Source organism: Cydia pomonella, chromosome 7, assembly GCF_033807575.1.
Source record: "Cydia pomonella isolate Wapato2018A chromosome 7, ilCydPomo1, whole genome shotgun sequence".
NCBI classification, from domain to species: Eukaryota; Metazoa; Arthropoda; class Insecta; order Lepidoptera; family Tortricidae; genus Cydia; species Cydia pomonella.
Genome location: NC_084709.1, coordinates 14,913,707 through 15,191,023, shown reverse-complemented (window position 1 = coordinate 15,191,023; position 277,317 = coordinate 14,913,707). Strand labels below are relative to the sequence as shown.

Here is a 277,317-nt window from a genome sequence, read left to right as displayed (position 1 = left end):
TCGTGATTTTTCTCACTTGATGGTCTCATCGGAAGATCAGCGCTGGAAGCCACCAGCAACATGCTGAGATGAGGCCATTTCGTGGCACTTTATACTTCCTTTGTTTTTGTTATATCATGTAATTTAATGTGTCTTGTTTGTGTCTACGAATAAAAAATATTCTATTCTATTCTATTCTATTCTATTCTATATATCGTTTTAGTTCAAATGATAAAATGATGTATAATCATGAACGTTTACTTTGTTTATTAAGAGTAAAGACAACTTTTCACTAACACTCTTTGATGCGATCAATAAAACCAAAGAATCTGAAAGATCTATTCTATAACAACTGATTAACGATGGATTTCACAAATTATCAATATATTTTTTTTAATTAACAAAGAAAAAACTGTACTCAGAATATACAAAAAAAAATCACACTTTTGCACCAAAAATTTCGTTGTTCCAAATTATCACCATTTCTTATCACTTTTTGAAATGTATACTTTCTAGCCGTTTTTGAATTGATAATTTTACTTTCATAATTATGAATTATTTTTAAGATGTTACCTTCCAAAACATAATTGTGTTTTACTCAAAGAGTACAACGAAATTGATAACGATTATGATGATTCTCAACCTATTTATACACTATTTGGCTATTGATGGTAAATTGACGGTTTCCTCCGTTCGCTCATTTTTTGAGTGCTCGTATGATTGATAATTCGTCTGTAACACGCCTTTGAAGGGAAGATGCATCTTTATGTTACTGTTTTTTAGCTCTGCAGATATCAGTTTAAGGGTATTGTGCGGGAAGTATAAAATATTGGTCGGAAATCCGTTACTTGGGCTAGTAGTGGAAGTGTTTGGGCGTGGCAGCATCGCGTCTCGGCTCGTACTGTAATTGGCGTCAATTATCTACTAATTGTACAGAAGCATGTAACTAATATGGAGGCTAATACAAAAATACATTTAGATATCAAAATGATGTTTGCGTGCATTTCGCTTTTACTTGTTTGCACATGTATTGGCGAGAGCAAGACGCACGGGAAAATGATAACTATGACATAATTTTGACATCACAATGTAAGTTCGAATTGGCCTCATGATTAGAAGTCTTCGTAAAATAGTGATGATGAGGCCTGCATTGCAAGTAAACATTTGTGTGTTCTGTATATATTTTGTATTTATTATAAGTACCTAAGTTATTATAAAATTATAAGTTTATAAATAATTTGACAAATACCTATACTTGTAACTCAGCGATTTATACAAAACAAACATAAATAATTTTAAGAAAAATAAACCGACTTCAATGAGGGAGACCGGCGAATGAAAGATTATTATTGATTTTGGATTTCATACAATGAAATTAAAAAAAAAAACTTGAAAATTGAATTTGCTTAACAAACACAGCGAAGAGGACAAACTGCCAAACGTGAACTATGAGTCGTTGAAGATTTCTATTCTGGTCATCATCAGCAGCTCCACTTCATCTTGATTTGTAAAAGAAAATACAAAAATCATTATATGAATAATAAATAATAAAAATGCTCTATTTCAGACCTGTTTACGTGATCCATATTTTAGTTAGTAACCCGCAAAACATAATAGCTACGTTAGTATAAAAATAAAACTAAATTATATCTATTGATCTATAACTATAACTAACAACATGATTGGACATTACATTGCCCTGCCAATGACAATCTCAATCCAGTATTTAGTTATGGGACAGTCGAGACGCCCTCCCAACGCCCTAAGGAGGCTGTTGCTGCTACACCGCACTCTCCTCAGCGGAGAGCCTCTCTTCCGCCTAATGGCAAAGAAATCATCTGCTCGTGCTTCGGCAAACATACCAGATACACTGCAGTGCTTAAGAAGCTTCAACAACATCCTTAAGGCGTAGGTATATGTATGCCTTTAACATTTAAGGAGTTTCCTCAATTCCTCATAGATTCTACCGTCAGATCTCGAGCTTGGCAAAAATGTATCTTGAAAACCTAATTTGCCTAACAAACATAAAGAAGACGATAAGTCGCCAAGCGAAAACTATGCGTCGTTGAAGATTTCCATACTGATCAGCATCAGCAGTTCCACTTCATCAAATGTCACTATTTAAAATGTAAATGCTTGATTTGTTGTTGAAAATACGAAAATCACTATATGTATGTCTTTCACATTTGATGAGTTCCCTCGATTCCTCATAGATACTACCATCAGATCTCGAGCTTGACAAAAAAATGTCTTGAAAACCTAATTTGCCTAAAAAATATAAGGAAGACGATAAATTGCAAAGCGGGAACTATGCGTTGTTGAAGAGTTCCATTCTGATCAGGATAAGCAGTTCCACTTCATCAAATGTCACTTTTTAAAAATGTAAATGCTTGATTTGTTGATGAAAATATAAAAATCTATTTATGTATGCCTTTCACATTTGAAACGTTCCTTAGGGATCCCATAATCAGAACTGTTTTGACAAAAACGGGACCAATCTGTATATATATATATATATATATATATATATATATATATATATATAGATAGAATAAAAATAAAAAATTAAAATCAGTCCAGAAATGACGGAGTTGTGAAGTAAGAAACATAAAAAAAAACATACAACCGAATTGAGAACCTCCTCCTTTTGAAATCTTGAAGTCGGTTAATAAAAACTTTTTACAATAAAAAGAAAACCGACTTTGATCACTGAACCCTCGACCCTGGTTTCCCAACCCCTCAACTACCAATGCCCGACCCTTCAATATAAGACCCCTAAATCTCAACCCTTGAACACTTAATTCCCAACGCCGACCCTTCATCGCCCAACACCCCACCCCCGACCCCACAACTACCAATCCTCGACCCCTCAACTCCCAACCCATCAACTTACCGTCCCCTCCACCCCCTCCCCACAAACCCTGACCAGTTAAGGCCCAACTCCGTAGCCCCCGACCTCAGACCCCGCAAACACCACCCTCTGAAATAGTACTTCTTACTATGAAACTAAACTATGTGACAAAGACCAAAAGTTGGGGAACAAGTAGGATAATAATATTAATATACAGATTTATTTATACAGAAATTAATTTGTTTATTGGAAAACATAATACTCCTAATGAGGGCGCCACTGGACGGTCGAAGCAGTCTTATTATGTGTATAAAATCGGATGTGTATTTATATAATGTTTACCTCACAAACAACGTAGCCCTTAAAATGATTAACATGAAACATGCTCGTAAGTCTGCGTTTCCATTTCCACCAGAGATGAGCGATGACGCGTAGCGAGGGATGTGTTTTTTAAGAACCAATAGAATTACTACACGCTGAGCGAGGAAAACAAATGAAATGATACTATTGGTTTTTTACAACACATCCTTCACTATGCATGCATCCTCGCACATATCTGGTGGAAATGCAGCCTAATATGCAAATACGTATGTCATAAACAGAGAGCGAAACTTTGGTGCTGGTGACGTCATGATGACGTTAAGTCGCATATAGTTTATTTGTTTTTTTTTAAGCAACATTGTAACACCTCAATGATTCTTAATAATGATAAAATATATATACATATATATACATATAATCCATATCTCGCGCTACACGTAGGTAGTTTATAAGTTTTTATTTCGTAGATTTATTTATTATTATTTGTTATTATTATTTAAAAAATACTAACATTAGCTTATAAGTAGGTATCTTGATTATTGATGTTACTAACCATGCTATGGAACGTACACGTGTTCTGAAAATAAATTGAATTGAATTGATAATTGTTTATTTATAAAAATGCTTGGTAATTTACACAAAAAAATATAAACATTAAAAAACGATTCGAGTAACATTTTTTTATTGGGTAATAAATTGGGTTAAAAAAAATATTATTACTCGTGTAAATAAAACAACACAACAAAATGTTCCTCTAAATGACGAAGTTTTTTCTTAATATTTAGATATATACTTACATTACACACGTACATTCAGGGCAAAATAATTCTTGAACCTCTCGCCATTTAACAAAATTGGCGTCGCCCTTGTCATAAAATTATGAATTAGTAAAATATAACCGAAATATTATTGTTTGAAGTTACAATGCAGTCTATTTAGCCGTATATGCGTTATTCCCATCAAAAGAAATTGATTTAAATGAAGAATGGTTAACCGTTAACAACATTTTCTCCAGGTGTGGTTATAGGAATCATTCAGTCATAATCCCATTTTCGGTTATATATTACTAATAAAAAAATAAGTTAACAGAAATTGGGTGTCATATCCAACAATCTTGTTTTTAACATGACAAAGAATAGTACATTACGATACAAGTGCGAAAAATAAGAAGTTCGGAACGAGTGGCGATAAATTAAAACACGACCGAAGGGAGTGTTTTAAATCGACACGAGTTGCGAATTACCTATTCGCACATGTATCGTACAACGTTTTACAGTACATATGGCCCTTTAAAAGTTCGACACAGTAACGTAATATGCTAATTTTCTCACTAGTGCTATAAAGTAGCACCATATGTACTGTAAAGTTAGTTATGTTTTTATACGTGACCAGTACGTATAAAAACTCTCAACTCAAGTTTTAATATGAGTAAACTAAAGAGGCTAATAAGTTGTTATTTGATTAAGTATCATAATCTAGATAACAACACTCTGTATTTAGCTTGACATCATACGTCTGTCATCGGCACCAAAGTTGCGCTCTCTGTACCTCTAGTGTAACTTCCATTCGATAGCTTAACGTAACTTTCGCGTTTAGGTTAAGTCTCATTTTGTATGGGATTTTGAACAGCGCGCCAAGCGGGACGTTTTGGAAACTCAAAGAGCGAGTGTAAATTATAAGTACGTTTACTCAAATTGTCGCTCACGTTTACGTTTCGTATCGTATTTATAAGGGATCGCAAACCGTTTTATTTTTTAAACCGTTTTTGTACAATTACTCGGGAACGAAAAGGTTTTCGTTTCCGCTTGCGGTTACCGGTTAAAGAACTATTCTAATGAGGTACCAGTTTATGGCAAATTAGTTTTCTTTTGTGTTTGTGGAAAGAAATTAACCGGTTAAATTGAATATATCTACAAGATACAACGGCAAATATTGCTATCTTTTTAATATCGAGTAGCCTCACGACCCGCGGCAGTACGGACGCGTGACACAGAACGCTGCTGCGGTTTTATTCGTAAACATACAAAATGTCACTCAATAATATAGAAAGTGATGTGCAAAAAGTGTTACAGAATGTGTCTAACCTGATGGAAAAAGTGAAATGTCTAGAAAACGTTATTAGTGAACAAAATACTAAAATATCAAATCAGTCTCAGCTAATACGCGAATTAACATGCAAGATAGATGGAAACCAATCTACCCCAAAAGCTCAGCCGAAAAAACCAACCGTTACACCGACAATACCACAGCCGCGTCCAGCGCGCCAGGCGCGCCTCAACGCAACTACAGCGATAAACCGTGCTACACAAAGTAGAAAATCGAATGCGCTCGCGACGCCTCCGACAACGGCTACAGATGCAATCGATGCGAACACAGCCGTAAATGCAAAATGTGAGCCACCTACATCTTCCGAAGAAAAAAACATATCTTCACAAACAGAGTCAGGATTATTTAACCCTGAACTGACACCAAAATCCTTAAATACAATGACAATCATCTCGGACGTCACCGAAAATGAAGATGATGACAATTCATGGGAAGAACAGAGGTCTCGGAAAAAAAATCGAAAAAGCATCCGAAGATCAGCAATAAAAGGCTCCGGAGCTGCAGATCCAGATTTACAAACAATGGACAGAGTGAAGCGCATCCATGCATGCTTTTTTAAAACCGGCACTACCGTAGAAACCCTACTACGCTACATGAAGAAGAAAAATGACTGTGAGGAATACAAAGTGGAGCAAATAACCCTTAAACACAAGTACTACGCCTCTTTCTCCATAACATTACCTTATGAGAAATATGATTACTTCATGGACCCTAGCAGTTGGCCGCCGGGAATCTCAGTCAGCGAGTGGTTTCGCCGCAGCGCCCGGCGTGCGACGAGCCCGCCCGTCACTGCTGCATCTAGACAGCAGAATCCAACACAACGAAACTAGTGCCAACAATGGCCAACAATATTCTCCACAACTAACGCTATGTCGGGATAACCCGTCCAATGACAACACAAAGTATAAGCCGTCTACCAGCCAATTTGGTGGGCTCAAAACGACGAAACAAATAATCGACACAAAACAAATTACTGTAATTCATCAAAACGTTAATCGATTAAAAAACAAAACCTATAAATTAGAGTGTGAGCTCGAACTCCTTACAGGAAGTGATATTCTCTGTATATCAGAACACTGGTTATCATCAGCTGAGATAGTATCCATCAATATAACAAACTTTAAACTTAGCGCCAAATTCTGCAGATCTAAACATCGAGGCGGTGGAGTATGCATCTTCACCAGGACTTCGTTTTTAACAATTGAGCGCCAGGAAGTCTCTGCCCTGTGTCAAGAAATGGATTTCGAGGCGTGTGCAATTGAACTTGTTGGACTAAATATAATAGTTATATGTGTGTATAAACCACCACCCCAACCAGGTGAGAAAAATAACTTCTCAACGTTCCTTAATAAATTTAATCAGTTAATTGAACTTCAATCATTAAAACAATATAAAGTGCTCATTGTAGGTGATTTCAATATCGACTTATTAACTAACACTTCCGAGAAAAAATCATTAGTCGATTCTGTAACGTCAGCTGGACTGAAACCACTTGTGTCTTTTCCCACAAGAATTTGTAAAACCAGAGCGTCATGCATAGATCACGCTTATTCGAACATGTCAAATTATGAAATTGTTAGCGCAAAATTTTACGAAATGCACTTATCTGACCACAAATGTATAATTATAACCTTTCAAATTGACAAAATTTACCAATGTAATAATATTATATGGAAACGACTTTTTTCTAGCTACAATGTAGACCAATTTAATTTAAGCCTAACTAATTATGACTGGAATTCTGTATTAAATAAACCTGTTTGTACAAACCTAACTGTTAACTCTGTACTTGACATCATCACCTACTATTTCAACCTACATTTTCCCATAAGGAAGTATCCCCAAAAGAGTGTAAGAAAATCTTGGGTGAATGACTCCGTAAAGGTCTTACGCTCACATTTGCGAAGCATTAAAACACAAATATGTAATAACCCTGACGATTGTCATTTACCTCAAGACCTGTTAAAAATCGAAACCGCATATTTTGACGAGCTATGTGCAGCTCGGAGGGATTGTATTAATAAATCAATAGCCAACAGTAATAACATCAGTCGTACGTCATGGCGTGTCATCGCAGCCGAGACCGGTAAGAATGTAAACAAAGGCGATGCGCTCCAAATACTGATAAGCAAATCGGCTGGTCGGAGTGAGGTACAGCGATGCGCCGCCGTAGCTACTGACCTAAACCGGTTTTATGTTGATGCAAATAGTAACTCTAATGCTCAAACTGATATCCTCTTAGCGTTTCAATATCTTAACAAGCACGTTAAGCGGCATGCACGCGAATTTCACTTCAAGGGCTTTTCCCGCCAACAAGTAGCAAAAGTTGTCCAAAATATTAAACGTAAAAGCTCAACAGATATCAACGACATGTCGACACGGTTATTTGATATACTTCCATCATTCATTATAGATATTTTCACTAAACTATTCAATTATTGCGTAGCAGATGGCATTTATCCCTCCAACTTTAAAAGGGTCAAAGTCCAGCCAGTGTACAAAGGTAAAGGAGATAAAGATGAGTTAAAAAATTATAGACCAATTTCATTGATTCCCATATTTTCAAAAGTTTTTGAGCGACTACTAAGCGATGAGCTGATGTCTTTTTTCAATAATAACGAATTGTTAAATAAACAACAATACGCTTATCAACCTGGCCGGTCAACAATAGACGCGGCGCGTGATGTAATAGCCAGAGTAATGGGTCACCTAGACGGACGACGCCAGGTGGCAGCGATTTTTTGCGATCTGTCACGCGCCTTTGAACTCGTAAGTCATCCGCTCATATTAGCAAAGCTTTACCACTATGGAATTACTGGTAACTTCCACCGAGTAATCGAATCATTCCTTGAGGCGCGCACACAACTCACGTCGGTACAGGGAGCAAAATCTGACCTACTAGAACTAGGCCCCTGCGCTGTCCCTCAAGGATCTATAATGGGAAACAACCTGTTCATTTTGCTCATGAATGACTTTACCTCAGCCTCAGACTTGGCGGAAGTTGTTCTATTTGCTGATGATGGGTGCGTCATTGTCGCGGCCGAGACGTACACTCTATTAAAAGCGAAATTACAAGAAGTAATGGATCAAATATCATCCTGGTTTTCTGCTAATGGCTTGGTACTAAATGTGGAGAAAACACACATTATTCACTTTAGTTTGCGTTGCTCAAGTGATTTCGCATTAAATATTATGTGCAATGGACAACCTGTACCTCAAGTCGACCATGTAAAGTATCTGGGGCTAACCATTGATGCTGGATTGAAATGGGCATCCCATATTGACACCGTATGTCAACGACTGTCCTCTGCTTGCTTTGCTCTTAGCAGACTGCGCCCGTGCCTCAGTTCTACTAACGTAAAAAAGGCCTATTACGGTTATTTTAACTCTATTTTAATATATGGAATTGACCTTTGGGGCTCGGCTGCTGAACGCGAGCGAGTATTCAGGCTCCAAAAAAGAGCAGTGCGCATTATCGCAGGTGTGAGTTGGGATCATCCTGCAAAAGACCTGTTCAGAAACCACAAAATCTTAACTGTACCCAGTCTCTATATCTTAGAACTGGCTAAGTACGTCAGAAAACACATTCATCTATTCCGTACCAACGCTGATGCGCACGGTTCCATTACCCGACGGCGACATGAGCTGAGCTTGCCGCACACACGACTCGTTAAAGCAAAAAAATGTCCTAACTACATTGGTACTAAGGTTTATAATGCAATCCCTCCAGCAATTAAGCAGGCTTCAAGCTATAATTCTTTTGTACGTCAAATAAAAGCAAAACTTGAAATTGACGCTTTGTACTCGATCGATGAGTTTTTTGGTAGTACTATGAATTAATAATAAATGCACATGTAATCAGGTAATAAAAAATAATAATATTGTAATCTGAATGATTGTGAACAAAATGTACCTACACTACTTATTAACTTAATAATATAAATATGTGCCTATTTAACTACGTATGTTGTTTGTTATAAATTTGACGTGTAAAATGAATATTTTATGAATAAAAAATTGAAATTGAAATTGAAAAAATATCTTTATACATACAAACGAGTTTAACCGAGAGTCTCCGAAAGTCGAGAGTAACAAATATTAGGTATATCGTTCCGGCGAACCATAAAAACTCGTTTCCTCTTATTTTTGGAAAAAAGCAGACACAGGCAGATGTTACAAAAAAGAGGACACTTATTGGTTTTTAAATTATAAGTGACTTGCGAAATACTATATCCTGAGAAAATTCCCACTAAGATTTATGAACATATTTAGGTGGCATTGTCCTTGGATTGAGGTATAAAATTTTAGGTAAAATAGGTACTAAACTAATAATAGTACGAGTACACTGACGATAATCTCTTCTTAACGATTCAATTCAATTCAATAAGCCTTTATTTAACAATCTTATTAACTAGTTTACAAAATATAATAAACATCTTATTTCCTAGTTTCACTTATCCTTAGTTTAAAAACAATTATTATGTATCAATGCTCAGTTTCAGACATCGGAGTCGAGATTGTCTTGCTTTCCAGCATAGGCCTCCCCCAAGTTTCTCCAAAGTTCCCGATCATGAGCTTTCCTTCGCCAAGTGGCACCAGCAAGAGCTTTGAAGTCGTCTTCCCATCTTCGTAGAGGTCTATGATTTTTCCTGCCACCTTCTTAACGATAAGGAGAGAGAACTAAGTTTTTTAGTTCATGTTCAATCAATAAACCGGTCACAAATGATAAAACTTAGATATGTCATGTTTAAATATACCTACTTATAAATTTCTGAAAAGATTGGACATAAATAATAAAATATTTTTATTTAACGTTAATTTTATTATGGTCTATTTAAAAAACTAATAAACGTGTTTTGCACATTATACCGAAGCGAAATGATGATAAAAATGTAGGCATGTAAATTTGTTAAATATGGTATTGAGTGAGCTCAAACTTTTAGTACCTTATTGTTGATTTCATCTGTGCTAGATATATGACTTATACGGTCCAGACAATATCGAGCATAAGTAAACTTATACATTCAAGAAATTCATTAAATTAAATTTATAAGTGACATTTATTTATTCTAATTTTATAAGTGCCGTTCAAGTATTTAACTAATCAATCTGCATAATAGAATGACTGTTTCATTTTCTATTTTATAATGATATCATTGATTTTTATTATCTACTACTCGTTGTGGAGCCATTATCAGCAGTAAGCAGTAGTATTATAAACATGTTAAAATGTTTACAAGCCCTCGCATTAAAAATTGTAGAAATAAAACACAAATTAATATTAACCTAACTGATAAAGTATTAAGGATGATATTCAAATGAACATCGAATCAAAACATCACCAAAGACGATGAAGATAAAACCTCTTTAAGCACGTTGATTATGAAGAAAAAAATGTCACAATTGGGTGAGATACGATTATTCCAAAGTAACCAGACTCGGATGACATTCAGTTTGACACTTGTCATGTAAAAAGTTAATCGAGTAAACTACCGACGTTATGTTTTACATTAATATGCGAGTGTATTGCGCAACGTGACACTTGACAATTCTGAAAGTTAGCTCACTACTTTTATAGTTAAATTCTTTTCGCATGTTGGCAGACCTGGGTGGTAATCATCAAATTACGAAGTACAGTCCATGTGGGATCTTCCGGCGTATAAAGACCGCTACTTTATTTGTTCAAGCTATAGGTACGAGGCCAATTAGTAAAAGAGAAGCTTTAGAGTGTCGAACAAGCAATAAACTTTACATTAACGTGGATGCCATGCCAGTATGTACAGCAAAACCCTTAATAATGGTCATATAGCTGAGTACCTACTAATATTACCCGATGCCTACCTGAAGTCCGATATTTTTTCAACAGTTTCAGCACGCATCAAAAACTGAACTGGGGGCCTACCCAAGATGACAATCGTTTGTGCTGACGTAGCTATGTATCTCTATCTAACTAAGAAGAGAAAGATAACGGAAAGAGTTTCGTTATCGTAGCAAATTATTGTCATCTCGGCTAAGATGTAATCCCATCATCTTAGATCGCTCCTTGCATATCTACTTACCACTTTACGTGGCCAGTGCAAAGCAAGCATGAAGAGCGTAACATATCATAATGAGCTTCGAGAAGCGGCGGCACATAGGCAAGTAAAGTATTCTACAGGATACATCTTGCTGAGTTGTTTTTGAGTGCACATAATTTTTGTACACATAGATAAACTATATTTATATTACAAAACAAAATACCAACTGTATTGTTTATATTGGATACCTATACTTACCAAGACCTGAAAAAATATTGTAATGTAGCGAACGATCAATTAAAAAAGGCGTATATTTTATTTCAACTTTTTAATAATTAACATAATAATAATATATTATTCATTATTCTACATGACATTAAAGCTCTCCAAGGGGCCTCTACGTGTTGGATCTATATCCCCACGCAAGCCTATCAAAAGACCGGGATTTATAGGCCCGTGAAATACAAGGAGATACAAAAATTATGTAAATCTACAAACAATGTCTTATTAGGTACCTACCTAGGGATAAACATTGACCGAATAAGTCAAGCCTATCCACCGTTCTTCGGTCCGTAGCCTACTTCTCTCCGCTGAATGCTGGAAAGTAAATCTTCGTCCTCCTGCTCGACTTGTACTTAAGCGTTTTGGGTAGATCAAGACAGGTAGGTAAACAATTACTTTGATGAAAAGTTCCATGCTGGAGGCATTTTGCAACACGGTAATCCACGGTGTTTCACATAGGTACACATCACATACATTATGTATAATTTTCATTTTCATCACACTTGCTCGAAAAAGATCTTATTTCATGCAGGCGCACTGAAGGACAAAGGCCTATATTGTTCCCGCGGGAGTTGTGGATTGTGAAAAAAAAAATAGCAACCGAATAGATCCACCGATTACCTTTATTAGGTATACCTCTATTTCTATTGTATTTTCATCGATGGTAAAGGTAAACAATATATACCTAAGCAAAGTTTTAGATCGATAAGGCTATATAAAATGTAGGTAATACGGAATGGAGAAATCTAATTATATTGTTACTTTGTTACATGTAAAGTGAATTTAGGTGTGTTAATAACAACATTATTTTATTGAGAACTACGAAAATTCCCATATCAGTAATTTAACGGTCACAGTTTTGAATGGTTCACGGTTAGTTTCACTAGACTTAAATTGACCGGGATATAAACCATGATTACCTTTTATATTGTTTTAATAATATCGGGAACTCCATAAAAATAATATAAAACCGGTCAATTAAAGTCTAATTCAACTGTCTCCTAGCCTAGACGGAATTGACCCTGCTTACAAAGCAAGAGGTCCCAGGTTGAATTCCCGATATGGGCAATTATTTGTGTGTTCATCACGAATATTTGTTCCCGAGTTATGGATGTTATCTATGCACCTAAGCATGAATTTATCTATACAAGTCTGTGTATCGTCGCCTAATACCCCAAGCACAAGTTTTTCTGAATTTGGGACTAGATCGACCTGTGTGAGATTTTTATGGACTCACGAGCTCTCACCACGTACCAGCCTCATTCCTATCGAACACGTCTGTCAAATGGGACTATAAGAACAGTAAAGTTCTTAAGCATGATCCTGCACCACCCATCCACGAGGACTTACAACGGGTTTGCTGAAGGAATGTGTCAGCAGCACTCCTCTCTGACAGCAGCAAATGTGATATGCCGTGGCCTCGTACGTCTGAACTTTTTCTTACTGCACGTTAAATGGGGTTGACCGGTCGAAGTATTTTACAGATGGCGCCAGCATAGGTTTTGTCAGTCCTAACGAATAGTGTCAGATTCTTGATTTTATTGTACTTTAAAACACTTTAAGACAAATTTCAGAACAAAACTAGAGACAATTTAATAGTAAATATTTCATAAATGTTAGAAAATTTAAAAAATGGAAATGCCACCTGAGGGCGAAACTCCAAACACAACATTTCACTCGACAACTCTCGAGTGACTAATTTAACTATTGAGTTTAGGTTTCGAAACGTTTACGAATGTCATATTTGAATTTACACTCGCCCGCAGTCAGCGCGTTTGAAAACGGATACATAATATTCTTGTTCAGGGGTCGGCAACAGGCGGCCAGCGAACCTTCCTGGTTATTTTGTATATAAAATTTATATCAGGTCTACGTCTCAAGTCGGCGCGTTCGGAACGCAAATGATCATGACATAACATGACATGACAGGGACAACATGATTCGTGGCCTCGCGCTTAGAAACATCGATTTTGTTCGTAGTACTACATATAGTAAACACCCCTATAATGGAACATGCACCAGTAATGGAATGGTATAGACAAATCCTGTAAAACAAGTATTTACCATCAGTTTTTAATCGCTGGCAACATTTTACCATAAACAAGAGCCAAAGAGCTGCTTATGTTTAATTTTTCATTGATACTTGTTATTTTGAAAATTAATGGCGCCACAAAAAACCACAGTTTTTATTGGTTAATAATATTGAAACCAATTGCAGTAGCTTTCATTAAATACATAGAAAACATAAAGGACGAATTGGACTTTAAAAGCGTAAAGCAGTAGAAATTTTACAGGTGTCGGTGAAATTACAAAAACACTCCAAATTTTCTCTTAAATGTTCCATGATTGGTGCCGTTAACATATTATAATTGTACCTTCTGTACCTAATCTATGGTCTATTCAGATTTACTATATAAGTATCGCGAACCACGAAGAAAGGGTGCATATTTTAGGGAGAGTACTACCGCTGTCGGGAACTTTTTTTGTATACTTTAAAATAGGTATTTGTTGACAATTGTTGTCGTTGTCAGTCGTCGTTGAAATTGTCGAGTGCTCTTTGCATAATAATAAATTATCAGATATAGTGATATTAGTGATAAAGTTGCAAATTATAAACAAAGTGCATTGGCTGCTTAAAGGTTGCCGACCACTGCATTTATTCAACCGAAATATAACGCGAACCAATTAAGTGGTGCTCTTAATACGCTCGAAGATACCACATGGGCTGTACTTCGTAATTTGGCCACCTATACCACCCAGTTCTACCAACATACGAAAAAGGTAAATTACTGTCAAAATGAGCTATCTTTCGTAACGGACGAGTTTGAGGTTGCATGTCACACTCGCATGTTAACTAAAAAGTACAGGTTTTTAGTTTCCGAGTAGTTTTCTCACCTAACGTCATCGAATAGTTAACGAATTTTTTGCTTTCATGATACACTAGACCTTCTGGTCATAAATGTAAAAAAACTTTTCACATTCGTGACATATGTATCAAAATTGACAAGTGAGAAAATAGGAGAGTCCGTCTAAGTTAACATTGCACTGTCTTGAACAGAACAACGTGTGGACGTGCCATTATAAACGTCATATTTTCAAAGAAATCTGACATTAATGATGACATTGCCACACTCTGCCATTACAATTGCCATGCAGAGTTGGCTTGGTCCGACTCTAACACGCGTAGCACGCGCCTGTACATATTTGTTTACGGTCTGTTACTTAGTTAAGACATTGCTCTTTCCATATTCTGGCAGTAATGTTGGATTGGTAGTCTCGGGCCCAATTCGACTCGATATAATGACAGAAGGACACATTGCTACTACGTGCATGTGCATGGTATAGGCACGAGAGTTGAAGTCACTTTGACAACAACAAAATCATGTAATGACAGTAAGGTTTTGAAATTAGTATTCTTTTTTCGTACCGATAGCAAGTTAAACTGCAAACTGCAAGTTGGACCAAAAAGTTTCTTCAAGTTTGTTTTGACTTCATATAGTGCGTTTAAGTCACATTTACTCATTCATTCAATACAGTTTTTGCGATTAGTACTCTGTGTAGCTGTGTGTGTATTCATTCTACACTACTCTCCTGATGATACCTATAGCCGATAATATCAAATGATTTCTGATTAAGTACTGACAAAAAAAAAATGATTACTTGACATTGTATTTAAAACTTTATTTCGTATGGTTTTGATCGACCTAGCAGCTATGAAGCGAAATAGTATGATTCTGTACCCCTATAGTGTAAATAAATTCGATTTCGAAACGTGACGTACGCGTTTGCGTTTAGTCTCATTTTGTATGTGATTTAGAAAGAGCGCGCCAAGCGGGACGTTTTGGAAACTCAAAATCCTATACAAAATGAGACTTAACGCAAACGCGTTCGTCACGTTATGATGTCGATAAAATTTACACTAGGGGTACAGTACTATATAATTTAATTGTTAGTTTCGCAATCAATAATGGACAATAGTTACGTTCTAGCCACCGACAGGGCACAATGAGTCAATTGTTAAAAGAAAAAGAACAGTTGATTATCTTGTAAACAAAGAAAGTTTTACTAAACTTATACTTAAGGTCATTTTCTGAACCGGCCTAAGGTGCCTTGTCGGTCGTCAGAAACTTGTCCGTTATTTATTTATAGGGCACATGATAGCCACATATAATTATCTACGTTTAAATGAAGTCCATATGTTATATTAGGGAATCTAAAAGGCTCCAGGATTTAAAAAGTCACAAGTATAAATTTAAAATTATGGGTCCAAAAATATGAATATATTACGTTACAGAAAACGGCAGCCAAATAACACTAGACCAATAGTGTTGTGTTCCTGCCGGTGATTAAGGTTGCCAGAGTTTATACTTTAAGCAAAACCGGATGCTAATTGTTCTATTATCCTCTTTTACATAATATGATCGGTTAAGCCATTAAAAGAGTTTTTACAAAAACTATATTCTTATTAAAATGACGTAGGTACCAGGAAGATACGTTCTTTTGCTTGTAATACCTTCAATATGCGTGGTCCGATACGCATTTGGCTGGTTTTTATTAATAGTCGGTGTAAGTTAAGAAGACCTAAGTTTTAAATGCAATTAGTATAAGAGATAGCTCTTATAATAATTGAAAATTTAAAAAAAAACAACATGCATTTGGGCTAAGGTTGGTACACAACAAACTGTGTCGAAATATTTTTTACAGTACATATGGTGCTACTTTACCGCGCTAGTGCGAAAATTAGCATATTACGTTACTATGGCAAAAATTTCATTTGGTGGTACACGCTTTTAGCGCTGCTGTACTTTTTTTCCACAGGAAACGAACAGCAAAAATACTCATCGTGTTAATTCTAACAGCCCCAAACACAATTTACCTAGGATGCTTTGCTTTATCACAGATTTCCTATGTCCAGCTCCTGTCTCCATCAACAGGCTCGAAGTTTCTTGGAACTTACAATACCTAAAATTTCATCAAGCGATAAGATTAGTAGGAGATTGAATTAAAACACTATTTTAGCGCTAAATGTAACAAATTTTATTTCTCTTAAAGCTATCATTACCGTGTATAGACATGAGTCAGTCTTATAAGTGCATTGGTCGGTCCTTAGGGGCGTCCTGGTTTGGCTCCGTCGTTTAGATATGGTGATGGCCGAAATGAACATGATGATGAGGCGATGAGTGATGGACGATGGCGTTGAAGCTGTAAAAATAATATTATAAGTAGTCATCATCAAGTTTATCACTTACTGTAGTTTTCAGGGCCAAATTTTTTTTTATTATTTATTTATTTATTTATACAAGGAATTCCAACACTTTAAAAAATACATAATACATTAATTGTTCTGTTGAAATAGGCATTGAATAATTAGGCAATAAATAATAATTATTACAAAAGGCAAATTGTTCGAATCGGACGATATTATGAGACTGAACATGTAATATAGTGAATGATTTCGACCGGCATATCGAAAATAGAACAGGCAATATTATTCATTGAAAAAAAAAAATACAAGCATTATAATGGAACCTATTCCAAAAAAATAGGAACTAATCTTTAATGCCTGAAGTAAAAGCATACGGTTAAATTCAGATTCTGATTGTACCAGCGTTACTGCTGCAGGAAACTTCTAATTTATATATTAATGTCTGTATATAATATAGATTACTTTTCCACATTTCTTGCAGCTGCGCCTGCAGCAGTAATGTTGGTGCGTCTGAATTCGAATGTACCCTGAACCCTTTGAGGTGAGGGGACCCACTTACAAAATCGCGTCGCCACATAAGCGTTACCTACTATTTAATTGAAATACTCAAGTGAAAGAGATTACTCGTAGTACAAAGCTAGTCTCCTGGGCTTCTGCATGTGCCTTCTTGGCATGGACGACAAAATATTTAATATATATATATAAATAAAATGACTGTTAATATATTAGCAGCATTTGCAGAGACAAACACCACTCAATACCAGTAGAAGTCGGAGCTGCTTTTCTACCTTTCAAACTGGTACCTACCCCGTGTGGTCATCAGCCTTGTATTCAACCTTCCTGAGGCGACCGTCGGGCTCTACCAGCTCGTAGCCTCCCTTCACCAGGTCACCGTGGCGGTGCTCGTGCTGCGACTTGACGTCGCCCGTGTGGTGGTCGTGCACTGCATATTCGAACTTGTACTCGGGGAACGCCTTAATAGAGATGAAGGTTTTTCATAATATGTTTGATGGAAATGTATACTGTTCGAAGTTTAAAAAAAAAAAACTTCCCACATGCGTGTTTGTGGGACAACGCAAAAACTTGGGGTACTGAAGTTTATCCGATAAGTAGTATAATTATAGCGATATTCAGGGAACGTGAGTAGGTACTATTCCTTGTCTTAAACGCGATATTGTATATTCCGTCAAATATAACGTGCCAAACAATTAATGCCAATTTAGTTAAGTATTAACACTATAATTTCTTAATAAAAGTGTGGGAACCTTGAGATACATGGTAGCAATACTTTACTAGCAAAGTGGTTACAAATTAATGTCTGAATTTATTATTTATTTTGATACAACCATCGCTATTTGTTCGCTGTTTGAGAAAAGCAATTAATTATTTGGAGGTAGTCGTACCTGTATCAGACTTTCCCATTACAGGCGTGTTATGATACTCGTTGACTTACTGTTTCAGCGTTAAATAAATAATTGCTACTCTATTACGATTAGTCGTACCACTGACTAGATCGGTTAGCAAACGTGTTGAAATTGGCGGGAAGTCGATAGATTAATAATACCGCAATAATAATCTAAGCTATGTTTAGTTAGTTTGTTGAAAGGGATCATTGTGAAGTAAGACACTTTTTGAATATTTAAGGAGCCGATAAATCTTTAGCAGATATTGGATTAGAACTAATTGATTGTTAGTAAAATGATTTATTGAAAGGCTTTAATTTGATTAACTACAGTGAACACGAGATATCGTGACTGATAAAATATTTGTAAAATGTTGCTTTACAACATAATCCGTGAACTGGTTTATTTTAAAAGTAGTAAGTGGCCATACATTTATACATGAAATTCTATAGTAGTAAAATAATGCTGAAAATTATTACACATTTATACACATATTACTATTAATGGTCTGTCGCATGTGATATTTTTGGAGTTCAGGGTCTTTATGCTATGGACTACGGCGTCTGCCAGGCGGATCGTACACCTATTTACCAACGTCGAGGTTCCTATGTAGATATGTCAATACATTTCGTATAGTGCGATTATGTTAACGGCACCAATCATGGACATTTAAGAGAAAATTTGGAGTATTTTTGATATATCATCGACACCTGTAACATTTTTACCGCTATATGAGTTAAAAGTTGAATGTGCTATTCGTCCTTTATGTTTTCGATGTATTTTATAAATATAATGTAATTGGTTTCAATATTGTTAACAAATAATAACATAGTTTTAACTATGTTCTTTTGCTCCAGTGATGGGCAGTATTCATTTTAAAACTAACAAAATTCAATGATAAATCAAACTTAAGCAGCTCTATGGGTCGTGTTTCTGGTAAAATGTTACGAGTTTAAAAGCTGATAATAAATACTTAACTTATACTCGTAGGATTTGTCTATCGCAGCCCATTACTGGTGTCACGTCCATCATAGGGGTATTTACTATAGTAGGCCAAGGAATATTTTTTTGGAAGAGTTAATGCCTAGCAAGCTGGAAATCGGCTTAGTGCGTGTAATCCGAGTTTGCGCAATCCGCGGAGGTGTGCATACATTTTTGCTCTTTATCAGTTTTTTTGCTTGTAGATCGAAAACAGTACATCTGACGGCAAATTTGTTATTATCATGATAAAAATTGATATCCCAAAGGTACTTCAATATGAATTCGTAGTCAAAGTTGTAAAAAATGGCCGCCATTTCGAATTTCTTTCTTTTTGGTATGATCATGATTGTATAAAATCCGAAAACGCCTTTTCACCAGTGTCTGATCCACAATCCTTGCTGGTAGTCTCCTTGTAATTGATGGTGGGTTCTTTCTATATCGAGTGGTTCGGCAATCAAAGAAAAAAATAATTCCTAAGACACCCAAAATTTATGCTCTATTTCTGGGATTGCGCAAACTCGGAGTACACGTAATTAGGACCAAATGAGGGTATTAGAACGATTTCAAAACGCTTTTCATGGATCTAATTTGATTGGTCTATAGGCATCTCGCTCGCATTTATTGGTGCACAAGAGATCAACTAAGAATCGTGTTGATGTTTAAATATAATTTCATTTTAAACCTTAACAAATTGTAAAATCTGAATATCTATCTTATTGAAAAAGAGCTTCAGTTCCGTGTTACTTACATAATGGTCATGATGCGGGACGTGGTGGATGGGCACATGGGGGACATGGGGCACATGGTGGTGCAGCAGCGGCACGTGATGCTGGATGGGAATATGGTGGTGTATGGGGATGTGGACGGGGTGGTGGGGCCCGTCGTGTTTCTGCAGCTCCTGGTGGGAGATCGCCGGGTGGTGGTGGTGGTGATGGTGGAACGGGAAAATAGCTTGGCAAGCCGACACCAGAACGCAAGCGGTTAGTACCTAAAACAAAAGTTTATGAGTCATAGAAAAAAAAATGCAATATAGTTTATTTAGTTTAACTTAAAATACACAAAACATTAAAGGCTGGAATTAAGATTAGAAATTAAGTACAACAATACTTGTGTCGGGAGACCCCGCTCTTCCATTGGGAAATAGGGTAAAAACCAACAAACTGTACGTAGCTAATGAATATACTATTTACAATTACAACTTACAATGAATATACAATTTTTCATACCATTGATAACTCATTATCTACTTGCCCTTTTATTTTAAAACTGTTCTAATTGTAGCCTTAACTCTAATTACAGTAGCGGCAAAATATCGAAACTACCTACGGCTGTATGTATGTGTATGTGTGTGTCTGTATGTGTGTGTGTTGTATGTTTTTTCTATGATTTACGTTCGAATCACGGCGGCAGTGCTTCGGAGGTAATGAGGTAGAATTGTATAACCACGATCGCAGACCACAATCGATACCAGCGTTTTACCGCGCCGTCGCACATCGTTAACAATGGGTGAATCAACTGTCACAGACGTTAAATAAGAAAAATATACCAAACTTTTGATTATAAATCTCATTCAACTTCAACTTCAACATTTATTCAGCAAATAGGCCACAAGGGCACTTTTACACCTCAACATGGAATTCACATACAAGCAAAAACAAGCATATCAACAATTATTATAAAATACAATTCATTGAAAATATTAATGCAAACTAAAGTATTCTTGTTTAGAGAAAAAGTAAGTAAAATATTATTATTACTTCGAGATGTATACAGTCTCTAAATGTCGAATTACAAAAAAAAACTAAAATAATAACAATAAAAAAACACAAAGAGATACAAAAAAAATCTAAAATTATTTAGAGGGTTATGGAAAGGAGGAATTATGCAAATTGTACAACTTTTACAAAATTTTAATTGCTTATCGTAAAAAGAGAAAAAACGTAAGTACTTAAAAAGTACAGTGCACTAGAGCAGAAACATATTATTTTCGGCACACTTTTTAGAGCAACAACTAACTACTTTCAGAGCATGCGAAATAAATAAATAATGTAAATAAATTTATGTTATGAAATTAACTAATAAGACAAACCAAAAATTAATAGCCTCAGATGGCCTAGGATGTTTTTCCAAGACCTGGCGCGACACCATATTTGTCAAGGACCACTTGATGTGCGAAGTCGCGTGACTTTTGACAAGACATGTTAGAGATACAGTTGATATAGTATTTAAAATCAGACGACATTAAGATAAATTAAAGAAATGGGGTATGATAAAAAGTAAATATTTTATCACCACACCAGCTCGTAAAGGCTCTCTTTAGTGCCTCCGTTGTCGTGCGCGGGTTGCACGGAGTAGGTGAACGCCTATTGAAAATTGTATGAGCAATGCTGCTAACTGGCGCGGACGTATGCGACGGATATTACCCGCGCGTGTGCACAAGACAGCGGAGGCACTTTTGTTCATAAACTGATAACAATGTAGCATTTTATCCACAAATTCCCAAATTTTGAGTTGTTTCCTCATGTTGGCTGGTAGAATTGACGTTGAAGTAAGGATTTTTAATGATAAATATTTAATAGCGTTAATTTAGATTCGACGTGTAATATTTTACAGTTAGTAGTTTCCAAGCCTTGGTGTGTTGAAACATTTCGTGTTTCACTCGGTAGCAAAGTTTTTTTAACTCTCTTACCTTAAAACCCTCGCAACGGTCAAGATTCAACTTTTCGAAACACTCGCTACGCTAGTGATTCAATTTTAGAATCTTTCGTGTGCTCGGGTATGAATATTTGCAATACTTAAACAATATCTTTGCCCGCTTGTAAATAAATAACTATAAAAAACTTAATCGTATCGCCTATGACTTGATATAAAGTCAGTACATTTCGTGCCCCACACGCCACGACTGCATATCAAGTCGTGGTTTTTGTCAGGTTGTATACGTGCAATTTTTGCCGTGGCGTTGATGACACTTTATTATTCATTGACGTGGCGGCGAAAAGATTAAACACTTCCTAATAACCTCAACACCATATCTGGGAGCACAATTTAGTGTACTTCTATAACCCTTATATTTATTTTTATTTGTTTTCCTATTTCCTAGTCACTTAACACTTGAACTTTCTCAAAGCAACTTACGCGAGACAACATCTTGGCGTACGCGGATACTGTATGCTATGTCTAATGAATATGAGACAATAGTGCACGCAGTATGCGTTGGTTCATTAGCTTATATAGGAGACTTTAATTGTGGGAATTATTAGAGCAAAAAATCTATTGATCAATTTCACAGGGTTTGCTAACGGCCCTATCGTAATATTGGTTTTCTGTAGTGCATAGGTGTGCATACCTACATATTGCACATTTGTCGAGGACGCAATTAAGTCAGCTTTGTGGGCTGTATCGCCATTAGATACATCGGAACGTACAAGGTGTTAACAAAAAACTTAATATAATCTTATAACCAAGGATTTAAAGCAAATTCTTATAGTTTTGTGGATTCTTAGGTACATGTTACGATGTATTTAATCGCGAATATATCTTACTTGTAATATGTTATTAGGTGTCGGAAGTTCCTTCTATTGGAATGCGATTACCTATATCGATTGAGTAGATATTTAAACAGCGTAAATCCGCTTTGGCAACCCACACAGGTATTTAAGGCCGATGGTCTTGTACTAAACCTAGTAACGAAGCAATTGCTATATATAGTGTAGGTTTTAACCGCATACAGTGTGGTAATCCAATATGATTACATATTTATCGTTACACGTTCGAACGGGGACGAGAAGTTAGAAAAAGTAAAAAAAAAAAACATACAAATATTTTACTCGCAATATATGTAGGTATCGTGTTTTTATGAACTCCGTTAAGTTACTTTCTCAATGACCCCGGTATTTTAATAACTCCAGTTCGGAGATTCAAGTCATCGCCTCCCGGCTGATACTTTGTGAGATGATAGTTTAGATCCTATCATTAATTAAAAAAATAGTCAGCCGATGACAACAAAATTTTGGTGGCTGCGATTTCTCAACCCACCAACGGAGCGGCAGCTGACGTGCACGAGGGTTCATCATACATAGCCGTTAACCACTATACGAGTTTTCGCCCGGGAGGCGATTGGTCATGAAAATCTATCTGTTCATGGCTCACGGTCTATTATGCGTCCCCAGCAACTTCGGTTCTCCATACAAAAGTAGTTACGCTCTCATTTTAAAATGAATAGCTAGATTGCTCTGAGACTTTGTACTTACTATAGGATAAGGTATATCTAGTCCTGTAATTATTCTTAGTTTAATAGCTTCAGATACTATAGTTAAAAATACAGCGAATTTAAGTTTATCATACAAAACTTGTTTTTGCTTTATATAGTTTGTTTTATTAACTGCACTGAAAAAAAAAATAGCCGAACTGGTTTTGTAACTTTACTAAATAACTAAACTACGGTTATAAGAAAATAAACTTTGCATAAATTTACAAAACTATTTTGTAGTGTATAATAAATACCTGAACACTGATAGCCAAACACGGTTTTGTAACATATAACACATAGTTCGCAAGTCCCAATTTTTGTGTAAACAGTAACCAAAATGTTTGTTACAGTTATGCAAACATTTCTTTCAGTGTGGAGCTATATAAACTAATTACAGGACTAGATATACTCATGTCATTGTAAGTGCAAAGTTTCTTTACACCCAACACGTAGTTTTCTAATGAGAACGAAACCCCATTTGTATGGGTAGGTGAAATTTGGTCGAGCTTATCGGGGACTCTTAACGCTCCAGCAATAGTAAAAGTGACGTTCGGATGTCAAATGCAGCTGTATTACTGTTACGGCGTCATAGTTACCGCCGCTGAATCAGTCAATGTCTTCATAAAATGGGTGATGTTTGCTGCTGAATTACTGCCGCGGTTATGTCGTTCATTCCCTCACTCATTTTATCAAGGTATTAACATATAAGGACGGCGGCAACAACGACGCCGCAACTGTAATGCAGCTGCAGTTCATATCTGAACGTCACCCTTAATTCTTTATAGTTCGTGTCATGCACGATGACGCGCAGATTTATCAAATCTAACCTTTAATAACATGTCAATATGAGTCAAGGCACGCGTCGTCGTGAATGACACGATCAACAAGTCGGTTGAGTATACAAGATACGGTGGGATTTATTTTCTTGCTTTAGATTAAGTACCTAAATTATTACGTAAAGTGTAGCAAAAAAACACGATAATGATTATTAAACAAGTAAATATATTATTTAATAATTAACGGTTAAATTATTTGGTATATGTTTATTATATTTTGGAGTTTGGTAACTAATTGAATTAAATACAAGAAATCAGTGATACGTTGTCGTGTGGACGTTTGGGCCGGTTCGCTCCACCACAGCGTTGAATCTGAAAATTAATAAAATAATATATCCACGTATATGTCATTTCAAAATCTAAGATGCCTTTTTTATCATTATATCTAACGTTAGTTTCCATTAGAACCCCAAATACCTTTTAATAGACGTGATTTTACCTGACCTTTTCATACTGGAGTTTTCATTTGCTGCCCGGAGGTTGTAAATTACGACCAAAAGCAAAATGGAACTAATCCGTTAATAAAATTGTGTTAAATCTTTTACATATATTTTTTATGATTTTTTATTACGAATAACCCTACAGGGTAAAATTACTGGACGGTTTTTTAGTAGGTACTACTCTACATTTATAACCTAGCTGGCTGGATTCGTAACACACTTTAATTTACGTATTTAGTGTGATAAGAACCATGCAAATGCTCAAACGTTGCCTAACTGGTCTCATTTAGATTGTTTTAATACGTGTGAGAATGTGTTCGATGTGAAAAATCGTGACAATGTGACGAGAGTACGTTAACTGGTCGTTAGTACCTTGTTTGTAAATTGAGACATTCTGCTAATAGCTGTTTAGCGAGCTCTACAATACGTAATAAACGTTTCTCATAGTAATATAATATTATTGTTTAACCCTTAACGTATTTTATTAGCACATTTCAATAGACTTAACCCGTAGGTATTTTTGAAAAGACTTTTGTACGTAGTAACTGAACGAGTAATAACGCAAACGTTAACATTATTATTAATTTATTACAATATAGAAATGTGTTTACGCCTCGTTGAAATAAGTAAATAGCAAATTAAATTTATGTAGAAATTGTAAATTAGTCGTAAACACAGGCTGTTGAAAATGCCGTTATATAAGAGTCCGTAGTTAGCGGAAATATACTTAAGGACCCTGTTTATTTTTATTGCCCCGATTTATTTGTTTAACAGATGTTATCGTAAATCAAATGAGATGAGTTCATTCCAAAACATTAAATAAGTATGTAGGTACTAATAGCATGGTAACAGGATCAATAATTACGAGCAATAAACAGGAACAATATTTACGAGCTTTATATTGCAGAAATTGTAAATAACAAGTCATGTCAATTGACTTAATGTTTCAATAATGACATTGTCAACGTATTTACAAGGTGAAAAGTAATCGGAGTATTGCTTTATTTGGGTATTATTGTATTATGTAAGTAAACAAATAAAGTGAATCGAATCGGTCAGGCGTTCTTCGGCGGCCCAAACTGATGCCAGTATCAAGGCCATTCGGCATCAATGACTCGATTCATGTCAATAACTGGGTTACGCTCGCTGTTCTTTTATTTGTGCGGCCAATGGATTGTAAGTGGCCTGTGTAAGTGTGCATTTGTAAAGGTCGTGGGTTCAAAACTTTGTCTCGATATCGATTGTCTAGTAACTGATTTATTACCCCTAAATAACTGCAGTTGTTCAGTAATTGCATTAGAAAATATGTAACTATGAGTATTTATGTTTCTCAAGAACACATATCGCGGCCGAATAATTAAAGTTGTTTTTAGCTTTTGTAGGTACCTTTTAAACTTTTGATCGTTTCCAAAATCTCCTCCAAAACGATTATCTTTACGTCAGTCATTTTAAATACAGGGACTACCGCTGTAGACGGTTAAATTAAAACTTGTAAAACACAAAACGGCATTCCTCTAAAAAACAGCCTGTGTAAATACTTCGGCTGGATTTCTTGACAAAGGCCTTATTACCACTAAACTAATATAATTATGGACCTGTCATATTTAAGAGCTCATAAACATTTGTATTTTACAAGCTTCGAACAAAATATTATAATACCAACTAGGAAAACGAAAGTGGTTCAAGAACTTTTCTCGATGAATATCATTGGGTAATCCGGAGAATTACATAAAGCTTGCTTTAGTAGGCTCAAGGGCCGGATTCAGGTCCATTAAATAGCTTAGGTTTTCCGTGACATGATTTATGTGTAATGCGCAATGAAGCCTAGATCTAGATAAGACTGCTAATTACAATTACCTAAGGGTGTTAGGAGCGCCAATCGTAGTCGTTATGATAACTGATAAGGTTAGGCAGGCCATAAAAGAAACTAAGCTGTAACGTCAGGTGAACACTAATATGCACTTAAATAAAATCACGATTTCGACCTACTTTAAACGTATACATTGTTGTAGTGTTTAATTTTGAGTAGGCAGGTGGTAGGCCGTTTAAATTGTAGAACAGCAACATAGGACTTAAGCCCTTTAAATTAGTAGGTACTGATCGTGTTTGTCTTCTGCAATTTAAATGCAACTACAATGAAATTAACGCTGCCCCATCAACGGAGCTGCAGTCCCCTCATATCACCTTTAGTCTCTCCAGTTTATGACATCCCAGTATAAATACAAAGATACTTAATGTAAATTTGGTAATTCAGAAAAAAAGTGGTTAAAATTACCCATTGACGTCGTCGGCGGTGTAATGCACGATGCGCACGTTGCCGTCCGGCTCCACCAGCGAGTACATGCCCTTCACGACGTCGCCGTCACGCGACTCGAACTGCGACTTGTGGTCGCCCGTGTGCGGGTCCGACACGGAGTACGTGAAGTGGTACTTCGGTGGAGCCTAAAATACAAAAAAAATCATTAACCTTAACATCACACAAAACGCTAATGGCACCTTCAAATCCGCCTTTGTCAATATTTCAAGTATAACAAATACATTAGGTACGTTCCGCTAAAATACAAAGGCAATCCGGCAAATTGACTGAGAAGAATACGAGTGTGGACTTAGCTATTGTTGTTAGTTGGTGCTGTATGTACACAGCGAAATATGTGGCTGTGATTAGTTGGTTTTGTTTTGTCATACACCATTGTAAGGCGCTAGTGAGTTGCTCAACGCACTTGGTGTACCAAACAAACCTTACTACCTAGATTATAATTGTAATACTTCGTTTTCAGGTCAATGCCCAACTGAGAAGGTGAACAAAAAAGAGCGGTCCGGCCGACGCCACCCGCGAGCCTGGCTACGCACTGTTATCTCTTGCGACACTATAAAACATATAAAATTCCTTTTATTTAGCATTGGAGTGTTCTGTTTCACGGTCGCCTCTAGTTATCGTTACGTGACTATCGTACCTTTCGTTAACCGCAAGCCATTATAAGTAATTTCTGAAACGCAGCTAGATTAGCCATATCCTACACGATATCTGCTAGTCGGCTGCTAACGAATGATTTATTTGAAATCCAAGGTCGTCAGTTTGATTTTTAATATTTAATATCCGGACACGTAACAATACAACGTACGCCCATTTTCGGCAGGTACCTAGTAATTTTCCGCCATGCAAGTACTGCTTGTGAGAACAGTCGCAAATTGTCTGACTGTTTGGACAAATAAGACATTTGCGTTGGTAATTACTTTAAAGATAACGCATTCAATTCATACACTTTGATAAATGGCTACGTGTTGAACTGCTATGCCCGTAATTTTGATAAAATTTAATTGCCAAATTATTAGGTTTATTCTCAGAACTCAGAACTGATGCATTAATGACTAAGTTAGATTTCAACTTAGATTTTTTAAAGTTCGATGATATATTTTGCTATAGTTTTATAAAGAAGTAGAATGTCAGACAATACTTATTGGTATTGGTTATATATGTAATACTTACATAGTTATTGTATCCGGAGGCGTATGTAGCCAGAGGCTGGTATGCTGCATGAAGTTGAACACCAGCGGAGTACTCGTTCTGACCGTGATTGTAATCTCCAGGGTTGTATCCTGCGCCCTGGTACACATAGTGTGCTTCATTTTCATAGCTCGGCTCATAGATGGGAGCACCGACATCTCCGATATGACCAGCATGTGAGACATGTCCGGCATGTCCAATATGTCCGTGTTGCTCGAGTTCGTCGTGGCGAACTACAGTTTGTGACGAGGTCGCATCCAATCCGATGTAACCGGCATGGCAGACGGCCATTGCCACACTAAGCAACACAACCTGAAATTAAACAGTAATTAGTTAACTACCTTTTTTGTCAAGAAAACCTACAAATCAAGGCATGTAGTGAGACTTCGGGGGAAACCTTGGTTAAATAGGTATGGTATTGAACCAAGCTTTAGACCATCGTGCGGGGGAATATTTCGCTTAGCGGCTCAGTCTGGCAATCCAACGGGGAAATACAGCAAGCGTTCTGGCGACGATGCCCCAGGCAACTCTATTAGGTTTAAGAGACGAAAATTTCTAATGTGAATATTTTGTATGTTATTAACCATTTGTATACAATTTTATCTAAAGGTATTTAATTAAATATTTTGGGTAAGTCTGCTATCTAAGTAAGGCGTTGTGGGGGACTAAAGCTTCTCAAAATAAACGTATAGAATCCCTCTTCGCCTTTTTTCACTAGGGGCCCGCAGGGGCTGAGGGTGACACATTTATGCTGCCTTGAACCAGGGCTGCTGCCGTTGCTGGCAGCGCGCTGTAATCGAGTGTTCGTAACTCAGTTGTATTTCTTAATTAGCTTTCATACACTATCACTCGTCTTATGGCTGAATAGGCCATAGACCTGTAATTGGCTTGGCTTCACAATCATTCAATTCCACTAAACACAAAACTAGACACTTAACACTTAAGTTTAGGTAGCACTTCACTATGAGGGACTCTAAATAATATATCACTTGTAACCTACTTTGAGACACATTGTGCTGAAGCGCTGATGTCTTGATTTGAGGTGTCAGTACAATAATGATACGGTGGGTGAGTATGTTGGTTTTTATATTGGTATCTATTTGCAATAATATACTTAACAACTTGTGACTACAGCCCAAGTTATGGTAGAGTGCATCTGTTTGCAGGGGTACCCAACCGAGGAGCTGTTTTACTTATTTGATTAATTTATATGAAGGTGGAATGGAGAAAATGGACAAAGAGAGCCGATCCCAGATGATGGTGAATGGTGCAGACAGATGATGATGATGACTTATTTTTATGTAGGTAATCCGAATCTCATAACTATATATATCTAACACACAGACACTCAGGTCATGAACTTATTTAGTATGATTTAAGGTTACCTATGCGACTTTCCTGTGGACATTATATAAAATAGACGGACTTTAAGAAGATAATGGACGACCGCTTTTCCATAGAAATGTACGAGTAGTTTCCATTTCCTCAAACAACTGTGCCTCTTTGTTTGACTTTTTCTTGATTTTTTTAATTATTATACTAGTTAGGAGCGATAAACAAATTTCACGCAACATTTTAAAAGCTCCTATATATCTCTTATAAATTTCATCACATTTGCAATAAAAAATTACTGTTACCAAAATTATAACTGGCTGCAAAAAATATTGCTTATTTTAATTAGGTACATTTATGTTTGGAACCTCTGCCTCATAAACACCTAGTCCTCGTATTTTCTATTCTGTAGGTTGCCCTTGTTGTTTCATCACTCTCTTTCGTCATGAGGCGCTTCCTTCAAGAAGAAACTGTCGATTATAATTAAAATATTTTAATTAACGACTTAATTTTTACGTGTACCTACCTAGTGTTTACATATAAATATATAAGATCTAGTTTTTCACTATATCAGCTCGTAAAGGATCTTTTTAGGGTTCCATCCATACCCAAAGGGTAAAACGGGACTCTATTACTAAGACTCCGCTGTCCGTCCGTCTGTCTGTCCGTCTGTCACCAGGCTGTATCTCATTAACCGTGACAGACAGTTGAAATATTGACAGATGATGTATTTCTGTTGCCGCTATTACAACAAATTTAAAAAAACAGAATAAAATAAATATTTAAGGGGCTCCCATACATCAAACGTGTTTTTTTCCGTTTTTATATATAATGCTACGGAATCCTTCGTGCGCGAGTCCGACTCGCACTTGGCCGGTTTTTATTCTTCATGACGAGAATGTACATTTTGTGCACAAAAGTGGTAAAGTCATTTGATGTAAATTTTGAGTTGTTTCCTCATGTTGGCTCGTGGAATAGCGATCATTTGGATTTGATTCGAATGTTTTTCAGTTAGTATTTTCCTCGTCTTGGTGTGGTGAGTAAATTTGTGTTTACCCAGAAGCAAAGTTTGTATAATCCTCGTGCCTTGAAACCCTCGCAACGCTCAAGATTCCACTTTTCGAACTACCCGCTACGCTCGAAGTCAATTCAATTCAATTTTAGAATCTTTCTCTTACTCGGATATCAATATTATATGAGGAGTACAACTTTGCCTCCTTGTAAAACAAATAACTATGTAACTAACTGTTCTGTCTGGTATTTTGCTACGTTCGCGTGTACACACACAAGCGTGGAACGAGTGTATATAACGTTGTCAATATACCATTTATGATTCCATAGTGTATATTTCCTGACGAATACAAGCTGCATGTCTTTTAAACGAGAGCGTATTTTATATATCTACTAAGCTGGCATGGGTTCAATCATCCGATTGGAATTTTATGTAATAGAAATACAAATGAAATACCAATCTGGAACAATGTGACACAAATGCATTGAAATGGTAGGCAATAAGGGCAGCGGCACGAATATCGCTGCACGATTCTCAAATCTCGTCCACGGCGTCCACGTAGACCTTATGTTTCTATCTCCGCCCGTCAAGCTTAATAAAATTAAAGTTAAGAAATATTAATCTAAACTATCTCGACCAATATATACTCGGACCTATAAATGCCGACGGTTACCAATTGTGATTCCTATCATTTAAATATGGCCGTCTGGCTGTCTGACCCACACTAGTAATGTAAGTAGGTTGGTAGTATTTACTTGCACTGTGAAACATGTAGGTAATTAACTAGTAACAAACTACATTGAGAGGGCAAATACGTAACTTGAACTAAGTTTAACTTAGGGTCAGTTGCACTTAACCGTTTGTCACCGTAAAAGCGTTCGTTAATTTCGGTATATTTTATTACACGGGAATTTTCATAGCTCTCTGGTGAGTGATGTTGATCATCCTGTTAAGTGTGGTTGGTGCAACTGGTCCTTAATGACGTAAATATTACACCATTAGTAAATAGTACACATGGTACACGCAGTGTCACAGAAATGGAGAAGAGACACGAAATCGTACCTAACCAATAAGAATAAAGACAAGAGTGGAGTATAAATAAAACAAACCTAATTAACTTAACCTTTAACAAAATTATCCCTTCTAAAATAGTACTTCGATCATTTTATGGCTATTATCAGCAGTTCCACTATTGACCTACTGAGCTAAAAATATAAACCGAGTGTTGTCGGTTGCCACAAGACATCAGTCATCAATTAGCTCATTCATAAATTCATTCATTGCGACGCTACGGAGAACTCATAGAATACGAATATAAACAAGCGTATACAGACTACCAAATCATAAGTATTAAGCAGAAACACTTACTTACCACAATTCTTAGAAATAAAGGAAGAGTGGAAATCTTAACCCTCTAAGGCGCATATATAAGGGTTAAGTTTTAATAGTCGCTGTCAACGGGTAACTCTCGGTAGCTTTTAGCTGGTAGTAAATTTGTTTTAAGTTTTTTTTTATTAAATTCAAAACGTCCCAACAATTTAGTTTCATGGTAGGTTCAATGCACGAATTCATCCCCCCAAGCGCTGTGGTTACACGTATACTTATATTGCTTCCACGGTAGCTCCTCTCATCCAATTTCACTTTCGCGCTCATGTTGTGCGGTAGGAAAGTGAAAATAGCTCGGTCAGGCGGTCAGCGTGCACGCTGCGCTGTTCGCTCTCAATAGTCTCGATGCTATCTGCCCAAGGTCGCCGCTGCACGCCTAATGCGATTGATGCGATAACAAAACTTTGTTGTTTAGAGTAGTAAGGTGGATAAATTTCGCTAAAAGAGAGCTTATGATTTCTATGTTTATCTCTGGATAAATCATGACCGTAGGCAGATATTTTTGCGTAAAAAATTAGTTAGTAAATAGTGTTTTCCAATCATAAGTATCAATTAAAGATAACGACATTAATTTACTAAGTTAAGTTTTTACAACATTTAAATATACTCTTGTAGTAAACAGATAGACTTAGCATTAGTCCCAATCATAGGTATTTTTATACATTTTCCTTCGTAATTAAATGATTTAATTTTACCTGTTTCAAATGGCTACTTGCATTACCTCACAATGCGCCTGGGTTACCCTTGTTCATAATTTTCAAAACGATAAGCGTAAGTAGTTTTTCGAGATATTTAGCGATGTGACTCATAGATAGACAGAGTACGGGTTACTTTTTAGGCTTCCGTACCCAAAGGGTAAAACGGGACCCTATTACTAAGACTCCGCTGTCCGTTCGTCTCGTCTGTCACCAGGCTGTATCTCAAGAACCGTCTTAGTTAGACAGTTGATATTTTCACACAATTATGATGTATTTCTGTTGCTGCTATTACATCAAATATTAAAAAGTACGGAACCCTCGGTGGGCGAGTCCGCCTCGCACCTGTCCGGGCGTTTTACGTTTTTAGTACGGAACCCTAAAAAGGTGACATTTATCACGTTCGCAAAAAGTCGACGGCATTTGTCTTCTTTACAAAATAATGTAATCTATTCGATTGAAACTAATTATTTCTTTATACAAGAACTTACAGGATTACATAAAGTAATCTAATTTGAAAAAAAATAAACAATGGTTTTGAAGATCCCTAAAGATTTCATTTGGTAATGTGCTAAAAATCTTAAGAGCAATTCCTAGCTGAACTTTTAAAATCTCGAATTTTTGAAGCTATGTTTATGTTGCGCTGCGGGGGGCGGGAGTGGTGCGTGCGATAAGAACAACTGCAGCTCGGACTAAAATTCCGACTCAAATAACTCAAAAATCGAGGTTTCGCTCTCGACTGTTTCCTCCTCCAAAACTCAACCAATCTTTATAAAGTTTTGGAAACTGCATGAGGAAGAAATAATCTATGCCGCTATGTTTTGATTTTTTGGATATTTGTTGTCATATTTGTAAACTGCGCCTTTTTTTACAGCCAATCCATTTGATCCCTTTTTGCGATTTTCGAGGCGCTGTAAGTTTCTTCAATATAAAATAATCCAAAAAAGCAAAACATAGCGGCACAGATATTGATGACATTGATCTTATTTGAAAAAAATCATTGCTCTAGGTTAAAAATCCAGGGAGGAAACAGTCGAGAGCGTTTGTATGGAAAAATCGCAACTTGAAATTCCTCTTAACAGTTGTTTTCTGTTTTAAAACAGTGTCAGAATAATGGGTTTCAAAATGTTAATTTTTTACTAAGGTTAACAAATCCTTGCGTTTAGGGATTTAAAAGCGAAATCTCAAAATTATCGATTTGGGCACTTGTTATCGGCTGTCCCTACTCGCCAGACTTAGCTCAGAGTATTTTTTTTAAACTAGCGGTGGATATCCATGGAACTAATTTTGATGACGATAATGCGGTAATGCTTGCTGTGGAGGCGTTTTTCGAGCTTACAAAAAATGTTTTTAGACGGAATAAAATAATGAGAACAACGGCACATACCTAGAATGTCTAGCAAAAAGAGAAAATTTTGTAGAGTCGTAAAAAAACTTTTGTTTTTTACCCTATTTCTAAGAACTTTTTGATTCAACCTGGATATGAATTCGATCTGGATTAGATATGGATCGGATCCGTTAGTATCAAAAGTGACGTTTATGGTTGAAGAAATGTCACTTTTGATACTGACAGATCCGATCAATATCTAATCAAGATCGAATTAATATCCTATAATTAAAATTAGAATACGTTTGTTTTAGATCAAAAGTAAAGATGTTATTATGTACAATATGTACCATAGGATACTATTTAAATATCGTTTCAGTAGAATAGGAGTTACATTACACATACTTAAAAATACTAACTTTAAAATTGATTATGTGTATGTGCCTTTGAAAAATAAATGAAAAAAAAAAACACAGAAAATTAGTGTCAGAATAATAGGTTTCACGAATGTTATATGGAGGAACTAGAAATATTGGAAAAAATAAAAATGTGTTCTTTTCTACTGTTTGATTCGAAATTACAAAATAACCGTAAATGCCAAGTACATCATATGTTAGGCCGATTTGTAGAAAATTTCAAGGAGTACTGTTATGTATTAACCATGTACCCCTCCCCTTGATCGACATCAACCTCTCCACATTCTCCTAATATGCTACTATTGGGAGAGTTTTGCTCCTAAGTGTAGAATGTCTAGCAAAAAGAGTAACTTTTTTAGAATAGTTTAAAAAAATCTTTCGTTTTTGACTCTATATTTAAGAACTTTTTGATTTACCCTGGATATGAATTCGATCTGGATTAGATGTGGATCGGATCCGCCAGTATCAATAGTGATGTTTTTGGTGGAAGAAATGTCACTTTTAATACAGTACAGACAGATCCGATCAATATTGAATCCAGATCGAATTAATATCTTATAATTAAAATTAAAATACATCTGTTTTAGATGAAAAGTAAAGATGTTATTATGTACCATAGGATACTAGACCATACCATAGGAGACTATTTAAACATCGACTATTTAATAATCAGTAGAAGAGCAGTTTAGTTCTTAATGTTCAACAATATTAGCAAATAGTACTTTAAAAAGTTTAAGTACCTAACCCAATCCTTCTTTAAATAACCGAAGAAGTTACGGTCATCTAAATTCCTGGATAGGACGTATAAATAAGATCTAGTCTGCCATTGGGTTTTGAACATCGGATTCTAACAGCTGAAAACAGTTTGTACGACGAATTGCGATACAACCCTGCAAGAGCTAAGACTAGAAGACGAGAACCCACAGTCGTTAGAAATCGATTTTGTTAAAAAAAACCAAGGTATAATATTATGCCTTCCTAGAAGATGACAATGTGGCTAGGATATGCTTTAGCTTCCATTGTTTTCCTACAGCATAAAAAATGTGTGTGTAGTAATAGTTTTGACTAAACTCTTGAACGGGTCTACATGACACAGGTATTCGGTGTTTCTACAGCTTAGGTAGGACTGTAATGACTACACTCCGCGGTGCCATTTCGCAACCTAACCTTTGTCGGCTTGTACCTTTCAAGACAATCGTGGCAATTTGTATCATTACCACTTCTACTCATATTGTGATTTGTGTGTAAGCTTGCGAATTGATAGTTGTTAGTCGTGATTGCATTTAAATTGGCTTTATTGTATGGGACTTAGAGGAAAAGGAAATGTGTATGAGTTATAATATGTCAAGTTAAATGTCCTTGCCTTAAAGGTCAGCTTCTGTTTATAAAAAGCGATTGATACATTTGGTGTGACTGAAATACTCCTACGTAAGTTCATTCATAAACCCACTAAAAGATAAAGACAATTAACTGCGTTCGTAATAATAAAGGTATTTCTAGGCCGTTGAGCATACGTATAGTAGCAACCGTTTATTTTGCAAGATCACATATAATGTGTGTAATTATCTCGCCGAAACTTCACAGCCAGTGGAGCACGCATCGCGTCCTACGTGTAATTAGACAAATTATTCTAATACCTCAGTTCCCCGTTTAAGGTTAATGTTTAATTATTCCCACCCGGCGTATAGTCGTAATATATAATAATCTTGAATGCCGAAATAATGACCGGTATTTTTTTCTTACACTGAACAAAACTGCGAAAGATTATAATTACCTTGTGTTTTATTTTTAATTAGTCATCTATTTACCATGAATTTTGACAAATAAAATTAAATTCATTTGTACTGTTTTAGACAAATCGGTTGTTATCATTTCCTCGGTTTAATAAACAATAGTAGAGTTTATTATACACCAAAATTAGAGTATGATAAGTAGATAATAATTGCGTTGGCAGCAAAGTGTTACTTTAGACACCTTTTACTTGGAGTCCTGAAAAAATCGTATTTAGACGTGTTTTAGTTAAGAGTTAGGTACTTAGGGGTTGACTAAGACAACAGAATACTGTTCAGCAGCTGAGTATTTATTTACAGTTGAGTATAAAATCACATTTCTCATCATCATCATCATTATGCACACATAAATATCACAATCATCAGTCATCCATCACGAGAATAAAGCTAAGCCGTTTAGTAGTGGAGTCCATGATGGCCATGCGCGAGGGGGGCAATGGCGATGTGCGCGAGGGGGGCGGCGTGGACCAGGGGGGCGGCATGCACCACGGGGGCGGGGTGGTGGCCGGGGGTCTTGTGGACGACGGCGTTGAAACTGGAACCAAACACAAACCCGTCAGTTGTGGTATAACCGGTATATAACAACCCAAAGTTAAAAGTATGCGCTAAGGGGGTGAAGGGTTAGGTTAGATAGACAATAGACTCGATACAGTGGATAATATTAATCTCTGCTGTTTGACTATCAGCTGGTGTTTTTAGGTTCATGCGCGTAGATTAGAAGACTATAAAAGTTTTCCGGGACATGACATGATGAGTTAGATATGTAAGAAGATTTCATTTTGCAAGTAGAAAAAGTCTTTTCTTGTTTTTTTTTTGCCGTCCCCGGTAAACTAAAATTTGAGACCATTTAATATTTTAGTACTTGTATTTGCAGGCCTACTATAATTGGAAATTAAGATTCAGTGTCATTTTAGGAACAGAAAAATATTTTTTCTTTCAGTATCTGTATGATCTTTGTATCGAATTCATAAGTTTTATAAAATCTTACCCATGGTGGTCATCAGCGGTGTACTCGACCTTGCGCACGGAGCCGTCGGGCTCGACCAGGGAGTAGCTGCCGTGCACGGCGCCACCGTCGCGGGACTCGTGCTGGCTCTTGTGGTCGCCGGTGTGCGGGTCCGCCACGGAGTACGCGTAGTCGTATTTGGGGTGGGACTATAATTACATGAAAGCTATTAGAATACATTTACGTTACAGAATGTTAACAAAAGCCATTATTCAGATGGTTTTGCGTGTTGCCCCATTGAGCGAAATGGAATTTTATCTAAGCATACACCACAAAAACATTACTGGTTTTGAAATAACTATGAATTTCCGATCAGATCTTAAAAGCTTCATTGCCAAAACTCACAATTACTGAGTTATCCCGATCTTATGCTCACTTCATTAAATCTAATTTTGGGTTGTTTCTATATGTGTCTAAATATTTGAAATTATGTTACTTGCAAATAAAATTGATTCGTTATATATAGAGCTTATTGCATATACTTATAGACCTTACTTTTCATATTGCGTCATTTAAAATATGCTTATTTCTCTAAAAACTTACGTGCTCAAGATGGATAGGGGCAGCGTGGACAATGGGGGCAGCGTGGACGACGGGAGCGTGGTGGATGAGGGGAGCGGCGTGGACTAAGGGGGCATGGTGTGCGATGGGGGCATAGTGAGCAGGAGCATAGTGCACGGGCGCATCGTGGCGGATGATGCTCTGCGAGGAGATAGCCCCGTGGTGCAGCGGCAGCAGACCGGCGTTGGCAGCGGCCAACACGGCGCTAAGGGCGACCACCTGTAACCAAAAGAAGGTTAACCGCTGTGGAATTGTCAAATGTAGAGGCACGTTAGGTTGATCCAGATTATCGCCTTCAAATGAAAACCTCTTCATTATTGAGAGATCCAGCGAGCAGGTAGATTGAGCTCAAATTTTTGAATTGCGCTCACAAAGATCAACAAATTGAGTTAAAGAATTGGGTCGAGAAACGTCCCATTGGATTAATGGAGCAAAACCTATTCGTAATGTAGTTCTCTACTTTTTCTTGGCTACATTTTCCTGGATACTCGGATAGGGAAAATATTTCAATATGATTTCCCAGCTATACTTTATTCTAAATAACTTTTCTGTTGAATATTTTTAACCTAAAAGTTTATTTTCAACATTCTAAGGACTTGTTATTCAAAATAACTTTACACAAAATGCTTGCCGACTTACTTTGGTGAACATTTTGCACTTAATCAGAGCAGGTGACTGATACTATTATCGACTCGGACTATGTCTTTTATATGAAAAGCAAAACGGAGCCGTTGTCCTAGGGAGTGGGGAGGGCGGTCACTTCAGTTCCGTAACTTTGACACCGCGAGGTCGCGCATACCTTCGATAATTCACCGCCCTCCCGCCGCTGCGCCCTCCGGCGACACTAGCCGATATTATAGATGTTGCGTGAGTAATGTCAATGATTGATCCAGATTTGATACACAACATCAGGCCCTTTGTGATGGTAACAGATTTTGACTTTATCGTTGAGTGCATGCGAGGCCGCGATTTCTTAAAGATATTGTCAGTTTTGTGATAGTGTGACAATTTTATCAGCAATTTTGCGAAAGGTGTATAGAAACGAAATACTAAGTGCCTCTAAACATTTAAACGTCTTGGCAAACGTCTAAAAATCCTAATCACCACGCATAAAACCTTTAAGTAACATTCGTAAAATCTATTAAATTGTTTACCGTATTCGTTTTTGCGCATCAGTGCTGGTGCTCTAGCGGTAAGAGCGTGCGACTTGCTATCCGGAGGTCGCGGGTTCAAACCCCGGCTCGTACCAATGAGTTTTTCCGAACTTATGTACGAAATATCATTTGTTATTTACCAGTCGCTTTTCGGTGAAGGAAAACATCTTGAGGAAAGCGGACTAATCCCAACAAGGCCTAGTTTACCCTCTGGGTTGGACGGTCAGATGGCAGTCGCTTTCGTAAAAACTAGTGCCTACGCCAAATCTTGGAATTAGTTGTCAAGCGGACCCCAGGCTCCTATGAGCCGTGGCAAAATGCCGGGACAACGCGAGGAAGAAGGAAGGATTAGTTTTTGCGCAATACAACTAATACAATTTCAAGTTCGATTCATTTTGTAATGTCACTTACTACTAGTGCTTAATATCCTACCTAATTAGGGCGCGAAAATGACGCAAGAGTACCATAAAGAGTAAACATAGGTAAGTTTCGGTCAATTTCATGATTCAAATACATAATTACATAAGGTCCGGTTATACAGCACAGCAACACATCAACTAGTATTCATACTATTAAAAAATCTGCTTAAATCCCCTCCCCTCTTCTTTTCGAGCGTGGAGAAGTTTTGGTAAGCATAAAAATTGTGGGTATTATTAAATACTCATAGCTACCAACATACTCTCAACATTCGTAAATTTCTGATTCTCAACGGTTATTAGACATGCCACAAACGCTCTAACCTCTATTTCATTTCCAGCCGAACTACGCATTTTAAAGCCAAGCGTATTAAATTTTATTGAGCATTGTGAGTGGGTATTGCAATGTTGTTTAACTAAAAATATACATGCTTAGTACAATAATTGGGTGACAATGAAATCCAATTATGGTTCATTAAGTGTCTCATGAAGGTGAAGCGCTACTGAATGTACACAGCGACCCTCTGCTCAGAAAATTCGAGGCATTAAACAAAAACCAATATGTATAATGTCCTTTAAATTAAATGAGAAGCACCTTAATTAAGGTTACTTTTATACATATTAACCCCGCACCTAATCTACTTGCTAAAGTAAAACATCTATATATTCATCTTCTTATTCAACCTAGCGTTTTCCCGGCCTAGCGCCAGGGTCCGCTTTCCTACTTAATCTTCTCCACTTTGCCCGGTCTTCGGCATTCTCAGTTGTATCACGACGTCATATCCATATCATATCAAAACATCCATATATTCATATACATGTAGGTACATAATACCTTGTTAGGTTGTACCTTGTTGTTAGTATTAAGATTATTGCAATGGTGCAATAATCTTAATACTAATAATGACTAATTGCAAATAATAAATAATAACAATATAACATATATTTTATCAAAAGTGACAAAGAATTATCAAGAATAGATAATCGTATTACCTATTTTATAATTCTTTAATACATCATAAAAGCTCAATAACTAAATGCAGATGCATTACTGTTGCGACATTACTGCGGTGGCGTAGATGCTGCTGCTGTTTAGTTCGTGCCATCCACGATGACGCGAGAATTTGTCTAATCTAACCTTTAAGTCGCGTCTTCGTGAATGACACGATCTATATCTGACAATTTATTTGATAAGATGAGTTACGGAATGCGAGTCCCAACCGCAACAGTAATGTGGCGGCGAACGATACTCATTATATCAAAGAAATTGACACATACAGCGGCGGCGTTGATGCCGCAGCAGTAATGACGCAACAGTAATGCAGTTGCAGTTTGCAACTGAATGTCACCTTAGCATGTAGGGCGTCAGTAAAGTAGCTGCCACACTACGCTAGTATTTCTTGATTAGGTACATTCGATATTCTATGAGTAAATTATCTTATTAAATCCAATTCTATGTAAGGTACCTACACCAAAGAAAACCCGGTTTTTAAGCTTGCCTAGTTTCAAAATTTCATGCTTTTATCAATGTGAATCAAATTTTGCATCCGTGTTTGCTAGAACGATAGACAAAACTAACTCACTACTAATATCAGCAACTCCTAGTCTTGATTACGCTGCTGCTACAAAACATAGAAAAGCACCTTCAAGTGTGCCTGAATCTGTTTCTCGTGATGAGAGGCCACCCCACGCTGAAGAGGAATTCCTACAAGCGTCGAAGGAGAGGAGGCCGCGCAAGGCACCTAGCAAGAGCCAATGTGGCACTGCGGAACTAGATATTGCTTCTAGCCTGAGAGTTGCATCGCCGAATACGGCGGTATATGTATATGTATCGCGCTTCCATGTTTCCGCCACGGCTGACGATGTGATGAAATATGTTCGCAAGAAGATCCGTTACGAGCTGAAAACTGCGATCGCGCCATTACGTGCACCACTGCCGCTGCTGGAAACCATTTGCGAGCGCGGACTTCTGGCGAAGGGTGCGGTGTTTAGGTGGTTTCGTAGGAATTTGCCAAATCCTAAACCGGAACATGTGACGCAACAGAAAACTGTGTCGCCGATATAATTTGTAGCTTTTAAGGTTTTTTATTATTCGAATAAATAAATAAAAAATATATTTTAGTATTAGAACAAATTAAATTATTGACAGAAAATATTTATATTGTTTTTATTTCAAGTAGAAACACACCTTATAAATTATAAACTGAAATAAATGTCATATACTAAGAAAAAGTGACCATGGCCTCCAGTGCCCCAGGCTGGAATCGAACCAGCGTTCTCTGCTATAGGCACCTGCCGCGATAGCAGAGGACGCTATTTTTATTATTGTATATTATATGTTATTCTGTAAGCTTTGTAGGTATCTATTGTGCCTTAGTTGCCTAATCAATAATCATCATCGTCATCTCAGCCAAAAGACGTCCACTGCTGGACAAAGGCCTCCCCCAAAGATCTCCACAACCACCGATCATTCGCTGCCAACAGTTTCCCGCAACTTTAGCCAGATCGTCGGCGGATTATATTTAGTTAAATTAAATTAAACATAAGGAAAATAAAAATAACGATTGGCCTTCTTTGGTGCAGGTACCTTAATAGTTCCATTTACCTACATAAAGTTTATTCAGAATCAATAAGATGAAAATTACAAGTGATGTTAGCAAGCATAAATATGCATTTTAAAGCAATGCAGACCTTATAAAAGCTAGGTAATTACCTATCATTTACATCGAAATTAAATTTTCAACAATACCAGCAATCAATTACAATGCGTATCTAAATAGCCTGCATAATTAATACAAACTTTGACTTTGTATGATCCATATTTATGAAACAGTTAATAATAGCATTACAATATGTTATTGCGACAATGTTGTATCGAATGAACTGGGTCTATATTAACCGCACGCGGTCAGCGGTTCGGTAGGTATTCCGTTTCCTAACCGATGCTCGAAACATGATCACAAATAGGGAGGTGATATCATAAATTTGGTGTTGTAAGATCGCTACATTTATTTTAATCGCCCATAAAAATCATTGTTTATTATTCGGACTGAAAATTGTCGCTACTGGTAATACATAAAAAGTACTAGTATCGCCTTAAACTTTTTAAGTATAGGTAATAATTTCATGCAAGTAGCCGTAATAAATTGATTAAGTCATAAATTAATCACTTATTTACGACATTCTTGCATATTATCAGCATTCGAAAGGCCAGTATTAATGTTGCACGATCGTCGTGCATAACTTATTTAATTGTTTAAAATCAGATTTTGTAATTATTGAACCTATTCTACCGCCCACTCTATCGCAAAGGTCCGGCATAAAGGGTCTTTCAACGGATTTCAATCAGTTCAATTAAGACTACCTCACGGTTCATAGTTGTTTCTATCTTAAAGCTGTACGTTCGAGAAGGATAGCTAGACTAATCTCATGCCATTGTTTTTCTGTGGGTAGTTGAGCAATACGGGTTATGTGGTCGTGAGTGTATCCATACCACTGCGGTCACGGAAGCGGGATAATATTAAGATAACTATTTTCATACACGGAAAGGTTTAATTTGTTATTTTCAAGGCGGCCGGTAACTTATTGAAAGGCTTTATTTGAGTTCAGAGGTTAGTCACCCGCACATAATCGACCGTGACATCGAGATCCATTCATTTTCTCGTCGGTCTTTGTTGACTGCTGCTCGTATTTTAGATAATCTCATTACGTACCAGGATTTGAATTCGATTTGTGTTCATGATTGATTTACTACCTGTGTACGTTAATATCAGGAGGTAGGTACTGGTATCAAATTCTAATAATCATAATTCATATCCGTGTTTTTTAATCAGTCTTTATGATTAGGAGTCATATTTTTTATGAAACAGTGCCGAATGGCACGATTAGGACGAATGATTAAGATGAGTTTGTGGATAGAAAAAAAATCTAGACTGGTTTTTTATTCCTATGAGATACCATGGAATCGGAATCTATGGTTAAAGTTGGTCGGGTTTTCCTGACCATACTTTGTACTTCAATTATGTTATTGCCGTATTATTAGTATAATAGGTTTATCCGGACTTCGTTATTAGACATATTTATTAAAAAGAAGACCTAATTAGTACCAAGAGTGTAAAGTTTTATACATAAATGAGTAGTGCCTACTGCCTACCGAACAGCGTAAACTTTACGCCGTAAAGTTTCAGATAAGCAAGTTCACAGTCACCTTATCATAAATCAATTCGTGGGAAACATAATTGCTATCTATAACTAGTATTATTATTATCCTTTATTTATTTTTCGTCTTAGGCTAGGTCATTTATAATATGAATATAAAAGTAAAATATAAAAACACTTCAAAAACAATACAAAAGATACAAACACATTATAAAAAACCTAACCTAGGGTGCCGCCAGCAGCGGGGCAGGGCCCAAGCTGCCGGTGGTCAGGGCCGCAGAGAGAGGAACCGTCGGACTATCCGCGCCGTGTCCAAGATCACCGCCTTCTGCATCTGACCCTTGATCCAACCACCTAGCGAGAGTCTCTCAAGGTGTTGGTCGAGACTCTTCGCTATGAGACCGTTATTATTATTATTATTTAGAGTACTAGCTTTGAATAGCTATATATAGTACCTATATGTGCAATTTTAGAAAATTAGAAATTCGTTCCATCTGAATAAGAATAAGTTTTTTGACACCAATAAAAGCCTTAAAATAATAAAGGTTGTTTAAATTTCTCTAAGAACAAATTAAATTACTCTCAAAGAAAATATTTTCATTTGTGTTTTTCTACAAGTAGACACAATACTATTTAAGCTGTAAACTAAATAACTATCGTATACAAAGGAACAAATGGCCAGCCCTGGGCACTGGACGCCTTGGTAATTTGTTCCTTTGTATATGACTTTGATCTAGTTTGTTGTTTAAATTTAATTATTTTTTTCTATTATGTCCGTGCTTGATTTTAATATACGAGTACATACATGGGCTTATTTATATATAAATGTAATTTTTATGCTATATGACATTGGTCCCGTTTTTTGACCTATCTCTTAATACTGATTTTCAAATTTTGGCCTCCGAACCGGGGATGCGTAAAAAATTTGAAAACTGCATATCTAAATTCATAAAGGAAATCCTCCATAATCATCTAATTAAACGGTCTATCCCCGTAAGTAGGTAGGTATTAATGCGAATTAATTTGTTAAAGTACTTAATTATGTATAAAATCACATATAACCAACGTTTAACTATCTGTTGCCTATTAAATAATAACAACAGTTATTGTAAATTGCTTACTTAGATTTAATTTATGTCAAACAACGCAAAAATTGCTGTTAATAATAATTAAATTTATGTTGATAATAAACGTTAACTCGTGATTGGCATTTTAACTACTCTTTGTGATATTGATTGTATTGTTGAATGCATTTAGCGAGTATGTAGTATATTAAGGAACAACGTTTTGTTTCAAAAACGATAAATCTATTTAAGTTTTAAAATAGCTGGTTAAACTTAATGAAGTTGTTGTAAAAGGCTGTGCATATTAAGAAATGATCTAGTCTAAGTAGTTACGTGCAGACGCGATAGAGTATCTTTTAAACAAGGCGTCGAGATAGGGTATCTATCAAGCATGGGCGTAAAATCTGGACCAGGATTACTTAATGACCTAGAAATCTAAACTTTCGACATAAGATAAACTTTTAAGACGTTTTGTAGAGATAGTGACTAAGCAGTTAGGCATGCGCCTTACGAATCGTAGGTTATTGGTGTCGGTTTAAATCCTCTCTCTTATAATCAGCTGCATACATTTCTAAACAGGCGATGTGTTCAAAATTATCTGCGTTTAACTTATTTTCCAGAAATTAAGAGCAAATTTAGATCACTTCCTCCATTTAGCTACGATTGCTGCTGATTGTAGTACCTACCAAAGAACTTAACGTTTTTGACAATCAACGATTTAAACTTTCACGATTTTATTAGTGTTTTAAGAAAATGGGACTTAATCGCGTAATATTAAGTTTTGAAATTACCTCCGATGTTTCGAGGATGGCATTGTCCCGTTCTCTCGAAGAAATACTGCCTAAAGTTGACATCAATATCTTTTAGCTGTTCAAGTTTTTCGTACTAACCCGCACTTGGTCTTGTTATCGACTTGAAAGTTTTGCACACTAGGGATGTCACTCGGTCGACACACAACACTCACGATGCTTGGTTTCTCAACCGGCGATATTCAATTTCGCTTATTAATAACTGAATTCCATGTCCAACTTCACGGGAACAATGCCGTCCTCGAAACGGCCGAGGAAATTTTAAAACATTAATATACGCGTTGAAAGTTTTCTGTGAAGGGAGCGATGTGTAGTTTCAGGAGCGTGCTGGTCTACCCATAGATAAAAGTTCAACTTAGAAGCAAGTGTTCTTAACGATATTTATAGCTTTAAATATCCATAGTTTTCATACAAGTAGGTAGTAACACAGATAGATAAAGGAAAAGATAATTTGTATAGTTTTCAGTTTCGAATTACTGCGGATCATTTGAATGAGTTTAGTTTAGTTGTCCTTAGTAAGGTGCCTAGAGGAAATATTTCGTTCGACATTGAGATTAAACAGTTTATAGAGCATTACGGTAGTCGATTATGAAAGTAAGGCAACAAAACTAGGCATTTTAATTAGATACAACTGTTGTAGAATTTCATTGAGTACTTGAAATAAGTATGATGTGATGAAATTGTTAGTCCGTCAAGTAAATCCCGATTTCATTCGAATAATTTACTTAACTGATATTTGTTTGTTCTTGAATAATATCGAGTCATGATTGATCGACTCGATGCAACTATGTATCGATTTGATAACTAGAGCAGGAAAGTACCTTAGACTCGATTAAAACGCCTATGACAGCCTGTTGCATTTGTAAGAGATGAATTTTAATAAACTTTCGCAACACTCCGTAAAGGACTAGCTCGTATCTAGGTGTTTCTTAAAATGTAACTATTTACATTGTTATGTAGGTTGGCCGTTAAGTATAGCTAATACTTCAATTTATTTTGTACTTCTTCCTATTTCTTACAAAAAAGCGTTTCAAACAATATAAATGGGTTAGTTATACATTATAATACTGACAAACGAATTCACAAAAGCTACCTAGCTTTGAACAGCTCTGAATGCCCGCAAAAAATAATGACCGTTCAAAGTTTTCGTGATAGACCTTTTGAATCAACCTGTAAATATTGGACATCACCAAATCAGACACTAATATGGAACATTTTTTTTAATCAGTATCTTTATCTTATCTATCTTGACTTCATTGTACATTCAAATAATATTAATAAATAAACAAGGTATAAGTCTTGTTTGTAAAGCTTATTTGTTAATACGAGATCTAGTAATGGTGGTGCTGAGAAGAGTACACGTGGTGACTAGGTCCAGAGTTCTCCACGACTGCGTTGAATCTGCAAGAAAACAGAAATCAAGTTTTTTTACCCTGATAGCACCAACAAAGATGCGGTTCATCTGATAGTAGGCAGACACAGACACAAAGTGATCTCATACTTATGGTCGGGAACACATATTGCAGAGTTTAGTTATCAGTACCTTAAAACTCTAGACCTTAAAACTCTATTGTTCTCGTTATCAGAACTCGTTCATGAACGAGTTTGTTATTAAACCACCTGTTCTGGCAGCCGACGACGCAGGGGTCGCGTGAGGTCATTACTCATACGGTAGACACCGGAACGTGCGCGGTACCGGTTTGACCACCATATGATAACATGTAAACATGTGCTAAAGTTACGACCGTATTACGTACAAAGCTTCCTGGGAAAGCAATGTCAAATATAACCAGCAACTCGTTAAATGGTCCTATTTACGCAATTTGGGGAAAGTTGCAATGTCATCAACTCGTGCTGGACATTGCGTAGAATTATAATGACTACGCAGAGGTTAAGTACGAGACTCAAATGAATGCAGTTCTAACAATGCGTCTTATTGTTGAGATGTCCTTGCTGGTCAAATAGTTAATGATAGTAATCGCAAAATTTTCAATAGATAACCATTGCTGAGGTTGGGAAAAGATTACTAATCATGAGGTCAAATTGTACTACACTATTGTTTTGGTATTTTTTCTTAGTCAAACTGACCTCAGGCTTCAAAGGTACCTAACGACGTAACCGGGAAAACGCAAAGTGAGAAAAAGACGAAGAGATACAGATTCTTACCCATTGTGGTCGTCAGCGGTGTAGGTGACCTTGCGTACGGAACCATCGGGCTGCAGCAGGGAGTATCCACCCTTTACAACGTCGCCGTCACGGATTTCGTGCTGAGACTTGTGATCCCCGGTGTGGGGATCCTCAACGGAGTAAGAGTACTGGTATTTGGGGTGGGCCTATAAAGAATGCGTCTCTGTATTTGAAAAGTACGGGATCATAAACTTCAAGTAAATGTATTTTATTTCTGTTATTTGGAATACTTACGTATGTGTCATGTCCGTCATGGTGGGAAGCATAACTGTGAGGAGCAATGGGGGCGATATGACCAGCATGGGCCAAAGGAGCCGAATGGGTCAAGGAGGCAATGTGGGCGATGGTTGCACTATGTCCAATGGGTCCCGCATGGGTGAGAGGGGCAGCATGAACAATGGGAGCGGCGTGGATCAGGGGAGAGGTGTGGAGCAGGGGAGAGGCGCCGTAGTGGGCATCATGGGCGAGTGGAGCAGCGTAGTGGCCACCATGGGAGTATTCCTCATGAGCGTAGTGTGCTTCAGGAGCATAGTGGGGATGCTGGACTACGTTATGCTGAGAAGATACTGAATATCCATGATCGTGGCCGAGGCCATGGCTTAGTCCCAGAAGACCAGCCTGAGCGGCTGCCACCACAGCACTGAGAGCTAAAATCTGCAATAGATAAACAGGTTAAACTGCAAATACATTACGCGAAACCTTTGAGTTCTCAGGCTAGTATTTACTTTAAAATCGTTAACTTTAGCACTTTCAAAGACAAAATCTGGTTTAAGTAAACTTAGTAATTCAGTACAACCTTATTGCTTTATTCTTATCTCAAATTAGGTATCATTAAATTCTATTTACTGAGCTATTTCAGGCAAAGCATGAGCTAAGCCTGTATTAACCGCAACGATTAACTTGTGACCGCTTAACCCTGCTTAAGTAGCTTTCGTAAATATTGGCGACTCACTTTGGTGAACATGTTTTTTGGATAGAGATGCGTGACTGACATACATTTGATAAGCAACAGTGGTTTTTATAAGAAGTGGTGTTAACGGTGGTGCGGTGGGGCGTGGGCTCTCAGCGCGTCCCCAGAGCGCAAGGTCGTCGCTTTGTCTTGCGCTCTCACATTACATACTATCAACCGAATGATCATTACTTAACGCAAATACGCCCAACTAAGATAGTAGGCACGCCGATAGGAAAACGTTGTAACTGTCGTGAGCTTTAGATGTAGTTACTCTGTTCTTATTGTAAACCTTGCCTTGTTATTGTAGGTCAATGAGGTCTCAGAAGCATGCGCGATCATTCGATGTTTGCTCCTAATATTCTTAGGTGTTTTCGGGACGCCGCGTGGTGTGAAAAGCCTATTGCTACATACATTTACCATTATTTATGTATTTACTTTTATCGCTCACTAATTTAATTTGTAATAGATTGTTGTTTTTTCTCATATAAGTGAATAATTGTTATTCTTTTGAGAAATAAATCTTTAAACGGATTTACAAATTAACACATTGTTGTGTGATCATTTAAATTATAAGTAAATAAAGATATATTATGTATGTGACAATAATATAATTAAGTAAGTACTAATGACATAGATTTTCATTCATGGTGGTTACTTAATGGTAATTCAAGGTACATAAGTGGTGTCAAGTACCAGAATTAGTTTGTGTGCGAGCGTGTTCAGTCTGTTACATATGTTACCACACCGCGCCTCGGCAGTCCTTCTAACTTTTAGAAAAATTGTGCGTTTTGTCTAAAATATAATTTAACTAAATATGAATTAATGTGCCTGTTCTTCCATTCAAGTGTCACGCTATTTATTCCATTAAACGCCGGCACATAATGAAATGCCTGAAGAACAGCCAGCTAAGTCATTAAGCGCAACGTTTAACCAGTTGGCTGAATTAGTTAAATTGGACATTGACGAATTCATGATGTTTGATTAGATTAGGTTGTTGTATTTATTTATTGATTTTATTTTATTATGTATTTTTTATTGTATTTTATTTTATTGTATATATTTATGATTGTATTTTATTTTATTTCTTTTAGTATACATTTGAATCACTTGTCCGAGTGAATCGTCCATTTTCAAAGGGCTGACTTTCAAGTTTCAATACGCCAAGTTGTTCAACTTTCATTGGTTTTAGTTCAATTAACTATCGGCCTAGGCATAAAATTAGATACTGGTTTTTAATGAACGGACTGGGCTGGCTACACTAAACTAATGGCTGCGACATATTTATATAAATATAGTGCCGAACTATCATAATTTGAATTGAACACTTGCCAGATTATACACATTTATTAACTTACTAATGTATCTGGGTTTGTTTTAATGCGTAGAACCCCTATAAAGCCTAGTACGGTTAGTTATTTTGATCGATATTTTGTACTTATGTATTATTATCATGTAATAGGTAGGGTCAGCATCAATAGTAGCGGATGATACAACGCGCCAAAAGTATCTGATATTCCGGATAACTTATATATATTGATATATCTCTAAAATTTACGTTCAAAAGTATATCTTTTAACGTCTTAATTGTTGTACATACGAGTATAGAACCACCACATTTTGTTAAGCTGTTACAGAATGGTAGATACTTTGGAAACCTTGTTTGATCCGCTACTTTTGATGCTTGTTTTTTGAACACATACAGAAAGACAGGTGTTGTATGGTAACATTAAGCGTTGGGGAATTTAGACAAGCTCCCCAAAGTCTGGCTTATTCTGAAAAACGGACCACCCACTTAGACTTATTATAACGTTTTGTGTAGTATTAGGCATACACTTTTTTTAAGTCACGATAAACTTAGTTAAGTTTCTCAACAATCGTCGTTATCGACTGTCACAGTAGCTAAAACAATATTAAATATCAATTTCTAAGCACCCCGTAAGTTATAAAATAATGTTATTACTGCCCGATTCAAAGAATGATTAAGACACGTTTAAGATCTTTAAAAGATCGACAACTAAATGACATGTCAAAATTGACATTTATTTCGATTCCGCTGTGATCCCAATAAGATCTATCTACGATATTTCTAACATCAAAGTGACATTGGTTGCCCGAATCGAGCTGCTTCTGCCAATTATACGACTACAAACGATACCTAAATTATCTAAATGAGAACTTATCTAAACCAAAAATTATCGTTATCGTATCTCATTCTTCGAATCGGGCCGTTAGTTTGTTTGCATTCCTTTACTTACTTTGCATCTGTACATCTGTAGCCATGTCTGCTCTAGTTGGCCAACACTTTTGAAATTAGATATGATATGGTTATGTGTTAACACTTGTGATATATTGTAAAATTTACGACATGATGAAATTACGCGATACATAAAAATGCGTGGGGTCACAGCTCTGCCTAATTATAACTGTATTTCATTACGTCGCTTAATTTCCATTACAGGCCACGCAAAATTAAATTGTTCACTTACCTTTCCTTATATTTATATTAAATACTTAGGTTATTTAGTCATCACAATAGTTAACATTCTGAATGTGGCCTTATGCTTTTTGGTTGTTGTGTTTATGATCATTTTAGTTTTTATAGTGTCAAGACTTGGCAGGATGCCGTCGCCCGGTGTTATTTTCGATGTGATCTTTGTAATTATATTTAACGAATACTATAATAATAAATATTCTTTATTGTACACCTCATAATGAAACGGAGAATGTAGAGAGAGAGCACAAATTCATATGTAGGTATCTATGTAATAAAATAAATGTTACTGGAAGCAGTGGTTTGTGTGCTAAACCCATTTTTCTGAGCATTAAACCAACGGAGGACTATTACCAACCAGGGGCATTACGGACCAGGGGGCCGATTTTGAATTTTGATCGCACGGTTTCGTGTTCTCCCTTTGATACTATCTCTACTACTAAGCATCTAAATTTTACTAATAGTATTGAAAACGAGTGGTCAATACCAATAGATTTCCAATTTCTTTCGCTCGTATTTCAGAAATGGCATATCGCTGGTTTCCGCAGATTTTCGTGTGACGAAATCGAGCGCTTGAAATTAAAAAATCGGTCCCCAGGCCCCTGTTTCATTGCTGTGTCAAATATCACCAGACAATGACAATTTTCCTACATTGCTTATCGACCCGGAAATGTACATAAAATTGTCGTCGTGGTGAAATCGTCGATTCCCCTTGCTACATCGGCATCGACACCGGCATTTAAGCTTAAAAAAACTGTTATTGCACTTAAAACTTTAGCGTTTCGAACACATATTAAAACACGATTTTATAGTGTCTATTGCGAATTTATTTAGGTATATTTATTTCCGACGTAGCTTATACCTAACTGATATCCCAGCAAAATATCAATAAATGGAGATCTGTAACTTCGCGGTAACTAAAGGTAACTAAATAAATTTGCGATAGAATAGATGTTTCAATCTGACATGTTATTATTATTATGTATTTGGTATACTCGTATTTGTTATTACTCACTTCATATGTACGAGTGAGATGCACAAGCGAATTAGATCAAAATGAGATGATATTTACATCAATTTGTATGTTCGGCCTTAAGTATCTATTGAAATTTAAATTATGCAATTAATTAACTTGATTTTCGCAAATATTTATGATGACGTTAAGACACTCTGTCAGAGTTAGCACAGTTAGATGATTGTAATAAGGGTAATACAGCCTTTTTTACAAGATAAATATGAAATATTAATTGATGCTTTTAAGTGAAACATGAAAATGCTGTATACGCATATTTATTTTAGGATTTATCCAATATACCTGTATGTATGTTGTCAATTCGAAATCTTTATTTTAATACGTTATTCAATTTGAGGGGACTGAGTCTACGGCACCGGCGGGACGAATCAAATGTTTGACAGGTAGGAACAGTTTGTACGGGAAAAGAATATTGTTGTTTTTATCATTTCCCTCGCAATTTTTCCATATTTTTCATAACCTTCCCGGGACTTTCACAAATATTTCATTGTCAAAATTAGCAATCGGTTCAGTCTTTCAGAAGTTATGTGATCACTTACATATTGGCGGTGCATTTTCATTTATAGTTACGGTTATTTCTTTAACCTCCTTATCTTACAAAACCGACATATAATTTTCGCATTGTTAAGTTTTATAACCTGCCGGGGTTTTATGCAAGTAAATATATATTCTTTAGCATTTGTCGTCAGAGTGGACTGCCCACTGATGAGGCGTTGGAACTAACTACATGTACCCAACGCATCATCGAAATAATAGTAGATTGTTAACCAAGGGTGGAAAGTGATCCATATCAGCCGAGAATAGTTCGAGGGTGAGATGGTTACTTTTACCCGAGTTAAACACTCTACTTTTCATTTCGACTATGACGAAACTCAAACACAAAAAATTTAGGTTTATTATAGATATATTTCTTTAGAACAAATTATTAACAGATACATACTTACAGCGATAGGTAAACGACATAACAACAATGAAATTAAATTAGTTAAAGTTTACCATAGAAATAGGATAAGCGTTTGACATGTCTCTGAAGTTTACAGAGAAATTTGAACAATTCGAAAAAGACAAATTAATAGGACATTATGACCGTCGTTTAAGAATCTCTCGACCTCTTTTGCAGTGAAAATCTTTAATTTCTTGCTTTTAAAGTTTTCCGATCGTCTTTTTAAAAATGCTAACAAGTTCGTAAAATTCTTCAAATCAACTTGATGCTTGTTATGAATAGTTGATTTAAGCATTGTATACTTACGTGCTCCAAAGTGTAGATAGTTTTAGTCTTCGATATTTCTGCGAAATATGCCAGAAACTCGGTTTCCGAAAGCGACTTTACTTTCTTAGCGCTTCTCCAGTTTATAAAGTGGTCGAATGCCTTCATGTATCTCTCCTTAGAACATTCCGGTAACAAACTATCGATCGCCGTTTTCGCCTCTACTTTTATCTATTCGGGAGTTGAATTAATTTTTTCGTCGCTGGAATCACACGATGAATCCATTTTTATTCAGAACTGAACAATTTTTTTGTTTTATCCGTTATTCCCGCCTTTTCTATGATTTTGTTTTCAATCAAAAAGTTTCAGTGTAATGGGCTCTATTCTATAGACAACAAACAAAACACATGCAACAAATCGCGAACGGTTTTTGATACAATCCCGATAAATTGGGTACGAATTCAGTCTATAAAACCCAACCCACCCAGAGACAGAAGGAGATAGCAATAGGTGTCTGTACCACCATGAATGAGTGGAATAGTAGAATGATTTGAATAGCTTTTTTTCAAGAGACAGAATGAGATAGCAATAGGTGTCTGTAACGCCTTAAATGAATAGAGGTACAGACACTGGGTCTATTTTATATAGCATAAGCTTGCTCATAACTTAAAAAAAAAATTACTTTCCACCCGGCTATCTGCTCATGAAAATCACACTTTCCGAACAGGAGAGATGAAAACAATATTAATTAGTTTTAGTTATTTATTTTAAACACTAACATAGATAAAGATAGCTAAATAGTATTATTGTATGTATGTATGTATTTGTGCTCGAATTAAATGATTTCAATTTTAAATTTATTGCATCATACACAAATCAAATTCAAAACAGATTTACAATCCAAATGTTACCTTCTGGGGATTTATTATTCAAGGATAACTATAAAAGTTTTACAAATTTATCAAAAAATAAAATTGCTACAACTATTATCAATCAATCAATCAATCAATTTATTTACTCGTAGTATTGTATTGTAACATACTCATTACTACAAATTGCTACCATACGAGTAACAAGCCCTTTACTTTTTACTAGTTGATTATTTATAAGACCGTGATCCGCATTGACAAGATAACACTAAACTTAAGTTATCGCGTAATTTCGTATCTTATAAGAGTCTAATAAAAAGAGTAAACTGGCAGCTGTAAAAATCATAAACATTATAGATCGTGTCATTCACGAAGATGCCTGTGCCTTAACTCGTATTGTCATATTATTGGAGGTTAGATTTGACGATACTATATGATATTTAGAATTTTAATTTTCTTATCTTCATCATCATCATCATCTCAGCCATAAGACGTCCACTGCTGAACATGAACATGGCTTCATGATTTTGCTAAGTCATATTTTTACATTAATGTGCCTGAATATAAAAAAAAAACAAACTGATGTCAGATTTCTCTTCCCAATTTTCAATATTATTAAACTAAATTATAATATACTGTCACTGAGCACATACACTGTTCACTTCTATTTAGTACATTACTCGTGATCATGTTCAAATTTTGACCGAACTCTAGTACTTTTTTGTCTAAAATGTTCAACGCCAATCAACATCACCCGTGAAGTCTTGTACTGCACTTTCCTTATTTGTTCTATCATGTGTTCATGTGTTATGACTTGCTAAAATGATGTCTTTGTTATATGTAACAAAGACATCATTTTAGTAAGTCACTGTAATTTCTAGAAACTGGTAGAGCGACAAACTTTATCTAATTTGGATGGCTTCAATAATTTATATACTTTAAATGTCTTTTCCTTAACGGATACTTGTTTATTAAAGCCCCTTTATATCTTACAATGGTAATTGGTGATAATGTTTTTTTTTACGAATTGGATTTTACTGTAAACGAAATCCAATCCATGTCCCGTTTTCAAGTTCGGAAATTTGTGATTATCATTTATTTTGTTAATTAAACGTTATTACGATGTTATAGGTCTATCGACGTCATTTAGATCGTATACCTATGGCTAATTACAACTAGACCATATATTACACGAAAAGTAATTAACACATAGTAATCATAGTAAAGAATAATTTCTTTAGTTCGCCGCAAATTCACAAATGGGAAAACAATCCATTTAAACTAACGATTCTAATACCCAGACTCATTAAAAAAATATTTTTCACGTCAGCAGCTCGAACAAGGGTAATTTGCTGCTTAAAAACAGTGAGCAAAATCGCATTTTGCTCACCGAGTGAGACAAAATAACATTCAAGTGACCTTTAGATTCGAATGTCATTTCAACGTGCGGGGCCTAATACAAGTTTGAAATATTTGGATTCTATTGTCTTTGTCCCTTTCACGTCATTAGCAAAAAGAAAGGGACAAAAAAGTGCATACGTAATTCAACGGTATATTGACGGTTTATAATAGACCCCCGAAATAAGTTAGACTGCATCGTTCCAAAACACCCTACGAGTCTTCATTCGTAATAATTAATTAATGTAATAAAAGTTTAAAATTTAATAAAAACACCATATTTTGCGTATTTTATCATACAATCAAATCAATGAACTTATACAAATTTACACAATTGTTACGCAGTAAATAATTCTACTTAACTACTTTTAACGATCTCTACTATAGTTGACAAATAGTAGTATCCGCAATTCGGACCGTATCTTACAAAGTTTTTTTTTTACAAAATAAAGATGTCGGTTGAACTGTCAATTGATGTTCGTTAATTCATTATTTTCGTATTATTTCATTGAAATTTCTTTCGTTTAGTTTTATTGCGATAATTAGAGTTAATTGTTAGAATACCTTCATAAAAAATTAGTGAAATAGTGATCCGTGCGTCTGGATTACATTTTTTCAGGTTGTATTTTTTGATGGCTGACTGACGTGAAAAATTTTGTGTACTACACGAGATCAAAGTTATTTACATCTCGTGCGCTTATACTATCTATTAATCTATCGTTAATCTAATATTCTATCTTCAACACAATCACATTCTGCACTTGAATGTTTTGCCATTACCCTTGTAAACCAGTAGGTACCTATTTTTGGAAAAGATTATGAGTTTACTGAGAATTGAAATTGTATTTGAGTCGTCGAGATGCTGTCCTGCACGGGCGGCGGCTCATACACTATTATGTTTTGTCAATTTTTTTTGTGCGTGGATATTAGGCCAGCCCTTATAATACGTACCTTTTATATTTGGTTATATTATTTTCGCAGCATTGTTAACATTATTATGAACTCGAGGGAATTATAGTCAAATTCGTTATACAAAATATTTAATAAATTATTATTTACAAGTTCATCATTTTGTTTAAGACATCACAACAACACTAAAACAGGAGAGATCTTCTTAGTAATGGTGGCCGTGGTAGGGCTCGGGGTGGATGGACGGGGCGGAGTTGTGTACGACCGCGTTGAACCTGAAAATGTATAACAATAGTGTAAGGTCAATAACTTACGATGAAGTTGAAGAGGTCACTGAAAAGTTTACTTGGGTTTAGGACTAGCATTTAACGCACAAAAAGCCTCCTTTAAGCCTCCTTAACATCAATGGTCTTTATGAAACTGATTAGGAAAAAATGCAAAATATTATCAATAGTGTAATGGTTGTTCCTAACCTACATGGCGTCCTAAAGGGTTAACTCGTACTGGACCAAACAAATACTTTGGATCACTAAACTTACTAGTGTAGGCTATTGTTTTGGGTAATAAAATCAATTTGTTAGATAGCTAATTTGCAATTTGGTTCTAATATAAAGTCATCGGTCAAGCTTGTATGAAGTGTACTTTGCATACTGTGTTAGAAATATCTATATAGTCTACTCAAAATTTGAAAAATAGAGATACTACTCCTAAAATACGTGTGATACCTCATTGGATTTTAGATGATGTATAGAAAAATATTTATTTCAGATTTACGATAAAGACTGAGAAAAAATTGTAACTTTATAATTGCCTTATTTGTATAAATAAGTACTTGTATATAAAAAGTATAAATAATGGAGATTCAGTTCTACAAGTCCAGAATATTTGACTGAATTTTTTTTACAGTACATATGGGGCTACTTTATAGCACTAGTGCGAGAAGTAGCATATTATGTTACTGTGTCGAACATTTAAAGGGCCATATGTACTGTAAAACGTTGTACGATACATGTGCGAATAGGTAATTCGCAACTCGTGTCGATTTAAAACACTCCCTTCGGTCGTGTTTTAATTTATCGCCACTCGTTTCGAATTTCCTATTTTTCGCACTTGTATCGTAATGTACTATTCTTCTTTAATTATATTTTATTCCATTTTTTTAAATACCGCCCTTTTTTGTCTACAACATTTGAATTTTTTTGCGTGCTGATAAAGGCTTCGAACATATTTTTCTAGACATCATTATGAATCTAATGAGGTATCACACGTATTTTTAGGAGTAGTATCTCTATTTTTTACCGTTTTCAGTTTGTCGAGTAGACTATATGCTTTGTGGACAATATTTATTAATTAACCTATAGATTGACCTTTAGATTCGAATGTCATTTCAACGTGCGGGGCCTAATACAAGTTTGAAATATTTGGATTCTATTGTCTTTGTCCCTTTCACGTCATTAGCAAAAAGAAAGGGACAAAAAAGTGCATACGTAATTCAACGGTATATTGACGGTTTATAATAGACCCCCGAAATAAGTTAGACTGCATCGTTCCAAAACACCCTACGAGTCTTCATTCGTAATAATTAATTAATGTAATAAAAGTTTAAAATTTAATAAAAACACCATATTTTGCGTATTTTATCATACAATCAAATCAATGAACTTATACAAATTTACACAATTGTTACGCAGTAAATAATTCTACTTAACTACTTTTAACGATCTCTACTATAGTTGACAAATAGTAGTATCCGCAATTCGGACCGTATCTTACAAAGTTTTTTTTTTACAAAATAAAGATGTCGGTTGAACTGTCAATTGATGTTCGTTAATTCATTATTTTCGTATTATTTCATTGAAATTTCTTTCGTTTAGTTTTATTGCGATAATTAGAGTTAATTGTTAGAATACCTTCATAAAAAATTAGTGAAATAGTGATCCGTGCGTCTGGATTACATTTTTTCAGGTTGTATTTTTTGATGGCTGACTGACGTGAAAAATTTTGTGTACTACACGAGATCAAAGTTATTTACATCTCGTGCGCTTATACTATCTATTAATCTATCGTTAATCTAATATTCTATCTTCAACACAATCACATTCTGCACTTGAATGTTTTGCCATTACCCTTGTAAACCAGTAGGTACCTATTTTTGGAAAAGATTATGAGTTTACTGAGAATTGAAATTGTATTTGAGTCGTCGAGATGCTGTCCTGCACGGGCGGCGGCTCATACACTATTATGTTTTGTCAATTTTTTTTGTGCGTGGATATTAGGCCAGCCCTTATAATACGTACCTTTTATATTTGGTTATATTATTTTCGCAGCATTGTTAACATTATTATGAACTCGAGGGAATTATAGTCAAATTCGTTATACAAAATATTTAATAAATTATTATTTACAAGTTCATCATTTTGTTTAAGACATCACAACAACACTAAAACAGGAGAGATCTTCTTAGTAATGGTGGCCGTGGTAGGGCTCGGGGTGGATGGACGGGGCGGAGTTGTGTACGACCGCGTTGAACCTGAAAATGTATAACAATAGTGTAAGGTCAATAACTTACGATGAAGTTGAAGAGGTCACTGAAAAGTTTACTTGGGTTTAGGACTAGCATTTAACGCACAAAAAGCCTCCTTTAAGCCTCCTTAACATCAATGGTCTTTATGAAACTGATTAGGAAAAAATGCAAAATATTATCAATAGTGTAATGGTTGTTCCTAACCTACATGGCGTCCTAAAGGGTTAACTCGTACTGGACCAAACAAATACTTTGGATCACTAAACTTACTAGTGTAGGCTATTGTTTTGGGTAATAAAATCAATTTGTTAGATAGCTAATTTGCAATTTGGTTCTAATATAAAGTCATCGGTCAAGCTTGTATGAAGTGTACTTTGCATACTGTGTTAGAAATATCTATATAGTCTACTCAAAATTTGAAAAATAGAGATACTACTCCTAAAATACGTGTGATACCTCATTGGATTTTAGATGATGTATAGAAAAATATTTATTTCAGATTTACGATAAAGACTGAGAAAAAATTGTAACTTTATAATTGCCTTATTTGTATAAATAAGTACTTGTATATAAAAAGTATAAATAATGGAGATTCAGTTCTACAAGTCCAGAATATTTGACTGAATTTTTTTTACAGTACATATGGGGCTACTTTATAGCACTAGTGCGAGAAGTAGCATATTATGTTACTGTGTCGAACATTTAAAGGGCCATATGTACTGTAAAACGTTGTACGATACATGTGCGAATAGGTAATTCGCAACTCGTGTCGATTTAAAACACTCCCTTCGGTCGTGTTTTAATTTATCGCCACTCGTTTCGAATTTCCTATTTTTCGCACTTGTATCGTAATGTACTATTCTTCTTTAATTATATTTTATTCCATTTTTTTAAATACCGCCCTTTTTTGTCTACAACATTTGAATTTTTTTGCGTGCTGATAAAGGCTTCGAACATATTTTTCTAGACATCATTATGAATCTAATGAGGTATCACACGTATTTTTAGGAGTAGTATCTCTATTTTTTACCGTTTTCAGTTTGTCGAGTAGACTATATGCTTTGTGGACAATATTTATTAATTAACCTATAGGTGGAAAAAAGATAAATCTGTTCTAAAATCAATTGTTTTGTGACGGTGTATGGAGAGCCGTAACACCCAAGAACCTTAAAAGGTTAATTAATTAATTGGTTAATTTGGTAAGTAGGCATTTTTTATTCGAAAAAGGTTAGAACTGTTTACGAAAAGTAAAACGGAAGGGGAGTAGTATGCTGGGTGTTAAACTACTTATTTAATTCCATCAAGAATATTATGTAAGACAAAAATGTGTGATAATTATTTCTTACCCATTGTGGTCATCGGCGGTGTACTCGACCTTGCGCACGGAGCCATCGGGCTGCACCAGCTCGTAGAAGCCGTGCACGGCGTCGCCGTCGCGGGACTCGTGCTGCGACTTGTGGTCGCCGGTGTGCGGGTCCGACACGGAGTACGCGTAGTCGTATTTGGGGTGAGCCTGGAATAGCCAAGTTATTAGCCGAATCATACACGCTGTGTTGATGGTTGGTTGATGGTCGTCAAGTGAGCATATTTACTGATACATACAAATTTTTAAGAAACAGACCATACAAAAAAAAAAAAAAAAAATTAGGTATAAACTTTTGCAGACGGACTAAAAATTTCCGTGTCAGCAGTAGGTATATAACCGAGTTCACAGAAGCGGATTGTTTCAAAAGTGAATTTTACACGTTATTACTTTCAGTCTTAAGAACAAGTAGGTATTCATATATAGTGCCTGCAAATTTTCTGTTAGCTTACATATTCATCATGTCCCTCATGTCCCTCGTATCCATGACCGTAGGCGACGGGGGCGGCGTAGTGAGCAAGGGGCGCGGCGTGGGCCAGAGGCGCGGCGTAGTGGGCGGGTGCGGCGAGGTGGCCGTAGGTGTAGTCGCCATGGGGTGCGTAGCCATGGGCCGCGTAGTCGCCGTGGTGCACGATGCTCTGGGAAGACACCGCGTGTCCGTATTCTGGGATCAAACCCGCATAAGCGGCTGCGACCATGGCGCCGAAAGCTATGATCTGGCAAATCAAATTAGGTTACAGGTCATTTCGTTATGATTATGAGACACTGTCAGGTCTATCTTTGTTAAGCATGAGACATTGAAATGAGAATAATGTAAGTATTGGAATGTCAGGGTAAGTTAGCATATGCCTTTTAAAGTTTGGTGTATTTGAGAATAGAAGACGCATTTTGCTGCACTATTGTAAATTTTTGGTTTAACAATTGACCCTGATTGTAAATTTAGCTAATAATCAAAAGCTTCAAAATCGAGTAGCTAAACTACATTTTTTAATTGCCTTGCAAATACTTTGCCAAAATTGAATTATAAAAACTGCATGAATTAAAATATGCGTCATTAATTTAACTCACTTTGCTGAACATTTTGCTCTTGTTAACTTCAACGTTGGTCGCTGATTGATGTCAATACCAGTGGCCGCTGGTTTTTATATTATTAACACTGAACAGAACTAGTGGGGCTGCAGGCCGCGGACCGCGACAATAGACAAAGGTCGAATCAAAACTATTATGGAATTACAATATGTGTCATGGTATCGATATCAATTGCTTTTGGACATGCTAAGCTGCTGAAGCGTAATGTAACATTGAGAAAGCTCCCAAAAAAGTGTAATTTGATGATTCTTTTGTTTGGCAAAATTCGAGCCCAATGAGGGGCAACCGAATGAATTAGTGTAACAATAATTTGAGTTTTTTTCAATCGAGTTGTATTTTTAACCGACTTCAAGATTTCCAAAGGAGGAGGTTATCAATTCGGTGTGTTTTTTTTTTTTAGTTTGTTACTTCATAACTCCGTCATTTCTGAACCACATGGAATCCACGAGGAATCGAGGGAACTCTTCAAATGTGAAAAGCATATATATAGTAATTTTTATATTTTCATCAACAAATCATGCATTTACATTTGATGAAGTGGAACTGCTCATGATGATCAGAATGGAACTCTTCAACGACGCATAGTTCACGTTTGGCGATTTATCCTCTTCGCTGTGTTTGTGAAGCAAATTAGATTTTTAAGACAATTTTTTGTCAAGTTTGAGTTCTGACAATGGAGTCCATGAGACATCGAGGGAGCTCCTCAAATGTTAAAGGCATATATAGTCATCTTAGTATTTTCATCATCAAATCAAGCATTTACATTTGTAGAAGTGACATTTGATGAAGCGGAACTGCTGATGATGAACAGAATGGAACTCTTCAACACCGCATAGTTCACGTTTGGGAATTGGTTCTCTTCGCACGTTTGTGAAGCAGTTAGGTTTTCAAGGTACATTTTTGTCAAGCTTGAGTTTTGATGATGGATTCCGTGAGGAATTGAGGGTACTTCTCAATTCTTTTAAGCAAACTTATAGCCATTTTTAATATTATTTCATGCATGGTGTGAAATAATTTATTTTAAATATAGTCGAATACCCTATTGCGGGTATTTTACCAGTCTTTTAAATTTCATTGTATGAAATCCAAAATCAACAATAATCTTTCTTTCACCGGTCTCCCTCAATTATTAAGGTACATATCTATTACTGGATAAACCATGCAATTTTATACATAGGTACAAATGTCTTGACTTTCCGAATAAGTATTAGTAAATATCAGTTACCCCCTGCCAGATATTCCCTGTTTCAAATGTTTTTTTACTACTTGCCGATTAATATTTTAAAACATTTGCATGATGATCATGATCTATAGGCTTTACGGAGCATTAATTTTAATTCTTATATTTTATGTGCTTAGATGGATTATCTTATTTAATCACATTATATCGGTTTAATTGGAGATCAGCAGAAAAGTTAATTTCCTTACGCAGGATGCGGTCAGCTACGTCGCATACCGATCTGGATTAATAATTGCCTATTGCATAGTATATTTGCCATAAAAAAGCACAACTATCACGGCCTTGTGGTTTACAGAAGAAACAATTAAAACCTGACAGAAGGTCAAATTAATACATTACAGTTTATGACCTGCTATGTTAGGGGGGTCGCAACGTTTCATTATACTTGCTTATTATGTAACATGTTTACTATTGTAATGTTGTCAACCCCTAACAGTTTCTGACTAGGGGCCTAGAAGCCTTGATTTATTGTTTTTAATATAGGTGATTCAGGAGACGTGGCCACTGAGCAAGACCCACCCTACACACTCAGTTAATATTAAGGCACCGCTCACCATCGCATTTAAGTGAAACAACCAAACCTTAAAATTCCTGATTCTTAGGGTTCCGTAAATGTAGCCGCCGTGCAGGTAAGAATCACGACAACTCGGTTTTGTAGTGAAGTTATAATTTTCCAAAAGGTACTGGATTACAAAGGGGTTCTTGTCAAAACGGTTATGTGCAGAAAGTGGTGGTTGATAGTATGGAAGATGATGAAAGAGTGATTTAGCAAAATTGAACAGTAAAAAAGGTGTTTTAAGTTTAGGTGCTTCTAATTGGCCGCGATACAAACCTTCATTCTCTATAGATCCAACATGGATCTAGTGAGACTTGTTTATCTTCTTAGTTCTAAATTTTTATGTTGACAGTTAAAATTGGATCTATAGGGAAAATACTTAATATCATGAGATCCATTAGATTGTAGTATATGTGGATAGCTCCTATTGGTGCTTTTGAAAAAGCCTAGCCGAGCCCGACGGCTACTGCATTAGGAATACAGAGTGATTTCTGGATCGTGATCCAGAAGCACTTTTTCTAACTCTGTAAATGATCCACATTATCATATGGTAGTATTCGATTAAAATATAATTAGTGATTTTTTTCTTATTTTTAAGTAAAATTAATCTTATACTAAGTAATCATGGTCACTCTATGACTTTTGACATACGCTGTATGGAAAGCGACAAGACGTCACATTGAGTAGGGTGACCAAATTATATACAAAAATGTTTTTTTTTCTACTGGTCATCTGAAAAATAATCATCATTATTGGTGATAATAAATAATTAGCAACATCATTAGGCTCGTCTTTGAATTCTGTACGATGTATAGTTCTCTTGCTCCACGACCCCGAAATCACCCTGTATATTGAATTTATACAAATAAAAAGTTACGTTCGCAACAGTAGCCAAAATGGCAAAAACGAAACCTTTATAATTTCGTGATATTCGTCCATCTGCGTGTATAATAAAAGTGTGGCACATCATTCGATAGGTCTTTAGGTTAGTAAATACGTATTTAGATTTTGTGAAAATTCTTGGAAGAAAAAATTATTGAGTCTCACACCCCTCTAACTTCTGACCTGAACGTGCAATAATTTGAAGAAAAAAAATGTGGAAAAAAAAACTTGATAATTAGGTACTTTCCAAAAATGTTTTTTGAATATAATTGGTGGAGCCATTAATGAGTGTTTTCCAAAAGTTATATTTTCTTATTAAAACGACGTAAGTGCCGCGAAGATACGTCCATTTGCCTTGCCTTTTTATTTATTTATTTAACCTTTATTGCACAATACAAAAAAGTACAAATGGCGGACTTAATGCCTTAAGGCATTTTCTACCAGTCAACCATTGGGCCAAACAGAAACAGAGATAAAAGTCACTATCTAAACATTATAATTATCAATAAACATGCATAAATACATAGTATATTAATACAAACATATATACATACCTACACATATATATTTGAAATATTGTACCCATTTAAAACCGTCATATTGTCTAACAATGTTGGTGTACGTCCGAAAAGAGCCTTTTAAGGAAAATTTGCTCTGAGCTTATCGTATCGGAGAGGGAGATCGTTCCAGAAACGAATTGTATCTTAAGAAGGTACAGAACCCTCCATTATGCGTGGCACGACACGCACTTGGCCGCTTTTTAATTTTCGGTATGTAATAGTTTATCCTCTACAATCATGGTCACCATACAACACCTAATTAATAAAGATAAAAAAGTAGCATTTACATATAATAATTTTTTTTTTGTATTTTTTCTCTGTTAAAAAAAACCATTTACGATTAAGTACTCCAAATTTCTAAAAGGGAATGGAATGTTAATAAAAATGATGAAGTTATGGCGAAAGGAAGTTTTGAGATGCAGATTAAAGTTACACTACACAGGTTAGGATGGAAATGTAAGTTAAAGTGAGTTTTCATATAAATGAGAACGGCATGATTCCATGCGTGTCGCAAAATTTTTTTTTGTTTTCAACACGAAATAAAAATGTTAATAACACTTATAATAATGGTATGAAACCGTAGCTTGTAATTAACTGTCTGCTTAGTGTTGATCCTGCTCTCGTCTCCTGAGTGTCCCATGATTAATGTTCTTACATTGCTCCAATTCCACGTGGATCAACGCGCAATCATCGAAATGATCAGGTATACAAATTTATTTCTTGACAAGTCTTCTATAATTCCTATTGGGAGATTTCATAAATGAATGTCCTGTATTGTCATGGACTAGAGCACTATTTGTACCTACATCAAACGATACGCATAAGATGAATATTTAAAATTAATGATTATTTACTATGACGAATGAATCGACGAGCGGTCTAGACTGGGTACGGATCCCGGCGAGGGCATGAGCACGGATATTTGTTCGTGAGTCGTGGGTGTTTTCTATGTATTTGAGTATTTACATATTACATTAATCTCTGTCTGAATAACACAACACAAGCCTTTTTGAGCTTACCGAGGGGCTTAGCTAATTTGTACAAAAATGTCGAATTTATATTCATTTTTTTATAAAAAAATTAATAAATACAAATTTATTAATTTAAATTGATCTTATATGAGGAAGGAAAAGTTGAGAAGGCAGCAAATTAAGATCAGAAGTTGGTCTTCTTTAAATTTTGGTTTTCCAGTCTGAAGGGATGTGGGCAGTTCGTAGTGATGTGACAAAGTCCCATCGCTTGCCATTACCTTAATAGTTGTCGCCTCGAATTATAATTTGTAGCATTTACATATGAGGAAAACAGACCGGGTGTTAACGATTTCAATTTGACCGTCATATACGTTAAAATAAATAAACTTTTTACTTGTTCATATTCTTACAGTTTAAAAACTTCTCGTGAGCGTATTGTATTGTATTTGCGTGTTTTGTATTGTCGTGAGAACTGCATTGTATTTTTCGATTATGAAATTTGTTTAACGCTTGCCAAAAGGGGCTTCCGGAAATTGAATTATATAAATACTTACAATGTTTCCATTTTCGTCGGTGTACGTGACAAAGTCAAGGTTTTCAAACTTATTTCTGGGAAAATTAATGCTTTAACTATCCGTTATACCGAGCTCCGTCATTATAAAGTGTCATTATAAACGTCATATTTTAAAGAAAATTTTCATTATTGATGACATTGTAAATGCCAAACAGAGAGTAGGCTTGGTCCGACTCTAATCGCTTTTATGAGTGACTGGACAAAGTCCAAAACAGATTATTTCAATCGACACATTTGTATAAAATGTCTTAGTATATGCCCCATTTCTGTATAGAACCTATATTGAATGGTAGACCCAAGGGCCAAGGACATAGACATAAGAAATAATATCAAACGGGCCGATTCTAACTTTAAGATACGTCAAAAATGCAGTGTCAACGTTTATGTTTGCAGAAACGTCGCTTTTGACAATGACATAACGAATCTTAAAGTTCGAATTGGGCCGGGCCGAAAGATGCATACAACGATGTGTTTATAAGATTGGATTTCAGGCAGATTTACCTAACAATTATTGATATTGTTTTCACCAATATGGCTTTAGGATCTGGAAGTAATTAACAATCGAGGTTTTAAGAGATTGTGTAACTGGATGAAATGGAGTTCATATTTTACATCAGCATTACGTAATGAGCCTTCAGTTTTACTTTACTCACAAATTTTGGATATAATACATGAATGTATTTTATGATGACAATTACGAAACTGGTCAGTGGTATTGAGACACTTTCGATGGATTATTGTACTGTACTAACAAATAATTCAAATCATAGGTAAAGGGTGACTCACGTTAGACCAGCCCGGGACTGGGCCGAGACATCCGACACTTCGTTTTATATACTTACAAAGCATCGCGAGATTACCGGTCACCCGTCATTGAAAACGAAGTGTCGGACGCCCCGGCCCGGCCCCGGGCCTGTCTAACGCGAGTAATTTTTTATCCTGATACCTAAATAATTTTGAATACGAGGTTTTTGTTATTTTTTTATTAAGGCACTAGCTGCTGTCCGCAACTTCGTCTGCGTGGAATGTTGATGATGATCGATAAAAATTATCCAATATCCTTTTTTGGGCCACATACAATCTCCATACAAAATTTCAACTTAATCGGTTCAGCGTTTTAAAACGCGAAGAGGTAACAGATAGACAGAGTCAATTTTGCATGTATAATATTAACAGGTAGGGATCAAAGAGAGTTGAGTGTATAGAGGCATTGTCATACAAAATTTTGAAGTCACAGTAAATTTACTGCCATCTTTCGACACAGGATTAATTTTTTTAGAACGCCATATGACTTTGACCCATGTTCTTTCACTGATATGTGTTAAAATTGTTAAATACCAATCGGTGTCGCCATCTACACGGGTACAGGCCAAAGGTATGGCGCCACCTTTTCACATTTTCTTGATTTTCCGAGACACGGTTTTTTCTTAGACTTTGTTTATCTTATGGGTACACTTCATAGATCTTTGGAAGGAATAGTTAGCATATGTTTGTCCACGCATTTTTTTTTATCTCGCGTGTTTGGTCACGCTGCGAGGAAAAATGCCCACGTAATTTACATGATATAAACTGACCGACTAGCAAATTCGTATGCGTATAACGTACAAATTCATAAGTGCGACAGAGATGCAACACGTCGAACGTGGTTCGCAGTAGGCCCTCAAGTCTGAAACATGCGGATATATATGTAATGGTGACATATTAGAATAACCGTTACCTATTTTAAAGGCTCTATTTTTCTTAAATGTATTATTGCATAATAAATGCGCGAATCATACTATATTTTTTTAAATTGCCGGTAGTTAACTTTATTTCTAAATTTGAATAGTTTCAATATGAATAATTTGAATAGGTTTTACTGATAAATACAACCGAGAAATACATCAAATAAATATTATGTTAACTACTTGCCAACCGTTCATGCATGCAGCTTGCTAACAGACATGTATATATCCTACAAAATCTGAGAGAATAAAATTACTAGTACGCTTGTATAAAACCAAAATTTGGAAAACATTGACAGAGTCATATGTATTAGGGAAGGCTGTAAGCGTTACCGACTTAGGTGAAGATTTCGAGTACGAGTATACACTATATAATGAAGTCTACTTAGCTAACTGTCATAAGTAGTTTTCCTTTATACAAGCTGTTTATTTAGTCACCTGCAATAATTTACGGGGTAAATATATAGGCCATACTGAGCAATTTTTACTACGGGACCAATACTGAATTGCCTAAAAAATTTGACCTTTGGCTGTCTGACCTTGATATTTTATATGGAAGAATAAAAATTTTTTCACGATTTTGGGGTTGGCCCCATAGTAACACGTGGAGTAGAGGAGGGCGGGGCTAGAAGTATTTTTTTTAAATAAAATACTAAATTGAGGTATGAAAACAGTGTGATTAGATTGTGTGGCTTGCGCTATTTTATGGAATGATTATTTGCGTTTCTGAAAAGTGATATTGTTTTGTTAATCGTTAAAAAGTTTTCTTACTAGAAGTTTTTTTTGAGATTGGTTGGAAGGGAACGATTGACTCCGCTATGGGGCCGGTTGTTCCGTCGATTCGAATTCTAACAGGTATCCTTCAAAAAATAAAAGCCCAGTTCTCCCACGCTAAAATAAGTGTGTTTTGCAATGCATCTAAATACGTGTTTTTTTTTTTTATACTATTAACAGTATTAACAGGTAATAAAATAAAGGTAAAATATCATCATCATTTTTTTCCATAACTACTATTTTACCACAATGAAAACAACTAAAACGGCTCCTGCAATGGGGTGTGCAATGTTTGATATAATTATAAACAAAACTATACACTTGCTATAATGCCATTTCACATATTATTACTTGTTAAAGTGTAATTATTATTATACGGTGATTTTAATATATTATGATTTAATCTAAATCGTCCAAACGCGCAAATGGCATTGGATAGGGCATATCCTCAGGAAGCCTGACACCCACCTATCCAAGGTGGCCCTGACTTGGAAGATGCCCGGAAAACGGAAACATGGTCGCCCTAAATCTACTTGGCGCCGTTCCGTGGAGCAAGAGTTGGGTGTATTGGGGATGGGGTGGGAGGAGGTTACCCAAGCTGCCCAGGACCGGAGTCAGTGGAAGAAAACGGTTCGAGCCCTACACCCCAGCAGGGGGTAACAGGATGAAAAGAAGAAGAAGAAGAATCTAAATCGTAATTGACATAATTGCTATTTTTAAATTACTTTTCACTTAGTATGTAGACATTACAGAAGGTCGTGTTTGGACTCGTGTAACTTGTGAAATGTTTTAACTAGGGCTATAATTTTGATGTCAACTTTTAGCTGATATCCTGTACTATCATTTAAAAATAAAAAAGTACAGGTCAATGACCTCGTTTTCGAAAAAAAGATAAAAAGTAAAAAAAAGTACATTTTTGAAGACAATTTTTATCTTTTTCAAGTGTACTTTGTCACTATTGTGTAACCTTTAGCGGAGGAATCGCTGACTCCCGAGTCACAGGCTCTGACCTAGTTCGGGAGACAAAAGCTGGACCCTGGTGAAACCATTACAAACCTTATTATAAGCTTTTCTGTATCTAGTATAACATAATATCGACACTACACTCTGTTAGGTTTTTTAAGTGAATAAAGATTTATTATTATTATTAATACTCGAGTAATTGTGGAAAATTTTCTGTAACATTTATGCTTGAAATTAATGCCCTAGTTCATAAGCTATTGAATGATTTCAATTTTTTTAATGTGCGATAGGTAAATGAACAGATAATGGTACATTAACCAAGTGCAATCGTGTTTGACAACATGACACTTTGAAGGGGTGCAGTTTTAAAATGGTAGAGAAAAAACATAGGTATGGGGGGTAATTTGTCGATAAAATCCATCGTACTATACGTGGACAAACACATTGTATATATACATTTATAAATTGCACCAATGCTACAATAATAGACTTTCATTTCTAATGTAATCTTCAGTTTATCATATGCAACTACGTAAACAATTACAAAAATGGTCTATATGTTTTTTATTATTATTTTTGATTTGATTAACCGATTGGCTGACTAATATATGGACGAGTACTTAAGTAGTTTTCAGACAAATTCTACTCCACGGGACACAATTTGTAAGTTCCACATCCTGGCCTGTATCCTATTCTTAAGTCTCAAAGCACGCATTATCGCCAAAGTCAAGGCGCGTACGCATTTCTCCGCCCCACCGCGCGCGCCGCAGCGTTATCGTGATCTACATAATATATAAACCTTACCACTGTGCCATTGACATCAATCAATTGCAGATAGCAAAACAGCCAAAATGTTCAGCAAAGTAAGCGTACAGGCATGATATTTAAAAAAAACAAAAATAAAACGAATACAAATATATAGAACAATAAATTTTATCACTATGTGTTTGTTACACAACAGTTAAAAAAAACACAATTAAGTATTATATTTACCAAACTACCACACAATATCTACTTACTTTCTTTTTGATTATTTCTTTTTCAATTCCATATTTTCTTATAAAATACCTGCACGTGTAATTTTTTTTTCTTTTTAGATCGTAGCTTTCAGCGCTTTCTTGGCCGCGGCCAGCGCTGGCCACCTCGGTTACGGCCACGCTGTGTCTTCGCAGAACATCGTTCGCCACGACGAGGGCCACTATGCCCCAGCCCACTATGCCACCCCGGCTCACTACGCCCCGGTCCACTATGCTGCTCCCGTAGTCCACGCCGCCCCTATTGCTCACTACGCTGCCCCTATCGCTGCCTACGCCCCTGTCGCTCATTACGATGGCCATGATGAATACGTAAGCAAATTATTATAATAAAGCATTCCAATTTCTTCGAGATTTTGTACCTTACTTAGGCAATTCAGCAAGCTCCGTGGCCTAAACACGATAGGTACTTAACTAAAAAGCTCTCCATTATATTGCCCTGGCAATAAATACTATTTGGGCTAAGTACTATAAGAATGAAGAAAATAGACATGCCATAGAATACACGTATGGTACATATAATTGAAAGGCAATAACATTAATTGAAACATATTCCAGGCTCATCCCAAATATGACTACGCGTACTCGGTGTCGGACCCGCACACCGGCGACCACAAGTCGCAGCACGAGTCCCGTGACGGCGACGCCGTGCACGGCTTCTACGAGCTGGTCCAGCCCGATGGCTCCGTGCGCAAGGTCGAGTACACCGCTGATGACCACAACGGGTATATAGTTTTTTTTAAATAATTTATCTACGCTCCATAAACGTTCTATCCAATATTATTCGTCAGCCAGTAATTAATGTTTTTTTTTTCAGTTTCAATGCTGTGGTGCATAACTCAGCCCCCACCATCCACGCCGCCCCAGCCCATGACTACCATCATTATTGAGAGGAATAAGCGTCGAGTTATTTATTTCAAAACTTTTTTTATATTTTGTAAATATGTGAGTGTGAGAAGTCTGTAAGCAAATGAATCATGATTTTATAAAATAAATGAGAGTATGATTTTATAGTATTTCGTCCATTCGTGGGTTTGTAGCTAGGCTAGATGAATAGCCAGCTAAAAAATATTGGAAAACTTAAAGTTTCAATTTGTAAAATATGATACCATTAGATTCCAAAATCTGCATCATTTTAAGGAGGCGCCTTGAAAATAAAGTCAATTGGTTCTTAATTCATATTTTACGAATTTGAACATTACTTACTTTAATAATTATTTGAATTGGTTACTTTCTAGGCATTTCCAACTTTATAAACATACAATTATTACATAAAATTAAAATTATTACCTAACAACTCTATTATTTTTACAATTTGTGATAACATGGGGATTTGAAAACCCAATCGCTCTCGCGTTTCACCAGAACAATCATTCAACGCGTTGCAGCTTGTGGCGAGCTGCTGGAGAGTAGTGTTGTGAGTCTACCTGAGCGCTCCTGGACGAGCCATTTTGTGGCACATGATGTGCAATCATAAGTGGCGAGTTGGCTATATGTTTTAAGTCCAGTGACACTTCTCTACCCCCAACCCTCTGTACCGGTGTTGCCCTTGGGCCATCTTTGATATCACTTTTTATGGGGGTCCATCTTATGGAGATAGAGGGTGAGTCACCGTCTGCCAGAGATAAAATTGGATAGGTACCGTAACCTATCGCTTTTACCCAGTGGCCTAGTATATTTTACATTGCATTAACTCTCAATAATCTTTACAGCCTGGTGAGTGCTGCCTCTGTCTGCGTCCTACACACGCAGCGGCTACGTGTTGGCTATAGCTTTGGCTGGCTATAGAATGAGAGTATGTGCGGTATCCACATATTAGATTTTAATAGTAATATTAATTCATCAACTTATGCACAAAAAAAATTATGTAAATTAACTAATTGATTATATTCAACCTTGAGTGAAGAAAGAAGTGTTGAGTAAAAAAAAAAAACTTTGCAAATCAAGAAAAAAGTAAATATTCCGAAACTAAGCGCGAGGCCATGTTTCAAACATATAAGGGAAATGTAAATATCCATATGAAAATATTTATCCCAGCAGAAGGGTGTGCAACATTTGAATCAAAGGGGTGAAAAAACCCTACCAGTACGAACTAACATGTGATACCTTCGCGGGAGTAGCTTTTCGGTTAAAGATAACAGTATATCGATATTAACACTACCATTTCATTGCTAACCGCTGATCTAAATTGATAAATGGTGGAGCTGTTTTGGCATTTGTGTTAATTTAGCAAAGTGTCAAGCCATAATTCTGGTCAGCCAGCGCCAGATTTCTATGCTTAGTATAACAGCTGTACTGTACCGATTCTGTTTGATGAGTCTCTCATACCCGTGTGCACTAAAGCTAATAATTTGGGATGAATTTTTGATTCTACCCTTTGCATGAGCGGCCAGCTAGTTCGTGTGAGTCGGAAGGTTTCAGGCAATCTAAGGACTATACAAATTTAAATAAATCTCCCACTGAGCACCAAAAAGATGCTGGTACAGGCGTTGATTTTGCCAATTATTAATTATGGTGATGAGTGCACAATGAATGTTACAATAACAGCATACGGTTTATCTTTGGCTTGCGTAAATACGATCGTATTACCTTTTACCGCCCCCAGCTCAACTGGCTCTCCATCCCCTGTAGATCGCTTCGAATACTTTGTACCCTATTTTCAATATTGTTTCAGCTTTCTGCTCCTGGATATCTAAAAATTAAGTTCCTGTTTGACACCCCTCGTCCCGGTTGTGAGCTGCGTACATCTTGTGTTCACAAACTCTCAATTCCTGCTCATCGCACTGGGTTTATGTCTAACCCCTTTGCTGTCCAGGCGAGTCGTCTTTGGAATTCGTTCCCTCTCAGTATAAGACAAGCCCGAGGAAGTTAGCTTTCAAGCAATAAGTATCTGCTGAAACAAGAGTTCGAGTAGCGTCCATCATTATACATTAGGTACATATTATTGAATATGTATGAACTATGTAGTAGTATATTAATACATATATTTGTGTGTTTTATCTGTATTGATTCAAGTTTTTCAGTTGTTTTCGATAGTTCCACAAAATATCATCTTTCTTTCTCCTTGCACCATTTTTAGGGTTCCGTACCCAACGGGTCAAACGGGACCCTATTACTGAGACTTCGCTGTCCGTCCGTCCGTCCGTCCGTCCGTCTGTCACCAGGCTGTATCTCATGAACCGTGATAGCTAGACAGTTGAAATTTCACAGTAGATGTATTTCTGTTGCCGCTATAACAAAAAATACTAAAAACAGAATAAAATAAATATTTAAGGGGGGCTCCCATACAACAAACATAATTTTTTGGCCGTTTTTATAAATAATGGTACGGAACCCTTCGTGCGCGAGTCCGAATCGCACTTGCTCGGTTTTTTACATGCATGAAGTCAAATCTGTAAGACTGATTTTATTTTAATTTAAGATCGATCAAGTATTTATTTTGTCCTTATGAAATCGACCTATCTCTTTGTCATTTTAGATTAGTTCGCGTAGCTGCCGTATGGCGCTAGTTGTTTTTTTTTTATAACAATTATGGCTTGGATGCGAGTAGTTGTAATCTCAGGCGTAATGAGTTTGGCCCGATATAACAATTCAACCATAATTATAGTTATTGTAATGTATTTTAACATATTGCTATCTTTGTCTTTTGTATGTAGTATATTAATTATTTGTTACCTGTCATCATGTCATGATTGAATCACCGGATGGTCTCATCGGAAGATCAGCGCTGTCAGTCGCCAGCAACATGCTGAGATGAGACCATTTCGTGGCACTTTCTCTTTTTTATGTTTCTATTTTGTATAATTTTCTATTTTGTGTTCTTACGAATAATCGCATACACATTTATCACCAAATCGTTTCAGCCGTTTAGTGCTTTACGAGTTTGACATACGAATATACATATGAACCTCATGACAGTCATGACCCTTTACTTCTTCGTTGGCTTCACCATAGTTGGCCTTTGCTCAACAAATACCTAGGTTTTGTACTTAATATAATATGCTGGGATGGGATAACCATATAATGAGAAGCGATTAATATTTTTTTCATGTAATCATACAATAATATAATTAAATAATACTTTATTTACAAGTTTTTCACACACATACCAACATATAAATAGCGTCCAAACAAATAACATAAGGCAGTCATTCCTCAATGTAATTTAATAGTGGTGATAATCGTGGGCGGGAGCGGCGTGGATAGAGGGGGCTGAGTTGTGAACCACAGCGTTGAAACTGGAAAATAGCAGCATTTTAAAAATATGGTATACGTCAGTGTTTGTCAGGTTAATTTTCATACATAGTTGAACAAGCGCTGGGATAACCAAGGTCAACGCGGTCAAATTCTGTAGGCGAGGGCGATTTTTTTAAAACGCGAAGTATCTAATAATTTAGCAGTCTAAAGCAACTGGGTGCGTAACCAACATGGCAATCGTTTACGCTCCGTTGCGTACTAAATGCAACTACAAATATGGAAGAGTGATAGAGAGACATAAAGCGTTTCGTTATCGTAACACAAGCAATTGACTTGGCTAGGCACCCTGGTGTTCTGTAGATAACAATTGATAAAAATATACGCTCGTAAACGGAATTTCCCGTATGACAACCTCAGTTGGTCGCATTGACCTTAAGTTAGTTAGACACGTAGGTATGTAAATAGGTATATTAAGTGTTCTTTATTTTTCTTTTACTTCTCTCAGTGACCTAAGACCGTATAATATTTAATAAATATTGTCTTACCCATTGTGGTCATCGGCGGTGTACTCGACCTTGCGCACGGAGCCATCGGGCTGCACCAGCTCGTAGAAGCCGTGCACGGCGTCGCCGTCACGGGACTCGTGCTGCGACTTGTGGTCGCCGGTGTGCGGGTCAGCTACGGAGTACGCGTAGTCGTATTTGGGATGAGCCTGGAATATATCGCAATTATTAAATTCGTCGCCGTTAAAAAGCGTCTTCTATGTGAATAAATAGCATCCAAACGACTTCAAAACTTACGTATTCGTCATGATGATCGTAGTGAGCAACAGGGGCGTAGTGCGCGATAGGGGCGGCGTGGACTACGGGAGCGGCGTAGTGAGCCGAGGCGTAGTGAGCCGGGGCGGCATAGTGAGCTGGGGCATAATGACCCTCGTCGTGACGGACGATGCTTTGGGAAGACACAGCGTGGCCATGGCCGAGGAGGCCGGCGTTGGCCGCAGCCAGGAGTGCGCCGAAAGCTACGATCTAAAAATATTTAATTTTTATTGCTTATCTGTGTAATTTGTACATTCTGAAGTTTCGATTTCTTTATTAGATATTTTTCTTTATTAAAAAGTGTAATGGTAGAATGTAAATATTAATATAAATCAAATAATAATTGCCGTAAAATCCGTTTCAGTCGTTATGTTAACACTACCAATACCAATGAATTAATTATTATGCTATTATTACTTATTTTATTTTAACTGGTACCAAAAATAACAAAAGGTGATTCTCCATATTAATATAGTTCAAAAATGAACATGGAAATTCTTTGACGAATAAATAATTGTGTTATTTATGTATATTGATTGTTTCAAATTAATAATACTTCAGAATTAATGCCAACACACTTACTTTGCTGAACATTTTGGGTGTATTGTTTAACAATCAGTTATTGATTGGTGTCGACAGTCCAGTTGTATAGGTTTTATAGATCATGCGCGTGCGTGCGGTGGGGCGGCGAAATGCGTGTGCACCTTGACTCTGTAGCTCTGACATGACGCCAAGGTCACAGTTCCGATAATAATGTGAAGCGGTTATTCATTGTGTCCGGTGTGGCTTTCAGCGTCTGCCGGGTTATTGTACGAGTATCTACCTAATAATTGAGCAAAGTTATGCCTTTTATTGTTTTGTAATAATTAGCGGGTATTGTATAAGGGTGAACAAGATTAATAATTTAATCTAAGAGAGCCTAACATTATGACATGTTTTATAAATTCAAACTGTATGAGGTGTGCAATAAAGCGTACCTATTGTATTGTATGTCATCAGTTACTCATCGTGGCGAGTCCAGGTAGCCCAAAATCAGTTTTTATGGCCACCTTCGGTCTACATCAACATCATCAAATCAGCTTCATCAGTATCGTAGCATTGTATTGTTACCAATCTCATATACTTAAGACCCTATACAAACATACACAATATAAATATTTATACATGAGATGAGGGTAACTGTAGATGGTTAAGTGAGCCCCTTGTTTAGGGTCCATTTTTGGCCACAACCGGAATATAGTAAGATATATTTTTCTACATATATGTTTATTAGGTATAGGTATTACATATATTTTTCTCACGGCTCAAAGCGTTTCGGCTTGGTGGACTTTTATGTGCAGCTATACGGTCTCAGTATAGCTAGCAGGAGTAAAAGGTGTTAACTAAGATATTTATTGTGGTCAAGATTGTTTTAGTTAATTTTATTTTATTAAGTAAAAACACAGACCTTAAATAATAATAATAATAAGCCCCCATGGCAGCTTGTGGCGAGCTGAATGGGAAGTGACGTGTCTTGGGTCCCATACCCCCGAGAGTCGGCCAGGTCCCTCTCCGGCTTGCCTTGATTGGCCGGCTGGAGTGAACACTGAGCAGGGGCCGCAGGACTCTCACCTCTGGCTTGCCTTTACCGGCCGTCCAGGGTGGGGTGTCAGAGCTATAAGCTCGCAGGGTGGGAGTGAAATTTGCATAAGACGCAAGTTGGCACAGTGGCTGCTTACAGCCACTGGGTAGAAAGCGGCGTACACCTCTCCACACCCTGAGCCGCTCACGCAATGTTGTCCCCTTGTCGCTCCGTGCGGGCGGCCGTTTTCGGGGACCCATATTGTGAGTTGGCAAGTCACCACCTGCCCATATTGTCGTGTTTTTAAAAACATATGATCAGGGCAGGTGCCATAGTATTCTCCATAGTCTCGGTTACCAGTCCACTTGCAACTCAACCCAATAGCCCGGTTTATTTTGGTAACCTTGTTTTTACAATAGTCCTACACTAACCGGGGCTTGTCCTTGGGTGCACTGCTATAGTGTGAACAGGGATAATCGTCGGTTGGTGTCACGTTACATTTAGAGTAAATTGTCTTATTACAAGGGGCCTCTACGTGTTGGCTTCGGCCCCACGCACGCCTTTCAAATGTCCGGGATCCCATGGTCCCGAGAATTTGTAAAAGACAGACAATAATAATAATAATAAGCCCCCAGGGCAGCTTGTGGCGAGCTAAATGGGAAGTGACGTCCCTTGGGTCCCATACCCCCGAGAGTCGGCCAGGTCCCTCTCCGGCTTGCCTTGATTGGCCGGCTGGAGTGAACACTGAGCAGGGGCCGCAGAACTCTCACCTCTGGCTTGCCTTTACCGGCCGTCCAGAGTGGGGTGTCAGAGCTATAAGCTCGCAGGGTGGAAGTGAAATTTGCATAAGACGCGAGTTGGCACAGTGGCTGCTTACAGCCACTGGGTAGAAAGCGGCGTACACCTCTCCACACCCTGAGCCGCTCACGCAATGTTGTCCCCTTGTCGCTCCGTGCGAGCGGCCGTTTTCGGGGACCCATATTGTGAGTTGGCAAGTCACCACCTGCCCATTTTGTCGTGTTTTTAAAAACATATGATCAGGGCAGGTGCCATAGTATTCTCCATAGTCTCGGTTACCAGTCCACTTGCAACTCAACCCAATAGCCCGGTTTATTTTGGTACCCTTTTTTTTTACAATAGTCCTACACTAACCGGGGCTTGTCCTTGGGTGCACTGCTATAGTGTGAACGGGGATAATCGTCGGTTGGTGTCACGTTACATTTAGAGTAAATTGTCTTATTACAAGGGGCGTCTACGTGTTGGCTTCGGCCCCACGCACGCCTTTCAAATGTCCGGGATCCCATGGTCCCGAGAATTTGTAAAAGACAGACAATAATAATAATAATATCGTGTTAAAATTCCAAACTTATCCCGCTTTCACTTTTACTTAATTAAACTACTTACTTACATTAAAAACCTATATCTGAATAGAGAGATTTGGTAAAATAAAAACTTTGTGGTAAAAAAAACATCATCTACTCATTGATGATTATTTTATTTAAAAAAATTAACTCATGATTAAACTAACGAAACATGAATATTCTTTTTTTTTTGCAAATATATATATAAACTGAAACGTCATGACGTGTGACATTACTTATTCTTTAAACAGTTATTATTTTAGTGTTACCTTCCGTCCTAGAAATATTTAGATCACTGTGTTTCGCGGTAAGAAATGGCGAAAACACAAGTCTAAAAATTTACATAATTAGACCTTGTCTTGTATGTTCCAAAGACATTACTGCAAATAATCTTGCACAAATTTCAACATATACATTTCTAAAAAAATGCCGTAGTTTTAAAACGAATTAATTTTCTGATTAAGATTAAGGCATATTGATTGATCAGATATTTAACCCAATTAAAGTTGCCGACATTGAATTTTAAAGACATTAGAATCTACAATCGATACGTGACATGACCAGCCCGCGTAGCCAACATGCCAATCGTTAACGCTCCGTAGCGTAGCGTAGTCATCTCTCTCTATCACTTTTCCATATTAGTGCGATAGTGTCAGAATTGCGTTTCGTTCGCTACGGAGCGTTAACGATTGGCTTCTTGTCTACGCATCGAGTGGTGCTTTTAATCAAATTTCGCTATCACAGTTTTATCGTAATCAATCTGTTTTAAGTAAGTACCTACATAATAGGTATGTAAAGAGGTTTGACAAGACATTGATCGATCTGTTAAATGCAAGTGTGTGATTATTGATTATATATGTGCACCGTTGTTAACCTACATGTAAATTCACTAGTAGAGAAAACAAGTATAACAATTCATTACTTAGTTGTTAAAGGTTCTGTGTGAATGATTTGTTGAATATTTTAAAATTTAATTTAATTATATGGTGTACGTAATCAGGCTATCAGCATGCAGATTTGAAGTTATTAAACCAAGTTTAGCAGTATCAGGCATATTTTGTAATAATGAAGACATATGATATTTGTTACAGTTTTAATTCCAGTAACTTTTTTCTGTAATTTTATTATACAACTTCAAATGAAAAATAGTATAAGTTATAGTATGGAATATGGTAACATAAAGTTTTGACTCCGAGACTAGACGGTAATTTCAATTTTGAAAAAAAAAAGATTTATGAAACAGCTGTACTTAACAGGGCTTATTCAATACAATGTACGTAAGTGGAGAAGCTAACGGTTGTGGCGTATTCGCTCGATTAATGGCAGATTGTATGCACTTAATGACGTCGTTGTAAGAAACAAGTGCATCTGAAACGATCGGTAATACTTCAACACTCTGTGTTGCTCTCGGCTTTTCCTTTTCTTCACCCCCATGTTCTTCAGCAATGTGAGATTCTCCATGGCTTTCTGGTTCTGCGTGCTCTTCTTGGGATTTGTGCTCTTCAGTTTCGCCGTGTTCTTCGTGACCCTCTGGCCCTGCGTGCTCTTCATGCTCCTTATGGCTCACATGTTTCGCGGGTTCTTCGTGACTTTCATGTTCCTCATGTCCCCCGTGCTCTTCATGACTTTTAGTTTCTCCATGACCTCCATGATCGTCATGCTTTTCAGGTTCTGAATGCCCTTCATGACTTTCATGTTCTTTGTGACCATGTTCTTCATGTTTTGGTTCTGCATGGGCCTCATGTTCTTCGTGGCTTTCACCTTCATGACCATGTTGTTCTTCATGAACTTCAGGTTCGAGTTCGTGTGCTTCATCTTTTTTCTCTTGAGCTTCTTTTAGCGGTTCGCTTTTTATTTCAGGGCATGGTGAGATGGATTTAGCTTCGTTTCCGGGTAAAAAGTTCTTAACAACTGCGTTAAATCTGCAACAAAATGCATAAATGTTTAGGATGTAGGTCGTTCTTGTCATTATTTCAATCTAAGTGCAAGTTAAAATTAGTTATTTACCCTGTAAGATCATCAGCAGTGTACTGCACCTCTCGGATATTTCCATCAGGCTGAATTAGTGAGTATTGTCCCCGCACTACGGAGCCGTCACTTGTTTCTTTTTGAGCTTTTTGATCACCAGTGTCCTCATCATAAACCACATAGGAATACTCGTAGCTCGTAGCATCCTAAGTAGGAAAATGTAATTGTTTATAAAATCACGTGCATCATCAGAAAGCCTTGCAAAACCGACGTTAAGTTAAATTTCTTACATTATTACTCGGCGCTACAACAACTGGGACTCTTATCGGAGACTTATACGTGACAAAATTGGCACTACTGGTTGCTACTGGTGTTAATGCAGCCACTTGTTGAGTAGGAACGACACACGGTGATACACAAGGCGGTAACAAACTTGACATGAGAGGCGCAGCAGATAGAGGCGTGAGTTGTGCACTTCTTAAAGCCGCAGGGCCGTAGAAACCCAAACTTGGACCACTTTGCATGTAAACATTTGAGTACGACGTGCCGCCCGCAACTGACTTTATCCAAGCAAAAGATAACACTATAGCTGCCAGGAAACTCTAAAACAACAAAAACCATTATTAAAAAAATAAATAACATTTGTTTTTAAATTAAGACCGGTACCCACTTACTTTTAAAATCATCTTTCCAGCTGATCGATGGAACACTACTGACATTTTTCTGAAAGTAACTCGTCTTATAAAAGGCGCTTTGTTTGTGTTAAAATATGCTGTTCGGTAATACCGAAACAAACCATCAATGTCATTACTGGATGAATAGAGGTGAACAATTAAAATGGTAATGAAGATTTTAACACTAGTACTTGTCTCATCTCCTGTATTCAGCGCACGAGGCTCACAATTAGTGGGTAATATAGCGTGGCATTTGCTTTTGTCTCAGATAGTCCGGCTAGTGATGAAATGTGACCGGGAACTAGTGCAAGTTATTTCTTTATCCCCAAACCGTGCTGATCTTTCAGCGGTCGTGGGCTTTATAATGAGGATATATCCCTCCAGCAATTCAATGTTTCTAACTTTTTTTTGTATACCGTTTTAGTCTACTCGTACCTCACATGACATCTTTTTTGTATGTTTCATTAGCAGTTTCGACTCCCTTTTTTTAGGCTTCCATACCTCAAAAAGAAAAAAAAAATAACCCTTATAGGATCACTCGTGCGTCTGTCTGTCCGTCTGTCATAGCCTGTTTGCTACGAAACTACTGGACCAATTAAGTTGAAATTTGGTACACATATGTAAGACAGTGACCCAAAGATGGATGTAACGTCAACGATTGAATTTTGACTACTATTAGGAGGTAAGTAAGAAAATTAAAACACAAAGTTTTTCAAATTATATTGCATTATATATTTAATGAAAGGGCTCATTGTGAGAATCATAAATATATATTTTTATAATTTTAGTATAGTTTAAAAGTTATTCAACAAAATGGACAAACAAAATACAGTAAAAAAACACAAAATAGTTCTTTATCTAAAGATACCAGGAAAACCTATTAGAAATATACAGTCAAGTGTGAGTCCGATTTAAAGACAAAAATGCAGTCAGGTTGTTTTAGGGACACAGCCGCAATGGTTTACGTGAAACGTGTTATTACGTGAGACAGCTATTACGGAGGCCGAAGGCAAGAATTGTATTCTTGTATTAATTAAGTAAGATGTAAGTAAGATGTAAAGTAGGGTTCAAAAGTGCATGGACAAGTTATGAATGAAATCATTCATAAATTGTCCATGCAAATTTGAACCTGATGGTACATCTGGTTTCCGATCTAAAGCTGGCCATACACGCCAGGGAACGTTATTTTTTTAAATTATAAAGCGCAAGAAATACGAACTAAATAAGTAAGAAAGGAAAGGGCCGTAAAGTGTTATATAAGGAATGGGATGCTAAAAATAAATCAGCTAAGCCATGTCAATTTATTGAATGAATTCAAAATCTATCCTGTAGATTACCGAAATTACTTATCTAAACGTACTACTCGTACAAGTTTTTAACAATTATGACACCTTACATTAAAAAGCAGGACACTATTATGAGAACCACTATATCTCCTCATGAGAAATTAACAGAAACATTGCGATTCCTTGCTAGTGGAAGATCATTACGAATCTTCTTCTTCAACCTAGCGTTATCTCGGCCTAGCGCCAGGGTCCGCTTTCCTTCTTAATCTTCTCCACTTTTTGCCCGGTCTTGCGCATCCTCAGGTGTGAGATTGTTCTCTTCCATGTCCGCTTTCCCGACGTTCAGCCAGTGCTTGTTAGGCCTACCACGGCCACGTGATCTAGGGCCTTGGACAGTGAGGTAGTCTATTGGTCATTACGAATGTCTTAAATTTTCTGCGATAATACTTATCACCTCAAGCTCTTGGCAAAATTATACTAGAAACCTGTAATGCCATTTATCTAGCTTTACATAAGTAATATCTGCGTATGTAAAAATAAAGCCACACATGTATAAATCAGGCAATAGAATCAACTAATCACTTATTCATCCTCATCCAAGAGTAATAGATACTATGTTGTTATTTTAATCCAAATATAAATAGGTATGTAACACCTCTGGAGTTGCAGGCGTCCATAGGCTACGATGACTGCATACTATCAGGCGGTCCGTATGCTTGTTTACCACTGTCGTGGTATAAAAAAGGTATAGGTAATGTAATCAACTAATCACTTATTTAGCAAAAAATAACTGGTAGTATAGTATACAGGATGTTTATTTAGTCACCTGCAATAATTTACGAGGTGAATATATACTTAGGTCATAATGAGCAACTTTTATTATGGGACCAACCCCGAAATCGCGAAAAAAAATTAGAGTTTTCGTTTTCGAGGTTGGTCCCACAGTAAAAATTGCTCAGTATGACCTATATATTCAGCCCGTAAATTATTGCAGGTGACTTAATAAACACTTTATTTAGTTATTTTATTCCAAATTTAAATATTCTTATCATTTAAAGTAATCAACAAATTCAAATGTTTAGGTAATGAGTCAATTACGATAAATTAAAAGTTGAAAAAAAAAGGATGACATTGAGATCTCCAATTTAATCTCCGCGATCACTGGACAACTGAGACCTGCACAGGGGAACGCCACACACGCTCAGTTTTACCTGTATAGTTCAAGAGCCCACAGGTAAAAAATATATATTTTCATATCTCCGCAGTCGTAGAAAACTGCACAGTCGAATGCCACATACGCTCCTTTTTACCTGTGCAATCGAACTGTACAGGTAAATCTGCGCTGGCATACCCTAGTGTATATGGCCAGCTTAACTGTTTACCAAGATGTTTCACTCACGATACACATACAAAAAACAAGATTGTTAAAAATTGTATGACTGTGCAGAACCCTTGAAACGCGAGTCCAACTCACACTTGGCTGGTTTATCCTTTATTACTATTATTACCTTAATTATGTTAACAAATAATACACATGACATACATATAACTTGCATTTCAGTACTTTTAGTGGTTTTACATGATTATTTTTATTTGATATTCATCGTTAAGTCGATGACGTTTCTAACGTCATTAACTGGAATCCCATGCAGGGATAAGTTCGCCTTTGATGTATTTAATTTACTCTGTAACAGAGTTCCTTTTTATCTCCAATATTATAAAGCATATACAAAATGCACATACATAAACCTTGCACTACAAATATATTTTCAGGAAGTATTAAATACATAAGCTAAACTAATTTTGTGACAAAATTACTTTTAAGCACAGCTCTATTTGCTAGTCATTACGCTAATACACGTAAGTATGTGTAAATGGACTAGGTCTGATTGAATAACGTCAGTAATAACGTCATACCTAATTCTCAGATCCAGTGTCTATATATGTAATTTAAAAAAATTTAACAAACGACCTTGCGCGCTTTAAAAATTCTGTGCGTATTTTTATTGCGCCTGTACATTATAAGTGAGCAAAAGATTCACTTTATGTCGTAGTGAAAGAACAAAGTATAATGTGTACATCTTTATCTTTACGGATGATTTAAACAACATTATTTAACTAGACATTAAACATCATTTTTCGCTAGATCAAACATTGTTTTTATATTGTCTGACGACCCGTCTGGCCTAGTGGGTAGTGACCCTGCCTATGCAGCCGATGGTCCCGGGTTCAAATCCTGGTAAGGGCAATTATTCGTGTGATAAGCATGGATATTTGTTCCCGAGTCATGGGTGTTTTCTATGTATTCCAGTTTTAATAAATATTTATATATTATATATATCATTGTCTAAGTACCCTCAGCAACAACACAAGCCTTATTGAGCTTACTGTGGGACGTAGTCAATTTGTGTAAAAATGTCCTATAAATATGTATTTATTTAATATAATATAGTAAGAAAATTCATATTGCTTCTTAGTTTAAATCATTTTTATGGATAATATTAAGCACATAAATATCTCTTAAATAAATACAGATGAAAACAATATTTTATTGATTCTGTTTCAAACGACAAACACATTAATTTTTATTATTACATTTATCAAGATATCTATCAAGTCATGTATTTGGTACAAGACCAGATATTATTAGAAATAATAGGTACCCACCAAGAACCATTCAAATGAACAATATAGTAAAACTTTAGAGTCAATTAATGCAAACAAGTTGATAGCTGATAGTAAAGAATAATTAAGTTTGTATTTTCTGTGATATCAAACCTTCTTACTAATATCATCAAGGTACCTATTTGGACTAAATTGTTAACTTCTAGCTTTCCGAAGTATTGGTGCGTTCGTTTTTAATCAGGCGCTTACTTTAACTAGGCACATCGTGATTCGTAACGGAATGGCAACGGAAGTATTTTACTATTGTGAGCTGACACTGACCTACAAGTAGGTTGCTAATTTCAGGGTGACGTTAAATGAAAATATTTAGTTTTTGCGGTTCAGTACTTCAATAAGAAAAAAAAATGGAAGTCTTATCAGGGGTTACAACTTCTTGAATATCTTAGCTTAACTAAATTATAAGCATTTTTTATTTGGATTGAACGATTTAGTATGGAGGGAAGTGAGAGACTATGCCTTATGCTTCGACAGGTTGATGAATAAATGAAAAACCTTCAGTCTTTTTTTATATTATACCTTCTAGTTATAATTATAATACTTATATTAATGTATATAGGGCATCTTTTTTGTGTGTTCTCTATCTATTCTGTCGCACCAGGCAAAATAACCGTAGATGACAATTAGAATTTGGAATTTATTGAATGAGTTTGCCAATGTCATTTATGGTTGTTACGTGGTGGGACAGTATGGTACTCAGAGAATACACACTCGAAACTCTTTAACCGGAGCATTGGACTTGCCCGTGCCTAGATGCTTGTATGCGATTAAAATACCATAACAGTTGTTTTTAATAGTAGGCACGATCGAGTTCACTAACATCTTTACAAGCTAACTGGAGTCGTAAGCGGGATAAATCTTCTGCCGTGCTTGTAACAGTAGCAACAAATGCAATTGTTTATCTTGTTCTCTTCAAATAAGTTCTTTATTTATGTTGTTGTCGATATTTTTCATGTAAGTACTGCACTTTCGATAAGCAGGGCAGTCCTGCGCAGTTAGTGAATTATAGGAACTGTTTTGTACCAGTTTTAGTGAAGTTCTCGTTTTTTTCTCGTGACAAAACAAGGTTTCAATTTATTTACGTCATACATGGACATCCTACGGTTAGAATACTCCCGTCAAATACCGATATTCTTTGCTTTATCTATGACAAATTTAGTGTCAAATTGACTGTAATCAGAGAGTGATCACTTTTGAAAAATCGAATCTCACTCAAGTGTGACTTTTTTCCATAATCAAAGTGCTGTTATAACGGTATACGAGGTTTTTTTTATCTGTATTGACTAGATGTACTAGAGTGACCATGAGTGTAAATAATTAAATTTTTCCTTACCAAAAAGTTTAAAAAGTTCTAATTTTGCAAGTATCACTCTAATAACAACTTAAATTTTCTACTTATATACCTACTTTAATAAGAATAAAATATTTAAATTTGTATTTATTTCGTATATGCTCGGAAACATGAACTAGAAGCACAATGCGCCATGAAGCGTCTAACTACTCTTGTAGCTGTGTCCAGAGGCCTACCATTATAGCGTACCTAATGATAGTAATGATAGGTATACTAAACTTGAGATATCTAAACTCGGTGCGCTCTAAATCCAATGGTTCGGTCATATTCTTTATTTATATATTATTTCATCACCTTTCGCCCAGAGGGCTAGCAGTGGTCACTGGTGGTTGATCATACCGTGAGTCTGCGTGCGCACTGCTAGGTCCCGGCAGAATACCGGCGCTGCGGCAGAAATGCTGCAGCACATGCTGCAGATCCTAGTACCTAGTTAGTAATTAGTTTCTTTAGTCAAGTAGACCTAAGTGTTAGTTTTATTTTTATTATAAGTTTATTTTTTTGTGTCACGAGAATGTTTTTAAAAAAAAGTTTTTATCTACCTATCAGTGGGAAAGCATTGGCAGACAAAAAAATTAGTTTAAACATTTTGAACCCTGTACACGAATAAAAAGAGAAGACTTATTTATTAACAATAAGGACATTCAACTTAAATCCTCATGAGTAGGTATCTAACATTTTTGTAACTGACCCAAATTTCCCGTAGTAATTATATAGTGCATTTTTATCTTAAACAAATAAACTACTTAAGTATATTCAGGAACTATTAGATATTTCTTACATCATTTGACTGCTGATATTTACGCTTTCTGAACAATATGCAACTCTTCCTTGGTGACTTTTACTACTTTTACTAATTAACGCATCGGTAATTATTAGTTCCTCATGCATGATTTGGTTTTGGTCAATTAGGTTGAATATTTCTTATTTTGCCCGATACAAGAAATGTATCAGTAATGAGTTGCCAGTGCCTAAAAAGCGGTGGTGGCCGAGTAGATCAGACGCCCGACTTTCAATCCGGAGGTCGCAGGTTCATAACCTGGATCATACCAATAAAAAAAAAAGTTTAATTTACTTTCACAATAATCATCTTAAAGTTAGTGATTGGGACCTCCTTTTAAGCTTTAATATAGCCTGTGCTAGGAGGTACCGCTCATCCAAAGGTATAAATAGATCAAGATAAAAACGTGAGACGTTAAAACTAGGGATTGCAAACCGGATTGATTTTCAATCCGGCCGGATCCGGCCGGATTTTGGCCATGACCCGGCCGGATCCGGCCGGACCGGATCCGGTTTGGTATAGGGATATCAAAGTTAATTAAATGACATATTTTTCTAGTTTTTTGCGTAATACGTATTCCTAAATCTATAATTTGAAGTTAATAAATAACTTCTTGACATTGTCAATATCACTTAAAAACCAAAATATGGAATCGGTCATTTATTATATATAACCTCAAGTGCTCAAATTTTATTCATATATAACAAGTGCTCAAATTTTCGTTTACAATTATAAATTTGATTAGTTTCCAAAGCCCGGTAATGGGATGTGGGGTGGGAATTGGAACTCCTTGAAATGACAAGTTTTCGTAACTGTTCCTTGATTTAATTCTTTGTAACGTTGACATCCATTCTAGTAAGAAAATAAGATATTTTACTATTAACCAAAATGATATTAAATTTTCCCTCATTTTTTGCCCAAGAAAGTAGTAGACTATGTGATTTAAAAAAAATAACTTTTTTTAATTTACAGACAATTACTCGTATAGTGGTCAAATGATAGGGAATGGAACACGACACGACGACGATCTCATGCGAAAAATAATAGAGTGTAGGATTGAATCTATCGCGGAAAGGAGTCCCTAAGAAAAGTTACATGGATCAAATAAAGAATTGGCTAGGCGTACCATGAAGGATATTGCATAAGATTGGATGAAATTGTAAATACAAAAGATTCTCTCTCAAATTTGAATAGAAAATAAAGAATATTTTATCATATATATATAAAATCGAAGTAAACTAAAGATTATCAATGTTATCATTTCATTTCACACATGTAACACATATTGATTAGCCCAACTCTAGTCGGTTGAGTACCGCCGACTTAATCTTGCTCATTTATTTACTTTTAATCTCCTATGACACTCCTACATTATGACACTCTTTTCTTCTCTTTAGCATAAATTACAAATGCCTTCCATGGCATCTACATCGTTTAATTTTTCCTTCTATTACAGTATTTATGTAATCGTTATATCGAGCCACCAACATGAAAGGCAACTTCTGTTCCCAGTCATCGTCATAATACATATATTTTTATTTAACTAAATTTAAACTTTTTCATTCGTTTTATGCTCTGTTCAACTTCATACCTCTCATCCGTCGCCTTTTCCTCGTCTAAACCGCACAGTGCGTGCTGTATTTAGGCGTTTTTTATGTGACCGGATCCGGTCCGGATCCGGTGATTTTTACCGGATCCGGTAGCTCCTGAAAAGTGCCGGATCCGGCCGGATTACCGTAAAACGTTAAACGGAAAACGTAAAATCTCTCGTGTGTGTGGTGTATTTGTATGTTTGTTTGTTTGTGTGTGTGCGTGTGTGTGCGTGCGTGCGTGCGTGCGTGCGTGCGTGCGTGCGTGCGTGCGTGCGTGCGTGCGTGCGTGCGCGTGTGTGTGTGTGTGTGTGTGCGTGTGTGTGTGTGTGTGTGTGTGTGTGTGTGTGTGCGCGCGCGTACAGTGTGTGTGTGTGTAAGTGTTTGCTGTGTATATCAAGTTTTTTGTTAAAAAAAACTTATATAAGTGTGCAGAAAGTGCTACGTAATACCGTTTTGCAAATTTCGTTTTATTTTGAAGTACAGTAGCAACTTTATACATTCGTCTTCTATGTGTGCAAGTGTCATCATAAGGTAATGTTATGTGTTTTTAGAACTATGTGAAGAATAAACAACTTTCTTATTGAATGAAGATTTGTCACCAATGAGTTTTTTGGAACTTATGTACGGTATATAATTTTATATTTACCACTAGCTTTTCGGTGAAGAAAAACATTGTGAGGCTACATTCAAATAAGAAATTCAAAGGGTCTAGCAGGCTAAGCGAACTAGAGGTGCCCCCAACGACGGATTTGGTCATTCTTTCAGGTGGTGTACTGGCAAGTCCTAAGAACACTCTATGCTTAATATCAGTTCTCGATCTTCTTTTGTTTTCGAGTTATTCAGGATAATGTAAAATAATCAGCGTATCATTGAAAGTGGCATATTTTGTAAACTGTTCAAGTTAGATTAACGAAACAAAATTATATTTGACAATAATAAAATAGGCTACAAAATACACATTTTTAACCCACGTCTTGTACTTATACTTCATTGTGTAAAAAAACATTTTATTTTTCTTCACATTTATTTTCTTACTTTTCGCGGAGGTACACCTCCAGAAAAAATATGCATGGATAGCCACTAGTACCCGCTACATACACATATAAAAATATTTGCGTAAATCTTGCAGTGCAGTCAATATCTTGATGACAGGTTCGTGATCAAAGCCAGATGTTACCGCTTGCTGCTTCCACGCTTGCAGGCGCTTGCATTGGAGGTTACTGATAACCGATTTGGGGCATATAAATCCTTTCCCAGAATAAGAGTAAGTATCTTTTGCTAAATTAATAAACATATTAATCCCATTTTAGTAGTTTGGCGCTCTCACTGCGTTTGAGCGCCAAACTACCTCGACGGATATGGGTGCCTTCCATCCCTTGGTTACTTAACAATCTACTATATAATGCGGTCCGTCCCGTTCGGTGGGATCGTTGAAGTTGGTAATATCATAATTGTAGAAGTTTAAGATCTTTTTTTAGCTATAGCTTGAAACTATGGCTACATAGTATACATTTAACCGAGAAAGGCTTATCGTGACCTATTTATCTTCCTGTTCGTTTTTTTTATCATTATAAGTGAAGAAAAATGCATAAAAACAGTTTTTCAAATAGTTTATTTTCGCCGCAGTCTTATAACAATAAAAGTCGTCGACTAAAGACTATCTAATTAAGTATTAAAGGTATAATATCACATATCACTTGAGAGCACTGGCTAGGGGCACCGACGTTTAGTGGTACTCGTGGTGCGCGGGCGCTGTGTTGTGTACTACCGCGTTGAAGCTGGAAAAGACAAAAACCAATATATACACCCTTTCAAAATTGGTGATAGGTACACGTCAATAAAAAATATCTTTATTAAAAAAAAGAGAAGGTGAATATGAAATTAAAACTACAATTAAAATACCTAAAGCTAAATATTGTAAATACCTATCAAAATGTTGTGCCCTTAGTAGGGTGCCCATCACGCAGACAGCGTTATATGTTATAAAATTATTATGTTTTATAAGACAAATGGGGACTTGAATTGATGTGGTGTCTCTACGTGTTAGCTTTAGTATCAACATTCCTAAAATAACACCTAAAAACGTCACTTTTTCTAAGACGGACTGTTCAAACAAGAAATCACTTAAAATCAGAGCTATTACTTAATACGAATACAATTTATTTTAATGTCTCAATCCTACTACAGTGTCAGCTATTTTTAGGGTTCCGTAGCCAAATGGCAAAAAACGGAACCCTTATGGATTCGTCATGCTTGTCCGTCCGTATGTCACAGCTACTTTTTTCCGAAACTATAAGAACTATACTGTTGAGACTTGGTAAGTAGATGTATTCTGTGAACCGCATTAAGAATTTCACACAAAAATAGAAAAAAAAACAATAAATTTTGGGGGTTCCCCATACTTAGAACTGAAACTTTAAATTTTTTTTCATCAAACCCATACGTGTGAGGCATGTATGGATAGGTCTTCAAAAATGATATTGAGGTTTGTAATATCATTTTTTTCTAAACTGAATAGTTTGCGCGAGAGACAATTTCAAAGTGGTAAAATGTGTCCCCCCCTGTAACTTCTAAAATAACAGAATGATAAAACTAATAAAAATACATGATGTACATTACCATGCAAACTTCCACCGAAAATTGGTTTGAACGAGATCTAGTAAGTACAATAGTTGTTTTTAATACGTCATAAATGGTACGGAACCCTTCATGGGCGAGTCCGACTCGCACTTGGCCGCTTTTTTTCATTCTGGGATGAGTGCTGACATATGCACAAAGTTGACTATTTATGTCATGTTCATGATGCATGTTATAAAAAAAAACAGCCAAGAGCATGTTAGACTTTGCTTAAAGTAGGATTCCTTAGTTATCCCTTCGTCACAATGGGCTGCCTTTAACGGAAGCTATTAGTGAATATAATAATATCAAGCAAAAGCGAGTACCTTCGCAGCACTTGTTCGCCTTTTTTCTAAGAAGGGAAGACTTTTCGCAAAAAACTCAGAAACGCATTGACCTATCATATTCGACAGTTTTGATTGAGTCTTTAGAAATCTTTTCTTTCGCGATTTTTTTTTTCATATTTTCGGAACCATGATTCAAAAGTTAGAGGGTAGGAGGACACATTTCTTTCTTTCGGAGCGATTGTTTCCATTTTTCCATATTTCCATAAAATAAAAAATGTTCTTGAAGACCCCTATTCCTTTTAAAAAATCTATCAAACCACACTATAGGATTAATAAGAGAAAAAAAATATTCGAACTTTACATGCCGGGAAAGTAACCTAAAAAAATTTTTTACTTCTTTGACGGCGTGATTGATTTTTATACCCATGTCAAATTTCAGCTTTCTAGCACTGACTATAAAGGAGCAAAGCCGTGGACGGACAGGCGGACAGAGAGACAGACAGACATGGCGAACCTATAGTTTACAACGGAACCCTAACCCATTTGTTTTCAATTAAATAATTTTTGCATCGTCTTACCCATTGTGGTCATCAGCGGTGTAGGTGACCTTGCGGAAGGAACCATCGGGCTGCAGCAGAGAGTACTCCCCCTTTACGACGTCACCGTCGCGAGCCTCGTGCTGGGTCTTGTGGTCACCAGTGTGGGGGTCTGATACCGAGTAGGAATAGTCATATTTGGGATGGGCCTGTTAAAGAAAAAAATATACCTTATTAAATGTGAAAACAACACAATAGCTTGACAGCAGACTAAACGACAAATCCTAAGTTTAGTAGAGCAGTTGGAATGTCGATGCCGTTTCAATAGGTCAATGGTTAATGCTAACGCACTTAACATTTAGTCTCGTGATATTCTGTTCATTAAATCACCGAGCAGTGAACTTTGCAATGACCTATATATTGAAGTGGGTCCTCTACATAGGTATACCCATATATTCCACATTATGATACGTCAAGGCTCTCAAGAGCAATGAAATCAAACTCGATTGGTAAACTTAAGCAAAAACAGAATAGCATCTGGATTTTGTTGTTAATGTTGACGGGTAGTCATTTATCAAGTTGTTGAATTACTTTTATTTCACAATGCGCTCATATGTGATTACCGACCAGCAGGTGCATTAGTGTCTGACATTGTCTGTAAGCGAAGTGTCTATTTGTTGTATAATCAGCACCACAATTACATTGACTTTAACACGACTGGAAACTGTAACGTTTGCCATTGTTTAAGATCAGATAAGCTCAATACGTTCACGGACTGCGCAAGCAAACGAGTCAAATGAAAATTTCGCTTAATCCAGATTAGTGACAAAGTAAAACTGTCAAATCGTGAGAGCTTTTACGCAACGTCGAGTATATTTAGGTCAGCATCGGCCAGCAACGATCCCACATCTGCCATTAAAACAAGCGTGAGAGCACGCGCCGGTTTATGCAAACAACGGTCCATTTTCCCTTGTATCATGACAGTCATTACGTCCCGGAGGCCTCGTGATTTGTGGGCGCTAATGTTGCAAGCGCCCTGGGAACCGCTCTGTTATCGGCCTTGCAGTCACGACCGGGATATACTAAGTTCTATGCAAAAGTGTTATGTAACCCACTTTATATCATATCATTACCTGCGGTCCGCGACTTATGACTGGACCGTAAAGACTAGCGACAACGGACTGAACCATGAATTATCTTTGAGTTACATAGACTGTTAATTCCTCCGTCGTGGGATATTATGGTATTGCTTAATAGTGCTCAACTGTGTCGACATTTATATGTACGCTATTAGATGCTGTAAACATAGTTTTCTGTTGTTAAAACTTTATATCGGATTTCCAATACTCAATTTCACACATGAAAAGATAGGTTGCGTTACTTAATAGAAAAAATAGTCCTTTGTTATTCAGTGAGATGCTGTAAGACGCGGCTGCTTTGATACATTTATGAGATTTTCCGACAGTTGTTTTCACACGTGCATTGAATAGCATAGGAAACAAATTCATACGCTAGGGTTGTCTGCGTGCGTTGAATTATTCAAAGGTAGTGGTTCGATTAAGGAAGTTGAATAATTTTGCGTTGTTAGATGCATTGATCCATTTCATGCAAAAAGAATGTGTGACGTAAGTTGCACGGGAGGGCCGCAGGCGCCGTCTCCCGGAAACGCAGTCGATTGTGTTGAATCGGGCCACAACACGCGCAGTTTATGCAAGCCATCAATTAGCTCGTTACTTCGTATTACGCCATCGTCGGGTAACATAGGCCCAGGGAAACAAAACCAGCTTTATTGCTCCACTTGCCACGAGATATTAGCGTTTGTTTATTCGCGGCGTAACAGCTTTAATTAAGAGAAAATTGGATCTGTTATGTTAGATTTTCATGCGTGTTGAACGCTGTCGTTGGAAATGGTTATCTAATTTTATTGTAGCTGGCGTTTTGAATTAGTAATGTGTAATAATGTAACAAATTGTTGGTAGTGTTGTAATTGTAACGAGCTTTGCGACGATTACGCGGCGCTGGCTCATGCTCGGAATGGCCGCGATGTTCATTTGCTGAAGGTTAATGTGCGCGATGTAATGAAATGAAACGACGAGACATTAAGCTTCACGGGATGGGGAAATCTGCCCGCCTTACTGAATACATATCTTAGGTTAGGTGTTGCAGAAAACAATTGTCGCAAGGTCATATACTTAGTGCTTTACTCGTATTTTGTCTTAAATATTAGTTCCTGAAATTTTAAGAATGGCAACGGTACGGATACAATTAAGGAAACAGAATCGCTTCGACGCGATTTTTTAAACTAGCATGTATCACCTGGTCACTAACGTTAACAATGTATTTAATTGAGTTGGTTAAAATGATTTAAACTATTACAGAAATGCAGCATGGGAAATCGTTTGCGAGAAATTAGTACATCATTAAAACCTAAGATTTATGGTCGCTTTTATGTTTTAGTTCAAATTTCCCCATTGTGGGGGAGAAAATCAAGTATCGACTCTTCTGTAGTCGAAGGTAATGAATATTGGCGCCAGTCTTTTTTTTCGAGTGTATCACCAATATTCTCAACATTCGGGAATAGAACGAGGAAAAAGAGGGTAAATCTTGTTTGACCCACGTACAAGGTGTAACAAAAATAGTGGGATCCGTTTAAGGGCATATTCGGTATCGTGTTCTGAATAGGGAAAAGTAGAAAAAATCAGAACACGATATCGAATATGCCCTTAAACGGATCCCCACTATTTTTGATATACTCTATATAAGTTTATTTTTTATACGTATACCTATTCTAAGTACCTACTGTATGGTACTATTTACAGCATTTTTGTCAGCAACGTGCATGTGACACCCTTGGAGTTGCAAGCGTCCACATGCTACGGAAATTTGTTACCATCCAGGGATAGTTCCTTGATCCATAATGTGGTTATTATGGTAATTTGACACGTGGAATTATATGAAACAGTTCATTTACCAAGCCTGGGACTTCTAACGTGTAATATTGAGTGTATTGAGGGTGTGATATTTCGGCGGTTTCGGGGGAAACTGCCAAATCCTGCACATAAGTGCCGCAGCAGAAAGCTGTTGTGTTACCAGGATGATATTTAATTGTTAAGGTCTGACATATAGATTATATGTATGTTACAGGCCAATTCGAACGTACGCTAACCTTAAAAATTGCATCCAAATGATGTGATTTTTTACCGTGCATTTGGCTCGCACTTGTCCGTACATGTATTGGCTTGAGCGAGATGCACGATAAGTAAAAGACATCATTCAGATATTATTTTGATTTCAGTGTACGCTGGAATTGGCTTCTTAGTCTGTGATATATGGGCCTTAGTTGCCTGAAATAGAAGTGATATTTGATCTGATTTGATTGAAGGAATCTTACATGATAGTCGACGTGATGGTCTTCATGTCCTCCGTAGTGCGCTACGGGCGCGGCGTACGCGACGGCTTCGTGGCCGTACTCCTCGCCGCCATAGTGGCCCAGCTGGACGACGCCAGCCGCTGCCAACGCGACTACGGACAGAACAACTGCGGCCTGCAATCAAATAACAGGTATGTTAACGTTATACATGATGCGATTAGGGCGACGATAGAAACAAGCTGGGGCAAAGCTTGCCAGTAGTTACAGTCATTGCTCGTGATATCATTGGAATATTATGTGTATATATACCTGGTCTATATGTATAGGTACCTGGTATAACCAACTAGTAGGTAGTTACTTGGAATTTTAATTCATATTCTACTTGATGGTGAGATGAAAACTTGTTATAACCAGCGAAAACAACTGGGTGTTAACTACTGGGATTAACCCAATAAAGCTCTAAATCTTTCCATTTCTATGAAACAGGGCTATGAGGGATGGATCCTCGCAAAAACTACCATCAACCTGTTGTATAGAAAGCAACAGCTGCATCAGTAGCCGAAGGTATCGCGAGGAGGTCTAAATGGGTTTCTTGAATCCAGAGCACTAAGGGCTATCGCGGTGCGAACAATCCTTTCACTTAGTGAATCACGGGCACTTACTTTGGCGATCATTTTGCGTTTGAATAAGGTTTGCTTCGTCTGAACGACCACACACGACTGGTGGTGAAGAGCGTAGACGCCGACTTTTATATTGGTTTAACCGCCGAGATGCGACGCAGTGTGCGTTGTCTACGCAAGACTACGGTAGTTGATAATGATAAAGTAATTACGTAAAATTATGTAGCCTGGTTCAAGGTGATAGAACATGTGTTAGACAATAGTCGTAAAAATTTGAGCATTTTCTCTCCGTTTACTTTCTACAAGAATGCTGGCTAGGGTTGCGTTTAGCGCATTGCACAATGGCAGCGATCACATAGCGATGTGACAACGATTACATTTTATGACCCTTTCTGTTTTCTCTGCTCTGGATATCTGATTAGATTCTACGTGACCACTGCCGTTTGCCAAACTACCAAGGAAGTCAAGGAACCGATTTTGTCATATAAACCTGCATTCGGCAAATGTTTTCTGGTGTAGGAGTATTTCGAAATAGCAACTCAATAGCTGAAGCCTATTGAAACATCAGATTAAATTAACAAGTCGAAGTGTGAGCTATAAAACGCAACACTTTCATTAACTCTTAGCAGTACTCTTGAAGATTGAACCTGTCTTGTTAACATGTAATTAGATACCTGCGTAAAGAAGTAAGTAGAGCGTTGCCAGTAAGCAGAACATATGCAAGAGTGGCCTAAAGACAAAATAATGACCGTAATAATGACGACCTTGCCCGAGACAATTTAAATATGCAACCATATAACATTCTTTGCTGCATATTTCATTAGGTAACATAAAATAAAGCAAATAATGATTGAATTGTTCACATACATGACAATGAACTACTTCTGTATGTGGTTATTTAACATCTACTTTGATTAATATTTTTATTTCAGGACTTTGTCGAGTTAGCGTGTATTTAAGTGAACATATTGGTACCAATAGACAAATATATTAAAATATTACGAACCACAGTAAAAGGGGCTTTTCATCATATATCCACTAGCTTTTTAAACTTACTTAGGCGACACTTTGCTGGGTGGTTGACAGCCGCCATAATCACAGCGTGATCACAGCTGATAAATAGGATAGTGGCCTGGTTAGGAACTGGTCCCTAACCCGGGGTTAACTGGTTTAACCTGGAGTTACCATGGTTACCAGCACAATTTGATAATGGGTTAACGGTTTAACCGGTTAATCCCGGGTTAGTGGGATGGTGCAAGTGGCCCTAAGAGGGAATAATATCTTTGCGATCCTAACGAAATAACGGTACTTTTTCGATGAAATTTCCATTTGGGAAGAAAACTGTTTGGACTAATTAAATCTTAACAAATCACTTTGATTTTGATGTCGATCGTTTTAGCATTTCACACATCACATTATCACACGAATGAATGCCCTTACTAGGATTTGAACCCGGGACCATCGGCTTCATAGGCAGGGTCACTACCCACTAGGCCACACAGGTCGTCGTACCTTTTATACCTATAATTAATAAATGTGTCGATATTTGCAGTGCTCATATATCACAACGTTAACCATAAGCTATTATATTGCAATAGAAAAATTCATAAATTGCAGATTATGTCATTTTTGAGTGGAACTTCCGTCATCTGATAAAAGTTAACGTAAGATCTCTGAACCCACTTGGTGAAAATATTCCACATTTAAAGTAAATTGGACGAGTTAAAATTACGACATATACGTTTCAAAATCCCGAGCACATTTATAAAACTTGACGAAACTATCGAGAAAAATGTACAGTCCGCAACAATAGTAGCGGATAAAAATGTGCCAAAATTAACTGCCACCCTGGAATACTTTTCCAAATACATAGAAATAACGGTCCGATTCGAAGAATGAGATACGATAACCATAGTTTGGTTTAGATAAGTTCTCATTTAGATATTGTTTGTATGTAAGTATGTCGTATAATTGACAGAAGCGGCTCGATTCTGGCAACCAATGCCACTTTAACGTTAGAGATTCTTAGATTGATCTTATTGGGATTACAGCGGAATCGAAATAAACGTCAATTTTGACATGTCGTCTAGTTATCGATCTTTTAAAGAACTTTCCAAGATCTTAAACGTGACTTATTCATTCTTCGAATCGGGCCGTAAGTTTTAATAACAAAACTTCTGTGAGACACAGACATATTAAATATGTTACAACGGGTCATTTGCGAACGAACGGGTCAACGTAAGCTCCTGACGACACTCCTCGGAACGGAGTGAAACATGTTGAGCGTTATCGACTTAAAATACGTGAGTGAGCCGTTGTAACATATTTAATACGGGCCGTAAGTATCTACAGTTCGCGTTCAAAAGTATACAGTCTAATTGTTCGACTTATACACGGAGGAACCTGAAGATTTTAACAATGTATTCTTGATGATATTTAAAGACTTAAGATGTCTTTTTTTTTTGGAACTTGACTAGTTTCAGAGTTAATACCAATTTAAAAAAAAACCTCGTATTGTTACTTAGTGCAAAATGCCTTTATGATGGCGATGATGCCATTATGGGGCGTAGTCTAAATAACCATTTAGACGTGCAAAAGATACAAGTAACACTTTTCAAAAGTAGATTTTACGAAAAAAAGTATAAATTCATTTTAAGTGCCAGGTTTTCCAATAACTTTTACTTTTTACTACATATCGTGCACTGAGGTGAACAGGGATGGCATGGTGACTATGTATCATGCGATTGATAATAGTATACTTACCACGACTCGTAAGCTCATACACAAACCCTACACCTTATTCAAAATATACGGCTTGGCCGTTTCGCTACCGTCACATGGGTTTATAGTACTTTATAGGTGTAAAATACACAAGCTGTTGATTATTATCTGCAGGAGTCATAGAAGTTGTTCTTAAACGTGCTTATATGATCCAATAAACACTAAACTTCGGAGGTTTTCTTTATTTTCCATAGTTAGTAAATCACAATAATAAAATACAAACTCATCTTAATTAAGGTGCCGTAGGTGCTTTTTGAAGATAACAATACGGTTGCCAAAAATTTAATTAGCAATCTTGAGGATTTTCTCTAGAGACTTGAGTGATTCGAATCCTAATTTATTGACTTTTTCTCGATAGAAAAAAAACACGAAAATAGTTTAAAATGCACTTTAAAAATAAGGATAAATTTATGCACAAAAATTTTCTTTTTCAAAACTCACAATAAATTTAAATTAAAAAAAAATCATATCCGCGGTTCTCACTAATCCATCTCGCTCACGCTAATGCTCATGAGAGTGAGAAGAACATGAACCTACGGGGCCTTAATCGAATGTCAATAGGTCACTCACTGATAGTGTTATTATTTACTATAGCGAAGTTTCCGTCATTCAAAAGGTAATGAAGGAAATTGATTTGATTGTTCTACAAAATGTTTAAATTATAAGGGCTGTATATACATATTACTACTTTATTATTTTATGATTATTGTATGGTTCTTGGGTGACTAGTTGACTACGAATCGAATGCTCTATGGTTTATTAGACAGATTAGATTTATCTTTGACTAAATATTTTAATTGTGTTATGAAATATTTAGAAAAATATAATGCCACAGGTACTTTTTCATAACATGATTATTGATTACATATACCGTAAGATTGGATTTGTATAACGCTGCCATTTCATGATGACAGTTTGATATTTCTAATTTTTGATACAAGATCAGTAGCTGCATACGAAGCATACGAACAAGAATATCTCTAGTACCAATATCAAAATGAGATCACATTCACATTAAGTATGTTAACGGTACCAATCATGGAACATTTAAGATAAAATTTGGAGTGTTTTTGATATTTCACCGACACCTGTAAAATGTCTACCGCTTTACGCTTTAAAAGTTGAAAGTCCAATTCGTCCTTTATGTTTTCTATGTATTTAATGAAAGGTATTGCAATTGGTTTCAATATTATTAACCAATTAAAACTGTGGTTTTTTGCTCCAGTCATGGAATGTACGGCACCATTCATTTTCAAAATAACAAATATCAATGAATCTCTTTGGCTCTTGTTTATGGTAAAATGTTGCCAGCGATTAAAAACTAATGGTAAATACTTGTTTTAAAGGATTTGTCTATACCAATCCGTTACTGGTACCCGTACAATATGCTATATTACTCAAGTACCTATATCAGAGTAACTTATAACCTAGAGATTCATATTAAAACAACTATGAATCTCTACGTATATATTAAAATTCATACAAAACAAAATAACAACCTGTACAATAAACTAAATAACATTACTACCCAGTATTACGAAGCATCCAGTAATTTCAATTTGTAATCATAAAAGTTGTGTTTGACTAGCAAGTCATTATTTTCAGTTAAAATAATTCTATTTCAAAATATACCTGTGACACGATGTGTGTGGGCTATTCATGTTAATAATTATTTTGGCTAGTCAGGCTTGTTAAAATTGTTGCACTATTGTCTGGTTGACGGTATTGTGATGAGGACATCTTCTCATGGGAGCCTGGGGTCCGCTTGACATCTAATCCCCAAAATTGGCGTAGGCACTAGATTTTACGAAAGCGACTGCCATCTGATCTTCCAACGCAGAGGGTAAACTAGGCCTTATTGGGATCAATCCGGTTTCCTCACGACACGATGTTTTCCTTCACCGAAAGGCGACTGATAAATATCAATGATATTTCGTACATATTCATATCATTTATAGATTAGATTAGATTAGTTTTTAAGGATAAAATCTATTTTTTATCCTTCTCTACAACTCAAACTATCTCCAATATCTTCATACCAAATTTAATTTACATTGTTTCAATGTTATTGATCTCTCATACAAAATTCCACCCCCCTTTTCATTCACCCATTTCACCCATAAGGAGTGATTTCTGAGATCTGTGTCCTTCCCCGGGACTCAAACTATCTCTTTAGCAAATTTTTAATTAATCAGTTCAGCGGTTTAAGCGTGAAGAGGTAACAAACAAACAGAGACACACTTTCGCATTTATAGTATTTCACGATATTAGTATAGATTTAAGAAAATGTTACTTACTTTAAAATTATTATTATACTTTATAATTATAATTATAACAGTATTAGTACAGTTTTTGATTCCCATAGATCAACACACATAAAATCCTTCATATTTCAGAATAAAAAGGGAAAAAAGTCAGCTACACCACTGGCCAAAGATTCCCCAGTCAAACCTCCAGTATATGACAACTTTCAGAAGAACCGCAAAAAGAAAGAACCGCAAAGAAATCTACGGACAAACGGAAGTTGAAGAAAATCAGGCAGAAAAACCGACAAATTTATCAAATTTTGAGTAAACCTCAAACTATTGTATCGGAAGCTAGTTTAAGTAACGACGAGCCTGGTAGATTTGTATTAAACCCTAATAAACCAGAACGTAGGGAACTTAATGGAGTTAGTAAAAAACATGAAAAACTTAAAAAAACCAAACTTAGTAAATCTCTAAAAATAATACTTAATCTAATTTCTTAAAATTAAAATATAACATTTTAACATTATTAGTATTAGATTCAATTTATTCAAAAATATCATTTAAAAAAATTATTTGTGTAATTAAAATACCTTTATCGCCTTAAAAAATAATTTATAATTCTTGTGCGACTTGATGTTGTTTGGCAGGTTATTGTATACCCGGATTGCTGTATATTGTGGGCTTTTAGATAGCGTTTTTGTTTTTGAAGAGGGGATAACAAGCTGATATTTTCTCCTGGCACTATTTGTTTCCTTAAATAAATATTTATATTTCCATGCATATACAGCTAATGATAGTATATACTGGCATGGCAATGGCATTATCCCGTGTTTTTCAAAATAGGGTCTGCTGTATAAGTTCGTAAAAACTCATTGGTACGAGTCGGGTTTGAACCCGCGACTTCCGGATTGAAAGTCGCACGCTCTTACCACTACTTAAACCACCAGCGCTTCTCTGTGATGAGGACATAAAGTACAGTAACTATAGGAAATAGAAAAACAGTGGCTCTTCGTACGTAAATTGGATAATAGTTATACTGAGCTACTTACTTGTATTATTTTAGTTGTTACTTGGGTGAGGTTGAATACATTTTCTCAAATTTTTTCGACGGTTAGGCGTAGGTTATCGGTTCTGTTGAATGAGCACTTATTGATGTTACTCAACTTGTTCATCGAACGTTCCCGCGTGAGCGTGAGATACGTAACATTGAAAAAACGATTTTAAATAGCAGTCAATTTTGCAAAATTACTTTTATTACCGTTAGACATTTTTAGTTTATGATTAGTTATTAACAGTTCACTTATCTACTCATAGATCAGTCACTTAATTATGTCTTTATTTACTCATATAGACATGTTAATATTATATGTATAAAATAAGTAACTTTGAGAGAAAATATGGCTGACTGTACTTTTCTTACCACAGGCAACTTATTTATCAAGACAATTCTGAAAACCCCAAACATAATTAGGCTGCAATGTTTCATCACAGAGTTCCCATGGCCACCTCCTGTCTCCATCGTCAGATCAGCTCGATGGTACCATGATATTGCATTGTCACCCGACTTACATGTGTGCGCAAATTTTCACCTCAATGGGAAATTGGGAAATGCGTCAAATTTAGCTTCCAGTATTTGACCCACACTAACATACATACATACATGCTAACAAGGAAAGTTAAATAAAAGCTTGTAAAAATAAAAAAGGAAAAACTTGATTGGTGTGAGGTAAAATAAAAATTATCATATAAAAAATCAGCCAAGAGCATGTCGGGCCACGCTCAGTGCAGGGTTCCTTAGTTACCATTCTGTCAAAATAGGCTAAACAGGGGCTATTAGTAAGTATCATGTGTAAGGGACAGACAGTATAAGGGAGTATTTTATTAACCTTCAAAGTGCTTTGTAGAAATTGTAGAGGTTGTACGTCTTTTCACTAAGAGAAAACTTCTTGCAATAACTCAAAATCGTCTAGACCGATCATGTTCGCTATAGTTTTCATTCAAAGTATTTATTAACCTTTTATTTTACGTTTATTTTCATATGTTTTGGATCCATGGTTCAAAAGTTAAAAAAAAAGTTTCCGAAAATGTTCATTTTATCAAAAAATGGTTGTTTGAGACGCTTATTCGTTTTGAAAGATATATAAGTATATAACGACATGGGGGGTATATACATTACGATATCCCACGCCATTGGGTAAAAAAAGTGTACTTATCCATGCTAAATTGCAGCTTTCTTATAGGTACTAACGTTCACGGAGCAAAGCCGCGGACGGACAGACAGACGGACGGACGGGTTGTTGACTAAGGCACCCTAGAAAAGATAACATGCTTGAAAATGGCTATATATTAACAAACCTACAAAATCAGTTAGAAACGGGACCCGCAAATTCCTTATACTCGTATTTATTGAAACCCGGAAACGGAATCGCTCAATAAATTTTTAATAAGCTCAATAAGAAAGGTCCAACTAAATTGAAGCAAGAAATAATATTTTCCAACCGTTTGTAAATGTAATTCTAAGTATTGAATAAGTTTTGTTATCGACCCTTAAAACTAGTTCGATATCTGAGCATCAAACTAATGCTACGTTTAGTCGCGATTACTCAATCCATATCTAATTGCAGAACTTTAGATCTCGATGATATTTTGCATAAGGACTCGTACAGTCGCCATCAGATATATCGGAGTGGTACTGCAGAAAGGTGCCATCCTCCATCATCGATGCCTCCATGAATTTTACAGTACATATGATGCTACTTTACCGCACTAGTGCGAAAATTAGCATATTACGTTACTGTGTCGAACATGTAAAGGGCCATATGTACTGTAAAACGTTGTACGACACATATGCGAATAGGTAATTCGCAACTCGTGTCGATTTAAAACACTCCCTTCGGTCGTGTTTTAATTTATCGTCGTCGTGTTTTAATTTCCTATTTTTCGCACTTGTATCGTAATGTACTATTAACATTATGATAATGAAGGCTTGGTTCAGATATTTGTAACCTGATGGCGAATGGACGTCCCGGTAAATCAGCGGTGAACAATAAACATATCCTGATCACTCAAAAGTGAAAAATTTAGTGAAAATCTCCAGGCAGTTAGGCCCTTATGGGGGCTGTAGTCGGTGTGACATAATGGAATCGATACTGGAGTTATAAGTGGACCTAACGCGAAAGTATGCTATGACTGGAAGCTTTATGTCGTTGGAGGTTTGCTGCGGTAATGTTATATTATAAGGTTGCATAAAACAATAATCGACATCATAAATTTGCCAAGTTACTGTTTTCAAGTATAAAATTGGCTTAAATATGTACTTAACATAATAACTTACGTAATTAATAGCATTTTAATGGCAGAGTTGAGTTAAACGCATTGGTATAACCAATTTCATTTGAAATGAATGATAAAAGAGAGTAAAGATTGGCCAGAGACCTTTAATAAACTAAGTTGCCACCAAGATACTTCGAGATTAACGATCACTAGTAATTTATCCTTGTACTTGGTCTTACTCGTAGGTACGATCAAGGAATTTAATTTCAGTACCATTTCGTACCTTGTCATTGTGACCATAGTATGATGTCCTTAGCGACTTGTGATCAGACTGATAATGATAAGGTACGAAATGGTGCGGAAATTAAATTATTGGACTTTATTTGATCACAATGCATACAATATATCTTACATACGGTAAGTAGTAGCATTGTATGACTGTAATTGTTAAGTGTACACTTACTAAAAGCAACACTCTTAACTAACCATCGTTGTAGCTTGAATCTTTAGTAAAGTTTGGGGATTGTCAGCTTACAGAGTGAACGACAGTAAGATCAATAAGGGTGTGTCTGGCATTGGGGCCTGTTTACACATTGATTACTGTTTATTGCAATTTCATAAATTTGCTACGTGCAAGTCGCGTTAAGTGGCATGTATGACCTCACAGTAAACACTAATCATTGAGTAAGTAAACAGGCCGCATGCAAAGGGCAGCGACACTTATCCGTTTTGACCTTACCTATTTTTATAGCATGATAATTTAGGAGTTTTGGTGTCGCGGACGGCGTTCGGCAATTAACCTACCTAACAAAATAAAATTCGGGACATAAAACTGATAGTCATAAATGTGTATAAATAATAACAATATTTATTCAATACGTTAATAGTGCGTTAATGTGCAAGGTATTCAATGGTGGTACGCGTTGAGGGCGAGTCCATCGTGGTGGGCGGGCGCGTGCTCGTGCACGGTCGGCGCTGAGTTGTGCACGATGGCGTTAAAACTGGAACAAGAAAATAAAAAGCTTAAAAACTGTAACCCGACAAAGATTTCTGTTCATATATGCGATTATTACCTATCCTTTTTGAACTTTTCAAAGTAATTATTCTTAATAGTATTTCCTTTATAAAAAAAACTTTATTAGAAATGATGTGGCACACATTGACTGTCTCTAATTTAATACAGTACTTTTTTTTAATTTATCTTCCAAAATAAGTAGCGGCTCACAAGAAACACCTACGTACCAAATTTCATTAAAATATAGATTTGGAGTAAAATGAGATATGGAGCTGGGACATTACAGACGGGCGGACGGATAGATGGACTTGATTAAACTATAAAGGTTTCCTTGTTTTCAATTTTGGCCACGGAACCCTAAAAAGTAAAATCTATCTACAAAAATAAATTAAATAACACTGCAGTCGTCGTAGATGTTAAGGCTACGATGACCACATGTGAAGCATATTTCATAAATGTATTATAGAAACATAGAAGATGATTTACGTGTACAAATCACCGTCAAAGGTACCCGAGGCACTATAGTGTGTAGGTTAATTTCTGTAAGATCGTTCCACGTAGATATATGTATATTTATCTATTTAAGTATATAGTATTTTGCTATATAAAGTGATGATATGTTAGTACGGACACAATGAGATGAATCTTGCAGTCCATGCCATTGCAGTGTTTTAATTCGCTTGATAAAAAAAAACATGAACATAGGTCTAAAACGCACCTTAAAAATTTGTGACATATTTTTCACAAAAGCTAAAAATGTGCTTTTTTTATCGAACTCATCTACTTATTCCTTTTTTTTTAAACTTACTATAATACCCAATCAAAAACATGATATTATCCGCGATCCAACTCACGCACATCCGTCTCCTCGTGCTTACGCTCATTGAGAGTAAAGAGAAGTATCTGAACATTCTGAATCCACAGGGCCTTAAATCCAAATTGCAAAACTGCAACTGGGTAGTCTCATTGTATTTTTTGCAAATCGTCGACTGATTCAAGTTTGACTTAAAAGATACCTACGCATTTAAATATAACAACTACATAGGTACCAGACGTACCTAACTTACCTATTTCTAAAATATCTTCAATACAATACAATACAATACAATAATTTAGGCGTTACACATAATGCTGTCTGTCAGATCAAACGATATGACGTTATGAGATTAATCAATTTAAATCAGTACGTAGGTACGTAGGTACATATTTGTCGATTGAACCAAAACATATATTATTAACATTTGAGAAATTGGGTTTAATTTGCTTTGCGATGACAAAATAATACCCGAAGGGCATGTATTTTTCTCGGCGACTATTATCCGAGTGTAGTATGTCATAACTAATAATTGGGGACTCGTGGCCAACATCGTTCGCGGCTGATGTGCAATTGATCATTGTATGAGAAGCTCCCAGTGCAATTGAACACAGGATAGAAAACGTCAAATTGCAGTATTACTGCACAGTTTGGTGAGATACTATCAAAGTTATGGACCGAAACAACATTCGTATTTAGATAAGGAGATGTAAGAGATTCCGCTGTCAAACAAAAAGCAATTAGTCTCGCCAGCCTCATCTTGGCCTTAACACAGTGGCGATTTCTTTTATATAACACGGCAGATGCGTATGTGTAGCGTGCTCGATATGAATGGGATACATCTTATCTCTGCTTGAAAAAAAATAAGAATGATTATCTCTGAGCCTAGGTCACATTAGCTAATCTACCATCGCGTAGTAAGCTTTCAAACTTTTATTTGCATTGAACATCCGGTATGTGGTGAGTTTTTAGAATCTCTGCAAGTTATAGTCAGTTTACGTATTTTGTTGTTTTACCCATTGTGGTGATCGGCGGTGTATGTGACCTTGCGGATGGAGCCATTGGGCTGCAGCAGGGTGTACTCGCCCTTCACAACGTCACCGTCGCGGGTCTCGTGCTGGGACTTGTGGTCGCCGGTATGGGGGTCCTCCACTGAGTAGGCATATTCGTACTTAGCAGGACCCTGAAAACAAAAACTTTTAAAATATGACGAAAATTGAACTATGAAAATTGAAGTGTTATCTTTATCTGCCGGATTGTCGTAGACACGCAAATTGTGCCAATCTTATGAAAGCTTTTCTTCTCCGTCCATCATTTCAACAGTGATTAATTAACACTGATTCCAACCAATTTGATTTACGCAAATAGTGAGTAATATTATTTTACTACTAAGTGATGGAGTGTTTGATAAATAGATATTAATCCGAATCGCAGCATGATAGATTGTCGATGCAATGTTACAAAACTTTCTATAGTCTTAGAATGACAAGGAACTTACACAATAAACATTTAATTGGGTTGTACTAACTGATCTCATTTTTAATCATATTATTAGCTGAGTGTGCCTTTCACTTTCTTTATGATAGTATGTTTAGGTGCGTGTTTAGGCAATATTCTGCGTAAATGATCTAACGCCCCGATTCAAAAAAATCCTAAAGATACGATATGGAGTGTCAAAAGTGATGTTTTTGTTTGAAAAAACGTCACTTTTGACATTGACATATCTAAACCATATCTCTTCAAGTGGGTCTCTATTGTTTCCCATAAAGTTTTAAGTCATAATGTATTGTTTGTCCGCATTTTCGTTAGTCATAATTTGGTTTTTCTCAGAAACGCGTAACTTTTCAGGATTGCCATAAAACAAACCTAACCTAACCTAACCTATCTATAGGATAATCTAAGGAAATTCCTGAAAAGTTAACGGTTTCAGAGTTATGACTAATGATAATATGACTATCATTACATTATGACTTTCAATAATTATGTCAAACAAAGGGATCCGCTCTTCAAGTGGCATATGTCGTTTTTGAGTTATTGGAATTTTGATTTCAATTAATCAAATTTGAAATTTAAATGACATAATCGGTCGGGAGTCGATGGCCTACCACTCCAAGGGTTATCGTATCTTTAGCAAATGTTTGACGTATCTCAAAATTCAAATCGGGACGTACATATCTGACGAGACCGGAAGTGACTAAAACTTTAATTTTAAACCGAACTTACATGCTCTTCGATATGTTCGTGGTGGTCATGTCCTACGGCGATGGTTGCAACGGGAGCGACATGTTGTACGATGGGCGCGTGGTGGATCTGGGCTGTTTGGTGGAGGACGGGGGCGGCGTGGACAATAGGGGCAGCGTGGACCACGGGGGTAGCATGTACGGCATGGAACAAAGGAGTGCTGTGCTCATAGGAATGCTCCAGGTGGGAGCTCTGTTCAATAATTGCGGGGGAAGAGTGGATGAGAGGAGCAGAATGTTGGTAGATGGTGTGAGCGATGGGAGTCGCGTAGTGGCTGTCGTGGCTCTCTACGTGGTGAGATGGCTGGTCGTGGCGGACGATGCTCTGGGAGGAGACGGCGTGTCCGTGCCCGTGGTTATGGCCATCCTCCAGGATCAGGCCCGCGGAGCAAATCGCTACCAGGGCGCTAAAAATTGCGATCTGTGGATAATGTACATGATTTATATTAATAAGAATTACATCCCTCAGTTTCCTATCACAAGCTCTGTCCTTGAAAAAAATAAAAATAAGTTTTATAAGGGTGCGTTATGTTGTTAATATTGCCATCAATTATATTTTTTTTTATCATAGGTCTTGTCACAGTAAAATAGAAGAAAAAATAATTCAATATATAAAATTTAATTTATAATTCTCACTTTAGAGTACATGTTGGTGGTCTACCGAATTGGAGTCGATTGATAAGGTCCCTGCGGGGTGGTAGTTTTTATACTTCGGGCGCTGCTCGGGCGCAGGTCACCCGATACTCGAAACCGGCCCGACATGCGATTCCGCCGTATTCGATTACCTTTAGGTGTGTTACGTCATTGCATTGACATTTTTTAAGATTCTTTCAAGGTTACAGTAAAGCTCTGTCTTCAGGTCCTTTTACGAAACTCATGAATACCAAAATATTGATATTTAAACTATTTTTTTTATAAAAACAAGATTAAATTACTAACTAAACATATTTAGACTTAGAGAGCATTATAGTGGTAGTAGACAGGTAGTTTGACAAAATATTAGTAATTTAGTTCATTTAACATATAAATACAATTAAGAACGCGTATAGCACGTAAGTAGTAGCTTACTAAAGTGGGATTTAAATTAGGCAACACTATTAAGAGAAAAGAATAGCTTTGCGATCCTAACGAAATAACGGTACTTTTTCCATAAAATTTCCATTTAGGAAAAACCGGTTTGCACTAATTAAAACTTAACAAATCACTTTGATTTTGATGCTTCAGCATAAGACATTTTAGGTTTATAAGTTTCGCATTAAAAAAAGTTTGCTAATTCTGAAAAAAAAATTGTGTCAATAACATACAAAAAAATATGGAGAATGGAAAATATTTAGGAGTGGAAAAACATTTTTCCTTTTTGTATGGACGGGTACGTATACTTCCCTCTTAATTCTTACATATTAAGATATAATAATATTTATAAAATTATTTAATATAAATTTTATTATATATATATATTATTTATTAATTTAAGAACTAGGGAATACATTAGCAATAAAATTAATTACAAATTAAACTAAACCTAAACTAACCCATAAAAACTATTCCAACAACCCACCCCACATCGTTCCCGGCGGAAAGGTGCCCATTACGCTTGCCGCGTTTCCGCGTTGAACCGCGATGGACAACCTCTGCGCCAGGAACGTCCCGGAGCGGGGGTCGAGACCCCTCTCCTGCAATATAAATAATATTATAATTAAAGATAGATACGTAACAATCTGTGCTCGTAAGGTACTTACAGAAATGAGAACTTAATCTAAGATTGTTATATTAATTAGCCTTAGCCACGTCTAGCGTTACCGCCAGCCTTGCGGTCAGGAAGGTGCTAGAAAATCTATGATTAAGGTAACCACTGGTGTCCGTTTTCAGTTTTTGTTACTAATGACTGAATACTTAGACGTAAAACATTGTTAAAGTAGGGTTAAACAGCGGAAAGTATTTTGACGAGGTAATAGGCATCTTGAAAATTATAGGCATGCATCAAACTAGTAAATTATTTTAGGTTATGCTTGAGGTAATATTAATAAAATTTCTCAGCATATATTTGTTATATTTCATTAGTATAAATAACCTATCTATTTCCAAACAAGTACGTTATTTATTGCGCAAAATTTTCAATCTTCTTTCATTAGGTACCTACTCTTGATCAACAGTGTGCAGTATATGCATTTATATTTCTCTTATATTTGTTTTGAACAGGCTCTTAAATAGATAATATTTATATTCATTGTTGTAATAGCCATTGTTATTCAAATTAAATTAAATCTCTTACTGAAACCTAGAATATGAAACGGAACTTAAATTGGTACCTTATTTACTTTTGTTCAACATGTATCGAATGGATGTTTTTTTTCAGGGGTCTTAATCTTAATTTTAATAATTCAAAACGAAATAATTCAAAATTATACGGTCAAATAACATAAATAAATCATAAATCATCATCATAATCATAATATAATATCATAAATCAAAATCATACATCATTTTATTAAATATAAATTGTGATATACACCGTGGGGTCGAGTAACCAGAGAGATTTTAACCATGCATCCCTGAGGTCATAAGTAGCCAAATTTATATGACTTTTGGTCAAATTCAGCAGTTTTTTTGTGCGTGTCTGTGTGTGTTTCATGCAAACGACACGTTATTTCTTTTTATATATTGGTGAAAAAAAAAACATTAAAACGAATAAGTATTTTTTTATGTAGTTACAGATAAATACTGAGTGTTTCCATTAAAACTTTAATGTCTGTCAGTGGGTATATCTAAACCAAGTCACATAGGGCAGCATTGCAGCCAAACCTTTTCACTAAAATTGTCCTTATCTTTAAAACAAAACCGATTTCAGAAAACGTTGTATGACATTTTAGTTTCTAAATGCGGTCAAGAAGACACCTTTTAAACCTGTCGGGTTAAGCCCACTTAAATTAGGTGACTTTTACTCTAAATTCAAATAATTTTATTTTTTATTTTCAACAGAACATAAAAACATGACATTATAATCGAAAAAGTGTCACTGGGGGTAATGTTTAGTAACGACTAAGCACTAACGTGTCATTGCCCCTTGCCTTGCCCCTGTAACCTGTAAGCACGTTAGCAAACCGTGACTCATTTCTATGCATATAAGCTAAACTATTAGTATGGCTGGATTTAGAGTATTTAGGTTACAATCTCGACTGTTATGTTCTTGTTTCTTTAAAATAATTATCTAGCCTAAAAATAAGGGTTGTCTGATATACGTGTACACGTACAGTGTAAACTCCGCCGAAGAATATCAGCCGGCAAGAAAGTAGCGCTTTGGGTTGCACTGAGTGCTCCGGTAAACTGTTGCGCAATCAGGGCCTTGCTACACTTAGCTCATTATTTCGTTAAGTAAGATGAAGACTCACCTGATCCCTTGGATTTTCTTGGACTTGCTTCGGTAGTTTTATGACTTAAGCATGGTCAGACACAATGTATGCAATGTATTCAAATTTTATTTTATGTCATAGTATGAATTTTCTGAAATGATTTTTAGGCTTTAGACCCTAATCTGTAAACAAACGCCAATGTTTATTTTATGCGAGCAGTAAGCTCCCGTATTAGTAAAAAAGCAACTGCATCTGTATCGTGATAGTAATAAGATTTATATCTATGAAAGAATATGAGCTTTCGCCTACATTGAGGTGATCGATCGTCCTACATTACCAAAACATGTTATCTTATGACCTGTTACATAGATTTGAACCTTAATACTATCATTATACAGTTGCTTTTTAAACGACATAATTGATTTTACAAGTCCCTTCAACAGAAGCCGACCGCTCGCATAAAAGACACGATGGCTTTTGTTGAACAGATTAGTCTTACGCGTAAAAATCTTTTCAGAAAATCTATACTATAGGTCACCACAATAAATCCATAACTACCTATATTCTTAAAAAAAAACTAAGATAGGTGGATACCTCTAGGTTAAATTAGTGTATGATAACAATTGAAAGCCTCTTTTATTTTATAGTTGTAGTTGTTTATCATATCTGTCACGAATTAACGGAAAAAGGACTGATATCATTTAAAAAAAAAATCTTATACAATGACCTAAAAACGATTACATTCTGGTGAGTAATTTGGTAACGTATCCTTAAGTTTGGTAACCATTAATATATAATATAAGAAAAATTTGACCTATGCCGCCGTGGCCCAGGTGGCCGAGGGGCTTATACATCTGCCGCGATAGCAAAGGATGCTGGTTCGATTCCAGCTCTGAGCACTGGAGACCTTGGGCACTTTTCCTTCGTATAATTATAACATTTAGTTCGATCTTAATTTATTTGTGGTGTTTCTACCTGAAATAACACAAATTAAAATGTTACAAAAAATAATTTAATTTGTTTCTAATGGTTGAATTGGCAGCGCCATCTCTTTCGCTTACCGGGAATCACCTGAGTAAATTCGTTTAGGAGGCCAAACCATACTGTTCTACCTTAGAGATGGACAGGGGGCGCCATACGCCCGTAGGAAATTGCGTATTTATACTTAGAAAAACCTGCACCTGCCGCGATAGCAAAGGACGCTGGTTCGATTCCAGTTCCAGCCCTGGGGACTGAAGACCTTGGTCACTTTTTCTTCGTATATGACATTTATTTCGATTTATAATTTACATAGTATCTACTTGAAACAATACAAATTTAAATATTTTCAAATAATAAATTCTATTTGTTTCTAATTGAAATATGAAATACGTCTATAAATATTAATAATGCTCCAGTACCCGGTGTACCACCGGCCTGCGTCGCTCTGCATGCTTCCCCGCGACGTAACCGAACGTACGCGTGAACAGCTGCCTGCCGTGAAGGTCACACTACTTTGCACCCATTACTCACACGATTATAATACAAACGAAAATTATCTCAAAACTTGGGTTTTATGAAGCAAAATATAAAAACATCTTTTAGGACTTATGACACTTTGGTTCTGTAGTAATTATTGTGCGGTTTAATGAAACCTTGCTGCTGCGTCTTTGACTTATTTTAAAAATAAATGACATGTGAAAACGGAAGTGGTATATGAAGGCCAAGTAAAAGTAGCTCATATTTTCTTATGTTAGTTAATACATAGTTATTTGTAGTATTTCACCCATAAAATAACCTGATGCCAATCTCTACTTCTCTTTTTCTGTTCTCTGAGTAGGATTTAAGTTTATTTAGGGTTCAAATAAATATACAAAAAGTGAATTAGTAATTTAATTTAATTTTCTGCTACAGCTAATTCTGATAGATTTTTAATTATGAATATTAAGTCATCAGATAGCTTCTGTAATCACTGTCGGCAGAAACACTGAAATCAATAAAATTAACAGTTATGTCGATTCCTTGAATAACAGAAAAGTTTATTAAAACGGAAAGTTATTTGGAGTTCTTAGACATGCTTATTTAAGTACGCAAAGTAGGTAATTTACATTTTTTTTAATACTACGTCGGTGGAAACACGCATATGGTCCGTCTGATGGTAAGTAGTCTCCGTAGCCTATGGATGCCTGCAACTCCAGAGGTGTAACTTGCGCGTTGCCGACCCTAACACTCCGCACCCTCTTTGAGCTCTGGCAACCTTATGCACCAGCAGGAACACAACATTATGAGTAAGAGTAAGGTGGAGTTACTTTCCCAGTTTGGCTCTGCTCTAGATCTGGAACAGTTTCTGTTTTGATGTGTATTCTGAATTGTTTTTATCTCTGTTTATTGGTCTAGTTCCCTAAACCTAAAAAAATACGTTTTAAAATATACCCCAGCTTCTTGGTAAGTACCTTCCTAACGATACAATGTATAAAATATGCAGTTTCTGCGATAGTTGACAGTGTTGACACGCAACACGCAAGGTGCTAGCTGAGGATGTTGCGAAAATGTGCTCCGCTTGTCACCCTCTAGATTAGAGATCGTACCTTAATAGGTTGCTCGCGTCGCTTACGTCTTTCTTACCACATGGCTGTAGGTACTCTAACAAGCCGCGTAGGTTAGGAATTAAATACGATATAGGTGTCCAGGGTGAACGATACAGCTTTCGCATATTGCATTAGTGTATAAAGAGTTTACAACGGAATAGCCTGTGATTAATGGCGCAGATACACGGCGTCGATTCTGGGTCGTTCGGCACATCAAACAATGCCGGTTATGTAATAAGGCGTCGTTAAATGAATTTGTGAAAATTTAATTATTTTGTGTATTATGATAGCATTATACACATTTGAATATGCATTTAAACAGAAATGGGGGAGACCGGTTCTTCATAAAACGTAGTCCCCATATTTTCCTCTGTGGATACCATAGTTTCTCCGTTTGACTTTTTCGTTTTTTTTTATTACAATAGTTCACAAAAAATACAATCGCAGATGCACAGCTACACAGGTACATAATATATTAAATTGAATTAAAATATTTTCTATAATATCAATACTAGAAAAATGGGGACTACCTTTGTATGGAGAAGCGGTAGTCCACTATCGTCTTAATACAAATTCATATTTATTTTGCTCATAATAATACGTATGTGTGAAACATAAACCTACCTAAGTACTTATACTTACCAACCTAAACTTAAATAAAAGATTCATCTAATAACTTTAAATGAAATTTAATAACTTGGGTTTGGATTATACTAGATTTTAAACAAAACTCTCGGGGTATGATGTCAATACGGGACTTATTAAACATAAAAAGTTTCAATTGCATCAATTGCAAACCTTCCGATTTTAATCTTATCTAAAAAACCCCGATTTCCTCACTGTCTCAATCACTCACTGATGATCATCAAAATTCTTAGGGTACTTCCTGAAGTCCTAGGAAGATGAAATTTTGTATGTAAGCTAGTACACAAACAACAAAATTATCCTACAACATGAAACTTTAACCCTCCAACCCTTTTAACTAGGGGATTGAATTTTGTATGGGGCTTTCAAATGTTGATGCTAGAGGTCTGAAAATTGATAAAGGTACTTCTTGTTATAAATAATTTAATACATATTTCAGGATTTTAGTTAATCACCCCCCATCCTTTAAATTAGGGGATGGAAGTTTGAATGGGGTTCCTATACAAACTTAATTTCATGCTACATAAAATGAATGAGATGAAAAGATAGAGAGTGGGGTATGACAACAGGCAATTCAGCCACATATTTTGATTAAGGTGTAGAATTTGGCTCTATTTTAGATCTGATAACTTTTTAACAATGCGAGCCATATGGTCTTGTCTTGGCAATATCTGACATGAAAATGTTTTTGGTGGGATTATATATTTTTTACTTCTTTTAGTTAGCTGATCTTCCCAATTATATTTCTTCCAATGAGATATAACGGTAACTTTTCTTTATGTGCATTATATCGCGATGCGTCTAACCTTGCCTCCGTGACTGATTCGTATCAAAGCTGCCGCTCACGCAATATCAAATGCATTCAAACGAATTCCAATGTCATTGTTGTATTACTTAATTGCTTAATTGAGACCCTTGGTCTTTTGCCAAGGAGATATGTGAGCATTTAGTAAATTGTTTTTATTGGTTTTACCATTTATAAGAAAATAAAGGCTGGACGTGTTGTAAGTATAAAAAAGGATGTCGACATAAAAATAAAATATGTATAAGGGCCTGAATCACAAGATTGATAATGTACCAATTAAAGTATGCAGATATAGGTTATTGCGTTCGATATACTGATGAATAAGCAATGCAAGAGTTAAATGCATAATTTCGTAAATCAAATTAAATTACCAGTTGAATTTAATTCACAGTTTAGTAGCTATGAGATAACAGTAATAACTGTTAAAATCATTGCTGTAAGCAAGTCAACAACACTTCAACTTAAAGGTACTATCATTGGGTTCACTTCGCTACCTATAGTTATGGGTCATAAAGCCTAATTACAAGCTTTTATTTAACTTGCCCTGTTAGTATGTATGTGTGGGTCAAATCTTGGAAGCTAAATTTGACCCACTTTCCGATTTCCGATTGATCATATGTCGGGTGACAATTCAATATTATGGTAGGTACCATCGAGCTGATCTGATGATGGAGATAGGAGGTAGCCATAGGAACTGTGTGATGAAACAACGCAACCTAATTGTGTTTGTGATTTTTAGAATTGTCTCGATGAATATGTGATGATGAAATTGTGATTGTTCCTATTTAGTTTAAGCCTGTTATTATTATCAAAAATGTTTTAGTATTAGTAACCTATTAGAAAACCAAAACTTCAGCGTAGGATGTAATTCAAGTTAGTATTGTTTTCAATCTGACTCCACAACACAGGCATAGCCTAGTGTGGCAGTCATAGGTTAAGGAAATCTTGTAAAAAATTTTGGTAAATAAACTATTTTTATTGTTATTTTTATTTATTTTATTTATTTATATTAGTTGCCTGTGGCCCTGTGGGAAGAAAAATACAGTCAGCGATAAAAGCTTCAACTAAAAATGATATTTTTAGAAAAAATCTTATTATGTATGCACACATCAAGCAGTCAATTGTCAATTCGAGTAACAAGTTTAGTTTTAAAATTTGCATGATTTAATGGTTTTATTAAGGTTTAATTATTTTGCATATTTGTTCACTCGTACACTACATAAATTTAGTGAATATTTTCTGCGGGCCTAGCCAAGATGCCAATCATACATCGACAAACACCAAACGAAAAATAAAAATGTATCAGGATAACAGATAGTACGAAAAGTCACGTGATAATCTCCATACATTATTTAACTTTCGATGTATTATACTTAAAAACGTATCACATATACAATTGTTTACACACATAAGTAAATAATTCAAAACTAAACCACGAACTAGATTAAATATTAAAAAAAAAACTTCACCAAAGTCTCGCCTCTGGAATGGAGCCAAGGATGCTGGCGGCGTTGCCCCTTTGCACCACCAGACTTTTATGCTGGGCAAAGAAAGAGCCCGCTGTATGGTCGCCCAAGATACCTATTAGTCGGACCGACACCTCTTTTATGTTTTTTTTTTCTGTCAGTCGACCATGGGCCCAGTGTTTCTATTGCAAGCGCCGCAGAGTTTCGATTGGCATTTTCTATCTACGATTGTCAGCTGGCTAGCAGAGCAGGCCAATTCGAACATGCACCTGACATCAAACCGATATTTGAATGATATTGTAATCATATGAGTTAGGTGTTATTCGCGCGTTCATTTCGCTCAAACTACTTCGGATTTGTATTAGTGCGAGTGAGATTCCCGCGCAAATGGCAGCTTAATGTCAGTGATCAATAAAAAAAAAATTGTTCGTAAGCAGTTCTAAAAAAGTTTATATAATGCAATGATCAGCGAGAAAACATAATATATAGCCAAACACCGCACATTTTGCGGGCATTTTTCGGGCACGTTAGTTAGTAACGTTTGCAAATTAAATAATTTTTAGAGTTGTCAGAATGAGGTATTTGTAATTAGTATTTGTATCCTGGTATATAATCAAAATTACGCATGATTTTAATTAGTGATTCATATAATTTTTTTTTGGTTAGGTATAATATTAAAAAATACGAAATATGTTTTTACCGTATTTTTATTTCCTAAATGTTACATACCGAGTAAATTATCAATGTGCGAAACTTCTAAAAACTACATATTACATTTACGTGAAAGTTACTCCATATAAAAATGTACTATCAAATTAATGTCATTCGCCGCGAGAGATATAACAAATTAAAATTATGCGTACGGTGTATGTACAGCACAATTTAAATATATGAAATGAGGCCTGTGCCCAGCAGTGAACTTCTCACTGCCAGGCTCTAATGTTGGTCTTGATAAAATGAATTTTACGAATGAGGGTTAAGAGCTACCCCACACTAGGGTCTCCCGAGCGTCGGCGTCTAGTGTACTACGGCTGCTGCTCGACGCAACATTGACGCAACTGCGCAGCAACGCCAGTTTCCATAGCGCTGACTAGATGTCGACGGTCAAAAGACGCTAGTGTCGGGTGGCCCTAAACTGATTTTCAAAGAAAGCAGCCCTAATTTTTCACTTCATGTAGGTATTTTTAAGGATTGGCCGCTTATAGAATAAAACCTCAAACGAAGAAGTACGAGTCGGAGGTGTTCAGTATAGTTTTTCCCATGTAGACAACTAGATATTTACAGTTATTACCACATTTAACGTTAATTAGTTCCTAGTATATCGGAGTGATCTCGATTGCGGAATGTCGAAATATTGTAATCTAGTAAAGGTAGTTAATGCATAGTTTCACTACAGCAGAGCCGGCGCGGGTTCGCGGCTTTCACTCCTTATTTTGGTTCGCACATTGTATGTTAATGCGTTACTGATATGCATTTTGGATGCGATCTGATAGTTCCCACGCTCCGGTGCACTGTAATTTCAATTAGCTGCATTGTTAAAGTGCGGGATTTGTCCTTAGTCTTAAGAAATAGACGCGTTCTTGTAACAGATCGTGTTGAAAGAAGAAATAAAATTACTCAATTTTATCAACATGATTTTTATTTGCTACATTTTGACTAATATACAACAAGTATCTATTTACAGAAGCATCAAATAACTAAATAGATATTACAAAGCGATAACCAGAACTAGAAGAATGTTCTAACAGTTTAGTACTACAAAGTATAACACTAAGAGTAATAAGGGCGTTTCTGTAGATATGCGGTTACTCTTTGTAAATCATTTGCTACAAGGTAACATAATACGAAATTTCGTAACAAAATATGATACGCACTAATGGAAATGAGAACATATGGAAGACTTAGGGACTGGACTTAGCGACCAAACTACAACACATTAACTCTAATATCACAGATTGGGTACACGGGCCTTCTTAATGATGATGGATGACCGGCGGGGTGTTGTGCACCACGGCGTTGAATCTGCCGAGAAACAAAGCATGTTTTAACAAAGTAACTATACAAACTGAGTTCACATACACACGTATTCATACAAAATGCGATAACGTTAACAATAACAAATTGCACCGTCTGAAACAAATAAATGCACGGGATATTCTCACAGCTGTCTGCACTTGAACCACTTTTACCATAATTATAATAATTAACAAAATGACACTTGCAAATATTGAAATAATTATATCATATTTTTACCCATTGTGGTGGTCAGCGGTGTAGGTGACCTTGCGGAAGGAGCCATCAGGCTGCAGCAGAGAGTACTCTCCCTTCACGACATCACCATCACGGGTTTCATGCTGGGATTTGTGGTCGCCGGTGTGGGGATCCTCAACGGAGTACGAGTATCCGTATTTAGGATGAGCCTGCAATAAAAAATCATAACTTAATTTGACAAAGACTAGATTATTAAAATAAACAGTTTCAATTTTTTTTTATTGACTCTATGTGCTAGTTTACGCAGTACACACTTTTTTTTATGTCTGAATAAATATCGACGAGCCCATATAGAGGAAGCTGCTCGTACTTAGTTTTTATTTAAGTAGATGAAATAAGAACTTACGTATTCATCAACATAGTGTTCCTCCTCGTGGTGAGCAGGAGCGGCGTGGATGGCATGAACGGGAGCGGCATGGACAGCGGGGGCTTCATGGATGGCATGGATCGGGGCAGCATGGATGGCGGGAGCGGCATGGTAAGCGGGCGCGGCTTGGACGTAGTGCACCGGGGTCTGGTGGTGCTGTTCGTGGTGCACGATATTCTGGTGTGACACCGCCGGGGCATGGTGCAAGAGACCAGCCTGGCACACCGCCACCAAACCGCACAAGGCTACGATCTGATACAAAAACAATCGGTTTTACAATGGTGTTACTATTGGATGTTAAGATAAATTAGAATTAATAAAACACTAAGATGTTAATAAATGTGGTATATTGATTTCTTATATCTCAGATATCCCTTAAGTACTTAAGTTTTTTTGTAAGTAAAGGAATTAATCTGAATTCCCAACTAAGAAATATTTAAAATATATTATTCCTCTAAGCGAATGTCCTATGCGTAAGTTACGTAATTTATGAACGCGAGCTTACTTTGGAGAACATTTTGCTCTGAATTCAAACGCCGGTACCTGACTGGTATAGCTCAGATAGAACACTCTTTTTATATAACAAACAAAACATAAAAGTGGTGGAGGGGCTCTATTCCCTGAGATATCGGATCGGATCACAGCAATGGCCGCGTTGCCAATCTGCTCACTTTAAAGGATGTCGCAACGTGATATGGCTATAGTATGAACAGAAAAATGAACAGTGAGAGGCTGATCAAGCCGATAACAATACCTTTTTTATTTTTTATGTGGAAGTTTTGTCCATGATGTATTATAAAAATATTATAGGTACTGATAATTATTTATTGTTTTAGGGTTCTAACTTATTGTTTTATATGAACAAAATCTAGAAAAAGTAAATAAATTAAAAACACACACATACTAAAAAAAATCTTAGTATCTATTTAAAATTATTCTTATAAAATATATTTTATTAAAACCTCAAATTAATTGCAAGTGCCATAAAAATCTGCACAAAAAATAATGTATGTATGTAGATATAGGCCTACGGTTTAACTGAGTCGGTAAGAAGTTATTATGTTAAGCTAGGGACTAGTTAAAGGCATTGCTGCATTCTGCATTAAGCCGATTTGGATAATATTACGATACAGACTGCACCAGCATTACAGCCGCAGTATTGCAGGGCGACATTACTGCAGGAAAGATCAAATTTAATAAACCTAATGGTGCTCCCAAATTGGCTGTTATGAAATGTTATATATCATCGTGTGACAGGGAAAACAATAAATTACGAGTACTATCAATACTATCATGATATCCCTGTCACACGATGTTGTGTTAAGCAACAGGCATTTACAATATTTTATAACCAATGTGGGAGCGACATAACGTGTCTCTATATAAGCACCTTTTTTTCGTTTCCTGCAGCATTGCAGTCGGCAGTATTAAAATAAATATATAAATAATTTTTTTACACAAATTCACTAAGTCCCACAGTAAGCTCAACAAGGCTTCCATTGTAGGTAATTAGACAACGATATATATGTATATAGTATTATAAATAATTAAATACATAGAAACCACCCACGACCCAAGAACAAATATCCGTGCTCATCACACAAATAAATGCCTTTAGCAGGATTTGAACCCGGGACCATTGGTTTCATAGGCAGGATCACTTCCCACTAGGCTAGACCGGTCGTCAAAATAAAATGTTATATAACATCGTGTGACAGGGATAACATTACAAATTACTACCTATCAATATTATCATGATGTCCCTGTCAAACGATGTTATATAACATATACACCGTGTTTTTATTGAATTCCGTTAACTTCGGTGAATGAGTAAGTACCTACGTTTAAGGAAACTAAATTTATTTTAAAGTAATTTTCAAGATTTTTTTTTATTTTGTTTGAATTTTTAATAAAAAGTAATTAAATGTTGCATATAGCGTTGTTGTAACATAGGCATTACATTTAATTCAACCAAACAATTGAAAACTATCACATATCAATGACATTTCAAACATCGATCGTCCTAGATAGTACTTACGCTTAGTAGCAAATGTATTAACTCGTACTAAACACTAATAGCTGCCTAGTTATATGACATTTGCGGTAGCAATGGCGCGCTGCATTAGTGCAGCAGGATTACTGGTGTAGTCTGAACCCGAATGGTACCTTTATTAAGAACATTGCCGAACTTGAGTGCACTTGATTTTATGATTATTAGTTGTTACAACCGCTTTACGTCATTATATACGATATACATAACCTGCCTGCCTGCGACTTATCTCTCTGGAAGTCGTTAAAGTACCTACCTAATCTAGCTAGGTACTGTCGCCATCAGATATATCGGAGCGGCCAGGGTGCTAACAAATATCTGAACACGCCTGTATTGTAAAGGTGCTAGAGCGCACTCTACGTGTTGTTCAGATATTTTTGAGTACCTCGGCAGCTCCGATATATCTAATGGCGACTGTACCTAAGAGCTAAAGTTTATTCAGCTGATTATGTATGCTTGTGCAACAAATATCAAAATGTAGAAACTTCCGCCTCTACAATATTGACGCGGATATTAGGATTAAGCTATCGTGTATAGATATCCTGTAAATAAAACAAAAAGTTCTAAAGTTAATCACTTCAAATAAATGTTCACCATTCAAGGAGAGATAATGATGTCTATGGTGATGGTAGCTCAAAATGCACGAGTCTAACAAATTTCAATTAAAAATAAGTTGTGGTTACGTTTATCAATTAGATATAGTCACTTAAAATATTTATTTGAACTCAACTCACGTAGAAGAATGCAAAAAAAAAAAATGTTAATATTTTTTTACTGTTTATCATTGTAAAGGTGACATTCAGATGTTAACCGCAGCTGCATTACTGTTGCAATATTGCTATGTGGTAATTCCGTCGATAAAATAAAATGAGTGATAGGTTGAACGTTTCAATCACGGCAGTAATGCGGCTACATAAGTCACTTTTTTATCGAGAGAATTGAGAATTTGACAGTGACAGAACTACGTCAACTGCACAGCAGTAATGCCGCGACAGTCATTTGAAATACAGCTATAAATGTGACGTTCGTTGCTGCATTAGCGACTGCCGCGAGTCAAATGACCTATCCGTCACTTATCTGATCAAGACAATTGACAGTGTAGGAACAGTCAAGGACTGTAATTGTTGAGCCACTTAGAGCTCACTTTATACTGGACACTTCGTAGCTTAGCTGTTAAAATAACAAAATTGTGACAAAAGTATGACAACTACAAGCGCTAATGCTGCAGCAGTAATGCAGTTGTGTTAATGCAGCTTCAGGTACAGTCAGCATCAAAAGTAGCGGATGAAACAACGCGCCAAAAGTATCTGATATTCCGTATAACTTTTCCAAATGTATATAATTTTCTAACATTCGCGTTCAAAAATATATCTTTTACAGTCTTAGTTGTTCTATATTAAAGACATCACTTTTTGTTTAGCTGTTTCAGAATGGTAGATACATATGAAGCGTTATTTGATCCGCTACTTTTAATGCTGAGTGTACCATTGAAATGTAGTAAATAAAATCAATTAATTTTCCTCAATTAAATTTAGGTTTGGACTAAAAACAATTACTTTAATGTTACGCGCGTTAACAACGATTGCTATTTCTACATACAGTACTTGCTTAGACGTCTTGCCAGCCTAGGGTCATAAACATGTATACAAATTCTCAAATAAGGATAAAGAAACAAATATGATAAAGATAAATTTTCAAATAACCTTTAAGAAAGGGGCGTGTGCTCTCATCTTAATGGCCGACATTCACTTACAACCATTGACATATGTATATCTAAGGACGGGCCTTACGGGCATTAAGAATAGTCAGTACAGCGGTGTCACGCACACGAATTCGAGCCAATCGTGCAGTGTAACGCCACAAGACGATTGGTTGATGAGTTCGCATCAAGCGCGCGATTGGTCGCAACTAGTCGCGTTAGACTGCGCGATTGGCTCGAATTCGTGAGTGACAACACTGAACTAGCACCATTCTTAGTGCCCATAAGGCCAGTCTCTAGATATATTTCAATACTTGCAACGCTTTTAATGTTGCTTACCCTCAAGAAATTCGTCTTCTCGTTTGCCTCCTATATAATAATAAAAACCGGCCAAGAGCATGTCGGGCCACGCTCAGTGTAGGGTTCCGTAGTTTCTCTTCCGTCACAATAAGCTAAACTGGAGCTTAAAGTATAGTAAATTGTTAACCAAGGGATGAAACGGTACCTTTCACCCGAGTTAAACAAATAGGCAAATTTGCATAATCAGTACCTAATTAAAGTCTTTTTACTATGAAGGGAAAACTTTTTGCGATAACTCAAAAACAGCTAAACTGATCATGTCCGCTATAGTTTTCATTTAATGTCTTTCTTAAGCTCTACTTCCACGATTTTTTTCATATTTTTTGGACCTATGGTTCAAAAGTTAGAGGGGGGCACACATTTTTTTTTCTTTCGGAGCGATTATCTCCGAATATATTCACTTTATCAAAAAATGTTTCTTGAAAACCCCTATTAGTTTTGAAAGACCTTTCCAACAATACCCCACACTCTAGGGTTAAAGCGAAAAAAAAATTTCACCCCCACTTTACGTGTAAATGTAAATTTTTAGATTTTATTGTACGACTTTGTCGGCTTTATTGATTTATATATCCATTCCAAATTTCAGCTTTCTAGCACTAACGACCACGGAGCAAAGCCTCGGACAGACAGACAGACAGACAGACAGACGGACATGGCGAAACTATAAGGGTTCCTAGTTGACTACGGAACCCTAAAAAAGGCAATAAGTGTATAAATATTTAAGACCTTGACTGTATCTACTACTGAAGACACAGATACCTAGTATACCTACCTAAGGAATCGTCAACCATATTACAACGCGATATAAGATCTTGTGACTTCGTTTACATTACGAAATAGACTTGTAGCAACATTATGTCAAATCAGAATAAGGTTACTGATAATTTCTCGTACGAAATGACAGGAATCGAAGTTGATCCCGGACGTATTACGATATTTAGTCTCCTTTACCAATTTACATAACTACTGGAACTTATATAAGCTCTACCTATGAAGACCATTATAAATAACAGATATCATCTTAAGGCTTCGATTTCGATAATATAACGCTAGGTTTAGTATAAAATATTTCATTCGATTCTATCTTAAAATTGAAAATTTGTCTCGTTCTTTTAAATGGAATCTTTAATAATCGAAGCGAAATTAAATTGGCGTAAAAACATTACGTTTTTTATGTGTAGGTAATCTTCGTTGTAACCTTGACCTTGTAAATGATTGTAACATTTACCTACATAGTAGCAATTTTATTAATAATGGGAGAATTTAAATATACGGTTCATATTTTATAGTTTAATACGCACAATATTCCTATTTAATGCGTTTAGGTATTCATTTAACTAAAAAAATACCAATACATATATAATATAAACTGAGTAAATTAACACTCAGATTATAACTATTAAAACGTAGCATTTTACGTCAAAAATGTGACAGTTACAAAAAAGTGACGCCCTGTACCCCTAGTATTAATTTATTCGATAGCGAAACGTGACGTACGCGTTTGCGTTAAGTCTAATTTTGTATGGGATTTAGAAACAGCGCGCCAAGCGTTTTGGAAACTCAAACTCCCAATACTAGGGGTACAGGGCGTCACTTTTTTGTAACTGTCACATTTTTGACTTACTTACACTTCTTACACTAGGGGCTCTGATTTGTGACATCCACGATGAATGGTACCTTATGGTGCTCGGCGCTTATTTTATGTCACATTGTACCAGACACCTGCGATCATGATTATCTAATCATAGTCAGTTTTTATGTAGTGTTAATCTTAACAGGTGGCAATAAAAGGGTACAAGTCAAGGTATTAAATATAGACACGGACAAAGTGCCTATTATTATTACTATTTTAATCTATAGGCAATAAGGTCGTGTATACATCTTTTTGGCACTTTATCCGTGTCGATATTTAATACCTTGACTGTACACCGACAAACGCTAAACAAATAGAAAAATGTATGCGGATGACAGATGGTACAAAAAGTCACGTGACTATTTCTATACATTATTTAAGTTTCAAGTGACGTTTTCTGTCAACGATTATCATCTTGGGGAGGTCACCTAGAGGCTGATGAGCACGTTAGACGTTATAACAGATAATCGGTTAAGTATTTCTATAGAAAACGGGAATGTCGGACGCCCCGGCCCTGTTTCAGGACCTTATTTTCTCGTGGTATAAGTATGTAAATACCCACCCGGTTAATAACAAAATATCATACGTGTATAAAATGCGTAGGTACCTACTTTCTAAGCGGGTATTAAGCACTCATCCTTCTTTCACCTTGAAAGTATCTATATGATTTTTTATTTCAGTACATAGCAAAATTTCATCAATTTAAACCCGTAATTAAATTAAAAAATAAGAACGTTGTAATCACTACGTTACTTGCATCAAAAATGGACTAAAAATTATTAATACAATGCACACAACTTGTCCAAGAAAACTCAAGTCGGTATAATAATCATGTCATAAATATGATAAACGGTTGGCGTTTGTCATTGTCTAAAACACAAAGTATTCAAGCACTATATTTGCAATAATCTAGTCGCTAATTGCGACTTGCGAAACTGTATTATTATATACATAGAGACATCACAGATATCAATTTAAATAGTCTTCGCATTCATCACAAAATTTGTTAACCCTAATATGAAATAAATATTGAATACATTTTTTTAAAGTATGTATTATACTTTTTAATCTATAAATCAAGTAATGAGACAATTGATTATTTGTCTCATTTAAAAAGACCAGCAAAATGTATGAAACAGCCAATTTTATTTCGCGATTGCAGGGTTAGTCTCATCGTAAGAGTTGCTCAGTATGACCTAAACATTAATGGGTCTCTTTCTTTGCCTTTCGTTCTGTTATATACTGTATAATATATAGGTACTTAATAACCATTGCCATTTAATAAAGATTCATTTGCGTGATCTTTTTTTAATACATGTCTGCAAGCTAAACATAATGTGGAGTTTATATAAGTATAATGTGTACGTAAATGCTGCAAGTGCAACGTCTTGCTCAAACACAATATGGAAATAAGTTTTCGGACTCATTACTCACCAAAATAAAATAATTAAGTTTTCTGTAAAACGTAATTAGATAGTTAAGTAAGGTTTTAACGTTATAATTATGTCAAGACACTGATTACTGGAAAATGTTGTAAGTGGTAGCTAATTTTGGGTGAAATTACACCAAGTCGTTCAAAACGTTCAACAACAACAACAATAATAACTGCATCAATAAATTGCTCTGATATTTAGATTAAGATGATATTTGTAAAATTTGACGATTTGAAAGTGCTTGTTAGGCCTATTTGAATAAAGAATATATTGACTTGACTTGACTTCACTTGAAATGTTTTCTTCTAAGGGGTTGTTATGCAGGCAAGTAATACTATTTACTCGTAATCAAACAGTATTATACTGTTTGATTTGCTAGTTTATTGTTAGTTTGGGCACGTTTGAGAAAAATTGTTGTTAGTTACAAATTATACTCACTATTATAAGTATACTGTGGTATTTTAAAAACAATATTAAATGTTTTATTTAGAAATAAAAAATATGCGAAAAAAACGCCGTGGAAAATTATAGCGTAAGAAAAAAAATGTTGCGATAATTTGAGAATAGGGATATAAGCGAATAACAAAGAAAGGGTATGGGTAGAAATTCGTGCGGGAAAAATGCGAATGGAAAATTTGCTACGCGGAATTAACGATTTTGGTGAAAAGATCTATACACTCCCATATCTTATCTAGACCTAATATTTGACGTATCTTAAAGTTAAAATTGAGCGGATGGTATATTTGTAATTTAGCCTACATGATGGCGCTTTCAAAAATATATTTTTTATTTATGAAAAATAATAGAGGCAATGTACATCACAAGTTCTTTTAAGACAGTAGGTGCACACATGTTGCATTTGCGTCGACGTGGACAAAAACGAACGTATTGAATTAGAATTTTATTTTCTTTGACAGTTCTTTTTATAACAATAACATAACCACCTGGAAATTCTTATCATTTACTTCAAATATTTTTTACACCTAGGCCGATAACTTTACATGACTCTTAATATCTTACAATCCAACCACAAATAAATAAAAACAACCAAATTTTTTATTAATATCTTACAAAGTAAATTCTTGAGTGGTAATATGAGGAAGCCTGTTCAGAGTCCGACATGGGATTCTCTGTCTTACTCGATGGTTCTTCGCTTTCTGAAACAGGTTCTTTTGAGACGGCATCAGTGGATTCTGCGGATACTGGTATCAGCACCATACCTTCTGCAGTTGGCGTTTCAGTGGTTGGAGCGTTTTGCATTAACATTGATACAATGACAGGCATTTCTTTAACGGGAGTTTCTTCTGTTTCTACCTTAACAGCTGGCTGTGTCTCTCTTTCTTCTACTTTCTCGACTACCGAGACCTTATCTTCACTATCATTTTTAGTATCCTCAGATTTTTCAGACGTAACCTCATTTGCAGGCTTCATATTTTCCTCTACAATTTCATTAACTGCGTTTGATGTTTCATGATATTTGTAATCCTTTCCAGGGAAATAGTGGTTAATTTTAATGCCATGTCCAACAGGATAAAAATGTCTAGCGTGACCACTGTAGGAAACTGCGTGATCTCCGTGCATGTTAATGGTTTTACTGACAACTGCATTAAACCTGAATAAAAATTAAACCAGTAAATAAATAATAATATGACAATTACGTACATTACATTTTGTACGTATATTAGTATTATATTCGTTCCACAAATTTGTATTATGTTAAGAAACCATTCGACTCCAAATAGTGGAGCTATTTAGTATTTAAGAAACATTTTAGTGGCCAAAAAAACTTACAATGAGTCTTTGACTCTAATTTGTAGTCATGCAGTTTTTGTATATGAGTTAGACCAATAAAGTCATTCGATCCTCATAAAAGTACACAAAAAAGGAACGGCATTGAGTTATGTTTTAAATTGATGACACATTGTTCATCCACAAACACAAACAGCATTTAAGGAATAAACACTCACCCGTTATGGTCATCGGCGTCGTACTCCACTTTGCGCAGGGAGCCGTCCGCTTCAACCAGGCTGTACTCCCCTCGCACGCGGTCACCATCCCTGGACTCCCTGTGGTGCTTGTGGTCACCCGTCTTCTTGTCCGACACCGAATACTCGAAGTTATATTTAGGATACGTCTGCAACAGAAGCTTATTATTATTTAACCTGGTTGAAATTAATGAACGGGAAATTATGAATATAATTATGTCAGATTTACCATCTTTATAGGTTTTCATCATCTATAAATAAAACTATTGAACTAAAAACTACGTGATTTGTTCATTAGATTAGACACAAATAGCCACTAATTTATTTTTATCACTTATGGACATATACAGAGAGATGGGTGACGATGGGTGAGTGTATGGACACATTATGAATGAAATCGATTCGTAAAGTGGTCACTCATCTTCGCGGCTGGGTGTACAATATAAAATACTTACGCATATTTGTATTTGTACTTACAGAATAAGAGTCATATTTATAGTAGTCGTGAGAGTTCGGCGGATGATACGTCCTCACCATTTGCCAACCTTTAGGGTTGTTGATGTCAACGTCCGATCCCTTGCTCCCACTAGGTCTGATAAAAACTGCAGCCACGGTGCTCACGAAGCAAATGAATATTAAGACCTAAAGTATACAGAAATAAGTAAAGTAAATAAAATATGCTTGGTATATTAAAATAAATTAAAAACAAATATTTTGAGATTTAACTTAATTTATTACCTTTCCAGACATTTTGTTTCACTTGGTTTAGTACCGTCTTAAACGGAATAGAAGAAAGAACTGTTGACTGTGCGTAGATTTTTTAACCAATTTATACTTTTCCAATTCCTATTATAAAAATTGTTAAGTCTTTGTCATCGAGCGCTGATCAAGATGCGGATAGAATAGAACGGATCTGCCGTTACATTCGTTCATGTTCCGGCTAAAAATTAATGTTGGCAATGGTTAAAGTATGATTTACTTATAGATAGAACCCACCGACTTAAAAAAAAATACGCGCGTCATACATATTTTGGCTGGTAATCAGGTGCACATGTGTAGTATTAAAATACAATATAGGTATGATATAGCAAGCCTTGCTATAGCAAGGATTACCTAGTGGTATGGTAAAAACCAATTTTACCTGGTGTATTTTATTTTCAACTGGCCTAAAATAGTATCTGAAGATATAATACAAAAAACATCGTCATTCGTCAGCATCAAAACTTACCTGACCTAAACTTAAGCTAAATAATTGTGAAGGTTTGGGTAAGTATTGAACGACATAGGCACGTTTTTAACACCACATCAAGCCCACTTGCTAGTACTTGAGTAAATATTCTAAAAGTATCTACATTGAATTTTCAAATGAAGTTACGGTACCAAGCCTGGCGAAGTTAAAATCCTCACTTTTATTAAATGCCTTATCCACGTTATTTCTATTCGGAACATTTGTAATCGTATCGTATCATCACATTACATTTCACAATCAAAAAGCAAAGGAACCATTGACACAGTCTTTGGGGACGGTTGGCAAAAATGTAATTTTTATAAAACTTTTCCCGTTACCTACTTAGTTTTAAGTAGTTTCTTAGGTTGTAATTATTTTCGATGTACCAGGTCTTTCCTCATTTTTTTAGTGAATTCGTTTGTCATTTTGCGTATCTTTAATATACGTAGGTATTACTCACACATTCAAATGTAACATTCTTGAGGCATCACGCATACACAAATAAGTAACATTAAAAAATCGTTTGTACTTAGTAGTTTTCAAATTTCACATACGGTTGTTATACGTAAGGAACTTATTTTTTCACGAAATATGAACAAGGCTACTAGTTGAATCAAATATAATTTAAGAGGAGTATAATTAATATAATACTTTTTAATTGCCATAAATAACGTTTATAATTTTTTATATTCATTTTTCTTATATTGATTATAAATAATCAAAATACATATCCGCAACAGGCGTTGTCATTAGATACAAACAATAAATCATTATACTTAATTTGACACTTTGCTGAAGTAAGAAACTTCCTTAGGTACATATCATTATTTTTATATCATTTATTTTAGCCTAACTTCCCCTTTCCGATTCCGTTTCTAATAATAATTATAATTTCACGAAAGAGAGCGGAATCTTGCAAATGTTATCAGAATATCGCATCACCACAATTCAATGGATGCTGCTAATTCATTGTCCCACTCGGTTAGTACCTACCAATTCAAATAGATATTTCCGGTTTTTCTAACTAAGTATCTATTATAAAAGCTGGTACTTAAAATAACAACAAGTTTTAGCACTGTGCTTAGTAAAAACTGAGGGTGGTATAAGATAATGCTTGGCCATGCGAGGGCAGCTAGGCCCTTTAAAGACTAAGAAGGATCATGTATTATTTAAGGGCTTCAAGAAATTATCAGTAAATTTCGTGTCAATCGCTTTACATTAGAGGATGACAAAGACGCTGCTACGAAAAGCTAGGGCACTACCTACCTTTTCTCGAAGCCCTTTATTGTCTTTTGAACCCTCATAACTTGGGTTTAGATTAAACCAGATAAACAGAAATATCGGGATATAATGTCTTATTAAGCATAAAAAAATCAATTTCATAGCTCTTATACTTTAGATTTTATTAATATCAAAAAAGCCCCGATTTCGTTACTGACTCACTCACTCACTCACTGATGATCATCAAAACCCTCAGAGAACTTCCTGAAGTCCTAGTAAGAATACAAGATATTATTAGTACACAAATAACAAACAATATCAAAAACTTTAAATTTTTAGCCCCTAAGGGAAGTCCCTTGACAAGGGGGGTGGCATTTTGTATGGGGCATTAATAATCGCTGAATCGTTTTAGTTGAAATTTGGTATGTAGGTAGTTTTTGTAATGGGGAAGGATATAAAATAGTTTCCAACCCCAAAATAACCCCGTAAGAGTGAAAAAGGGGAGGAAAAGGGCGTTAGGGGGAAAAAGGGGTTGAAGTTTGTATTTGTAATCATTAAAAACAGATTATAAAAAAATGCTCCCAGGATTATTATTTCGGGATTTTTAATAGTAAATCACCCCCAACCTTAAAGGTTATTAGGGAATGGAAGATTGCCATAAGCAACTTACAAAAAGAAGTGAAGTTATTTGATGGGATCAGATATTTCCAGGTACAAAGGTAACGATAAAAAAGTTAGTGTAAGTATTGTACTGCAGTTGACTGCGATTAAATGGGCTTCCCTTTATCTTGCATAATATCGATTGTCCGAAAAACACTTCGCATAGCAGTTTTCGCAGAAACATTTTTAACCGAATGATACTTTTGCATAATTGTATAATTAGCATAACTGTCATGTCGCATAACATTCATTTGGCAGAATATGGAATAGCAGAATAATAATAAGATCGTAGATTTTACATTCGCAGAATTTCATGTAGCATAAATTACATTCCACCGAATTTGTAATGGCATACTGTTATTATCGCCGACTTTAATTTCGCAGAATTTTATGCAGCAGAATAAAAAATCTGCCGAAATTGTTACCGCATAATACTCATGTAATTTTGCACAATAGAATATAAGTTCGGCCGAATTTATTATGGCATAATTGTATCATAGCATAATGTAATGTAACGAACTGTTACCAATATAGTTAGGTTACGTTAGAATAGCGACTCCTACAAAATAAGAACTGCTGCCAGAACTATAGGTAAAGTTAGTTTAGAAATGCGACCCGTACACAAAAGGAACTGTTGTCAGAAGTGTAGGTTAAGTTAGAACTGCGACCCCTATACAAAAGGAATTGCTGTAAGAACTATAGGTTAGGTTAGAACTGCGACCCTACACAAAAGGAACTGCTGCTAGAACTGTAGGTTAAGTTAAGTTAGAACAGCGACCCCTACACAAAAGGAATAGCTGCTCGAACTGTAGGTTAGGTTAGAACTGCGACCCCTATACAAAATGAACTGCTGTCAGAACTGTAACTTAGGTTAGGTTAGAACTGCGATTCCTACAAAATAAGAACTGCTGCCAGAACTGTAAGTACTATAACATAAATCAAAATACTCGTACAATCAGGAATTAGTCAAATATCTTTCGGTTTTATAACTGTATGCGATACCAATTTCGGAAAGAAACTATTACCCATAAAATTATTATTCTCATCAACATTATGCCTAAGTACTATTCTCCTTAAAAAAATGTGCGATATAACAGGGTGTCTAAGATTTTTTTTCGAAATAACAGTTTGCCAAGTAAGTCGTATGCGACACAATTTTCGGCTAAACCATTATTCGATTATAGGATTATTATTCAAATTAACATTATGCTATTACATTATTCTGCTTAAGAAAATTGAGCGAAATAACAGTATGCCAACAAATTGCCAAGGTTTGTTATGCGAAAGTACAATATGACAATAAATTTTCTGGAACATATTAGTAATCCGATTAAATGTTGTAACTAAGAGAACAAGTACCTCGTTGGAATTTGACAACTTTTATTATTGCTGTCAGAAAAATAAACCGTCCAGTGGCCAATAAACCAATTTGGTTTTCTAAACCGATCCTTTTCTGTGTAATCTAGTATGTTGTATGTTGTAGTCATACTGATTCCCGAACTGTTGGTCTTTGTCACATAGTTATATTTTGCTTATTTTGTGCTTTATTACCTAAACGGTAAATGGCGGCCACATTTTTTGGTTTAGGTGTAATGTCAATAGTAAGTAATATAACATATATGTTAATAGTAAGTAATATATATATATAGTAGTAGTTATTAGAAAACAGAATCCTTCTAATGAAATAAGGAGCTTAATAAAACGTTGTAATTGCTAAATATAAAGTGTAATAAATATTTGTTATATTAAATATTTTAATCTACACATTTCTTGAATTAATGATGGTAGTAAGTAGGGGCAGAGTAGACGACGGGAGCGGCCTTGACGACCACGGGAGCGTGGGAGGGGGCGGTGTTGTGCACCACCGCGTTGAAACCGTTGTGAGGGTCAGCAGTGTACTCCACGGTGCGGATGGAACCATCAGCCTCCTTGAGGGAGTAAGAGCCCTTCACGACATCACCATCACGGGTCTCGTGCTGGGATTTGTTGTCGCCGGAGTGACCATCAGCAACAGAGTAGGAGTACTCGTACTTGGCTGGCTGAGACTGGAAGAGAAAAGTAATTAGATTTGTGTGTTCATGAATAACATCCCAAGAAAAAAACCCGGACAAGTGCGAGTTGGACTCCCCCACCGAGGGATTCGTACTTTTTAGTGCTGCTAGCGGCAACAGAAATATATCATATGAGAAAATTTCAACTGTCTATCTATCACGGTACATGAGATACAGCCTGGTGACAGACGGACAGACAAACAGACGGACGGACAGCGGAGTCTTAGTAATAGGGTCCCGTTTACCCCTTTGGGTACAGAACCCTAAAGATGATAGATTACAGCAACGAAACTAAATAAAAATATGAATAACTTACGATTTCCTCGTGGGCGACGGGAGCGGTGTAGTGGACGGCAGCGGGAGCAGCGTGGTAGGCGATGGGAGCGGGGGCAGCGTGGTGGTAGGTCACGGGGGCGGGGGCGGAGTGGTATTCGACGTGAGCAGGAGCAGCTTGGTAGGCGACGTGAGCAGGAGCGGCGTGGTAGGCGACGGGGGCAGCCACCAGCTTGTGGGCCAGCTGGGGCTGGTCGTGGCGTACGATGCTCTGAGAGGAGACGGCGGCGGCCGAGGAATAGTGCGGCTCAACCAGGAGACCGGCCTGGGCTACAGCCGCGAAGGCGCAAAGGGCTACAATCTGTAAAAAACATTATTCATGAAATAGTTTAATTTTGAAATGCAAAATACCAATGAATTATTTAACTTTTAAAATAGTCTTTAAAATCCTTTTTGACTTACTTTGGAGAACATTTTGTTCGTTGCTCAGATACGTTTCAAATGTAAATGATAATTTTCGAGAGTCAAGCCCTAGTTTTTATACATGCGAATTGCAAATGGGTAAGGTCATGTTCGAGTATGAGACAGCGGCCGAAGTGGTCAAGCGAGCTTTTGGCACAACCTTGCCCGGGTTACGCGTGCGCAAGCGCGCATTCTTCCTATAAAGCACTTGAGTTAAGAATAGGCTGGGCTTTGGGCAAATTAGCACCTACTATCATTTTCCTTCAAATACTTTGAAAAATTGCAGAATAATTAATAAAACGGGCCCATACATTCGGTATGTTGAAGAAGGTCACGTTAAACAAAGTGTATAATAGGTATATATATAATATGTAAGGAATAGTAAATTGATAACCAAGGGATGAAAGGTGCTCAGTTTTAGACGAGGCAGTTTAGGTAGCCTATAGTCCGAGGTTGAAATAATACCTTTCACCCGAGATAAACACTTTACTTTTTTATTTCGAATACGAAAAAAATTAAATACTTGTTTTTTTAAACATGACTAAGTATAAACTTTTATAGTATTTTTCGAGGATGTTTTCAATTTATAATTTAGGTAAAAGTATCATTGTTTATGGCAAAGAGAGTTAAATAGGTATTACACTGGGGAAGATGGTAAATTCTAAATAGGTAAATTCTAAAATGGTTGTTCGTCACGAGGTGCGGCTTCGTAACTCTTCATCGAACTTTGGATGGTTCGGTTTAAAGAAACAAATTCAGATAGTAATATTATTTAATTTACCAATATCGTGCAATTCAGTGCTCTCTTCTTGCGCAAACAAATCCGAATAAGCGAAGGTGACAGGTTTAGATCTGTGATATTAAAATCGCGTTTTTAAATCGTGAAACATCTCATGATGTATATCTAAGTACCTAATTATTTGTTAAGTATAATTGATTAATAAAAAAAATGTTACTTATAAAGGACTAGCTTCTGCCCGCAACTTCGTTTGCGTGGGGTGATGACAATGATGTTGATGTTTATAACTATCCTATGTCCTTCCGTGGGCCTCAAACTATCTCCATACCAAATTGCATCTAAATCGGTTCACCAGTTTAAGCGTGTAAACGGACAGAGATACTATTGCATTCATAATATGACGAGCAGGAATTTCAGGTGGTAGATTTACATATTTTTGTAATTTAAATACTTAATTCTAAAATAAAGGAAAAATGAGGATTTTTAAACGTAACACAATACCTATTAACAGGGGTCGGACAAAAAGTGCGGATGACGTAAAAATGACGTAATCTTGCACACAGGATGATGTTTGAGTTTGTATTTAAACTTCCGTGTGACATGTAGTAACAAAGTAGTATTAATGAAGTAACAAAATAATCGTAAATAAATCCATGGAATTAATAATACAGGTGGTAGGGTGATGTAGTGAATAAAATAAATTTCACGAAACTTGTTACCATAAGGTATAATTATTTGAAATTAGTTAGAACAAGTCTGTGGGATTGCCACAATATTCGAGTAAATATGACATTTTAGAGCGTTTTCTTATACATTAGTAAATATAAATTTTAGCTAAATATAATCGTGAAGATACAATAGCTAAACAATAACGAAGTCAATTTATTGTTCATCTGATTGACAATGTGTCAGTCAAAAACGTACTTACCTACTCATTTCAAGTGGCGATATCGTTTAATAAAGAGGTTGATAAATGATAAGTGATAATTGTTTATGAAAATCAAAAATACTATTTGAAATCAACCTATAAGTGGTTTGACGTCACCCGCACTTTTTGTCCGACCCCTGCCTATTAATATAGATGAGGGGGGCAAACTGAGCCATGATGTCTAAGTACGCCTACTTTTAATATTAGTATAGTAAATATTACTAATAGGTAGGCTTACTGTTATATTGCATATAACAGTAAGCTACCTATCTAATCTAATCTAATCTAAGTAAGTAAGTTATATTGCTGTTACTGTTGCATTGTGCAACGAGGTGAGTAAGTGAAATTTTGGAAGCGAGGGTGGAATATTCTTACCCCAGCTTTTTCACACAATGTTTTTCATCACTCTTGCGAAGAAAAAAACTAAATTAGATGCGGAATTATTCTTAAATACTCATATTCATATTGTCATATGTAGACAGGTTAGACATCGAAGGCACAGACTTATTTGACATTCAGTCACGATTGAAAACTATGTAAAAATATTTTAAACGGCTGTTAAATTAATCAAATTAAATAATGTTAAACATAAACAATCATATTATTAACGGTAGTATTTTTAAAGTAAAACACTAACCAATTAGTGCTCTACTGAGTAGCGTTCTAATTGGTTTGAATGAATTAGTGACATAATAAATAAAAAAAGTTACAACTCCCTAGAGTGTTATTTATAGCTTTTTTCACAATCCATAACTCACTGGGGAACAATATAGGCCATTAATAGTACGCCTGCATGAAATAAGATCTTTTTCGAGCAAGTGTGATGAAAATAATATAACTAGTCTCCTATAAGCAGTTCTCATTATATTATAAGTAGGCGCACTTACATGAAATGGCTCAGTTCGCCTCCCTCACCTTAAATAACTTAATAATTATTATGGTTCCTCGAATAACTTCTTTACTTTTTTTTACACTTACCTGCCTACTCATTACTGACCACTTCTACTGGACTGGATTGTCAAACTGATTACAGGTCCTAATAGGGAACATGCCTTATTGTATTCGCATATTTAAACCCTCCTATTTTTTACGTGTTGGTAAAGTTTATAAAATCTTTAATAATAGGTAAGGATTAAGTATATAAATGTACCGTTCACTTTTACCTTGTGTCAACTTGGTATATAAAATAAAATATGAATCTGTAATATTATGTACGCCAACATCGCCCCTGTAGGTAGTAAAGAGCAAATCTTTCTGTTGTCACTTTTGTTATCGTGTTTTCTAGAGGAGGAAAGTAATATTCAAAAAAGCGGCCAAGTGCGAGTCGGACTCGCGCATGAACCATACCATTTAAGAAGAATTAAAAAAAATCTACTTACTAGATCTTGTTCAACATTTTACCACTTTGGACACACATTTTACCACTTTGGAAGTGTATCTCGCGCAACCTATTCAGTTTAGAAAAAAATGATATTAGGAACCTAAATATCATTTTTGAAGACCTATCCCCAGATACCCCACACATATGGGTTTGATGAAAATTTTTTTTTTAAATTTTATGACGTATTAAAAAAAAACTACTCACTAGATTTCGTTCAAACCAATTTTCGGTAGAAGTTTGCATGGGAATGTATATCATATATTTTTTTAGATTTTTCATTCTGTTATTTTAGAAGTTACGGGGGGGGGCACACATTTTTTCACTTTGGAAGTGTCTCTCGTGCAAACTATTCAGTTTAGAAAAAAATGATATTAGAAACCTCAATATCATTTTTAAAGACCTATCATGATGAATAAATATTTTTTGAGTTTCAGTTCTAAGTGTGGGGAACCCCCAAAATTTATTGTTTTTTTTCTATTTTTGTGTAAACATCCTAATGCGGTTCATAGAATACATCTACTTACCAAGTTTGAACAGTATAGCTCTTATAGTTTCGGAAAAAAGTGGCGGTGACATAATCGGACAGACAGACGGACATGACGAATCTATAACGGTTCCGTTTTTTGCCATTTGGCTACGGAACCCTAAAAACCTTTCAGTTTTATCTTTTCATTAACTTTCGTTAACACAAAATTTTCTTACAAACACAAAAACGTCCAAATTATTAAATGAATATTAGTTATTTGTACAACAAGAGAGCAAAGTTTGATATTTCTTCGAGTGCTTGTTTTGAGTCCCGTGCAAGCGAAAGATTGTATAATAGATTCACGAGCGTAGCGAGTGAATCTAATTTAGAATCTTGAGCGTAGTAGTACACAAAATTTTTCACGTCAGTCAGCCATCAAAAAATACAACCTTGAAAAATGTAATCCAGACGGACGGATCACTAGGTATTTCACTCATGTTTTCTGAAGGTATTCTAACAATTAACTTTAATTACCGCAATAAAACAAAACGAAAGAAATTTCAATAAAATAATATGAAAATAATGAATTAACGAACATCAATTGACAGTTCAATCGACAATTTTTTTTTTGTAAAAAAAAAACTTAGTAAGATCCGGTCCGAATTGCGGATACTACTATTTGTCAACTATAGTACAGATCGTTAAAAGTAGTTAAGTAGAATTATTTACTGCTTAATAATTGCGTAAATATGTATAAGTTCATTGTTTTGATTGTATAATAAAATACGTAAAATATGGTGTATTTATTAAATTTTAAACTTTTATTTCATTAATTAATTATGACGAATGAAGACTCGTAGGGTGTTTTGGAATGATGCGGTCTGACTTATTTCGGGGGTCTATTATAAACCGTCAATATACCGTTGAATTACGTATGCACTTTTTTCGTCTCTTTCTTTTTGCTAATGACGTGAAAGGGATAAAGACAATAGAATCCAATTATTTCGAACTTGTATTAGGCCCCGCATGAAATGACATTCGAATCTAAAGGTCACTTGAATGTTATTTTGTCTCACTCGGTGAGCAAAATACGATTTTGCTCACTGTTTTTAAGCAGCAAATTACCCGTTCGAGCTGCTGACGTGAAAAATATAGTATCACATAAACGCGTCTTAAATTTACCCATTCCAGATTCTGGACGTTTGCCAAAACCTGAATTTACTTCTGAAGTAAATTCTGGTTTTGGCGAACGTTGTGGGGAACGCATCAGGGCGTCTACATAAAATTCAATAAATAAACTCTGTAATCTCTATGTAAAAAACAGTTTGTAGTTTAGTACTAGCCGTAAGTAGTTTCTTACCAAATGTTAGACTGTACATTTTGATTATAGTTCTGATATTTAAATTGTGATTGGGTGCCCGCGATACAGGTGTTGACCCCAGGTTTGTCTGTAACCAAAAGTAGAAATAAATGTTCTTTATTCTTATTCGATTAAGAGTCATACGAACCTAGCCGCCACCATGCAATCGTAGTTACCCTCCGAATTTAAAACAGCCTGATATAATATAAAATGTGACGTAAACATTCAAGTACTTAATACGAAAAAAAAAGTAATTCATATATCGTCAGGTGACAAGCAAAACTTACTAATTACCACCACAAGTTCATAGCCATAATTAACCATATTACTACTGAAATAAGGTTGATTTTTGTTTAATTATTTGTTAGTAATTAGTGAGTTTTGCTTGTCGCCTGACGATATCTATGTCTGGTACTAAATTTTGTTGCTAGGAATTGTAATATAAAGATTTAAGAGCGTGCAGAAGTTTAACATAAAAATAACTTCTATTCGCTATTTATTTTTTCATGACTGGTCAGGTTTAGTGGGTAACGACAGTGACCTAGTCTATGAAGCCAATGGTCCAGGGTTTGAATCCCATTCAATTTCATCAAAGGGCATTTATTTTTGTGATGAATACAGACATTTGTTCGTGAGTCATGGATGTTTTCTATGTGTGTGTGTGTGTGTGTTTATCTATATACGTAAGTATATCGCCGCCTAGTACCCATAGTATAAGCTTTGCTTAGTTTGGGGCTGGGTCGATCCGTGTAAAATCATCCTCAAATATTTAAAAAAATATTTTAGTTTACCACATAACATCTATCTAGAATTGTGACCCATTCTTATAGTAAATATGATTATAAGCAAAAAACTTGAATACAATAATGGAGAAGTATGTAAAACACCTAGCATTTTTGCAATATATGACCACATCAAGCGCTGTGATCCCTCACCACCCGCTTTGCTCGCAGCGAATACTTGTTTGCCGTCATAGTCAGTTACAGAAAACACCAACTGAAACTTTTCCCACCTTTCATTGTATCCGTTATCCTTACACATGTTAAATTTCGATTGGCGTTTAAGGCAATCAATTCAAAATAAATTTTATTCAAAGAAAACTGACGGTTATAGCGTTAGAAAGCATAATTAAAACGAAAACTTTTATCCTCGGATAATAATGGCATGAATGAGCCAACATTGGATGAAATAATTAAATACAGGAAAAGGTCTTATATTTATATGTATTTGCAATAAATTAACTAGTCATCATTAAACCGTTTCTTTGGTCGAATTGTTTAGTGATGGTAGTAAGTGGGAGCGGAGTAGACGACGGGAGCGGCCTTGACCACGACGGGCGCGTGCGTGGGGGCGGTGTTGTGCACCACCGCGTTGAAGCCGTTGTGAGCATCAGCGGTGTACTCCACAGTGCGGATGGAGCCGTCAGCCTCCTTGAGGGAGTAAGAGCCCTTCACGACATCTCCGTCACGGGTCTCGTGCTGGGACTTGTTGTCGCCGGAGTGTCCGTCAGCAACGGAGTAAGAGTACTCGTATTGGGGGTGAGCCTGAAGTGAAAAATAGTTATTAATTTGAGACTAAAAGTAAAGTTAGCCGATAGGTAAATAGACAACCAGATTAATTATCTTACAATTTCTTCGTGAGCGACCACCTTAGCGATGGGAGCGCTGTAGTGGACAGCAGCAGGAGCGGCGTGGTACGCAACAGGAGCGGGAGCGGCGTGGTAGGTGACGGCAGCAGGGGCAGCGTGGTAGGTGACGGGGGCGGGAGCAGCGTGGTAGGCCACGTGAGCGGGAGCGGCGTGGTAGGCGACGGGAGCAGCCACTAGCTTGTGGGCTACAGCCTGGGGCTGGTCATGGCGCACGATGCTCTGCGAGGACACGGCGGCGGCCGAGGAGTAGTGTGGCTCAACCAGGAGACCGGCCTGGGCTACAGCCGCGAAGGCGCAAATGGCTACGATCTGTAACATTACAATAGTTTTAAACCATGGCCTCAAGTACTTAACAAGGAGGACACTAATGAAACATAATTTAATAAAAAATATATGTAAATTTGAGTGCACTCACTTTGGACAACATGTTTGTATGTTTCACAAATGTGAATGATTAATACGATACCCCGTGATCTAGTTTATATAGTCGCAATTTGCATCAAGGAAGGTCAAATTTAAGCGAATCGACTCAGTTCAGTGGGCGTGGTCAGGCGGGTTTTTAATGATATGTCACTCGTATATACCTATACTCGTATAGGCACGCGGTATTCGTTTGTGATAACAACGTCTAATTAGTATTATATTATTAGTTCTAACCGAGTTCAATTTCATAGAAGGAGGAGGTTTTGTATTCGGTTGTGGCTTTTTAGGGTTCCGTAGCCAAATGGCAAAAAACGGAACCCTTATAGATTCGTCATGTCCGTCTGTCTGTCCGATTCTGTCACAGCCACTTTTTTCCGAAACTATAAGAGCTATACTATTCAAACTTGGTAAGTAGATGTATTCTGTGAACCGCATTAGGATGTTTATACAAAAATAGAAAAAAAAAACAATAAATTTTGGGGGTTCCCCATACTTAGAACTGAAACTCAAAAAATCTTTTTTCATCAAACCCATACGTGTGGGATATCTATGGATAGGTCTTTAAAAATGATATTGAGGTTTCTAATATCATTTTTTTCTAAACTGAATAGTTTGCGCGAGAGACACTTCCAAAGTGGAAAAATGTGTGTCCCCCCCCCCCGGAACTTCTAAAATAACAGAATGAAAAATCTAAAAAAAATATATGATATACATTGCCATGCAAACTTCCACCGAAAATAGGTTTGAACGAGATCTAGTAAGTAGTTTTTTTTAATACGTCATAAAATTAAAAAAAAAATTTTTTTCATCAGACCCATACGTGTGGGGTATCTATGGATAGGTCTTCAAAAATGATATTTAGGTTTCTAATATCATTTTTTTCTAAACTGAATAGTTTGCGCGAGAGACACTTCCAAAGTGAAAAAAAGTGTCCCCCCCCCCCTGTAACTTCTAAAATAACGGAATGAAAAATCTAAAAAAAAATATATGATATACATTACCATGCCAACTTCCAACGAAAATTGGTTTGAACCAGATCTAGTAAGTAGTTTTTTTAATACGTCATAAATGGTACGGAACCCTTCATGGGCGAGTCCGATTCGCACTTGGCCGCTTTTTATTTTTATGTACCTTCACCGATTACTCAGACACCTGTGATCTGATTTGAGTAATTCGTTTTTTGTTTGAAAGGAGTTACCTCCAAGTTGGTCCCATTTTAATTGGGTTCTGATCTGATGTGGGATCCATGAGGAATTGAGGGAATTCCTCTTTTTAGGGTTCCGTAGCCAAATGGCAAAAAACGGAACCCTTATAGATTCGTCATGTCCGTCTGTCTGTCCGATTATGTCACAGCCATTTTTTTCCGAAACTATAAGAGCTATACCGTTAAAACTTGGTAAGTAGATGTATTCTATGAACCGCATTAAGATTTTTACACAAAAATAGAAAAGAAAAAACAATAAATTTTGGGGGCTCCCCCAGAACTGAAACTCAAAAAATCTTTTTTCATCAAACCCATACGTGTGGGGTATCTATGGATAGGTCTTCAAAAATGATATTTAGGTTTTTAATATAATTTTTTTCTAAACTGAATAGTTTACGCGACAGACACTTCCAAAGTGAAAAAATGTGTCCCCCCCCTGTAACTTCTAAAATTACAGAATGAAAAATCTAAAAAAAATATATGATATACATTACCATGCAAACTTCCACCGAAAATTGGTTTGAACGAGATCTAGTAAGTAGTTTTTTTTAATACGTGGTTCATGGGCGGGTCCGACTCGCACTTGGCCGCTTTTTTTTAAAGGCATGTGTATGGTGATTTGGGTGTTTTCTTAAGCAAACCGAGCATTTTTTCTCAAAAACCATCAACTTTATGAAGTGGATCTGATGATGATGATTTTTTGATGAAAATATTAATGTTTTTTTTTAAATGTAGTATGTTCACCGATTAGGCTAGAACTGCGACCATAATAGTAACGAAATGCTACTAGAAAAAGGTGACGAAGTGGAATAATTAATTTAATAGCATAAAGAGATGTTAAATGTTTACATCATATTTAAAAAAAATAAACTGTGGTTAAAATTTTGTATGTTATTTTGTTTAAAATGATTTGGAGTTATTTGCTTATAGGATAGCAAGATGTATACAAATTGTTTATCATTTTTACATTGAAATAAATAAATATTATAGGACATTATTACACAAATTGACCAAGTCCCACAGTAAGCTCAATAAGTCTTGTGTTGTGGGTACTTAGACAACGATAAATATAAAATTATAAATATTTATAAATACTTAAATATATGGAAAACACCCATGACTCAGGAACAAATATTCATGCTCATCACACAAATAAATGCCCTTACCAGGATTTGAACCCGGGACTATCGGCTTCATTGGCAGGGTCACTACCCACTAGGTCAGACAGGTCGTCAAATTAAATGGAGTTATAATTTTGGTGATCATTGACTATAAGTCTGTATCTTTAGGTATTTAAAAAAAGGTAAACAAACAATTTGTACATTTTCGGGTATTTTAATATTTATTGGTTAACCAACCAAATACAAAACCGCCTGGATCTGTCACTGAACGACCTGACTTTAAACCTACATTATTTGATCATGTAATGTTTTCATCTACCCTCAGCTGCCTTAAGGAGCCATTTGAGGGTAGATTTTGTTTACCTTTTTTTTAAATACCTAAAGATACAGACTATAATTTTGGGTTAACAATGATTAGTGTGTGTCGTCAAGCTCACCATACTTATTAACCTATCGAATGAGCTAATGCTTTTACGGATACTGGAAAGCGATATGTAAATATACTACATACCTATACGAGGGCTGGACGTTAGTGAGATGACGATATGAGTTGTGCTGGTGTCCGACTTTATTACCTACATATAACATGATTATCCACCTGGTTTCTTGAGCTTAATAGTCGCCTCCAAACCTCCTCTTATAGCGACCCCATTCCTCAAACATTAAGTTCATATTAGCCTCACTGGATCACTGTTCACTTTGAGTACTGATAAAGTTAGTCACAATCTACAAGAGACACATCATTATTCTAATAACACCATAAGAACGTCCTCGACTTAATCTAAAAGCAAATATCACTCCCCCGTAGACACAACCTCCTTTTTCCTACTGTCGCACACAACCTCCTTTTACCTACTGTCGTTCTCATCTACCCTCTCAACTTCAGCCAAAAAATCCCAATAACCTAGAAGCGGTAATTTAACTTAAACATGATTACTAGCACGATCTACTCTATGTTTGTTTTATAGGATAGCAAAATGTTAAAAAACATTTCACATTAAAATGTAGTTTTAATTTTGGTGATAATTTACTATTTTTGGTAGTAAAAATGGTTATTATGATATTCAATTTTACTCTAGGTATCTGATGATCAGTTGGACAGTGTTATGAAATAAGCGATCAAGCCATTAGTTGAAATCGAGAAAATGAGCTCGAAAGATTTGAAATTTGAATCAGTTATTGTAAGTTCATTTTTAAAGCAAAAAAGTTAATATTGACATTGAACCTATAAAAGTGTTCATAATTTAAATAAATTAAAAAAAATAACACCATACCTATTCAAGTTTCGAAGTTATTAACGTTTTTCCGCTTGATTCTTTATTGCACTAATACTGCGATTTAATTTATTTCGTCGTAGTGTACTATGAGACATATTGTCGCTTGATTCTTTAATGCAAATTGTTAGAGATGAAGTGAATAATGGAATAAAATACAATTCTATATATTTGAGTAAATAGTTATATTGTAAATAAATCAAAAACAATGTTTTCCTCCACAATGATTAGGACTAATCCGTCTAACAATTTAGTTTTGTACTGCAATCAACTTTTTTTATAAATGTCAAAAAAACGACACCATATACGGTTAAATCGATATTGCGTTTATACATAATTAAAACTTTAAACCAAAACGAATAACAACATCTTTATTAACTCGTTTTTGCGATTTAGAATATACGCTTATTATAATTTGTAAAAGTAAATTTGGCGTTCAATTCGTTTTTACGTAACGAGTTAGTGCATAGGGCCATACATATTTTAACGTTTCGCTTGATTCTACCCCTTAAAATAAGGCTGTAAGCATGATTTTTCAACAAAGAAATAGTCAATACTATAGATTATCACATTTATATCCGACCTGCATTCATAACTTTTTTTTCGTATTTTGGCGCTTAGTTCGCTATTCCATAACAATGTCCAGTTAAATACCAGCCATTTTTTAATTTGTGCTCATTCAAGTAGACACATTACTATTTAGTTCGGTTCATATCTTCACTGTTAATTAACAATATGTAATTCTTATGCAAAGGCACACATACAGCACAGCACACTCACTCTCAGGCAGAGCTCAGCACACTCACTCTCAGGCAGAGCTCAGCACACTCACTCTCAGGCTGTTAACAGGTAATAAATTATAAGCGTAATAGGTATATTTACATGAAAAACAACCATCCAAAACTAGGTCAAAGTAATAAGTACAGAATAAGATCTTAAACATGTATTTGCAATAAATTAACTAGTCATCATTAAATCGTTTCTTTGGTCGAATTGTTTAATGATGGTAGTAAGTGGGAGCGGAGTATACGACGGGAGCGGCCTTGACCACGACGGGCGCATGCGTGGGGGCGGTGTTATGTACCACCGCGTTGAAGCCGTTGTGAGCGTCAGCGGTGTATTCCACAGTGCGGATGGAGCCGTCAGCCTCCTTGAGGGAGTAAGAGCCCTTCACGACATCTCCGTCACGGGTCTCGTGCTGGGACTTGTTGTCTCCGGAGTGTCCATCAGCAACGGAGTAAGAGTACTCGTATTGGGGGTGGGCCTGAAGTGAAAAATAGTTATTAATTTGAGACTAAAGGTAAAGTTAGCCGATAGGTAAATAGACAACCAGAATAATTATCTTACAATTTCTTCGTGAGCGACCACCTTAGCGATGGGAGCACTGTAGTGAACAGCAGCGGGAGCGGCGTGGTACGCAACAGGAGCGGGAGCGGCGTGGTAGGTGACGGCAGCGGGGGTGGCATGGTAGGTGACGGGGGCGGGGGCAGCGTGGTAGGCCACGTGAGCGGGAGCGGCGTGGTAGGCGACAGGAGCAGCCACTAGCTTGTGGGCTATAGCCTGGGGCTGGTCATGGCGCACGATGCTCTGAGATGACACGGCAGCGGCCGAGGAGTAGTGTGGCTCAACCAGGAGACCGGCCTGGGCTACAGCCGCAAAGGCGCAAAGGGCTACGATCTGTAACAATACAACAGTTTTAAAACATGACCTCAAGGTACTTAACAAGGAAACGTAAATTAATAATTAAAATAAGTAAATTTGAGTGCACTCACTTTGGAGAACATGTTTGTATGGTTCACAAATGTGAATGATGAATATGACACCCCGTGATCTAGTTTATATACTTGCCATTTGCATGATTTGCACCAAGGAAGGTCAAATTTAAGCGAATCGACTCAGTTCAGTGGGCGTGGTCAGGCGGGTATTCAACGCTACCTCACTGTAGGTTAAGGCGCGCGGTATGCGTTTGTGATATATTATGTGATAAAAACGTCTAATTAGTATTTTATTACCGAAATAGGCTTAAAGGACAGTTTTTAAATTATTATTTTTTAATATAAATACCAACTAAATGATATTATATTAAATTAATATAAAAACAACTTTTGCCTTCTTTCACTTATTATATTTCGCAACATTATTCAATATCTATAAGAATAGGTATCGACAGACCCACGGCTCCAATTTTGTGCATTTTGATAGTTTATTAAATGACAATATTGTCATCCATAGATTTTTCTTCTAAATTAAAATAACATAATATTTTCACTATTTTAGTAGTGAAGAGATAATTTAACCGGTAGACAAATAAATAAAAAATAAATCAATATTATAGGACATTATTACACAATTTGACTAAGTCCCACAGTAAGCTCAATAAGGCTTGTGTTGAGGGTAGTTAGACAACGATATATATAATATATAAATATTAATAAATACTTAAATACGTAGAAAACACCCATGACTCAGGAATAAATATTCATGCTCATCACACGAATAAATGCCCTTACCAGGATTTGAACCCCGGACCATCGGCTTCATAGGCAAGGTCACTACCCACATCGGTCGTCAAATAGATTATTAAAAGCTTTAGACGGGGTATTATAATGACAAATGGAAAATAATAGTCAATTAAACATCAATATAACTGTCCATCTGGCCGCCTCCTAATTATTGCTATGTATTTTTTATGATACTAGGTTCAATGAAATGTTCTAGGTATTGTCTTGTGAAATGGCCCTTAATAGATTTGTAAAATATTCGAATTTTGAATTATGTTTGATAATATGAAGTTTATATGAATAATCACCTCGAAAATTATCCGGTTTTTAGGGTTCTATAGCCAAAATGGCAAAAACGGAACCCTTATAGTTTCGTGATATCTGTCCGTTTATCTATTTGTCAGGCCATTTTACTCGGAAACTATAAGACATAATTAATACATAATATTTATTATAAGACATATTTATTTTATATAAATAGGTGTATTTTGTGAGCCGCTAGTCGGTTTAGTAGTTAAAATTTGTGGAAATATATATTTAAGGGGGGCACTACATATATGTAACTAAAAATGAAAAAAAGTTCTTTCCCAGTAAAATAAACATTTGGCACATCATTCGACAGGTTTTTTAAGCCCTCGTATGCGGCCTGTCAAATTTGATCATTGAAAATGTGACCTTGACATTTAAAATAATAAATTTAAAATTTAAATTCCCAGGCACGGACCCTTATCATACACAGACAAGGGGTTAAAACAACATCAACGTTGCTAAGAGTGTAAGTAAGTAAGTAAATATTCTTTATTGCACCAACAATTATACATTTTACATACATGTAAAACTACAAATGAATTTTAAAGGAAAATAGAACCAGGTAACAACAGGCGGTCTTATCGCTAAAAAGCGATCTCTTCCAGACAACCTTTAGGTAGAGTGTTTTCTGATTTAGTGTATTTTTTTGGATATAATCGCTCCGAAAGTCTAAAATATTGTACACACTGTTTCAATCTAATTAGAGCTTTTAATGAACCAAGTAAGGTAGCATATCTTTTGTTTCGTTGCTTTCTCAAACAAAAGCTTTCTTAAAAAAGTAAAAAAAAAAGAAATTCATCACCATACCATACGTAGCTACTACAAGGCACACATAAAAAAATATGATAATTTTATATTGTGTGCCATATGGGCACCAAGTGTTTGCCGACATTATCTTAGTCGATTTCATATGGAAATACAGCTCATAAAACGTCGAAACAAATATATCTTCAAGGTAACCCTAGCATTACTTTAAAAAATCCTGGGATTAACTATATAAACTTCTGCAAAAATTGGGTGGGCAATGTTAACCCCACTCGTTTTTCCTATTTTCCATACAAGTCGCATAGGTACAATTTTTTTAAAAGGTATGGGCAATGTGAATGTCATCTCGCTTTGTGTGGTAGGACTTAGGACATCGGATATCATTCCAGATCTAGAGCAGAGCCCAACTGGGGAAGTACCTTCACCTTACAGAAAACCTCAGCCAAGGAACACTAGACCCTACTCCTCCTGCCGGTGAGTAAGGCTGCCAGAACTTAACGAGCGGGGTGTTACGGTTGGCAACTTGAGGCGTACATATGCTACGGAGACGGCTTACTACCAGGCGAGCCATATGTTTGTTTGCCTTGGACGTAGTGTGATACTTCGACGTAGTATGATAGTATAATGTAAAACATGTAAACAAGTAACTATAATTTACTGCTCCAATAATGATACATTTAACATGTAAAATTACAAAAAATATTAAAAATTAATATTATTTTAAGAGCGTTAGGATTGTCACTTTTAAAATAATCGGTTACTATATTTTTATAACCAAAAGTATGATTTATGCTGTATTTTTGTACACGTTAAAGGCGTAAAACATTTAAACAAAGTAACAACGACGAGCCAAATGATATACATAGATTATACATAATATGTATATATCAATAATATATTTACTCGTGGCTCTATGATAAGCTCCATAAGCTTAAAAAAAGTAAAAAATCAAATTAAATACTCACATTGGTCTTAAGCGCCACAGACCCTACTGGCACATAAGTCCTTTATGCAACTTTCACCAATATGAATGTTTTCCAAATAATGACGACATAAACTTTCTATTTAACTACCAAACCTGCTTACAAAATTTCACGAAAATCGGTTGAGAGTTATATCCATAATAGAAATGTTCTACTCTACGCTTAATGTAACAGAAACCCTGAAAAATAATTCATCAAATGAGAACTCCATAGGCAAATTTTAACTCGAATCCATTTTCAACAAGATTTCCGCAAACGTATTTTCCTTCATTTGAAAATTTGCTGAAAATTGTCGAGTTAAGGTGAACACACATGTATGTAATGTAGTGTTGTCATAGACATAAATATAACCTATTTTCATCGTGGAGCCCTCCTTATATATACGTACTTAACAAGAACACGCCATAAAAATTAAAAACAAAAATAATATAATATATTAAGGTAACAAAAATGTCAGTGAACAATAAAAAAAACATTTTTTTTTGTTCGAGTATAATGACGTGATTTTGTTGAGTGTGTAAGAAGGAAGGCGAAATGTTTTCACCCCAATTATTTAAACATTAGTTTACGACGGATGTGAAAGGCCGAGAATTTTTATTAGTTGGCAGTTGCTCAAGTTGTTGAAAAATAATTTTAAGATACATTTCTAACATATATATATATATATATATATATAAATATATATATTTATATATATATATTTTAATTTTTTTTTTTTTTTTTTGTAGTGTTTCAAAGATATCATATTTTTTTCAAATTTGTTATGTATATTTATTGATTACCTTAAATAAACATTTAATGTGACCTATTAACTTTTGTCGTGCGCACATTCTGAAAATTACAAGCGGAGGGCTATTTACAGCGTTAAATTAAAAAATATAAACATCGAAGACAGTCTTCTGGGAGTTTACATTTTTTTATTGTAAATTTTCGCCTCTTTGAGAATTTCATTTTTAATTGCCCAAATGTTAAAGACAGACAAACACACATAGTAGTCAAACTATGTGTATAACCACCCCTTTTTTGCGTCGGGGGTTACAAAAAGTTATAAATGAATAGGCTCCTTATTTCAATGTGCTGTTTGAAATATCACCCTAGGAAGTCGATATTCCCCATTTTAATGTCAAGCTTAGATATACTTTTGTCACAAGCAAAATGTTACGTTAGGCGATAGCATTTATAATCACAACTGCACTTTAAATTGTAGGTACTAAAACACCAAATATAATAGTGGGTTAGGTTAGCTTTGAACTGCGATCCTCACAGTCCAGAACTGCTACCAGAAAAGTCGGTTCGGTTAGGTTAGAACTGTGATATTTACAGGAAAGAAATGCTACTAGAAAAGCGGGTTAGATTAAAACTGCGACCATTACAGAAACGAAAAGCTACTAGAAAAAGGTGACGAGTTGATTAATTAATTTAATAGGATAACGAGATGTTAAGAGCAATTCCTAGATGAGCAACTTTTCAAATCTCGAATTTTTGAAGCTATGTTTCTGTCGTGGTTTCGAAAAATCGAGGTTTCGCTCTAAACTGTTTCCTCCTCCATAACGCAACCAATCATTATGATATTTTGGGAACGGCAAGAGGAAGAAATAATCAATGCCGCTATATTTTGAATTTTTGGATATCTGTTGTCATATTTGTATATTGCGCCTTTTTTTGGAGCCAATCCAATTGAGTCGTTTTTGCGATTTTCCAAGCGCTGTAAGTTTCTTCAAAATAACATAATCCGAAAAAGCAAAACATAGCGGCACAGATATTGATAATATTGATCTTATTTGAAAAAAATCATTGCTCTAGGTCAAAAATCCAGGGCGAAAACAAACGAGAGCGTTTATATAGAAAAATCGCAACTAGGAATTCCTCTTAAATGTTTGAATATCATGAAATGTGGTTAAAATTTTGTTGGTTAATTTTTTGATGATTTGGAGTTATTTGCTTTAATCCTATGTTATTTGCTTTAAAGCAAGGTGTAAAAACTTTGGTTATCATTTCACATTAAAATGGAATGGAGTTACAATTTTACTATTTTTGGGTTAACAATGATTAGTTTGGTGTGTTTGCTTTATTGGCCGGGTGCAGACGGCTTGGCGGGAAAATAAAAACGATCGCAGCGCTTGATGTGGCCAAAGTTGGCGACAAATGTCGCGGTGTATGGGTACTTCTCAGTTAGTATGTTCGCGATAAACTCAAAAACTGCTGAACAGATTTTCATGTGGTTTTCACCTAGGTATCAATAGAGTGATCCTTGAGGAAGGTTAGGTGTATAATTTGTTAAGGTTTTGTGTAAATTGGTTGAAATATGACGATGTTTGCTAAAGATGTCGGAAAAATCACGCTGTCTAAGAGCTTTATTCGAAAACGCTGCCTAATCCGTTTAAGATATAACAACACAATGTATGGTGGGATTGGCTCTCGATGATTGGTCTGCAAAAAAGTCCGCGATGGTATATATCTATCTTTTAAGGATAACTTACTATACCCATTCTTAACTTATAAAAAAAGATCACAAACTTATAATCTGGTATTTACAAAGCTATTTACACGAATATAATACAGGCAACTATCAGTTGTTTCAACTGCCTGCCTGATTAATAAATAATAATAATAATAATAAATTAAATACGTTAGTTACATTTAGCATTTCATACAGATTTTATATAAATTGAATCGAAATATGTTTAAAATAATTTTAATATGTTCAGTCTTAAGAGAATAAAAAAATAAACGTAACGGCTAAATATTTTATCTAGCTTATGTCAACACAGAATTAATGCTTGCTTGTTAATACAATAGTATGGATAATACAGTATGCTAACATTAGGTGATTGTAATAATAGTTATAATATCAGTAATTGAAAGACCGTCAAAAGCATACTTTTGGGGCGTAGAGCCAGACGCATAGACTTAGATCAAGATTTTGATAGCATAGACTGTGCAAGTGTTATTTTCAACGTCAATATTCTATGAAATTATCAATTATCTTCTCATCTTCATTCTGTCTGTCGTCTGTCAAGTCAAGCGTATGACCGAGAACGATGACGAACGAGGTAACTTAATCGTACTATGAAATTATCAATTATCTTCTCATCTTCATTCTGTCTGTCGTCTGGCAAGTCAAGCGTATGGCCGAGAACGATGACGAACGAGGTAACTTAATCGTACTGTAGGTGTAAGTTGCTGTTTAAAATCCATAAAAAGGACAAGGTTTTTAGATTTGAAAACGACATACGTATTCCCTAAAAGAACATTACAAGGTATGCTATCAAAACACAACAAAATATACTTTTTTTTCTATAATTTGTAACGATCAACGAATAATATTGACATAGGTAATAGTATTAATTACACAAATACTTCTTACTAATTTCAGTAAAGCTAAAAACCAAATATGTTTAACCATAGAAACGAATAGATTTTGTGCATTAAACTGCATTTTAAAAAATGTTTTTGAAGGAGATAATCTTTATTTTGTTGCGCTCATTATACTTGAGCGCCTAGCCTACCCAGATGATAACGCTAGGCGGCGCTGCCATCGTGCACCCGGCCAATAAATGTAAAAAATGGTAATCATTTCACATTAAAATGGAGTTGCAATTTTGGTGTCATTTACTATTTTTGGTGGTAAGAATGGTTATTCTGATGTTAAATTTTACTATAATTACTATAATATGATCAGTAAAATACCGGCCATTTTTAAAATTTTGTTTATTCAAGTGGAGACACTTTTATTTATTTCGGTTCATATCCACACTGCAAATTGATAATAATTCGTATGCAAAGGCACCATCAACAGTCAGTTAATATTGTTAAGAGTATTTCTGTTAACAGGTAATAAATTATAAGCGTAAAAGGTAAATTTACGTAAACCACAACCATCCAAAACTAGGTCAAATAAATAAAGACAGAATAAGATCTTAAACATGTATTTGCAATAAATTAACTAGTCATCATTAAATCGTTTCTTTGGTCGAATTGTTTAGTGATGGTAGTAAGTAGGAGCGGAGTAGACGACGGGAGCGGCCTTGACCACGACGGGCGCGTGCGTGGGGGCGGTGTTATGTACCACCGCGTTGAAGCCGTTGTGAGCGTCAGCAGTGTACTCCACGGTGCGGATGGAGCCGTCAGCCTCCTTGAGGGAGTAAGAGCCCTTCACGACATCTCCGTCACGAGTCTCGTGCTGGGACTTGTTGTCGCCGGAATGTCCATCAGCAACGGAGTAAGAGTACTCGTATTGGGGGTGGGCCTGAAGTGAAAAATGGTTATTTATTGAAGAATAAAGGTAAAGTTAACCGGTAGGTAATTAGACAACCAGAATAATTATCTTACAATTTCTTCGTGAGCGACGACCTTAGCGATGGGAGCGCTGTAGTGGACAGCAGCAGGAGCGGCGTGGTACGCAACAGGAGCGGGAGCGGCGTGGTAGGTGACGGCAGCAGGGGCAGCGTGGTAGGTGACGGGGGCGGGGGCAGCATGGTAGGCGACGGGGGCAGCCACCAGCTTGTGGGCCACGGCCTGGGGCTGGTCGTGGCGCACGATGCTCTGCGAAGAGACGGCGGCAGCCGAGGAGTAATGCGGCTCAACCAGGAGACCGGCCTGGGCTACAGCCGCGAAGGCGCAAAGGGCTACGATCTGCAATATCAAAATAGTTTTAAAATATGGTTTTAAGTGCTAAATAGGTTAATTAATGAAATATGATTAAAGTAAATTATATTAATAAATTGTCGCCACTCACTTTGGAGAACATGTTTACTTGTATCACAAATATGACTGATGCATATGACACCTCGTGATCTAGTTTATATACTCGCAATTTGCAGTTACGAAGGTCAAATTTAAGCGAATTGAATTCAGTTAAGTGGGCGCGGCCGGACGGGCTTTTACTGTAACCTCGCCCTAGGTTAGCGCACGGCATGCGTTTTTGATGTATTGATAACGTTGTCTAATTAGTGATTTATTATTTCCGGAGTATTAAGTGAGATTTTAGTGAAAATAAGTCGATGATCATGATCCATAGCGCTTACGCTTTCTAAATGTTTTTCATGGAATTTCATATGTACCTTCAGTAGTTTCGTCATGAACATAATTATGGCAGACACACAAACATTCAACCTCTTTTTCACCACCTTAGTAGATGAATTTTGAAAAACGCTGAAATCAGATTTCTTGTATTTTAATGAAATATCTTTCCACCAAGTTTCAAATTCCTAGTTTAAAAAGAACTTGAACCCCATACAAACTTTCATCCCCTTTTAGGGTTCCGTAGTCAACTAGGACCCCTTATAGTTTCGCCATATCCGTCTGTCTGTCTGTCTGTCTGTCTGTCTGTCTGTCTGTCCGTCTGTCCGAGGCTTTGCTCCGTGGTCGTTAGTGCTAGAAAGCTGAAATTTGAAAGCCGACAAAGTCGTACAATAAAATCTAAAAATTTAATATTTTTTAGGGTACCTCCCCTACACGTAAAGCGGGGTGAAATTTTTTTTTTTTGCTTCAACTCTACAGTGTGGGATATTGTTGGAAAGGTCTTTCAAAACTAATAGGGGTCTTCAACAAACATTTCTTGATAAAGTAAATATATTCGGAGATAATTGCTCCGAAAGAAAAAAAAAATATGTCCCCCCCTCTAACTTATGAACCATAGGTCCAAAAAATATGAAAAAAATCTTGGAAGTAGAGCTTAAGAAAACTATAAATGAAAACTATAGCGGATATGATCAGTTTAGCTGTTTTTAAGTTATCGCAAAAAGTTTCCCCTTCATAGTAAAGACGTACACCCCACAGTTCATCCCTTGGTTAACAATCTACCATACTTTAAGCTCCAGTTTAGCTTATAGTGACGGAAGAGTAATTACGGAACCCTACTCTGAGCATGGCCCGATATGCTCTTGGCCGGTTTTTAAACTTCTTAGGGGTTGAATTACTCAAAACCGCTTCTTGTACACGTTATAAATGTAGCCTGATGTACAGATTTCAACTTTCTAGCATTTGTAGTGTCAGCTCTGCGTTGGTGAGGCAGTCTTCAAATTATAATCCGGGATCCTGCTATTTTACCAAAATATTAAAAAAAAGCGGCCAAGTGCGAGTCGGACTCGCGCATGAAGGGTTCCGTACAATTTAAGACGAATTAAAAAAAAATCTTCTTACTAGATCTTGTTCAACATTTTACCACTTTGGACACACATTTTACCACTTTGGAAGTGTCTCTTGCGCAAACTATTCAGTTTAGAAAAAAATGATATTAGGAACCTAACTATCATTTTTGAAGACCTATCCATACATACCTTACACGTATATGTTTGATGAAAAAAATTTTTTTTAAATTTTATGACGTATTAAAAAAAACTACTCACCAGATCTCGTTCAAAACAATTTTCGGTGGAAGTTTGCATGGTAATGTATATCATATATTTTTTTTAGATTTTTCATTCTGTTATTTTAGAAGTTACAGGGGGGGGGGGGGGGGGACACTTTTTTTCACTTTGGAAGGTTCTCTCGCGCAAACTATTCAGTTTAGAAAAAAAATGATATTAGAAACATTAATATCATTTTTGAAGACCTATCCATAGATACCCCACACGTATGGGTATGATGAAAAAATTTTTTTTTTTTTTAATTTCATGACGTATTAAAAAAAAACTACTTACTAGATCTCGTTCAAACCAATTTTCGGTGGAAGTTTATATGGCAATGTATATCATATATTTTTTTTAGATTTTTTATTCTGTTATTTTAGAAGTTACGGGGGGGGGGGGGACACACTTTTTTTCACTTTGGAAGGTTCTCTCGCGCAAACTATTCAGTTTAGAAAAAAATGATATTAGAAACATTAATATCATTTTTGAAGACCTATCCATAGATACCCCACACGTATGGGTATGATGAAAAAAATTTTTTTTTTTTAAATTTCATGACGTATTAAAAAAAAACTACTTACTAGATCTCGTTCAAACCAATTTTCGGTGGAAGTTTACATGGCAATGTATATCATATATTTTTTTTAGATTTTTCATTCTGTTATTTTAGAAGTTACGGGGGGGGGGGGACACACATTTTACCACTTTGGAAGTGTCTCTCGCGCAAACTATTCATTTTAGAAAAAAATGATATTAGAAACCTCAATATCATTTTTGAAGACCTATCCATAGATACCCCACACGTATGGGTTTGATGAAAAAAGATTTTTTGAGTTTCAGTTCTAAGTATGGGGAACCCCCAAAATTTATTGTTTTTTTTCTATTTTTGTGTAAACATCCTAATGCGGTTCATAGAATACATCTACTTACCAAGTTTGAACAGTACAGCTCTTATAGTTTCGGAAAAAAGTGGCTGTGACAGAATCGGACAGACAGACGGACATGACGAATCTATAAGGGTTCCGTTTTTTGCCATTTGGCTACGGAACCCTAAAAAAGGCCCGATCCGAACTTTACGTTAGCGTCGTAATACGTCAAAAATTTGTCAAAGATTCGATATGGATTGTATATATCAGTGTCCAAAGTGACGTTTTTGTTTGAAGAAACGTCATGTTTGACACTGACATATCTAATCCATATCGTATTTTGCAAATATTTAACTATTTCAAAGTTCGAATCGGGCCAAAGTTTTATTTCGCGACAAATATTTTCCAACAGTTCAATTTTTCTCATATACATACTTACCTATTGATCAGATTTGAATTTAGCAAATGATCATTTCCCAAAGAATAATTTAGGCAACTTTCATTAGACCACCTGTTTTATTACCAAATGTTTAACTTGGATTAAAAATGTTTAAAATATTTTTATTTTGTACATATAACTAAAAGGTTTGTTTTTTATCCAAAGTAATGTTATAGTCAAAAATGATTTTGGGGTAATAAATGCGTAGATACATCATCCACGGCTCCGACTATCCTTAGTCAAATGAATCTAATACTCAATGGTCATAATGCTCATTAGACATTTGCACCAAAACAGACTGTTGTCAGAAAAGCAAATCCCACCAAAAACATTTTTGATATTTGTTGAGTTGGGAAATTATTTGGCATATGGCATACATTATGCCAACTTTGAGGTTTATACGTTTAACCGTTCGTTTCTGAGATACAATAAAACAAAAAGTAAACAAGTGTGTGTCGGACCACGCATAATGAAGGGTTCCGTACCTTCACACAATAGAAAAAGTCATACAAGGAAAAGAATGCATATTCGCGGCACTTAGTCGTTTTAAATAATAATAACCGGCCAAGAGCATGTCGGGCCACGCTCAGTGTAGGGTTCCGTAGTTACTCTTCCGTCACAATAAGCTAAACTGGAGCTTAAAGTATAGTAAATTGTTAACCAAGGGATGAAACGGTACCTTTCACCCGAGTTAAACAAATAGGCAAATTTGCATAATCAGTACCTAATTAAAGTAAGTCTTTTTACTCTGAAGGGAAAACTTTTTGCGATAACTCAAAAACAGCTAAACAGATCATGTCCGCTATAGTTTTCATTTAATGTCTTTTTTAAGCTCTACTTCCACGATTTTTTTTCATATTTTTTGGACCTATTCCTATTGGCTCAAAGTTAGAGGGGGGGGACACATTTTTTTTTTTCTTTCGGAGCGATTATCTCCGAATATATTCACTTTACCAAAAAATGTTTGTTGAAAACCCCTATTAGTTTTGAAAGACCTTTCCAACGATACCCCACACTCTAGGGTTAAAGTGAAAAAAAATTCACCCCCACTTTACGTGTAGGGGAGGTACCCTCAAAAAAAATATTTTTTTAGATTTTATTGTACGACTTTGTCGGCTTTATTGATTTATATATCCATGCCGAATTTCAGCTTTCTAGCACTAACGACCACGGAGCAAAGCCTCGGACAGACAGACAGACGGACAGACAGACGGACATGGCGAAACTATAAGGGTTCCTAGTTGACTATGGAACCCTAAAAACCACATTTTTTTTACTTTCGGATCGATTATTTCCGAAAATATTCACTTCATCAAATACCTATCGAATGTGCTACAATGTTGATTTTATTTGAAAAAAAAAAAATTATTCGACTTCTTTGTATTAAAAGAGCAAGAAACAAGCTTTAGCATTGATAAAAACCAGTTTCACCTCGAAGTTTATTCTTCCTCACTTAACGAAAGACTTTCGCTTCTTTTCTTCTGTAAAGGCATTAAAATAATTCAAGGACCTCACTTAAACCGGCTCTGTAAGCTGTACACCACGCGAGTCTTGCTTTGCATTCCCAACAACTGAATAAACGCATGGCTCTAAACTTTGTCATTTTTCAATACATATCGAAAAATACTTATTTTTGTGATATTTATTGAATACGAATGTCCGTGTCATTATCGATACCTACTTCTTAGAAAAAGTTTACGAGCATCGGTTGAGAAATGCGACCTGTCGAGGGGAATAGCCAGACAGACGTATGTGTTTTTGACCAAAACGAAACGGAGACGCTTCGCGCTCGCTTGATCAATGACTTTCCTTTTAAAACATTATTTTAATGCAAATATAATATGATGAGGCTTTATCCAAAGCTGTATAATAATAAGAGGTTTCCATACCGCAACATGTAGTCTCTAATTTCTCCAGTCCTCATTAAAATTGTGTCGGAAAACAGGACGATAATATTATAATGGCAGGAAATAAAGTGATACATAATTTCATTCGAAAATTGTAATAAATAAATTGTTTTTTCTTTGGTTACTTAATGGTGGTAGTAAGCGGGACCGGCATAGACGGGCGCAGCCTTGATGACGACAGGGGCGGCTTTAATGACGGCGGGCGCGTGCGTGGGGGCAGTGTTATGCACCACCGCGTTAAAGCCATTGTGGTCGTCAGCGGTGTACTCCACGGTGCGGATGGAGCCGTTAGCCTCGTGGAAAGAGTAAGAGCCCTTCACGACATCTCCGTCGCGGGTCTCCTGCTGGGACTTGTTGTCGCCTGTGTGGTCGTCAGCCACAGAGTAGGTGTACTCGTATTTGGGGTAAGCCTGAAACGTCAAAGTTTTGTAACATATGTATTTTATAGGTGTTAATATTAAAAAACGTAACTTAGATTTTTTTATAGCAACTTACAATTTCTTCTTCGTGGTGGGCAACAACTTTAGCAACAGGGGCGGTGTAGTGGACAGCGGCAGGAGCAGCATGGTAGGTGATGGGGGCGGGAGCAGCATGGTAGGTCACGGGAGCGGGAGCGACGTGGTAGGCGACGTGAGCGGGAGCTCCGTGGTAGGCGACAGGGGCAGCCACCAGCTTGTGGGCCAGCTGGGGCTGGTCGTGGCGCACGATGCTCTGCGAGGAGACAGCGGCGGCCGAGGAGTAGTGCGGCTCAACCAGGAGACCGGCCTGAGCTACAGCCGCGAAGGCGCACAAAATTACGATCTAGAACAATATCATTGTATGTAAAGTAAATGATATTTAAGCTGTAAAATTAACATAATATTGTTTGTCTCACTTACTTGGGAGAACATAATTGGTTATGCTTCAGTTACGACTAATATGTAAATGGTGCCTGTTTAGTTCAGAGTTCTAGTTTTATACTTGCTACTCGTATCAATTGATGTCGCGAGAATATCAACAGACAGTAGCGCAACGTAACCTTGCCTGGGGTCAAATATACATATCATATGGACCTAGGCACAGGTTTTTACTTTCATTGCGTGCAAATTTGAAAGTTGACGTTGGCAGCAGCATACCTGTTTATTTTTTTTTATTTATTTAGACTTTATTGCACACATAAAGAAAAACGTACAAATGGCGAACTTAATATCAAAAGGCATTCTCTACCAGTCAACCATTGGGTCAAACAGAGACATTTGTGTATGTTGGTGCAGGAAAAATTAATAACAAATAATAAGGAAAAATCTAAACGTGAAGTCAAATAATGTTAAAAATATATAAATAGTTAAATACTACTACTTATATAATGCATGAAAGATAGACTAATACATATAATTATGTACAGTCAAGTGCAAAAATATGTATCGAAAGAATCGTCTCACAAATATGGTACTACGCTCTTATTACACTGGAATAAGATGCTATGGGACATATTTTTGAGTAAGATGGGTACACCTATATTTTTACACTTGACTGTACATATACATGATGGTGAACCTTATGTAAGATCTTCTGACACAAGATGCTTGCGAAGTAGGCGTTTGAAAACGGGTTTGCTTGGGCCTTGTCGAATAAAGAGAGGAAGGGAATTCCAGAGACGGATTACCTCAACGGCGAAAGAGTTAGACATGAAACCAGTACGGTGAGAAGGAATCGAGAGTTTGAGAGAACGGGAGGAACGGAGTTCACATCCTGGACGGGGGGTGATGAAAGTGAATTTACGTTAAAGATAACCAGGAGAGGAAGGCTAGGGACCTACGACGACGGATGTTGCGAAGTCCTAAAATGAAACGTATGCCATTATATATAAGACGGTCCAGCTTATTGAGGTATTCCTGAAAGACATTAGTTGTGCACGCGTCCGCATAGTTAATAACTGGCAAAATTAGAGCCTGCACTAGTAGGTAATATCTTCGTACCTACTGGGAGAAAATTCTTAAATTTATAGGGATAACGCAATGTTCCTGAAACTTTCCGACTTATTTCAGAAACTTGGTCATTCCAGGTAAGGCTAGAATCGAATACAAGGCCGAGATCTTTCACTTGTTTAGTTACTGGACTAAAAGTGCTATCAAACAAAATCGGCGCGACAGAAACCGCACCAAGCTTTACTTGTTGATGTTTAAGGACGACTTACGCTAGAATGGCCCGAGTCCGGGCTGAGGCAACCGATACTTCATTTTTTAGAACAGGTGAACACGTGATGCTTTCTATTGAAAACGAAGTGTTAGATGCCCCGGCCTCTAGGTTATACGTTTGTAGTCCTTCCAAGCTTACTCTACGTTGACTTGGATAAAACAAAGAGCCACGCTCTTACATACGGCGCCCTTTACACTATAAGGTTTGTTCACTTTCTCATGTGGGAGGAACATTATAAATGTCGTAGTTTTATATAAAAAATTGACGAAGAAGTGTCATCATTAACACTACTACCCGGATATTACGTCCGTAAGAATGTCGTCAAATCTGGGGGCTTGCTAAATAAAGAAAGCAGTAGTGCAGTCAGTAGGAACTAACATTATTTCTAACATTGAGTTATTTATTTTGCTGCGATCACCAAAAAACTACTAGTGCGTATTCTTTTATTTTATTTGATGTACCTAAAATACAAAATATGTTACAAAAAGAAAATAGATGGAAAGACGTATTTTTCTAACTTGATTGTCACAAGACGTAATTACAATATACGTATGTATATGTGATATGACTTATGTTGGTTATGTTGGGAATCGTGGGCGTATCATCATTAGAGAAATTAGGTACATTCGATACTTTAATCGTGGATGATGAGGGCATTCAATCAAATACGATATCCAACTTTCTTTACTGGACAAGACTTACACTTAGATTTACAAATAATGGAGCAAGATCGTGATCCGGGCACTGCCACCGACGTCACCTTCTCCCGTTTCTTCTCTTCTGGAGATTTGACTGACTGCATTTTATTGTCCCCGATGTCATCACTCTTCTGTCTTGACAGCGCATTCTATAACGCGTTGGCGGCACTGCTTACGCTACTCAGGTGTTACTAATTAGGATACATCCTAGTTTGTTATATTTGTCAAAGGTGGCATCATTACCGAATCATTTGACGAAATCTCTCTCTCTCTCTCTCTCTCTTAGTCTCTTAAACGCATTAGATGGCATTGGACAAATTTGTATATGAATATCGACGTGTCAACAAAACATAATCAAACAGGCGTATCCACTTACCTACGTCTTTTCAACTTGGTTCGTGACTATGACCAAGAGTTCAAATATTTATATTAAAAGTCATCTGTTATTATAACCAAGCAGACAAGACATATAAATGACCATTATTATTAGGGGCAAGTGTTGTACCTGTGGAGTGTGGACAGTTTACATGTGAACACCATTGATAACTTCCCGTCAGAGAGAGAAATCCGTCTGATTTAAACAACAAAACATTACATAATGATTTATAACAGTAAATGGTTATAAATCATTTGGAAAAAGGCTTCCATTATCACAATGAACTCTTAAAATTTGAGTGTGATTGTAGTATAGCAAAAGCTTTGTGGCATTAATGCAGTCGGCAGTAATATCCCAGCCGGTAGCAGTATTGCAGCGCGATATTACTGCCTTACTGTTTCAAATGCCAAAATCGATGTCCCTGCCAGGATTTTTGACATTCGCGGCAGTAATATCGCAGTCAGCAGCAGTATTGAAGCGCGACATTACTGTTGCAAATGTCAAAATCGATTTCGCTGCCAGGATTTTTTAAATTTGTGGCAGTAATGGAGTCGGCAGCAGTATTTCAGCAGCTGCATTACTGTCACAAATGTCAAAAATCCTGGCAGCCACCAGAGACATGTCAAACGCAGCGACAATGTTTTTGACATTTGTAACGCACTTTTAGCGGCGTGACGAATCGCGGGGTAAGCCAGTCCTAATTTCGGGCATAACGGTTTAAATAAATAAGTTTTTGCTATTATATTTTAAATGTGCAAATGATCTATAAATAAATTTCTATAGGTACTTATTTACAAACAGTGAGGTACCTCACGAGCCGACTCTGTTCGGTATCGGGGCTATAGTGTCGGAAATCTATAACTAGGTACCATATCATAAAATATAAATAAGAATTTAAACTGAAATTTTATTAAAAAAACATAATTTTAAATCATAATAAAATGTAATTTTCTTTAATAATACAAGGAACTTAAAGTAAACGTAATATTTTACAATATTAACGTCATGCCTCATTTGGAGGAAAAATTATTCATTTAACTGGCAACATTTATAAATAATGGCGGCTGACGAAGGTTTGGATTTTTGTATTTACTATTACGTAAACTCGATACTTATGCGTGAAATGTAATAATCAGGCGATTAGTTTTTATGAAATGATGAGATATGACACCCATTCACCGCACAAACAGCCATATTCCCTGTATTTTTTAATTTACAACCGGGAGGTGTACACAAACCGTACGTGCTAATGGACTATTAAAATGATGATTTTTTTTACACCTAATTACCTCACTTGTTGGGAAAGAAATAATATGCATATTTAATTTTTGACACTTTTTATATTTTGCATGATATAAATAAATATTCAACAATTACCGCCAGTTTCTCTCAATCATCTTTGGTTACAAATTCACTAAATATATTAATGGTGGTAGTAGGCGGGAGCAGCGTAGACGGGCGCAGCCTTGATGACGGCGGGCGCATGCGTGGGGGCGGAGTTGTGCACCACCGCGTTGAAGCCGTTGTGGTCGTCAGCGGTGTACTCTACAGTGCGGATGGAGCCATCAGCCTCGTGGAAAGAGTAAGAGCCCTTCACGACATCTCCGTCGCGGGTCTCCTGCTGGGACTTGTTGTCGCCGGTGTGTCCGTCAGCCACGGAGTAAGTGTACTCGTATTTGGGGTGTGCCTGCAAACCAATGTTTGGTAAATATGATGCGACTAATGGCTCCTCTACATGATGGCCCAGCGTAGGCCAGTCCTAGGGACGCATTTATAAGTTAGAGGGAGCAAGTGATATTGCTATCTCATTTCACCGCATAGCTGCGTCCCTTGGACTGGCCTACGCTGGGCCATCGTGTAGAGGAGCCCTAACACAGGAAAGGTAAATTAAAGAATTTTATTTTCGCTATAACTTACGATTTCTTCCTCATGATGGGCTACTACTTTAGCGATAGGGGCAGAATAGTGGACGGCAGCAGGAGCAGCATGGTAGGCAATGGGGGCGGGAGCGGCGTGATAGGTCACGGGAGCGGGAGCGGCGTGGTAAGCGACGTGAGCGGGAGCGGCGTGGTAGGCGACGGGGGCAGCCACCAGCTTGTGGGCTACGGCCTGGGGCTGGTCGTGACGCACGATATTCTGCGAAGAGACGGCGGCGGCCGAGGAGTAGTGCGGCTCAACCAGAAGACCGGCCTGGGCTACAGCCGCGAAGGCGCAGAAAGCGACGATCTGGAAAACGAAGATATTATTTGAGTATATGTTGTATTGATTTATTTAATTAATTGCACTCTATTTATTCATTGGTGAACTCACTTTGGAAAACATGTTTGGTTTAGCTTCAATGTCTAAAGTCTGAATGATATCTGTGTCGTATTGAAATCTGATTTTATACTTACTCGCTATCTACTGTGCAAGCATTCCCAATCAGGTTGTAATGCGACCTTGCCTCCGGCCAGAGGCATGAGCTTACGTATTAGTTCATTCAAAAGTACGACATGACATCCTCCTTATATGTTGGTGATCAGTGAAATGGCTAAACAAATCGGCTAAGATCATGTCGGGCCATGCTGAATATTAATTTCCATAGTTGCATGTCTGTCACATTAGGCAGATTCGGCAGACCTAAATAAACTGTTTTGCGAAAATTATAAAAATTGCTTCATAACCGATTTCGTTCAAAAAAGTTTCATAAAATTTTAATTTCATTGAAATAAGGTTGGCTTTTGCGATTTTTTTTTATCCAAGGTTCAAAAATCTTGACCAAGACAGATTTCTTTCGACTACCTTATTAATTTACGTATACGGCAGGTAGTAACCCGTTGAAAGCTATTTTAATATGTCCCGTATGTCCGAGTCACACGGGAGTTTTATAGTTATACACATATACTGGGTGCTCTTGGGGTCGTGATCCCGAATATCAAAAATGTATTAAGATGAACATACTGAACAAGATTTCCCATATTTTTCCCGCTTTTGTGGTAAATCCCATGCGAAACCTTGTCCAGTATGACCATCTTAATACATTTTTGTCATTTGGGATCACGACTCCAAAATCATCCAGCATATTCATTTTTATATTTGTTATTGCCAAAGAGGATTGAAAGTATTTATATTTATTTAATTTATTTTAATTCATTAACTCGATAAGAAATACACAGCAATATTCATTTTACATATTTTTCTGCTCAACAGTTTGTTTACGAATGGTAGCACTCAACATTCTTCCTTAATCTACTGTGTAAGGTGTAGGTACCTACTAACAGCAACACACTTACCTGACCAGTACTTGGGCCTTATCTAATTGCAACAATGATCCAAACTGGTCAGAAAACCGTGACACTGATGGAACATTTATATCAGGGAACATACTCAAAATACAATCTTATATCTAGATCTTCTACCTATCTTAGTACTAGTACTATACTATTATAATAATATATATATATGTTTTTGTATTTACCATCGAATTATTTACCCAATTGTTTTCACAAATTTGTATTCAGTTTTGGCTGTTATAGTGTGTGCTCTTGTCTGTAGTCAAATCAGTTTTTGACACAATTTTATTTATCAAATCGGCCTCATGAAATTTTAAATTTGGGCTCGGGGCTTCTTTATTAATAGTGACTGTACAAAGAATAGTCGGCTATAAAATTATGAAGAAAAAAATCTGCTTGACAAAAACACTTATGCATAATTTCATTACTTACGTTTTACGCGTACGAATAGACAATAAGCGACTTTCAAATGTGTGGCTAATGAAAGCTGCTTATAAATTTGAACCTACACGCATATCACATTTGACCCGAAGCAAGGTTACGTTACGCTATGTTCTGCTTGATACATTTTACAACAAGTATAAAACTAGAATTCAGCTCTAGACAAGCATCATTTACCTATTAGTCGTAAAAGTAACACAATCAATCATGTTCTCCAAAGTAAGTTTAATCATAAACACTGAAATTATTACTAAATTAAAGCCTTAAATATGAAGTGATTAATAAATACTAACACTGTTCTAGATCGTAGCTTTGTGCGCCTTCGCAGCTGTAGCCCAGGCCGGTCTCCTGGTTGAGCCGCACTACTCCTCGGCCGCCGCCGTCTCCTCGCAGAGCATCGTGCGCCACGACCAGCCCCAGGACGTAGCCCACAAGTTGGTGGGTGCCCCCGTCGCCTACCAGGCCGCTCCCACTCACGTCGAATACCACGCCGCCCCGGCCCCGATCGCGTACCATGCTGCTCCAGCGGCCGTACATTACACCGCCCCCATCGCTAAGGTTATCGCCCACCGCGAAGAAGAAATCGTGAGTTCAACATAGCATACGTAAACTAAAATGCAAATCAGCATGATATGTCCATGTAGTTATATTGCATGTATATTGTCTCATTGTAACTATAAATACTATATGTATATATATAGCAAGTAAATAAAAACTACAGAAATTATAACAACTAAGAAATTATACAAATTATTCCGAAAAAACCGTTTCAAAAGTTCTGTCCACTTTTCTAAGTAACAGATGAAAGTAAGTAAATTATGTAACTTGTTGATATCTAATATACGAGTATATTACAGGCGTACCCAAAATACGAGTACACTTACTCCGTGGCTGACGGACACACCGGCGATAACAAGTCCCAGCAGGAGACCCGCGACGGAGATGTCGTGAAGGGCTCTTACTCCTTCCATGAGGCTGATGGCTCCATCCGCACCGTAGAGTACGCCGCTGATGACCAAAACGGCTTCAACGCGGTGGTGCACAACACCGCCCCCACGCACGCGCCTGCCGTCTTCAAGGCCGCTCCCGTCGTCGTCAAGGCTGCGTCCGTCTATACCGCTCCCGCCTACTACCACCACTAAGTTACACGTAAAAATGTATACCAAAGAGGAAAATTGGCAGCAGTTAGTTGTAGAATATTTATTTATTTCATGCAATGTAATAAAAGTGACAGAAAGTAAATAATTATGCACATTTTATTTTTTACAATAATTTAGGAAATTGTATGTTTTTTCAAATGATTAATTAAAAACGCTAGTGTCCGTGTCCTCAAGTCGTAACTTGAATAGATTTTGAATGTCCGTTTAAAAGAACACCCATAGACACAAGCTTCTCTTCTTAATAAATAAATAATAATAAGGTCGTTAATCCACTGGAAGACGGGCCGTGCGCTGGTGTGGGACGCTACCTGCGCCGATACGTTAGCAGCGTCCTACATTTCAGCGACCAGCAGAAACGCTGGGGCGGTGGCGGGCGCCCGAGATTTCTCTAAAACTAACCAAAACAGCTGTTTTGACACCAACCACAAGAAGTTTTTAGTGTCAAGACATTCGGTCCATGGGCAAAGATGCGTGTGGCCTCCACAAGTAGCTCAGGAAGCGGGCGAGGGAGGTAACAGGAGACCCTCGTGTCCGCGCAAATTAGACTTGCTATCGCAATACAGTGCAGGAATACTGCCTGCCTGATGGGATCTTGCCGAGAGGCCAGGGTTCAGAGGGTAGATGTTCGGTTAAATTGTTTTAGTTAAGTTTAGATTTAGTAGTTTTTTTTATAACAAGCCATGTAGTAATATATAAAACTTATTAGTATAAATTGTAATGTTTTGTTGGACACATGTATTATTAAAACGAATGATAACTGTACCATAGTCTCCTCAAATTGTAATGAATAAGTTAAATGTAGTTTAAATAAATAAATAAAATGTTATTTATTCAGGTATTAACCCATTAAATTACAATAAAGCAACAATACAATAAAATAAAATATACAATTAAAATTAAGACTATAGATATAGGTGCAGCGGGGAAACCTTGCTCATACAGTAGCAGGTTGTATACACTACTTTAACAATACTGTAACACAACACATTATGTATTACATAACACACATACACACACACATACATTGTGTTACATTGTGTTTAACATTATGTATTATTGTTAAAAGTATGGAATTTTAAAAACTGATATTGAATACTTGAATTACGTTGCTGTGCCTTTACAGGGCGTCACATATATTCTTGTCTCATAAATTGTGTCAACTACATATATAACTTGTCTTGTAACGTTGATTCTATAATAATGTGTATTAAGTAACTATATGCAACCCTATCAGTTTATTGCACTATTTGTCACATAACTTACACAAGTAGCCTACTACTTTGCTAACAAGATAGATCAAGACAGATCTATCGATATGTTGATCGGGATTTAGATACGTCTCACAACACGTTTTAGTTACATTTCTAAGTGTTTTGAAATAAGTAAGCTGTTAAATCAGTCCTAAACTGAGCAAGGATTGAAACGTTCAGTTAGATCTTGATTATTGCTCGACCGTTATTAGGATATTATCGCACTTGCAGTTCACATGTAATTTGCGAGCGATGCTGTTGTTAAACCCGATAATCGCCAAGTGTACGTATCTTCTTCACTGCATCCAATCTGCGTTTTGACCAGTCACAAAAAGCAAAGATTAAACCTAGGATATTTTTTGGATTTCTTAAATGTGTACCTAAATGTTAACGGCGTGGGAACTGAAAGAAGATATAATTGCCATAGGTGGACCCAATATTAACAAGTAGACTGACAAACAGACTAAAGTTCTCCTTAATGTGTGTAAATCATTGACATATATATCTAAGGACGGGCCTTACGGGCAATGAGAATGGGACCAGTACAGCGGTGTCACGTATACACGAATTTGAGCTAATCGTGCAGTCTAACGCCACAACGAGATTGGTTGATGATTTCGCATCATGCGCGCGATTGGTCACATCTAGTTGCGTTAGATTGCATGATTGGCTCGAATTCATGAGTGACACCACTGAACTAGGGCCATTCTTAGTGCCAGTAAGGCCTATCCTTAGAAATATATATGTCAATGGTGTAAATATCAACTTAACGTGGCAAATTTAATTTTTTTTTTTTTTTTTTTTTTTTAATTTATTTAGAAAACAAACAGCCTTTTACAAATATGTCTAGAGTAAATGGACTAAAAATAGGCCTAAAGTTTCCTACATTACTAAGAAAACTATTACATAGAAATGTAAATTACGCAATTATAAATTACCGGTTTAGTTGTGTACTACATGCAAGTAAGTTAAGAAAACATACAAAGGTATGAAAAATATGACTGGAACCAAATTGATCAATTTCTAGAAAACAAAATTTGCCGAACTTTGTTCTTGAATACGGACAAGCTATGAACAAAAATATCTATATCGTTAAGAGATTCATTATACAAATAACAAGTGCGCCTAAAGAAAGAGTTTTTAGCATACTGTGTGCCACAGGAGGAAATAGAAAATGTGGGTTTAGAACGTGAGTGGAAACGAGAGATTTTGAAGGAAACGCTATCTAATAAAAGGTTAGAATCTATGTGATTTCTAATAATTTTAAATAAAAATAAAACATCTAGATATGCTCTTCTTTTCTCCAATGGAGGGAGACTATGTCTAGCTGCTGACGAAAAATAATCACAGTTATAGCGGCCGGTTCTGTAATCAAGGGACTTACAAAAAAATTTCTGAATCCTTTCAAGTCGTGACTTATGAATGCCAAAATGTGGGCTCCAAACAACACTGCCAAACTCCAAAATACTACGGACGAAAGAGTAATACAAAACTTTTAACGTGAATGTACTTTTGAATGGTTTACTTAAACGCAAAATCATTCCTAATTTTTTATATGCTCTCGCCACAATATTATCTATGTGTTCAACAAAGGAGAGTTTAGCATCCAGAGTAATCCCTAAATCTCGGATCGACGACACCCTTGAGACACTGCTACCAGCTAAATTATAATCGAAAGTTATAGGATTATGTTTACGGGAAAATGTGATAGTGTAGCATTTCTCAGCGTTTATAATTAAGTGATTTCGCTGACAATAGTCCTCAAATTGTGACAAATCGGATTGTAACGCAACACAATCATCATAATTCCGAATAGTCTTATATATTTTTGTGTCGTCTGCATAAAGTATGTGGGATGAAGACTGAAAGATAGTATCAATATCATTTACATATAAGACAAATAGAAAAGGCCCCAGGTGAGAGCCCTGGGGAACCCCTGAGGGAACGGGTAGAAACTTCGACCTATAGCCCTTGAGTGCAACCGCCTGACTTCTATTACTAATGTAAGACTTTAACCACCTAAAGAGGTCACCGTGTATACCGATCCTGAAAAGCTTCTGAAGTAAAATTGAATGATCTATTTTATCGAAGCATTTAGAGAAATCGGTATACACGGCGTCCACTTGATAACCGGCATCCAAAGCATTAATAATATGGTCGGTATAGGTGACTAGGTTAGTGTCGACGCTTCTACCTTTGAAAAAACCATGTTGATGCACAGAGATGTGTCGAGAGACCACAGCAGTCATTTCATTCGTTACAATTTTTTCGAAAACCTTAGCGAATACGCAAAGTTTCGAAATTGGTCGATAAAGCTTAATATTATGTTTATCACCGCCTTTGTGCACCGGTGTAATGATAGCCTGCTTCCAGACGCTAGGGACAATACCTTCACTGAGAGACTTTCTGAAAAGTTTAGCCAAGGGAGCCGCCAGCTCAACGTAAAGTTTAGAAACTAATAATGGATGAATGTTATCAAAACCTGCACCCTTATTAACACATAAGTTTTTTAAATGCTTGTATACTAAATCATCAGTAATATTAATACTAGAAATATCTCCAGAAGGGGACGAAGGCTTAATATTTGTTAATTGATGCAACGATTTCCGGATTAAAGTTCGCTCTTCTGCAGCACACAATTTATGACACTAAGTGACGTAAGTCAGGCCGGTTGTTCATGACTAATCGATAAGCAGACGTAACATACTCTTTACTCACAGATACTCACAGCATCGTTTAGATAGCGTATCTGATGACACATCCTTTCATTCATCTAAAACGCACACACCTTTAATTTAACTTTGCAGCTTATTACAGATGTGGAGTAATTACATGTCTATTTTAAAATTTCGTAGCTCAAAAAGTCATTCTTAATACAAATCCACGTAGGCTATATGTTTTTCACTTATCCCACCAGGACGCCCGACGCCTGCGCTGCGTAGTGCCCGGTGATGTGCTGCAAAGTATATCTCTGAACCAATGTGAATTTATGTACGGGTATTATAATTAATTACTCGACCTTTAAACAATTGCAATGTTATATGTATTTATAATTTTGAAAGATCAGGTTAGTTAGGGTAAGATAAACTATGGGACAAGAGAAGGACTTGCAGCGAAAATAATCAGTTAGAGATACCTAAATATATTAAAAACTAAATTACAAAACTAATGATAATACTAATGCATAAACAAAATTAACTTAAAAATACTTAACCTTAACCTAAAAAAAAAACCGTATGAGGAAAGTCCTTCTACGTAGAAGGACTTTCCTCATACGGTTTTTTTTGTCCCAAGTAAACTTAAACAATTTTTGTCCAACTGTCTGAAGTGGATCAATGTCTTCTTAGGTACTGCAGATTAAGTACTTTAAGTAGTTATTATTTATAACATAATGGCCAATCTGACTTCTATCGCGCGAATATAAAACCTGAAGCGTGAACTTTGTACGAGATACTTTCAAATTCACCACTAGCATTTCAGTGACTAAACGCATCGTGAGATAACCTGTGTACCTACTAACCTAAGAGACGGCCATGCAGTAACCTTCAACGGTCGTATTTCGTAACGAAATATGTTTTATTTGAAAGACAATGCTTAATGAGTGTAATCTCTGGGTTGTCTACCGATACCTTGACAAGGATAAGTTTAATTTGAGCTTAAAGGTGGCAATTTCGGTCAAAATTGGAACCATTATTTTTCTGAAAATTTTAGTATCAAACAGGAGAAGAATGCTTAAGACTAAGTAAATAAGCAAGTATTTTGTCAAAAAAATATTTTTTTACACAAACATGAATCCATGAATGTTCTTTTCTTTCAATAGTCAGTCAACTCATACTAATCGAGACTATTCCATCAAATCCAAAGACATTGAAGTTGCGTTGTTTTATCACAGAGTTCCTATAGCTATCTCCGATCGCGTGCGAAAACGCAACTCATGCTAGCGAGATTGTCTCCATCATTAGATCAGCTCGATGTTACCATAATATTATATTGTCACTCAACTTACATAGGTATTTGAAGTTTCAGCTCAATCGAGTACTGGGAAGTGGGTCTAATTTAGGTTGCAATATTTGTTTACAAATATACAAACAACGGGACAGATGATCCTAAATAAAAACTTGCAATAACTCAAAGCCATAACATTAACGACAAAAAAAAAAACAGTTATAGGATCCCACGTTTCTATGCAGATTCGAGCTTTTCGAAGCCTTAGGTCGACGCTACCCATACCATTACCAGGTTGTGACTAGGAGACGCATTGTGATTGTTATAACATGTTATTAATTGGATCTGTATTTGTTGTGGATGATATGAACTGTTACTACCAAAAGTAAAGCTTCAGGTCGAAGAAAGGACACTTTTGACACTGGCAAATCGTATCTATCACAAATCCAAATACAAATTTATAGCCTGTTATTACAATAAGAATACGCCTTCAAGTAACCTTATTAACCCTTTCTGTACGGGTGACAACCAGAGTTGCCAATTAGGTATCGTCACTGTAGTACGGGTGTCAACTATAGTTGATCGAAACAAGGACGAAGTTTGAAATTTTTTTTCAACCAACTTTGACCTTATATGTTGGTAATAACGATGATATTTAGTAGTAGCATTAGTATAGATTCAAAGAAAAAAATGGTAAAACATTCTGGTAGATGGCGTTAAAACAAATATTTATTTAAAAATCCCGCATTTTTTCTGTCAACGGGGGTTGACACCCGTACTCCACGAGTGCAGAAAAAGTAACTCAATATGGCGGCAAATAGTGTTGTTTTATATTTCATCGAGTTTTAGTAGTTAGGCTAGTTGCAAGTGTTATAGTTGTAAATTTCGTGATTTATAAAATAATTATAAAAAAAGTTAAAAATTGGATTATATTACAGCGTATGGTAATAAATAATAATAATATGTTCTTAAGATTAAAATAGTAATGATCTCTGCTACACTTTTTTATTTTTACCCTTGAGCAGTACAGATAAATATCGACAACTGTATCGATAGGTGCACATCACTATTTTATTCAAATGGCAGTCGTGTTTTTATGTTGCGTGAAAACGGTTGATATTTTTGCATTTTGTTAATAATTATTATCATTTCAAGGCCTTGTTCTATTCAAAATATCATAAACTAATATTTACAAAACTAACAATAGTTAAAATCGCTTGTAGTAACTTACATTTATACTTTTTTTAGTGAGAGATATTACGCGTGAAATATAAAGTACTAGTGATTATAAGTGCAATAAGTGAGTAGTTATCAAAAGTGCATAATGTTTTTAATGTGTGTACAAAATTTCAACCGCACAACTGTTATATTTCAGAAAATACACGTAAGTGAAAATATGTCTAACCGCCGACTCTCGCAAAGACATGCCCGTATTGAGGCGGTGCTAGGCGTTCCAAGTCCCCGTACAGAAAGGGTTAATAGTTATAATATCATAACATAACCACAAATTAAATCCCTAAATTATCTACATTTTAATGTATTTAAATTAAAGTACGGTTGAAATTTACTAAATTTTTTGTCATCTTCATTTTTGCCAGGAATTCGATATGCTGCATATCTACTAATAAGTATGATTGGAAGTAGATGAATATATCTACTTCCAATCATGTTGCATATCATATGCAACATGATTGGAAGTAGATAAATAAAGCAATAGTAAGATGTCCTTAGGTTTAAAGCAGGAATTTTGAATTTTACAGAATATTGTTGGAAAACGAAATAAAATGACATGCAAATTTAATTTTTGACACTTTTCATGTATTGCACAAAATAAATAAATATTCAACAAGCACTCCTGCTTCAACTCTGGTATGTCTTCTTTGGTATCAAATTTACTGTGTAGCTTAGTGGTGGTAGTAAGTGGGAGCGGCGTAGACGGGCGCAGTTTTGACGAGGACGGGAGCGGCCTTGAGGACAGTAGGCGCGTGCGTAGGGGCGGTGTTGTGCACCACCGCGTTGAAGCCGTTGTGGTCGTCAGCGGTGTACTCCACGGTGCGGATGGAGCCGTCAGCCTCGTGGAAAGAGTAAGAGCCCTTCACGACATCTCCGTCGCGGGTCTCCTGCTGGGACTTGTTGTCGCCGGTGTGTCCGTCAGCCACGGAGTAAGTGTACTCGTATTTGGGGTGTGCCTGCAAACCAATGTTTGGTAAATATGATGCGACTAACACAGGAATAAAATAAAATTTTAATGTTGAGAAATGACAGGGACATAATTAGTTAGATTTGATCTTCAGGCAACTTACAATTTCTTCCTCGTGGTGAGCAACAACTTTAGCGACGGGGGCGGCGTAGTGGACAGTAGCAGGAGCAGCATGGTAGGCGATGGGGGCGGAAGCAGCGTGGTAGCTCACGGGAGCGGGAGCGGCGTGGTAGGCAACGTGAGCGGGAGCGGCGTGGTAGGCGACGGGGGCAGCCACCAGCTTGTGGGCTACGGCCTGGGGCTGGTCGTGGCGCACAATGCTCTGCGAGGAGACGGCGGCGGCCGAGGAGTAGTGCGGCTCAACCAGGAGGCCGGCCTGGGCTACAGCCGCAAATGCGCATAGGGCTACGATCTGTGTATGATAAATAAAATCAGTAAGTTCACATTTTGTTACTACTATAATAAATACTAGCACTTATGCCCATGGGCATAAGTACCATACCTACTCAAGAATAACTTGAGTAGGTACTTTATTATACTTACTTTGGAGAACATATTGATTTTGATACGTTCAAATTGTAAATGACAAAGTGCAAGCAGTGAGTACTTGTTTTATACTTACAAACTGTTGAAGGTGTCTTGGTATTCTAGAGTGGAGTAAGTAGTAAGACAAGTTTTTGGCACAGCCGACCTTGCCGCGGGCGACATCTCACATAGGTACGGTGTTACTGCTCTAGATACAAATCATGTTTTAATGAAGAGCGGTTAGTGGTTTATAGTTCGTGTCATCCACGATGACGCGCAGAGATTTGTCAAATCTCACCTTTAATAACATAATAATAAGAGTCAAGGCACCCATCTTTGTGAATGACACGATGACACTTATACAAACTTTTAACTTAGCATAATACAATTGATAAAGAATAAAGAACCATGCCCCGATTTGGGCCATATGGCGTGCAGCGATAATTTATATACCAGTGTTTTACTTCAGAGGAGTATATGTTCAGAAAAATATATTTAGTGCCGTTCAGCGAATGCGCCTCATTTTACAGGATGTTGAAAAATAATAATTATTTTTCAGCATCCTCTTCATCTGGATTATCAAATCTTATGCATATATTTTCTAGATCTTCTGATAGTGGATTTATTTGTACATTATGATGTTTTGCATACCAAGAACAAAAACCAGATTATAGTAATTACGTGAACACAGGTTCGCGTACCATTTTTACACCTACAATAGTAACCTTTTATTGAATCTTTACCCGCTAAGCTTTTTCTGCAAACACATAAACATAATATTTCGTTAATTGATATTTTGACACCCGAAAATGCATTGACATTGTATATTGAATGCTCTTGATATGTCAAGTCTGATAAGATCTTTTGTTTCTGCCGAACTTTCTTCAATAGATTGTATTTCAATATTATCGTTATTTTTGGACTGTCTATTTCGAATAAATCTCTGCCAACGACTGCTACTGGATGGAAGCTTTTTAAAATATTCATAGGCTTCTTCATTTATTTCAGAACAAGAAAGTGTATATGTTCGCGAACGTTTTCTATTTCTCATAAGATTTACTCCACAAGAAATACAAATAAGTTTTTTGCTAAGGTCAGTAGTCCTTTCGGGGTGTCCCCACACCAGAAGCTGACCGCTTCCTGATGGATCCGCCGCTTGCATCTCTTCCCCGGCAGGGTGGACTCCAGAGGCATCACAACGCATCGAATCTTTTAATCTTCTTGCCATAACGGCGTAATTTGCATCTAGGGGCTTAGCCGGTCAAAATCGAACTTCTGACCGTTACCACCGTCACCACGAGGAAGTGCCCTGGGTGCAAGAAGACTTGAGGTGCTTTAATGATAGGTACAGAAAATATATTTTTTTAATATAACAAAAATTTTGGTGTCTCAGAGTCATACAATTGAATCTCCTTTAAAACCTCACGCATTCAACGCAAGGATAAAAAGACACTAGATTTGTATTGTATTTTATTAAACTAATTTATATACTATAAAGCCCAAAACGACCTTTAAAAGGGGCACAGTTTTTAGTTTAACGGATATATCGTGATTTAAGTATTACATACAAACTAAAATTCAACATTATTTATTTTACAAGGGGGCAAAGTTTTTGTTAAACAGCTCGTACTAATATTGATACCCGAGCAATCGAAAGATTCCAAAATTGAGTTCGAGAAGTGGAATCTTGAGCGTTGCGAGGGTTTCAAGAAACGAGGGTTAAACAAACTTTGCCTCCGAGTGAAACATAAATGTTTTCACCACACCAACGCGAGGAAAATACTTAGTATCAAATAACAAAAAAATCTAACTGAATCAAATCCAAATGAACGTAATAAAAAAACCGGCCAAGTGCGAGTGGGACTCGCGCACGAAGGGTTCCGTACCATTATCTAAAAAAAACGGCAAAAAAATAGTTTGTAGGTGTTATAAGGTCATACTAAGAAATAGTCTCATTTCTTTAAGATTCGTACTTCATATTATAAAATAGATAATTGACTGACACAGCAACTTGTTAAAGTAATTCTCTAATTCATATATCTCATTAGCTCCTGCGGCACTTTGGCACTTTGACATAAGGCAAGGTCAAATAGTGTGTACTATCAGTTCAAAGCATGTTTCTATAAATCTTATACCTTTAACCGAGCAATTCTTGTATATATATATATATATTTCTGTGATCTCGGAAACTGCTCTAACGATTTCGCTGAAATTTGGTATATGGGGGTTTTTGGGGGTATACAATCGATCTAGATTAGTCTTATGTTTGGGAAAACGCGTGTTTGCGAGTTTTCATGCGTTTTTCTTTCGACGCAGAATATGGTCGCTAATTTCGTGTTGCCGGCCACTGTCCGTCTGGTCCAGCGGGTTAAGACGCGGACGGCTAGAAACGAGTGTTACGGGTTCGAATCTCACCCGGTGACTAACGTTTTTTTTTTATATGTTCAAGTTTATATATAATTTTTTAATGTTCATTGTTTTAGAGAAGTTTAATTTAGTAAAAAAATTTAGTTAATGTTTGAGATAACAATATATATTTCTCATAAATATGTCTAACATTTACCTATACTGATTACGCGAATAAGATTTATGCTTTCGTGTTTTTATTTTATTGAGACTTATGAAGCAATAGTGTAAAACGAAAAAAATACCGATACAAATTTTAAATACAGTTTCTAGGGTAGTTTTTGTGACACCATCTCTCGGATAATGACATAAAAACTAACTACTATGCCTCACGCAATGCGTATTGACCTAAATTGAACCATAGCTCACGAGCTATGTAATAAGAGAAATTGACAATAGATGGCGTTACTTTGTGACAAAGTGCTGTAAGGTTGAGATTAGGAATATCGGAAAAAACTATCAAATTAATGTGGATAACATCACAAGTAAGTAGCTAAAGCACTTTTCTTATGGAAATCAGAAACAACGAAGGTAGCACAAACACCCAGACCTGAGACAATGTTGAAAAGCGACATCTTGAAAACCTATCAGATAATATCTATGGTATGTTTAGCTGTGATAGTCTTACGGCACTTCTCTGACCCGAGCGTATTGTGTGACTTTAGTGGCCCAATTTTTTTTGTTATATTTTGAATATTTGACCTAAAGGACCTAAATATAAAAAAGTAAGGAAAGCCTTCATGTGATCATATCAGTTTTTAGGATCACTGAAATCGAACACCTGATCTACACAGAAATCGATTGTAAATAATAATAATTGTCAGTTCACATTTTACCTTGAAAACCTATCAGAAATATCTATGGTATGTTTAGCTGTGATAGTCTTAGGGCACTTCTCCGCCCGAGCGTATTGTGTGACTTTGGTGGCACAATTTTTTTTATTATATTTTAATATTTCACCTTTCATTCTGAAAAAGGACCTAAATAAAATAAAAATCAGGAAAGCCTTCATGTGATCATATCAGTTTTTAGGATCACTGAAATCAAACACCTGATCTACACAGAAATCGATTGTAAATATAATAATTGTCAGTTCTCATTTTACTTTTTAAGTTTATGTAGATTATCACCTAAACACCACCATATTACAATAAATAATTATAACGGAGCAAAGCTCGGTCGCCCAGGTACTAAGTATAAAACGCTCTAGCACAATAATCAAGTTATCATTCATTTTTCATACACTACGGAGAAAATAGCAAAATGTTCTCAAAAGTAAGTATATAGGCTTGTTATATGTAAATAAAAATAATAAAAGGGCCTGCTTCAATTTCAAAAATATCATCTTTATTTGATATTAAGTAGCACAAACATCATCTTACTCGAGCTCATATGTATACATAGGTGCAAGGGAGACTAAAATTAATCAATTACTGACCAATTATTATAATGATTATGTTGATACGCCTTTTAGTTTTCTAATTTCAAAGCAATTTCACCAATCGGTTTTCGAAATCCAACTAAAATGAAACGGTATAACGAAATTCCGGTAGAGTTTTATACCTTTATTTTTCGGTTATGCAGTCCCTGATGAAATTAAACATTATTTATTGTATGTAGTTTTTGGGGTAAGTATTAGAAGGGGTTTTGGTTTAAAAATAATTTTATTCATTTATCATTCGCAAGTATCTATATTAACAATAAATAACAATTCCTACATCAAAATAACAATTTAGTGGTGGTAGTAGACGGGCGCAGCCTTCACGAGGACGGGAGCGGCCTTGAGGACGGCGGGCGCGTGCGTGGGGGCGGTGTTGTGCACCACCGCGTTGAAGCCGTTGTGGTCGTCAGCGGTGTACTCCACGGTGCGGATGGAGCCGTCAGCCTCGTGGAAAGAGTAAGAGCCCTTCACGACATCTCCGTCGCGGGTCTCCTGCTGGGACTTGTTGTCGCCGGTGTGTCCGTCAGCCACAGAATAAGTGTACTCGTATTTGGGGTACGCCTGTAGTAGATACAACATATCAGTAACGTACATTATTTACACACTTATAGTATCTTAACAATTGTAATTCGGAAAAATGTATAAAATAATGTAGAAGATTTCAGAATCGTTTATTGATTGTTTCTGAAGTTTTTATTTACTTGCTATATATACAGTAAGGCAAAAGATATTTAACATACCTACATGAACATATCATGATAAGATATATTTTATGGACTGCAATGTTCAAAACTCACGATTTCTTCCTCGTGGTGAGCTACGACCTTAGCGATGGGGGCGGCGTAGTGGGTGGCGGGAGCAGCGTGGTAGGCAACGGGAGCGACGACAGCCAGCTTGGCGACGGGAGCGGCGATCAATTTGGAGGAGTGATGGGGCTGCTCATCGTGACGCACGATGCTTTGGGATGAGACGGCTTCGGCATGTGAGTAGTGGGGCTCAGGCAAGAGACCAGCCTGGCAAACCGCCACGAATGCGCACAGAGCCACTAACTGCAATTAAAACAATAAAATAAGATTCTTCTGCATTGACAGAGATAGAATTTCGTATAAATTAATTTAGGAACATTATTATTCATATATATAACAGAACGTAGTCACAGGTAAGTAAGTACCGACTTACTTTGGAGAACATTTTGCTAGCTTTCTCTGTCGTGTTTGAACAGTAAATGAATAATTTCAGATTGTACTTGCCTATTTTATAGTAAATGGATAAAAGTAACCCGTGTAGTTAGTAAGTGACATGCGTAAGTAGAAGTTGACTAATCGACCTTGCCCCGGGTTAGCTCTGTCTGTCGTATGTCCAACAAATATTATAAGAATATTGATATCATTAAACAATACTGGAAGCATATAAAATCTGAGTAATCACAGTAATAATGTTACTGATACAAACTAAACGATGAAAAACCGTAGGATACTGAAGCCGTAATTACAAAAATATGATATTCGAGAAATCACGAATTAGTTAGATACAACTCGACTGTTTTAAGCATGACCCTAACGTCATAAAGTTTAGAAATTTGTAAATGGGGGAATAACTTATGTCCCCTTTAATGTTTTTTTTTTTATACCGACCTACAGCTTCGGAACACTTAATTACTCGTATACGTGGTCCGACAAGCACATGTCAATTTTTTTTACGACAGCAGCTGGAACAAGGGTAATTTGTGCTTAAAAACAGTGAGACAAAATAACATTCAAGTGACCTTTATATTCGCATGTCATTCCAACGTGCGGGGCCTATTACAAGTTCGGAATATTTGGATTCTATTGTCTTTGTCCCTTTCAGGTCATTAGCAAAAAGAAAGAGACAAAAATAAGTGCATACGTTATGCAACGGTATATTGACAATTGATATTAGACCCCCGAAATAAGTCAGACTGTATCGTTCCAAAACACCCTAGGAGTCCTCAATCGTAATAATTAATTAATGAAATAAAAGTTTAAAATTTAATTAAAACACCATATTTTACGTATTTTATTATACAATCAAAACAATGAATTTAAAAAAATACGCAATTGTTACGCAAAACAAATAATTCTACTCTTAACGATCTCGACTATAGTTGACAAATAGTTGTATCCGCAATTCGGACCGTATCTTACAAAGTTTTTTTTACAAAAAAAAAGTGGTCGATTGAACTGTCAATTGATGTTCGTTACTACCTCATTATTTCCTTAGGTATTATTTAATTGAATTTTCTTTCGTTTCGTTTTATTGCGGTAGTTAAACATAATTGTTAGAATCATTGATGTAAGTATTCAATGGTTAGAATACCTTAAGAAAACATGAGTGAAATAGTGATGAAGACGGATTACATTTTTTGAGGTTGTATTTTTAACTTTCAAATATGTTCACACTGCTGTCGTGAAATTTTTTGTGTACTACACGAGATCAAAGTTATTTACATCTCGTCCGCTCTTGAGTTCCTTACTGTAGTAAGTTATCAATTATAGAATCTTTCGCTTGCACGAGACTCAAAATAAGCACTCGAAGAAATATCAAACTTTGCTCCCTTGCTCTCTCAATAGCAATAAAAAGTCTGCGTAAAACGATTTATAGGTAAGTACTTAATCTGACAAATGTTTATTTACCTCAACAGCTTGAAAAAGGGTACTTAGCTAGTAAAAACAGTAAGTAGATTGCGCGGCGAACGTGAGACAAACTTCAGATGGCATTTCAACCTGGGGGCCTCCCTAATATAAATTAGATATACTTATTCGTTATAATTATTTGATTTAATATATTTATTTATTTACGCATTTAAATGTTAACCGGACAAGTGCGAGTCGGACTCGCCCACCGAGGGTTCCGTACCAAAATGGAACAAAAGGTGCGAATCTGTCCGTCCGTCCGTCTGTCACATCGCTAAATATCTCGAGAACCACTTAAGCTATCGATTTGAAATTTGGAATAGTTATGAACAATGCTAACCCAGACACATTGAAAGTATTATTATTTTTTTCTTTTTTATTAATCATGGAAAATGCCCAATATGAAGAGGGGGCAAAATTTCAAATTCTAGTGACTAGGTCAAAAGGGGTATCCTTTGAAAGAGCTCCAATTGTACATTCCAAAACATTTTTTCTTCTTTTTTCATAAAGAAAATAATTTTATTTATAAAGGAAAATGTGAAAAAATAATTACCGTTCCCCCCCTTTATCTTCGAAGTTTACCGACGAAAAATTAATAATTTTTCACATAATATTAACATTAATATAAAATTTACAGGAAAAATATAATCAGACCTCTACCTTAGTATATTATTTTTAATCAACAAAAAGCCTTTCTGAATTCAGTTTGCAATTTAGCTTATTTTACGTGTGTTTATTACACCTGGAATTTCTATGATATTACAGTAAATACACCTTTTTCCAAATAAAAGATCAATTTTTGAAATCGAATAGAATAGAAGAAGCTTTATTCAAAAAAGCTTAATTTAAACTTAACTAATAACACTGACATAGTATCATTATAAAGCGTCACTGAAATGGTCTCCACTCAGCTTCATGTCAAGGAACCTTTGGGGACCCCGACGCTGGTCTTCCGTGGAAACCCTTTCGAGAGAGCGCAACTACAAGCTATACAAATTAAATATAATTGTATGTAAATTTATTTGCAAGAGAGTTAAATTATTAAAACTATATACCCACAATAAAACTGTAACAACTATTGGTCTGTACAGTAACAGTCATACTTGACTTACTAATAAAATTAATAAAATTAGTTCCACAAAGAAAGCAACATATAAGTACACAAAAGAATTAGCCCAGACTTCTAATTAGGGTTTTTCTGTCCTTTTTAAAATGTATTTTTTTTAATTTACTTTAAACGAATTCACTGGAATCGGTTCGCATGATAGAGAATTATCCTCGAAAAACCAACATACGTGCATTACATCGCGCAAATTAGTTAGACATAGATGGCGCTGTACACAAATATACGTAGTATAGGTACTTCTGTTCAAAAGTCTTTCGCCTTTATAGTTACACGAGATAATGCAAAGTTTGTACGGAACCCTCGGTGTTTACCCGTTTTTTTAGTATTTGTTGTTATAGCGGCAACAGAAATACATCATGTAAAAACTTGAACTGTCTAACTATCACGGTTCATGAGATATAGCCTGGTGACAGACGGACAGATGGACGGACGGACGGTAGCGGAGTCTTAGTAATAGGGTCTCGTTTTACCCTTTGGGTACGAAACCCTAAAAACCGTGTACCGTAAAAATGCAAAAGTAATTCTTTACAACAATATACTTTTATCGATGTATAACCTAGTAGGTAGTCAAATATCTATATTACACCCGAACTTTATTTTAATTCTCGAATCAAACTGTCAAATTGAAGTTTGTTGTTTTATTTATATATTATTTTCTTTGGAAATTCTTTCATTTTGTTTTTATGTGGTACTTTAATGAAAGTTTTGGCATTAAGTCCACCTTTTGTACCAAATTTTTCTTTTGTGAGATGAAAAAGGCTTAAATTTCTTTCAGGTTGTATTTTTCCTTCTTATTCACTGTTGAGATGAAAAGATGCAGATACAGCAGATGCAGATACTGTGCAATATAAGATCAAACAGATCAATTTGAACGTACACTGGTATTAGAATGGCATTTAACTTATACACGATAACTGAATAATATTATGATTCAAATATCATCCTAACGTTAGTAGGTACATACGTTTGAATTGGCCTGAAAGTTATTTATATCTCGCGTTTTTCAGTCTCCTGCAACGCTCAAGCCCCGAGATGTACCTATTTACATACATCACGAGTTGTCAAAAGACACATTTGATTTTTGCTATTACGTGGATGTTAGCAGAGGTTTTCATTTTTATTAATATTGAATAAAGTAATCTAGGAATTTAAAGAGTTTTATTTTGAATTCAACGACTTAAACTAAAAAAAAAGAAATCATTTTTATTATATAGGTACAGCCAACATTCCTATAACTTTAGCGGAAGTATGCCGCTTTGTGGATTGGACGTCTAGATTAAGTAGATTAACGGACCTCATATAGGCGCACGTGTAATTAGATTTTTCATTTTTGTATTGAACGGAGTTGCTTTAAAATTTAAAGAAATCATTTACCTAAAGTTTACGATATACCCATTGTTTTTGCCATTGCATTCTTATTTCACTTGTTGTTATATATAGGCACATCTAATTTATAGACATATACATATCCATAAAATATTAAAACGTTATAAGTAGATGGATATTTCACTGTAAAGTAAGTAATTTAACAAGATAATATGGAAAATATGATTGTTTCTTTTTTAAAGTACGTAACTAATGCAATACTTGTTAGCACAAAAACAGACTTTGAATTGAACATGTAAGTGAAAAAAAAACGCTGTACTGAAGTAATTAAATAAAAAATTATTAACTATTCCGTTTTCATTGTTTTTATTGCGTATCTCTGTATCACATTTTCAACTACTAAAAAGGATTCTGGAAGAAATCATTCTTTAGCGATAACACCGCCTGTTGTTTACCTCTAATTTCATCTTCTTTCATTTAATGTGTTCTACTTTGTATCGATATATGTACGAGTACATATCGGTGGTCAATAAATGAGAAGTCCCTAGGAAAATTCAAAAATGCTACGAGAATTCAGGCATCTGGTTATAAATAGTGAGTTTTACTGCAATGTTCTGCCGCCAGAGTGCAGCACTAGCACTTTCATAAACCATAGAGTAACTTATACATACTTACATGCCTTAATCTGTTTTTTGACAAGTTTTTACAGATAATAAAATATGACATTGATGCATCAAGACCGTTTGTTTACAAAGGGCCTACCGGAAAACGCGAATATCGAAATTTAGTTATCTGCCTCTTAATCGCTCGAATATGCAAGAGTGATAGGGATAACGAAATTTCGATTTTATTGTTTCACGGTAGACCCTCAAATTGTGATGGATTGTGGTAGTGGCGCTCCCTACGCAGAGTTCCACGTAATATTCATTATTATTGAATCCTTTATAAATTGGATTCAGTTACGTATATTGCGCCAGTGCTGCAGTGATAATAGTAATCTAAATATGTACGTTTTCATTTTCTGCTCTCATGCTCTGATAGAGGAGCATTGTTGACCTAAAAAGTGTGCAGAAAGCGATATGTTTCTGCACTAGAGCATTTTACGTAAGATTTTTTTTAAGTAAGATTTTTTTCATGTATTACTATAAGCAATTTAAATTTAATTATAATAGATTTGTTATACAATTTCCATTCTGATATTTAACTCACCATTCCATAAACAACGATACTTTTACCTAAATGGTTAATTGAAAGTACCCTCAAGGAATGCTATAAAAAATATACTTAGCCATGTTTAAAAAAAACACGTATTTTACTTTCCTCGTATTGGAAATGAAAAGTACCGTATTTAACTCGGATAAAAGGCATCATTATTACCTTTCATCCCTCGGTTAACAATCTACTATTTCAGTATGAAGAACTGGTCATCCACTCTCCTCTTGAGGGGTGATTTGTATTAAAAATCCTTTTTTCGTGTTTCATTCGCAGGTATTCTATATTTACAATAAATAACATTTCTTAATCAAAATAACAATTTAGTGGTGGTAGTAGACGGGCGCAGCCTTGACGAGGACGGGAGCGGCCTTGAGGACGGCGGGCGCGTGCGTGGGGGCGGTGTTGTGCACCACCGCGTTGAAGCCGTTGTGGTCGTCAGCGGTGTACTCCACGGTGCGGATGGAGCCGTCAGCCTCGTGGAAAGAGTAAGAGCCCTTCACGACATCTCCATCGCGGGTCTCCTGCTGGGACTTGTTGTCGCCGGTGTGTCCGTCAGCCACGGAGTACGTGTACTCGTATTTGGGGTACGCCTGTAATATATATAAAATATTAATAACGTATATTATTTACTTAGGTACATTTGTTACTCAAAAAAATATACATACATTCTGCAGTTTTTATTTATTAGCTTTAATAGGTACAATGCCTCCTTGTAGCTATTATAGCAAATAATATGATATAAATATAATCATATCGACATAATATTATCATGTTGATATTTTATTTTATGACTGCATTGGTCAACTCACGATTTCTTCCTCGTGGTGAGCTACGACCTTAGCGATGGGGGCGGCGTAGTGGGTGGCGGGAGCAGCGTGGTAGGCAACGGGAGTGGGGGCGGCGGCGTGGTGATAGACAACGGGGGCGGGAGCGGCATGGTAGGCGACGGGGGCGGCGACGGCCAGTTTGGCAACGGGAGTGGCGATCAACTTGGCGGAGTGATGGGGCTGCTCATCGTGACGCACGATGCTTTGGGAGGAGACGGCTTCAGCGTGTGAGTAGTGGGGCTCAGGCAAGAGACCAGCCTGAGAGACCGCCATGAACGCGCAAAGGGCCACTAACTGTAATTAAAATAATATTTATTTGTTATGAATTTAATATAAAATTTCGTATTAATTAGTATATATATAGGTACATGTTTTGTATAAAACAAACGTAAAAGTGTATAGGTAAGTATTTGATGAACTTACTTTGGAGAACATTTTGTGAGCTTTCTCTGTCGTGTATGAACAGTGAATGATAAATATTAAATAGTTCTTGCCTATTTTATAGTATACGAATAAAAGTAACCTGTTTGAATTGCTACAATGGGTATTAGACATATGTAAGAAGAAGTCGACCTTGCCCCAGGTCAGTTCATTCTGTCTATCATACGACTGACTAATATTTTTTTAAACATTGTTGTCAGAATAAAATGCTTTTACAATCATAAGTAAAGAAGCTGATTAATCGTTTAGATGATATAAATTTAGTTAAAAACACAACGGACAAGAATATGGCTATGTTTAGAATATAGTTTTTCATAACTGCAATTAAAAATAATACACTAAAGAAGACAAATAAAAAACGCCCGTATTCATTTTGTTTTCGTAATGTTTCTTTTTACGAATTATTATAATCACATTACGGCGAGGTTTCTTTTGTGGACTCCTCCTCAGACGCGTGTGAGCTTTATATGCGGTTTTATCCTTTGTCTCCTCGTCCAGGCTTCTTGTATGCATGCCGTCTACCGCCAAGACTACCCCAGGGGTTACTTTTGACATGAGGACTCCAGTGTGGAATTATTACATCTCGATGTGCAGGTTTCTTTATTCCAGGGATTTGAACATCACGCGCTGTCCGCGCTAATATATGAGTACGGGTAACGGGTTCCGGGATGCGAGGACGCGGGGATATAGACATTGGTTCATGAGTATTCAGAAGTCCAGGAAGTTTTATATCTCTTGCATTGCGTGTATTGTAGCCCGGGTATGTTGGACTACTGTCCCTGTCACCAGTAGATGTTCTGAGACTATCCTCCACCTCGCTTGGGGTCGGGTGAATCAACGCTGGGAGTACTTCTTTGGTTAATCTCTTGATATTCTTGGTGGGGATCTGGTATAGTTGAATCACTGAATTGCACATTATGTATGGATACAAGATTTGGAATATTGGTTTCTGACGGCGCTATATCATCTGTTGCTCTGGCATAGCGAAGTAGATTCGGGCCTCGCCGTGGTGGCTGGTATGTCGGAATTATACTATTAGGTATACCTAATAGGTTTAAACGTAGGACGATGCGGTGGTCAAAATGTAGGTAAAATTATCCTTTGGCTGATTGATCCAGAGCTCTTAACATGACAGTTGTTTTTAACATCTCGAGTGCATCTCAAATGCTTGGGATAAACTGAGTACCTATTTTATTGACTGCCAAGTTTTATACCCTAGTTTAAGGAAACTCATGTTCTGGAACATTAACTCATGGTCATGACAGAGAAAAGGTCGGGAACACTTGTAACTTGATCATTTAGTTAGTAGTAATGAAGCTATATAATTTTACCCTGACGACCGAAATGCGTACATCCCAGGTAGCAAATTTTCGTCGTCACGACGTCCATTCACGGTCATTTCAGACGTTAATGACGTCGCTACTTTCGTCGTACAGACGTTCGAAATGACGAACATATGTCATAGCCTCACGACGTCTCTAACGACGTCGTATTGGACGTCTACCAACGTCGTTGGTAGGACGTCCAATAGTAACGGAATATGGACGTCTTCCAACGTCGTTGGTAGGACGTTCAATAGTAACGTAATATGGACGTCTTTTAACGTCGTTAGTAGGACGTCTTTTATTAACGTAATATAGACGTCTTCCAACGTCGTTGGTAGGACGTTCAATAGTAACGTAATATGGACGTCTTTTAGTAACGTAATTCAGACGTCTTCCAACGTCGTTGGTAGGACGTTCAATAGTAACGTAATATGGACGTCTTTTAACGTCGTTAGTAGGACGTCTTTTAGTAACGTAATATAGACGTCTTCCAACGTCGTTGGTAGGACGTTCAATAGTAACGTAATATGGACGTCTTTTAACGTCGTTAGTAGGACGTCTTTTAGTAACGTAATTTAGACGTCTTCCAACGTCGTTGGTAGGACGTTCAATAGTAACGTAATATGGACGTCTTTTAACGTCGTTAGTAGGACGTCTTTTAGTAACGTAATATAGACGTCTCCTGTAGGGCAATTACGTAAAATTTCGTATGTACGTTGAGGCGATCCAAATGTAATTTTTTTACACAATGAATGACATTTGGATCGTCCTAACGTACGTACGCAGTATTACGTTATTACCCTGCTGTGATGTATGCAAGATACTACGACGTCTTCAAAAGAAGTCCTATTAACGACAAAATGACGTTCAATTGGCAAATACAATAGACGTCAATGGGACTTCAATTTAAGCCAGTTATCATTCGTTTATTGAAGATGCAATTGATATATTGCACATACGAAATATTTTGCCAATTTATTAACTAAACTCACTATCATTAAGTAACCATTACTTCCCAATGACGACTATTTGTCAATTGCATGCGACGCGATTCTGAACGGGGGCAAGAAAAATAAAAAAACCCCAAATGTACATCAAGGAACTAGTAGTTTAATAATAACATAATTATAAACTAAATATTAACAAGGTACTTTTTAAGTATTTTAAGAGGCCAGTCAAATCGTCTTAATACCTTTATTTGATCCTAAATTTGTGTAATCCGAGTTTGCTCCATTCCAGAAGTTGTGGAACTTTTTTGCTATTAAGTTTTTTTCTTGTAGTTCAAAAACGGTACGTCCGACGGAAAATTTGATCTAGTCACGATAACAAATTACATCTGAGGATCGGAAAGATACCCTTATATGAATTCGTAGTCAAAGATTGTAAACACGGCCGCCACTTTGAATTTCTTCTAAAATCCGAATTTGTTTTCACCAGTGTCTGATCCACAACAAGCTTGCTGGTAGTGACATTGTAATTGATGGTGGGTTCCTTCTACATCGAATGGTTTTGTTAATCCAAGGTAAAATGTAAGGTTCCCAAAATTTATCAACACCTGGGATGGAGCAAACTCGGATTATATGGATTTAGGACCAAAGGAAGGTATTCAAATGATTTCCAGCTTGCTGGAAATTAATTCCACAAAACGATTTTGGTTCTAATTTGATTGGCCTATTAATAAAAGGAGAGTTTTTTTCACTAATTACACGCATAGCCCAGTCAAATTAAACAAAAACATGCCTATCAGGAGAGGTAATTACCGGACTTCTGAAATTAGGCTTATTATGTTACTCCCCACCACCGGTGACTTAAAATTTTCTTCAATCTTACGTACAATGACGTGCAAAATTTCGTGGCCTATTTATGAATGGATTCTTTCATAAATATTATTTAACCAGATTGTTTAATTTGCCTGGGCTACTCATAACATCAATCAATCACAATATGCATGGAGCATAAGAGAACAAATAAAACAATTCCCATTAGTCTCTTGGGGAATTACACATTTTGAAATAATGTCACACAGAGGTAAAATGTTGTAATCAGAAATTCAGAACCCAGTTCAGATACTTTACAAATATCAATTCACGCAGAGTAATAAAATTAAAGCTTTACAGGAGTGTCACACACAATACCATGTAAGTTGTTGGCTACTCGTAGCATCAATCAATCACAATATGCATGGAGCATAGGAAAACAAATAAAACAATTCCCATTAATATCTTGGGGAATAACAACACATTTTGAAATAATGTCACACAGAGGTAAAATTTTGTAATCAGAACTGAGTTCAGAGACTTTAAAAATATCATTCATCGTAGAGTCATAAGGGTATGTATAATATGAATCATATTTAACAAATTCTTTTCCATAAATGAAGAAACATTGCTTTTCATTGATTTTACAACTTAGAATATTGTGTATTTCAACTATTTTACCATTTGCATAACAAAAGCAATCACCTACACGAACGGTTTTAACATACAATGTAAAACCGTTATATACAAGTTTCTTAAAGCATTCATAAACATTGTTATCAATAGGCGTTGGTCCTAAACTATTGCAATAAAAAGCAGCTGGTAACTCTACTTCATATTTTGGAGGCAATGATGGCTTCATTTCTTTTAATCTTTTAACAATTTGTAGTAATGGTTTGTTAGGCGACCTTACCAAATGTTTTAACATGCCCAAATAATTTTCGAACGGAAATGCGGAGTAATTGTCCAAAGCGCCAAATAAACTAACATCATCGCATAAATGACATAACATATGAACATTATAAACTATAAATGTACGGCCATAAACAGTTATGGAATGTTTTATGAACATTAATAACAATTCGTGCGCTAAACCTGTACCTCTTTGGTTAATATGTTTAGGAGAAATGAGAATTGTTATAGCACAATGAAACAACAAAAAATTTTCATATAGTGAGACCGGAAGAATATTTTTTAGAGCTACGGGTCCCGTATATAACAAAAACATCCTAAATTCTGTAGCTTTCCAGCGAGCCAACTCGCTCAAACTTCGCGGTCGCCTGTTAAACTCTACAGGTATATAACTGGCACAGTTCAACAACTTTTCCGAAATTGCTTTCACTAAACGACTACTTAAGCGAACATTTAAATCACCGCCGACCCAAACATTTAAAAGTTTCCTCATGACTCCTAAACATACGGCGTGCATGTAATCGACGGGAAACGATGCTACTAAATCTATAGGAAGGGCAACAAGTGGAGACTCACCGAGGTGATGGTCTTCATCAGACTGCAAACGAAACTGTATGTCAGTTCTCCTAGTAGCAGACGCGCTGTTATAAATTACTCGACCCTGAATATATTCACCCGGGTCTACACATTTATCACAAGATGAATATCCACCATGTGTTTTAGTACATTTAATGAAAGCTCTAGCAGGAGCGTCACAAACAAAACTATGTACTTTGACTACATAACAAATCCCTTCGAAATCAATTCCATCATTAAGTAATTTAGATAGTTCATCAACAAATGGGTCCAAAAACAGAGTCAAGGGCGAAGGTTTAGAATTTCCACAGAAAAGAGATATTACAAATGGTTGTGCATTATGAAAGTTTTTGATTAACCCTAGTATAGGCCATAATTGTGTATTGGAACTTTTGAAAAGCGGCAACCCATCCACGTTAAACGACAACAATATTTCTTTATTTTTAAATTTGGTTACACTGTATAACTTTAATTGTTCCTGAATTTGATTCATGAGACCAATGTGCACTAATTCTCCAGACTCCAAAGAGATACTTGATATATTCATTGGTGTATTTAAAAGGGTTCTGCTATCTCCAGGTAGGTCGGGACAAATAGGATTAAGAATTTTCAACAGACTGTTAAGAGCATTGTGTGGAATTTTGTATTCTACAGTAGCCCAATGTCTTAATTGAGATGGTAAATCTTTGGAATTATCAGATTTTGAAACAAAGTCTGCAGAATTCTGTTCTAAAGATGTATAAATATTTTCGGCGATACTACTTTCGGAATTGGCTCTGTGTTCCGGGATACTGCTACAACATGTAACTGTAGCAGCGAATGTACTTTCTGGTGACAATGCTAAATTAGTTGATGATGGTGATGGTATATTTGTGAATGCAGCAGTCTGGTGAATATCCAATAACATTTTTTGTTTTTCTTTCCTAACTCTTCGAAACATTTGACGGTCACCTACCAAAACTTTTTTATTTTTATTGTATGCCATTCTGATGTACACTGTTATCAAGCGCTTTTTTTGTTCTCTCCGGTGCGTGCTTGAGCCAAACTTTTATACCGTCTTCAATATCTTTTTCTGTTGTTGTGGCACTTTTTAAGCTCTCTGTAAAAAAAATATGTTTGAATCATACCTTTTACGTTTTGATGAAACCCACAACTGTACAGTCAGCATCAAAAGTAGCGGATCAAATAACGCTTCATAAGTATCTACCATTTTGTAACAGCTTAACAAAAAGTGATGTCTTTAACAACTAAGACTGTAAAAGATATACTTTTGAACGCAAATTTTACAAATTTATCTTTATTTGGAAAAGTTATCCGGAATATCAGATACTTTTGGCGCGTTATTTCGTCCGCTACTTTTGACGCTGACTGTACACAACTGCTTTGAACATTATCTGAAATTTGAGACAGATTTTGAGAAAATCGACCAAATAAAATAAAAAAATTGAATCTGGTACAACCATCCCTACCCCTAGGGTTCTAATCATGTGTGAAGTGATTTCAACAATTATTATTTTATTTAAAAGGTTGCTTTAATTGTTATCTCAGAAATGTTAAGTAGATATTGTAATAAACACTCGCAAAGGTGGCAAAATTGCAAATTCATTCGGAATTTTTTTGATAATTAAAAAAATGTTTTCAATATAGAGGCGTGATTATATTTTTCCTGTAATATTTATGATAATATTAGTGTTAAGTATGTAAAAAATTCATGGATTTTCATTAGTAAACTTCGGAGATAAGGAGGGATAAAGGTATTTTTCCTTCATGAATCATTTTTTTTACTACCTATGAAAAACATTTTTCTTTAAATATATAAGTACCTGGGCGACCGAGTTTTGCTCGGTTATAACTATTTATTGTAATATGGTGGTGTATAAAAAACTAAAGTTAGTCTCCGGGCGAGATTCGAACCCGTAACACTCGTTTCTAGCCTTCCGCGTCTTAACCCGCTGGACCAGACGGACAGTGGCCAGCAACACGAAATTAGCGACCATATTCTGCGTCGAAAGAAAAACGCATGAAAACTCGAAAATACGCGTTTTCCCAAACAAGACTAATCTAGATCGATTGTATACCCCCAAAAACCCCCATATACCAAATTTCAGCGAAGTCGTTAAAGCCGTTTCCGAGATCACAGAAATATATATATATATTTAAGTATTTATAAATATTTATATATTATATATATCGTTGTCTGAGTGCCCTCAACACAAGCCTTATTGAGCTTACTGTGGGACTTAGTCAATTTGTGTAATAATGTCCTATAATATAAAAAAAAATATATATATATATATATACGGAGTCGCAGCATAAGGGTTCCTTTTGTACCTTTTTGGTACGGACACCTAAAAAGATCAACTTTAAAATAAGAAGTCATAATTTATTTTGGTGGCATTTTTGAGGCATAGACTCGCTAAGTCTATATATAACCTGACAGCACAGCTCTAATAAAAATCTAGTTAGCTACTCCAAAGTCCAATATAAGGAGTATCAAAGCATTTCAGCGAAATCGTAAAACAGAGTATCAAAAATTTCAGAGAAATCGTAAAGTTATTAAGAAATAGATAAGCTTAATATGGGTAAGTAGGCGTTTCGGTGATGTCCTTAGCTCTAAGATTTACAATTCTGCTGTAATGCTACAAAGTGGGTTGATACGTTGCACGGTATTCGGAGGCTAAATGGTTTCTTTTTAAATGGTTATTGTCACTTGACTACCAGGAGACTGAAAATTTACTTCTAAAGGTAGTTTAAGGTTAACTCTATAGTCTATCTAAACCTGTGTCCAAGGAAATCAGTTTCTGTAAAACTGTAATGTTATTTATTGGAAGTTCTGTATTATTTAACCCATGCTATGGACCCACCCGATATCACTTCAATTTTTGTATTGTACTGTCTTGTTTTGTTTTGCGTGCAATAAACTTAAGACAATAACAGGACTGGAGTGGTTGTTTCTCCATACAAACGTGCTCAACTGGTTTTTGAAGCTAGAGTAATTATTTTCTCAACACAGTTTATTATTATTAATATCTGTGTCTGACTGTTTTGCTTTTTATATTTGTTTTTTAAGGCGCTAGAGCACTTCAAATATTCGCAAAAACGGCCTAATTTACTAGGCCGCAAAGAGAAACATGGTATTCAAAACTGACATCAATCAGCCTAAAAAGCAAAACATTCTGACAGAAAAAATTTCATTACCATTTAGATCTCAGAATTTCGGTACATTTGGTTAAGTTTTGGAGGATGAAACAGTTGCGTCGTTTTTTGATATTTGCAAAGGATTTTTCGCCTTGTTCTTATCGCACTAGTTTAAGGAGTAGCTTCCGTTAGCGAGACGTATATATTTTACCAAAAATATTTAAATCTCAGCTCCTGTATCCACTTGAGCCCTAACCGCCGTGGCAAAAAGTACTAGTATTAACACGTACCAACAACACACGCCCGGAGACGTAGTTCTGCAAATGGCTTCTTGTCTGATCTTTTACCGTAAAAGTTGTACTTGCTTGCCATAGAGTCAGACATTGCAACTTTCATAACTCTAGATACTTTATTATTAACGCCCTGTCCACCAAGGCTCTTGAAGTAGGCTACCTGTAAATATTTCTTATTACAAAAACATTTACAAACTTAACTATACTGCAGATCATAAAATAACGGGTTGGTATTTCTCTGAAATCGTATAAAAACCAATTTGTCTGTGTACAATTCGTTGAGTGTCAATTTTTTGTACTATTTGGTACCTGACATCGAAAAATTTGTACTTAACTTAAAATCTCTAAATATTGAAAATAAAGTGGTCAGCCATTCTGACGTCAGGTTGATAGGACCAAGTCCAGTTCCCCCTAGTTGTAGGGGTTATATCGATAGAATCCAACTTTTGACAAAGATTTAGTACCTAATTTGTACCTTTCATAATTATTCTTCTTATTTTATTTTGCCTTACCATAAAAAAGTTACAGCTAGAATAAACTTTGCATGTGCACAGTGGCAGTCAATGTGAACCGGTAGAAAAAAAAATTAAGGAGTTCGGTAAGTGGTTGTATATTTTAATTAGTACCTGGGCGACCGAGCTTTGCTCGGTTATAACTATTTATTGTAATATGGTGGTCTATAGGTGATAATCTTAACTACATTTTTTTACTAAATTAAACTTGTCTAAAACAATAAAAATTAAAAAATTATATATAAACTTGAACATATAAAAAAAAAAACAAAAGTTAGTCTCCGGGCGCCCTTTTGAGATGTTGTATTGCGTATATAAAGGAGGACAGCTTTTTGGACAGTTTCTGGATGTGCGATTTCCAGTTCATGTTAGTGTCTAGATCGATACCCAGTACAGTAGCTGAATCAACAGATTCCAATTTTATATATTTGTAATTAAAAATAATTGGTAATGCCGGTTTTTGGTAAGGTTTGAATTTATCTACCGAGTGAAACACCAGTAATTTTTTTCTGCCAACATATGAGCAGTGGCCGGAATTCTCATGGCAGTTTTAATTGTCATGAGGGCCTTCTCATTTATCGACTTTCGATATACCGATTTCGATACAATGTATTGGTACCTACATCATATTAAAAAAGATTAAAAGTAGGGGTAAATAACAAGCGATCTTAATAGTTTCACATTTAATTACTTCAGTTCTGTGTTTTAAATTAAATTACTTCTTTCACAGTAAAATATCCATTAACTATTATAACTTTTTAACATTTCGTGTTCTACGTTGTATCGATATATGTGTATCGGAAGTCGATAAATGAGAACTGCCACATGGTATCTGCATGAGGAAACAACTCAAGTTTGGTGTGTCTCAACAAAAAATGTTGTTTTACTCGGGAGAAAAATTGTTTAAACCTTGTGCCTTGAAACCCTCGCAATGCTTGGGTTAGTTACACAACTACTAACCCCTTGTAAAATTAATGTTTAAGCTAAAAATATTTACTTTTAAACTAATTTTCGGGCCCGGTTCACATTGACTGGCTGCATCACTTAAACCACTTTGCACATGCAAAGTTTATTCTAGCTGTAACTTTTTTATGGTAAGTCAAAATAAAATAAGAATAATTATGAAAGGTACAAATTAGGTACTAAATCTTTGTCAAAAGAATCTTTTGACAAATCCATCTGATGGATTCGATATAACGCCTACAACTAGGGGAACTGGACTTGGTTCTGTCAACCTGACGTCAGAATGGCTGACCACTTCATTTACAATATTTATCGATTTTAAGTGAAGTACAATTTTTTTAATGTCAGGTACCAAGTACAAAAGAAACCGGTCAAGTGAAAGTTCGTTTAACTCGCGCACCGAGGGTTCCGTACAAACGTTCAATTATCACATGGTACTATAAACACGAAAGACTTTTGATCAGAAGTAAACTAATTGTAAGCATTATTATGTACAGCGCCATATATCGGCAAATTGGTTATCTAATTTTCGCGACCTTAAATAATATGTACATTGGTTTTTCAGGGATAAATCTTTATCATGTGAACCGAATTGAACAATTTTTGTTTTATTTGAAAGAAAGTTTTTTTTTATGTAATGTAATAGAAATTTCATGTATAATAAACACTTGTAAAGGGGGTTAAATTGCAAATAAAAATTTGAAATATTTTTTGATAATTAAAAAAAGTTATCAAGATAAAGTAGTGACTATATTTTTCTTGTAATGTTTACAATAATGTTAACGTTATGTAAAAAATTCATAATTTACAATTTGAGCTCTTTCAAACGTTATCCCACTTGACCTAGTAACTGGACTTTGAAATGTATTGGGCATTTTCCACAATTAATAAAAATAAATTTAAAGAATACCTAATACTTTCAAAGTGTTAGGGTTAGCATTCTTCATGACTATTCCAAATTTCAAATCGATAGCTTAAGTAGTTCTCGAGATATTTATCAATGTGACAGACGGACGGACGGACAGACAGAGTGGCACCATAAGGGTCCCTTTAGTACTTTTATGGTAAGGAACCCTAAAAAGGTACTAAAACTTGGAGTAACATTCGTTATAAATATATGGTCCTGACATCCTGACACTCGCTAAGAAACACATAGGTATTAAAACTTGGGTATTAAATCAAAAAACGTACTAGTTTGTACTTCATGAATAGTAGATTCGGCAGTTATGACTCCTGCTTCCTAAAAACACGGGACTAGCCGGGTCCACACAGCGACCATAAGCACGAGGCAATATCCTCGCGCGTATGCTCGCTCTGTGTGGATCCGGCTACTTACGACGTTACGAGGCTATGCCGGTTATTATACCTATCCGGTACGCTTGTAGTTTCGATGATACTATCGCATTGACAAACTTAAAACTTACCACGTTAGCATGGTTTTCTTGTGACGTTAATAATTTTTCCACAATTTCCAACTCCTCCGAAGTTTTGATGGGAAATTTGAACTCTGGTTTTAAATCCAATCTTGTATGTTTTTCTCGCAAAATCGAGATGATTATATCATTCTGGGCCTTTATGTGGGCCAGTAGTGACACCACTGTATCTTGCAAACCTGAAAGACAGTTATGTTAATGTAATAATGTATTAGTGATGGGTCGCAGGTAAGATACCGAATGTATGTATGTATAAATAATATAGCCGCAAAGTATTAACGTTTTACCAGCCGTGAACAACAAGCGTGTCTTAACCTTTTTGACGCCAATGATGGGTATACATCATTATACGCGTCGCAGCGACGCGTCGCTGAGCTCGACTTCATGTCGCTGGCTTCGTGTAGCCGCGTTCGAATGCTATTTCATAGAAATACATAGAAACCAGTCAGTGACGCGGCGACATGAAGTCGAGATCAGCGACGCGTAGTTGTGTTTCAACTTGTACCTTTACCTACCTTTTAATCCTTGACCACACGATGGCGTTGCTGGCACGTCGCTGCCGAGATTCGGTAGTTGTTGATTTCGCGACCAAGGACTACGTATGCGTGAAACCGGAGTTAGCCGCCCCTCGCCGTCTTCTGTTAAATCTGACAAGTCAAAAATATTAACAATACAAAACTTTTCCGGTACCTACCTATCAATAAATAAAGATGAATACGTCATTTCTAAAAATCGTCCTAGTAGCTGGTTTGATAGTGCACAAAAACCCTGCACTTTGTGACTATGCGCTGAAACTTGGTACAGTCGATTCTTAGCTGGTAGATCCAGACCGGGAGGGACATGCTTCTGCAGCAACAGGCAAGTCCATCCATGTAGGTTCTCAGTTGTTATTGACCTTCGTGCAACCCCAAGTAGATAGACAGGGCAGACTTTTGAACCAGCTAAGATTCAACGATGCCAAGTTTAAGCGCATAGTCACAAAGTGCAAGGTTCCCATACAACGGCGTGCAATATCAAACCAGCTATAGCTGTTTACCCTGTAGAAATGAACATAGGAATGAACACCACACACATATTACACATACATGAACATGAAAATCAAACCACCGCAGATGGTTAAACATTGATATCTTACCTTGCAGGACACTGTTTGTCAAGACAGGAAGCCCGTCAACTACATTCAGCAATGAGAGGGTTTCTGTTGGCAAAAAACATTAACATAATATGTATTATATTTATTTTCCATGAGTATTAATAATACAATGCACGCTTAGACCGACTTGCCCAGTCCAGAGTAAAAAAAACCGGTCAAGTGAGTTCGTTTAACTCGCGCACCAAGGGTTCCCTACAAACTTTCAATTATCTCATGTAAAAATACAAAAGACTTAATGACCAGAAGTATACTAAGTATAATTGTGTACAGCGTCATCTATCGGCAAATTGGCTAACTAATTTGCGGGACCTGTGTACATATGTTGTTTTTTTTCTTTATCATTCGAACCGATTTCAATTTTTTTGTTTTATTTGAAAAAAATGTGTTTTTTGAGTAATCTCATACGAATTTCAAGTATAATTAACACCAGCAAAGGAGGTTAAATTGCAAATTAAATTTCGAAAGGTTTTTTGATAGTCACAAATACGTTTTCAAGATATAGGCATGATTATATTTTTTCTGCCCTCTGGGCGGAAAGCGTCAACTTTGCTCCCGCTGCGCTAAACGAAGTTGCCGCTTTCCGCCTTCGTCGAGCAGAAAAATAGTATGCGCACCACGGGAGGAAACGTAGGATATTCCGTCCCGCGTTTGCCACCCTCGCCTTCGGCTCAGGTGACAATTTGTTTTACATTTCCCTTCATTAATGATTATGTTTCACTATGAAAAAATTAATCAAAAATTGTTTTGAAATGTACATTTTAGATCTTTGAAACGATACCCCACTAGACCTACTAATTTGAAATTTTGTCCTCTCTTCATATGGGGCATTTTTCATATTTAATAAAAATAAAATAGAAAAATAACACTTTCAATGTGTTTGGGTTAGCATTGTTGATGACTATAATATTCCAAATCGATAGCGATGTGACAAACAGACAGACAGACGGACGGACGGACGGACAGAGTTGCACCATAAGGGTTCCTTTTGTACCTTTTTGGTACGACACCCTAAAAAATAAATCACCTGTGGTTATGTCGCCGCGAAATAAACTATCCGTCCCTTTGTAATTAATACAGTTAGAATAAGATGGGTAGTCTATCTAGCGGCGACATACTCTCGCGCCAATCATGTGCTAGGCTTACTGGTAAGAATAATATTCTATTAGGTATGTATTAATTATGATTTACTTACTTTCTGGTGTTAAAGGGGCTTCCCGGGAATCTCGGGTAATGTTTGGCTGAGCCTGACGGGTATCTGTACAAACCAAACATATTATTTTTGAGATTTCTTTGGAATGTCATACTTCGATATAAAACTAGATAAAATATTCACTCTTGATTTTAAGGGGTCCATACCACAAAAGGAAACTGTCTCTCCATGCCAAAACAGTGCTCTAACAAAAATATAAGGTTGACTAGAAGAACAGAGTAAGCAGTTAGCTACAGCTAGCTATATATACTGACCAAAAATTCATTTTTATACATACTTTTTCTTGAGTTTGTACTTATGTTTAATCGTGACAAGCAACGTCAAACACTGTGATAACAGGTACATTGAAAATAATATTTAATTTGTATGAAAAAAAGAAAATCTAGTCTTCATAATTTTTAAACAAGTCTGAACAACCTATTTTTTATGTCAAAGGTTACCTGTACCTGATCACCTTCTAAAAGTGATGCATTACCCAAATCTAATCTTTACCAGGTAAGGATAATATTCTTTTAGGTATGTATTAATTATAATTTACTTACTTTCTGGTGTTGAAGGGGAATCTTGGGTAATGTTTGGCTGAGCTTGACGGGTATCTGTACAAATACAAAACATAACATATTATTTTTGAGAGTTCTTTGTAATATCATACTTCTATATAAAAAAAAAAAACTACACAATATATCTATTTACTCTTGATATTAAAGGGTCCATACCAGAAAAGGAAAAACCTTCCATCTGTCTCTCCATGCCAAAACAGTGTCTAACAAAAAGATAAATTTGACTAGAAGAAACACTTAATGGTTATAACAGAGTAAGCAGTAAGCAGCTAGCTATATATATTGACCAAAATAAGTTTTTGTCAAAAACTTCATTTTTAGGGTTCCGTAGCCAAATGGCAAAAAACGGAACCCTTATAGATTCGTCACGTCCGTCTGTCTGTCCGATTATGTCACAGCCACTTTTTTCCGAAACTATAAGAGCTATACTGTTCAAACTTGATAAGTAGATGTATTCTATGAACCGCATTAAGATGTTTACACAAAAATAGAAAATAAAACAATAAATTTTGGGGGTTCCCCATACTTAGAACTGTGATAACAGATACATTGAAAATAATATTTAATTTGTATGAAAAAGAGAAAATCTGCAGATTTCATAATTTTTTAAAGTTGCTGAACAAATGTTGATCAGTTTGAGGAGTTACAATAATATGGTTTTATTATTTTCTAATGTTATAGGAAGCACCTGATATATCATATATTATATTTGCACGAGAACCATGGGACAAAAATACATGAAATAAACTGGCTGAAAGTTGTTTGATTATGAGAAAGCAGCAACATAAAATGGCAGTCATGAAGTAAATTCTGACACTTTGCACACCTATGAAGTTGCTAAACTGAATATTGTCAATATAAACCTTAGAAAAAAATGCTACTCTTACTATTCTGACACATGCAACAAGTATCTACAGCATCATAATTGTTCAATGTGGCGGGACTTAATTCATAAATAATAATGGCCCATTGGCTATAACCTCAACTTACCTCTATAGTAAGCAGCAGCAGCAGTTTTGTTGAAGAATTTTTTCTTAATTGGTGGTGGCCTTATGTGACCGTCATCTTCATCGCTTGTGGAAATATATCTGTTATTTCTTTTCCGCTTAAAATTTGGTTCTTCTTCTGCTTCAGTCTGTAAGTCTGATGTCTCCTCGACCAGTTTCAGTTTTCTTTTGGCTTTATCTATATCGTCTTTACATGCAAATAAAATAAAAATACACACAACATGCAAAAATAATAAATGAACACAACATAATGCATCCCTCAGTCAATTAAAACAAGGTTATTGGTAAATATGTAGGATGGAGTAGGAACAGGGTAGTAAGTGGTTAGTAGCACAGTCAATTATCCAATTACCTGGACACTACAGAAGTTATGTTAATACAGACACAATGCAAGGTAAAATTATCCCAAAAATGCTGCTACTTGTCTCAGCAATAGGTTTATGAAAATGACCATAAGCTGTCCATCCATATTAATATTATAAGTGTGAAAGCAACTCTCTTTCTGTCTCTTTGTCTGTGTATCGCTAAACTAATCGAAAATATTTTTTTTTACCCGGAACTTCACTAAATTATTGCTATACTGTTTGTAATTAAGATATGAATATATAAACTTACAAGATACTATAACAAATCCGAATAAATCCATAACACTGCTGTGACAATGACATTACCTACAGTAACGTAACATATTTTACTCAATATACCAACAAGAATACTACCTATATGTAGGTGTGTTGGTTTTTGTCTGGCACTAGTTTTCGTCCACTTGACGAAATTTGAATATAAACGTACTTTGCTGCACAAATTTGTACGTACCTATTGCAATCATTAATGTCAAAACAATATATTAATCTATTTACATAAAATGATATTTCGCAAATAGTAAATTAAAAATCAATCACATTAATTGATAATCTGTACGGAAATTAACGCAATGACTCAACATATTTTATCTTCGAAAAACTGAACTATCACAGAAAACGGAAACTTCCACCAACATTAGTAAGCTCTCGGTAAATCAAGAAATATTGCATCCAGATACCATACCTCTAAGTACGTGACTTACCAATAGCAAAATCCACGTGGTTCTTAAAATAAATATATACGTACCAGTCTCACAAAAAACTCTTTGGATGGCGTATCGTTTCCATTTCTCATCCGGTGTTTTGGTATCCGCCAACACCTTTTCAAAAGCTTTAGATCCCTTGACGGGTGGCCAAAATACCTCCCGACGCCTTGGCGTAATCCACTGATTCTTTACAATGGATATTGATCCGCCATCCTGATCACTGAATTGTATCACTGAGTATGTACTCATCACTGAGTATGTGTTTATCGTGTGATAAAACTAAAATATACCTTTAAAAGTCTCGAATTGCACAGCACCCACGGACGCGATACAACACAACAGACCGGGCAAACGGAAAAGGAGGGAAACGATACATGACACATGACACTTCAATCAAAATGTCAGAATTTCGTTCCGTTCCAACTTCTGATGTTTCTAAAAATAACATTTTTAAGCTTGTTTTGGTGTTATTAATTATAAAATCTATAAAAAAAAATACTGTATAACAACTTTAGAGTTACCGAAACAAACGGAAATGTTTTTTTTTACTTTATAAATATTTTACAATACAAGATTGACAAATTGATATCAAGAAACGAAACGCGTTATTTTGTCGGTTACATACGTCTTGATAGTAACCCCAAATAGACGTCAATAGAACGTCAATTTTGTGACTAAAATGGTACGTCCTACTAACAGAGACCCCAAATAGATGTAAATTTCTATAAGAAGTTACTACGCTAATATTAAGAATTACGTTTAGTGAAATAGGGCAATAACCGCGAAAATCGACGTTCGTCAATTGCGGGCATTTTTCTCTGTCACTCTAATGACGTCTTAGTGAGAGTAAAAGAGAAAGATCCCCTCAATTTGCGAATTTCGTTTTTCGCGGTAGGCCTGTACGTCTTTGACTCGTTGTTCGAAAATTAATAACGTTTTGTGACGCCGCTGCGGCGGGGCGTAGCGGCGCTGCAATCGCTGTTTCAACACGGCAGTTTTGCCAAGTCTTGTTTTTACAGAAGATTCCCCAATTACCATTATATTACAACCCCAATTAGACGTCAGTGACACGTCAATTTAATGACTTAAGAAGGTACGTCCTGATAGTGACCCCATACAGACGTCAGTAGAACGGCAATTTTGTGACTAAAAAGGTACGTCCTTATAGTGACCCCAAATAGACGTCAGTGAAGCGTCAATTTTGTGACTAAGCTGGTATGTCCTGATAGTGACCCCAAATAAACGTCATAAAACGTCAATTTTGAGACAAAGAAAGTACGTCGTATTAGTGACCCCAAATAGACGTCAGTAAAACGTCAAATTTGTGACTAAAAAGGTACGTCCTGATAGTGATCCCAAATAGACGTCTGTGAAGCGTAATTTTTGTGACAAAGAAAGTACGTCCTGATAGCGACCCCAAATAGACGTCAGTAAAACGACAATTTTGTGACTAAAAAGGTACGTCCCGATAGTGACCCCAAATTGACGTCAGTGGAACGTCAATTTTGTGTCAAAGAAAGTACGTCCTGATAGTGACCCCAAATAGACGTACGTGAAACGTCAATTTTGTGACAAAGAAAGTACGTCCTGATAGTGTCCCCAAATAGACGTCAGTAAAACGTCAAATTTGTGACTAAAAAGGTACGTCCTGATAGTGACCCCAAATAGACGTCAGTAAAACGTCAAATTTGTGACTAAAAAGGTACGTCCTGATAGTGACCCCATATAGACGTCAGTGAAACGTCAATTTTGTGACAAAGAAAGTACGTCCTGATAGTGACCCCAAATAGACGTCAGTGAAACGTCAATTTTGTGTCCAAAATGGTACGTCCTAATAATGACCTTAAATAGACGTCAGTGAAACGTCTACTCTCGACGAATAGAGTACTGACCTTGTTATGACCTATAAATGACGTCAATTGTGCGTCACTGACGTCAGTTTGCTACCTGGGATATGCTTACGACTTGTTCATACTGTGAGGTCAACATTTGCTAATAACATTGTTTTAATACAGCGGGACTTTTTGAGATTCAATTAAATACTGAATTGGTCGGTAACTTAGTATAAAATTACATCATCCTAAAATGTGCTTGAGATACAGAATTAAGTAAAATGTTTTAAATGGAATTTAAGTTAATTCTTTATAACATATCTTATTATTTGTATTTTTTTTCTACTCGTCGACTGTAATGGTTGAATTCACATTTCGTTTACATACGAAGTACTAAATTATAGTAATTGCGTACTCATGTATCCCACTCAACTATATGATTAATTTCGATACGTTATAGTCAACTGTAAAAAACATTGACCAATCACGTCCCGCCGCGCTCCCAGACAAAAGCTTAAAAGGGCGACGGCGCGCGTCGGGAGTCGCGCGTTTATGTCTACATTTTTGTCTAATGAGATACTTACCAATTTTCATTAATTATTTTGGTTATAAAGTGAAAAAAGGATTATTTTAGATGACCCGTAGGAAAAGTATTGCATACAATAGTGATAATCGCCGTGTGCCTGCTATACGGCCACAATTCAAAATTTTTAATTTTCTGGATTATTGCAGATTCGTATTCAAAATTGTTCAATTTACGACCTTATTTCGAGAGCCATAGCAGAAAAGGTCTTTAAGAGCCTTTTTCTCACAAGTGGCCTTATGGATTTGACCATAAATTGTCAGAAGATTCCATGCAATACAGCCACTTGCCTGCTCCCGCGGCGTTCGCACGTGAACCTGACGGTCCTTTTGAGTTGTGGCTATATAGCACACGTTACAAATGAAGCTTTTGAGTTGCGTCCTAGAAAATAATAATTAGTTATCATCAAAAATTAAATCACTTGGAAAGTCGTTACTTTGATATGTTTACATTTACTATTTACTTATTTGATAATGGTAAAGGCATTTTCGTGGTAATGACTGTGTTTAATGTTTTTTTCGGTATGTGTCCTAGCTATTCAATTTATTTCAATTAAAATGCTTTTATGAAGAATGATAGAAACTAGATATAGCTATGTTTTATATGCTTGCAAGTATTAGATCTAAAATTTCGAGGACTACGAGTAGATCTGCTAACACACGTAATGCCACCTCGGACAGTCTCTCTCGTGTGACACCTTTGTCAAAAGCGAAGGATTCACCAGAAAACAGAAGTTTTTCCGGTCTTGATTATGACCTAATGAAAGACATGTTCAAAGGACGTGGAAGACTATTATTGGACGCTGCTCGAGCCCTACAAGATTCACCACCAACTATAAGCGATTTTAATTTTTCCGAAAGTCACTCGCAATATACACAATGCATTGATGAACTATTACAGACTGATTATTACATACGTTGATTCTACTAAAGTAACGAAAACAAAATATTTTCTATAACAACGCTTTTTTTATTAGTGCTAAGTTGAAATACATTGTGATATTCGTTATTTCTTGAACTGATTACTTATAAGAAGTTATCTACTTGTAAGAATTAACTTACTGAATACATTATAATAAATAAATTGCCTGCAATATTCTTAAAGATGTTGATTTCACTAATTAGCAAGGAACAGTATTGTGTTTTGATTTCTTATTTTATAATATAGTAGGTATTCTAAATACTTTTTATTATTTTGAATGTTTTAAAAAAGAAGTTACAAAGTTTTATTTGTTCAAATTTTATAAAGAACCTTTTAAACAATTAATATTATTTGGTAATGCCATGGTATAATGTTGCCGATTATAAGCTAGTTACATATTATCGCGTACAGTGATCTTGTTCCTATCAAAGTTGATAAAATAAAGGGATTATAACTATTTTGGTGTTTTTATTTATATTTGCATGGTAACCTTTATCCAATAATTTTGTGTTTAAATTTGGCCGCATCCCAAAATCTTTAAAAAACGTTTTCGCAATACGGCCACAACTCTAAATACCTGTCTTTCGGGCCTTGTGTCTTAAAAATATACATTTTCTTTTAAAAAGTGGCGTAGTCATAAGGCCCTCCTTATAACCCTTTATATCATTGCGAGTAAAAAAAGCTACATCTCGGCATGTTGCTGGTGGCTTCCAGCGCTGATCTTCCGATGAGACCATCAAGTGAGAAAAATCACGAAAGGTAACAGACAAGAAGGAAAAAGACATAAAATAATATAGAGTGAACAAATTGAAAAATAGATAAAAGATAACGACTAAATTAAGTAAGGATTATTTATATATCAAACATCGTAAACATAGCACTGTATCGATCCGGTCCAACCATACCTTGGTTGAACATTACAGCTGCATACGCAACAAGCGCCAACGGTAGCTACACGAACTAAAAGACAACGACAGATCAGACCAATATCGAGCGTCCATTAGATCAATTTACAGGATTTTTATATTATCAAAACAGCATCAGAGGAAGACGAATGATAACATAATAATAATAATGTCCAGTTTGGGGAATGGTCTTTACAATCAGAGCAATTTTTGCGTCCTCACCACATAATGTATTTGAGAAATTAGGTAATCAAAAAGTGCGAAATATTGCCCCGTCTGGGTTGAACTTATTGGTCCTATTTAGAGCCAAAATATTTTTTTAATTACAATATATTCATCCACTATCCTTGTCTCTATTACCGTGATCTGAAATAAAAATTATTTATTTCAGGTCTACAACTACAACTCTAAAAATGCACAATTTTCGAAATACCAACGAACATTATTTGTAAAATAACTTAAAAAAATACTTAAAGTTGCAATTGAACTGATCGCGCAACAGTAGCGCCCCGGTAACGGTGAACTCTTGCGATATTCTCTAATTACAACTTTTTTGAAAATACGGATATGAACAGCACTGGCCGAACTGTGGTATCATTTGTGCACATTGACTTGTCAATTTAGTTCGCCTGATTCTGGAGGCAACTTATATCTTCGATTTTTTTGCCAACTGAATTTGCCAAGCAGAACATAGGAAGTTATGAGTTACTTATTAAAGAGGGCTATGTCTAAAATAAATTGCAAATTGTGGCTGCTACCAGTGCTGCTGTGGAAATATAATTTTTTACGTTTAAGTACCTATTACGTTTGTATGGCGAAGCGGTCGTTTACTTTCCACGCAAGGGATACTTTATATGAAAAATAGTTTTTTTGTGTTCCATTCTCAAGCATCTATATTTACAATAAATAACATTTCCTATATCAAAATAACAATTTAGTGGTGGTAGTAGACGGGCGCAGTCTTGACGAGGACGGGAGCGGCCTTGAGAGCGGCGGGCGCGTGCGTGTGCCTGGTGTTGTGCACAACCGCGTTGAAGCCGTTGTGGTCGTCAGCGGTGTACTCCACGGTGCGGATGGAGCCGTCAGCCTCGTGGAAAGAGTAAGAGCCTTTCACGGCATCTCCATCGCGGGTCTCCTGCTGGGACTTGTTATCGCCAGTGTGTTCGTCAGCCACGGAGTAAGTGTACTCGTATTTGGGGTACGCCTGTAATATATGATTAAATATCAATAACCTGCAATATTTACTTAAAAAATACATTTGTAGCAGAACCTTATTTTATCAATGGTTCTTTCGGAATTGTTTATTATTTTTGCAGTTTTTAGTTAGGTACCTACTTGCTATAATATCGAAAAAGGCGAAGTACCTACATACTATATACCTACATGGACAATTGGATATATCATGTTGACATTTTATTTTTGTACTTCAATGTCCAAAACTTACGATTTCTTCCTCGTGGTGAGCGACGACTTTAGCAACGGGGGCGGCGTAGTGGACGGTGGGAGCAGCGTGGTAGGCAACGTGAGCAGGGGCTGCGTGGTGGTAGACAATGGGGGCGGGGGCGGCGTGGTAGCTGACGGGGGCGGCGACGGCCAGCTTGGCGACAGGAGCAGCGATCAGCTTGGCGGAGTGATGGGGCTGCTCATCGTGACGCACGATGCTTTGGGATGAGACAGCTTCGGCTTGGGAGTAGTGGGGCTCAGGCAAGAGACCAGCCTGGGAGACCGCCACGAACGCACAAAGGGCCACTAACTGCAATTGAAACAATAATATTAAATTCTTCTGAATTGACAAAGATAGAATTTCGTGTACATTATTTTATGTAACACAGGATATTCAGATAAGTTCTGTACTTACTTTGGAGAACATTTTGTTAGCTTTCTCTGTCATGTATGAACAGTAAATGATGAATTTAAAATTGTTCTTGGCTATTATATACTATACGAGTAAAAGTAACCTGTTTGAATAGCTTTTGGTTAGCAATGTGTAAGTTGAATTCGACCTTGTCCCAGGTCAGTTCATTCTATCCGTCGGGCGACGGGATATTTTTTTTTTCATTTCTTATGGTCTGTGAGTCATTGTTTATCTAAGAAGCGGGTTGAAAGTAATACGGTCTAACCCTAGAGTTAATAAAAACTTTTTACAAAAAAGTAAACCGACTTATAAAAGGATGAAATAAAATATTATCCTTTTTAGGGTTCCGTACCCAAACGGTCAAACGGGACCCTATTACTGAGACTTCGCTGTCCGTCCGTCCGTCCGTTTGTCACCAGGCTGTATATCATGAACCGCGATAGTTAGCGAGTTGAAATTTCTACAGATTATGTATTTCTGTTGCCGCTATAACAAAAAATACTAAAAACAGAATAAAATAAATATTTAAGGGGGGCTCCCATACAACAAACATATATTTTTTGCCGTTTTTATAAATAATGGTACGGAACCCTTCGTGCGCGAGTCCGACTAGCACTTGGCCGGTTTTTTTAAGTATATTTGTTACCAACTGATATGTTTATAGTCGAAGACGGAGGAGGCCTTCTATGAAATTGAAGTCGGTTAAAAAGTGGTATATTGCTCTTTGTCCTCGTCCCATGAGCCTAGTTGTTGTTTTTTTTGGGATATAGGATGCAAACTAGCAGAGGCATTGCCTTCTTAACATTGCCTGTAATGCCAGAAGGATTGCAAGTGCGTTGTCGGTATTTATGATGGAAGAACGTACGTCTTTTCTCATAGGTTTGTAGATCGTATCGATCCGAAAATACCGCGGGCGACAGTTCATTTCACGGTTGAGTTGTGCGATGCATCAAGTTTCAAACAAAAGAAGTAGTTAACCGTAAAAAATATTTTATGATACACACTTTTATTGCCGACTGTACTTGCTATCCTTTTCATGTCTATCAAGTATTTCTTGATACATTTCAAATGAGCCTAAACTCAATATTATTATTGCATTGTCATCGGATATACGGAAGCATGCCAAATTTCAGCTCAGTCAGACAACGGGAAATGGTTCAAAATTAATATACCTATAGGTCAACTATCGAGAGTATTTTAATTATAATAAACACAAATGGGAGGAAAAACAATTAAAAACTTATAAATAAAAAAATTGTCCCAGATCGAGACCGCTTGGCAGGGTGCCCAGAAGGCTGGCTGCATTGCCCCTCTGGATGGCAATGCTTATCCGCTGGGCGAAGTACAGGCCAGCCCTCTGGTCACCCGAAGCCTCTATGAGGCGTTTTGCTAACTCCTTATAGAGGCGGCGCGCGCTAGGCCCCCACGGCCCTAGGGTTTCAACCCCAATATAAGTATAAAAACTATATATGCGGTGAAGCTAAATTAAATGGTTTTATTTCAATTTAAAGGATTATTACTAATTAAACTATAATATTATAAAATTAAAACTAGTATAAATAAATGAAAAACAATTATAACAAACTAACTGTATATCACAAGACCTACCTATGTCTCGTTCCGACTGTCACGTGATCCAAACGTGCCAAAAATGCTAGCGGCCACGGCATTGCCGCGTTGCACAGCCAGCGATATTTGCTGGACCAGGAAAGAGCCGGAACGGGGGTCGCTGCCCCTATCCCAAAAACGCCGCCCCAAATTTCTAATAAGTTTTTTGGACCAAGGCAAATCAAATTAAATAAAAACAAAAATATTAAATTATAAACACCAGTATTTTAAAAGTAAAACTCATTTATGCTACTTGGTTTGTATGTAGTGACATAATTAAGGAAAAAAGCTATAACTCCCTAGGGAGTAGCAGCAATTAACTATTATTTTTGATGAATACGTTAGATGTAGAATACAATTTTTGATTATTGGTAGGTATCAGTCGAATCGTTTAGTTTTGAGAATCAAATTGAAACAATACCAAATTCAGAAATTACACTCAGTCTGACAATCGTATTCTGTGCCCGAAACGCCTCTTACTAGTCTTACTAAACGATACTTGTCGTGTCGTGACGTAACGCTTGAGATGAAGCATTTTGAAGTATAGAAAACAAGAAAATGATAGATGTACGAGTAAGCATGGAATTTTTGTACTTCAAGACTTAACATTTTGTTATTATCTTGTATATATGGTATCTGCTTTTAAACAATTCATGAGTGATGCTCATTTTGATTAATATTAATTACTCAGGGTAGCTAGGAAAAAATTGAGAACGTTCTTGAGAACGTTCTACCCCTTGCATTCTTAATGATTCCTACTACATACGATTGAAAGTCTAATATTTTTTTTCTACTTTGCAATTTGTTATGTTACCTTGAGGAAAAAAAAAAAAACTTTAAAAGTGATTACTAATAGAGAAAAACCACTTGATTTAAATATAAGTGTGTTTAATTTTCGTGGATGACAAACAGGCAAATTATAAAAGCGTTGCTATAGTAAACAACCAGTAAAACGTATAAGTCTATGACGCATGTAGTTTACATATGTTCTAACAGCACCCCTTAAACTATATGTTCATAGTACACATCAAATACAAATTACTATTATCTACTAAGCACTAAGCATATAAAAATCTCTAACGAAACGCTGGAACCTTTCAATACATAAAGGCTTTGTTAAAGCATCGGCCAGCATGTCGCCAGTACACATATACTTTATTACCAGCACACCATTTTCAACTATCTCGCGAATAAAATGATGTCTAACATCAATATGCTTAGTCCTTGCATGAAACATGTGGTTCTCAGACAATTTAATTGCAGATTGATTGTCATTGTAAACCACCACTTTGACATCTAACTTCAAACATTCCGACATGAATGCCCTAATAAACAATGCCTCTTTGCACGCATCAGATAATGCCATATATTCACTTTCCGTACTGCTAAGGGCAATTGTACGTTGTTTACGACTCTCCCAAGAAACTAAAGAATTGCCTAACTTAAATACATAACCAGTGTAAGATCGACGATCGACTACACAAGCCGCCCAGTCTGCGTCCGCTGAACCTGTCACATTCAACCCACTCTTCTCATACTTGATGCTGTAGTTCATCGTACCCTTCAAGTACCGAAGCACGCGCTTCGCGGCTTTCCAATGAGCTTCCGAGTAGCAATCGTTAAACTGACTTAACATACTTACAGCATGCGCGATGTCAGGACGCGTACAGACCGCGATATACATAAGGCAACCGATCAAGTTTCTGTACTCGTAGTCTCCAGTCTTCTCAGCTTTCTCAAGTTTCAAACCAACTTCCATCGGTGTTTTGGCAGGTTTACAGTCAGTCATCTTAAACCTTTCCAATACTTTGCTGATATAACCAGACTGATCCAGAATGATTTTTCCATCTTTCCGGCTGACGTGTATTCCCAATACACATTTCGCAGGCCCAAGATCCTTCATAACAAACTGTTTCATCATCTCCTCTTTTACCGCCTTTTTCTCAGTTTGATTATTGCTGAATATCAAAATGTCATCAACATAAAGGCCGAGAATGACAATTCCATTGTTATTCGATCTAACATAGACACACGGCTCGGACGCCAGTCTCTTGAACTTCAACTTTTTCACAAGAACGTCGTTTATCTTCTCATTCCATGATCTACTAGCCTGTTTTAACCCATAGACAGCTTTCAGCAAGCGAAATACTTTCCCTTTGCCGCTCTCTACTCCAAAGCCTTCAGGAATTTCCATATAAACCTCTTCTTTCAAGTCACCGTTTAGAAAAGCTGTCTTGACGTCCATATGATCAACTTCCATATCATATTCCGCCGCCAGTGCCAAGAGTAGTCTTATTGTGGAGTATCTCACGACGGGTGAGAAAGTTTCGAAGTAATCTACTCCATACTTTTGTGTGAATCCCTTCGCAACCAAACGAGCCTTGTATTGCAGGAGCTCTCCATTCATGCCTCTCTTTTTCTTAAATATCCACTTGCACTTGACAGGTTTCTTCCCCTTCGGCAAGTCCACAAGTTCCAGACATTTGTTATCTAAGAAAGACTGATACTCATCTTGCATCGCTCCCTTCCACTGCACAGACTCAGGACCGTCGAGTGCCTCGCGCACGGTAGTGGAGGTTTCCGCGCCGCAACTCGAGCTGGTGGTGAATACCGAACAAAATGCCTCCTCGAAATCACTCCGTCCTCTCGATTCCTCCGAATCCCAAGAAGACGACCCAGGAGCGTACTCTTCATCTGAAGTACTGGTTTCATTGTTTTCGGTATCATCAGCGTCCTGGTTCTCACTTGCAGGCTCCGACTCTTCCGCGACGTCAACGCATTCCGCCGTCTGCACTCCTACATTTTCAGATTCATTAGTAATGACCATGTACGGAGTCGGCTCGTTGACCACAGGTTGCTGAACCGGGTCCTTGTAGAATTTGTCCTCTACAAACACAACGTTACGCGAGAATATACATTTCGTAGGATGAGTGGGATCTACGAACCGATATCCTTTCGTATTCTCGCAGTAACCAACAAAAATGTACGATCTACATTTCGGATCCAGTTTCTTACGATCCTCTACGACAGAGTAAGCAACACAACCAAAAATTCGTAAATGGTTCAGATTTACCTTAGATCCCGACCACTTCTCCTCTGGAGTTGCGCCCAACACGGCCTTGGTTGGCGATCTGTTCTTCACATAAACCACGGTATTCATTGCTTCTGCCCAGTATTTCTGATCCAAGCCAGCTCCCTGCAACATACACCTCGCAGCCTCAACAATCGTGCGATTCGCCCTTTCGACGACCGAGTTCTGTTCTGGGCAATGAGGAACTGTCAGCTGGTGTCTGATGCCATGCTGCTTCAGAAATTCATCAAACTTTTTATTTACGAACTCGCCTCCCCGGTCACTACGCAGAATCTTTATAGTTTTGTTTGTTTGATTCTCGACTAGGGTTTTGAATTCTTTAAACTTACTAAAAACTTCGTCTTTCGTTTTAATAAAATAACTAAACGTTTTACGCGAAAAATCATCTATAAAAAGAAGCATATATCTCGAACCACCGTACGATGTTTGCGGCATAGGCCCGCAAACGTCAGTATGTATGAGCCCTAAGACTTCAGTCGCTCTCGTAAACGATTTCTTTGGAAACGGTAACTTAGGCGTTTTCCCTTCTATGCAAGAAATACATTGTTTAAACTCGGAGTTATTAAAGTCAATGCCGTTGGCCATACCTGATTTCAGTAGGTTCATGCTTCTTGAATTCAGATGACATAGACGACGATGCCACACATCTTGAGAAATAACACTACGTCCAGTCCCCACGTTCGCTGCGACATGTTCAGCGGACACAGACTCAGACGATCTCGGTTTACTATTACGCGTGTTCGAGACGGTTTGTAATTTGTAAAGACCATTCTCACATTTTGCAATAGCATATAAAACATTTCCAAAATAAATATTACAAACATCAGAAACAAATACGATTTTAAAACCTTTTGACGTCAAAGCGCTGACAGATAGCAAATTACATGACAAGTTCGGAATATTAACTACGTTACAAAGAGTTTTTATACCGTCTTTAACATGCAGTTCGGTACTGCCACGACCCGCACTACAAAGCCTTTCGCCGTTCGCCACGGTGACTTCCAAGCTCGTGCCTGGAACGAAGTCGTCAAGGATGTCCCTCCGGTTGCAGAAATGGCTCGATGCACCCGAATCGACGTACCAGAAATCCTTCTGCACATCTACCGACAGTGCGCTCAGCATTTGTGCTATTTCTTTGGCAACGGGTCCCTTCGTCTTCCTGTTCTCTGGACAATTCTTGGAAATGTGGCCCAGCCTTTTGCAGCGGAAACATTTGACAGGCTTTTCGTCACGTCGCTTCGCCACCATCACGGAACCACTACTCGTGTTCGTTCCGTTCGCCCGGCGCTGATGTTCTTGTAATAACTTTTGCTTTACCAGCTCGCTCGACACTTTGACACTGCAGTTTTCTAGCGCCATTATCAGTGGGTCATAGTCAGATGTGAGTCCACTTAACATTATCACAGCTAGAAACTCGTCGTTCAGCGGAGCTTCGATGTCGGTTAGTTGTTGTGCGACATCACATATCTTCGTAAGATACGATTCCATATCGGGATACTCCTGGAGCTTCATCCCAAACAACTGCCGCATTAAGCCCAGTCTTCGGCAAAGACCCCTGTCTTCATATGCAGTCTGAAGACTTACCCACGCCTCCCGTGCGGTAGTTGCGTTACGCACGTGCGTGATGGCCACAGGGTTTATGCTCAGACAAATGCGAGCCAGTGCTTTCTGTTGCTTCTTTTTATCGTCGCAAATAGGTTTCACACCATCATTGCTCTCGACGCACTCCCACAAATCTTCTTGGATCAGGATCATCTTCACCATGAATTTCCATGATCCGTAGTTCCCCATGCCATTTAATTTCTCAATAGCTGGAACAATAGCCGCCCCCGAACTGGACGTCGCCATTTCGATTTAGGAATTTCGTGCGCAGAATTTTCACGACATAAAGAATAACGCACACAGCACTCCGCAGACGCTCACTTCACATTAAGCGACTGTTACCATAAGCTCTGCTACCATAATAGAGAAAAACCACTTGATTTAAATATAAGTGTGTTTAATTTTCGTGGATGACAAACAGGCAAATTATAAAAGCGTTGCTATAGTAAACAACCAGTAAAACGTATAAGTCTATGACGCATGTAGTTTACATATGTTCTAACAATTACGTGATTGAAAATCTTCAGTTTTTCTATTTCCCCCGCGGACTGTTTCCAATTTACCCCATACGGTTTCGGATAATTAGGAACGGCAATATTTTTGGATTCGTCCAAATTTGGTATACCTAATGACGTTTATTAAAAAAAAAAAATTGATAGATAACCGAACTAAAGTCTGGCTACCGAAATATTACACAAATTTTTGGCGGGAAATTAAAAAAATCATTGGCTGTTCACACTTTGTGTAGTAGGAATTATAGTTTTGATACTAGAACACATTTTTAATTTTCTGTGCACACGTAAGGTACCTAAGGAAATCAGTTAAATATACGTTGACGTGCACTCAAAGTCAGCTCACATAATTTCAACCACCATGTAAAATACAAAGACATTTATAGACATGTTTCGCCAAGATATTTTTATATATTTTATCAAGTTATTACTGACCAGTCACTTCAATCCACAGATTTCTTCTAAATATTGGTTTTCAGTAACTCGTTACGTTCCAATGTTTGGATATTATTGATATTTTCCAAAACTTCTAGTTTATCAGTTCCTTTACACAACTGTCCTGTTCATGAGATTCAGGTATTAATAAATTTACGTACTTAATTAAAGTTATAGGCAAATGTTAGAACTAGTACTTAAAGTATCAAAATAATAGTAGAGCACCAACCTACTAAATTGTTTACGACTTGTAAACAAAGCAGTTTTTCGTTATACAACGCTTCACGACAACTTCGCACATTGTCGTAATTATTTACGAGTAAATAATAGTTTGCGGACCCCACTCGGTATAGTCATTATTAATATTATTTAAAATAAATCCCTTATAAACCGAACAATTTGAATGAATGACAATGACATAAATTGACAATAGCCTTTAGGTTTTTTTTTAAATCATAGACAATTGGTGATACAACAAGGAAAAATCTGTCAATAATATTTGGCTAGCCAGACTCTAACGGTTAGCGTAAAAAATTATTCGGTTTGCATTTTGTAATTCTTTTTAGAGCGTTTACACAAATATATGTGAAATGGAAATTAAAAAGAGCTACTTCACGGCCTGGGCTTGCAACTTTGTATGACATTTCATTAAAGAAATATAGACCTCTCGTCTAGCCGCGCCCGAGACGTGATACATCCCATCCTAATATGAAGAACATAATATCAATATTAGGATAGAATACTATTTATTGGCACACCTCAGTAAAAAGCAATATTCCATTGCATCTTTGAGAAAAGTTATAAACAAACCCGGAAAGAGCATTTCGGGCTGTTTACGGTAAAACATAGGTTTTTGTTACCTATAATAGAAGGGTTTGATAACTTTTATTAATTGTACAATAAATCAAGACAAAGTTTATTAAGCATTTATTTGGATAAATATTTATATAGACGTATGTCTACGTACAGTCACACTCCGTGATTGTTATGACATTTAGAGATCTAGCTAAATTGGACATTACATAGTGTAAGTATGAGCCAACCAATTTAGCTAGGACCCTATATGGTATAACAATCGCGGAGTTTGATGATGCATCAAAAAAGAGCCACTTTATTTTCTTAATGTTTCTTTTTTCGAATTATTATAATTACAACACGGCGAGGTTTCTTTTTAGGACTCCTCCTCAAAAGCGGGTGAGCTTCATATGCGTTGCTACCCATCATCTCTTCGTCGAGGCTTCTTTTATGACGTCTACCGTCAAGACTATCCCAGGGGTTACTTTTGACATTAGGATTCCAGTTTGGAATTATTACATCTCGATGTGTAGGTTTCTTTATTCCAGGGATTTGAATTTCACGCGCTGTCCTCGCTAATATAGGAGTACGGGTAACGGATTCCGGGATGCTAGGACGCGGGAAAATAGGCTTTGGTTGATGAGTATTCATAAGTCCAGGATTTTTTATATCCCTTGCATTGCGCCTGTTGTGGCCTGGGTGTGTTGGACCATTGTCCCTGCTGCCAGTAGATGTCCTGGGACTGCCACCACCGCGCTTGGCGTCGGGTGAATCAACGCTGCGAGCGTTTCTTTGGCTAATCTCTTGATATTCTTGGTGGGTATCTGGAATGGTTGAATCGCTGAATTGCACATTATGTATGGATGCAAGATTTGGAATATTGGTTTCTGATGGTGGTATATCATCTGCTGCTCTGGCATAGCGAAGTAGATTCGGGCCTCGCCGTGGTGGCCGGTATGTCGGGAGTATACTATTAGGTATAATAGGTTTAAATGTAGGACGATGCGGTGGTCTGAATGTAGGTAGAATTATCCTTTGACTGGTTGATCCGACAACAAACGCTATTAGGAGAGCTCCTAATACGACAGTTATTTTTAACATCTTGAGTGCTTCTCAAATGCTTGGGACGAACTGAGTATTAAAATTGATTGCTAAGTTTTTATACCCTAGTTTGAGGAAAATCAGGTACTTTACCCAAACAATAACTCCTGATTGAGAAAAGGGGAAGACCTGTAACTTGTTTGCTTTTCTTATTAGTGACGTAGCTGTTAAAATGTGAATTAACCTACCGGAATGCTTAGTTCGTTATCTTTAGATGCTATAAGCTTGTGCTGTCAGGCTTGGTCAATATTTGCTGATATCATTGTTTAATTACAACGGGACTTTCACTATAATATTTGGATAGATGCTGACTTGCTGAGTTAGTATAAAATTTTATCATCCGGAATTATGCATTGGATACGAAATTAAATTAAGTGTACTGTTTTGTGCTACTGCTTTTTTAGTTTAGTATTACTGATTAGTGTCGTTTTTGTGAACTAGTACTTCTTACTTTTCCAATTTTGTTAATTTCTTTTTGATCGTAATTTATACGTTCACATCAAATAGTTTGGAAATATTTATTTTTATTTTGCACTTTGACGTTTATAACGCACAAAATACTTTTTTTACATATAATCTAAATACTTCCTATTAAGTAAATAAAATATTATAAAACACAAATTTTCACATTTTTATTATTATTTGGCTGAATGGGTCTGTTATTGCCACGTTAACTGCTGTAACTGAAAATAAATAAATATAAAAGCAAACCCTGTGCCTACTATTTTCACTAAGAATTTAATTTTATCACGGTAATCTTTCAAGGATTTAGCATAATTGTGATCATGTCATAAGTTATATGTGACCTATTCATTCGATTTATTCTGAAGGTATAAAAATTACATAAATGTATTAATTTTCGCTACGTAAAAGTTTTTAGCGTTAAGACCGTTTGTTTACCTCTACTTGAGTTGCTGTATTCTCTTTATCTTGTAGTGAGGTGTGCAATAAAGATTAACTATATTGCATTCTATTGTACGTACAATCGCCATCAGATACATCGGAGCGGCCAAGATGTTCACTAATATCTGAGCGGAGCATCTATTACCAAGGCGTTAAAGTGGATGTTCACATATTTTTGATCACCTTGGCCGCTCCGATATTTTTGATGGCGACTGTACGAAAAACGTTGGTTTTATTTGTCACAGGTTACTTAAAAAAGCCACTTGAGACGAGTAAAGGTCGGTTGCCCACGTTAAATAAAGCGTTTGCTAAATTTTATTATAGGTTACGGGAAGTTTCATAGTTTATTGCTGAGTGACGTTAATCAGTCCGTTAATTGTGGTTGATGCAACTGGCCCTAAGTGATAACTTAATGAGATCATCACCACCACGTGTTTTTAGTTATTCTTGAATGTAATTCCCCATATTGCCGAAAATTAACAATTACTGAGCTTAGCGACTGCGACGGGCAGACAAAAGTAGAGATTGACAGCCATGGCGCAAGTATAAAAGTTCCTAATTGACAACAAAACCGTAAAAATGTCACTAATATTGTCTTGTCTATACACGACATATTGTTGTACATATATGTCTTGGCATATTATGGTCGCGTTTACCGTGTCATGATATAGCGTTCTTGTTTTACTAACGCGAATTGTCAAACATAGAAGTATGCTGTACAAATACGCGGTATTTTGTTTTTGCGGTAGCCAGGTGTGTAATAAAAGTGTAAAGTACTTAATGATTTGATTTAATTTTTAAACCAGAGGCTAACGAGAGAAGATTCGATTTTGAGTGTTTTCAAATAAGAAATGTAACATAATATTAATAGGTGTGTGTGAAGTACCCAATACCCATTGTGCTAACGTGGCTGCCTGTTGTCACGTGTAGTGGGACGTAAGTATATACTTAAATATTTATATATACATATATGGTCGTGATGATGAAACAATCATTGTTTATATGATAGAAAGTCTGATTACACGAATTTTCTAATGAATACCTGCATAGAAATAGTATCATGATAGTTTATTTGCCGCTACTGTATGTAGGTATATCCAAGTTCCAAGTGTAAAGTGCCTAATATTTTAGGTTCTGGTTTACAAGGAAACTAGCTTCTGCCCGCGACTTTTTTTGCGTGGGATGATGATGATGATTGATAAAAACTTTGTACCTACCTATCGGGCCACATATTATCTCCATACCAAAATTAATCTAATGAACCGATTGAAACTTTAAGATACGTCAAATATTCGGTCTAGATACGTTTTTGTTTGAACAAACGTCACTTTTGACACTGTCGTATCTAAATCTAATATTTGATCAGTGAATATTTTTGGTTCAATATAATATTTAAGGTTGTAGTTAACTTTATTATAATAAAAAAATATTTTCCTTAAATTTAAATAACTAAGTCACTAATAACGTAAACATACTTAATAATAAATTAAATAATTCAACATAAATATCTTATGTATAAACTTAATTACTTATGTTATACTGTACATTTGGTTTGAACCTTAAATGCTTATTCGGATTATTCAAGTGGTAGCGTGTGTGCGCTTGGGGTCTTCCCATCTTCTCCGACACGACATTAAACTTGTTATGATAAGCTATTCGAGGAATTGGTTGGAATGGCGTATTTCTACTCAGCTCGTGCGGATTTGTGACGAAGGGGATCCCCTGTCTGAAACAAAATAATTAAATCCTAATTAAACAAGATAAAACTAGGATTGGCTTATTCAAAACTTTCTTTGTGATGACTCATATATTAGTCAAAATTTATAACAATTAATAGAGCAAATATTTTGCCCGGAGAATCGTAGACCGATGACGTGGATTTATCAGAATCTATGGAAAGTAGAGGCAATGAACAAAGTCTCCATATACCAAAAAGTGTCCGACAAAAATCCATAAATAGGTGGCGCTACAATACCTAGAATACTTGAGAAAAAAATATAATTATAGACAGCGCACTTCACTCCGTCAATAACGCCTAGGTTCTTAGCTACTCTAGCGCTACTCTGGAGATATTTGGAACTATTATTTATAGCTGGCAGCTAGACACTTTTGCAACAATTCTGCCTAAGGAGTTTCTGTTCCTTGCCTCTACCTTCGATAATCAGAATCGCAATCGTCATATCAGGGGCCCATTTCTTGAACGGTACTAGACTAATATTATTAGTCCACAAACTGTCAAATTGTTTTTATGACAACACACTAATAATATTAGCCAAATGTGGTCCTAGAAATGGGTCAAATGTGCCCCTGTTCTAGGCTTGTAAATCCCCGCGTACTTGTACAAGTACAAATAGTATCAAGAATGTCAAAAGTAGGTGTGATGATATGATGAGGTAATTATTGCTAGATTATAGAAACTGGCTACCGGATTTAAAGTTTTAGTAACATATAACATTAAACTGGTGCCGATTTGCGAAAAAAAAACATTATAATTTCAAGCTATAGAAGTGAAAATGGGACTCACTTTGGTAGAATTCTGACGCCAAGATTAAGCACATGAGAAAGTTTTGGATTCTCAGTAGTAGTTGTTGGGGCGATGTACTTAGACTGCTCATCCAGTTGCCGCTGAAGTTGATGGAAAATTGCCAAATGGTGCAAGTCAGCCTATGTATGAAAATATAAAAACAAATTAGTTTTTAAAATATAATATTTTCTGTTATTATTAATTTGAATCAGCCTTCATAATTACCATTTCAAATGTTGGTGTTGCTGCCGTTGTTGCCAGCGGTTGTGTGTGCAAAGTCTTGTAGACCTTTGGTCGGAGATGCGAATGATGGGAATGCAACATTTTAACATCATGGTTTATATGGGGCTTATAGGTACTAGGACTAATGTTCTTCACCTTGTTGGGAATACGTCTTGGTTCCAGATGCAAGGTTGATTCACCTGAATTTTCAGTAAGTTCAATTTTTCCGTATTCAGTAACTGGGTTAGAAATAATTGAAGTATACAAGACGGGCGTTGACGGATACGTGTTTTCTCCTGAATTTGAAGATTGAAGAATTGGATGGTTAACTGGAGCGAATTGGATTGTTCTGTTACTCAACGGCTTGAATGGTGAGTTATTCGCTGAATGAACGTGATATGATACCTCTTGTCTCTTTGGAAAGTCTTCATTCCTCTTTAGAGTATCCTCTTGTATTTTAAGAGTGTCTTCTGCCCTCTTTGGAGTGTAATGATGTGTCGCACTGTACTTATAAGATAAAGGGACATCTTCCCTTACAAAACTATGTGAATAAGTAGCTTCATTAGATTTTGCTTGTGGGTGTGAGGGTGGAGCTCCAGAACATAAAGTAGTTAAGGTAATCACATGTATGATCTGTAACAGTTAAATAATTTAATGTGTTGGTGTTTTATTTTGTAGTAAAAACTAACAGTTACACTAAAACTCACTTTAAAAAACATTTTAGAGTTTCCTTGGTGGACCACTCGGAAGTGTTTGTGTCCGGATGCAATGTGCTTCACTTATTTATAGGCACGTGGTTTAATCACAGAGAGAAATCACATGTTATATAACTATTTTTGTTACACGTATAGAGCAATTATTCGCTTGCCTCCGGTGAGCGACTCCTGTAACAAAGCCGATGGGCTCCGGACCTTTCACCCGTTTTTTTCGATTCAAATAGAGTCAGTTGATGGATAGACATTGGTTGTTGCGATTGCGAGTTGACTAACTGGACTCAACGTCCGTTACTTGCCAAGTGTAGGATTTGTTTTGGATAAATGAGATGACATCAGTGTGTATAACTTCCTTGCAATTGTCTACAAGTGTGAGGGGACAATATTATGCATTTATTATGGGAAATAAGCGTAACTATTGTCCACTTATTATTCAGTAGAATATGTATGTAATACTCGGTTTATATATTTTTATTTTTATTCTGCAATAGGTTTGTAATATAAAAACCACATAGAGTTTTTACCTTCTGCGAAAAAACAAAAGAGCGCGGATCTGAATCCATGCTAAAACACGAGTATAATGTGAGTCCTTGTAGGTGGACAGCGAGAGTTTATTAGTCGAGAAAGTCGTTGTTTTCTGCATCGCCCATATTTCTAGGAATAATTACACATATATTTTTTTTAACTAAGTATTTACACTATGTACATGTCGGTGGATATAAACCTGTGGATAGATTCTAATTAAATAGATTAGAGGTCATTAGTAAGTACCTAGTTTGATTAGTCACGTTAAAGAGGTCGCAGCAAACTCGGTTCTCCATACAAGCGTAGTTACGCTCTCATTTTAAAACGACTAGCTAGATTGCTCTGAAACTATGTACTTACAATAGGATAAGGATAATTATCCCTGATTAGTTTATGGAGCATAGTTAAAAAAAATACTACAGTTTTAAGTTTTTCATAAAAAACATGTTTTTGCTTTTAATAAAATGAGAACGAAACTCCATTTGTATGGGAAGGTGAAATGCGGCCAAGCTTGCTGCGGTCTGTTAAGGATTGATATTTAATTGACAACGTGTCAAGTCAAGATTTGTATTGAGGGTTCTTTACGTAGGTATCTAAATTGAACTATAAACTCTTCGCACGTTACCTATGTAAATGGAGGTCTATATTTCAACATCGCAGGTAAGAGCATTGATCGCCTAAAGTACATCATGCGCCGCCAATGTTAAAGTACTTGTTGTATAAGTAGTACAGTCAGCATCAAAAGTAGCGGATGAAGCAACGCGCCAAAAGTATCTGATATTCCGGATAACTTTTCCAAATATAGATCAATTGTTAAAATTCGGGCTCAAAAGTATATCTTTTACAGTCTTAGTTATTCTGTATTAAAGACATCACTTTTTGGTAAGCTGTTACAGAACGGTAGATACTTATGAAACGTTATTTGATCCGCTACTTTTGATGCTGACTGTACCATGGTCCTCGTGTGCAATTTTTACACAATGTGTGATTTACATTATTATGACGAAAGTAAATTAATCTGAGATTAGGTAGGTATTTCTAACTAATTCAATCCGCACTGTGTGGGAGGTAAGTTGTTGACACTCGCGTGGAGGCCAGTGCCCGAGGCGCTGCAGGCTATATGGTGTAAGTTGTGAGAATGTGGCGATGTTTGACAATTAGCACGTAAATGCACACTTTAATAAATAAGTGAGATAATAATATAATGTTTCATTGCAACAATTCATTAACAGATATTTCTAGATTGAATTTGAATTGTTTTTTTTTATATATGCTTATAGGGTTCCGTAGCCATAATGACAAAAACGGAATCCTTATAGTTTCATCACTTATTGCTGTTTTGTGTTTTTTGTCTAAGAGTTCCTCGTATTTTTATAAAAAAATACGAAAGAGTATCAAAGGACAATGGGCACTTTTGTATGGGGAGTGTCCCATGGATGTATACTGTTGAGACATATGTCGTTTTAAAGCTCTTAATCGTAGTATTATTTTATTGTATGGCACCAACCTTGGACCACTTGCAGGGACCGAGCTATATAAAAAAAGAAGTTGCGTATATAAGCAGTTATATTTCCTTATATGCGGGATATAAAAAGTTCTAACGTATTTTATTCGAAAGAATATAAAAAATGCTTTATGTTTTTTGTATCAATACCAATGATAAAGTATTTAAAGGGACACAATGTACAGTTTTAAAAAATCGCCATTCTAAAAATTACTTGATACACAGCGAAATAAGAGTGTATACAAATGCCATGTATATCATGTGAAAAGTATTTTTATAAGCTATTTTTCGTATAATATAGCTGGGGTCAAATCGTTGCAGGGATCAAAATAAAACCATTTAATGAGTTAATTAATTGTAGTTAATTACGCCTTAACTTTTCTACTCAACGCCAGATGTCGCTCTAAAGCAAAATTCTACTTGACGTAAAGCATTTATACATAGCGGTAATCTCGTCAGTCTTACTCCATCATTTTAAAAAGTATAGACTAGTTTATGGATTTCTAAAGTTATGTCAAGATGACTCTGAATGTAATATTGTCAACAATAATTGTCAAAACACGCAATTTAAAATATTCAAAATTGTAATTACAAAATAGTATATTTTTAATGCGCTATAATTTTCTCCAATCGAAAGGCACTCCATTCCATTGATCTCAGAGAGTATGCTCCTTGATGATCTTCACTATTCATGGGGTAGGTAAGATAAAAGTATTATTTTTTCTCGTATAGCTGCTATATAGCGTTCGACTCCATGGAAAATAAAGTCTCCAAATTATATAAAAAATGTAGCATATATACAAAGTGCAATTTAGATAGTATTCCAGAAAAAAATGCGCCAATGTAAATGCTGAAAAGTTTCCTATCGTATTGTCGACCAAATTCATATCTCCTTCTGATCTACGCGACCTTAGAAGTTTGGATTGTCCTACCTAATCATTTTACATTTTATTGTTTTCAGAACAAGAATTATTTTACTTCCCACTGTCTATGTAAGGGGACTTAGAGCGGATTCATACTTTACTATACGTGTCGTGTCGAATGATAGTCCCTATGTCAGTTTCTCCAATTCTATTTTGCGTAGGATAAGTTAAAAAAATAATTAAAAATATGTGTTACTGTATTTTTATTAGTGAAATGTTACCTATATTTCTAAGTTAATGATTGTACTATACTTCCAAAAATATGTCTGACAAACATTTTACATGTAGGCCATTTTTCCACGTAAAAATGTATGTCCTATCATGGAACAATAAGGTTACGGACCGTGCGCGGAGCCGAAGCAACACGTAGAGCCCTTTGGCCACTTTAATGAAATGTAAGGGGTACTCCGATCGGATGCTGCCCTTGCCCGTATTATGAGTCGCACGCAGAGGCAGCACCCGCCAGGGTGTAAAGACTATTTGAGAGTTTATAGAATCTAAAATGAACCGTGCTATTGGGTAAAAGCGATGGAATAAATACTGGGCTATGAAATAAAAAAACCAGACGCCTACCTAATAAAACGGTATTCAATTTTATTTCCGGCAGACGGCTACTCGCCCCCACAAAAAGCGACATCTAGGATGGCTCAAGGGTAACACCGGTGTGAGCGGCTCAGGGGTGTTGAGAGGTGTACGCCGCTTTCTACCCAAGCAGCCACTGTGCCAAATCGCGTCTTATGCATGGTTCACTTCCCCCCTGGAGCTTATAGCTCTAACGAATCCACTGTGGCCGGCCGGCTAAGGCAAGCCAGAGGCAGAGAATCCTGTCCCACCCACCCTCCTTGCAGGTAACAGAACTCCCCAGGAGCACTCGGGTGTGTAAGGTCGCTACTCCCAACTTATTATAATTGTTATTACTTTCAGCATTTTTAAGTTGTTCATCGGACACTGAGGCCATTGAAGTTTCAAGCTGGCGGCATCAAAATGGAGTACCGAGGTACTGTTTCAAATAAATGGGTGGTAAGTAAGTACATTTGGTGAAGTAGAACTGCTGATGTTGATCAGAAACGGAACTCTTCCACGCGCGTGATTTGTCTTCTTTGTTAAGTTTGTAGCGAGTAAGTTTGTAATTTATTGTGTCAAGGTAAAGGTCTGACGATGGGTTCCATGAGGAAGCGAGGAAACACCTCAAATCTTATAGGCATATAGTCATTTTGGATTTTCATCAATACCTTAAGCTTTTTCATTCCCACTAGTGGCATTTAATGAAGTGGAACTACTGATGTTGACCAAAACGGAACTCTTGAACGCGCGAGATTTTTCTTTGTTTTTTTTTTATGATATAAGAGGCAAACCAGCAGACGTCACACCTGATGGTAAGCGATTACCGCCGCCCATGGACACCTGCTAAACCATAGGGGTTGTAAGTTCGGTGCTGGCCTTTAAGATTGGAATACGCTGTTTTCTTAAAGTTTTAAATGTCGTATTGGTCCGGAAATACCGCAGGCGACAGATCATTTCATAGTTTAGCTGTATGAGGCAGGAAGTTTCTAGAGAAATGCACTGTTGAGGACTGCCAACCATCTAAGTGGTGAAAATAAAAATGTTGTAGCGTAGAGCGCTGACGAAAAGAGGCGGCAAGGATTAATCCCGAGCAATTCGATGGAACACTCGCCGTAATAGATTTGTCCTGATAAGTTTGTAGAAAGTAAGGTTGTTAAGAAACATCTGTGTCTAGATCCAGGTCTGATAGATACCTCAAACCTTATATTATATTATAGTTTTTTTTTGGATTTACATCAATATCTTCAGGCGTTTTATTTAAAAAAAGCTACATTTGATCAAGTGGAACTGCTGATGTGTTCCAGAACGGAACTTTTCAACGCACACGTTTTGTATTCTTTATTAAGCTTGTAGTGAGTAAGGTTCTTAAGGTGTACTTAATACATCAATGTCCAGTTCTGATGATGGGTTTCATGAAGAATCGAGGGAATTCCTAAAATCTTTTAGGCATACATGTAATAATTTCTGGGATTTTATTTACATATCAAGCATTATTATTAAAAAGTGTCATTTGACTAAAAGTAACAGCTGATGATGACCAGAATGGAACTCGCCAACTCGCGCGCGATTTGTTTTATTAGTTAAGTTTGTAGCAAGTAAGTTTTAAGTATTAAGGTTTTTAGGAACATTTGTGTCAAGGTAAAGGTCTGATGATGGGTCCCATGGGACCATTCTTCATGAAGAATCGAGGGAATTTCTTAAATGCTATAGGCATATATGTAGTACTTATTGGATTTTCATCAACATATTATCAACTTTTATTCACAAAAGTGACATTTGATGATGTGGAACTACTGATGTTGACCAGAACGGAACTCCAACGCGTGCAATTTTTCTTCGTTAAGTTTGTAGCAAGTAAGGTTCTTAAGAAACATTTTTGTCAAAGTACAGTTCTGATGATGGGTTTCATAAAGAATCGAGGGAATTCCTAAAATCTTATAGGCATACATGTAATAATTTCTGGGACTTTATTTACATATCAAGCATTTTTATTAAAAAATTGTCATTTTACTAAGTGTAACAGCTGATGTTGACCAGAATGGAACTCGCCAAACCGCGCGCGATTTGTTTTATTAGTTAAGTTTGTAGCAAGTAAGTTTTAAGTATTAAGGTTTTTAGGAACATTTGTGTCAAGGTAAAGGTCTGATGATGGGTCCCATGAAGAATCGAGGGAATTTCTTAAATGCTATAGGCATATATGTAGTACTTATTGGATTTTCATCAACATATTATCAACTTTTATTCACAAAAGTGACATTTGATGATGTGGAACTACTGATGTTGACCAGAACGGAACTCCAACGCGTGCAATTTTTCTTCGTTAAGTTTGTAGCAAGTAAGGTTCTTAAGAAACATTTTTGTCAAAGTACAGTTCTGATGATGGGTTTCATAAAGAATCGAGGGAATTCCTAAAATCTTATAGGCATACATGTAATAATTTCTGGGATTTTATTTACATATCAAGCATTTTTATTAAAAAATTGTCATTTGACTAAGTGTAACAGCTGATGTTGACCAGAATGGAACTCGCCAAATCGCGCGCGATTTTTTTTATTAGTTAAGTTTGTAGCAAGTAAGTTTTAAGTACTTAAACAGTACAAGGTAAAGGTCTGATGATGGGTCCCATGAAGAATCGAGGGAATTTCTTAAATGTTATAGGTATATATATATATAGTACTTATTGGATTTTCATCAACATATTATTAAGTTTTATTCACAAAAGTGACATGTGGAACTACTGATGTTGACCAAAACGGAACTCCAACGCGCGCAATTTTTCTTCGTTGTTAAGTTTGTAGCGAGTAAGGTTCTCAAGAAACATTTTTGTCGAAGTACAGTTCTGATGATGTGTTTCATGAGAAAGCGAGGGAACTCCTCATTCTCCTCAATTCTTATAGGCATATAGTCATTTTGGATTTTCATCAATATCTTTAGCTTTTTTTATTCACATTAGTGGCATTTGATGAAGTGGTGTTTGGTGGTGGTGGTGTGGTGTGGTGGTGAAGTGATGTTGACTAAAACGGAACTCTTCAACGCGCGAGATTTTTTTCTTTTTTTGTTTGTTGTGATATAAGAGGCAAACTAGCAGACGAATCAACTGATGGTAAGCGATTACCGCTGGCCATGGACACCTGTTACACCATAAGGAATGTAAGTGCGGTGCCGGCATTTAAGATAGGAATACGCTCTTTCCTTAAAGTTTTAAAAATCGTATTGGGCCGGAAATACCGCATGCGACAGATCATTTCATAGTTTAGCTGTATGAGGCAGGAAGTTTCTATAGAAATGCACAGTTGAGGATTGCCAACCATCTAAGTGGTAAAGCGGTGACGGAAAGAGGCGGCAGAGATTAATCCGAACAATTCCTCGGCACTTTTAAGTTTGTTGAAAGTAAGGTTCATAAGAAATATCTGTGCTAGACACCAGTGTCTAGTGTCTAGGTCTGATGATGGACACCTCAAACCTTATAGAAATATATGTAGTTTTTTTTTCATCAATATCTCTAGGTGTTTTATTTAAAAAAAAGTTATATTTGATCAAGTGGAACTGCTGATGTTGTCCAGAACGGAACTTTTCAACGCACGCGTTTTGTATTCTTTATTAAGCTTGTAGCGAGTAACGTTCTTAAGGTGTATTTATATCAATGTTCAGTTCTGATGATGGGTTTCATAAATAATCGAGGGAATTCCAGACATCTTATAATTTCTGGATTTTTATTTACATATCAAGCATTTTTATTAAAAAGTGACATTTGACGAAGTGCAACAGCTGATGCTGGCCAAAATGGAACTCGCCAATTCGCGCGCGATATGTTTTATTTGTTTATTTTGTAGCAAGTAAAGTTCTTGAAGACATTTGTGTTATAAGGTCTAGTTCTGAGGATGGGTTCCATGAGAAATCGAAGAAATTCCTCAAATCTTATAGGCATACAATATATACAGTAATGTTTGGATTCTCGTCAACTTATCAAGCATTTTTATTTAAACAAGTTAGTGATATTGACCAGAACGGAACTCTTCAACGCGCGCGATTCTTATTCTTTGTTAAGTTTGTAGCAAGCTAGGTTCTTAGGAAATATTTGTGTCAAGGTCCAGTTATGATGATGGATTCAATGAGGAATTGAGGATTTTAAATCGATTTGAATTCTCAATTGGGAGGAATTGAGGATTTTCGTCAACATATCAAGTTTTTTTATTTGAACAAGTGACATTTCATGAAGTGAAACTGCTGATATTGAGCAAAATGGAACTCTTCAACGACAAGTATTTTACCTTAGGCGTTTTTTTTTTTCATTTCGTTTATAGCATGTAAGGCTTTTAAGGAACATTTGTGTCAAGGTCCAGTTCTGATGATAGGTTCTACGAGAAACCGAAGGAGCTTCTCATATTGTATAGGCATACATATAGTCATTTTAGGATTTTTATCAATATTACAAGAATTTTTACTCAATAAAGTGACATTTGATGAAGTAGAATTGCTAATGAAGAACGGAACACCTCAACGACTTCCAGATTCTTTATTTTTATTACTCTTCTTTCTTTTTCATTATTCTTAGAACAGGTATTTCTACTAAGTGAACCGTACTGCTACTATTAAAAGTAGGTAGGTAGGTTAAATAGGTTAGAACTGTAAGGATTATTAAGTATAAGTAGTCTTTCTTTTAATTAAACATAGGTAAGTAATTCTATTTAAGTATAAGTATCTTTAAAAAAAAACATCAATCGACTCTTATCTGTCACTAGTTCCAGTTTCAGAGTATAAAAGCCGGGTACACAGCTAGCCACGGCTAGCCGGGTAGCCAGACAGTTCGAATACGGACAAGTTATTGTGAATAAAAAATCTTATCGTCTTGCAAAAGTTATTGTCATAAATGTATAGGTTTCGAATACATGAATATAAAGTTAAAATGCTGGTAAAAGTATTAGTTTTTATCATTAACCATTTTATATCCCAACAAAACTGTTACCCTTACAAAAATAAAATGCTTTCATTACCTAATGTAGGTTACGTTGGTAATAAATAAATAAATATGTAGGGACAATCTTACACAGATTGGCCCCAAACTAATCAAAACTTGTACTATGGGTACTAGGCGACGTTAAACATACTTATTTAGATAAATATATATTTACGTATATACACAGAAAACACGCATGCCTTAGGAACAAATATCTGTGTTCATCACACAAAGAAATGCCCTTACGCGATTCAAACTCGGGACCATCGGCTTCACAGGCAGGGTCACTACTCACTAGGCCAAACCGGTCGGCAAAAGGTAAAGATAATTAGGTAAAGACAATGAATAATTAAACGTATTATAAATTAAGCTAGGAGCGGGCTTCAGGCCATTACGTCGCACCTTTAGAATGAAACTAATTTGACTCAAAAAGTACGACTACTTCATATATGTAGTTTGGTAGAACAGTAAGAACTCACTATATGTGTCTCTTTTTCATGCGGTGAAATCCCCCCCACCCGGAAAGGGTAGCGACGCCCATTTTATCGACTCTCGAGTCGACTCCAATCTGATACTAATAGTAAGTAAGTACTTAGTAAGCAAATTGTAGTAGTCATCCCATCTTAGAGGACGGAAGTATTGTAAAGATACTACTTTTTAACCGACTTCAAAAACTTTTTTTTTGTATATATGTTAAGTAAGATCTTCGTTATTTCTGAACCAATGTTGAAAATTAGTTATCGTTTGAAAGTGGGTATATAGTTCCAAGATGGTCCTATTTTTGACAAAACCACGAGGAATTGAGGGAACTCCCCAAATCTTATAGGCGTTTTTTAGTTTGATCAACAGACCAAGCATTGCCATTCAAAAAAGTGCTATTTGAAGAAGTGGAACTTCTGATCAGGACCAGAAAAGAACTCTTTAACGATGCGTATTTCACGCTAGACGATTTGTCTTCTTTGTTATGTTTGTAAAGGAGCTACTTGCTTAACGAGGTTTAAGGAATATTTGTGTAAAGGTCTAGCTTACATCATGGGTTCCATGAGGAATTGAGGCAACCTCTCAATTCTTGATGGAACGTAAAACTGTTTATTGACATAATTGTCGATAGGTATCCCATCTGCTCTAATTTACCCCACTTGACGGTACTTACATGAAAAAAAAAACTTCTCTTAAAAATAGGAAACCGACTTCAAACATAGGTATTAGAAAACAATACAAAAACTGTTATTGTATTTTCAGAAACCATACGGCAATAATGAGGATGCATCGACATAAGAAGAATCGAACATGGGCAAGATAAAGTTCAAGAAAAAAGCAAATATAATGTGTACTTGTGTGTAGTCAAAGAAAGTTGAAAAATAAAGCATAATTAATGGCCATAGAATACAGAACCGATGCACGAACATTAAGACTATTAAAAATAGACATAGAGGTTGATCGTACTACTCGTACTAATGTATTTCTTTTGTTCAATTATATTGCATTAAAGTTAGATTCTCTAGGTATATATTGTTCATAGGTTCTGTATTCTATATGAATTGTTTTAGTGTAATTATTGTACTAAATACCGTTGACCGCCTGTCAACAGTATTTATTTCTACATTACTATCACAGAAGATTTTAGGCCCTACAGTAGTTTTTGAATTAGTATTTACTATGGACAAATATAGCGAAATGTGAGTTTTTACCTAAAATATCAATCTTTTGTGAACGTGGTGTAGAGTATATACCGCCTAAGACTGAAGTAGCTACGCGGGCAACGTTTTCAGAATAGAATCGTGTTCATGGTCGGCCCATGGTAAAAATAATTAGGTACCCGTAGACCCACTGGTGAACACTGTTTATGATAACACTTAAAATAAACCCCGTGGACCCACCAAGAGAACATATTGGAGAGACTAGAGATAATACACCGCTTTAAGGGCGGTCGCACACGGCATTGACATCTGGCGTCTAGATGGCGGGTGTACCTCAGCGAATTTCAAAGAAATATTTATAAACATCCAATGACGTTCGGCTCGGACACCAGATCTTCAATCTCCTGATTCCTGTGGAGTCTCCAGGTTCCATCCTCTCCACGTGTGGGTCCTAGGATTTTTCGCGCTGCCAGACTCCGATGACTCGGGCACATAGTCCAGATGGGTGAGGATCGTGCAGCCTGGAGGGCGTACTCTGAAGTTCCAAATGGCCGAAGACCGTCTAGACGTCCTAGGTAGGTCCCGCTGGAGAGACGAAATGCAAAAAGACCTTAGCGAACTCGGCGCCGTCGACTAGATGGAAACAGTTTTGGACAGAGAAGCATGGCGGTCTTTGGTGTAGGAGGCCAAGATCCACTTCGGGTCGCTGCGCCACAGCAGTAAGTAAGTATTTATAAACATATTGTACCTTCTGTGTACCTAGCCCAAAACGAGATATTTAAGAAAAAGTCCAACCGCCATTCTGACGTCAGGGTTGCGGTTGGACAGTCAGCGTCAAATACTTTGTAGCAGTCAAAGTGGCCAAATAGTTCGGTACACCATACTAAATATATGGTGTACCGAACTATTTGGCTACTTTGGTTGCTACAAAGTATTTGACGCTGACTGGACCTATGAAATCTTGCATTATACTGCACTAAAAGTATGCAGTTATATGGTACAGTCGCCATCAGATATATCGGAGTGGCCGACGTGCTCAAAGATATCTAAACACGCACTCTAACCCCTGGACAGTAGAGGCATGTTCAGATATTCGTGGGTACCTTGGCCGCTCCGATATATATGATGGTGACTGTACCTTCAGTGTACCTCTGTAAATAGAAATAGAAACCGGTGTACCTCTCCCCAAAACAAGCTAGGCTAAGCTCATGCACAATATACCTGCATACTTTTAGTGCGGTATAATGCAAGATTTCGTAGGTCCACCCGCCATCCTGACGTCAGGTTGGCGGGTGAACCGTTTTGTAAAATATATCGTTTTGGGGAAAGGTACACTGGTTTCTATTAAAGGTACACTGAGGTACACAGAAGGTACAATATGTTTATAAATATTTCTTTGAAATTCGCCGAGGTCCACCGCCATCCTGACGCTTACCATATATCTAAGGACCGACCTTAGGGGCAATAACGATAGTGCTAGTTGTGTCATTCACAAATTCGAGTCAATCGTGCTGTCTAACGCAACTAGATGCGATCAATCGCATGCGTAATGCGAACTCATCAACCAATCACGTTGTGGTACTTGTGGCGTTAGACTGCACGATTGGCTCAAACTCGTGTGCGTAACACCGCTGTACTGGCCCCATTCTTATTGCCCGTAAGGCCCGTCCTCAGATATATTATGTCAATGACACAGTCGCGATTTTAAAAAATCCACTTCGCTTCTGCTACCAAATTGTTGAGCATAACGTTTTCCTATCCATAGGTTCCATCTGTCCAGTAGGATCCACCATCTCGATCCACCAGATTGAAGAGATTGTTACTTAACTGATGGATCGAGATGATGAAACCTACTGAATAGAGCGGGTCGATTGGCTGAATTGGATATAACAAAGTACACTTATATGAAACGCTGTTCCGGTGTGCGAGTGAGACAGTCAGGCCAATTTGTACTTGCATTTGACAGAAACTGATTGTTTCCATCGAACGGTACCAGTTCCATTGCCGGCCTCTTCGCTGCCTTCTATAGTGGTTCAATCTTACCTTGCTTATGAATAAAAAGGGGCGTGCACACCGATATTAGAGTAATATTGGAATCATATCAGTTAGTTGCGGGCGTCTCGCTCGCACAAATACATGCGTATAAGTGCGAAATGAACGCACGAATGACAGCTAACTGGTATCATTCCAATATTATTCTAAAATTGGTTTAATGTCAGTTGCACTTTCGAATTGGCCTACATAGCGATTTCCTTAGCCTGAACACCGGATCGGCGTGTGGGCCGGCATCTACCTAATGTAAAGCCACCTCATTAGGTGCTTTTAGCCTTTTGAACGGCAAGAACACCTAAAGATGTGGTGAGAGAAAGCCGCGCGTCCCTCATGCACTGCACTAGCTTTACAGCTTGCATTGCGACCAATGTATGCCGCTCACCGCCCCGCCGGTCGTGTTGGTCCAATTCGCGGCCCTAGAAGACGTACTTTACATATAAACAAGAGCACGCGAGCATTTTGCGAGTTGTGTATGTGTACTTGTGTTATCTAGGCGCACAAACGGTTACAATAACAAGAAGTGTACAACGCGTGTGCAGTCCAACACGGGAGTACGGGTGCGATTCGAAAATAACGCGCTAGCGACGCATTACGACATTGATACTTTACCCTTTGAACGCCACAAACAAAAACGTTACTCACACGCCAAGGTCACGGGCGCAAGTGAGCTTGAAAGTGCATGAGTATTACATTAGGGACTTTGACAGCGATTATAACAGCTATAATCATTAATGTGTTCATGGCCCTTAAATCATGTCTAGTGACGGCGCCTTTAGGTGACTGACGTTCAAAAGGTTAAGGGCGTTTGCTAGCTGGCGCTAGTGCACGGAGCGGGCAAACACGCGCAGGTACGTTTGTAAGTAAAATCAGTCGCACGCGTCCGCGCCAGTTAGCGTTGCTGATACTGTAAGCCGCACGCCCGCTCCATGCACACGCGCGACGTTGCGGACGCCCTATGCCCTAAACCTTACTTGAAAGTGTGAAGGTTACTCTGACAGCGGCTATATCAGCTATAATGTATTTATGACGCATAGCTAGTTAAGACGCCTTAAGGTATTCTTGGCGTTCAAAAGGTTAAGGGCGTTTGCTAGCTGGCGCGAGTGCACGGAGCGGGTGCACGCGCGCGGGTGCCTTTGTAGGTAAAATTCGTTGCACGCGTCCGCGCCAGTTAGCGTCGCCAGTTACTGTTTTTCGTTAACCCGCTCCAGCTAGCAAACTAATCGCAAATGGTCCGAGATTGGCGCAATAACCATGCATTACCTTATCTGGATCTGGATACAACTATTCACCAATGCTTGCTTTAAAGTAACTTGTCGACTCGTCCTGATAATATTTGTGCGACCGTGAAGAAAATCTATGCCGTCACTTATTTTTCAATTTATATGAAATAAAGATGTTAAATGTATTCAAAAGTTTTTATTTAATAAGGTATGTATAAGTGCTCTGTGCATCCGCACCAGCTAGCGGTGCCCTTAGCAAACCAATCGCAAATGGTCCGAGATTGGCGCAATAACCATGCATTCTCTTATCTGGATCTGGATGCACCTATTCACTAGAAAATGTATGCCGTCAGTTATTTTTCAATTTATATGAAATAAAGGTGTTAAATGTATTCAAAAGTTTTTATTTCATACGTATATATAATGGAACGAAATACAGCTACTATCTTAGCTTGGCAAACAGTTAAGAGTCGCTCATGCTTGTAATGTATTCTGCGTTAATTTTAGGTTTAAGATTCTTTATTCTCACTAAGAATTTGACAATTCACTTACATGAGAACTTAAAACTACACAATTTAATCCTGCTTCATATGGCAAACGAAGGGAACGTTGCTTTGAACCGCGACGCAATCTCAAATGTTTCACGTTTACACAATTTTCCTGCAGAGAGACAAAACAAGTATGTACATAGTACCTTTTTACGATTTATTTTATCGTAACATATAAACTTAGATTTATTTTCTTGCTGCTAATTATGGTACTCCATAAATACATTTACTTACCTACTTATTGCTTAGGAATCTTATTTCATCTTTAATAATAAGTTTATATAACGTTTCTAGCGGGACATAACGCGAACTTTAAAAAATATAATGCTTTTTCTACCTTTATCACTCGAATATGTAAGAGCAAGAGAGATAAATAGACGACACTTACTCGTTCAAGGTAACAACTCGTTTTATTGTCAAAGTTCCGAATTAAACAAACTTATTCTTCGGTGACATTTTTAAGCGTTTATAAGCGACTATACGGATCCAGCATTTGCCGCTCATTCGGTTCTCCTATTGCACGCAAGATGTCAGTACTAGAGAGGATTTGAAAAATCATAATTAAGTAGTTTAGTGCCATTTATTGAGCGGTAATAATTTAAAAAAATATATAAATTACTTTTTCATTATATTTCAGGCATGCAAAGTGATGTAAATGGTTACAAAAGTAACTCTATATGAATGACATTTTTTAGTTCCAGTTTACGCCGCAGCGCATGATCAAAATTATTAATATCATCTTCCCTGGACACTTTCGGTCTTTGGTGTCATATAAGTAATTAATGCTTAATTGAAGACCTTCCAAATAGGATATGACTCAATTGTATATACCACTAGTAAAAATTACCCAAACGGCTACCAAGGCTCCATCTAGTGCCAGGTAGAACAAACAAAGCGGCATTTACCACACTTAATTAACGAAAAAACTAGTTTTATTACCGCCCCTGCAAGCATTTGAGTGCAAGTATATATATATTAAAATACCTTATAAAAATGTCTTTTAAATGATATATATGGCTTGAGTATACAAGCAAGTTTCAGTGTTTAATAGCAGTATTTTTAATTCAAGCATATGTTTTATCAACTAATTCCAGCCCTGTAAGTACTTAAACGTAAGTAGTGGTAAACAGAAATCTAGAATTTCTCATATTCTTTCATACAAAACACCTAACAACCGGCTACATAACAAGTGCTTTGTAAAACAACCGTTTATATTGGCCACTCTTTTTTTTAAATTGCTCAGTCCCTGCAAGTTATCCAAAGTTGGTGTCATACAATAAAATAATGCTAAGAGTAAACCCTTTCAAACGAGATATGTCTCAACAGTATACATCCATGGGACAAATTGCCCATTCTCCTTTCAGTTCAATCAGTACCCCTAGTGTAAATATTTTCGACAGCGAAACGTTACGTACGCGTTTGCGTTAAGTGTCATTTTGTATGAGATTTTTTACTTTCCAAAACGTCCCGCTTGGCGCGCTGTTCAAAAACCCATACAAAATGAGACTTAACGCAAACGCGTATGTCACGTTTCGCTATCGACAAAATTTACACTAGGGGCACAGAGATTAAGAAAAGGTTCAAATTGATATTTCATGTTTTGAAACAAAACTTTCTAAAAACACTATACCTCACAAACATAAATGTAATTCGGAATGTAAACTAGCTTAATTCTACAGTCCACTATTATTTAACACCTTTACAATACTAGAGACCAGCAAAGATTTTACAAAGACACATATAGCTTTGTAAACTATGATCTTATGACTTACGGCGCTTAACGCATGAATACAATAATGTGTTATAATATCGCGAGCCGGTCAACTATGCGGTTATCCCTGACCTTACAACCGGGCCACAAATTCGACGCAACGCTCTACTTGCTTGTCATTATGTTATTGATGGCTTCCAAACTGATAGATGTATTACTCTGTCAACTGACTAATTGACAGAGATAAAGATTTAACCCAATTGTAATAACATGGTAATCAGTGTCGTTTTGTAACGGCGTCTTTAATGTGATGTTTTGCGTACACCTACAATTTGTTTTGTGATGTGATGTATACATACTAGTATACTTATGAGTAGATCGCCATGGTAAAAAATTGATGATTACTCGTATAATAATTATGTCAGAAATAGGAACGTTGCTTCGATGGAACTGAAGCGTATAAACAGTAACGTGACTTTATTGCTCGTAAAACATGTTTATGGAAGGAAACAAGATTCTAACTAACTTTTAGGTAAGTATTAAAAGAGATCAGTACCCCTAGTGTAACTTTGATCGACATCATAACGTGACGAACGCGTTTGCGTTAAGTCTCATTTTGTATAGGATTTTGAGTTTCCAAAACGTCCCGCTTGGCGCGCTCTTTCGAAATCCAATACAAAATGAGACTCAGTACCCCTAGTGTAAATAAATTCGATTTTGAAACGTGACGTACGCGTTTGCGTTTAGTCTCATTTTGTATTGGATTTAGAAAGAGCGCGCCAAGCGGGACGTTTTGGAAACTCAAAATCCTATACAAAATGAGACTTAACGCAAACGCGTTCGTCACGTTATGATGTCGATAAAATTTACACTAGGGGTACAGACAGACATGTGCGAGTCAGATTCGCCCACTGAGGGTTCCGTACTTTTTAGTATTTGTTGTTATAGCGGCAACAGAAATACACCACTGTGAAAATTTCAACTGTCTACATGATGATACAGCCTGATGACAGACAGATAGACGGACGGACGGACGGACAGCGGAGTCTTAGTAATAGGGTCCCGTTTTGGTATGGAACCCTAATTACTCAGGTAAATACTACTAAGTATTACCACTAATAACTACTAGTAACTAATGAGTACTATTAAGTAATGAAATAGGTACATAATAGAGTTGGAATTGACTTTGAATTAGTTTTTTAAATAATATAACAGAAAAAATATATATGTTTGAAGTATTATTAAACGATGATGTGAAGCAACTATTTACGCTTTTATCGGATGAATTTAGAACCTTGAGTAACGGAGGATAGTGGATTTCATTGATGCGCTCAAGTGACTCATCTTCATTCATCGACACGAGTAGGTCGATAACCTCAAAGGTCGAGATCGAGACTTGAGGCAACTTACATAATATGCGGTAATATTGTAAATAGGAAAATTATATCATAAACAAGACTGATTTCATTTAGAAGAGAGGGTTTTTTTTGTAATTAATGATATTTATGTTGTCCTTGAACTTGGTATGATTATCGTTACAATATTTTGGCTTGTTTGTACATACAAAAGCTTTTTATATGATAGCCTAAGTCTATGTATTATAATGAAAGGTGGCTGTCATACACTAATTTAGCGTTCTCATTTGTATTATTGTCTATTACTGACAGCTCACTGAATGTCCACACTCTTGATGCATCCTTGTTTGTTTTGGGTAATGTACCTACTTAAGTCAATTTTTTTTACAGATTTTACAGACTACAGTCCAAATTTATCAAATTTCTCTGTTATAAAATGCGAGACAACTATAGTTCTATCGACTACCTCAAGCTGTGTAAGAAACATCATTTGATCCCACTTTTTAAACGCCGTGAAATTGCAAACATAGTGTACTTAGTCAATATTATTAAAGGTAATGTAGATTGTCCAAATTTGCTAAATAGGATCTCTTTCAATATTCCGTCAAGGAGGCTAGGTATAGGAAAAACAATTTCATATGCAGGGCAGGCATGCGTTTAAATAAAGTTTCTATAAATTGTGATATCGACATATATAATGATAGCATAGCAGTAATAAAAAGTAAATTAATTAGACACTTCATGGGTGACAATAATTCTGGCGCAGGACAGGGCTCGGTGCATTATTGAATATGTACCTACTTACAGGATTCAACTACTTATTTCTTTTTTAATTTATTTTTATAAAAATGAATCATATATATGGTTCTGTTCTTATGCTGCAGGAACTTGTATGTGTAAATTAAGTTGGGCAAAAACTTTTTATAATTTATTACATTTCTATAAGTGAGAACCTGTAATTGGGTCTGTAATTCTATTGTAAGTTCTAGATATATTTAGCGCTGTTGGTTTTCCATATACTAAAATAAAATAAAATAAATACTCAACTACCTAGACTAAGATCTATCTAACCAGTCATACCTCACCGTGATATTTGATGAGAATGAAGGATCAGTTTATCTCACAAATTACAATTTCAGTTACGTTCTAATATTGTCAGTTTGTTTATTTAAAAATTGATAATCTCATTACATTGCAATCAAAATATTTAAGTACACACTATATTCACAGACACGTGACATAAATAAATCGGTGTATTTGAGTGAAGTGTAGGCAGGCAGGTATACATACGAATATCTTAGTTAGTAGCTTTATTTGAACTTTAAATAAATAAACTTGGTTTAATATTAGTTTGCTTTACTCAAAACGAGAGACAGAGAGAGACATGTACAATTAGTAATATCAATGAAAAATCCAATCAAGATTTTTAAATAAAGTAAAAATAGATGAAGTGATTAAAATCAGGTTGCAAAGAAGGCAGTAGATACACAGTGGTCGACTGTCAGAAATCAGTTCGGAAAGTAATATAGTATCAAGGATAATGAAGTGGCCATGTGTTACCTGATCATGTAACTTTAACCTTTACTCTGCTCCAAGAAAGTTTGTTATATTTGACCCATAGTAAATACCATACCGCGCTGCGACCCGGCGACCTTGTACCGCCCAAATCCGAGCACTATAAAAGGCACACGTTACACATCCAATGCATCAGTTGATCACTAGTCAACAAACAATATGTTCTCCAAAGTAAGTAAAAAAAAAAAAGAAAAATATATACAAAAAGTTTTTGTGTTTAGTTGAAAAGGAAAAACCGTAACATGGATTGTACTAAATAAGTATTTTTGTTTTAGATCATCGCTTTGTGCGCCTTTGTGGCGGCAGCCCAGGCTGGTCTTATTGCCGAGCCCCACTACTCCCACGCTGGAGCCGTCTCATCCCAAAGCATTGTGCGTCACGATGAGCAGCTCCACCACGCAACCAAGCTGATCGCTGCTCCCGTCGCTAAGCTGGCCGTCGCCGCCCCCGTCGCCTACCACGCCGCACCCGCTCCCATCGCCTACCACGCCGCTCCCGCCCCCCTGGCTTACCACGCTGCTCCTGCCCAGGCTCACTACTCCTCCGCCGGCGCTGTGTCCTCCCAGAGCATCGTCCGCCACGATGAGCAGCCCCATCATGCTACCAAGCTGATCGCCGCCCCCGTCGCTAAAGTCGCCGTGGCTGCCCCCATCTCGTACCACGCTGCTCCCGCGCACTACGCTGCCAGCCCTGTCCACTACGCTGCCCCTATCGCCAAGGTGCTCGCGCCCGCCCCCAAGCTGATCGTCTCAGCCCACCATCAGGAGGAGGAATACGTAAGTGTTTTGCATTATAAAGACATACCATTATTATAAAAAGGATTACAAAATCAAATTCGAATAATAAAATGCTACGAAATGGATTCATCTCAGCTTGGTGCTTGAATAAGTCATGTTCGAAAACTATCGAGTAAAATTCCCAAACAACGCCAAAATACACAAAATTGCCTGAGTGAATAGAGAAAATTAAAACGTGGAAACTTATAAATACCTAAGTCTTGCTGAATTAACTAATATTTTTTATTGGTTTGATTGAATTGATAATTTTTATTGAAATTAACGACTTAAGAATAATCAGGCGAAGTACCAGAGACTGTCGATTCAATTCAATTCAAATGATTTATTTGTAAACATCCTATAATTTCTTCTATAATCCTATATGTCCTATAATTTATTTTCTTTTCTTTTTTTAGGCCCACCCCCAATACGAGTACTCTTACTCCGTGGCTGACGGACACACCGGCGACAACAAGTCCCAGCACGAGTCCCGCGATGGCGATGCCGTTCATGGCGAGTACTCGCTGCTGGAGGCTGACGGCTCCGTGCGCAAGGTTCAGTACTCAGCCGACGACCACAACGGCTTCAATGCGGTGGTGAGCCACTCCGCGCCCGCGCACGCCGCGCACGCGCCCGCGCTCCTCGCCCACCACTAACTCCTCAGTACTCATGATTGTAGACGTTAGGAACACTGAACTGTAAATAGTCAATAATATTTATTTTTATGATAATAAAAGCAAATTGTTGAAATATAAAACAGTGTAATTACTCCTTTTGTCTACGTAGACAATGATGATGGGTATTGTGCAACCTAGGTCAAATTAAACTCAAGCCAATTGTACCTGTAGCTGTAGCAAAGACGAATAAAATAAGAAGACTAATATTTAGCACCATCTATTAAACGGAATTGAATGATTTTGACCAGAAGCCTAAACACTGTGAATATGCACGTCGCTTCGGTGTATGACCGTGACAGCGCTATAAGGCGATGTCCCGCTAGCACGCCAGAGCGGCGTAAGTATCTACTTACGTCGCTCTGTAGGTACTCAAAAGTCAACTCGATCATCTAAGACAAAAAGATGCAATGTCTGAACATTTAGGCGGTCTTCAAATTGGATGCAGATGCAGATGCATCCAATGTGAACACCACCTGAATGTATAGAGCGTGCATCCCTTTTTTCTTAAATTATCGAGTTCACTTTTTTAAATGAATGATTTGCTGCTTTTGTTTATTTTAGTAACTTTTGCATATGGTATTCTTAATTTAGTCTTATCCTAAATAAGCGACCAAGTGCGAGTCGGCTTCGCGTTCCAAGGGTTCCGTCCATCACACGATTTTTAAATAGAGGCTCTGCAAACTGCAAACCTCACTATTATTTATTTACTATACGTAACTTACTTCCTACATAACTTAATATATAACTAAAAACCGACTACAATAAAAAAATCCGCGCCACAAATCTATATTAGGCCTCACCCCTATAGTCATACTAGGTACCTACTACGAGGACATCGGATCACGCGCAGAGCCCCCTGTAAGTAGCCCCGTTTATATGAGGACGCCTTTGGTGTTCAGGAATTTACGTCGGCCTTCTCCGCCTCGCTTCTTTGAGTATGAGAACGCCGTAGGCGCCCGACACTGGCCTGTGCGCAGCGCGCCTCGTACGGCTTATCAGCCAGAGGGTCAAGGTCTCTTCAAGCATACTGAAGCGCGCGCACCACGTCAAATATACGTCAGGCTTTACCCGAATTTTTCGTGTAAGGGCGTCGAAGGCGTGCACTGTTTATTACAGTTGGCCCGACTCTTTTTGTATGAGTACACCGAAGAAGTCTGGTACCACAAAACCCGCAGCGCTACCCACGATATCAGTACGAGGGCGCCCCGGAAAAGGACTGGAACGCTCGCAGCGGGCTTCGTTCATCTTTATAACATGTTGGCGCTGCATAGTAGGTCGAGAAGTAGCTGTATGCCAGCGGTCCGTGGTTGGAAAATAATACCTACCATAATTAAACATGCTACATACGTATAACTTATATAGCTGTAAACAAAAATCGTAATACGTATGGTATAGGAATTCGACTACGGCGATTGCGGATTCAAAATATACTTTCCCTGCGAAAGTCTTCTTTTATCGGGCAATCAGGTGTATGCAAGCAATCCCAAAACAATCGCCAACAATATGTAGGTACTTTATTTGTTGCGCGGATAAGCCCTTTCTTGAATGATGTACAACACGGTATCGTTCTTTAATTATTAGAGTCCGTCTAAAATAACTGTGTGTCATTAAACTTTTAGTTACATCATATTTAAAAAAAATCCATGCATTATAGTATCTTGGTCCGACTTTATTTTCTTATTCATGACAGACTTAGGATAACGTAAGGACAAAAATTGTTCATGACGCATTATTTATTTAGCCTAATAAAGGCGTTTCGAATGACACCTCATTTGTGAAATTATAATAAGTACCTATTTTACAGAGAAAGAGAGGGTAAGAGCCGGCGTAGTTTTATTCGACGTTTATAATATAAGGGCATTGTAATGTCTACTTGAAAATAAGGCTTTTGTTGAAAAAAAAAATTTTGTAAAGAGATGAGGATATTAGATATTATATGAGGTAAATTTTACAAAAAATAATTCAACGGTATTGTATCTGGAAGAGCTCAAACTTGGTATGTTTTGAAAATTATTTTAATTTTAATTTCATACAAGTGACTGTAATGTTATGACGTTATATATTTTTAGAACCGGCTCAGAATGCCTTTTCATTTAATACCACACAAAGTAGGTTTCTGAACAAAAAAAGAATATTTTTCCATACAAAAAAAAGATGACGCTCATTTTTTTTGGTGCTACGGGTTAAATTGATTCAAATGGCCTTAAGATTAATCGTGCCGATTTTCATGCTTTTGACACAATTTACAGCGTTTTTCGACGTACCGCTAGCACTATTGTAGAGTTAAAAGCTTGGCTCTACAAGAGATCTGATAACTTTTTGACAGTGCAAGCCTTATGGTCTCGTCTTGGCTACATTTTACATGAAAATATTTTTGATGGGATAGTTTCTATCAAAACATTTCCTCTGATTTAAACTAGTAAAATGTGCAAAATTGGTTTTAAAGTTTCATTCAAGCGTTTCAATTAAATATTATTGTTGAAACCTATTTACTTTATTTATGAGCGAAGGGAGTTTAATAACAGGCAGTTTTATATTTCAACAATTTGCGTTTATTACCATAAGAATAAATATTATTGACTATTTACAATTCAGTGTTCCTGACGTCTAATTGCGGTTGCAGGAGTTAGTGGTGGGCGAGGAGCGCGGGCGCGTGCGCTGCGTGCGCAGGCGCGGAGTGGCTCACCACCGCGTTGAAGCCGTTGTGGTCGTCAGCGGAGTACTGAACCTTACGCACGGAGCCGTCAGCCTCCAGCAGCGAGTACTCGCCGTGCACGGCGTCGCCATCGCGGGCCTCGTGCTGGGACTTGTTGTCACCGGTGTGGCCGTCAGCCACGGAGTAAGAGTACTCGTATTTGGGGTGAGCCTGAGAAACCATACAAAATATTGTATTATGTTTAAATCGTATAAACATATTTAGGCACACAGTCAGACTCTATGATTTAGGACACTTACGTATTCCTCCTCCTGATGTTGGGCTGAGACGATTAGCTTGGGGGCAGGCGCGAGCACCTTGGTGATAGGGGCGGCATAGTGGACGGGGCTGGCAGCGTAGTGCGCGGGAGCGGCGTGGTAGGAGATGGGGGCAGCCACGGCGACTTTAGTGACGGGAGCGGCGATCAGCTTGGTCGCATGATGGGGCTGCTCATCGTGGCGGACGATGCTCTGAGAGGACACAGCGCCGGCGGAGGAGTAGTGAGCCTGGGCAGGAGCAGCGTGGTAAGCCAGGGGGGCGGGGGCGGCGTGGTAGGCGATGGGAGCGGCGACGGCCAGCTTAGCGACGGGAGCAGCGATCAGCTTGGTGGCATGATGGGGCTGCTCATCGTGACGCACGATGCTTTGGGATGAGACGGCTCCAGCGTGGGAGTATTGGGGCTCGGCAATAAGGCCAGCTTGGGCTGCTGCCACAAAGGCGCACAAAGCGAGGATCTGTAATAATCACAAAATGTATTAACATTTGTCACACCATAGTTTGCACTTTTCTTTTCACAGCACTGAACACCTATTGTCACTTAAGTATACCACAACACTTACTTTGGAGCACATTGCTGTTTGTTTAGTGGGTTCACACTGATACGTTACATATGAGAAGAACCGTTTATATAGTTATTTGGTCAGGACAAGGTCGACAGGTCACAGAGCCATTTCGTGATTAATTATTATCGCTCGATGAGAAATTTGACCGTAGGCTGAGTGAAGTAGAGCACCTTGAAATTTGGACGACTTTTAAATATTTCTTTCAATTTATGGATGACCGCGCGAATCCACTTTTTTGTACAATCGTAGTCCCCATTATAGAAAATACTAGTATAATATCTTGCAGACAGACTTATTCTGCGTGGAATTAGTAATTTAGGTAGTTTATTTTTTATCCAATCTGCTTTTTATTGATTCCCATACAAACTACCACCCCCTTTTCAACCCCTAGAGGGATGACTAATTGGTCAAAAATGCATTGTAAGAAAACATTATTTTTTACGTATATTTAAATGATAAAAGACTTATAGTCCATTTGAAAATAAAAATAATATTTAATGATTTTTGATTCCCCTAACAAACGTTCACCTGCCTTTTTACATCCTTATGGGATGGTTTCTGGAATAAATATTATTTTGTTTCCTTTCCCGAGACTTAAACTATCTCGATACCAATTATCAACTAAATCGGTTCAGCGGTTTAAGCGTGAAGAGGTAACAGACAGACGGACAGACAGACACACTTACGCATTTAGTATGGATTATTACATAGTTTGAACGAGGTGGTATATGATTTATTCACAATTTTTATTAGAGTCAACTTGGAACTTTTAGAAATTTATATGGAATTTGTTTTTCGCTCCTAACTCTTATAAAAATAAACCAGTCAATTGCGAGTCTGACTCGCCCACCAAGGGTTTCATACAAAGTAGGTACATTTATATTTTTTTATGATTTAATTACTAATGTACATTTTTTAGATTTTCCCTGTATTTGTAGTATAATACAATTACTTGCCGAATTTCATAGTTCTAGGTCAACAGAAAAAAACCCTATAAATTTTGATTCCCTATTGAGTGTCGAAATATACGGTTTTTGCGGCATAAACGGCCGTGTCTTTTTTTACGTCAATTTAGAAATCTGATTTTTTTTACAGCTTTAAGGGACTGCTAACCCGAGTATATGGTTTTAACTTTAACTCGATCCTCTATGCGTTTCTGAGTGACAGGCTCTTGACAGACAGACGGACAACAAAGTTCCAAGAGTTCCGTCCGATCTATTGATAACAGAACCCTAAAAATCGAAGCAAGGCATAGCTACATGGTTCAAAATTCATCAATTTATGTAAAAATATTTTCCATAATGTCAACATGTAGAGAGGAAAATAGTGACTACGATTGTATGGGGAAGCGGTCATCCACTATTCTCTTAATAATTAGGAATGATGATTAATTTTATGAACTTTAGAAGTACTTAACTTCGTTTTCATTTTTAAACAGGTTTTGTTCAATTGGATACTTTATTTATGTACGTATAATAATAATAATTTACGAGGTATAAAATCAACAAGATCGTAAGAATTAATCAACAATTAATGATGGTGGTATTTGGGTGCAGCGTGTTGCGCGTGACCTTCGCGCTTGACCTCAGCATTGAACCTGTAACGAAGTGATATTAATATTTATATAATTATACGAGTAAATACATAATATTTTTGAATTATATTTCAATCATTAAATTTATCTCAATAGAAGTATCGTCATGGGCTCATGGGCACCTTACTAGCAATTGTGCTGTATACGAGTATGCAAATGCATTCAATTTCAATACAAATACTATCGAGATAAACTTGTACCTGAGATAATTATTTTTTTACATGACAAGCCCAAAACCGTAAGCAAATTAAAATTATTAAATAGCTCACCCGCTGTGCTTATCGGCGAAGTAGTGCACAATCCTGACAGTGCCGTCAGCCTCGTGCAGGCTGTAGTAGCCCTTCACGACGTCGCCGTCGCGGGACTCGTGCTGGGACTTCTTGTCGCCGGTGTGCGGATCCTCCACCTTGTACTCGAACTCGTATTTAGGGTGTGCGTAGTATTCGTGATGGCCTTTGGGCGCCTTGCCGGGCACGTCATGACGTTGGATGTTTTGCGAGGAGACGGCATGATGGAGATTATGGTGAGATTCAATATGCTCGGGCTGGTGGTAGGATACTACGTGCGCCGGCTCGTGGTGTTCATGCTGGTGTTGTTCGTGCCCATGATTATGATGAGTCTGGTGTAAAACGATGCTCTGAGATGAGTACGCATGCCCATGCTCTTGCGTGTGTTGCTGCTGATATTGAGCGGCAGCTACGGTAAGGGTAACTGCGATAAAGATGATCTGCCAACAAGTAAAACATGGTTAATGAACAAAGACTATTAAATTCGGTTACATAATTCTTTAAATAGTCAAACTGATCGTGGCTAAAAGTTATATGGCTTGTCAGTCGGCGGCTGGGAGTTAGACCATCAGTAAAATGTCACACCGGTAACAACTGAGTATAGTAAGGGACTCTTAAGGGAAGGGTAATCTTGAGCGTAGTAAGGGACTCAAAAGCGCACGAGATGTAAATAACTTTGATCTCGTGTAGTACACAAAAATTTTCACGTCAGTCAGCCATCAAAAAATACAACCTGAAAAAATTTAATCCAGACGGACGGATCACTATTTCACTCATGTTTTCTGAAGGTATTCTAACAATTAACTTTAATTACCGCAATAAAACAAAGCGAAAGAAATTTCAATAAAATAATACGAAAATAATGAATTAACGAACATCAATTGACAGTTCAATCGACCACTTATTTTTGCAAGAAAAAAACTTTGTAAGATCCGGTCCGAATTGCGGATACTACTATTTGTCAACTATAGTAGAGATTGTTAAAAGTAGTTAAGTAGAATTATTTACTGCGTAACAATTGCGAAAATTTGTATAAGTTCATTGTTTTGATTGTATAATAAAATACGTAAAATATGGTGTTTTTATTAAATTTTAAACTTTTATTTCATTAATTAATTATTACGAATGAAGACTCGTAGGGTGTTTTGGAACGATGCGGTCTGACTTATTTAGGGGGTCTATTATAAACCGTCAATATACCGTTGAATTACGTATGCATTTTTTTTGTCTCTTTCTTTTTGCTAATGACGTGAAAGGGATAAAGACAATAGAATCCAAATATTTCGAATTTGTATTAGGCCCCGCACGTTGAAATGACATTCGAATCTAAAGGTAACTTGAATGTTATTTTGTCTCACTCGGTGAGCAAAATGCGATTTTGCTCACTGTTTTTGAGCAGAAAATTACCCTTGTTCGAGCTGCTGACGTGAAAAGTACTTTTCCTTATTAAAATGGATTTTCAGCTACAGAAGAAGAAGTCTAACGCCCATTTACTTAAAAAAAAGTTTTAGTAATATATTACGAGACATACATTTCTAAAAATATATAGGGCTAAGATAATTTATTGTGACTGCACTAGATTACTGCAGAGAATCTAAAAAAATCTGATCATTCATTAAGAATACGGTATCCCTGTGGTGGAAATAAAAGAGAGATTTACATTTTGTTTTTAATTCATTTATGATTGGTTTGTGCTATGAAGATAGCGATAATTTCTTAGTAACGATGAAAGGTTGAAGATTTTTATTTATAAAAATTAAAAATGTTTAATACATGTTCATTTTGTAATTATATAGTCCTATTTTATAAAATAAACACGTTTAATTAAAGTCTTAGATTATCAGTATGGTAAAGAAAAATTATCGACATATAGCTATAATTATCGATATGTAGCAAGTATTTCAAAATAATTTTTACCCATCCCTAAGAATGGCTCTAAATTGACAGCTACCATTTTGCACCTCCGATAGCGGAGTCTATTTATTATGTCGTAATAGCTAATAGTGATTTATAAACACGAGTAATTGTTTCTACCTTTGTGTACATGGTGGTATATTTGTGATCGCTGATGAAGTAAAAATACAACTGATAACATTATTAAGTCAACTACAGTATTTTATAGCAATACTTCTACAAATGTTTCGTAAGGACAAGTTTTCAAAAAAAAAACCTGAATATTTCAATTTCATTCATTTAGCGTGTAAAGTGAGAGTAAGTAAACAACCTTGTTTTTGGTTTCGTTTTCGTGTAAATGCTTTCATTTCCTTCCCTCGTAGATTTTAATGGCGTAGCCCTTGACCGTGATAATGCTGGCTAAATATATATAAACAATACGTATTATATATATATATATATATATATCTCTGTCTTCTGCTCAAACGTAGGCACCACCCCTATCCCATCTAAATTGAACCCTATTTAGGTCTGAAAAATATACTTACGTAGGTATATACCAACTTATTTTCGTGGTAGCGTAAGAAGGCTTAAAAAATATATCCATTACTCAAAAAAACCTATCGTACGCACTCAAGAAAAGTTATCGCACTACCTAAAGTTCGTAAGTACTAGATACTTTATTAGAAACAAATAAATTTACATATTGTATCAAAACTTATAAATTAAGCTAATTAAATAATAATAGCCTAAATTAACAATAATGATTAGAGAAAGCCCTAAACCTAAACTTACATAAAAATTCACTATTTTGAACCCTTAAAAACTAGACGGCGCTATTAAAAAATAAGATGCCTTAAATGCCTTAAAGTCCCTTTGTGCATATAAATAAATAGGAACTAAATATAAATATCATAGGCATATTCTTACACTTACACTAAGCCCCATGGTAAGCCAAGAAGGCTTGTGTTGTGGGTACTTAGATAACGATATATATAATATACAATCTATGTATCATTCTTGAGTCATGACTCGGTGTTCATCACAGAAATAAATGGCCTTACCGGGATTCGAACCCAGGACCATCGGCTTCATAGGCACACTACCCACTAGGCCAGACCGGTTGTCAAAACATGTGACAGCGCCAAGTCGGATTTTACATTTAAACCTCATAAATCAAGTCAAGAATAGACTTGGGCGCGATAACACCAGTAAGTTTTGACGGCACTCCAATAAGGTTCAGTCAAAGTGTTAAAGATCTGGGTGTTCTTTTGGATAGTACTCTAAGTTGGAGAGCACAGGTTACTGAGATGAGTCGAAAGGTCATGGTTTCCCTTCACTCTCTTAATAAATTTAAGCACTTCCTGCCTATCAAAACTAAAATTTTATTAATTAATTACCTAATCCTGCCCATTATTGATAATGGTGATTTATGTTATCCAGATGAAGAACTTTTTGACAAATTAATATTATATATATTAAAAAAAAAAAATTGGATCAGCTACTCAGTAACTGCATTGGCATTATTTTTTGCCTTCGTAAATATAATAATGTCTCATCTTTTCGTTCCCAGCTTTGCTGGCTCCTCATCCGTCAACGACACAATGTTCGCATGTCGTGTACTCTTTTCTTCTGTGTTGAGTGATCTACATTCTCCTGAATATCTTGTCTTGTTTTCAATAGTACGGCATTACCCGCGACTGTCAACTTCGCTCTTCCGGAATATGTCTCTATCCACCCCTCTTCACCGCACTGGGTTCATGTCGAATTCGTTTTCCGCATCAAAAATCTTTACGTACTTTCTTTGCTAGCAGAATGAAAAATTATAAGTATATGTTTTGTCGTTATTTATGTATATATTATACTTAAGTAATATAAGTATGTTTATTTATATTTATGTATGGATTGTATGTTATTATATTATATTTGGTTGTTGTTGTTAAAGTAGCACCGCCCACAATCTTTCTGCTTTAGCTAAAGGTTAACTGGTAGAGAATGCAGAATAGATAGCAGTTGGTGGCAGATTATAGTTGTATTAAACTAAAATGGAAAATGCACGGAAGAAACGTGGTGTTGTGTGGAAGTTGTCTGTCTTGAATATGTACTGGTCTCTGATCAAACGTAAAATATTAAAACGCCTGATAACATAGTATTGTTACGTTTTTGCAAATCTTAGCATTTAACTAAGTATCACGTTTATCAGAAAAAGAAATATTAGGTACCATATTTTTTATATTGTTTTGCGAAGGATAATCTCATATATTATAACTAAAGATGAAAAAGATGATAAAGATGTGGAAACCTGCTGCAGTCTCACTTGCAAATTAGGTACAGTCACGTCTGAAAATATCAGTACGAAAAATGTGCCGAAAATATGTATACACTACCTTAATATATGGGCAATAAAGTCGTGTATACATATTTTTGGCACTTTTTTCGTATCGATATTTTCAGACGTGACCGTATGTCAAAATGTTAAATATATGCGTTGGCAATTTTAGTCTCCTGATAAAACCATATGAGCAATCAGTTTTGTTTATAGAATAAGCAACTCTGAATCAGTATTTCGATATTGCAGGGCGTCTGAGTCAAATATGATATTTAACGCTGCAATAATGGTTAAATATACTCCTTTATGAAGCCTAAGAACTACATCAAAAGCGAAAAAACATACTAATACCTACTTTGAAAGAGGGGTTTGTATAGATAAATCTATGAAAGGGGTTGAAAGTGATACGTTTCAAGATTCGTTTAGCTATTCAAATACTACTTTATTTACTATTACTTACTATTTTCACGATTAGCACTAAAAATTCAGTTCAATATCTACGATTTCACAAACTTAATTTACATTGCGATAATTAATTAAGACCCATTGCTTAATTTTTCTTACACGTACGTCTTTTAATTTAATGAAAAGTGAAATTTTGCTTATCAAAAAATGATGCATTTCATCTTTTGGTAAACAGTCTACTATGGCATGGTAGGTGCCTTGGTATTCTATATTATTTTTATCAGAAGTTAAAGGTTATATACAACAACACCCACGGAATCTTTATTTATACGAATTCGATACATACAAAAACATTGCCCAAACCACTATTATGTGTATCTACCAGAAATGATCCCAAAAATAAAAACCTGTAAATAAAAATCAGTTATTAACCTAACTACTTGCATCAATATTGGAAAATATTAAAAGAGTATTAGAGAGGTCACCGGTGACCGCAGAGCTGGCAGCTTCCTCGCTCAAAGAATTAGTCTTGCGATACGAGGAAATGCTGGTAGCATCTACGGCACCATGCCGCAGGGGGGTAGATTTTAGTATTTTGTATTAAGACTAGTATTATTTTATTTTTAGACCTAGGTTTTAAGTTTTGTAGTTGGTTTTTAGTATTAATATTGTACAGCTTTGAAGTTATAAATTGGAAATGAAGAGTATGTTAATTATATTTATTATATAATATTTTGTTACAACCAATTATTCTTGTTAGTACACTGCTATGATTTTTTTGTATGGATTTAATATAAAAAGTGGATGTGCACGTAATAACATAACTGTAATAATACGAGTAGGTACCCTGTGATTGTGTATTACTTTTGCTAAAATAGGTAGATGTATATGCTAAAAATCATACAAAGAGGCAGCAAAATGAAAAGTAAATATAGCATTTAAGCTTTTTTTTACATCCTACCCATAATAGTACAGTCAAGGTATTAAATATCAATACAGATAAAGTGCCAAAAATATTTGCACACAAGTTACACAACCTTATTGCTCATAAACATAAATGAATTTTTGGCACTTTGCCCGTGTGTTTCGACATTTAATACCTTGACTGTACCTAAAAATTACTTTTAAAATTGGAATTTAAACCATTTTCAGTTAGAACAGAGTTGCAAGTTTTGTCAAATGTTTTTTGCTATGGGTTATTTATCTCCAGACATGCAAAGTCTCCGATTGCAAGTCCTAAGGAACGTCCATTACTTTAATTACTGATTATGCACATAAACATTTGCCTTGTCTTATTTGGTTTCCTAATATGAAAAGTAGAGTGTTTAAGTTTGGTGAAAGGCACCATTTCATTCCCAATGTATACTATACTAATAGCTCCTGTTAAGCCTATTGTGACGAAAGGGTAACTACGGAACCCTACACTGAGCATGGACCGACATGCTCTTGGCCGGTTTGTTATTCGAAAATATTCTTATGATTATTTACAATATGTAAATACGCTGAAAGGGAAGGAATTAAAAATGATGAGTCTATAAAACAATCTAGTTTATTACATATTTACACTTAATTACGTAGGTAGGTACCATGACGTTAGAACAAGTCAACAATTTATGTATATCTAAATATCACAGAATTAATGATGGTGAGCTGGAACAGTGTGCGTGGCATGACCTTCATGGGTCACAACGGCATTGAATCTGGGGACAAAAAATAAATAAATTGAAGTTCCTAATTGCCCAGGGCGTTTTTTCCTTTACTACACGAAATGTAGGGATAACATCTTTTTACTTCTCTGCACCGTGGACCTATTTTAACCGACAGATTTTACAACGTATTCCAGAAGTCATAATAAAAAAGGTTATATGACTTTTGGTAAAATCCGCCAAATATATATATATATATATATTTGTGGATGTGTGTGTTTTATACGTTATTTCTTTTTACATCTTGGCGAAAAAAAAAACCATTGCAATTTCAATAAATATAGTTTAATAATTTATTATAATTTATTAAAATTTGCGAGTTACCTTTAATGTCTGTCAGTAGGTATATCTAAAACCATGTCACATAGTGGCAGCGTCGCAACCAAAAAGGCGGTTTTCACTGAGTTATTACAGAAACAAATTGTCACAAGAATTGTCACTATCTCTAAAACAAGACCGATTTAAGAAAAAAAATGTATGTAAATTTAGTCTCTCAATGCGGTCAAGAATAGACTTTTAAAATCTGTCGGGTTAATATATGGGCTCACGATGTATATCATAGATATCAGGTAGGATAGGTCTTTCTAAAATGCTACGGATTTTAAAGGCAAGTCCTTAAAACCATATATCAATTTAAAGACCTACCCGTTTGCAAAGTTTAAAGTACTAATAGTGGCCCATTAAGTGCTAGAAACATGGGAAGTATTACTATAGTATGAGTGCAACTGCAAAAAAAATCTTGATATTGAGTGGAAAATGCTTACCCGCTATGTTTATCAGCAGTGTAGTGCACAATCCTGACAGTGCCGTCAGCCTCGTGCAGGCTGTAGTAGCCCTTCACGACGTCGCCGTCGCGGGACTCGTGCTGGGACTTCTTATCGCCGGTGTGCGGGTCCTCCACCTTGTACTCGAACTCGTATTTAGGGTGCGCGTAGTAGTCGTGGTGACCTTCGGGCGCCTTGCCGGGCACGTCGTGGCGCTGGATGTGCTGTGAGGAGACGGCGTGGTGGTGGGAGTCATGTCCGTGACCCTGTTGGGGCCGGGCGACAGCCACAGCTAGGGTAGCAGCAACTACGAAAATCTGAAAGAACCGGAAAATCCTGATTATTGTCACTGGAACAGCGAAAAAAAAATTAAATTGGCACACTAACGTTAAACCATTAAATTAGTTTAGGAACAGTGGAAGTTTGTATGTTTTTCTGTTTGATCCTCCATTTGATGGAATTTGTTAATAAAGGGGGATTAATAGGATTTAAAAAAATATTACTTCATGATTTTTTAAATAACCCACTACGTGCCTAATTGACATTTCCAGTAGAATACAAATATTATTTTATATTAGTACCTAAATTAGATTATAAATATGATACCTTGAAATGCATGATAATGAATTAGCAGTTGTTAATCAACAGGTGCTATAATTGTGTCTGATAAGTTATCAAAACTGCAGTCACTTTATATATGTACCTTTGGGGGCTCGTTGTTTCAAACCTGTTGACCGCGACCACGTGCTTGCCCTGGCGAAATTGTGTACGCACAGTATACTTTTTAATGTCGACATATTCTTTCTATTTAGCTTTTGACTACTGGTATGACATTGCATATTTGTAATGCAAGCTCATTAAAAAGTAGATACATATTGATTGTGTCAAGTCATATCAGTATTTGAAATATTATTACAGATCATACTCGTAAATCACAAAAAATTGTACTATATATTTGAACAAAAACACAAAGAAAAGTTCAATGTTACATACATTCATTCTCTTATCTCTCAAGTTGACAGTGACACCGTTTTTCACGTGTTACGAGTAACTCATGACGCAGCGACGGACAGCGGAACTAAGACGGTCTTCACACTGGCACCATAATCGTATGCGGCTTCAATGTGACAACCGAACTGAGGTGTAATGAAAGCAGATAATCATTGTATCTATCGTTTTTCACAAGTCGTGATGGACCCACTACGTGGGTCACACTATAAAAGTACATTATGGTCGAATCAGGGACGTAGTCGATTGCTGGCTAAATAATCTATAATTTATATTATTATATTTGCGCTATGTCCAATCCTCTATTCTGCTCCTCCATGCAAAATAATGGTAGCAGTCATCGAAAAACCCATTAAACTGTTGTACAATATTCTCTTAAATTAAAATAGATTTTTAACAGCTCGGCTGTTATAGTTGTAATACTTGGAGAGGCAATAAGTGTATGCGATTAAGTGCATTTTTTATTGTAATATTATAATAGATACTTTAATCTCTGATTCAGGTGAGTATTGTATTTGTTAACAACTTGGCGCATTTAATACATTAAGGAATAATAAAGCTCTTAAACAATATATATACACTAACTAAACTAAAATATGCGACAATCCATATCAAAAGGGACCTTATGGCGGTCGGCGCTTAAGTCGCGTATTACCGCATTAGTATTGGCGCGCCGCTAATAAAAACGTAAGCGCCGCGCGCCGACCGCCATAAGGTCGCTTTTGATTTGGATTGTCACAATTATAATATTTCTAACTTAAAACTAAAGTTAAAATATACTCACCTACAATTTTTTTTTAATTATATTATAAAAAGATAACATAATAATACTACTTGATTCAGTAATACATATTTTGACAGCCTATTTTAAGTATAAGTACCTAGTTGGCGTTCTTCCCATGTAGAAAGTAAATCAACGTTGAAAGAAATGTAACCCTACCACAAGGCCGCTCACACTTTACTTGTCAGTTGGACAAATTAAATATACTGGTTTGCTGGTTTTTGTACCTTGCGTAAGTTTCGACAAAGTAGTGCTATAAAACATTGCAGAAAAGATAACAACATATCAGTTAAGAAGTATTCGTGCACTAGGAACAATACCTACGAATTAATCAATATGAACTCAAAGGTTTACACCTATTTAATCATTTATATTTGTATTAAGTATCCATATACAATGCAAACAAAAAAAAGACACGTAAACATAAGTTGAAACAAGGGTTTAATTAGGTTAAACCAATATTTAATTTTAAATCCGCTATATTAGCCCAATCACAAAAACATGCATAGAAAATAGTAAATAAAAACCTTTTTTGTAATAAAATTCCTGAAAAAAGGTACATACGCTTATTTTTGTTTCTAGATCATATTTGCTGCCTGTATCATGGCTCTAGTAGCGGCTCGACCACAGGAGAGTCACGGACACGGACATGACTCCCACCACCACGCTGTCTCCTCGCAGCACATACAGCGCCACGACGTGCCCGGCAAGGCGCCCGAAGGCCATCACGACTACTACGCGCACCCTAAATACGAGTTCGAGTACAAGGTGGAGGACCCGCACACCGGCGACAAGAAGTCCCAGCACGAGTCCCGAGACGGCGACGTCGTGAAGGGCTACTACAGCCTGCATGAGGCTGACGGCACTGTCAGGATTGTGCACTATACTGCCGACAAGAAAACTGGGTAAGCACTGAAAATATTTTATGATTTTAATTTATTAATTTTATTCTTTGGCAAATTATAAATGTTTTTTTTTCTTTTTGACAGATTTAACGCTGTTGTCACACATGAAGGACACGCCAAGCACATTGTTCCTAGTCATCACCACTAATTCTGCGATATTACTTACTAAGCGTATTGTTGACTATTTTGTAACCTAATTTGTTTCTAATTAATTTAATTTGTGTTTAATTATAATACTAAATAGGTATTATGTTTTTTCCATTTCCTGAACACATATGATACTCATAAATAATACCCACCACCTCGTAGTTGAGAGTCTTTGTTTTAATGTTTATTTGGGCACAAACAGTACAATAATTCCTACAAATAATATTATTGATTAATCCATAAACCAATGAAGATGTCACTAACTATTAACCCACATAAAAAAAAAACAGAATGAAATAACAACTACACGTATACTTGACGACCGGTCTGGCCTAGTGGGTAGTGACCCTGCCTATGAAGCCGATGTTCTTGGCTTTAAATCTCGTTAAGGGCATGTATTTGTGTGATGAGCAGATATTTGTTCCTGAGTCATGGGTGTTTCCTATGTATTTAACTATTTGTATATTATATCGTTATCTGAGTACCCACAGGCCACAACACAAGCCTTCTTGGGCTTACCGTGGCACTTAATCAATCTACGTAAGAATGTCATATAATATTTATTACAATTATTTTTATTTATTTATTTATATCTGCAGCAAAAACATTTTTTGGCATTATCATAGATTTAAATATACAAGAGAAAAATGAAAAAAAAAAAACAAAAAACTAGTAACAATTTAAATTTTATACAAATTATTCAAAGCACTGAGTACATATAAAACATATCAATGTGTGAGAAATAGTAGGTATATTGTGCAACGAGGAGGGTAAGTGAAATTTTGGATACGAGGGTGGTTAAAGACCCGAGTTTGCAATATTCTTACCCCTGTAGTTACACACAATATTTTTCATCACACTTGCGAAGAAAAAACTAAATTTTAAGCAATTTTTTTTAAATACGGTGACATATCAAACATTCGTCCGCCATTTTGTAATTTCTTAACAGGTTAGGCATCGAATGCACAGACCTATTCGGCATTCAGTCACGATTTGGTCACGATTGAAAATCATGTAAAAATATTTTAAACGGCTGTTAAATTAATCAAATTAAATAATTTAAAACATTAACAAAAATTTTAAATTATAAACGTCAGTATTTTAAAAGTAAAACTCATTTATGCTACTTGGTTTGAATTAATAAGTGACGTAATAATAAAAAAAAGCTATTTTTTTCAATCCATAAGACCCGCGAGAACAATATAGGCCTTAGTCTTTTAGTACACCTCTGGTACACCTGCATGAAATAAGGTATTTTTCGAGCAAGTGTGATGAAATAGTACATTTCGATGCTAGTGCGGAAAGTATGTCATTACTTCACGAGTACCGAGATATATTGAAACGAGCCGTAGGCGAATGGCAAGACTCGGGACGAGTGAAGAATGACATTTCCGCACGTGTATCGAACGACGTTTTTTATACAGTTGCGAAAAAATAAGGAAAACAACAAGTAATTTTTTTATGCATGTTCATGGACAGAAACAATTGTAAATATAAAACATTGTACTATCATTACCTCAGTATCGTTATTTACAATTATTTGTGTATCGTATATTTTATAACAACAATGTCGTATGTTGCCTTAGGAAACTTAAAACATGCTTCCAGTAAGAAAAAATGCCTCTTCTTTGACAAGCGTTTCGGCAGCTATTCCGTTCCATTCAGACAACTTATTAAGAACGGTTTTTCAATATTCAATATTAAAAAATAAACGTGTTATAATGATGAAGAGGTAAGTGATAAAATATGAAATATGTATATTTTTATTATTCATACATTAACAATAGATAAAGAGTTTATTTTTTAAGTAGGCATATTACAATGCGCTTATGAACGTCAAATAAAGCTACACCGGCTCTAACCCTACACCTCTGACCCGAGAAGATTTAAATCGCCCCTCAAATGAGGGAGGGTATAGGGAGGGTAATGGAGGGAGGGAGGGTAGGGGAGGGTTATGACTTTTAAAGGAAACTAACATTAACACTCATCAATAAGTAGTCATGAATTGGACAAGTATATACTAAAAAAAAATGGAAAAGTGAAAAGCACTAGTCTGCGAAAACCAACTTTCCGCACGCTACACAGCTACGTAAAGTAGCACTTTTTGAGCAACTGTATTAAAAAAATATTATTAGACTTGCACGCTTTACTAATGAAGGAATTAGCATTGCATTTTTTTCGACTAATGGGAATGTGAAAGAGTTGTGATGTGTGTTAAAACGAGGAGTTCTAAAATTAATTTTACTTATTAAATAAGGGGAGCCAATATTTGTTAAAATTTTATATAGCTAGTAAATTTTGATCCTTTAATGTGCGTCGCCTATCGAACTTAACCATGTTTCCTACGTTTGACGTCCGTTTTGACTTAGAGGCTTTAGGTATATTTCAAATGTTTCATAAGTTTCTTTGGATTACCTCAATGCTGTTGATATTACATTTATAACTATGGTCCCAAACGGTTGATCCGTATTCAAGTTGGCCTGAATAACGACTTAAACGAGATTCTTAAAATATCCGTTTGTGTATGAAGTACTTACGCGATGCGCGGCCAACTGTATCGCTACTTACCCACTGTAAGTGCCTGAAACTGGAGACCTAGGCTAGGAAATTAGCTTACAATTATACAACCATGCCAAATATTCCTGTAATGCATGACAGTCTTCTACTTTCTTAACTACTTTATAGATGTTTCTATCGTCAGCATAGAGTAAGCAGGTAGATGATTTAATTTGAAATATAAAGTAACGTTATTTATAAAAATATTGACGAACAAGATCCTAAATGCGAAACATCGGGACGCCAGATGATATAAGGTTAAGCTTGAACAATTAAAAAAAAATGTAGTAGATTGTGAACCAAGGGATGAAAATCACTAATTTCTGTCGAGGTAGTTTCACCAGAGTTAAACATTCTAATTTTCATTTCGAATTGGAGGGAAGTAAAAAACATGTATATTAAAAAAAAACATGACTATGAATAAATTTACATTATATTTTTTAAAAGGACTTTAATTTCAATAACAATTTAGGTAAAAATGTCGTATTTAAGAAATGGGGAGTAAAATAGCAGAATAGAAATCGTCCAACAAATTCATTAAAACCCAAATTTTAATTGCTTTTTTGTAAAAAATCAGCCAAGTGCGAGTCGGACTCCCACAGGAAGGGTTCCGTACCATTATCTATAAAAACGGTCACCCATCCAAGTACTGACCCCGCCCGACGTTGCTTAACTTCGGTGATTGGATGAGAACCTCGAGATTGGAAAGAAATATTTATTTTATTTTGTTTTTAGTATTTGTTGTTATAGCGGCAACAGAAATACATAATCTGTAGAAATTTCAACTGGCTAACTATCACAGTTCATGAGATACAGCCTGGTGACAGACGGACGGACGGACGGATGGACAGCGGAGTCTCAGTAATAGGGTCCCGTTTGACCCTTTGGGTACGGAAACCTAAAAAAAAACGTACTTGGAATGTAAATTGTTCTAGTCCAGAAACGTATCATTTTCTGCACACTTCTTAGACCAACGACGACTCACTTTCAGAGCATGTGAATTGAAAAGGCCTTTAACTGCCACTGTCTTTCTTTTATCTTTTTAAATTTCCATAAAGTTGTACATGTTAGTGTTTTTCAATAGGTTTATCAATTGCTAGCTTTCCATGATTTTACGGGATTTACAACAAGCAAAAAGTCAAAGGTGTTTAGGCCAAAATACGTATTGATTGAATATAAGTATTTAATTTATCCCATTTGCTGATAGTGTTGGAAATAAATATTCCAAGTATTTATATATAATTTTAAATAATACTCCAAGTTTTTTCTAAAACTCTTCGTAAGTATTTACTACTGTGTAATTCCTGTTACTAATATTGCGGTTGTTTACCTAATATATAATTTTAAGCTTAGTTGATTCTTAGTGTAATTATCCGTAGGTAGTAAATCTTTTTTTGTCTGTAATCTGCTAATTATACCATTATCATGTTGATTTCACTAATAAAACCTTATCGAACGTTAAATAGTTCTAATTCTGTCGTCAAACGGGTAGGAACTGGGTTCATTTCGTATTTTGCCTTCAAAATAAGTGTTAGCATAAATTTGGACCTATTCAGTAGGTTCTAATTCATTTACATACCAAATAAATAAAATTATCAGATCGTCACTCTCGCACACATTTCATTGCGTGTTAGCGCAAGTGGACAGTTTCAACGGTATCCTTAAATTTTCTTCCTGAAATTGAGTAATACTTTAAAGAATGTCAACTATTTTAGACGCTTCCGGTATTTATGTTTGTTTTATCCCTTCTGACTACCTGCGTTAGTAGATACATGAGTCCTAATTAGGTTTGTCGATCTGAGAATTTAAATTTGAATTTACTTGAATTTTGCAGGTTAGTTACCTAACTAACTCATACAAACTATCAAGTTTTGTGGCTTTTATGACTATTTAAATATAACCATTGTACAATTTTTTTATTATTTTTGCAATGATTATGTATAATGTAATTTGCTTTTAAGGGTTTAAGGGTTTCCCGGCGCTTTTCTGTTACTTTAAAATTATTTTAATATAGAGTAAATAAATAATTAATAAACATATATTATTCTCATTTAATTTGAAATGTCCACTTGTTCAGCCGTCACGAGGCTATGATACTTATATGTTTATAAATAACTTAATTAAATTAATTCATATTTATATTAAATACCTACTGGTTAGTTATTTTACTGCAGTTTTAGTTTAGACTAAAAATATCGATGGATAGGTTTTACTTGGATGTTGTAATTAGGTCTACTTGAGGTTTCAAAAACATGTATTTTTTCATTTCAGTAAATTGTAAAGAAAGGCAAGATAATCGTTTTTTCTCTGTGGAGCCTATGATAAAATAGCCTAGTTGAGTAGGTGACTAAAAATAAGATTTGCTTGTTAAAAAAATATATTTGGTAAAAAATATTTACAACATAACAATTATCGGTAGATCACAGATTCATACGTAAAATGTTATACAGAAGAACATTTCAGTAGTGGTGGTGGTGCTTTTCGGGCACGATATGGTGGGTTTCGTGTTTCACGTCAGCATGGAATCTGCAATAATACGATGAAAAAAATAAATTATTATTTGTGTTCAAAATTTAAATTCAAAATACGAAATATTCTTTCTTCGTATGCAGTGCTCGATGCAAACCGTATTTTTCTGCTGGTTTGTTGGTAACGGGGATTCATGTTTAAGGTGAATCCATAAAAAATAAATTGTGGTATTGTACAAACGAGTCAAAATTTGATGACAATTGGATGTATTGATGTACCTTTTATTGCCTTTTTGCAGTTTCTCTTTGAAGTGTACGGTCATCAATTGACCTTCTTGTACAAGGGATAATATGATCATAGGATCTAACATCATCTTACCCAGAGTGCTTGTCGCCGTGGTAGTGGACGTGTCTGATGGAACCGTCGGGCTCGTGCAGGCTGTAGAAGCCCTTGACGACATCACCATCGCGGTGCTCGTGCTGGGTCTTGTGGTCGCCGGTATGCGGGTCGTCTACTTTGTACTCGAACTCGTACTTAGGGTAAGCCTGATAAATTCAAACACATTTTTAATTCATGGGAAATTGTATACAAACATCTCTTTATAAACAAAATTCGTATAGTTATATGTACGATCTTCTCTATCCTACGTTACGCTTTTAATTACAGAAAAAAACAAGTAATGCATGTGCAGCCGTGATAACAAACTTTTTGTCGTAATAAACAATAATAATTTTAGTTCATGGGCATTGCAAGTCACAATAACTCACGATTATAACGCAACGAACTGAATTATAACAGTGCGTGTCTAACTAGAAACCACGCAAACAAGGACGCTCTTTTCATACTTACGTAGTAGTCAACATGGTCGTGACCGTGGTCATGGCCATGGTGACCGTGGCCGTGGATGGGCACGACGTGCGCGGGCCCGTCGTGGCGAGAGATGTGCTGCGAGGAGAACGCGTGGCCGTGCCCGTGCCCATAGTTGGCGGCGACGACGGCCAGGAGGGAGGCGAGGCACAGGACCTGAAACAGTAATTTAGTTTTGCTTCAATTTGTGGTTAAAGGATTAATGAGGCTCTAAATATGCATTTTTTTTTTCTAGGTAATACAATGATTCATATAAAAAAATTATTAAGATTTTATTAATTAGAATAGACCTTATGGTTCCAGACTTTCTGGGAGCATGGGGCTTATGTTTAGAAAAATCAGTTAATGCTTTTGGTATTTGTTCGTATAAGGAATACAGTCAGAGGGACATCAGTGGAATTGAAATATATTAATAGTTAAAGTAACATTTAAGGGTCCAAAAAGGATTCAGTAGAAAGTGGTAGGCTCAACAAAAATCTATAAATGAAGGAAATCTCAGGTAATTTTTGTGACACAAATGTAGAATTAGGAAACTTTTTAGTTTCCGCGAAAAATTGATATTTAAAGAAATTTACAAATTAAAGTTGATGTAATTTTAGAGTAGCCTTTTTCTCTATGTATCAAATAATATTTAAATTTTTGTTTTATAATTATTAAATTGTTTCTAGGTAATGCAATGATTCATATAAAAAAATTATTAAGATTTTATTCATTAGAATAGACGTTATGGTTCCAGACTTTCTGAGAGCATGGGGCTTATGTTTAGAAAAATCAGTTAATTAATGCTTTTGATATTTGTTTGTATAAGGATACAGTCAGGGACATCAGTGGAATTGAAATCTATTAATAGTTAAAGTAACATTTAAGGGTCCAAAAAGGATTCAGTAGAAAGTGGTAGGCACAACAAAAATCTATAAATGAAAGAAATCTCAGGTAATTTTTGTGACACAAATGTAGAATTAGGAAACTTTTTAGTTTACGCGAAAAATTGATATTTAAAGAAATTTAAAAATAAAAGATGATGTAATTTTAGAGTAGCCTTTTTCTCTATGTATCAAATAATATTAAAAATTTTGATTTATAATTATTTAATTGTTTGTTAATTAGGTACCTTGGAGTACATTGTCAATGTAGTATTATTTTGTGTTGTGCTAAAGGAGCTAAACACAACTGCTGACTGATACATACCTGCCGAATTCTGCGACTTTTATATAGTCGATAAGGGTATCAAGGCAATATTGATTTCACTAACTCATTCACTGGTAACTTTGCTCGCCAACTAAGTCATGCATAGTGTTTGCAACTATTTCGTAAATTCATTGTTAGCTGTATAATTTGTAATTATAATCAACACGCACAAAAACTAATTTTGCGGTGAGACAATTTTAGATCGCCAATCTAAGAAAGTTTCATAAGGTATGAAGTATTTACTAAGATTAATTGCGCAGTTCATCTTACTTGTAAGATTTTTTTATTTTACCTGTACTTAACCCTAATTTGTTTCGTACAGCGAGTTGTAAAAGTGGTATGCATTTTAAAAGTGGTATGAATTCCATTCATAAAGTGGGTATGCACTTTTGCAGCTGTGTATGGATAGTCACACACAGAATCATCATCAGTAAAAAACTATGTGATGAACATTACTACTATGTTAAAGGATGGCACTGGTACGAACCGTCAATAATAATTTGATAATAATGACCGCGATTTTACTGTCATCCTTAATTTTTGACGAACTAGATAGGTATATTTTTAATAACACAATTCAGAGAAGCATTTATAAAAAGTATATATGCAGTTTTGATGCTTATATTACATTAAATTACGAATTAATTATTATTTGGGGAAAATCTTCCACAGATCGACCTAGACCCAGACTAAGCAAAGCTTGTACTATGATGGGTATTAGGTAGGGTTGCCAACCGTACTATATTATATAGTATTGTACTATATTTTGGCTCTCTGTACTATATACTGTTGAAAAAATATATAGTACGCTAAAATACTATATTTCCGACATCCTTCTAATTTGTTCAAGATCGATTATCAATTTAATTCTAATCAAATAAAATTATTTCAAGTAATAAGACAAAATGGCGTGAGGAATGCAACAGGGCTGACATAAATTTAATAAAAGTGAGCTATTAAATTGTCATAATATTCAGGATGAATGTACTGAATCGTTGTCTCATTTTATTAAAAATTAGACATTACTAAAAAGTGCACAAAGCTCAATAAAAAATATGAATTTAAACTTTAAATAAATATTGTTATTAAAAAGATTTTTTTTACTCTTTATTATTACTGGGCGTATGAGATGACGAGTGAGCAGTTTTACTTATTATATGACTAACTCATTTAATTAGTAATGATTGTTTTTCTGATGAACATTTAGGTAAACGCGCGTAAAGCACTGATTTTATCTTCTTTGTAAATTTCGTAAAGTTTGGACTGCTAAAAATGGTAAGTTTGTATTATACATATCCTGTATTTCAACTTTAATAAACTACATTTTTGTTATTATAAATTTGAATTTAGTTATTTGAATGAAAGTTAGACGTAATCAATTTTCTCCAGAACTAACTTGAAAACAAGTGACAATTTCTCTGAAAATCGACTTAATTTCAACGAAATTTTGATACTTAAACAATCTACAACATTTGCTAAAACTGTTCTTATACATCATTTTGTATAATTTACTACCATAGTTTTTTGATGAATTTTTAAAAATTGTCCCTTCTCTTCACATATTACTTGGGGACGCACGCTTGCGACCTCATTATTAAAAGGCAAGATGAGAAGACGTGCTAATAGAAACCAATACTTGTTATTTAGATATTACGTAACAAAAGGAGTACAACGACTAAATCTCTCAATTTTACATTTTTGCTCTAAAATCGTTACCATAACTAATCTCAACAGAGTGCTAGTAAGTATGATTAAACGTATATTACACTTATGTTAAGCATTTTATCTAAAAGTACTATATTTTTTTGAAATGTACTATATTTTTAATGCCTTATTCTGGAAAATACTATATTCCACCAAAAAATAGTTGGCAACCCTAGTATTAGGCGTCGATAAACATGGATATATACATAGAAAACACCCATATTATGTTGTTATTACTGTAACATACATAGCAGCTAAGATAAGGTGAATTTTTTGGTTTTGGCTGGTGGAGTGAAAAAAGTTCAGCTGATATGAGCAACTACTCCTATCTGAATTGTGTAAACTTTGCACATTAAGATTTTGAACCGCAGTATCAAAAATAAAACATGAATAAAAAAACAAGTACATTTCATAAAATTTATTAACAATAGGCAACAAAGTAATACAACGAGTAGAGTTTTCAATGATGGTGCGTAGGGATTACATGCTTAGCGTGACCTTCCCTCGTGACCTCAGCGTTAAAACTGGAAAAGAAAAAGAAACGGGTTTGTGATTAAAATATAGTTTTAACGTTCGTATATTTACATTTCATTGCAACTTAAAGGGGTCATTTAGAGCACATTGTTTTAGTGTATTACAAGTTCATGTTGAAATAAGTTCGTTCATCGTTCAATTCTAATTAGGAATCTCAATTAAGCTACAAGCTACAAGTAATTATTTTAAATCTCTTACCCGCTGTGTTTATCGGCGGAGTAGTGAACAATCCTGATGGTGCCGTCAGCATCATGCAGGCTGTAGTAGCCCTTCACGACGTCGCCGTCGCGGGACTCGTGCTGGGACTTCTTGTCGCCGGTGTGCGGGTCCTCTACCTTGTACTCGAACTCGTACTTAGGGTGCGCCTGTATATGATTAAATTTTAAATAAGTATATGTACATAAAAGCAACAAAGCTCAGTACGTATCTATTTATAAACTTCCTACATAGTAATCGTGGTGATGTTCCTCCTGTTTCTTCTCGCTGCCAGACTGCTGCGGAGCAGAGTGGTCATGGTGTTTATGCTCGTGCTCATGTCCATGGCTTTTGTGAAGCACTATGCTCTGAGAGGAATATGCGTGTCCGTGCCCGTGATGGTGCCCTTCTTGAGGCCTGGCTGCAGCCATGGCCAGGGTAATGACGGTAAGGAATACCTGACGATAGAAAACTAAATCATAATTTTTATCCTATAGTACTCCTTTGATCTCATTTAAATCTTATTTTGTGCTCTTTCAAATTTTTTCTCAGCTTTCGTTTAAGATCAGGATGCGTTTATTTATTTATAGATACATAAGGTATCCAAACCGGAATTTATGTATATTATTATAGAAACAGAGCAGAGGTACGAAATTCAAACATTTATGGATATACCTGAAGTGTCTATTATCTTATAACATGGTATATAACTAAGTTTTGAAAATGAAAAATAATACGATAACATTTAAAAATTAAATACCTTTGTGTACATTTTTCGAGTACGTTATTTGCTTTATGGCTCAGACTTAATTGATAATGATATAGTGTTTCTGTTTCTTATATATTAGCACTCATGAGAGTTTACGTAAGAATGTATTTAAATATGGTCAAACCAGTTAATTACCAATAAAATGTACATTACGGATTTACGATATCGGATAAGTTGTAACCTTGAATTTGAGCTGCATTTTAGAGTTCCGATGCTAAAATGGCGTAAAAAATCTGTTCGTTTGTCTGTAAATATTTGTGGCAGCCATTTTACTTAGATAGGTAATATTAAATAATTAATGAGTAACGCCATTGTAATATAGTTGTGGTTTATGAGCCGCTTCTTAGTTAATAATTTTTTGGGCAATACACAAACATGTAGGTAAATAAATGTTAATAACAAACATCAGTTACGTGTCAAAATTGGTATCAATTTATTTAAAAGCACCTGAGGTTTTTTGAAACGTTCTTTTATGTTAAAATATTTTTGAAGTGAAAACTTCTTTAGCGGCGCTGTGCACTTTTTGTGATGGGGAAAAAATGTTAAACTCGCGTCAGGGCGTCAGGTGTCACGTGACCGTCAGATTGAAAATTCGTAAGACGGACACGTGACATCATGGTGACGTGCAAATTAAATGTCATCGAAGCCTGGTTACTTTTGAAATATCGTATCTCATTAAAGTGTGACATTTTATTTTCGGTTAAAGGGGTTTAATCTTTGTTAATTGTGTTGTATTGTATCTTTTTGTGTGGTTGGGTGTCCATGATTCTAGATACTCAAATTTTTCCTTACCAAAAAGTTAAATAACAGAAAAGAAGCGTGATTGTTGAACGATTCATTAACATTTACTGATTGTGTAGGCTGTAATCCTGGTCACGTCTCATGAATTACTCTGTATATGTTATATATTACTTAACACTAAAATTCGCATTTCAAAATATCTTCCACGCTCAAATTTATTTACGTAGGTATAATAGACAATTATCTCTTTTTATAAAACTGCTACTCAATTTCTCCAAAATATCGAAAATGCACAACTTTCATATTCAAGTTTTCACTTCTGCCGGCACTCCCGGAGTGCAACCCGTTGTTTTTTTAACTCTCCGAATAGACAGACAGACAGACAGACATGAACGGCTATTTACGAAAATAAATGATTTAAATATTTTATACTTCATCAGTTGAACCAAGGAAAATACATTCTTAAAAGAAAGCCCGCGATAATCTTAGTGTACTTTTTGTTTGGTATAATATACCCATTATGTTGTTTAGGTACGAGTATAATATTTTACCACAAACGAAGTACTCGTTAGGTATTATAAGCAATCCACGCATAACTCAGTGATACAAATGTTCGTGTTTATTGCACATTATAAATGCCCATTGCCCACCTATTAACTCCAGCTTCATATGCAGCAACACGATCAAATAAACTAAAGAAGGTCTTAACTACCTCTTAACGTGTTAACCATAATTCAACTTTTGTGAAAAGTGACATCGGCAACGTTCAAAGGCCGTAACCGAGGTGGCCATCGCTTATCCAAAACGCCAATCGAAATGTAAAAAAACTATTATATCGCAATGAGAGATGCGACCATAAATAAAGGTCAAGTTTATGTTCCATACTTATACATTGTTAACTTTTCATTTGAAGTTAACCGTTAACGATTGCCAGTTAACTGTTAACTGCCGTACCGAACGAAACGGTAATCTCTCTCCACCACTCTCACATATTAGTGCGACAGAGAGACATTAGCGTATCATTTGCTACGGAGCGAACGATTGGCATCTTGTCTAGGCACCCTGAACTACGCTCCTCGCATTTGATTTTTAGACATGTCAATAAAAAAAAATGTAAACTATCCAAGATTTCTAATTCAATTAAAAAAAAAGTAGCCATGAAGTTGTCATATCATACAAGTCAAATCGTGGGGCCAATTTTTAATTTCGAGTGCTCGATTTCGTCACTCGAAAATCTGTGGATAACGGCAATATGCTATATTTAAAATACGAGTGATAGAAATTGAGAATATAGTGGTATTGAACACTCGTTTTCAATTCTATTAGTAGAACGAACACCAGACCCTACTCATAGTTTTGTGTTCTTGCCGGTGAGTTAGGTAGCTAGAGCTCGACGTGAGTGCGGAATGTTAGGGTCGGCAACGCGCATGTAACACCTCCGGAGTTGCAGGCGTCCATACGCTACGGCGACTGCTTATTATCAGGTGGTCCGTATGATTATTAGCCACCGACGTAGTATAAAAAAAAATGCCCATAGGTAGTGGAGATTTATAGGGGGAACACAAAATCGAGCGATCGAAATTCAAAAATCGGCCCCCGCGACCCCGATCCTTCTCATTTCACGTATCACGCGCCACCGATGACCGAGTCAGTGTCAACACGCAAAAACTCTAGCCGTTGTTGCGTGTCGGCTTTGACATGGGTCGCGGTCGACTCAAACACTTTCTATATTTGCATATTTCTGCATAATTTACAATGAAACATATCAGCTCAATAACAATAAGTCACGCAATTTGAATTCTATTTCGCTAATACTGCTGCTTAGCAAATTTTATAACAAAATAACTTATTCTAAATAAAATCTTTTGAGAAGCTTGGTTATATATATTTTTTCAATAAATGTTTCTTGATTCAGGTCCTATTTATATTAAAAATGAATGAGGCAGTATGTAAAGACATAAGAGTAATTAAAGTATGAGATTTATACAATAACATGGTAATTTCATGAACGACACGTCCGCAGCTTTCATTTTACTTTTCCTAATTCTTGATACAAGTGTACAGTTACTCTTCTTAAGACAGTCTGCTTCTCAAGACGATTGCAACGAGACCAGACTAAATAGAGTCATTTCCCTAACACCACTCGTACATTACGAGTAGATCCCATCATCAAACCAGTTTGAATGTGCCATGATATTGCATTAATTGTTACCGAAATTCGATATTAAAAACTGATTTCAGCTTTGTTTGCAAGATACTATCTTAGCAAAATTAACAGATATTGCAAGTTAAATAAAAATGTATCTGATGGAACATTTGTCTAATTAATGTTGGTTGCAATATTGCTCTCTCGAAAATGTAATATTGCTATTGTCGTGTTTCCATTGATGAATTTTCTAAATATTACATTCACTTATTTTTGACTTGAGTCCTCTACTCAAGGTATGTATATACATACATAACAGTGGGTATTACATAACAGTGGGTATACCCACTGTTAAAAATATTGCATGGTAAGGCAAATTTTAGGCTTTAGTTAGTTAAATAAAGGTAATCTTATTTTGTAGGTATTAAGCAAAACTTAAATATACACTTAGTATTAGTAAGTTAATTTTTTTTTCACCTTTTGTTTACTCAAAGATTGGCTTCGTTAACCCATTAGTCTATTTTTACAGATCGAAATGGTAAGTACACTCGAAAACAAATATATTCCTACATTTTTCGCCTTATTATAAAGGAGTAGAGCGCAAATTTGTAAACATATCGACTATAGTAAGCAAGTACATAAGAAATTGAGAAAAATAAAGAATTATTGATGAAACACACATTCAAATGTTAATATTTTTTATTTGGTATAAACATATCAAAGTCGAACACAAATAGAAACAGTATAAAAACAAAATCGTTGGTATTTTAATAATGATGATGATGGGGCACGATGTGGTGGGTGCTGTGCTTAACGTCAGCGTGGAATCTGAAAAAAAAAACAGCATATGAAAAATGGTAAATATAATAAAAAATCTGTGTAGACACACTGGCCCCTTCCCACCTCACCGGAACCACTAGCAGGTGCGGCGGCTAAAGCAGCCGAACAGCTTAAAGTACAAAAGTACAGGGATCTCGGCCCGAGTATAATTTTATGCCATTTGGGGTTGAGACGTCTTTATGCCATTAGGAGCCCTAATTATTTACAACTTTTTAAAGAGTTATTGAAAAGACTGGTCATCGTTACAGGTGGCCGACGAGGTGGTAGCTTTCTTGCACAACGTATTAGCATCGCAATACAGCGGGGAAATGCTGCCAGCATCCTCGGCACCATGCCGACGAGCCAAATTTTGGACGTATTCTAATTTTATTTAGTATTAGTTTTTAGTTTTATTTAATAGATGTGTTAGTTTATTTTTATTAATGAACCGAAAATGTAATAATAACAACAAATCTTTAATTTACTATCTAAACTATTTTGTACAGAAATCACAGTAAGTACCTACCTACTAGGAAATACTGTTAATTTTTCAGAAATATTTTTTTGGCGTAACTATCGGACGAATATTATGAAACAATTGTAATACCTATCTCGAAGAAAAATTACCAACAGAGTTTCCACGTGAAACAATTTTGCTGAAGATCATGTGAAGTATTAGACATAAACTTTATATTTTAAATTTTTATAGGTATATAATGGACAGACATCATTGAATAAATGTGTTTTAACATTACAGCCGGTGGTGTCGATGTTTGACATGTCAAGTATGTAATTACATAAAGAAAAACTGGTTGCCTATGATCTTACCCGGTGTGCTTGTCGCCGTGGTAGTGGACGTGTCTGATGGAACCGTCGGGCTCGTGCAGGCTGTAGAAGCCCTTGACGACATCACCATCGCGGTGCTCGTGCTGGGTCTTGTGGTCACCGGTATGCGGGTCGTCTACTTTGTACTCGAACTCGTACTTAGGGTAAGCCTGTCAATAATATATGAGTAGATTTAGTCGTCATAAAGTAGAATTACTTTTAATTCCAACATTAATTAATACACAATGTATAATGACATCACATGTAGGTACAAAGCGTATAGGTTAATTCATTACATCCGGTGCGAGATTTGTACTGTCGAAATTTTCATACAAAACCGCGCCAGTATCCTTTAACGATCTATAAGTATTAAGGTACTTATGAGTTAAATAAAACCAAAATTTTAATAAAATTAGGACAATACTAATGTCTAACGAGTTTTAGATTCACAAGCAACCCAATAACAGTCACTTTCAATTTGCGAAGGACCTTAATAGTTTTCCAGATTCGTAGTCATCGGGTAGTCCCAATTATTGGTATTTACATTGCTGACAATGCAGTCGTAAGCAATGTCGCGCCATATCACTGCATCAATAAGGCTGGTGGAGTCTGCATTCGAACTGTACCTTTAATATATTTCGGTCGTCTATACTTACATAGTAGTCATGGTCATGATGGCCATGGTGTCCGTGGATGGGCACGAGATGCGCCGGCCCGTCGTGGCGAGAGATGTACTGCGATGAGTGACCATAGTGAGCGGCAGCCACAGCCAGAAGGGTAGCGAGGCAAAGCACCTGTAGCAAACAAATAAGTTAATATAATGTTAATAAAAATTGTACTGGAAATGCATAGTCTAAGGTTGCAAGCAAGGAGTGAGAAGGACAGTGCAGGAGTGCATCATTCGCATTGAGGAGCTTTTGAATGCTGGTTCATTTCTTGTTTCCTTTTATTTCACCCTATAGATAAGCCACAACGTTGAACTATTTATTCCCTCGCCGAGCTTTAATGCAAATAAAGTCTTTTAAACTATGTATGCGTAGATTGCAATTAAACTGTGTTTTTTTTTTTAATTCCAGGGTTTTTGAAAATAATGCTCTTGATACCGAATGCAATAGGCGTGGTGGTAGGAAAAGCTTAACACAAAAATATGGTCTCACAGTAAAACATATTATTTATTGTTTCTACCTACAGGTATTTTAAGCGTAGGTATTTAAATAGATAATTATATTTTTACCTTCGAGTACATTTTGTGTTGAGGTTTGTTTAGCTTTGTCCTAAGCCCAACCAGTAACTGATACATATTTAGAAAAATCTACGACTTTTATATAGTCGATAAGGGTATCAAGGCAATATTGATTTCACTAACTCATTGGCGGTAAATTTTTGCTCGCCTAAGTCATGCAGTGTTTGCAACTATTTCGTAAAGCATTTGTTCACGATACACCGCACGCGCGTTGACGTTGCATAGTTTAGAAGTAAATAGTCTATTAATTTATGCAATGTGGTCTATTTTATCTAAGTAATTAACTGTTTCAGATAATAATATCAGATATGATCATGACTGACTTTGCCCATTATTATATTATTAGTTGGTTAAGTACATCGTTAAGATCAACAATATATTTCAATTTGGATATTTTATGATTAGTTGTTTATATTGAAGTTGGAAACGGGTACCTTCTTTAGTTTGTACTCATTTTCAAGTTTAGTTTTAATTACATTCATCACTTTAACCAAGTGCTTCTTCGTTAGTGCCAACACAGACGGCAAGCAAATCCCGGTGCAAGTTGTATAGAAACTAGGCGACCGATGTGGAGTTCCAGGAGAATTCGCATCTCTGACCTCACATGGGTTGACCTACACAGTCCCAATGGTTATATTTAAATAAGTCTTTCAATGTGTATTTGTAATGTATATATATAACTTTAGAACTATTTGCATAAATAAAATTCTATAGTATAGTAAATCAAAATCAAAATCAAAATCGGCTTTTTGGTTTAACAGTAACGATGCCACTATACTGATATATACTTAAAAATACTATCGTTTTGCATATAAACGACCCCTAGGGAAAACAAAAAACGATCACAGGTTACGTTGTATATTGTACTCCTGTTTTCTGCCTACTATGAAGAAATAGTACATTACGGTACAAGTGCGTACAACGTTTTACAGTACCTAGGTACTGTAAAACGTATAAATTTTCGACAAACGCACGTGTAGTGCTAATTACTGCACTAGGGCGGTAAAGTTACTTACTTACTTACTATGTACTGTAAATCAGAAATCATCGCATTTATTCGTGATAAACTAATTAAATAATTTTACTGCACCATTATCAAGGAAACATATTGACAACCGACAATACCCTTTTGGTTTGGTTGAATTGTCATCCACTGTATGTTCTGAATACCTAAAGCTTTTCGTATTCACGGATGGACGCAGGTATTTTAAGGGAATTGCCGTATTAAGCAAGTGTTCTATGTTCTATCCCATAGTCCAGTATTTAGTTCGTCACTTTTACCCAATAGCCTAGTTCATTTTAGATTCCATTAACTCTCAATAGTCCTTACACCCTGGCGGGTGCTGCCTCTGCGGCGTGCATGCCATGATAAGAGCAAGGGTATCCGCTCGGTGTAGGTACCCCTTACATTTCATTTAAGTGTCAATGGGGCCTCGACGACTTCTTCTTCTTTTTGTTTCGAGGGCTTCGGCTCCAAGCACGGCTCCCAATGGTCAAGAACATCATTGTTCCATGATGGGAAAGATTCATTAAATATTTTACACCCAAGAAGCCACAGGTAAAAAAAAACTTGTTACAAAACCCTTGTGTATTCAATTTAACCAAAACAGATAAAATTGAAAATTAGTCATGGTCCGACAGTCAAACTAGGTGGAATTTTAGAGGTTCGACATCTAGAATTTTACATTTCCTCATAGTTTGATAGACGAACTAAGTGGAATTGTGGAATTCCTCGCTGGACTATAATGATTTTTACACTTTCTCGTGTTTCGACGGTCGAACTAAGAGGAATATAAAGTTCCTTATAGTCCGAGTGATCGGACAGCGAGGAATTAAAATTCCTTATCGGCCGACTTGTCGGACAAAACTGTCGGACTACGCGGCCGTAGGGTTAATGCCACTTTTCTAACAATTTTTTAAGTAGAGAGCGAGTCTTTTTCCTATAAGGCAGCATAAGGTACTAACTAATTATTAATAACTGATCTAAACCATCAATAAAACCTTGAAATTAAATTCGAGGCTTATCATAGATTAGAACTATACATATTTAATATTTAAAAAGAATCACAAAATTTTGCTTATCATACAGAAAGCGGGAAGAGGCAATAAGTGGGCTGTGGGCAACACATAAATAATTATTGGATAGTAGTTGCTGCTGGCTACAAGTATAATAAGTAGGACTTACTCGACGGCGTAGTATTTGTCCCAAGGGATCATTTTACACCCACCTCCCTACATCTCGTGGTCATACTTAAAAAATCTTTGTATCAGTTAATCACTTAGTATCAAATGACGTGACGTAATGGCGCCTATGAAGGCTAAACAATCTCTGTTTATACAAATTACTCTATGATTAATGATTTGAAGTAACGATGAGGCCGTTCATTCAGTGTCGCTATGTGATGAATCAAATAAATTTCAGCGGAGTTAAAGAAATTCTATAAAATTAATATGGAGATGGCCTACACCGTGAAAAATGAAAATCTAAATTTTGGTATTTGCATCTCTATCCGATCGCTCTTACATGTTTGAGCGATAGAGAAAGAGATAAAAATTTTGATTTTTGTTTTAAACGGTAAGGGCTCAGTAATGCATATAGATACAGATTTTTTTTTTTTGTGGTGTCACGTAACTAAGTTTACGTCATTGATGTTGCAGGCCCTTTTAGCGTTCGAAATTTAAACTTTCAGTCTATGGTAATATTTTAAGATTAAAATAGGTATACTGATTGAATATTTTAGATGATATTATTTAAAATAAAAGCAGAAATGAAAGTACTGCAGGTTCCCTATTTGATTTTGGGCGTAACATCAAATGACATACAGAATAGGTACCTAAGTTTTGTCTACTATATGCCACACTTATTAACCTAACCTATAATAATTCACCTAAAGGAATCGGTTTTTTTTTTCACATTTTCTGATTTAAAATAAAATAAATTACCTGTGCGAAATATGAGTTAATGGTTTATAATAATGAGAGCACTTTTATCATGATATTATATCAATGAATACCTATCAAAT

General features: G+C 36.3%; 29 protein-coding genes and 1 long non-coding RNA gene across 35 annotated transcripts; 5 read left to right on the top strand and 25 right to left on the bottom strand.

Annotated features, from left to right (window-relative positions):
• Positions 1-16,339: 16,339 nt before the first annotated feature.
• Positions 16,340-22,386, bottom strand: LOC133519951 (cuticle protein 8-like). Its single transcript, XM_061854164.1, has 4 exons — positions 22,282-22,386; positions 19,895-20,134; positions 17,570-17,736; positions 16,340-16,758 (listed from the first exon to the last, which is right to left on the bottom strand). Exons 1-4 carry the CDS (start codon positions 22,291-22,293, stop codon positions 16,692-16,694), a joined length of 486 nt encoding a protein of 161 aa, XP_061710148.1. The 5' UTR covers positions 22,294-22,386; the 3' UTR covers positions 16,340-16,691.
• A 1,991-nt stretch (positions 22,387-24,377) lies between these two features.
• LOC133519939 (cuticle protein 19-like) lies at positions 24,378-30,806 on the bottom strand. The gene is made up of 4 exons (XM_061854150.1): positions 29,177-30,806; positions 28,159-28,488; positions 26,947-27,113; positions 24,378-24,543 (listed from the first exon to the last, which is right to left on the bottom strand). Exons 1-4 carry the CDS (start codon positions 29,186-29,188, stop codon positions 24,486-24,488), a joined length of 567 nt encoding a protein of 188 aa, XP_061710134.1. The 5' UTR covers positions 29,189-30,806; the 3' UTR covers positions 24,378-24,485.
• Positions 30,807-36,403: 5,597 nt separating this feature from the next.
• LOC133519940 (cuticle protein 7-like) lies at positions 36,404-38,444 on the bottom strand. Its single transcript, XM_061854152.1, has 4 exons — positions 38,341-38,444; positions 37,684-37,920; positions 37,123-37,289; positions 36,404-36,669 (listed from the first exon to the last, which is right to left on the bottom strand). The coding sequence occupies exons 1-4, from the start codon at positions 38,350-38,352 to the stop codon at positions 36,531-36,533; spliced, it is 555 nt and encodes a 184-aa protein (XP_061710136.1). The 5' UTR covers positions 38,353-38,444; the 3' UTR covers positions 36,404-36,530.
• An 8,065-nt stretch (positions 38,445-46,509) lies between these two features.
• On the bottom strand, positions 46,510-48,846 carry LOC133519930 (cuticle protein 21-like). The gene is made up of 4 exons (XM_061854140.1): positions 48,442-48,846; positions 47,724-48,143; positions 47,469-47,635; positions 46,510-46,703 (listed from the first exon to the last, which is right to left on the bottom strand). Exons 1-4 carry the CDS (start codon positions 48,481-48,483, stop codon positions 46,634-46,636), a joined length of 699 nt encoding a protein of 232 aa, XP_061710124.1. The 5' UTR covers positions 48,484-48,846; the 3' UTR covers positions 46,510-46,633.
• Positions 48,847-58,717: 9,871 nt separating this feature from the next.
• Positions 58,718-61,741, bottom strand: LOC133519946 (cuticle protein 8-like). Its single transcript, XM_061854159.1, has 4 exons — positions 61,304-61,741; positions 60,688-60,951; positions 60,219-60,385; positions 58,718-58,878 (listed from the first exon to the last, which is right to left on the bottom strand). Exons 1-4 carry the CDS (start codon positions 61,313-61,315, stop codon positions 58,809-58,811), a joined length of 513 nt encoding a protein of 170 aa, XP_061710143.1. The 5' UTR covers positions 61,316-61,741; the 3' UTR covers positions 58,718-58,808.
• An 8,660-nt stretch (positions 61,742-70,401) lies between these two features.
• On the top strand, positions 70,402-73,521 carry LOC133519949 (cuticle protein 8-like). 2 transcript variants are annotated; one of them, XR_009799685.1, is made up of 5 exons: positions 70,402-70,431; positions 70,666-70,914; positions 71,161-71,327; positions 71,420-72,397; positions 73,277-73,521. XR_009799685.1 is itself a non-coding variant. In XM_061854162.1 (4 exons), exons 1-4 carry the CDS (start codon positions 70,420-70,422, stop codon positions 71,490-71,492), a joined length of 501 nt encoding a protein of 166 aa, XP_061710146.1. In that variant the 5' UTR covers positions 70,402-70,419; the 3' UTR covers positions 71,493-73,521. The 2 variants fall into 2 exon arrangements, 1 of the variants encoding a protein (XP_061710146.1); XM_061854162.1 differs by having other exon boundaries at positions 71,420-73,521.
• A 1,148-nt stretch (positions 73,522-74,669) lies between these two features.
• On the bottom strand, positions 74,670-76,281 carry LOC133519952 (cuticle protein 7-like). The gene is made up of 4 exons (XM_061854165.1): positions 76,200-76,281; positions 75,600-75,827; positions 75,345-75,511; positions 74,670-74,840 (listed from the first exon to the last, which is right to left on the bottom strand). The coding sequence occupies exons 1-4, from the start codon at positions 76,209-76,211 to the stop codon at positions 74,768-74,770; spliced, it is 480 nt and encodes a 159-aa protein (XP_061710149.1). The 5' UTR covers positions 76,212-76,281; the 3' UTR covers positions 74,670-74,767.
• A 3,337-nt stretch (positions 76,282-79,618) lies between these two features.
• Positions 79,619-83,044, bottom strand: LOC133519913 (high mobility group nucleosome-binding domain-containing protein 5-like). Its single transcript, XM_061854112.1, has 4 exons — positions 81,182-83,044; positions 80,798-81,109; positions 80,547-80,713; positions 79,619-80,461 (listed from the first exon to the last, which is right to left on the bottom strand). The coding sequence occupies exons 1-4, from the start codon at positions 81,224-81,226 to the stop codon at positions 79,789-79,791; spliced, it is 1,197 nt and encodes a 398-aa protein (XP_061710096.1). The 5' UTR covers positions 81,227-83,044; the 3' UTR covers positions 79,619-79,788.
• A 7,419-nt stretch (positions 83,045-90,463) lies between these two features.
• Positions 90,464-96,465, bottom strand: LOC133519961 (cuticle protein 19-like). The gene is made up of 4 exons (XM_061854176.1): positions 96,342-96,465; positions 95,701-95,853; positions 92,352-92,518; positions 90,464-90,648 (listed from the first exon to the last, which is right to left on the bottom strand). The coding sequence occupies exons 1-4, from the start codon at positions 96,351-96,353 to the stop codon at positions 90,597-90,599; spliced, it is 384 nt and encodes a 127-aa protein (XP_061710160.1). The 5' UTR covers positions 96,354-96,465; the 3' UTR covers positions 90,464-90,596.
• Positions 96,466-105,448: 8,983 nt separating this feature from the next.
• Positions 105,449-109,437, bottom strand: LOC133519928 (cuticle protein 21-like). Its single transcript, XM_061854139.1, has 4 exons — positions 109,308-109,437; positions 108,655-109,092; positions 107,448-107,614; positions 105,449-105,603 (listed from the first exon to the last, which is right to left on the bottom strand). The coding sequence occupies exons 1-4, from the start codon at positions 109,317-109,319 to the stop codon at positions 105,510-105,512; spliced, it is 711 nt and encodes a 236-aa protein (XP_061710123.1). The 5' UTR covers positions 109,320-109,437; the 3' UTR covers positions 105,449-105,509.
• A 9,684-nt stretch (positions 109,438-119,121) lies between these two features.
• LOC133519948 (cuticle protein 19-like) lies at positions 119,122-120,694 on the bottom strand. Its single transcript, XM_061854161.1, has 4 exons — positions 120,648-120,694; positions 120,122-120,394; positions 119,758-119,924; positions 119,122-119,526 (listed from the first exon to the last, which is right to left on the bottom strand). The coding sequence occupies exons 1-4, from the start codon at positions 120,657-120,659 to the stop codon at positions 119,478-119,480; spliced, it is 501 nt and encodes a 166-aa protein (XP_061710145.1). The 5' UTR covers positions 120,660-120,694; the 3' UTR covers positions 119,122-119,477.
• Positions 120,695-128,207: 7,513 nt separating this feature from the next.
• LOC133519919 (uncharacterized) lies at positions 128,208-130,088 on the bottom strand. Its single transcript, XM_061854124.1, has 4 exons — positions 130,041-130,088; positions 129,780-129,944; positions 129,285-129,451; positions 128,208-128,929 (listed from the first exon to the last, which is right to left on the bottom strand). Exons 1-4 carry the CDS (start codon positions 130,050-130,052, stop codon positions 128,377-128,379), a joined length of 897 nt encoding a protein of 298 aa, XP_061710108.1. The 5' UTR covers positions 130,053-130,088; the 3' UTR covers positions 128,208-128,376.
• Positions 130,089-132,526: 2,438 nt separating this feature from the next.
• Positions 132,527-135,243, bottom strand: LOC133519935 (cuticle protein 7-like). Its single transcript, XM_061854146.1, has 3 exons — positions 135,198-135,243; positions 134,779-135,096; positions 132,527-134,456 (listed from the first exon to the last, which is right to left on the bottom strand). The coding sequence occupies exons 1-3, from the start codon at positions 135,207-135,209 to the stop codon at positions 134,187-134,189; spliced, it is 600 nt and encodes a 199-aa protein (XP_061710130.1). The 5' UTR covers positions 135,210-135,243; the 3' UTR covers positions 132,527-134,186.
• A 6,033-nt stretch (positions 135,244-141,276) lies between these two features.
• On the bottom strand, positions 141,277-142,168 carry LOC133519934 (cuticle protein 8-like). Its single transcript, XM_061854145.1, has 3 exons — positions 142,135-142,168; positions 141,699-142,028; positions 141,277-141,615 (listed from the first exon to the last, which is right to left on the bottom strand). The coding sequence occupies exons 1-3, from the start codon at positions 142,144-142,146 to the stop codon at positions 141,349-141,351; spliced, it is 609 nt and encodes a 202-aa protein (XP_061710129.1). The 5' UTR covers positions 142,147-142,168; the 3' UTR covers positions 141,277-141,348.
• Positions 142,169-146,567: 4,399 nt separating this feature from the next.
• On the bottom strand, positions 146,568-161,016 carry LOC133519499 (uncharacterized). Its single transcript, XM_061853504.1, has 7 exons — positions 160,743-161,016; positions 160,360-160,665; positions 159,993-160,274; positions 154,632-154,973; positions 154,285-154,548; positions 147,089-147,466; positions 146,568-147,005 (listed from the first exon to the last, which is right to left on the bottom strand). Exons 1-7 carry the CDS (start codon positions 160,752-160,754, stop codon positions 146,739-146,741), a joined length of 1,851 nt encoding a protein of 616 aa, XP_061709488.1. The 5' UTR covers positions 160,755-161,016; the 3' UTR covers positions 146,568-146,738.
• Positions 161,017-164,436: 3,420 nt separating this feature from the next.
• On the bottom strand, positions 164,437-176,094 carry LOC133519498 (uncharacterized). Its single transcript, XM_061853503.1, has 9 exons — positions 175,928-176,094; positions 175,488-175,796; positions 175,091-175,373; positions 167,734-167,967; positions 167,123-167,284; positions 166,389-166,452; positions 165,427-165,493; positions 165,034-165,342; positions 164,437-164,803 (listed from the first exon to the last, which is right to left on the bottom strand). Exons 1-9 carry the CDS (start codon positions 175,937-175,939, stop codon positions 164,540-164,542), a joined length of 1,704 nt encoding a protein of 567 aa, XP_061709487.1. The 5' UTR covers positions 175,940-176,094; the 3' UTR covers positions 164,437-164,539.
• Positions 166,744-168,051, top strand: LOC133519936 (cuticle protein 8-like). The gene is made up of 3 exons (XM_061854147.1): positions 166,744-167,048; positions 167,133-167,414; positions 167,687-168,051. The coding sequence occupies exons 1-3, from the start codon at positions 167,037-167,039 to the stop codon at positions 167,969-167,971; spliced, it is 579 nt and encodes a 192-aa protein (XP_061710131.1). The 5' UTR covers positions 166,744-167,036; the 3' UTR covers positions 167,972-168,051.
• A 3,546-nt stretch (positions 176,095-179,640) lies between the features above and the next one.
• On the bottom strand, positions 179,641-181,379 carry LOC133519943 (cuticle protein 8-like). Its single transcript, XM_061854155.1, has 3 exons — positions 180,936-181,379; positions 180,554-180,805; positions 179,641-180,317 (listed from the first exon to the last, which is right to left on the bottom strand). The coding sequence occupies exons 1-3, from the start codon at positions 180,945-180,947 to the stop codon at positions 180,048-180,050; spliced, it is 534 nt and encodes a 177-aa protein (XP_061710139.1). The 5' UTR covers positions 180,948-181,379; the 3' UTR covers positions 179,641-180,047.
• A 4,927-nt stretch (positions 181,380-186,306) lies between these two features.
• Positions 186,307-210,375, bottom strand: LOC133519927 (cuticle protein 8-like). 3 transcript variants are annotated; one of them, XM_061854138.1, is made up of 5 exons: positions 209,353-210,116; positions 208,963-209,247; positions 208,447-208,455; positions 186,887-187,144; positions 186,307-186,667 (listed from the first exon to the last, which is right to left on the bottom strand). In XM_061854138.1, the coding sequence occupies exons 1-5, from the start codon at positions 209,383-209,385 to the stop codon at positions 186,398-186,400; spliced, it is 855 nt and encodes a 284-aa protein (XP_061710122.1). In that variant the 5' UTR covers positions 209,386-210,116; the 3' UTR covers positions 186,307-186,397. The 3 variants fall into 3 exon arrangements, with proteins under 3 accessions (XP_061710122.1, XP_061710120.1, XP_061710121.1); XM_061854136.1 differs by lacking the exons at positions 208,447-208,455; positions 208,963-209,247; positions 209,353-210,116 and adding an exon at positions 187,328-187,398 and having other exon boundaries at positions 186,309-186,667; positions 186,887-187,198; XM_061854137.1 differs by lacking the exons at positions 186,307-186,667; positions 186,887-187,144 and having other exon boundaries at positions 207,291-208,698; positions 208,939-209,247; positions 209,353-210,375.
• LOC133519909 (uncharacterized) lies at positions 189,759-192,855 on the bottom strand. Its single transcript, XM_061854107.1, has one exon. The coding sequence runs from the start codon at positions 192,853-192,855 to the stop codon at positions 190,837-190,839; it is 2,019 nt and encodes a 672-aa protein (XP_061710091.1). The 3' UTR covers positions 189,759-190,836.
• Positions 192,843-204,015, bottom strand: LOC133519912 (uncharacterized). Of its 2 annotated transcripts, XM_061854110.1 has the most exons (9): positions 203,295-204,015; positions 202,168-202,371; positions 201,160-201,213; positions 200,600-200,662; positions 199,390-199,452; positions 198,770-198,901; positions 198,246-198,433; positions 195,344-195,506; positions 192,843-193,014 (listed from the first exon to the last, which is right to left on the bottom strand). In XM_061854110.1, the coding sequence occupies exons 1-9, from the start codon at positions 203,500-203,502 to the stop codon at positions 192,887-192,889; spliced, it is 1,203 nt and encodes a 400-aa protein (XP_061710094.1). In that variant the 5' UTR covers positions 203,503-204,015; the 3' UTR covers positions 192,843-192,886. The 2 variants fall into 2 exon arrangements, with proteins under 2 accessions (XP_061710094.1, XP_061710095.1); XM_061854111.1 differs by lacking the exon at positions 200,600-200,662.
• A 10,395-nt stretch (positions 210,376-220,770) lies between the features above and the next one.
• Positions 220,771-222,857, bottom strand: LOC133519954 (uncharacterized). The gene is made up of 3 exons (XM_061854166.1): positions 222,146-222,857; positions 221,921-222,060; positions 220,771-221,122 (listed from the first exon to the last, which is right to left on the bottom strand). Exons 1-3 carry the CDS (start codon positions 222,242-222,244, stop codon positions 220,918-220,920), a joined length of 444 nt encoding a protein of 147 aa, XP_061710150.1. The 5' UTR covers positions 222,245-222,857; the 3' UTR covers positions 220,771-220,917.
• Positions 222,858-224,772: 1,915 nt separating this feature from the next.
• Positions 224,773-236,639, top strand: LOC133519965 (uncharacterized). Of its 2 annotated transcripts, none has more exons than XR_009799686.1 (2): positions 224,773-231,908; positions 232,571-236,639. It is a non-coding gene; the product is annotated as an uncharacterized LOC133519965 (long non-coding RNA). The 2 variants fall into 2 exon arrangements; XR_009799687.1 differs by having other exon boundaries at positions 224,773-231,912.
• A 4,939-nt stretch (positions 236,640-241,578) lies between these two features.
• On the top strand, positions 241,579-242,936 carry LOC133519925 (cuticle protein 18.6-like). The gene is made up of 3 exons (XM_061854134.1): positions 241,579-241,600; positions 241,705-242,205; positions 242,622-242,936. Exons 1-3 carry the CDS (start codon positions 241,589-241,591, stop codon positions 242,859-242,861), a joined length of 753 nt encoding a protein of 250 aa, XP_061710118.1. The 5' UTR covers positions 241,579-241,588; the 3' UTR covers positions 242,862-242,936.
• Positions 242,937-245,411: 2,475 nt separating this feature from the next.
• LOC133519926 (cuticle protein 18.6-like) lies at positions 245,412-246,474 on the bottom strand. The gene is made up of 3 exons (XM_061854135.1): positions 246,417-246,474; positions 245,838-246,311; positions 245,412-245,748 (listed from the first exon to the last, which is right to left on the bottom strand). The coding sequence occupies exons 1-3, from the start codon at positions 246,426-246,428 to the stop codon at positions 245,509-245,511; spliced, it is 726 nt and encodes a 241-aa protein (XP_061710119.1). The 5' UTR covers positions 246,429-246,474; the 3' UTR covers positions 245,412-245,508.
• A 1,475-nt stretch (positions 246,475-247,949) lies between these two features.
• Positions 247,950-251,141, bottom strand: LOC133519497 (histidine-rich glycoprotein-like). Its single transcript, XM_061853502.1, has 3 exons — positions 251,130-251,141; positions 248,283-248,740; positions 247,950-248,016 (listed from the first exon to the last, which is right to left on the bottom strand). The coding sequence occupies exons 1-3, from the start codon at positions 251,139-251,141 to the stop codon at positions 247,950-247,952; spliced, it is 537 nt and encodes a 178-aa protein (XP_061709486.1).
• A 3,317-nt stretch (positions 251,142-254,458) lies between these two features.
• Positions 254,459-265,298, bottom strand: LOC133519964 (histidine-rich glycoprotein-like). Its single transcript, XM_061854180.1, has 6 exons — positions 265,242-265,298; positions 264,113-264,286; positions 263,642-263,808; positions 263,284-263,320; positions 255,398-255,714; positions 254,459-254,627 (listed from the first exon to the last, which is right to left on the bottom strand). Exons 1-6 carry the CDS (start codon positions 265,251-265,253, stop codon positions 254,564-254,566), a joined length of 771 nt encoding a protein of 256 aa, XP_061710164.1. The 5' UTR covers positions 265,254-265,298; the 3' UTR covers positions 254,459-254,563.
• On the top strand, positions 256,844-258,338 carry LOC133519962 (cuticle protein 19-like). The gene is made up of 2 exons (XM_061854178.1): positions 256,844-258,091; positions 258,176-258,338. Exons 1-2 carry the CDS (start codon positions 257,790-257,792, stop codon positions 258,237-258,239), a joined length of 366 nt encoding a protein of 121 aa, XP_061710162.1. The 5' UTR covers positions 256,844-257,789; the 3' UTR covers positions 258,240-258,338.
• Positions 265,299-267,205: 1,907 nt separating the features above from the next.
• Positions 267,206-268,545, bottom strand: LOC133519960 (histidine-rich glycoprotein-like). The gene is made up of 3 exons (XM_061854175.1): positions 268,512-268,545; positions 268,003-268,209; positions 267,206-267,921 (listed from the first exon to the last, which is right to left on the bottom strand). The coding sequence occupies exons 1-3, from the start codon at positions 268,521-268,523 to the stop codon at positions 267,751-267,753; spliced, it is 390 nt and encodes a 129-aa protein (XP_061710159.1). The 5' UTR covers positions 268,524-268,545; the 3' UTR covers positions 267,206-267,750.
• Positions 268,546-272,088: 3,543 nt separating this feature from the next.
• Positions 272,089-274,379, bottom strand: LOC133519956 (pupal cuticle protein Edg-84A-like). The gene is made up of 4 exons (XM_061854168.1): positions 274,286-274,379; positions 273,708-273,845; positions 273,055-273,221; positions 272,089-272,235 (listed from the first exon to the last, which is right to left on the bottom strand). Exons 1-4 carry the CDS (start codon positions 274,349-274,351, stop codon positions 272,175-272,177), a joined length of 432 nt encoding a protein of 143 aa, XP_061710152.1. The 5' UTR covers positions 274,352-274,379; the 3' UTR covers positions 272,089-272,174.
• Positions 274,380-277,317: the final 2,938 nt, after the last annotated feature.

Coding starts and splice junctions, on each gene's coding strand:
- LOC133519951 (XM_061854164.1), bottom strand. Junction 17,737..19,894: donor TCCCGCATCATGACCATTAT/GTAAGTAACACG, acceptor ATCTCTATTAAG/GCGTTCCCCGAGTACAAGTT. Junction 16,759..17,569: donor AAGGCTGATGACCACACGGG/GTAGGTACCAGT, acceptor TTATTTTTACAG/CTTCAACGCCATCGTCCATC.
- LOC133519939 (XM_061854150.1), bottom strand. Junction 27,114..28,158: donor CCTCCGGATACAATAACTAT/GTAAGTATTACA, acceptor TTTGTATTTTAG/GCTCCACCGAAGTACCACTT. Junction 24,544..26,946: donor ACCGCCGACGACGTCAATGG/GTAATTTTAACC, acceptor ATTAATTTTCAG/ATTCAACGCTGTGGTGGAGC.
- LOC133519940 (XM_061854152.1), bottom strand. Junction 37,290..37,683: donor CCCCTATCCATCTTGAGCAC/GTAAGTTTTTAG, acceptor ATGTAATTATAG/TCCCACCCCAAATACGACTA. Junction 36,670..37,122: donor ACCGCTGATGACCACCATGG/GTAAGATTTTAT, acceptor GTTTGGTTCCAG/TTTCAACGCCGTCGTCCACA.
- LOC133519930 (XM_061854140.1), bottom strand. CDS start 48,483: ATGTCAGTCACGCATCTCTATCCAAAAAACATGTTCACCAAA. Junction 48,144..48,441: donor CAAAAAACATGTTCACCAAA/GTGAGTCGCCAA, acceptor TATCTATTGCAG/ATTTTAGCTCTCAGTGCTGT. Junction 47,636..47,723: donor ATGACGGACATGACACATAC/GTAAGTATTCCA, acceptor CATTCTTTATAG/GCCCACCCCAAATACCAGTA.
- LOC133519946 (XM_061854159.1), bottom strand. Junction 60,386..60,687: donor ATGAGGGACATGATGAATAT/GTAAGCTAACAG, acceptor TGGCTATTCCAG/GCTCACCCCAAATACGACTA. Junction 58,879..60,218: donor ACCGCCGATGACCACAATGG/GTAAGAAATAAT, acceptor ATACATTTTCAG/GTTCAACGCGGTCGTACACA.
- LOC133519949 (XM_061854162.1), top strand. Junction 70,915..71,160: donor ACGATGGCCATGATGAATAC/GTAAGCAAATTA, acceptor AACATATTCCAG/GCTCATCCCAAATATGACTA. Junction 71,328..71,419: donor ACCGCTGATGACCACAACGG/GTATATAGTTTT, acceptor TTTTTTTTTCAG/TTTCAATGCTGTGGTGCATA.
- LOC133519952 (XM_061854165.1), bottom strand. Junction 75,512..75,599: donor ACGATCATCATGACGAATAC/GTAAGTTTTGAA, acceptor GATATATTCCAG/GCTCATCCCAAATACGACTA. Junction 74,841..75,344: donor ACCGCCGATGACCACAATGG/GTAAGACAATAT, acceptor GCTATTTTCCAG/TTTCAACGCTGTGGTTCACA.
- LOC133519913 (XM_061854112.1), bottom strand. CDS start 81,226: ATGTCAGTAGTGTTCCATCGATCAGCTGGAAAGATGATTTTAAAA. Junction 81,110..81,181: donor CTGGAAAGATGATTTTAAAA/GTAAGTGGGTAC, acceptor TTGTTGTTTTAG/AGTTTCCTGGCAGCTATAGT. Junction 80,714..80,797: donor TTGTAGCGCCGAGTAATAAT/GTAAGAAATTTA, acceptor TTTCCTACTTAG/GATGCTACGAGCTACGAGTA.
- LOC133519961 (XM_061854176.1), bottom strand. Junction 92,519..95,700: donor ACCATCACGTCGACTATCAT/GTAAGATTCCTT, acceptor TTTCTTTAACAG/GCCCATCCCAAATATGACTA. Junction 90,649..92,351: donor ACCGCTGATGACCACAATGG/GTAAGACGATGC, acceptor TGTCTTTTCCAG/CTTCAACGCGGTAGTACACA.
- LOC133519928 (XM_061854139.1), bottom strand. Junction 107,615..108,654: donor ACGAACATATCGAAGAGCAT/GTAAGTTCGGTT, acceptor TTTTGTTTTCAG/GGTCCTGCTAAGTACGAATA. Junction 105,604..107,447: donor ACCGCCGATCACCACAATGG/GTAAAACAACAA, acceptor TTCTTGTTCCAG/TTTTAACGCCATCGTGCACA.
- LOC133519948 (XM_061854161.1), bottom strand. Junction 119,925..120,121: donor AACACTATGTTGATGAATAC/GTAAGTTCTTAT, acceptor TTTTTATTGCAG/GCTCATCCTAAATACGGATA. Junction 119,527..119,757: donor ACCGCTGACCACCACAATGG/GTAAAAATATGA, acceptor GTTTCTCGGCAG/ATTCAACGCCGTGGTGCACA.
- LOC133519919 (XM_061854124.1), bottom strand. Junction 129,452..129,779: donor ATAAATATGACTCTTATTCT/GTAAGTACAAAT, acceptor CTTCTGTTGCAG/ACGTATCCTAAATATAACTT. Junction 128,930..129,284: donor GACGCCGATGACCATAACGG/GTGAGTGTTTAT, acceptor ATTTTTATTCAG/GTTTAATGCAGTTGTCAGTA.
- LOC133519935 (XM_061854146.1), bottom strand. Junction 134,457..134,778: donor CCGTCGCCCACGAGGAAATC/GTAAGTTATTCA, acceptor TTTCTCTTCCAG/TCTCAGCCAGCCAAGTACGA.
- LOC133519934 (XM_061854145.1), bottom strand. Junction 141,616..141,698: donor TGGTCGCTCACGAAGAAATT/GTAAGATAATTA, acceptor TTTTCACTTCAG/GCTCACCCCCAATACGAGTA.
- LOC133519499 (XM_061853504.1), bottom strand. Junction 160,275..160,359: donor CCCACCACGAAGAAGAAATT/GTAAGTTGCTAT, acceptor TTGACGTTTCAG/GCTTACCCCAAATACGAGTA. Junction 154,974..159,992: donor GTCCCGCTTACTACCACCAT/TAAGTAACCAAA, acceptor TAACCTATTTAG/CACTTAAAACCATATTTTAA.
- LOC133519936 (XM_061854147.1), top strand. Junction 167,415..167,686: donor CCCACCGCGAAGAAGAAATC/GTGAGTTCAACA, acceptor AGTATATTACAG/GCGTACCCAAAATACGAGTA.
- LOC133519498 (XM_061853503.1), bottom strand. Junction 175,374..175,487: donor CTCACCACGAGGAAGAAATT/GTAAGTTGCCTG, acceptor ATTGGTTTGCAG/GCACACCCCAAATACGAGTA. Junction 166,453..167,122: donor AAGCTACGATCTAGAACAGT/GTTAGTATTTAT, acceptor ATGTTCCATCAG/TGTCACGGTTTTCTGACCAG.
- LOC133519943 (XM_061854155.1), bottom strand. Junction 180,318..180,553: donor CTCACCACGAGGAAGAAATC/GTGAGTTTTGAA, acceptor TATCTACTACAG/GCGTACCCCAAATACGAGTA.
- LOC133519909 (XM_061854107.1), bottom strand. CDS start 192,855: ATGTTTCGAAGAGTTAGGAAAGAAAAACAAAAAATGTTATTGGATATT.
- LOC133519912 (XM_061854110.1), bottom strand. CDS start 203,502: ATGAGTACATACTCAGTGATACAATTCAGTGATCAGGATGGCGGATCA. Junction 200,663..201,159: donor TTCCCCTTCAACACCAGAAA/GTAAGTAAATTA, acceptor TGGTTTGTACAG/ATACCCGTCAGGCTCAGCCA. Junction 198,434..198,769: donor GTGTGGTCAAGGATTAAAAG/GTAGGTAAAGGT, acceptor ACTGTCTTTCAG/GTTTGCAAGATACAGTGGTG.
- LOC133519927 (XM_061854138.1), bottom strand. CDS start 209,385: ATGACAGAGAAAGCTAACAAAATGTTCTCCAAA. Junction 209,248..209,352: donor CTAACAAAATGTTCTCCAAA/GTAAGTACAGAA, acceptor TTTCAATTGCAG/TTAGTGGCCCTTTGTGCGTT. Junction 186,668..186,886: donor CTCACCACGAGGAAGAAATC/GTGAGTTGACCA, acceptor TATATATTACAG/GCGTACCCCAAATACGAGTA.
- LOC133519954 (XM_061854166.1), bottom strand. CDS start 222,244: ATGTTGCATTCCCATCATTCGCATCTCCGACCAAAGGTCTACAAGACT. Junction 222,061..222,145: donor CAACACCAACATTTGAAATG/GTAATTATGAAG, acceptor TTTCATACATAG/GCTGACTTGCACCATTTGGC. Junction 221,123..221,920: donor GGCGTCAGAATTCTACCAAA/GTGAGTCCCATT, acceptor ATTTTGTTTCAG/ACAGGGGATCCCCTTCGTCA.
- LOC133519925 (XM_061854134.1), top strand. Junction 242,206..242,621: donor ACCATCAGGAGGAGGAATAC/GTAAGTGTTTTG, acceptor TTCTTTTTTTAG/GCCCACCCCCAATACGAGTA.
- LOC133519926 (XM_061854135.1), bottom strand. Junction 245,749..245,837: donor AACATCAGGAGGAGGAATAC/GTAAGTGTCCTA, acceptor ATGGTTTCTCAG/GCTCACCCCAAATACGAGTA.
- LOC133519497 (XM_061853502.1), bottom strand. Junction 248,017..248,282: donor TTCGCCGATAAGCACAGCGG/GTGAGCTATTTA, acceptor ACTTCGTTACAG/GTTCAATGCTGAGGTCAAGC.
- LOC133519962 (XM_061854178.1), top strand. CDS start 257,790: ATGGCTCTAGTAGCGGCTCGACCACAGGAGAGTCACGGACACGGACAT. Junction 258,092..258,175: donor ACTGCCGACAAGAAAACTGG/GTAAGCACTGAA, acceptor TCTTTTTGACAG/ATTTAACGCTGTTGTCACAC.
- LOC133519964 (XM_061854180.1), bottom strand. Junction 255,715..263,283: donor AACACGAAACCCACCATATC/GTGCCCGAAAAG, acceptor CGGTTCTTTCAG/ATTTTCGTAGTTGCTGCTAC. Junction 254,628..255,397: donor ACTGCTGATAAACATAGCGG/GTAAGCATTTTC, acceptor TTTTGTCCCCAG/ATTCAATGCCGTTGTGACCC.
- LOC133519960 (XM_061854175.1), bottom strand. Junction 267,922..268,002: donor AACATCACCACGATTACTAT/GTAGGAAGTTTA, acceptor AATCATATACAG/GCGCACCCTAAGTACGAGTT.
- LOC133519956 (XM_061854168.1), bottom strand. CDS start 274,351: ATGTATCAGTTACTGGTTGGGCTTAGGACAAAGCTAAACAAACCTCAA. Junction 273,846..274,285: donor AACACAAAATGTACTCGAAG/GTAAAAATATAA, acceptor TGTTTGCTACAG/GTGCTTTGCCTCGCTACCCT. Junction 273,222..273,707: donor ATCATGACCATGACTACTAT/GTAAGTATAGAC, acceptor TATTATTGACAG/GCTTACCCTAAGTACGAGTT.